The following is a 288358-nucleotide window of genomic DNA, read 5'->3' as shown; positions in this document are numbered from 1 at the left end:
GAAACAAGCGAAACCATTAAACTCTCTGCTGCACATCTCTTGATTAGCCACATTTCCTCATTAGACAGGAGAGCCTTGATGTGTATTCAACAGACAATCTATTGAAGACAACGTGGGAACCATAAAATGCTATTTCTACGAGCAGCCTCTAATTTAAAAATGCAAAAATGTGCTATTGTGAATCGAGTTTAGTATTTCTTATCAACTCTGCTTCGTAATTTTCAAATTAGTTTTCCTATACGTCTCTGAATTCACAGACTCACATCCAGCATGTGGTTGTTTTTCGGGTCCTTTTCATGGCTCTCAAACGCAATGTCCCCTTCAGCGGCGCCTGTTCCATCATTGCCCTTTTAACGAGGTGATATCCAGACACATGGGAGCAGATGTTGCAAAGAAAACACATTTTGACGTGATTGTGATCGATGCTCACCTCCTACCATACCCACTGCATAATTTGGCGGATGGCATCAGGATAACAACCTGCATTATGTGGAGACAGCTGTCGCCATGGCGCCCGGGCAGCCATTGCATTGGCTCCTGCCTCCTTTTTATTCAGAGGCGGGTAAGCCAATTAGAGTGATTTACAACTTGCTTGTGTCGTCACCACCTTGAAACCTGTGTCTCGGTCCAGCTAAAGAAGAACGCATGGCCGCCTCGGTGGCAATAAGGATGACATACTGACGAGAGTTGTTTATGAGGGAAATGTAATGTAATCCTGCTCCAGACGGGAGACCGTTTTGTTCTTTAAGTAAAGTCAACAGATTGTTTTCGGGGACATAAGGATTGTGTTGCTTTCTGTGTGGTTGTTGATATCATTTCTGAATGTTATATTATGATATTAAAACATGTTCCTGTTTTAGGATATCTATCTTTCAAATTCAATCTTAATTGCAGTGTTTTGGGATCATGTGTGAACGCATCTTTTGATGCTAAATATCCACAGAAAAACATCCATGCGCCACATTTGCATATGTAAAATTGTAATTTCACTGTTGTTGTATGCTTCTAGACACAGTTGTATATGCTCATGCATAATGCATGATAGTCATAGACAGTACATTTTCATTTGTCTCTTTTTTTGACATCATTATTGGCGTCGCCTGAGTTCTGCAAACATTTGTTATCCATGTGTCATTAGTAGGTAACCATATTATTCCTTTGTAAGTTCCTTTGACAGAAACATGCATTACCAATGAGGATAGTGCTGTCTGATTTAAAATGTGAAAACCTGATCGATATAAATGAGCAGCGGCAGTGAGTATGTCTGTTTTTACGGGTAATGAATCCGATGAAATGGTGAAGCAGATGGAAACTGGGAGATGGCAAGACCCTGTGAAAAACAGGAAGAAGACTTGTGATTGACTGTCACGAGTAATCCGAGCAAGCTTTGAAGTGTAAAATGTTGATGGGGATACAGTTGAATGTATTTGCACTTCCATCAACAGCTTGAGAGGTCACAGGAACGGAACATCAAGGCTCACATATACAGACAGACGGAGTGTACTATAGCATCAGACTGCCACTCTTTGTTGTTGTGGCGGCCAGAAAGAGACTTGTTAGTTAGAATACGGAAACGGAAAGCTTCAATCACTATAGGCTTATGGACATATGGTTATAATCTAGAACTGCAAAGTGCATGTACTCTGTAAGTAAATGCGGTGCATTCTTTTAGAGCAATCTTTATCCAAGTGTTAAAACAATTCTGATGAGAAACGAAATATGATACAACACTACTAAACCTGTGGTATAATACATCAAACATGTTAATTCATTATATAACTTAACATGACAGAGATTGCTTCGACATTAATCTGATGATTTTGCCTCTTCCTTGGTCAATTGAGAAAATACATGCAAGACCGCCCCCGTCCATTAGGTGGCGGTAAGTAAAACCAATGGCTGCTTTATCGCCGACAAAAAAGTAAGATGTCGTCGCTTGCTAATGACACATTTCCCCCCGCGACATTCAACCACTCAATTTAGGCCAGTGAGCTCACGAGTAAACCGCTTTTTTTTTGCAGAAGAGGCAGTGAAATAACCTCGAAAATGCTCAAAAAGAAATCAAGTGCCATTGAAAAGAAACGGAAACACTTGCAGACTGACGAGCGACATGACGGCAATAAACGCAGGAGTGCAGAATCAAACATGGAGGTAAGAGATCCAAGCTAACGCTAGTTTCATGCTAGTGTCATGTTTTTATTTGAAACACCCAGGAGTAGCGTCGACGCATATTCTGTTGACCCCAAAGTACACGGATACATTTCCCCAAATGAATGAAGTTTTAATTTTGACTTTTGAGGCATTTGTAACGCAGATGTCCCAACGTTTTGCTCCTGCAACAGTGTGGCAGTGTTTCTCTTCATTCGTCACATAACATGCAGGTTTTAATTGCATTTTAATGTAATAGCGTTTTTGTTTGTTTGGTTTTGTGACACAATTTAACCCCTAAACCGTGCACATTGGTGTCAATACTGTCAGGGCAGAAAACACTGCGAGCTAGCCTGCAATTTCGTTAGCCTCTGGGTTTAGCTAGCAAGTTAGTTGTTATATATATATATATATATATATATATATATATATATATATATATATATATATATATACATACACACACACGCAGGAAGGAATCAGACTTTTATACAGCTGTCTTTTATAAGCAGTGTAGTTAGCTGTGTCCATTCATGCCATATACTGAGTTTTGTATTAAACAGGAAAGAAATTGGGGTTTGTCACAGGATATATGTAAGGTGTACGTAGGTAAAACTGACAAACATTCAAACAAGGAGGACAAAATGTGAGAAATGCCACAGTATGACCGAGTACAGAATCACAAATTGCATCCTCCACAAAACTATTTCCACAAAGTGAAAAGGCTTACATGTTATATGTACGTTTGTTACTGCATTCATTTGAGCTAGATGTTAGACAGTCAACGTGAGTCTATGGTCTCTGGGAAAACCTCTCTCACACTATAACTGGCAAAAAGAAGTGAAGATGGCCACACTGTTTGATTTGTCATTCATGTAAAAGAAGCCTAAACCCTTTTTGAAGACACTTGTTGTCAGTAACATGTTGGTTTTTGCTCATACAGAACTCCAGAGAGGAACTCGCAGACGCAGAGCTGGACCGAGTCGGCAGCGACATTGAGGAGGGCGGACTTGACCTCAGCATGCCGTTCCAGCCGATCACTGCTTATGTCATTGACAAGCGGGAAATGCTGAAGCAGTGTCTCCATGTGCTGGGGGAGAAGAAGCTCCGGAAAATGCTGCCTGATGAACTCAAGGTAATTGTGTTATTCTGTAAACAACATTTTGTGTTATCTATAAAAGAAATCACGAAAAAAAGGAGAAAATGTTATGTATGTGTTATTTGATCAGCTGATTCCTCATTTATTTGAGGGAAAGTACAGCCATCTCCGCTGCAGCCATAAGTGTAAAGTTATCGCCAATCTGAAGGAATAACTAATTATTAATAGAGATCATTGTAAACTCATGATCTCTGTTAAATAAAACATTTACAATGTAAATTCTATAAGTGTTTGACACCCATTTGTTTCCCATTGCTAAAGAAATTATCTAATGACTTGATCAAGGAGCGTTAACCATCCTGGTACATTAGCTTAATTTCTCAACACAGCTTTTAATGCAGCTTTTTAACTTCTTTAAATGTTGTCTTCAAGATGTCTGTTCACCACAAACCTAAAAAATATTTTTTGCCACCATGCTGTGTTTTTAACTGACATTAGCTTGTGGCTTTATGGACCTCATTTTGAGCTTTGGCATGTGTTGTCTTTCAACACATATGGCCATATTTTGGACTGTTGGCTACAATCCAACAGCAACAGCTTTGGCTGAAACAGCAACAACACCTTGAGCAGTAGTGATCATTTCATGAAAAGGTTTGTTCCATCTTTTTGTGGGCATATATCGTATGGTGTTGCATATAATTGTTTTATTTTATTAAAAGTCACTCTATCCACATTTTAGTTCTGGTTAGATAGTTCCCACTAGAATTAGATAGTGCCTACTGTTCATTATTTATCTGTTTTATTGTGGTTAGTTGCTGCTAATTTATTTATAGCTATTAATTAGCTATAAAGCTGTATGGTAAAATGGAAAAGTTAAGTTAAAAACTCTAGAAAGTGTATTATTTGCTTGATTTTTTTAAAAGTGATAATGTATATCTAATTTGTAGATAGAGAAGTAATGACGTAAGCTTCTGCTGTTTGCTTGGGAGGCTATCAAAGCAACCCATCCTGAAAGACACCATCAAACACTTTATCATTTACAGGACTGTAGTTTAGAGGAAATCCAAAAGATGTGCTGGGAACAGCTGGAACTGATCTCAGAGAAAAATCTTACGCAGATCTTAGCAGGTAAGACTTTAGGCCAGTTTGGAAAATGTTTCACACTAACATACACTAACATACCACAATCATACTATTGGAAACAAATCATCCTTGTAAGACTTTGTTTATAGGGGAAGAATTGACATCTGGGAATATCAACGAAAAAACAGAAGAGAGCTTGCAAAGCCAGTGAGTGTTTTCTAACTTATTCTGAGCACAATCTCTCAATGAAAGTAGTTTGTGTTTTCATGCTTTCCTTATACTTTAATGTGTTTTATTTCCCCCCTTTACATCCATAAAGGCAAGACAATAATGTGGACTCTACATCTTGCCTCAAAGAAACTGTAAAGGCTGAGGACCCGAAGCTAGGTAATTTATATCTAACTAGCTGAAAGATAATGCCCCAGCCTCTCAAGTTTCAACTTCAAAGACAGAATAAAATCTACAAAAAGGACCATTTTAGATGTAAAATATTGGTGTAATGTTCTTTGCAGAGGGCGTTGGTTCCTGCGAGGAGAGTGACGTCCTAAGCATAAACGCAGACACTTACGATAGTGACATAGAGGGACCCAAAGAGGAGCAGACTGTTAAATCTGTGGAAGCGGCAGTGAAGGTCGCGGACAGCAGCAGGGAAGGAGCTGACCCAGTTGTAAACCCGGGCCCTGCAAATCCTGAGCCTCCCACAGGCTCGCAACCTCCGGAAGCAAAGAAAGACATCCTAAGCGACATAGACAAAAGTGTCAGTGAGATTTTAGCGCTTTCATCCTCTTCAAGCAAAGCAGAAGCTGAAGAACAGAGTGTACCTCTGCAGTCCACAGATGATACTTTACCGGTTCAAGGCGGCCCCGTTTCAAGTCGCGCACCTGCAGCATGTCAGCCGTCAATTCAGCAACTGGAGCTTCTGGAGTTAGAAATGAGGGCGAGGGCCATCAAGGCCCTGATGAAAGCAAGTGATGGGAAAAAGCCTTGTGTTGCAAAAAATGTGTAGCGTGCCTTCTTTGTCATTAGCTGAATAATAGTGTTTTGACATATGACTGATTTTCTCTTTTAAACCCCTGATTTAATGAGTGTACCTTTCAAACCATGTTCACGGCATCTGGAATGGATTTTTTTAATGAAAATGAAACACCTCAAGCTGTGTCCTACATCTCCTGAATCAATGTCTTCTGGGATGATCAAGTCATGAGTCTCCAGGTGTGTTTTTCTCTCTGGTCACTAGATGGCAGTGTTAATCTGCCGTGGCACAGTCGTATCCGACGCGCATAGGAGAGTGAGGGAGGATTCATCTGCTCACTTTACAGTCAAAATGGAAAGACTGCATGAAAGTGGAGTCGTCTTAGTCGTGATGTTAATTTGTTGGACAGTTACGCTGACATTTGCTCAATGTTAGAGGCTGCGAGAATATCATGTTATGTTATTTGTACGTTGGCTTGGCCTTGCAGGTGTTGCGCTGTCTATCACAGAAGAAAGTCACACCTGCAGTGTTTCTTCACTGAACACCTGTTTGACTCGGCAGGCTGAAGTATGTATAGTAAGAGAATGCACTGCACCTTTCATAGTGGCATCTTGTATATGTTGAGGTTGGTTCCAGATAATAAGGCAGAAAAGGCCAAGACAAGTAGTTTACCATAAATCAAGATAAATTAGACCAGCTCACCCCACCTGTACATTAACTTACAGAACCTGCCAGAGTTACATTTGTTTGTGTTCCATTCGTCTATGTAGCAGCAGGAATAATTGGCATCCTCCCGCTTAATGGAGCATCTTTGCTGTAATTTATTCTGACGCTGCTTTGTTCTACCATAAACTGTGAAGCTCTGCTATGTGGGCAATTACATGCAGATGCGGCGCAAAACGGCTCTTTGCCCCTCTACCCCAAAGGAGACAATGGTACATATGATAAGAAGCCAATTGCCTCCTAGGTATTTGCATTTAAAAGGGTTATTCCATTGGAGGAATGAGGGTGGTGGGAGGTTAAATTAGCCTCTATTGTATGTGCAGGTGTCTTTGTACTCATTGATTATTTGAAGAGGAAAAAATGTACCAAAAAAAAAGGAATTCAACAATTTTAAAGTGCTCATAGTGTCTATAATTGGGGAATTTTTTTTTTCTTTTCATCTATGCCATTTTACTGCTATTGGAATGCCAATTACGATTTGATACGAGCAGACAAATGGCTTTTTAAGCACACATCAAAGTGAGTGGCCTAAAAAACAGATTGATGGAGGTGAGACGATACGGTTTTGTTGAGGGAGTACCTTTTGATTTCAAATGAATGTCGTGATCCGTGTTAAAATATCGAGGTGTGATGCTTCCACGAATGGTGCTGTGATGAAAGATGAAAAAAGAAAGTTTCTGTACTCGCTGCTTCATCTATTATATAGCCCTACCTGACATCCCCATTATTGTTTGCATTTCTCCATTATTATTACTTTAACGTGGCGTATCCTCTCAACTTCATGTTCAACTTTTTCCGTGTGAAAATCTCTAAACTTGAAGAGACTCTAGGTTTCTCCAAAGCCGAGGTTTCTCGATTGTAGAAGTGTTCAGTGGTGCAAAGTCCAACACAAAAGACAGAAGTGATTGTGCAGTGGTCGTATGAAAGTGTTCAACACTTTGTTCTGTTGGGCCAACACTTTGATTCAGAATGAAATAGCTTAATGATTACTGGATTGATTGCCACTAAAATGTGTGAAGTCATCCATAGTCGTCAGAATAGAATAATTTGAGCCTCTTACTTCTCATCTGGCTCTGCCAATAATGGGTAAAATGTCCCCTCGTCCTTCATGTCACAAACATTTAACATGAAAAATGAATGGCCCGAGTCTCGTTAGCCTCAGCTGTACTCCGAGCATTATAATGCCTGACACGCTAACATAAAGGACAACTCGTACATGCTATTAACATTTAGACTGACATGCTAGCGGAGGTATCCTAACGTTTGCTGGACGTCAAGCCCGACACTATGCAGGCTCAACATGCTAAATGCTAGCACGTACACGCAAACGTTAACGTTTAGAAATGCGCACAGCTGCAGTATGATAGCATGTTGATGTCGGCTCTGCGCGCAGCTGTACGTGTAAATGGAGCACATCTGGATGCTGACAAACGACAGCTGAGGCTGTTGGATGTTGCTCCTCGGCTTGTCGGGCTCAGCTCGACATGATCTGGCGAGCTGTGTGATGTTTTAAGATGACCACTGTTGAATTATCACAACATGGCACCACGCTGACGAAAGCTGTCTTTTCTGATTTTTACTAATTCAACAATTCTGTTGTATTGTGTGCGGGGAGCAGTATTTTTTTGTTTATTTATTTGAGGGACATTTTTCTTTTTGTGTTTTCATTTCGACTATCTTTCAGTGTTTTGCGATTCGGGGAATTTTCTCTTAATATTCATGCTTAGTTCTTATCGCATTTTCAAAAAAAGAGAAAACACAAAGGTATTGAAAAATGTTAATGTCATTTTTTTTTTTAAAGAATACATCCTGTTTGTATAAATAAAATAATTCTCTTCAAATTTCCTCGAGCTTCTGTTCTTTCTGCAGCAAGACATTATGAACCAGCACCTCATGCTGACAGGCAATAAATAACTTAGCACCTCTGTATGACTAAATGAATTGATTTCCCCAAGCAATGACTCATCAGACACATTTCATTTCCTTCAAGTTTCAGACTGTTTTCCTTAAAGTAGAAGAGATGTTTAATGTTGAAAGAGGTTGGTTTCGATTACGGTTGCAGTTCTGTATTAATGCTGTTGCATTGGCAATATTCACGATTGCCTTTGTCAAGAGGCTCTTATTCTCGAAGTGATGGCTTGATGTCTGGTACATGTCTGTTCATTTCTGGCCTTTCTGTTTTAGATTTGTGTGGGCTACATGTGGTAAGTAATATGAATTGTGTACCTGGAAAAATAGATCCTCCCGTTCCCTGTTGTGTCATTGAATGGAAAAGAATGACCATTGTGGTTGTTTCGTCCCAGGTGTGCAGCACATCTGTTCACTATTCACTTAATTTGCGTGCATAGATGCTCTGCTTTGTTCCATCAAAGACTCGTATGCTTGGAGGGGCTCTTTCTGAAAAATGTGAAGTGGGCGATTGTACTTTGGTGCTATTGAAAGAGAAGAGCTGCCTTTTTTTTCTTTTTAGTCACACTCTAAAATCCCTAGAAAAGAGATTTGAACATTTGATATTCCACTCCTGTGGTTTCTGCGTTTTGAGAAAATTTCTCCCCTCCACTGACTCCTCTGACATCTGACTTTCAGATTCCATGCATAGTCTCATCGCATGGGCTTCCTCCCCTCGGCTTCAGGGTCTGCATTTAAATGGTGCATTAATACCATCAAACAACCATTGGAATTCTGTCAGGTACAGCAGCAAGCCAACAAAGCCTCTTTCTCACCAACATATTCTGGTCGATAGCCTCAAGTGAATATATTTGACCACTAATGGAGTAAACTCAGTTTAAATCTGTAATACCGTGTGGCTTTTAAATGTTCACGCTATCTCTGGTTAATGCTATCTCTCCAATCCGTAAGTGACTGATTCTCTGAAATAAGGATGCAGACTGCAGCTCTGATCTATGATCGCATGCAAAGATTTAGCACTCCTTTGAGAATTAAGGGTTATAGCGCCCAAGATAATTATGTGAGCATCAGATTAAGTTTTATCCTTCATCAATAACAGAAAAACACTGAAGCTCATTTGGTTTTAATAACTATAAAACATTTGTCTTTAAACATTTTGTCACCATGCCCAGTGGAAATGCATCACTTGTACAGCCATGTGAATTTGATTAAACCAAATTATGAATATATTTTACAGTGTGTATTAATTTGGGAACGACTATTCTTTTTATTACTACTATTCTTTCAAATATGTTGAATTTTTAAAGGACACTGTTGACATAATGGCAGCATTGTTCATTATAGAGGCAAGATGAAGTAGTGTGCAGGTAAAACAAAGCCAGAGGGTTTAAAGTGTGGCATACAACATACACACAACTAGAACAAGCAGCAAACAAAACCTTTAAAAAAAAATTGTTTGTGTGTCTGATGAATAAAATTCAGCAAATCAAAAGAAACGATCTGAAAACAAAAAGGCAAAGCTAAAACTAGCAATGTGATGCCCCATGAATCAGACTGTATATACAGGTCTACGGGTCCGTTCAGCTTTGACTTTGTTATCGAGGGGGCTGCCAGACTTTTAGGAAGACATTTTCCTTATTAGCTAGTTTGTATCTTTCCACATGAATCGCATGTCTGAGCTCCCTCAGCCATTGATGAAAAAAAAGCCTTGCAATCATTTCCTGTTAAATAGTTTATTGAATTCCACGCATTAGTTCTGTTTTCAGTTCTGCCGTGAGAGCGATCCCAAAAATATCAAAACACAGAACCACACAAACCTTCAAACTGTTCTACATTGTCACATCCTTTTGAAACTACACTACGGCAAGTATATTTAACACTTTAGCTCTTTTTTGGGGGGGGGGGGGGTACAAGCTCACTGAATTCGTCAAAATACTGTACCTCAGTGTACTGCGATGGAATACACACTGATCCTAACCTCATGTGGCGTAGAACAAACATTTCTTTAAAGACCGAGAAATGTAAGGAATAAAATCTAAAGCCATACTAAATCCAGCTTCTTTCAGCTCATCACAGTTTGTGTGAAGCTGAGCTTTAAACAGCTGTCTGCATCTAGTCCCAGCTGGCCGATGAACAGCAATGGACCACCAAAGTGTCCCCCAGACAGGTGATGGATCACCGCACACCGCCCTGGTAGCTCCCACTTTTATGACGCTAGGTTCCGACTACACCATTTGTGCGAGGGTGGGAAGACATTGAACTGTCAAATCCTGGTGGGGTGCCATTTATTTATTTTTATTTTTATGATTTATTTCCCTCAGAAGCACAACAGAACTGAGCCAAGTAAATTACTTTTGTCAAAGTTGTGATAAAACTGTCAGATTTCTTCCCACCACCAGCTGGCAAGCAATTGTATGACATAAGTAATTGTCAAAAGGAATGTCAGGAGGGGAGTATATTGCTGGATGAGTTTCTGTCTCTTTTTTTCTTTTTACATTCCTTGCCTCACTTTAATGGCCTTGTCGTGCGTTTGAACTACTGCAGCATGTCGACATTGGGGGTAAAAGCAACTTGTCTCTTTCATTTTAAGTCGGACATCAACAGAAATTAACAAATTCTTTGCATTTCTTTCTTGGTTTCTGTTCCTGTGACACAGCGCCTTCTTTTTATGGCCCGCAGTGACATATGAGGCTTGTGTGATTTATCACTTTTTCTTGATGGCTGATAACTTTTATTTTTCTTCGTTGAACTAAACAACCGTATAAGTTTTTTGACGCTACAGAAGATCAGAAGCCAAGATATTCAAAATGGCTTGTCTTAGCCTTCCAAATTATTAGACAATGGGCCTGAGTCATACAGCCAATAAACCGTCAAGCCAAAACATCCATATCCTCCTCTTCTTCATCACTTCATATAAAAGCAGTGCTATTTCAGTTGCACTTTTTGACAGCCAATTAAGCGGCCAGTGTCTTCTTTACTCTTTCCCAAAAACCTTTTACTTATCCCTTGCAGGAGGGGTTATACAGAAGGTGTACTTTTGCAACTCAAATGGCATCTTGATGTGAAAACAGTATAATGGTTTTACTGGGCAAAGGGACATCGCAGGTGCTTCATTGAGTAGAAGAAGATACTAAAAAGCCTCAAGTTTATCCTCAAGTAGTTTTTGCTCACCTTCCAGACTTTCTTCATTGACCATAACTGAGTTATCTAGTTTGTCACATCATCTAAACATATCTATGCATCTATATATGTGTCGGCCTACAGATTCATAAATAAGTCATGTGACGAACAGGACGAAACAAATACTAAAATATTGTCCAGATGCAACATTGAGTGTGAGAATGCGCGACAGTTTCACAGCCTTTCACCGTGCCGAGAGTTGTTGCACTTTATTGGGTTAGTGCCACTTAATTAATGAGCTTCTCAAGTTTAGTCTTCGAAAGTGAGGTCAACATACCTGTAATGTTAACGCGTGCACAGAGTCAATGAGGAATTGGGGGACCAGCTGGTAAAATGTCATTCCTGATACCTCAGCAGGAACAGGTGTTACTGGGCCTGCTGGTGAATGGAGTGTGCATGCTGGGAGGAGAAGAGGGGGCCGTTCATCTCCGAGTTCAAGTGCCCCGAAGCTTCTGGACCGGCTCCAACTCCTCGGGACCTGCACAGCCTGCCTGAAGCGGTACGTCTGCACAAAGTGTGGCCGCGCATTGTTATTCATTTGCCCATGCCCTCTGCAAATAAGTCGGCCGAAAAACAATGTTTGCATATGCATTCAAATGCAAATACATGCAGAAATATCGTTGTCAAATGAGTTTATGCTGTGCGCCTGCTCATGAGCTTTAGAAATCAACAATTTGTTTGTCAGAGGCTAAAACAGCCTCTTCCTTGGAATTAATCAAGGTGAGCTTGAAGTGACTCCAACATTAATCAGCGGTCCCTTGCCATTCAGTTTAATCTGGCCCAACCAAAACTAATCAGTAGCAGGCAATGCAACCCTCTTAGGACTTCACAATTGAGCTTTGATGCCGTTTTTTTTCCTGCAAAGATGAATTGACTATCACTTTGCTCAATTAAAGGTCATATGGAAGTGATGAGTCACTTCAAAAATCAACATCTTAAAACCAAAAGATCCATCACGAGTCGTTCTGTATTCACGGCAAAGGTCCACCTACGATGGCACCGCTCGGTATTGATGAACTCACCTCTTCCGAGGTGACTCATTAGTCACAGAGGTAATGATATGTCATAATAGAGCAATCAGTGTTGAGCAGGTGAGTGATGGCTGTGGCTTAAGACGCGCAGGCCGTGATGTAGTACGTGTCTCTTCAGAGTAGGGTTGGTATTTGCAGTCGGGGGCCAAAAAGATGCCCACCGTGTCTCTGTTTCCTCTGCTCCCAAAGGTAAACAAACAAACATCCTGCCAATGGGAGTTAGACTCGGCGTTCACCGAAAGCCTTTTTATTCATTCTGTATTCGCGATGGCTGAGAAGTCGAAACGGCTATTTTGGACGTTTTATCAAGGCTTTATCCTCCTTCCGCCAGACTCATTACGCGGGTGCAGAGACGGCGTAATAAAAACGTGACTTAATCAAAAGCAAGCAGGCCTCCAGGATAATGTCTCCCCACAGCAGAAGATGTGCAACAGTCGGGCCGGGGCTACCGCTGTACTTAACCTCATCAAGCACCATTTAGGTGATGGAGGACATCGATGCGGAGACGAGGGGCTGCTAGAGGGTTCTTTGTTGTTTCAATTTATGCTTGATGAAATTAGTCAGCAGTTTAGAGGTAATTACAGTAGTGCATTTTATTATATGGTATTCTGTCTGAAGAAAAGTGCTGCGCTATTTCCATTTCTTTTGATGAAAACTACCCGGACAGTCTTAATGTTGAACAGCAAACCCTTAAAAAGCTCCAACAAAGTGTCCCACATATCACCGCACAGGTAACGCTTCAGGTTTCAAGTCTGTGCGAAAGACAATTGCAGTATTTTTACACTGGGGTTGAAATCTTCCCCCGAAAGCTTTTCCGAAGTGATGTGCAAGTGTCTGTTTCTGTAATGGGCTATGCCATGGGAATGTTTCCATGGTAACATGGCAAAGGCGCCAGTACAGCTCAATGCCGCTCTCTGGGGAGCTTCTGCTTAGTGGGAAATGATGATAATAGTGCAGAGTGTTGGATGAAGAGTCTTGGATAAAACTCAACTGGGGAAGACTAACCCCTTCATATTGCAGGGAAAGAAGACGACGTTCATCTTCTTTTGCGCGGTCTCTCGCTGGCGTTTCAGAACCAGTTTCCCTAGTTACCAGACTATGGATTGTTCTGTATCCATCGCTTTCACCATTGTAATTTCAGGAATCGCACTTTGACAGAAGTGGAAGTAACTCTTGAAGCATAAAGAGCACAGAGAGACACATATTTATATATATTTTGCTTTGTAAGGCGTAGATAGTCCTCACTTTAGTTGCGGTCACACAGAATACTTAACTCACGACTAGTAACTACCTGAATTGATTATGTATTAAAACACATTTATAAAGCACATGTTAACACAGTCCTTCACCATTAGTGCATATCTAAAGCATTACATGTATAAATAAATGCATGAATAAATGACCTTTAAATGTATTTTTGTAATGATCTTATTAATCATCTATATCTTGTGAATACTTTATGTACAAACGGGGAATCCATCAGTTATAAAGTATGAAAACCCAATCATGAAACGCATGATAGTCAAGCTTATTAATCCAGAATAAAACATGTATAACTGGTCATGAATACTGCATACTGAGGAGTTACCAATGAGTGTTGTTGTAAATGATGAACTAAGTGTTTACTCAAGCTTTACTAATGCTAAATAGTGTGGAGTTATTATTAAGTCCAACCTATATATTTTACTTTGTTTTAACAGAAGAATGTGTCTTTATTGCAGTTGTTGCACGTTTTTGTTGAAATAAGTTATTACTCGTCTACATTATAAAACACCTACTCAAAGTGGCTCACACGGTTGTCTCAGGAAGCCGCGCCCGGCAGCGAGAAGCCTCAGATCAGATGCCTGTTTCTACCCCACCGCCACACTGTTGCTCTTTCACCAACGCCGATGTGCGCGCACATGTGCGTGTTGTTCGGTGTTAGATGTCGGATTCCAGCAGCTTAGAAAACACAGCTTTGTATTAGATCACAACTGTGCATAAATTACACGTGCAGCGAGTCTTAGGCGCGGAGAAATAGCTGAAGACGGAAACTCTTTGGAGTTGAAAATGTCACATTAATTTCAAACATTACCCCCCGCTGAAAGACTTAATGAAGAAGTCCATTAGAATGTCATACCTGCTTACTTGTGAATTTTCTAGAAAGTTTATTTGATATGTCTGAGTCAATTATCCAAAGTCTTTGTGATAAGGAACTGCTCAGTGAACCTGAACCCCCGGTTCTACTCGGGGAGCACTTGGATATTTCATACACGGCTGTGCTTTGAATAATTTTCAGGCGGAAATGCGTCTTTGGCAAGGCACTCTACTTTCCCCCCTTTCAGCTTAAAGGTTTTGTCCTTGACGTCACTTTGCAAAGCGAGCAACTGATACAAAATAAAGACTTAAATGTGTGTTTTAAGAGGAGCCGTTGCTGCTTCTTTTTTCCCAGACCCTGACTGACGGGGTGAGGGGGGAAAAAATCAATCGAGGAATAGTCTCATGTCTTTTCAACGTTTCATTTTTTTGTACTTTTCTTAAAAGCTTCCTTTTCTGTTTGAATACAAATGTTATTGCATGAGGCCACATTGCAGAATTATTCGTCATGGCTTAAAGGGATAATCTTGCAGTTTAGCTTTTTTTAAGTTGGAGGATGCAACAGATTTAGATAAAAGGATGGTTTAAATTGCAGGAGAGGCCACCGTATCCCCACTGTTTCAAAAGCTACAGTCATTATTCATTACCTTTTGTACGGATAGAAGAGTGCCACTGAGCTGGACGAACACATACGCAACATACTGGTCCAATATTTGAGTTCTTGTGAGAATTGGCCTACTTGTATTTAAACTACATCCGTAGTCATTCTTATTTGTCAGCATTCTCACGGTGGAGTTTTGTCTCTCTGTGGACGGGGGGAGCGTTTCATGTCCGCCTTCGACACATTGCGCGAGTGCCGGGGACAAACACCGGATGAGTGACTAAGAAAACAATTCCCCTGGATATGCCCGTTGTCTCGCTCTTCCTCTCTCTCGCGCGCTCTTTCCGTGTCTCTTCGGGGTTGAATCACATTTCTCTTGCTTCCCTCCGATGTGTTTCTGTCATATATAGGTGCATGGGCACATGCACACATACACACAGACAAACGCTTGCTCCTCTGGCACACACACAGTCTAACAAATCCCCCCCTTTTGCCAAAAAGTCGATAAATAAATGCATTGTCTCTTCACTTTCTGCTGTTGGCATCAGCCTGTCTAAATTGTCTGAGAAGGCAGCGGAGTGTGAAATTGAGTTCAGAACTGTACGCTGTGTGAAGGGAGGTGGGGGCGGGGGGCAGAAGATGAGCGTATGTTTGCTTATTTATTCATATTGCAGCGGCATTCAGTGGCGGTTTTGCAAGAGCAGGTCAGTTAAACACGTTGAGGTGTTGTTGGTCGAAATTTGACAAGTTTAAAGGAAGAGTCTTTTAGCCTCGCAAGGGGGGCAATAGGTTATTCATCTAAAGGGTAAGCTTTAAAGTGAAATCGTGCAGTCACAGAGAGTCCAGTGAGTTTTGTATTCCTTCGGTCCCTGGCTGCTGTGAACCAGGGCGACTTCTTTTTGACAGCCGCTATCATTGTTCTAAATGCCATCGACGCTGAAGCTCAGTAGTTGCATACAAAGCAAAAAGGTAATTTTACTTGAATCACTAGGCAGTGATTGAATAACTTCACAGTGATTTGCTCCCTCCTATTTCTGAAAAGATGAATTTCTTTCCAAAAGCCAAAGAGTTCATGCGAGAATAATAGCACCTGCCCACACTAATTTGCCAAGAACAAATGATTTTGCTTGAGAATGTAACTTATGTGCCGCTTTCCCTGAGATTTAATCAGAGGTATTACGCAGAGCTCCCCTTCCTCAGCTCTTTTCTTGCCATCCTGTGATGAATGTGTTGTTACCGGATGATGTATGTTTATAGATTGCCGGGGATAACTGCTGTTTTGAAGAGTTATAGCTTCCCCTCACATCACAAAAAGTGCCTCTGTGCGGAAATCATTCAGGGATTTCAAGTTTGTCTCTCAATTTCACTGAGCACAACACATGATGAATGTGCATTTGTTTAAAAAAAGAAAGAAAAAAGACATCCCTAAACTTTGTTTCCAAACTTTTTGACAAGGCTGTTTGAATGTCAGGCCCCACTATAAAGTCCAGCCCTCAGTGGAAAAACCATTCACGTTTTTTAAGATTAGCAGTGATTTAAGTGTCCTTCACTGTCGCCACATTCACCAGTATGGAGGTCATCCTCTTGAACTTTTTTTATTTTAGAGTGACAGAAATTGTAATGGCAGCATGAATCCCATCAAAGTCTTTGCATTCTCAGCATTACCTGTAAGAACTGTCCAGAGGTCAGCTGATAGCAGCGCTTCCCTTTGAGCTCATACATCCATCAGCGACGCTAATGCATTTAATACAGAAATGTCAAAAAAATACAAGGAACCACATTATTTGACTTGTGTACCTTTACCTACAGTAGATTAAATTAGATATTCCCCGAAATATAATATATAACGAGAAAAAGTATTTTACAGAATAATAAATAGTATAAAATGTAAAACTTCTCTCTGAACAAAAGGTTTTGTGTGTCCTCAGCAAATTGTTTTAATCTAAAAAAATTAAATGCATTTCCCTCCTCGCAAAGCCAACGTTTAAGGATATTTACAATGGTTTTCATCCATATTTAGTCATCTTCTTCCTTGCCCTTGTTGGATCATTTCTAAAATTATTTGCATGTTGCCACCACTGACTGTCAATCAAAACTGTTTATTATGTTTCCCGCGTGCCCTTGTGCCCCAAACAGGGACCCACTCATAAAAACATTGCACCATAGTGCTGCCAGGGGTCTAAAGTTCCTCAAGGTACTATAAACCTAGTGTTATGTAAATGTATCTACTCCCATTGCATTTAGATTGATGTATTGTACTATACATTGCATATTCTTCCATCTGAAATGAATACTGTGTCTCGGCGACGGGTTTCCATTCCTCAGTATCACTCAACATAGCCCAACATATTCATGTATTATCCTTCCAGTGAACACAATGTATTAGATCCTAAACCTTGATATGGAGCGTGACCGGGCCTGGCTTGAAAAAAGAAAGCTCATTTAATGTTAATCACAGTACCTTAAGGACATATTGGCCATTATCTACTTTTAAGCATCTGCACTCATTAACGGAGTAAATAGACAATTACTGTCATACTAATTAACGTGTTGTTTGGACCCGTCTTCAATTTCCACACGGCCACCTTCTCCTATCACCACAATGCAATGACACACAAGCGAGCAAAGCGATTGCATTTCATGCTATAGAAGTCATTTGCCCTTTTCTCAAATGCAAAGTTGTTTTAATGTGGCTAATGATGTAATTAGTTCTTCTTGAGAAGAAAAAAAAAATAAACACTCCACATCGCTAATGCCTCTGCCGGTTTGATTTCCATAAGCTGTCACGTTGAATGGGGAATGTATTCATCCTGATTGGCTCAAGGCTTGCTTTTGAGGCGTGAACTTGAAAAGTGCAAAGCACAAAATAAACACCAGCGTGAAGCGCTGCTGTTTGTGGATGTTGCTTCGACATGTGATATCCTTTGATTGATCTGTTAACCGCCCGTGCTGCAGTGAGGAAATGCCATCCGTTTTTCCAGCGAAGCCCGGCCTGCAAATGTCACACTCTCTCCGAAATGGTTGTCGTTGTTCGCTTTAACCTTTTCCTTTTTGTTTAAAGTTGACTACTTGGACATAACTGTGATAGAGTGTCAATAAGCAATTACCAATGCATTCTTTCCAGTGTTAATTTTCACCTAGCCCGCTAAATATAAAGTATAGCCTGTATTCTGTCTTATATGAGTCTCAGAAAGCCATCAGCTCCATAGTCACTGCCATTATACTAGTTGCAGCCAGAAACCCCTTGAAGTTTACTTGAATCAATATTTCAGTGCTGAATGGCAAGTTCGTCCTTAAACAAAAATGATTTTCCTCGACAACCTGAACAAGCGTTAAGCCAGTTAGAGGAGGTCTCCCCTCTTCAGAGCCCATTAAAAAGGCTTTAATGAGGGGAGAGTGGCAGGCAGCAGAAGACCCCCCACTAGGTTTTGATACAATGCACTGTCACCTCATTAAATCTTGATGACGTTCAGAGATATTCCAGGACAGTTGTGAGACTCGTGTGTAACTCTGCCGACGCTCAGTCGCCATGGGGGCGCTGCCGGGGGGCTTGGAGTACCAGCTGGACTGGCTTGGCCCTAGACCGTGATAATGGCCTCCCTGCTTCTTGTTCACATCACATGCTTTGTCACTTTAAACTGCTCTGTAATGGCCTTTATGGGCGGCCATGAATTCTGCAATGAAGAGACGCATGCGTGCAACACAACTGGAATAGTAAGCAGGCTGGGAAGTTTGTTCAGGAGGCCGGCCTCGTGGTCGAAAAGTTGCTGGTTTAATGCGCTGTACTTCTTCCCTCAGTGATCAAGAGTATACATTTACAATCCCCAAAAATCTATATCCATTTTAAATGACAATTCTGTTAAAGGGGCCTTGACTATTGATGGCTCCATGTCCAAAATCTCCGCATCCTCACCAGTTGAAGATCCATTTATCCGATCTAGTTCTTATATATCAGTGTAGAGCAAGTTAGTCTTAGTATTATGAGAAAACATGTTAAGCGTGTATTGTTCGAACATAACAAGCACCGTCCTACATACGTTTTCACTGATTGTGACAAGAGGGAGAATGTTTTTAGAATTGGGCGTTTATCAATGTGGTTGGAACACTTAAGTTATTTCAGGTAACATTGTGGTTCCTGGAGTGTAAACTTGCCTAAATCCAATACAGAATGGAGTAGAGCATCTAATTTCACTGTAACCTCTCTGACAGCATTTATTTTTAACACAACCTGCCTCTGATGTAGTTTGTGAACAATGTGCCCTGGAGGTAATACTCTTCTTATGGAGGAAGTGAGGTTGTTAGCTCGACGTGCTAAAGATTGCAGCTCACGCTATAGAAGAAAAATACATTGTTTAATCAACTTCTTCCTCTTTTGCTCTTGTGTTGAAAAAAAGACACCATCCTCTCTCCAACATGGAGCTATGTTTTTTTTTTAAAACTATAGTGTTATACTTTAAACTCTTGCTTAAAATGATCATTCTTCACCTTTCAGTAGTGTGATGGGAAAGGTATCTTTCAAGTATCACAAGCTTGAATACTAAATTCAATATAAAATGTTAGATGAAGCACCTCAACATAAACTGTAAGTGAACTCAAGTATGAAGAAAGGATTTCATTTTAAATATGACAGCACAACTGATGGCCATCTTAAACTCTATTTTCTCTTGCTTTCCTCAGAAATCCATAATTTCCAGTGAAAAAGCATTTAATAAATGGATGTCTGGGGAAAAGAAAGCATATTAGCTTGCTTTGTACTTAGGTTTTGTGAACAATACAATTAATATATCAATAAACAACAATATAATGGTTTTTGTTTGAAGTATGCAAAGTGCCCCAGCTCCTCGAATTAAGACGTTTTTCAGCTCAAAGCAAAGCCATCGCTAAAAACAAGCATGTGCAAATCATGTCACCCTTCTGAGCCTACATTGTTTTTCAATTTGACTTAGAGCCTAAATGAAGCATTATGATCCACGCACACAACCTCGTGGTTTATCATCCCAGCCTTTTCTGCAGTGGCAGTTATTTTTAATTACATTGAAGCATGGTTTAAGCAGAATAATAATAGGAATGGAGAGGCTAATTGTAACGGCTTTCCTTTTTCATTTGAGTCAACTAGGAGGTATATTTAAGGGATGTTTGTAATATGCATGCTGAATATCATGCTGTTGAATGTCTTTAGACACTTGGAGTCAGCAGTCCTATGCTGTAGACATGATAGAAATGAAAAATAATCGATCTTCAACCGTCACACTAGCAGTTGTTCATACAGAAATGAAATATCTGCTTTGTCTATGTAGTTGTACAAGGCCCCAGGTTGTATACATGGGAATATCATAAAGTAATGGATACGCAAGGCAATATACTGGTTGAATATTATTTAGCTCTGCCTTCAGAGAAGCTTTATTCTTTGTTATAATGTACCGTGTTGAACTGTGTAGAAGAAATCTGCACTGCATTCTGCGCTCCAGAAATTCCTATAAAGGATTGTTCCAGTGTGATTGGAGTGCTGGCTTATTTCCTGCCTGCCTTTACTGTTTTACATCATGTTGCATCACATATATCTTTTACCAACTTGTATTGTGTTATAGCGGTTTACTGGTCTTGATTTTATTTTAAAGTGAAATAGTCAGAGACCATCCCCGGTGTGAAATTATAACGAGTTAATGCTAATTTTGTTAAATATGTTTGTTTTTTTCTTCCCGCTACAAATTGAATGAACTACAGCTCAACAAAGTGGATCTGTCTGTGTTCTTCAATGTGCTGATTGACAGAAACCAGGTCTTAGACCACTAAACCTTCTGTTTCTTTATCATACTTTACACATGTACTTCATACTTGTATTACACAACACACTGGAGAGAAACCCATATAGCGTTAAGTATGTATTGTAACTCCAGGTTCTGTGATTGTAGGCGTACAGACATGAGGATTTTAGTTGGCAACCCTCTTACATCTGCACATGAGATATGTGACAGCCGTGAACCCTTTTTCTGCTCCCACTTTGATCGAGCATGTCTTCAGGTAGAGCCAGAAGGGACCCCACCTTAGAGGGCTATGCCTATACACCCAGAGACTGGAGTTACAGTATATTAATAACGTTCTATTTCCAATAGGCTTCACACTCTACAGTAAGGGCTGTCGCTATTCGGTTTAGGGCAAAGCTCATGTAGTCTATGCTCTACTGTGACACCATGTCCGCTAGCAGAAAGCATACACCGGTTCACAAACTGTAAAAGCTGTGCGTAATAAGGCAGCCATGCACCGAGAATGTGCCACGGTGTACACTGTGTCAGCCCTGTGTGTAGAAATAAATATGTTTCACTCTCTACGCCCTACACTGCCGCTGCAGAAGAGTCCCTCATGCAGCCCACTAATCCTTGATGATCAGATTAGAGGCGCATCGTCTAACACGTGCGTAAAAGCGCCGGATCGGGCTTCATCTGCCGTATAGCACATTTACCACCGAATGAGTCAGGAAGGCTTTATATGTCGTGGTCATGGATGAGCCCAGGTTTCCGCTGCGCAGATGTCTGCCTCTATCCTCATCCATGGCCCACCTCAGAGGGAAGACAAAGTTCTCTCGGTCTGCGCCTTGGGGGTAGGCGAACAAGAATGTGTAGCCCCTTGAAATTAGCCGTAAAAACCATGTCATTATGGATAGCAGGCTGTGCCACGCTGAGCTGTGCTTCATAAGCGAGCGCACACCTGTGTGGAGCGTCTATCGACATTGTTGTCTTTCTCTTCATTGTCCGTCTCCGCTGTTCGCTCCCTTCAGATGGGTAGGCCATCTTTAAAAAGGGCCGTTGCGTCAGCGTTGTGAGCTGAACCCGAGAGCGACACCGGTCGTGCTGGAATGACACCAGTAACTCGGGTGAGACCAGGCAGGTGCAGGCCACCTACTCTTAATGCCATGGGTCAGGGTGAGCTGTGGCATTCTGGAGGAGTGGTTAAAACAGCCCACCAGGGGATAACGGAGCATCCAACAGCCTCCGTCTGGTGAAGCTGCGACTTGTCAGGCCAGCTGTAACGGTGCATCATTGTTTGCCATGCCATTATTCTGGTCACCTCCATCATAATAGCCGCGGTGTGATTCAGGACAGCTTTCGCAGCCTCCTGTCCATCTCTAAGCCCCGGGCTGAGTGGTCATGGTGGAGATGTCGGCAAGTTGATGTACTTTCCAGCTGCTGTGCAACAACTTTCAACTTGAACCGTCGTCAAGTCCTCAGCTCGACACCACAGTTTCCCTGAAGGCAAGCGGACACAGGTGGCCTATGGGGTAGCCGTTGGCTAACCCAGCGTGGAGAGCGAAGAGGCAGCTCCGCAGATGGGAGGTACAACAGGAGGTTGAAGCTGATCTGGCAGTCGGTACACTGCCAAACACCTGTGGACACCTTCATCTCATTTACTTCTTCATTTGAAACAAACAAAAAACAGGAGCAGAACTATGGTCTAAAAAGAGGCCAGTGCAGGGATAGACCCAATTGCATCATCTCTTAGAGGGCGACGCCTCTACAAAATAGAAGCAATAGAGACTAGCAAGCAATCTACTCTCGAAGCTAAGCCCTTCTCCAACCTTCTCTTCCTCTCCAAATGTGAAACTTATGCCTCTGAAGACAAATCAGGGCGAGCCTTGTCAAGTACCCCGGCATCACGGAGAAAGATTCGGTAACAGAGAAGACAGTGTACTATTACATGGTATGTGTGACTGTTGGTCAGTTTCATGCATTTATGGTCTTACGTTGATATTTTAAAGCCAGTATGATCTTGAGTTTGAGTGTATGCTATTTCCAACCAATGCATGGCATGTTGTTAAGGAAGGAGCTCCATGCAGAGAGTTAAGCATTAAGAGGACGGTCAGAACGGAGAAGAGTGTCAGCAGAGTGGATAACAAAGCAATGTAATGCTTGTAGATTCTTTCAGACACAGGAAATGTGAGGGGCCTCAGAAAAGGTCAAGCAAAGCATTTAAAACACACAAAGCAACAGAACTTAAGCCGTTTATAACAATAAGCTGGCTAGTTTATCGAAACAGGTTCATCGCAAGGGATGATTTACTGCAAGTAAATACTACTTATTGATGCTCATTTAAACCTGCAGTGGCTCATCAGGAATAGTGCAAACAAGCTGTTATCGCAACACTAAACTTTGATCATCTTTCAAGATGATTTGGTGTTAGCATATGGATGCTACAACCAAAACAAGGAGCTGAAAGATGCTAAAAAGCTCAACTTCTCTGTGGGTTCACCATTACAACAGCAAACAATCACTCTACTTTCTTGCGTGATATACGCTCGGCTCAGACACAAATCTTCTTTATATGCCTCCTGCTTGATTAAAAGCATGTTCACTTAGTTGTTCTGTGCCCTTTTAAATCTTCTACAGTAGTATCAGCAGTAAATTGATTGTGTTTGTGTATTTGCTCCGTTTGTAATAACTTTTTAATGGCTAAACAAGGTATTAAACCATACATATAGTATTCACAAGAGAAATGAGTGTATGAACTGTCTTCTGCCTAATTTCCCTGTTTACATGTATAAAACCATCTCCGTCTGACAACAGCCATTTGCCACGTTGGCATTTGTTGTAGCAATTAGATAAGACTCTCCTTTTTCATTCCCATTGCTTTTCAGTCATCTGGACAAAGACAGAAGGAGCAATTCTTCATAGCATTCTGCATGCCCACTTACTCACTGACAGAGGCACTGTTTGTAATTAGACTACTATAACTGCCTGCCAAATTACTGCTTGTTTTTCCTTCAGAAGCTTCAAACCACCATATGCCTATATTTGCCAACTGAAACCGCTTTGTCCATACTGGGAGAGATCCATAATTGATATTGTGAATTTCATTTGAAATATGTAACTTGGCGGAAAACCTGTTCCTGGCTGCTGGAGATTTGATAAGCCTCCTGCCCTTTTGTCAAGTTGAACAGACTGTAAAGGCAGAGCGATGCGCCCCAGAGACCAATGAACAGCTAAACAGATGACATGAATCCGAGCAAGAGTTCCAATGAACTTTCCTTGAACTAGAGAGGACCGGTGATCCATGGCCATATCCATCTTCTCGCTCTCCTCTTTCTTTCCTGTTTCTCACCTTGACGATAACTACTTTCTGCTCCCACACACTTTTTTTTTTTATTATTTCACATTCCCAGCTCTTTCCTCTCTCTGAAGGAGCCAAATGCTGTAGTAGTTCTTAAGCTAAAGTCACTAACAAGGCGCTGTCACAGTGTAGTGCCACTTCACTGCTTTCCCATCATGTGGGATTTTGGTTTGAAAGACAGCAGTTCATTTTCCAATGTGTGGGCTTTCACTCCTACCATCCCCTTCTCTCTCTCTCCCATTGCGGCTGACCAGGACTGTTCCCGGGCCATTGGTTTGATTTATCCACTCTGCTCAGGCAGTAAGCAACAATAGACCACATAAAATGAAAATTCCCCAACCTCTCAAGATACGGTTTTGCGTTTCTGCCTGGAGTGTAAGATTTGGCGGTATTACACAATGGCTTTTAAAGAGTCATATAATTCAATAAGCCGGTGAATGTTTGTATTACTCTCTAAATGGCACACAAATCGTGACACTATTAAGTTGGAGAGCATAGCAGCCTGTCATCCAATATTTGATGTGCACAAATATGTTAAAGGCCTTCATAATACTTTCCTTCTAGAGGTACATCATTTACAGTGGCACATGTGGTCTGGATACATTTATTTGTTTTATTAAATGCCATAATCTTCATCTATACAGCCGGCCATTTTCTATAAGTTCTTAACCAAATGAGATTTGTATGCATGCCTTACTGTGCATGTCTGTGTATCTCCAACAGGGGGCAGTGTAGGAGTTCATAACAATGCCCCTTCTTTCTTTCTGGAGATGACCACAGCCTGTCTGACACACAAAGGAGTGAAGAGGCATCGATCTACATACATCAGCGGTGTCTTTAAAGTACTTTTCAGACACTCATACTCGCTGTCTCTTTTTGTCTGTCTGAGTAAGACGTTTTTTTCTTCTGCTATTTAAATAGAACACATACCTGTTTTAATGCAATGAGTGCAGACTGATATGCCTCATACATTTCTCCAGAATTGGCTGCTATAACAACTAATGCATTCGTACACCAACAATAACCAAATCTAAATTCGCTGTAATAACAAATGATTGGAAAAAGGCTTATTGAATCCCATCCACATACTCAACCAGTACACTCTTCGGCCAGCGGGCTGAGAAGCTTCCATGTTTGTAGTTTCTGCCAGGAAACCTGTCGAGGAGTTGATGCTCGCCATCGGACACCTCCCTCGTCCATCTTGCGTGTTTACATTTTATACTTTTAATTCCGGCTCCCAAATGAAACGTCCACCATCTACGACACGGGCACGCTTGTTGTGTTGATTGCTGATGTTAAAGTGGAGCTCACAGATTTGCACTAAACTCATCGAAACACAATGCTTGTATCATTGTATTTTTTGACGACGGATCATGTACCCGGTACTAAATTTAACAAAGCAAAAATGGCGATTGCTATGTGTTGCTGTAATCATTTATCTTGACAATTTGTTTTACTATTTTTTTCTATCGGCCATTGTGGCTTATTCCCTCAACCTTGACAATATTGTGAATTACAGATCTATTTTTTTCTACCTGCTCCACCTCTGTTTATTTTCTTCTCAACAATATAAACAATTTACAGTGTGCATTTAGTAATTTATAACTTTCATCAACCTCTTTTGGCAACCAAGGAATTGGCAATAATATTGACATGCCTCGGGCACAGCTTTATGTAGGTTAAAGATGGGCCGTAATATAGAAGTGACAGTTTAACAATGGAACAAAGATGATAGGTAATTTGAGCAAAGATCCAACCGAAACATTGAGTGAGTGAACAAAACTACTTTTTTATTTTTAAGTACTTGTTGGTAGTAATCCACAACCCAAAGCCCTTCTCATGAAGTATTAATGGGTCATGGTGCCCAAATTTCACTGGATTATTTTGTTAAATGTTTAAGAACATAGTGTAAAATGACTACCAATGTTCATGTGTCATTGGTAATCCAAATACTTTAAGACATGAACACTGTTTTTCGCCCGTTTAAAGGTATTTGTGCGCTCTCTCTCTCTACTTAGTTTGACTGATCTTGAGGCCCTTTGGACCTGTTCTTGATTCAGAATCGATTGGACCTGGTCTAGTGACTTGCACATAACTAAGGTAGACGTCTTGGCTGCAGCCCGGACTCCCAAGGATGTAAGAGAGCGCTTCACTAGATGATTTGTTGACGTGAGAAATCTACACCTGTCAGTGCTACTATTTAATGTAAGCAGTCCCGCAGGGTAAAAATGTCATGCTTGTTTGCAAATCCCCAAGTGTTTCACCGTTTGCTGAATCCAAAGAGCAAAACCCAAGAGAAATATTACACTAGTGCAATATTTGCTCATAATACTGCCTAACAGGCGCAGACGGTATATTCAGGGACATACTATAATGCTTAATGATGAGTAATGAATAAATAATGAAGTATTACCTTTGTGTCTGGCAATGCATTCAGCCTTGCATGTACTGGAAGCTCACTGAAATTATTAATCTAACATAATTATAATTATGGACTGAGTAGTTAGTCAAGTTTTCAGGGTGGCACAGCAGGTAGATTATCACTTATTTGCTAATTAAAGATTTAATTGTTCTGAATTGTTGTCAAGTAACTAATTGTCTACAAATAATCCATTTCACACATTAAGCTTCAGCCCCAGTCTAGATGTCTTCCCGATTCTGATACCTGAACTAGCGTGTTGTCCCATACCGTTCAGATACCAGCACATTTAGAAACATATGTATTATAGTTTTTTAACAGCTGAATACTACTAACCCTGTATGGCTGTGATATTGATTTCCCTTATTTTCTGACCTGAAAACCTTATGTTTTTTAACAGAATGAATACCAAAAAACTTTCTTTTATCATTTATTTGGACAATTTTTTGTGTGAAAATATTGTGATTTTGCTAAATCTAGTTAATGTTGCAGTACTAGTGAGTAGGTGCTAGCAGAGAGCTAGCACCTACTCGATTGGTACTGCGTTTGTGCAACTCGCAACAGTCGAGAAATAAGCAAGATTGCTCACACACGTGAGATATTTCCCATCTGCAATCTTCGGCCGCAACATGTTTTTGTTCTGGAGCTGATGATGAAATTTGTGAACAAGGGAGCCATCGCTCTTCTTTCACATCTCTGTTGGAAGTTACCCACGTACAGAGGTTCCATTTCATTCCATTATGGTGCGTTCATGCTCCTTTCAGTCAGAAATTATCACTGGACAAAGGTCGAGAGGTAGTTAAGATCTTTTTAACTTTCTTACGCTAGCTCTATGCATCTTATAATACATAACAAAATCACAATATTTATTTCTTAATCATTTGAATTGTCTTTTTATGTACATCACCACTATGAATAACTAATCAAGTTAAAGTATGCAGTTAGTAATAATACATATTTTAGTTCCTAATCGGTTCCTTATGTAACACAAATGGCATTGTTTACTGGGAAGCTGTTGTGGGATCCTTGTAACAGCACTGGTTAACTCCTACTGGCTGGTATTTCAACTCTGTCCACTAGCGCTAGTTAGCAAGACATACGGTGCTGAACAGGATTCTGCCCCAGTGACGAGCTTTTGTTTTTATTACAAATACCTTTTTCTGTGAGTGTATAAGCAAAAATAAAGAACTGTGATCTTATGCCATTAGCGGACAGACGGGACACAAGCTGGATATAATTACTGTTGTCTCTCGACCAAACCTAATAGCTTAAATAGTGTGGTGTGACAAAATATGAATGTCACCGCAAATAAAAAGAGTATTACCTGCAGTGTAATTTTATTCCATGGGAATTAACTAGCTGTTGGCAATGAAAAGAAGTGATATCTTGAGGGCATTGTTTTTAAAGGATCACGTAAACACTAATGCCCAGCTCAGCCTCTGTTGCTTTTTAAAGCTATGCTTTGATACACATTGGAAATCATCGCAGGTCTGTTTTGAGAATAGTCACCAGGAAGCAATTATATCCCTAATTGTGATTAGCGCTGGAGCTTTCGTCAAGCATTTTGTTGACATTGCTTCTTTTTTTTTTTACTGGCAGAATGCATCATGAGAAATGAGGCTACAGCAGAGTGATACCGGAGGGGATTGTAGTGGGTATTGGCAGACTGGCTGGTGGTACCGTTTCTTCTGACTTCCTGAGGCCACAGGAAGCTCCATTTGGGGGATTAAGGTCACACTATTGCTTATCTGTAGTGCAGAGTCCCCCCTTCAGCCAGCTGGTACTTACAGATGAGATCTGGACCGGTACTGCTTCTGACGGCTAGATTGGCAGTCTATATCCCGTTACTCCACACCTCTTATCCTGGGCCTTCTCATAATTGAATAGGAAGCAGAAAACTAGACATACTGAAGGAACTCGCGTAAATCCAGAATCACAATGTTATCGCTCCGACACGGCTAAAAAATTACAATCATTGCTTTCTCAAGTGTGGATGGGCAACATTGTGAAAAGGAAAATAGTTGGACTTGTTTCTTTCCAGGCGCCGTCATTAGTTCTTGCTGTTTCAGTATGATGGGAAGAGTTTGGGCTTGGATGTACATTTAAATAGGCTTTGTTAAACAAATATAAAAGCGAATGAACACATTAGGAATGCCACTAAAAACAAACGTCAAGCATGGAGTCTTGTACAAAAAGAGGTGGATTATGGCTCTAAAATCTTTTATGCAGCAGTGAGGTCATGCTCTCTGGTTTCTACCAGTGTTGTGAATGAAAGTAAAAGATTGGTCGTTCATTTTAAAAGGTCAAAACGATTACTCCCGCCCAACCAACAACATGTTTGAGGCTTGTACCAATGTTAAGACTTGAGTTACAGTAATTAGATAAGAATTTCTTGGCTGATATTCTTTTTTTCTTTTTACATAAATATACACAGACATTAATTTATGTTTGTACTAAACAAAGTATTATAACTAACATAACATATATTTGACACTTCCACTTCAACAAATGTCTGTTACTTGTGCGATACATGCTATAATATGCTGAGATGTCATAATAACCCACTTTCTGCCAATACATTAGTCTGCTTATTGTATCAGTCTAGTTGTAAAGATCACACGTGTTTGCACTTGTTTAATTTGACTGGTTACTTCAGCTATTCAAATGATTATTTTGGCCATTTCGTTACTTCAGATAGTAACAGTGGAGAGATGACAGGAACCAAGCGGAAGAGCAGTGCGACAACGATCACCACGTACTGGGTAGGATTCTCACCCAGTCCGTTGTGGTTCATACATGGCTGCCATCTTAACCCCTAAGCTTTGAGGGCACTATATCAACAGTGTTGCAATATATCTATATTTACAAAACTGAAACCTGGCCTGGATGTGAAACACTGGGAGCTGCTACAGTATATAAGAAGGGAAAGGTGGTGTTTAACTACCCACTTCAGCTACTATAGCTATTTATACATCCCTGTCTTAGTCACAAGATGAATTTATACTTCAGGCCACTCGACAGTATCTTCCCTTTTCAACCATACTGGTTGCTCCTCTCAGCTGCTTTGGAATTTACCTTTTGTGACTAAATTTAAGCCTGGATGCCAGGACGTCTGTGACTCCCTGTATGAACAGGTGGTGGATGTAGATGGAGCATTTTCCTGGCACCGTCTTTCACGGGGCCGTCCCTGTGTTTTCAGCCTCACTGCTGAGCCTCAGATGTTACTCTGTTGTATTTGTGTTTCATTTGTATATATGACATTTCTTTGTCTGCTGTTTTGCTGGCGCTGACAGTTTTCTCAGCCGGTAGTATCTGTTCCCTGCGTCTGTCTCCTAACACTTCTTCTTCTCAATATTTCTCTTGTGCTTCATCAATAATTACCTCCCGACTTGTTCTCCTTTATGTTAAAAGCCAGTTTGATGCAAGGTCTCCTGCCAACCAGAAGAGTTGTATTTGTTTTCATCAAAACTGTTGCTGCAGATTGTTTAGCTCTGGCCTTGATAAAAGCTTAACATCCTGACAGGGAGTCAGAATAAACTTTCTATTGTTTCAGCAGTGACTAGTAGATTAAAGTGTTGCTCCAATACGACTGTCCTTCCCTCTTGATTATGTTCCAAACATTTATTTTGATTGTTTCCAGTGCATGAAAACTACCGACGTTATATTATACGAAGAAGGCTGAGAAATGCAGTCAAACCGCATTTGAATACTTGTGTGCCTTTTGTATAGTTAATCTTATGTGTATGCATTAAAGCTTTTTTCCAGTGACAACTCACTGGTTGTGTATAACATGATTGATCCTGTTGATACATCTAGTTGAGTTTACTTATTACTTTACCTAATGTGCATTATCCAATGTTTTATGCTGTAAAAAATGCACGCACACATAACTCAAGAGTTCCACTAAGAGATAAAATGGAGGCTGTCCAACTCCCCCTTTGTCGTTTCTGTATTTAAAGCTGTGTGGACAAGTTCATAAATCACTCACTTAGCTAATGTGGATATCCTTTTTGGAGAAAATGACTATGGATTTGGAGGTGATGGTGATTGCAGAATGAAAGTAAGCACATTTGTCATTGTTATCATTCAGACTGGGGTTGGCCGCTGAGGATGCTATTCAGGAAATGATGACACGGGGGACGTAAATAGACTGGGCGAGCTGAAGATAAATGGGAATTGCACTTAAATCCGTCCCTTACATCCGTTAGCTCTTCTTTTTAGGCGTCTGCTATGTGGCTGGATAAATGATTACGTAATAGAACATGTGAAGAGAAGATATCAAGGCAGAAACTGATTTTAAGCGGTCTGTATCCATATGTGACCGCAGCATAGATATCAACAAACCATCTTGAGATTAGACAATTCAAAGGACATTGGCTTCAGTCGGAGCTGTATCGCCCTTCAGATTGTCGACTTCATCCGAGAAGCGTTCAGGTTTTCATCATTTGAAACCGAGGACGAGCCGGCTGCTTAAAACGCATCCACTGTCAGCGCGTTTTAAACACTTGCCTGTGGCGATGAATGAGAATGCAAAGTTTACCAAGCGCTCTCATTTGTAGTATCGGATTGATACAGCTCCATTAAAAAGAGGACGCGGTTTGATTTTTCTGCAGGAATGGGCGAATATTTGAATACTCCATTAGCAACTGTAGACGACGCTCATCATTCTCATCAGTTTCTCATTTGTTGGCAAAACAATCAGGTCAATGCTGTCGATCACATTCTATCTATATCAGCAGTTTACGCTGCTGTAATCGGAGATCTTCACATGTTTCTTGTTTTCGACAATCCACCATCCATTTCAGCACATTAAACCATTTCTTCCACCTTAGATAAAAAAATATATATTTAATCAAAGTTCTTCAAGATGAGATCCAGACTCCTAGTTTTTCTCATCCAACAACTATGAAGAAAGGGTGACATCATTTGTCAGTGCTTTCTAGCCTTTTACAAATTACAACTGTGTCATGTTACATATAAAGGAAACATGTGTTGACTGTTCGTATGGGAAAAACATAAAAAGCAGTTTTTCTTGGGTTGACCATCTCAAATAATATCAGTCATTAATCATGTATCTTACTTCCTGACATGGTGATAGATTGGTTGTAAAAGGTTGTTAATTAAGCACACTTCAATGTGAACATTTGTGATCTTCTTACTATTTAATATTCATAGTCTAAATGTTTTCTTATCTTCTCCTAACTGGATAAGAGCAACGATACAGAGTAAGATACTGCTCTTTTACTGTACTATGATAGTGACCATGGATGCCCACTTTCTGTTGTCCTGTATTCATTCGCCCTTTAAAGCCATTCCCATGGGCCACTGGAGGAAGGAGAAAAAAAAAGTTTTGACAAAATCAAATTTGATAGAAATTGCATTTGCTCCCAAGGAGGAGACATTGAAACCTTTTCGCAAGAATAAGCTGACAGTGATTTCATTTGTCTAAGTAGATAAATCATACATATTGAACTTGTCTCTGTCTCTCACGGCGTGTCACTGCTCAGACCTGATTTAATTTGCCACTTTCTGCTGGAGCAAGAACCAGACTTAAGCATTAAACTCTGAAGGTTAAACCATTTCAGCATTTTAATTAGTTCCACAGCCCCCCTCCTTTTCCCTTTTCCTTCTACCAGATGAGTTCGAGCCCACTGACATTCCTTCTTTTCCTGTTTGTGGAGTTCATTGTCTACTTTTCAAACCCCTTTGAATTACAGACCTCCCTCCCCCCCCTTCCAAAAAAAAACTATTTCTCGTCATTGAACTGTTGAGATTTTGGACATCTGTCGTGTCTTTGTGCATCTTTCGCTCCCTGTAAAGGCATCGCATGAAATGGAATGAGAGAATTCAAATAGAGTCCTAGTGAATGCTCTGTAAATTGGGTGGGGTTGGAGGGGTCAAGTGTACCTGATGTGAGATCAATTGTATTGAAGTGTGGCCGTAACACTTACTGGGCTCTTTGCAACGGGCTGAGGGTGCCGGGTGTCTGACAAGAGGACGGAGGCAGTCACAGAAAAAGCGGTGATGATAGACAAACCATTTGTGCCCACGACTGAATACTGAAAGCTATATTTTACGGCTGCTATTCTACCCAAATTGCTTTTGTGCGTTGGGGTGGCTTTTTAAATAATGCAATCGGTTAAAAGCTCTCTGTAAAGGCTCTGCTTGTGTGGTGTGGGAAGCAGGAATGGAATTGAGTGCATTTTTAGGCGAGAGGGTTATAATTTATGCACCATTGAAATATGACCACGTTGTGCTTTTCTTTGCCACTTTTGAGGCAACAGGGTTCAACATGTACACAATCTGTTTGAAGAGGAGTTCAGTGACCCTTTGGTCCGATGTCTTTAATAACAGTCATTCACACGAGTCTGGACTGTTTTGATAGTAGGGCTTTAAGAGTATTATATGATGATGGAAACATGTGGCCTTTGCTTCATTTTGTCTTTTCAAGCAAATTATTCAAATTCACACTTCTGTTCGAGCACCATTACCGTGTTTTGTATAGCGGCAATACTGAGCAGCATTCACCTCTTTTACCTCTGCTCTGATTTCATTAAAAGCTGTAAATGGCAGTTTCTAGCATGGTCACGCATTTGTCAGGGAGGAGTTGCTTGTTGACCCTCCCCACCGCCGCCAACCCCCGCCTCTGCTGATGCTGCGTCTCATGGGTTAAACGCATGGTTCACCCCCTGGACTCTGGACAATGGCGGATAAAATGATGGATCAGTTCTTCCATATTGGCTTGTTGATCCATAGTCACCCCTCCCTTTGCCCCCGCCAACAGAGTGGATATTGGCATTTGCCACTCAGGAGGCTGTGCCCCCGAGTCCCCTAACTGCTGATTAGTCGAATGAGTCCCGGCCTGAGGAATAATTAATGTTTAACATTAGGGTCTTTACTCCGCGGATGGTCGAATTGCACCGCGGTTGGTGTTGGAGACTCGAGAACAGGGGCCCCAGCTCCCTGTGAGGAGGGATGCTAATGTTAGCCCGGGTAAACCTGAGCATGCTCGTGAGCGGCTGCACGGTGAGGCCGACGGAGCGATTGGCGTCTGACATCAGACATTAGCGTTTCATTGTTTCTTCATTCATTTGTTTATTTGTTGAATCACAGAGGGGCTCTTTTTGCAACCGCCACCATTTAGGCGCAGGCTGAAATATTGAAACTACAACTGGATGCATTCCCATGTCGCTGCACATTCATGTTCCTCACAGGAGGAATCCTAATGTCTTCGATAATCCCCTGACATTCGTGCCACCAGGAGGTTTAAATGTGTGACTCAGCTGTTAGATGGATGCTTTGCTATTTCATGCAGACATGTATGGTCTTTGTTAACGTCCGTGTTCCCCTGATTTTTTGTCCAGCAAACATCATTCAAAATTACAACTTTTCCAATACTTTTGTTGTATTTAATAGTTTATTTTTTTTTAGAGCTACCACTGTCTGTATACTCTTATGTCCATCATATCTGCATTATATTACATTGACTAACAGTTAAATTAAGCAAAGTGATAGGCAAGTTAGTCAGTCAAACATTTGGTCAAGGGAAATTTTTTATGCCATTAGACCAAATAAGTATTCATCTTAAACTTGTTTTGCAAATGAATCTCTAATAAATCCAATACAATTTACATTGTGTACTGTTATACAAATCAAAGCGGGCTGATTCAGAACATATCCCGTCCACTTTTAATAGTTCTATGAAATAACGTCCGTTTGAGATATGACTGAATCACTTTTTCCGAGGATAATAGAGGAGAACAAATAAACACAATAATTTAAACATGACTCCAAAAAAAGAAGAAAAATTCAACCCTGCTTATATTGTAAAGGCAACATCTGAAAGCCCCTCTGAATGACTCGCAGGTATGTTTAAATTGGATGTACTATTTTTCATTTTGAAGTAATGAAATATTTAAGGGGCAGAGAGAGGTCTGTGTGACATGCTTGACCTTCGCACCAGAAATTCTGCCCTGTTATTACAGTATTTATATGGCCGTCCCCATCCTCGCGAGCAAGGGTATAAAAATATTTAATTACTCAATTAACTGAGGTAGAATATAACCCTGCGGAAAAACAGGTGAGGGAAGAGGTCGCACATGAGCAAATTCAACAAAGGAAAGAATAAAAACATGTATTTTAAGATAAAAGATGCTTTTGTTTTGTTATTTAGTCAATTGACATGGTATCATACTGTATGAGTTGAAGCAAGATGAGGTGACGTTAAGGTAACAATGAAGGGAAAACATTACTGTGCGTTTAAATATGTCTAGAGAAAAAATCAAATGGGTTTGTGAGACAACTTCCAGTCAGCAGTCTTTTAACAAATCAAAACATGATTAATCTCTCCCATAAAGAATGTGGAATGGAGCCTCCTTTTAAGGAATGGACCTTCAAACTCCTCGAGAGGTGATCAATCAATGTCTATTGAACACAGAAAAAAACATTCATTTTCTCAGGGAAGTGCATGACTTTTGTCAGCTTTGAGTTTTCCTATAGAATTGCAGATTACATTTTTTTTTTTCATCTGGCTTTGTATTCACCATCATGACTTGAGACTGCGAATGAAAATATTATTCTACATTGTAATTTAGTGTATGACCTCACATCTCAAAAATTAATACAGAAGGCACCTTTGTGATTCTGGTCACTTGCAGGATTCAGAAGACAAATCCAATCTGCATGAGACCGGCTTTCAATTATTTCCGGTTGATCGTGTGTGTAACTTCAGCGTCGATAAAATAAAAAAAAAAGAACATGTATAATATTTCATCAGAAAACTAAAATCTTTCATCCCCAAGCTCTTATCCAATGGACTGGGTAGTTTCAGACCGTTTGGTGGATCGGCGTGAAATGCAAATTTGGAATTTTACTTTCAAAGTAGCTTGGAGCATTGAGGGATAGCAGACTGCTCCTATGAAAGTTTTATTCCAACCTGCTGACGGTAATCCTTTTCTCGTCACTCCTTTGAACGCTTTCAGTGCAGTTAAAAGAGGAACAATCGATAATGAACTGAATGTGGCCATATTAGAGCCCCGTCTGGGATATGAATGCTCTCTTCCCCCCATAAATCCATAACATCACGGGTGAAACGCAGTGACGGAGCTAATGAGAGAATATGCTCAGTGCACAGAGCTTCTTTTTTTCACTTTTTTTTATTTTTTTTACAAACTGAAGACAAAGCAGCACTCTCAACCGTTTAGGAATCCATTGGTACCCATCCACTGAGCCCACCATTATTCCTCCATCAACGTCATTCAGAGGTGTCATCTCAATGTGGAACTGTCTCAGGGTAATGATGGAAATCTAACTGTTCTTTTTAAGTTAAGAGGATACTAAAAGGGACTAAAAGACACTACAAATACTTTGATATCTTTATAGATTGCCATGTTTATTAAACGCCATGAATGTAATTATTGGACATTAAATAAAAGATAGTGATGATGTGCCATTAACAAACTTACCAGCTGTGGCTAAAACACTATCTAACCTAATAATTGCACTATGGAAGATTGAATAATACCACGGATAGATATCATGCTATTACTTTTTAATATCTTTGCTACACAATTAAAACAGGACCTCAGGTTAAAACCTGATTAAGATTATGAATTATGTATGTAGTTTCATGGTTATCTTCATGCTAATGATTCATCCTCTACGGCCTATACATATCTAAACCCAATTTCATTGATCATAGAGGCCTAAATATCTTGCTCAGGACCAATGTTTTTGGATAGACTTTCATATGTATCCCATAGAAACAGCGAGGCTGCTCGATCACACAACCTGTCACAACTAAACTATACATGCTGTGGTGTCATTTTGTAGCAGTGAGGGCTTTTTTAACAAACTTATTGGCTCGTATTTACAAAGATAAATATCCGCAGAAGTGCAGGAACGACACTGCATCATTTTCACATTGTGGGAGGCACACAAACACAACTGAAATCACATTTTGTGAGCATGTATGAAACCACGAAGCGTAAGATTTTACATGGACGAGACCCCACGACAGAGCCGTGATCAGGAAGAGTTTAACGCATGCCCATGAAGACAAACTATTTGGATGTAAAGACCACATCTTTCATATTGCTAGACTTCTGGCGGTGTGCATGCAGTCGACACATTCTGACCTCTTTGAGCGATAACGTAAAAACAAATCTCTATGTAATGATACATACCTGCAAATTGTGACATTAATAATCATCAAAAAGACCAAAGGGAGATTGTGTGTGCATCATAGAGCATCCGCAGTGGTAGATTTGGAAAGCAGTCTTCCCCAAGCCAATTTGTTTAGGAGGACTAATGCCAGACAGCTGCGCAATTACACCTCAGCACAAAGCTAAGCCAATCTACTATAGAGCGTAATGGCTCGCATTGATATGCCAGCGCCTGTCTGAACGGTCTCCACACACACAATTGTCAACATAATGTCACACTCGCATCTCAGGTTGAGCGGTGGAGCAGTGTCTTCTTATTTTTGCTTCTTCTTTCACCAGCGCTTGTTACTTGATAATGCAAGCGAGATGATGGCAGCGAAATGCAGCCATATTAATCTCTCAGCATTTTCTACCATGACAGCGCAATTTTCAGTGCCTCCTCGAACAATCAGCCGCCTCAGTGTATATGTCTCTCGGAGCAGATGCAGACTACGCTCGCATCTCCCAGATCCAATTTGGATATAATGTTTAAGGTCTGTCATTGTGGAACGGAGAGCGAGAGAGCGAGAAAGGGAGAGAGAGTCTTTTGACATGAAATAGTGTGAAAAAGATGTAATTGCTGGATTTTTCTTTAAAGTGATATTGCACAAGTTTGATTACTGTTGCTTACTGTTGTTACTCTTAATTCAATTCCCAAATGTGAGTGTCTGTGGGTACAAATATGCACCTATAGGGAAATGACTGATTGAGGATTTGACATGCCAGAACCAAAACAAGCCATTTCCCAGTCGGTTCGGATTACTCAAAGCTTCATTATTTGTCTGCAGAAAATTGAATGTAGTCCAAATTACTGCTGCTCTTCCGCTGCAGTGTTCATCTCTTCATTTTTAGATTGCAGACTTTCTTCAGATTGTATTCTTTAGGGCTGTTGGCAAATATGGCTGTGTCTTTTGCTGCACTGTAGTAAACAATATTACAAAAGCATGTTCGTTCTATTCCTTCATAGAGTGCACACATTATTTGCAGGGTGCTAACAACGATAGCTTCAAGTCTTGTCTTACAATAAGACTACAAGAAGGCAACAGCATATTTAAAAGAGAATTACAACTTTTCTGGCTATTGAAAGGCCGTCTGAAGATATTCTATATTTTCAACTCTTAGGAACTTTTTTTTTTTTAATGAAAATACCAAAATTAACAAATCTTTTTTTGAACAATTCATCCAAACTCTCTCTGTCTATCCAAAGCCGGATATAGCTTATTTTTCCGTGCCATGTGTTATCCAAAAATGATTGAGAATTGTCATTCCATCATAATGCCGGAAATACTTATTGAAGCAGCAAATGTGTTTTAATCAGCACCTAAAAATAGTTCCCAACAAAACCTATATTATTTTGGATATGATTGAATCTTAAACTTCTTGAACTTCTGAAGAAATGCAAATCTATTTCATAAACAAATATGTCCAACCTCTGGGGGAAATATCCAGCAATGTTGCACTTTGGTCACCAACTAACTTTCTCTAACTCTCTCTGTCTACTGTTTGGTGCTGGAGGTAGTGTGCACTTGGTTAATCAGAGCTGCAAGTTGAGTGATAATTCTCCGTTTGTTACGACAAGTGCCATCTTTGGCATATCTTTCTTTCCTCATTTGTAACATATAAATCTAGTTTATTACAGCTTCAGGGACGTAAACTCATCTTAGACGTAGTTGTTTCTGCTCTTTCCTAACGATATTTTGGATTTTTTCTCCAGAGAATATATTGTTGGCAGAAGTCATTACATAAAAGTTTCCACCAGGTGCGTTCACTGTCACGCATTCTTGCAGATTGATACTATAGTGCAACACAAAACGTTGTTAATGCAGCTAGTGAGATATACGTACTAAGTTTGTTTTCCTTCTGAGGTGGTTTGCCTCTATAAGGAGTGTTACAGCTTTTCTTTGCGTTTGCTTGCTTGCTGCATATCCATTTCTCTTCCAATTGTTGCTTTTTGTGAGAAGCGTTGAATGGACTGAATGCAGAATTTCCATTGCAAGTAAAACTTAGAATGTCCCTACAAGCTGAATGAAATGTTTGACAGGCACAACACCAATTATGTAACGCTACAAAGCAAATATATGCACCCAGTCGAGAGAGTACACACTTTACCACTTTACCGATACGTAATATAAGGGTATATTAGTATGGAAACAGTTTAGGTAATAATACATCATTACATATCTCCTGTAAAATACCGTCATAATCAGGCTCTGTTTTTTTTCTTTTCCTTTTCCAAATTCTGGTTAAGCGACAAGCAGGTGAAATTCTTTCTGACACTTTGTGAACATTCGTCCTCACAGTCTATCTTGGCATTGAATGAGGCCTCAGTCGTTTCCAGTTTGAAGAAATATAAAGCCGGTCTTTTTCTGTGACATCGAAAATAGCAACAGGCTAACAAGGCCCTTTACGGCTTTGTGAGTGACAGTGATGCTGTGTATAGAATAAAAGCCGGCCGCCACGGCGTCTCCTTAAAAGGCGACATGTGAGTAGTAGCAGTGGAATTATGATGCCATTCTGTTTGCGTATTCTGTGCCCGACCTCCAAATTTTCAAACAATCAATAGGAATAAGCAATTTTGAACTAACAACCTCTCAGAAATGTGTGCTTTGCTCTGTTGTGGACATACACACCGAGGTTCCCTGATTGGCTTTCTGTCTTACTCATAGGCGTGGAAAAAAATGGGATAAGACTGCAGATGTAAGGGGGAAGGCAAGGGATGCAACAACAATAAACCTTCCGTGGTTCTGACTTTGGACTGTGCTATTTCCCATAAAGGTTGTCTGCCTTTCTCTGTTATCTCCTCTTCCTCTCTCTGAGTCTCTTATTCACACTTTAGCTTTCTCTCCCTCTCCCACATCCTATTTCCCGGCACCGTTTTTTGACAGGAAACATTACCGCCATTACAGATCACTAGATACTGTTCGCTAGATGTCAAAAGAATCAGATTGATCACATGGCAGGACAGAAGTGTTGCACTGTGGCAGAGGGGACAGTCAAATGGCAGAAAATAATAGGGTGCTTGCCAGGCCTGACAGATAACTTGGAGGCAGCCATACAATAGGCACGCAACATGGCTGAGCTCCACAATGGAACAAGCAAGAAAACGGCTTTGCATTTCAACCGTCCTCTCATTTCAGCTGACATCCCAAATAGTATATGACACACTGTAGAAAAATATCTATGCAAGGGATATGGTGAATCACAGCTGCAGGCAGCCGGCGAACTCCTATTACAGCTCAACCTGCAACATTAGCAAATGTAAGAAAAACTCAATGGTTGTTTTTGCCTTTCAATACAAAATGATTTCCTGATTTATGCTCAATTAGCTGTTAATTCAAAATCAATTTAATTTGTATAAAAACATCAATCCTCATTCCAAAAAAAAGCAATTTCTTCGCAATTACAAAATCCATTAAAGCATAATTAGACTTTCACACTGAAAATCACATCAAGATACAACAGAGCATTTCTCAGTGCATCTCCAATGCAGAGCAGTCTGACACTTTGTCCGGTGAAGGTGTTGAAACTTCATTACAACTGACATGATTAGTCAATTAATTGATTTGTTGATTGACAGAATATTAATCAGCAACAATGTTAGAGATCTGTCCTTTGAGTCATTATGAGGGATGGAAATATTGATTGTCCAGTCAGCCACTTTCTTCCTGATGGAAAAAATCAACCAGGCAAAACGACCACACTTGAGCGCAGCAAATATTGTTTACTAGATATCAATAATATATGCATACATGTGTGATTCAAATACCAATACAGATACAAACCTTTGACGATCAAAATGCCCAGAGCCATGCAGGAACATGTGTCTTATTTAGGTTGTATAGAATTCATAGAATCTGCGTTCCAGTGTTTTTGGAGCAACTCTTTGATCCAGAGACTCGGCTGGTCCTCCCTCTCCTAAATACAGCAGGCTTATGTGCTGTCTTTGATTGTCATGGACAAGAGACCCCTCTCCTACCCCCGTCACCCAGATTCCCCGTGCTGTGGTCGAGAGGACCGGGGCAGATGACCATGTCCAGCTGGTGAGGTCAGAGTGCTATGGTTTTGTGCCAAACTTGGTGGGCTCAAGTTGGGCCACAGTGAAATATCTCAACAACTATCTGACGGACTGCTGTGGCATTTTGTACAGGCATGTGTGGTGCCCGGAGGATGGATCCTACTGGTTTCTGTGATCATTTTACTTTTTTTCTGTGGCCAATGTAGGATGTTGACATGTTTTGGTTGTTTATAAACTATCTTGACAACTATTGGCTGGATTGCCATGAAATCAGCATTACGTTTGGTCTGGTGCGATATACAGTAGCGTGTGTTAACATGTAACCTTCTGAACGTCAGCTTTTTAACATTGTCATTACAAGCATGTAAAGTTCAGACATTGTTTAAAAGCAACGCTGCCTAAGTACGCTGTAGAGTCTTTGTCTTGTTTTGATTGAAATGCCAGCAATTTAGTGATTTCAGTGTCTCAATACTTTGTGGTTTCCATGCACCATCTTTGATAGTAAACTGAATTCCTTTGGGTTTGGGTGTGATGGTCCGAAAAAGAGCTTTGTGAACTTGTGATGAGCATTTAGTTTACTTTTTGTGACATTTTGTCAACCAAAAGATTACCAGAAATGAAATGATGCTTTAGTTGCAGCCCTGCACACACATTCATTGTGTTGAGCACATAAGAATGATTTACAGCATGACCAATTCTCAGGACAACATTGCATAAATCGTTACCAAGCCAAGCAAAGAAATAGAGAAAACAATTCTTAGCTGGTACAAAAGTAATGATCATTGATTTCCATTGAAAGTCTGATGGTTAAATGAATGAACAAATTGTGAAAGGCTTCGTGCAGTGAGCACAGTCAATTTGGCACCGGGTATGAGATTGATCATACTGTACATTCCAGCTTCTGAACGTCTCAGCCATCACATCTCATCTGTAACGCTCCTCGTGCTGAGCATTTGTAGTAGCAGCAGTATGTCCTGCAGTAAAATCCAAAGGCTTCTCCTCCCTGTGTGGGCGTTGGCGTGCACCCCTCCACCTCCCACCCCCTGTCATAGAGAACAAACTGCAAGCGCTGTTTAACCTTGAGCTGTTGCAGCTCGGGCACATATCACCTTTGCAGCCCCCTTGACGACCGAGATCAATCAAAATGTCCCCTCGGCGTTTTAGGATGAATCAGCAGTTTTGGTGGATTGATTGAATTTTATCTTGATTTCATAAAACATTTCGGCAAACCAATTAAAGAGGTGGCCGACTGCCGCCACCAGCACTTAATCCATCATGTTGTCGAGGGGATGAAATCGGATTGACACTAATGTATTCAATATGTTGGTATATTTGCAATCTGGTACAATAAAGTGGAAGTTAATTAGAATAACCCAAGGAAAGCATCATGATTGGTATGAAAGTGGCTGCACCTCTGACAATCAACTCGGGTTATTTTAAAGCCTGAGGTGTACATTTCCAACCCATGTTGGTTCAGCGCAAAACTTTGCAGTACCCCAAACGTCTCCAAAACATTTAATTTTCAATATATTCCACCTCACAATGCAGCAAATCCATTGCAGGCCGATGGTATTATGCTGCAGTGCGGTCCAAATATTATAATAAGATGGATGGCTACTGCACATTTTCCTGGAGGACTGGCTTTCTTGGTCTTGTCCACCAACTGCAGGTGAAATACAGCATGGCCATTAACATGCAGTGGTCCTCCCCGGAGTTAACGGCATACTCCCACAGAACTCCTTCTCCCTTTGTTTTAAGGCGGGCTTCTTAATTACTGGCTGTCCCATTCAGGTTGTAAATGGCCCTTTATTGCCATTCTGTAATCAGAATAAATCCTCAAGCCTATTCACTGGCCTGATGCCCCACCATTGATTTACAAATGACCCATGTATTATTAATCCAATGTTTCCCCCCTTTTTACCTCATTATATGCCCTATCTGCAAGTAAAGGGCACCTCACCACAGCGTTATCGCACATGATGGTGTTTCTCGAGAATTCTCTCCGAGGTTGTTTTTTTTTCTCGATACGATACTGTGTTGTGTTGATAACAAAGAGCAGGCAAAGGACTGTGGGGATATCAAGGTTTCTCCCTACAGTTAATATGAAGCATATCGCTTTTATCTGCTATGTTCCTTTGTGCATTTTCTTCTTTTTCTTTAATCTTTGTCTTTGTAGAGGAGACAGAAATTACAGGGGGACATGGGAAAGATGAAGAAAATGGACTTGGGCAGGAAATTAAAGTTTATAGCCGTCCGTTGCGGCGCCAGGATTTATTCATTCATTTCTTTCAGAGAAAACAAACAAACAAAAAGACTTTGATAGAGGTCTCTGATAAAGGATGTTGGACATAAACATATGGGGACATAGTGTAATCTTCTAAGATATATCGGGCATTATTCAGTAATATGTGCCGTAAAATATTACACAAAATGTGCACAAACACAGTTACCATTAGATTTATGAAATGTGCGCACCAGAAAAGTTTTGTTAGTTTATTGATTCAGCATCATTAAAGACTCAATTATTGGACAGACATGTTCAAGAAATTATTGTGAAATTTAGTTTTATGACCAATAATATTTCACTAATATTATTTGCATTATAGAGCTGTAAAAGACATTTATTGAAACGAGATTTATATAATCATTTCCAAAATTAACATATTTTGCAATCTATATTTGTTGGCATTCATCTTGTCAGAAACATTTCGCTTGCCGCCGTTCTCCTGTATTAATTGGGCGGTTTAACAGCAATCTGTCAGCACATTAAGTTATATTCATAACCAAAACAGCATCAAATAATTTGTTTCTTTTGTGCGTGTGATAGCATCATAAAATATGACCACACTTTAGTTGACTAATGTGTCAGGACATTTAGGGTTTTAAATGTTGTTTATTCAAACTTTTTTGAATGAATGTGGTTTTAATATGAGCTGCATTTATCTTTTTACATAAGAAGAACTTTCTGGACATTCCTTGTGTGTGCCTGTGCGTGACCTAAGGCAGTTAAACTAATACATTCAGGTGAGAAAACGCTTATGAATCCCAGATTAGTCCATAAAACAATACAGTGTTGGTGAATGAGGCCTATTGTTATGACGAGACTTTTCGTAATGGCTTTCATGCCAAACAATACTTTTAAAGTCACTATCTGCTGTCGTTTATATGTCAGGTGGCGCATATTCAGCAATATTCATTTGTTTTGTGTAGTGTTTTACAGTGTTTACTTAAAAAAAATACAACATCTGTCAATAATACATGAACCCAATAAGGACACTTACTATGCCAAGACCATGGAGAGAAAGTACTATAACACAAGAACGAGCGCAATCTGAAGGGAATTGTCATTTGAAACAAAGCAAACGTATCAACAGCGGCTGTGATGGGCGCTAAGGGCGCTCTTCAATGAAACTGAAGATGTTTATTGTAGAGATGCACATCTTCAGTTCTTCCAACCACTGAACCGGCCATATGTGGGAATAAAATAAGACATCTTTATTGACCCTTTAGTTTCACATTACAGCCTGAAATGTGATCATTGGAATGATAGAAGCTCTGATCAATATCTCAGTGGAGCACTGACATTAATAAAAGTAATTGCTGTATTGATGAAGCCTTTGGCAGAAAGAGGCTGTAAAGAAGAGAATCACAGTATATAAAATTGATATAGTCCACCTTTTTCCCCCTTTTTTTTAACAAACATGTGTACTCCATAGAGAGTGGGTGTTATTTGAGGGGCAGGAATAGGGGTGAGAGGAGGGGGGGGGGGGATAAATATTGTGATGATTACAGACCAGCAGGAGTTTCAGCACTGCTTAATGTCACGTTTGAACTTTGGATTCGTCATTAGCCATCGTATCTTAGCAGATAACAGAAGGAATTTTCAATTTAAGTTATGCTAATTTAGTTGCTCAAAATGACCATGACATCTTAAAGCCGTTGTCTTATAATATGCTACATGGAATTAACATTACAGCAACACTTTTTCACCATCTTTCAACTTACCAGTCACGCTCTCCAGTCGTTTTGTTGCACACAAGAAATGTAAAGACACTGAAAGTGGTCATCAATTCTAATCAACATGCTGCTTCAAGTCCATTGTACTCTGTTTCCTCTCCTCCAATTATCATGACAAATTGGCTCTTAAGTCTGAGTCAACTGATGCGGTTAATTTTTAATCAGCATTATGAATGTAGGTAGGGTAAGCATTAGTCACATAAACTTATTATCTTTGATTGTATTTTATTTGAAGTGGATATGTTTTTGTATTTAATATTACCTGCAGCCAGCAGATTTATTCTTTCAGAGTCTTCGCATTTAAGAGGGGAAGTGTTTGTATACATCGCACACCGCGTCTCGGTGTTGTTCAAACAATGAATAACAAAGAGGGCTCAAGGAATTATTCCATACGGAGAGCAAAGAGTGAAAAGCCGCTTTGCATATCCACAGTCTGTCAGAGAAATAAATAAATTACCCCGGCGCTTCTTCAAAAACAAACGGCTGTCAAAAAGTCACTCAGGGGCAACTCACACACACCTTTCCCCCCCGGAAATCAAATTCCAGCGAAGAGGATTCTTTTATTGTATTCCACTTTTTTATTGCTCCATTCCTTTGTATGTTTCCATCTAAGAAACAAATCAAGCAAATGCCATCCGAGGGGGTGTCTGTGTTTTAATGTGATGTCGGCTGTGCCAGTGTCTCACTACAGAGTGATGCTTCTTTAGCCCAAGGATGTGCCTATGATTTCCGCTTTGAGGGAGACAAAGAGACTTAGCAATAAAAATGTCATTATTATCATGTAGTACCTCGCAGTAAATGCAAATAACACAAATGAAGGGGGAGGGAGCTGTTTGTAAACAAATACCAGAGTCAAAGATGAAAGCGTACAAGTGTTTCCTCCTTTGTTTTCTGGATCGTGACGCGGGTGGATTTGCATGTCCCCTGCCTCTGAACGCTGCGACTGGATGACAGAAACTGGAAGATGTGTAGCCCACTTTTGTTGACTGGAGTATTTGCACTTTGTTGATTCAGTGATGAGCTAAAGCTGCTGCTTTTGATATCTTTAGAAGCTCACATTACCGCAGCTGAAGACGTACATTGGTCGAGTGTAATTTATATTATTGTGACGTTTGGTTCTCTCAGTCTTTGAGTCAAAGCACTGAGAGATGGGTTCTTGCAAATGGAGCATCGGATTAGAAACGATACAGGTAGTTACTGAACGGGACGACAGACAATGTAGGGAGGCTCGATTATCCAATTAGCAATTAAGCACGCTTACATGTAAACATGTTTCTGTTCAAGCTCAAGTGACCCACGTTAGAGGAAAATGGAATTTAGACGCTTGTCCGTTTGGAGTCCGGCTGTGTTACAAAACGTTAGACTTTCATACCAGAGTTTGTTTCCCCTTTCCTAAGGTCAATGATAGTTTCTTTTAACCATAACTGCAAGTATTCCCCCACCTGAACCACTTGGTTACTTTAAATCTTCAAATCAATGAAGGTCCTCTCAGTGTTTTTCAACCTTTTATTTGAGCCACGGCACATTTTCTCCAATTAAACAATCGTGGGGCACACAAACAACCCCAAAAGTTACAAAATGTCACATTGTAGCACAATACAGCATATATGGTAGGTAATTATTGCACTAACTACTGGCATGGGGAGTATTTCATTACAGCCACTATATTGCAGCCTCAGGTGCTCAACAATGGAACATTATTTGTGGCAACAAAATGATATTTTTTTGGACCGATTAAGTGAAATTGGACATTTTCCCACGGCACACTGGTGTTCTGCGGCACAGCTGTTGAAAACCACTGCCCTAACATAATGAATTGGTACTTTTGACTAAAAATGTTTTTCCCCCTAACCAAGTAAAGTGTGTGCCAAACCAGCCATTAACCATATTGCTGTAACATCAGACAATGCACATAAGAAACAAAGGGAGACATTATATTCTTTAGACATGTACTGATCCCTTTGTCTTGCTGCCAATACCAGTTGACAATTACCAGTGATCCATACTGCTACACATATTGTTCATTTGCACATAATTGTATCCATTTTGTAAACGTGTTGGTGTCTGAAAGGTCACAGAGGCAGTCAACTACACTATGCTGCCCGGCAGTCAGGTGCTCTGTAACTATCTCAATCCATTCTGACAACTCCATTTTCATCTGACATGAAGATGACTGCCGGCTCTCAGTGGTTCACTTAATGAAGTCACCTGTCCATGTAAATCTAGATTACGGAGAGAAGTCTCACATCTTTAAACATCTGACGCAACGAGCATGAAAACAAAAGAAGTACATGTGCGAAGAAGTGAGACATAATGGAAATCTAGTGAACCCAGGGCTATATTATGTTTAGCTGCTAAGAGTCATCCATTTCTTTATTTTTCCCAATCACAACAGCAAAGTATACAGATGGAGCCTCGACATGAAGTAAAATCCTTCTTGTAAAAATACATTTAGTTTTAGCTGTTTCTCTTGTGAATGGCATTATAGCTGGAAATATAGCACAAATGAAAAATAAGTCACAGAGTTAACAGTATTAAGCAGTTATTTACTCCCCCTCAAGGTGTTAAATACAAGTGGCAGAATACACACAGCAGACATTTATGCACTGGGCAGATTTAAAGCATCCAGCACTAGTGTCAACAAATGCACCTATTATTCTGAGTAGGTGCGGGTAAACCTGAGGCGTTGGCGCATCCTGAGACGCCTCCTGTCGAGTGATTTTAAGGGTAAATCACCGGTGAATTGAAGCAGGTGTTGTACATCAGCTGTCAGAGGCAGAACACCTGCTTTGACATATGATTGAGGTGTGGTGAGAGATGCAACATGTTAGAAAGTTGAGACGCCCACAAAGCAGTCTTCTGTGATTCACTGTTGATTTGCCAATTTGCCATTTGCTGGTGAGCAATAGGTGTGGACACACAACAAGAGTGTGCCACGTTTGCAGCTTGAATAGAATTTGTAGATTAAAGTACATTCTCTGAAGAGGGTCAGTGCATAGGTGTTTTTATGGTAATATGAGCAGTTATTTCTAATTAAAAGAGCTCTGGGTGTTAATTGAAAATGTAGGCTGTAACCCTGTTAGTGATTCACTCTGAATGCTGGACCACAATAGAAGATTATTAACTGAGAGTGATCCAATTTACCTCACAGCGCTTATTTCCTTTAAATTTCCACACATTTGTACATCTCTTAAAACCGGCCGAATTTGCAATTCAAATTTAAGCTGCACAAGCTATTTCAAATCTTGGGATAAATATGAGCTAACGATCATTAAAAACCTCAGTGACAAAAGTTTGACCTCTATTGTATGTAGTTAGTTTATTTTTGCTATTATAATAGGAATGTTGTAATTTCTAAATCCAATTACCCCCCTGTTTGTGTCTATTTTATGAGTTTGGACAAGAAAGTTTGCATTACATTTTCAGACATGACTAGATGGTTTGCAGTTGGGTTAGCCAGCTCCTTTGGGGAATGAACACTTTTCACCCGTTGTAACCACCCCTGCAGAGCAAGTAGGATTAGCAAATCACCAATGAGGCCCAAATGATGGTAATGCCTCAATCCAACCGTGTTTTCCAATTAAATGCACTGCCCTATACAGCATTAGTTATTTTGGCCTTAGAGTAAATGATAAATGTGAAATGGGCTTTGATTTATTTGGAATCTTTCTATTCCTCCAACCATTTAAAGCACTGTGCGCTACATAGCAACATTCACCCATTCACACACAGCGTTTGAGAGCAATTTTGGGTTTAGTATCTTGCCCAAAGATCCTTTGACATGTGGACAGTAGCCCAGAGCGGGCAAAGTAAACTCTTGGTTAACCTGAAGACCACCGAAGTTCTCCGACACGCCTGTGGCGCGAATGGCATTACCACGGGTTCGCTCTTAGTGGGAGGGATGAGAGATTGTTTTGTATTCCATATCGTCCAATTGTGGTTACTCAAGGTCACTGAAACGGAGATCCAAAGGCCTTGAGGTGACGTCGTGGCTCAGCCTGTCGGAGCTTTAATAATTGAACCTTTAAGCTATCAGCCACTAATACACTTCAAGTCACATGACTAAACATTTATAAAAGAGTGTGAACACTTTATTTAATGATCAATTCATTGGCAATTTCTCCTTTATTCAGACATTGGTGTCTCTATGCTCGCTGCGACAATTTCTCAGCATCATGCTCTATTTAGCATTATTATCTCATATTTAATATCACAATCCAGATCCTATTTAAAATGTTAATTACTCTTATGGAGTGTACAGCAAAACTATAGTGAGCAGTAGTGGTTTACTGACGATTGTTATCTGCCAATGTTCAGTAAAATATGTGATCAGGACACTGTTCCCATATAATGTCTGTCAACCACTAATCTGTTCTGACCTGAGGAGAGAGAGTAACGTGACCAATGGACAACGAACAAAGGTTCTGTTTCATTACACTGTGATGCGTTCAGGGTCTGTTCAGTGAAAATGGCTTCTTGGGCAAACTTGTAAAATTTATGAGAGGGAACTATGACCTGTAGACTACCTCTACGCAGCCTATAAGGCGTTAAAACTGCTAATGACAAGATGTTTCGTACACTAACACTATACATTACTGTATCGAAATAAAAAGATAACGTTTACACTGACTTCAGAGTTGTTGAAATTATGTTTGGGATGGTGGCAATAAAAAGCCTGGAGCTTTGTACACTAGCTGCGATAATCAAACAAGAAAAGGATCTGCATCTGCCAATATGGATCATCGATGATCTGCAAGTATCTGCATCGTCCAAAAAAAAACATGATCAGTCATCTCCAAAAGGGATATTTGCTCCCTTTTTTTATTTTGTTCTGATCCTATTTGTGATCCGATCCGTGTCTTTGATCCGTGATTAGATCCGCATGGGTTTCATGATTCGTTGCATCACTAGTCAGCAGGCATTTGGAGAACAAAGACCGGGGGATTCATGGATAAAGAGGGCAAACTGATTTGTAATTAAGGATTTAAAATGCAGGGATCTCTCCGTTCCAATGAAGAATACTTGCTTAAACTACAACTACTAAAAGACACAAGACAGGAAAACTGTATAATACCTTTCTGAGCAGGTCACAGTATTTTGTCCATCATGCCATGTAGGCTCCAGAATAATGTATTATATTTAATGGAATGTCCATTGGTCCCCTTCAATTTTTACCGAGGGCAAAAATGATTTAGGTGACGTTCATCAATACTAGAGTCTTTAATAATGTCTCCCAAGGGCCTGTTTGATAGCAGATTTTGAAACCAATCATTAGTTACAAATGGGCATGGAGGAAATATACAATTGAATGTCCAATGTTGTGAAATGGATAGGAGATGTGAGAAAAACAACCAGTGCCAGAAGTGTGAGAAAGTTTAGGGAAGGAAAATTCAAATAAACTAAAAAAAAGTTGTGCTACATCAATCCTCTCAGCCAGGTGTCGGAGGTGACATTTCATTAGTACACTTTGTCAATAGAGAAATCGTCAGCAGAGAGAGCAGTTGGGTGCAAGTAACGAGGAAGGACAGGGACATAGAGATAGAGAAAGCCTATAAAGATGAGGAAAAGAGCACAGTTCTTTTTCATTAGACCCATCCTGATTCCAGTCAGTGGAAATTACGGATGCTGTGGCTATATAGGCGTGATGAAAGCGAAGGTGGGTGTCCCCCTTCCATTTTAAGTCTCTATCAATCATCCAAACTTCGCTTTTTACCCCCTGCCGACGTGGCATTGCCAGCCCACATGTCTTTCTGTCTTTTCAGGGTCCAAGAGAGTTGTTGTTCATCCTCTCCTCCACCAGCCAAGTGGCAGATATATTTGAAGGAAAATCACCGGCATAACGACTGCTGCCATTTCCCATAAAATCCTCATTTATCAATTAAGAGGTTTTCAGTGAGTGGGAGATGGATATGGCAGAATAAGGCCAGATCTTTTTATGATTATAGCAGAGGCCCATAATCTCAGCAGTGGCTGCAGGAGCAGTTTTAAGCAAGAGGGGCACTGTTGATCACAAAACTTAAACCCCAACAGCAGCTTGTTTACATCCCTAAATGAGTGCGAAGTGGTTCCTTTTTCCTTCAAATGTCAAATGCTAAAATAGTCCAAGTGACATTTAAATTCCAACAAATAATCTGCATCTAACCTTGTAAAATTCTGAAAACCCTTCAGTCAGCTTGTTTTTTAATTCTTGATGTAGTGTGCCGTTGATACATTGATACATTTCAATTACATTACAACAATGGTTGTGCATGGGTTATGTCAATAGATGTATTGAATTCACAAGCAAACCGTTGCTTGTTTACACGTTGAGCAGCAAGGAATGACATCAGCAGTCATTTTAGTGAAGCATCTCATTGTACCTCAATTTTGATCTCCTCCACCTACTGAGATAAATGTATGGCTCCTAAATACATTATTCAGAATCGTAGATAAATCCAGTTCGGGAGCCTCGGGATCGCCTCTGCTGTTTGTGGATGATGTGGTGCTGTTTGCCTCCTCGGACCGTGACCTCCAGAATTCATTGGGGATTTTTGCAGCTAAGTGTGAAACGGCAGGGACGAGAGTTAGCGCCTTCAAATCTGAGGCCATGGTGCTCTGCCGGAAACCGGTGCATCTCTTCATCCAGGTGGGGACAAACTGCCAGCCCCAAGCGAAGGAATTCAAGTATCTCGGGGTCTTGTTCACGAGTGAGGATAAGGTGGAGCGGGAGATCGACAGGCGGATCGGTGCGGCTGCAGCAGTCAAACAGGCGCTGCACCGGGCCATCTTGGTGAAGAGGGAGCCGAGTCGGACGGTCGGTCTACTTTCAAACCCTCACCTATGGTCACGAACTCTGGGTCATGGACAAAAGAACAAGGTTGTGGATACAAGCGGCCGAAATTAGTTTCCTCCGGAGGGTTGCCGGGCTCAGCCTTAGAGATAGGGTAAGGAGCTCAGACATCAGGAAGAAGCTCGGAGTTGAGCCGCTACTCCTTCGTCTAGAAAGGAGTCAGCTGAGGTGGTTCGGGCATCTAATTTGGATGCCTTCTGTATGCCTCGCATAAGAGGTTTTCCAGGCACGTCCAACTGGTAGGAGGCCCCGGGGAAGACCCAGGACACGCTGGAGGGATTATTTCTCCCAGCTGGCCTGGGAACGCCTCGAGATCCCCCAGAATAAGCTAGAAAGTGTTGCGGGTGAGAGGGAAGCTTGGGTCGGCCCGCTGGGCCTGCTGCCGCCGCGACCCCGACCCCAGATAAGCGGCTGAAAATGGATGGATGAATGTAGAGTAAACTTTATTTGTTTGCTGTTGTGTTGAGCATGTAGCATCCAAACAAGGTAAATGAGAGTGGTGTAATAAAAAAACAATGAGCTGGAAGACACTTTTAACGCTTTTAACCACATTTATCAAGTAAAAATAGCTAATATCTACCATATTAGTGACTAAATTAATAGTAAACGAATTAGTGACTAAATGAATAGTAAATGTATAATAGAATACTAAGAAATGAATAAATAAGAAAAAAGTATTGCTTAGTTGCAGTTATTTTTGTCAGTGTTGAAATAGGACTATGACTTTTAGTCCTTCAAACCTTTATATTCTCCAGGATATATTAGCCACTTAAATGTCTTTAAAACATTGCCTAAGAACATATGCCATCTGTTTGCGACTAGAAATTGAGCCCTTACTCATAAACAGAGACAATACTTAGTTTCATAAGCTTCCATCAACTATCACTTTAATATAACTGACTGTTATACTCTGAATGACTCTGTCTTTCACACATTTATAACCATCTCGATATGTAAATAGAAGCGTCAACTTGTCAAATTCCACCTCCAAGTGTTCCAACCCTTCACAGCCCACTTAGCCCATATTCCCCCAGCTCTTCAGCACATCCTTTGCTGTTACTAGTTCAACAGCGATCCATTGGGCTTCTCGTTGACTTCTCCTAAGCTGCCTGCACTTAGAAGCTTGCAAGATGCACATCATAGGCAGCAAAAGGGGAGAAGTCGTCAGTTTTCAGTCTTTTCAAGTGCAGAGCAGAATACCTTGAGGCTCTTGCGGTGTGAGACGGCGTTTCCAGACATTCCTCCTCACTCCTTCGCCTTTCATATTGGTCCAAGATGTTTTTTCTCTTCATATTTGCCCATCATGCTCCACTGGGTCTGCATCATGCTGGGACACACAACACAACAGATAGCTGAAATAAAAATAAAAAGGCTGTGTTGAATGCTTTCGTTAAATTGTTCTAGGTTGGGGGTTGCGGGAGGGGGGCTGAGTACAGCGTCTGGAGATAATTGGACCTTTTGGGCTAAACAAACAGCACTCCGCTGTTTTGGAGCAATTGGCGCTGTCTATTATGTTAATTTACATCACTTGGTTGCAGATAAATAATAATTAAGTACCGATAATCTGTATGAGTGCTCTGAGAGATTTGTGTTGTCCAGAAGGACCTCCATCTCTGAGTATTTATGTCCATTGGCCAAATCTCTTTAGTCACATGGTTGTTGCTTCATACACACTTAGTAGTTTATTAACTGTTGAGAGAGAAACATTTTTTAAAGCATGCAACCAACAACGGTTAGTAAAAGCATTTTAAGTTGCCAACATGCGTATGCCTCTGTGCCGGCGACGGCCATAGCTGAGGGCAATATCTTTTGGGTTGCTCGTCTGTCCACTCTAGTGAACGTGATATCTCAGCAATGCCGAGAGGGGATTTCAGCAAATTTGGCACAAAGTCCACCTAGGGGTCAAAGTTAAAAGTTAGTGTGACGTCATGTTGGTTTCATTACTTCATTATCATATTGTAGATTAAAATTGGCAGTGAAGGACTCTGTTTCAGAGAGATGCTGTTTTGTGTTTTTGCTATGCTAATAAGGTAGGACAATGTGAGTTCTTTACTGCGTCAAGTAAAATCTGCATGAGCATCATTTACTGACACATTAAGTTATTTTCCTGCTCTACCCGTCAATTAGGATTCACCATTGAACCATAGACTGCACAGCTTTGATGACTGAGTAATCTCCCGAAACCCTCAGATGTGGTCTTCTCTAACACATACAAAGGAAATTAGAAAACTATAGAAGACTGGGCACCGTGGGATTGTGGCACTTCTCTGTTCTCTGTCCAGAGATTGCAGATGAAAAATAGCCTCTTGGCTAACTCTGGCGCATTTATAGTGATGCTTTATTAATGTGCACTGTCCCTACCGAAACATCAAAAGACAGAAACCATGAACGAAAACACCTTCGTTTTAGGTATCCAACATGGTCTACCAGGCTTGTGGCAAGTTAGATTTATTAAGCATTTTCTGGAATAAGTGTATTGTTCTTTAAAATGTAATTATTTTTGTTATTTCATTTAAGTATTTATCATCTTACCGTTGACGTCTGCAACAATCTCCTCAATTTACTTGTCCAATGTTATTGTACACATCAATGGCCAAACCTACACTATAGTATCTAATAATACACTTCTACACAATAGTTTTTAAGCAAGCTCTTCATTTCAGTTTACATTACAGAGCTGGATTATGTAAACTGGATTGGTAGCAACATTGTTCTTTTGTCACAAGAATATTGCAGCCATTGTCCAACAAGCTAGATCTCAAGTGCATCAACTTTCTTTTCCTCCTAATGTTTATCCTTGAGCCAGGCATGTCATGGTCCATTATGGCGATTACGCATGTATGATGCATGTATGATTACAGCTACTGAGTGAAGCCGTTTATATCTCAACACAACATAGAGAACATATTTTGATCAAACTCACTTCATTTATGCCCAGTCTCCTGAAATGAATAGGATTAGTCTTTGAAACAAACGTACAATGGGATAATGGAGAAACTGTGAAAAAATGTTTCCAGGGTGCACATTGTATTAAGCCATCATTTAAAGTCCTGTCAATACTTGCGGGAAATTATCGATCGCCTCAGTCTTCTTGAAGGCGCAAAGCTTTACAGCGTATTGATGGATTATGTAGATTTGCTTTGCAGTGTTCGGATGAGCTGTCTGCGCCCCGTGTCATAAGACCATGACAACAATCTCACCCATTTACATGACTTAAGTTTTAAAATGGACCTTTCCTTGGAGAAATGCAAATGCCTTGTGATTTTAAAGAAAGCCAAACTGATGAAGACACTGGTAGCCCATATAACTATATGGACTTTAATGTACTATTCAGTCAGGAAGCTAAATATATTTTTAGCACTAAAAGCGTTTAAAAGTGACTGAGAACACTATCGTAGTTCTCTATAAGTAATGCAGGTGTTGATGCTTCTTTTGGGGGAGGGTTGGGAGACAGGATTAGGGAGTAAAATAAATTGCACTGTCACTTTGTGATGGGTACTGAGGCTGTATTTCCCTGTGACACCAGTGCTGCACAGACTGACTTAACCACAGATGACAAGGTGTTGCTATGGAGACCTTAGCGAAGAACCTGCAGCAGCCTATCCATGGACAATTTATGCAAACACAAAGATGAGTGTATCTATAGCGCTGTTTTGTGGAAAAAAAATCAAAGGCAGCCAGGTCAAAGTCTTTGCAACATTTGGTATTTTAATTAAAACAAAAGGAGCCTTGTGACAAAATGTTGTTCATGAAATATACAAAAATGCTGAATAGCATTGCAACGGTGAATGCGTAGAATATCACATGGTGAAAACTGTTAGACTTTGTGTTATCTGAGTTAGTGTCAAAAGGTCTTGTTCGTATGAAGCGTCATTACCTTGAAACAGATCAGTCGGCTTCACATGTGAACAAATGCAAAGTCCAGAGGAGCAGTTGACAAAATACCTACCAGGTCTTCCAGTGTCTCAAACCCAACCCAGAATAAAACTTAAAAACTGAACAGGCGGGATATGTTTGCTTCCATGAAATCAAGATCCAAAGTAAATGAGAGCTTCTCTTGGGGTTTTGAGGTATCTCTTTAATTGAGCTGAGTTTCTTTCCATGGAAACTTTGCACAGAACTACTGATATAATTATCTTGTTATTTCGGAAAAGACAGTAGTTGTTTTTCCAATGAAGACTGTTCTCAGAATTACAGAGATAATTATCACGAATCTCTGAAATTTTAGCATGGAAACACAAACTTTAGAAGATAATCGTGATCAATATCACCTGCTAGCGTATTTTCTGAATTCTGGATGATTTTAAAGAATATTTGTCAGTTAAACACAACAACATGGTAAATAGGGTCCAGGTTCAATAAATACCAAACGTTTCACCTTGTTTGTGGAACAACACGAGCATGTGGTGGCATCAGTGTGATCGTAGGTGAACACTCACTGTTATCATAAATATGACGAGCTTTGCTCTCGTATTCCTCTTTTGTTTACGGTTTTCTCAGCTTCTGCTAGTTGGTTGAGTGTGTGATTGCTGGAAGTGTTGGTACGTCAATGTTAATGATCTCAACAACATCCAACCCATCAAAATGGCTAATTCTTTCTCCCATTAAATTACAATAGTTAGTCGTCCTAAAACTACCAAAAGTCTGACCATAAACATGCGACGCCCTGTCTTTTCTTAAGACCATTTATTCAGAAAAGAAGAAGAAAAATAAGTTGTGTGTTCACTGCTTCAGGTGTGCTGCAGCAAGTGGTCGTTGGCGACAGGTAATCATGACCTACTTAAAGACTTTATTTCTCTTTGTGGGTAAAATGACCTAAAAATTGAATAATTCCAAGAACTATGCAAATGGGCAAAGCAAATGACCATTATGATTATGCATCATTGAAATTTAGATGAAAAAGATGAAGCGCCTATTTTGTAACATCCATCAATATGGTAATTTTAACATTTACTCCCCCTGTTCTCCATTTCTTGGTTCTGTACTTTATACTCTGAGACTTGAAAGCACTGCAGCTGCTTGAAAGCACACACACACACACACACACACACACACACACGACACACCACACATGCTGTACACGCACACTGCGGCGGCAAAATCATCATTCCTTTAAGTCGCCTTTTTTCTCCTTACCTACTTTTTGTGATATTAACATCTCAAAATATAGTTCACCAAATGATCTATTTAATTTTCTCGAGGTATTCTGGTCTCTGAACAATTCCTCATGGTCAGAGGATGCAAATAGCTGAGGAGGCATGGTAATAATTAAAGAATATCCCCCCAAAAAACCTGTTAAACAATAATCTAAAGCAAACTGAGGGAGATCAACATTATCAAAGACAAACAGAGGGATTTGTGCTGGTAGATATCTATTTGATTTTAATAGATGATAATCAGTTTCCAGATTGATGTGTCCACGATTGAGGAGATTAAATGTCAATTTATTTAAAATGATGTTCTTTCAAGGGGAAGAAACGTGTGTGAAAGAGTTGCATTCAAACTTAGAGGGCTGAATATGTTAATTAAGTGAGCGATAAACTAGTCATTGCTTGTGCCATGTGATGTTAATAAACATCATCATAATGCCAAACCCCGGGCATTATGATGATGTTTATTCCATACCGTTAAGCTCTTGCTTTCATGTCTCATGGGCAGTGTTGATGGATGACGATATCAAAATGTACAGATCTTTTGCATCCTTTTGCTCAAGAACATCAACATGTCCTTGGTATTTAATTCACTGAGCTAACCAAAAGCAGACATGAATGCTGTGTTGTCTATACACTGTAAATGAATTGCATATGTGCCGACAGATATCCTTGTCCTGTGATTGGGGCATGAGGACTCACTTGAAGTCATAAAAACAGCATATGTTCATACTTCAAAAACCGTAGTTTCTTGCCATCCTTTAAAAATAAAAGCTTGGTTAGATGGAGTGCGGCTGGGAAAATTGTTGCAATGTTGTCCGTATCAACAACACACGGCGAGGTTCCTCCTCTTCAGTCTGACTAAAAATAAAGCTGAATTGCAGCCAGGGAAGGTCAGTATGGATTATGGAGCACTGCGCTCCCTGTGGAAAAGAGTTGTTTGTTGTCCGTCCCAATGTCAGATCGAGAATCAGGAGGGAAAGTGCCTCTCTCAGCAGGTCCAGACTTCCTGTCAATGATAATCCGATGGAATGGTTGATCTGGGCCTGATGGACCGAGGCCAGCAGAGAGGAGACAAGCCAGAGAGTCTGAATGCAGCTTGTATAGTGCTCAGAAACTGTCCAGGCTGATAAAGCAAGCAGAATGAATTGATTGTGTACACAGATTTTATGCTGGACATGGCTTTTTTTTCTTTCTTTTTTTCCCTAAAATAAAGCAGTTAAGCGTTGGAACATTCATTCAATTCAGCGTGTATGTAGTCCTTTAATTAGGCCTTAAGTCTTTAAATAAAGTGATGTTGAGATTTATCTGTGCTTAGCAGAACAAAGAAGCTTGTGCCTGTTCAGTCTGTACAGGGAAGTTATTTCCACTTATTCACTGAGGCACAACCAGAGTGTGACGTCTATAGCAACTATCCATTGGGCTCTGAACATCACCTGGAAAGACCCAACCTTAATGCTATTTATACATTCCCTCAACTTGATTCTAGGCCAACCAGAGTTATAGTAGAGTTATATTAAGTTGCATGAATTGAAGAAAAAAAATGTGCGGGCATGAAATAACATCAACATTGGCAGCGATGGAGGCCACACCTGCATTTTGCTGATGGGACAACATGCTCCACACTCAGGGCCACCTCATCCAGATGGTGAAATCTCATCGAGGTATGAGGTGATGCCCAATTACTGGAGGTGTCCAGTAAATCTTCTCCACCAGTATGCTTTTAAACAGCATCCAAGATCTGCCTCTGTGTTTCGTGAAATGAGCACAAACACCTGGCAGCTCAAACCTCTTTGCTATTGCTAACTAGTGGTGGTTGTGCGCCCTCGTACGCAGCAGTGCACGACCGGGACAACCACTCCTGATGTGTGACAAGCCGGGTCACCTTTCTGGCAGAAATCCTCAAATGAGAATAGCTGGTCCAGGTCAGTCCACCTTAAGTGAGCTTGGGCCGAATTTGTCCCTAACTTTATGCTAAGCCCCCTTCTTTAGTCGTCAGGTGCCTAAGTTTCTTACAATACACTAGCCAAACTAACTAAAGAACTGAAAGGATATCTTGGCACCTATTGCAATTCTTTTTTTGTCTTTTGAGTATTAATCGATAGACTTATTGCCTCAGCTCTCAAGCAATACTTTTATCTTCATACAATTAGTGCTGGCTATCAGCAACGAATTATGAAGGTCCGACTCGATATCGGAATTGACATTGTGGAAAACGGTGCCAAATACTTTTACGTCATGGTAATATGTGCTATTGTCTTAGATGCAGACAAAACAAGACCCACCTCCACCTGCAAGCAAGCACAGAAACGTTGCAACGTCTGATCCAACGTATGGCCAGTGTTTGCCCTATATTAGAGCACACAGGCAAATAATTCACACAGTCATTAATATCTTTTGCCCTCGTGTTTCACTGAGTGCGGTGGAGCCGCCACACACACACACACACACACACACACACACATACATAAACAGCGTAGCAGAGGACAGATGAAAGGAAGATAACGTTGCCGGTACTGTTTACAAACGGGCTGCTTGGTACTAATCGACGCACTAACACGCAGACTACGTGTTTTTACATTTAAAACTGATCTGAGGAGAGAATATTCTGTCAAAACAGACCGAAGATGCTGTTTTGCCCTCACTGTCCTCCGTGAGGTTTGCTGGAAGTGCTGTAATTTGACCTCAGTGTGTTTTATGTTGAGTGAGCACTGCACATAGAAATGTTTCATTATTGTCTCATTCTAGCATTTCCAAAAAAAAATTGCCTTTCAATGGCTGCATTGCTTGTCAACAATCCATTGTGAAAAGTGATGTATTTATTCCTGCGCCTGGCTCATGTGGAGTTTGTGAAGCGACGGATACATTTTTTGGACGAAAGGAACTGTTAATGAGTGTTACCATTGGTGGCGTGGTAGCTGATAGAATGATGTTTAATTGGTTTATTTTCTTTTGATGTTGTCAACAATGTTTGTTTTGCAAATGCCTTATACATCTTGTCATTAACAATGACGGACTGTTTGCATAATGAATTGGCATGTCAAGAACCCTGAATTTTTGCATAATTAAGTATTTTACATATCGTAGAGAAACAAACTGTTATTTATAAAGACTATCAATTAGGCTATGAGGTTTTTATTCACTCAAAGTACCATTGTGTTATGCAGAAGTAAAAGTATCAGAATGTGGTACCGAACATTTTTAAACAATACTCAGCCCGACATGCGAGATGAGTGCCAGAAACGCTCCATGCTGAAAAGAAGATAAACCTAGCGGTGCTGTCTTGAGCATCCAAAGTCTCAATGCTGTTTCGTGTTTTTCGGCGTTGAGAACGCACAACAACACAGCGAACTGTGATGGAAGAGAGAAAGTTCATCACACACCAACCATCTCCTCCGCACCCAGTGAGCGCCGCTCATTCTGCTGATGATGTGTCGAGGGCCAAGAACGGCAAAGCAGCAAATCTGATACTCAAAAAGCTGAGGTTAAGGGAGATCTTGCACCTTTTGTGGGAAATGCTCTCAACCTACAATGGGATAATTTGTCCTTTTCAGTCACCCTTTTTTTGTAAACTGGGTTTATAATCACAAGCTTTCACAAAACGAGTCAGAGTAAATTCCCTGTCTTGATGCTGAGGACGGCGGCTCATATAATCGTGCCGAATCTGCCCAGACCAAGTGAGTCATTGAATAAATCATCTGCTGAACGGCAAATGAACACACACACACACATTTATCAAACTCACCTTATTTTAAAGATCATCGCTCATCCTCGTCTTTATCGCTGATGTTAAATTACTTGTCTTCTCAGCATGACAAAGCATTAATGTCCGGCGTTACCAACAGTGACTCTAAAGGTTGACTCCGCCCCTTTGTGTTCACCCCTGTGTGATTCGGCCACTTGGGCAGCTGCAGCCTGTGTCTTGCTGGGGAAGGAGAGAGGGTGTTATTGTGTCCTTGACTAATGCTAATGCGTGAGTGATTGATGCTTTAAGTAGAAATCAATAAGTACGCCTGTTCAGAATGATGTGCCTTCAGTTTTTTTTGTGTTCTGTCATGTGTCATAGTTTGCGGCATGGCAGCTTGTTTTGTTGATGTTTGTGGGCAGAATTGTTCAAGAAGTCCACCACAATTATAATAACTCTGTAGAGCAAAGAAGGGGTGGTTACCTAATGTCCAGGGCCAATTTTCCACTTTGTTTATGTGTTCCATCTTCCCTGCCTCGCATAAACAGCTTCAGCAGTGTGATTCATGCTGGTGTATAGTCTGTTCCACCATTTGATGAGCCGCGGCTACATTTTATCATCTTCAGCTCGACTCCAAATCCTCTTTTTTCATCCTCTTTTATTCAAAGTGTTGTCATACAATGTCAGCCATTTCACCATTTAAATTAGTGTATGTGCATTTTATTTGTTCAGTTTTCACACCACTGTCAAGTTGAATCACCTTTAACCTTAACATTATGTGCTTTAGTTGGCTGACCTTTGGTAGTTTTCAGTCTCTGGAAGTATGAAACAAAACATTGTCACTGGAAGTAATACAAGAGTTTTTGTTTGGGGATAAGCGTGACACCGTAAAGTAATTAATTCATTAATTGTTTGATCAAACAAAAGAACATTTATTAATGACCAATTTGTGTCATGTATTAAGTGGAAGTCGGATTTATTTTAATAGTATTGGGCTTCATTTTACTTTCTCTGTTTTATGTCGTGCATGCTGAGTGATGAGCCTCACGCTTGACCGCCTCGGTCAAACAAACGAGAAAAGCTCAGACACTTTTAAAGTCATGGAAGATTTCCAAGTCGAGATGTATCACGACATCAAATCAGTAAACAAAAACATTTGTATCAAATTTTAAATATAATTTCCTGTGGGTGTGACAAACAGCTGCTTTTTTCCCCACAAGCGACTATCGACATTCATATTCAAACATGTTTTCTTTTACTTCACTGTGTGTGTGTGTGTGTGTGTGTGTGTGTGTGTGTGTGTGTGTGTGTGGCCTGTTCCCATTTAACCATTCTAAATCATTTTAAAGTACAGCTAAATGTTACTCGATAAAAACTGACTCTATACAGTTGACGGTGATGGTATTCTTTTTAGTTTATTAGCTTTATTAGAGCTATTCTGATTAAATAATGGAACGATGATGTTTCCTCATAACATTGCATCCCTTGTGTTCTGACGCGCTTTGTTTTTTACTACTGTATCTACACAGTAACTATTCCTGAGTCATCAAACAAAAACCTCAGAAGTCTCTTCGGTTAAATATGTTTGTGTGTTTGGCGCTGATCTGTACATTAATGTTGTGTACATGTTGGCAAAGAGGTCCGGTGTTATGACAGCCAGTCTAGCTCCAGAGCGCAGCCTCTGTGATATCATCCTTCATCTGTGATGACTATTAAATTATACTGACCCATGATTACCAATCCCCTACCTCTGTTGTAATTGTGCGTTCGGATTTCCTCAGGTGGCAGCTTTAATTGTAGACTAAGAAATAAACCTGTGAAAGGACAAAAGTTGAATCATTTCCGGAAAGCAGGCCATTAATTATGATGTGCAGTAATTGCAGATCTTTGGGGCAGGCCAATTATCAGATTGAAGTGAGAGCTGGCAGGCCCACTCCCTTGTGTTTTGGGAACAACCAACACTACGAACTGCTGCATTGCCGCTGCTGCAAATCAGTCAGATCATATTTACCATACGTGTAGCTGGGGTCATGAGGAGGTATGCAGTGGGAAATGAACACAAGGCATGCTAGGACATTTCAGAAAAAACATATTATGATGGCATGATTTAAATAGTTTATTTCTCTTTGTCTCTTTTACTGATCATTGAAGCGGGTTGATGATGCGTCATCTTTGCCAGTAATGTGAGGACAAAGATGCACTTCATCGTTTTAAATGTTATGCAGACCTTTAAGATTGTCATTACACAAGCAAATTCTTGATCAAAATCTTTGGGATCTGCTATTAAAGCTAGCTGACGTTATTTTGAGCAGTTTGTTGCCTTACGTAGTAGCTAAAGACTAATATGTACAACAGCATGAATAAAGACAAAAACATGAAAACCTCTTCATAACACTGCTGTAGAGGTTGATTGAGTGATTTTGTTGAGCAAAATTACAAAAACAGTATATTTATTATGAACAACCTCTGATTCCAGTTTGTGTCATTTGCATATTGACGATGCCAGAGGCGTAGCGACATTCTACAAATTCATACACAAAACTTGTTTTTTTTTGGGTGAACAATTTCCGAAAGCAGATGGCCGTTTGTGCTTTGACTGCTGATAAATGAAAGCTTGGTTCACAATGTACCCTGTTCCTGTTCATCATTTATTTTTCCACCCTGGTGCGTTTTAAAAAGCAAACAAACAATCTCTGGAACAACATAGAGACCTTCAGAATGAATCTAAGTTTATTGCATACTCTTCAGACCTTGAACAGTTATTTTTTTCTGCCCCCCCACACACACATTCACACACATACACATACACACACATACACGCACACTTCCCAATTACAATTCCTGTGTGTATCTCATCTGTTTTCATTTAGCTATGCATAAGCCTTTTCAACCCCCATGTGACCTGTCTCTGGTTCTCGCTCACACCATCCATAATGAAATCAATTGTCCTGAGTCACTAAACAATTATTGCCACCTATTTAAAAATTCTCATGTGTTCAAGTAAAAAAAAGGGCACCCTTAGTTGGCTGATTAATTTTCCATTTGTCTTGGATTTCCTATTGAATGCTTTAGTTAACGTACACGGGTCCCTTATGGGGTCATTGCCATTAGACGGTGCTTCAGGCCCTCGTGTCCTTTACCGTTCCTAGTGGACACACATCAGTGACAGGGTGATGAGAGGGAGGCACGACTGCCCTTTCCTCTACGTCTTTGTGACCTTTTTAAAGTTTGGAAATAGTGCTCTGGGCTTTCAGTTGACAAATATGGGTGATGCTGAGAAATGATATGTTCTTCAAAAATTATGCAGCTCTTAAAAGAAAGACCTTGGTAATTCTTTTGGCCAAAGAAGTGATGGAACTGCTTAGAAAACACAAAATCCCCTTTTAAAGTCAAACTAAAATCTCTGTTCTCCTCCTCCTACAATACATATACTGTAAGCTGCAATGATGCTGCACAGATTTGGTACATTTTTCCGTAATTCAAATTCAGACTAACCTTACTTGGACGTGTGGTCAAGCTGTGGGCTTCTGGGGGAGCATTTCTTTTTGCAGCGGTCTGGAGAAAATCATACATCTGACTTTGAACATTAATACAAGTTTGCTATTGCCTTTTCAAAAATCCCACGTCGTGTTATTCATGTGTCCTCTTACAACATGTGGGATGCCCAGTCCTGCTCTTGAGTTTGTATTTCACTAAGAACTTCGTTCTGATCCGAATCATGCGACAGAGTAACAATATGAGTAAAAACAAACACCATGGCTACTGATTTCTTAGCAAAAATGACTTCTCATTTTAGTTCAAACCTGCCATGTTGGTCAGTGTCTAACATTGGATTTGACCCTGTACTTTGTGGCTGTAAACACACCATCAGCAGCTAATCTCAATGCTGATGTCCAATTTTAGTGATGGAAAGCATGCTTTCCCCGGCGGCTCACTTAAACACACTTGCCCTTTAAGCCATACTTACCTAATAGCTGTCGGCACGTTAATCAACCCCCAGGCTGTCTGTCACCTCCCGTGTGCCCACCCCGAGCACTGATGAGCATGGACAAGCAGCGACTCTGGCGTGCCGGTACCGGGATCCGTGACCTTTACAAGTTTGGACCACAATTTACTGGAGATTAGCGGAGTCCAACATGTAAATTATAGGGAGGAAAGGGCAGTGGAATCAATTTCTCTTTAGTTTAGATAATACTGTATCGTCTGCGAGGAGAGGCAGTGGGACGGAACACAAAACAATTACAGAGACTTTAAAGCAAAATGAGGAGGGAGATAAGCAAAAGTGAGATAGAGAGACGTGACCTTTTTAGTTTGAAAATAAAGCTTTGGGCTTCTTTCAGAACTGTGCGCTTACAAGTGATCATTACCAAAATTAGTTCACAGCCAGCAGGGAAATTTGCACCCTGATGTGGTTCTCTATAATTTATAAAGTACAAGTTTCAAGTTTCTTCTCTTCATGCTAATGCATTTCCTCCCATTTAAGTTAGTTGAAGATGCAGTTATTAACACGGGAAAGGTTTCAGGACTACATGTGCTCTCCCCCTGCTTCATGAGAGCTCTGTGCTTTCACTTGCTCTTTAAATGCTCCGGTTAAGTCTGAATATCCAGTATTGATAGGCTTCTGCCGATGGCACAATAGTTTTTAAACCAATTAGGTGGCCCTGCCTCCAAAGACATCACCATTGACAAGTAGCCAATGCAATTTCCATAACAGAGCGATTGGCACCCTCAAGGCCAGTCCAAAACACTGGGCGAGGCGCTGCCATGCATCTTAGGGTTCTGCATTTACTCCTTTTGGAAAGTCTAATTGTCAACAAGCCAAAGACTTAAATGGGAGAAAAGATTTCAGTCAGCAAAGTTTTGAGCTTTAACTGCCGGTCCGTAATAATGTTGTCAGTGTAACTCACGACTGGCTTGATGCGCATTACTTAACCGGTGGTGTTTCTCAAGGACAATTACCAGTTTCCCTTCCTATCCCGTTGTCTGAGAACACTGCGACCCCCATATTACAGCAACGCAGTGAATCAGATTTATTGGATTACCTCCCAGCCTTGACCCCGTCTGTCTGAGGAGGAGGAGCCCATCTCAATGTGGGAACTCATCTCCCACTGAACTGCTGCAGCCTGACTCCAGGCTTCAGTAATGTAATAGATCTTATGGACACTCTGGGGGTTGTTTATTTTGACCTCTTATCAGGCTAAGTTGAGATAATGAATGTGAAAAAAACTCCAAATGAGAGTACATGGAAGAATTATGATACAGCAGATACATAATTAATCATTAGAGAGGATTCGCTATTGATACTCGACACTATTTACAAGCTGGTTTTATCTTAAATAATATGGATAGATTGATGCTTTAAGCTTGTCTGCATGTTCTGAAGCTCTGCATCGTTTTGTGTTGTCTTTTTAATTGAGGTGAACATGTTGTTATAAAGCAATGACCCCCAATGGATCATTGGATACTTCTTAGAGGTCATGAGGTGAACAGAATAAGACCAATGTTTCCTTTTCTGGTTACAGTTTCACTTCTTTAAGCCTCTGAAATGATTAGGATAAAACATTCAAAGAAATAAACACAATTACACGCAGTTGCATGTAGATATCGCTTTGTTTTAATTACTTAAGCATGTGCCGGCTGCCTCAAATGTCCTGGACGCCTAATTTTTGTTTTTGTTTTATCGGATACAAGCTACTTGAAAGTATAATAATGAATGTGGCTTTAATGGCATGTTAGCTAAGCACAGCTTGAGTTAAATGTCTTTAATCCACATAGAATATCAATGGAAGTGTTTTTTTTTCTTCCACTATTCAACTTTCAAAAGGTTGACGGCACAAGTATAAATCCAGCACACGCATCTACTGACGTTTTCCCTTTTGTCGTGAATTGTTAGTAAATGTCATGATTCAGACATCAGCCTGTCTTCATGGTCACCGCTGCCCTTTAGAAACACACGTTGCATTCTCCGGCTCAGGCCACCACATGAATAGATGGCAAGAGATGTTATCTCAAACATTTTAACCTTTTTGAAGTATCAAAAGCCTGCCTAAACATGTCTGAACATGCGGCTGAATTACTCAAGCCTGCCAGGAACCCACTGATGTCCTTGACGGGATATCCATGTAATCAATCCCGAACGGATGCCTCATGCTCCGAACACTCTTTGCATTGTAATTTCTATAGATGTATAATCAGGGTGACGCAGACGGCGGGACAACATGGGAGCTGAATGTGCAGCATACAAAATTGTACATGTGTCCCTTTGTAAACATCTGCTTTGTTGTTAAAGTGTTTCTTATCAAAGATGGTTGCTGTGATAACAGGCTACTATGTGAAATCCATCTTTTGGTAAAACCCTAGAGGGACTTTTGTGTCAGTTTTTCTATGTCTGTTTGTAAAAGATGGATTTGAAGTGGCAGAAGCCAGTATGTGAAAAAGAGCAACTGAAAGCAGAAAACAGTCCACTCCCATTAATTAACTAATTTACAGGGGTTAGTTTAATCAAAGCACCCTTGTTCACAGTGTTCATCATGTTCCAGCTTAAACAAGTCCAAAGATCCTTTGAGAACCACATAAAACCATCAAAAAAGACATTTTGTCGTCACATCGTCGCCGAAAAGGCACCTCTTAACACTGGTCAGGGCATGTTGCTCTGCAACTGCATAAAACTCGCCAAAAAAACTCAATTGAAAATCATTTCCAAACAGCGGGAGACTGATGTAACGGTCTTCCAAGGCGGCAGCAGCAGCGGCCGCAAGAGCTGCTGCATCCACAGTCTCGGGCTCTTCAATTGAGTCTAGTCACGTAAGGTGCGTGGGCGAGTGAAGGCTCTTGTTTCTATGTCTTTGCCGGCCTGTCGGTTTCATCAGCGGGTGCAGCGCGCTGTTACTCGACATCCTCCTCCAGAGAAGACACCTGCTGTTTTCATCTTGGAATCTCATGTCGGCCTGTGATCAATCACTCCCTGTCAAGAGAAAGCAATATTGATCCATAGCTGTAGCGTTTGGCTGTTCTGAGTGTTTTAGCTGCGCCGCCGCCAACAGTACTCGCGTTTGCATGTGGCTTTCCTTTTTCAATGACAGCAAAACATATCTGAAATTGTCCCGCTTAATGTTGCTACCTTTATACCACACCGGCACCCCTTTCCGCTGGAACTCTTGTGATTTTTGGTAACGCAGAGCTTCAGATGCGCCACGAGAAAGAAAAAGAAAGTGAAGACGGCCCTTAAAGTGGGTGACTTTTCTAGCTAATGGTGCTGTCACTGGCTAATCACACTGTCAGCTACCATTACCGTTAAGGCGTTCATCTTGTCTCTGTATCTCTCTATCCTTAGCCTGAACTTTAAAAGGCTTGATTTCTTAGATGGACAATTACATAAACCTTAAAGTCTCCCTTTAGAACCTCTAATACATTAGATTGTATCTTTTTAAGTTATTTCTCTCGTTTAATTTGCTCTTATTTTGGTATTGGCTGCATGTTTGTTTTATTCCTTTCTTTGCATTTCTCTGCCAGCATAATCAGTTCATGCTCATGGGGAGTTATAGGTTTTAAATGATACTGCCATTAGCCCCAGTGGGGACATTTTTTTCTGAGCATTTGACCCTTCCTCGCGTTGCAGCGATGGGACAGTGCCAGGGGAGCAACATCAGTTCTGAGGCCAACGTCTCGATCGGGGGCCAAGACCTACTGTAACGTGCATGTCCTGAGAGAGGAAGGAAAGCATCGCACACACCAACAAGCCACTCTGCTGCCTGCCATGCACACATAGAAATGAGGATAAGAAGGACGTAGTAACAGTCTCCCACTGGCGGTTATGGTGTCATCACAGTTGACATTCAGCATTTTCACGAGAAGTCTGTTTCTTTTCTCCATTAGTGACTTAACTGTCCATTATTTTTTTCAATTGATGGATGAGATGTTGAGTAAAGAAACATCCGTTTTTCAGAGCTCAAGGCAACGTCCTCTAATTACTTGACCTGCAGTGCAAAACCCAAAGTTACAGGGAAGAGAAGCATTTTCTGTCATTTGCGAAGGTAGAAATAGGGAATAGATAGCAACGTGGCTCTAGTGCTAGTTAGCCAGTCTTAGCATGCGATCACTAAGAAGGGGACATGGTGCTTATCTTATCTGCTTAACGTCAGCATGTGAGCATTGTCTCTGTGAGCCAGTTTGCTTGCTGACATTTAGCTCAAAGCACCGCTTTTTCCTCGTTACCGAGCTGCCAGCATGGCCGTAGTGGACCATGTCATCTCGTCAACTGTAGATATCACAACTTGTCTGCGCTAACTGGCTACTTTTCCCTTGGGGATAGGCCCCCTGCAGACATTTCCTCTCGGCCGTATTGTTTCCTCACAGTGATTGATGCACAGCCGTTTGAAACTGTATTGAATCCTCAATTAGTTAAATCGGATCAACCAAACCCACTTTTTAGGGGGACTGTGTGTCAGATTTCTTCTTGCCCCTTCTATGCTACATCAAAGCGGCTCGTAAATAGATTCCTCCCCCAAATCCAGGCAGATCAAACATTGTTGTTTGTCACCGTGCCGACGTTTGTGTGCTCTTATTAATCTCTGTAATTTCAACAGACATAAGTGGGGATGCCATCGTTTTTGTGTCACAGGCGGTGCGCTGGAACATTGGCTTATTGGTTATGGTTGAATAATTCATTTGAACCACAGGATTGCTGCTTGGCTGTGTGCTCCACGTCAATGACTGTCTGGGGGCTGACGGGCCGAGTGCTGGGGACGGTACAGTGACGGTAGCGGGGAAAAGATCTCCTCTTCATCAGCAGAAAAGCTCTACTTGTTTGTTTGTTGTTGGTTTTTTTGCCAGCACAATAGATATTGGCCTGAATCAAGCATTTCTTCTTTTTTTTATATCAACAACCATAAAATGTCTTCAACATGCTCAGATGTCTGCTGATGAATTGATCTCAACCGCTGCAGCAACCAAGTAGTATGTCATGATGATGCGTGTTTGGTGGAATTGATCATCTCAAACTGCGAAGGCTAAGGCAATTTATGCCACCGGCTTGACAGTAGCATGTATCTAAAGGTCTTCTTTCCACAGGAAAAGTTCCTGACAAGGTGAAACTGTCATTATCTTTGAGATGAAACTTTGATTGTGCTGGTTTCTTTTCATACATTTTCCCTTTTGACAGCCAATATGCTAATAAGGAGACTTAGGATCGAAAGGCAACATTTTCTTTCTTGTCACAGTAACCTTTATTAGGGATTTCATCATACGATTATTTGGTACCACCTTGGATTAAGGTTTTAAAGGAAACCGTGTTTTTAATGGTTTGAATCATGAAACAATGATTTAAAGAGGAGTTAAAGGCCATTAATATGACCGATATTTGTGTTAAGTTAAGAAAAATCTCTGGCTGTGTTATCGGTAGTCACGTCGTGACTGACTTTTAATTAGCCATCAAATCAGCTTTTATGAATGTTACCAAGTCATTAATAAAGATAACCATCGGATCTGCGGCGCAGGTTGTTCATGAATGGAGTAATAAATTAGGACTAGATCGGATTCAGCTAAAAAGAGCAGATGGGATTTCCAGAGCTGATGCGATTAGTCAAATAAATTAATGAAATGTCGCAAAATTCATAATAATTATTTGTTTCTCAATTTTTCATTCAAAAGTGGTGAAAACTCACGAGATCCTGCCATGTAATCGTGTAAACCAAATAATCGATGAATAATTCATTACATATTAATAACGTCCCTTTCTAGAAGCTGCCTTTTGAGAACGTGGTTCCTAATAAATCTTTTTTTAGCGATCTGTTACTCGAGCTTGGTTGTCATATATTTAGCAAACATTTGTGCACAGCCAGTTCTGTAACGGACGTCCGCGTCGGTGCCAGATATGTTTGGCACCATCGTGAGAGTTGACATGGAACTTTAATTCCATATGTTGACTGAATTGAAGGATATCTGGGCCCTTAAGCCCACCGATGATAATGCCAAATAAAATGTAATAGCCCCAGAGCCTATGATTCACGACTTGATCCCTGCAGCTACATTAAACAAGCATTGATCGTCCCCAACGCCCACCCTAATCCTAATGCAAAAAATAAATACCGTGTAAATTCCCCCAGCAGATATTTCTCCGCTTTATCTGAGAGAGCGGCGAGTGCACGCAATCAATACATGCTTTTGGGTGTAAAATAACCTTTTGATGACCAGTGAGGAAATGCAAGCCATTCCGACCGTTTCTCACACACCCTTATTGATTTCCCCATCTGTGTGTGTGTGTGTGTGTTTTTTTCTGCCTCCTCTCGCCGTACTTCAGCACACCGCCACGGTCTCCTCTTTCTTCTGCCGTTCAGTGGAAATCCTCTTTGCAGCACATGTGGAGCTGTGAGTTTAACTGCACGTGTCGTCGTGAGTGGAGGCACGAGGGGCGGTGGGGCCCGGCTCCACCCCTTTCTCTCTTTGCCTCGGTGGTTTTAAAGGTTAGTTTTGCAGGTTCACGTCCCCTCTGCGGTGAGGGGAAATCTGTCCTGCTGTGCTTACTCAGCTGAGCTACCACCGCTACCGTCCACTTAGCCGTTTCTTTTCCTAATCTACATCGTGTTCCCATCGCTTTGGTTGGATAAGCATGTGGAAATATGCAGTTGTTGCTCATGTTTGTTAAACAGATCTCAAAAAGGAGTCACAGCCCCTGAGTGGGACAGTAGGGAAAGCATTATTTAGGACTGGGCAAATAATATTGCAAATTATGTAATTGGTCACTCGCATTTCATTTGCTAATAAATGTCCACATTGTGCCATTTCTTTTTTTCATACTTTCCGTTCCTTTAGTTAATGTGTGGCAAGGGATGCTTTACATTCTTTAAAAAAAAACGTTTTACTCACTCTACCATTTTGATCAAATTCCCCTTGAACTTCCCTTAAGAGGACTCCTGCAGCAGAATATTTAAACCCATGGTCGTTCAATATATTTAATGAAATATGTTAATAAATCTCCCTTTTCCTCCAGAGTAAGCAGTCCTGCTGCACACTCTGCTTTCTGTGTGGACTTTGGCGCCATCCAAATAAGATTCAAGCCCTACATGGTGGTCATTTGCTTTGTCCGACGGCCAACATAATTTACAATTGGATGGAAGGCTAAGAATAATTTGCTAGGTTGGTAGGTTAAGGGTAAATCCATCAGAGGGTACAAGTCTATTGCAGAAAAGCCAGTGAAAAATACAGACAATATGGCGTGAGTGGGATAGAGTAGAGGTTTGCATTGCAATTTGAGGCATTTAGAGATATCTCATTATTAGGTTTGTGGTCTTAAGCAACCTCAAAGACAAGAGAATGTTTTTCTGGCTCAAAATAAAAATAACTCATGATTCACAAAAGAGTGCTGAATACAGCTGCAGGTGAACTAATCAATCTACCCATCACTTGGATGTTTTCAGTACACGTGCCGGGGCCCTGTTGTCTGTGTGGGAGTCGATATCAGTCATTGATTGTACATGTGTGGAGTGCATGAACCTTTGTTTGAGCTGGGCAATGAAAATCTTAAGTGCTTCATGTTAAGTGGTTCGCTCAAAGTGAGTGTCTTAATATATGCAGGCTTCTGCTTTATCGAATTTGAGACCGGTGTGTTTGTGACGCAGGATATCATATCTCATTTACCTGAGAGCCTGTACTGTACGCGGCTTCATGTCCGGGATGCTTTTAGCGCGTCGGTGGGGGAGCTTGGCTCCCGTTTCTTGGCGGCGCTGTCCCTGCAGCAGCTGCTCCAAGACATCGTCATTACTCTCCCCGTAACGAGCCCACGGTGAGATGGGAAGGTTGGGCTGTAAGGGTGGGCAATGTCACTCTGTGTTGAGGGAAAAAACCCTGCAGTGACACAAGCTGTCTACATGGACGCGTGTGAGCGCCAGACTTTCTGGGACTCCTCAGGTGAGGCGATGAGGTGTCCTCATTAATGGAGTTTCATTAAACTTTTACAGGATCTAGGTCTGTTCTCTAGCTATCCATCTATATAGCTATACAGCTATCTTATACATATATCTATCCTTGTCACATGCAAACTTATGGTAATGTACTAATGGTCTTGTTGACAGTGAGAGAATACAAGTGCAATTAATAAACCTTTATTAGTGTTTGACAATTTTGCCACAGCACATCGTAATTTCATGCATTCCTGCCTCTAATCACTTCTAGCAGGCAATGACACCTAATCGGCCGCAATTGTTGTTAATCAGTGGAACGATCCCATCATTTTCTTCAACACAACTGCCTCTTTGTTTCCCCTCTTCGTCTGTTTTCTCAAGGCCCGGGAACCTGGGCAGAGAAAAAAAGGCAATTAAGCTAATGCAGTGTGGGTGTCATAAGGTTGTAGATATTTCAAGAGCCGAGCAATTTACCACTTGGAAAAAGAGGAGAGGGCTTGCATAAAACCTTCCACTCCCTCCCAGATTTATTATGCTTTTAGTTGTGTTATATGTGATATAATTAGCAGTAGGTGCCAATAAGGCTCGCGGCTCAAGGACGTGGTCATCGCCTGGCCATCTGTCATTAATTGCATTCTCTTGTTATGCGGCAGGCGGGCCGGCGAGCGGGCAGGCCCGAGGGGAAGAGTTGAGCTGTGTGTCACAAGGCACATCACACCACAGGTGTGGATTGAACATTCATGTCACTGTGGGTTTGTCTTTTAGTGACTGAAAAATAGGACGGTGGACTTGTCCTAGAAAGAGTTTCAAGTTATGAAGTGAGGTCTGGCTGTTCTTCGGATTGCTATGTAACTTTTTGGGCAGACTTTAAAGGAATTAAGAGTCTGCAAAGACCACATCGTTGTTCCTGCCTGTTTTTGTTTTAGAAATTCCTTTAATTTAATTATGCTTTCAACTAAAACGCCATCATGGGGCAGTAAAAGCCTGTCCAATTTAGCAATGTGACATTGTCATACAGCAGCCCATTATAGCCTTATCAACTCATTTCACTCTGTCATCTTCATTAAGAAGCAAATGAGTGTAGAACTGCAGAGGGCAGCAATGATATATACAAGAAAGGCCCCTCGAGTGCCATGTTTTGGGGGGGAATGGGGAGGGGAGAGCAGACTGCAAATTCTCTCATAGTGCTCGCACACAGAGGCAGCAAGTATGACTTATGTCTACTGTGCAGCCATGCTGGCTCTTAATCTACTCTTTTTAATCAGGAATCCGGGCTAGCTCGCTTTATGGCTTCTGGTTTATGGGCTTTACATTAGCATGTAGTCTGATATCTGAGTGAAAACAGGACACCACAACACCCAGAGAATACAAAGCACCTTTTTACCACTGCGGTAATGGACATGTTTCTTTTTGTTTCTGCAGAATGCCAGAGATATTGGTGTTTGTTTTGCTTTTTAACAGCTTGTTTCTATGCCCCTGCGGCATAACGGTAACATCCTTTATCAAGAGCTGTTAAGGTGCACTGTGAAAATGTAAAAGCAGGTGTGAAAAGCGTCCTATAGGTCAAATAAACCCTGTGTCAGCTGATGTGATCTCCACTACAAAGTCATTTTAATTCAAAAATACGCACAGTAAGCTTACTCACAGCCAAGAAATGTATTGTTATCTAAAAGCAACACAATCAGCAATGCATACAGAGCATTGCTTGCATTTCATTCACCAAAACACAGTGCAAAAAGGATTACTTTTGTGTAGTCTATGCAAATAGTCTTGCTGAATTACATAAATTGTACATTCATCACATCATGCACTTTTAATTCAGACAGTCTGTGAGGAGCATGCTACAATAGGCGACAACTGTCAGAGATAATGCACAAAATAAAAAGAGTGCAGTGCATGAGCATGTTATGTTAGAGTCCACACCCTCCAATAGAGTGTCACTGATGTTTGCAAGCTTAATGGGATTTGATCTAAATTTAGAGGGATCATGTCTCGCTTGTATTTAAAATTTGGATTGCGGCTACCTGGGCAAATTGCTACTTTGCGTAGCTTTCTGACAATGTGTCATGACAAGGAAGACTCACTGCTTCCAAGAAGGACATGAGACACGGGGTCTATTTTGGGGGAATCGGAAGGGGAACAGCGCCGTGTCCCCCCCTCTCATCAACACGCACGAGTAAAAGCAGGATGGCACCCTGTGGCGTTGTTGAAGGACAGGTGCGGAGATGAGTTCCTGACACACTTTGGCATGTGAGCGCAAAATTGCCCATCAAATCAGGGCTTGACAGCGTTCATTTTGTCGGTGAGGGTTCGACTTGACAGGTTGGCAGAGATGCAAATGATCATTTCCTGCTCCGTTTTTTTTGGTTGCAGGGAAACCAAAGGTTGGCAGGCGAAAGTTACTTAAGCATTCAGGGCTGTAAGATTGGGGGTCGGGCCCATCTTCGTGTGGGTTGATAGACTTGTGATTGACAGATATTCATGACTGAACTGGCAGGGTACATGCAAACAAATAGACACAGGCAAAGTCAACATGAATGGGAATCCTATTGTTTTGATTGACTTAACATAAAACACAATAGTTGGTCAATACAGCATGTATTCAGCACGCTGATATTAACATCACGTCTGTCACTGAAACTGTGGTATTAAAAAAACAATATGGCATTTACCGCAATCTATTATCGATCTGTTATTAATGAATTCATTACATGTTCAAAGTGTGTTCCACAAGAAGTTTTTGGGTTGAGGGGTTCAGAAGAAAAAGCACAGACAGGGTTTGCTGATGGGGAATAGCAGGCTGGAATACGCCATCTGGCCCATTCTGCATATTCTCTCAATTTGAATTGCAGATTGCAGGTAGAAGGAAAATGTTGGAATCCGAGCAGTGGCACACCAAAGCAGCAGCAACAACAAATAGTTTGAAGCCAATAGTTTTACTCAACTATAATGACTGTCAGGAATACCATTGTATGGGCTCCGGCGCTTCGGTACTAATAAACAATGAATATTTGGAGCTTCAGTCGGAGGAAGCGGCGACCAAACCTGCAGCGATCGGGACCGCCGTGACTGCAGGAGCGTCTTTCACCTCTTGGGAGGAAGCAGCACAGACGCATGTCATTAAAGCAGTATGTTTCCTGTCACTCACTTCGAGGCTTCCCTCACACATCTTTTCCAATAATATTGTTTCATGATGAGTCTGCAAACAAACGAATATCCAAATATGCATATCTGAATACGTACCCAATTTACAAATATCTGAATAGTCAAAAATTCAGGTCCAGCCCTAACAACAACAAAGACAATTTTATTAGAACATGTGACTTTTGGTGCTTTTAGTGTCTAGTGGGGAGAACTAACTGAAAAGAAGGGGGGAGGGGGTATTTTTCAGGGGGGTATCCGGGCTAATACTTTCTTTTCCGTGCGCCGCTCATTGTTTACACTCTGATTAGCAACTTGACATGCAAGATTGGAGTGAAGTAGTGAGGTCATGTGTACGACCAGGTCCTTTCAAAAGTAGCCAGTTTGCAAGCAAACTTTAAACCAACCAAAATCACTCTCAGACGATAGCCGGTGGGTTCCCAAGATTGCCTTTCGGCCGCCTTCCCACAAGGTGACAGGTGACCTGCATTCATTCTAATAATGTACTGTTACTTCCTGAATGACATTTTAATACACTTACAGTCATGCTGAGATGTCTTAACTACAGAGGTATGGTAGATCCAGAAGGTAATTAGCTTAGCTTAGCATAAAGACTGTCAGCAGGGCGAAACAGCTAGTCTGACTCACACCCCCAGACTCCTACAATGCTTCCTACAAAGTTACATTTTTTTTTAAATTTTTGGTCGTAATTCAGCACACAGGTAGGAATAAATCTCCTCATCTAACTATAAACAAAAAACTATATAGGTTGTTTCCATATTCTCAAAATGTAAATCTAGTCTTCATATTTCTCTATAAAGTTTTTAGATGATGATTTAGTTCCTGATCATTTCTTATGACAAATAATGATTTGGGGTTTGATGTAATAATAACTCGTGCTCCTCCTGCAAGGTCATGGTCTGCCTAGGCAGATTTTGCCAAGTCATGTGTCATATGGTTGACTCAGTTGTAATCACAGGGCCCAGTTATGGAACTGTATGTGACGACAGGTTGTCCTCTGTAGGGGGTTTAAAACCCTTGTTTCTGTTTAACGGTGTTTTTATGGTCGAATGGCGGTTCTTTTGTCAAACTAGTATGTTTTTTTGGTTTAAGATTTGTGATTGTTTTTACAGATACTTGAACACTTCCAGCAAAAATCTTTTATTTTTTTTAAATGTTCCGATTTGTTAACCAGTGCATGCATTGTAGATGCAATTTAATTTATTTAATGGTTAAAAAACGCTAACCCTGCACATTTTACTCCTAAGGATTTATCACAATTCTGAGATGCGTGTGATCCAAACACCCCCTTCACAGATCATTTCAAGGACTTTGTTTGACTTAACACTTTAAAAATGTCGACCATAATGTGCAGCTGTGGTCAATGTTTATGAACACCCATAAAGGAAAACTTAGTGTAGCGTCAAAGCCAAGCTATTATACAATAAAAGTTAATGTCCATGAAGAGAGGGGAGAACAATGCAATCATTAAACACAAAATTACTGCTGTGTCACTCAAATGAATGCTGTGCATAATAAGAGCATTGTGGGTTTTACAGCAACGCTAAATGCAGAACAAAAACTTCAAACTCAACTGACAAAATGGAAAAATTGCTGTTTTTAGATAGCAAGAATGAGATGACAATGAATACAGTTGCTACAAAAGACAAACTTAAAGTACATATTGTGATTTCTCAAAAGTAAAACACTTAACACCCTGTGGCATTCAAAAACAGATCCGTGGAGCAGTTGCGTGAGGGAGCCAGAATGTATGAAACTCTCAAAACTTGGCCACTGACTGAGCAGACAGAGGAAAAATCAATACTAGCAAATGTCTTTGTTTTGAAAACAGATACATAGAAGAAGAAAGAATTCTGATCTTAAAAGGTTAATGCCTGTTCTCTCTGCCCATGTCGGAGCACATGAGCCTGGGGACACGAGGTCTGATGGAAGTGGGAACTGGGATGCGCTGCACATGATCGGGAACATCTCTGGCATTTCATCCTCAACTGGAAGTGATGCAACGCTGCCCGGACTTTACTCAGCCCTGAGACGATAAATCCGGTCCAGGCGGAGCTTGAGCCACAATGCATTCTCTGGTTTTTGAGGCTATGTACGCCATCATACTGAGGATGTCAAGTGGATTTTATAAATTGGTTCGTGACTGATTGATGACAACGCATCGAAAACACTGTGAACCCGGAATTTCAGTGTTTTAACTCGGGGTGAGGTCATCAAGGATCACGGTGCATTCCCGATTCAATCTGTGGCCCGCAGGTTCATTTATGAAACACTTTCCATCTTCATAGCATTATTCAGCACTAAAAGCAACGCACTGAGATAATGGAAAATTCCTTTTGGATCACATAATATAAATCTTTTCTTGCCCTTGACCTAAAAGCTTTGCCGTATCGTAAGCTGCATGGTTTGAGAGGTTGAAGTAATAAGAAAATATTATCTGAATGAGTATCGTTGGGTTCCAAGTGGGTTATGGCCACTTGATGTGGGTGGCTTTCAAGAGGCATCGCTGTGAAAATGCAGCGCAGCTATACTCATCAGGTATCGACGTTAACCGTTTCTTCGCCTCAGTTCAAGGTCCCAGTCACTGTACGCCTTCGCGTCGACAGTTACTTCATCAAAAGAGCTTTGCATAACATATTTGTTTGCCGATTGTATATAAAGCATTGCATCCCACGCTACCCAATGGCTGCTTCTGACCACCTACTTGTTACCACATGCTTTGTGTGAGTTGTTTTTAGATGAGGCATCTTAATGCTGAAGGAAATCCTAATCACCTTTCTCTGACTTTGATTACACAAGCTTTCTGGATAGAAGGAAATACTGACTGCAGACAAAAGGCGGGGGAGCAGGCTGACCTCAGAAAAGGACACACAGCGAGCTGCCACAGACAGCAGATTACACTTTATCACATTTAAAGGACTGGGACCTTGAAATAATGCACCTTTAATATAATTACCTGCCAATAGTGCAGGAAGGGAAAAAACACACATCTTTTGAGTGTCACCCAGTATCTGGCCTGACCCTCGGTGAGCCACTTAGAATTTCCGCCGCCGTAAAATCTTTTGTCCGCGTAAATTTGATTTTCGTTTGAATTGGGGACCTGAGGTGAAGCGAAGGCTTTTAATCCGAGACCAAACCGATTAATTAAATCATTTTTCTTATCCGTATTTTTTTGATAAGGCATGTAGAATGTGTTCAAAAAGTGTATTGATTATGGTAAGTATAGAGAAGTGACGATGTAGCTTATTTCAATTCTCAGCCCCTTCTAAGCAGTTGGAAGATTGTAGATATCGTGGAGGAAAAATGTCTATTATTTCGTATGAGGAAAAATGTTAAAGACCGAATATTGTTACATGATATATAATGTAAAAAAAAGAACTGAAAGCAGTAATTGCCTCTATACATAGTAGTTTGCATCGTGGAAAAAGATCTCCTTTGAATTAGAATGTTGAACCAAAGCATTAACAATTCATGGGAACCAATGTATGTCCAATTTAACTTAAGTACACGCAGGTATTTCAAGTTCAGTGCTTCTCGGGCGACGACCTTCTTTTTCTTCTCCTTTTTATGCAACCAGCCAGTAAAACAGTCTGTGCAAGGTCAATCTTCCAACATTAGTGAAGTCCTGGGAAATATTAGCGTGCTGTATTTCAGAGGAAACAATTAGTTTCATGTAAAAGCTATTGCTTTTCTTGTTGGGGTCAGCTGCATGTGTTTTCCCGGCCAGATAATAACCTGGTTGGCTCCGTCGGTGATGATCTGCATTAGACTCTATTATTGGAAACTATAAAACTCTGCAGAGAATGGACTCAATCTTGTTAATATCAATTTCCTTAACATTAAAAGCACCGAGGTAGATATCTAATGGGCGATGTAGCGGAAAGGGAAGGGGAAAGAGATGGTCCGATGCACTGCAGCAAAGCCAATGCGTATCTAATCTGACACCTAGCACTCCTGGCTAATGTCTTGGTCGGGCATAAGTGGATCATTTCTGCCCTTGGATAAAAATAAAAAAAATTCCCTCTAGTGCACCTTGGAAGAAAGACACGAGAACATCGCTGTGCCAACTGTTTTCTTTCTGTTCCTTTTAATATTGTCTCTGTCTCCAACTTTATTGATTTTGGATTACAGTCGCTATATGTTTCCCTGTATTCTGTGCTTCGCTACAGTAAAAAACACCTTTGGCCTTGTGTTTCCTAGTGTAGGTTTCCACCTCATCAAGCCCAAGGGCTGTTTATAGTCCTCTGTTGCATTGGATCACGTGTCCACACAAATTCCACAACGCTGCATTGTACAGCCGTGTGTCGTCTTACATGAAATGCCTTTTCCAAGTTGATGCAGTAGGTGGGTGGAGCACAGGCATCCATCACAGAGTTGCTTTGTCATGGCTGAAAGGGAAGTACGTCTCTCGAGGTGGAGCTTGTTGGAGTGTCAGGTTACTCTGCTTGCCAGCAGTGGCGCAAACGTCTCCAGTTTCCAGTAATAATATGGCTCTTTTAAACTCCACAAGGTCGAGATGAACAAATCTCTATTTTCTAAACATTTATAGAACCCTGGCTGCGCGGTGAAAGTTAAAGTACGGAAAACTAGCCGACATGTTCTCCTCATGGACCTGCTTTGGCGTGAAGCGAGAGTGAACGCTTCATCGAGAGAGTGACGCACCTCTTTATGTATGCTTTCATATGTAAATATTTGACTGATACATCATTTAGGAAACAGTACCCACGCTTTTTAGTATTCGCAGGACTAATCACATATAGGAGGCGAGTGCAGACAATGAGGCGATGCTGCGAGTCAACAATTACCCAACGAACGGTGGAAATGACAGGGTGGACGTTAGCTGTTCCCGTGTCCGCACTCGCCAGAATTGATGAGTTCATTTATCTCTCCCTGGCCTGTCTTCTGCCTTTTCGCCCCGCTGTTGCTATGAAAATGAATAGCCTCCGTAAAATGGAGGAATCATGCGCTGAAAAAAAACCTGCCTTTACAATACCACAGAGGCATATTTATTTCATCTTAAAGGGGAGGTTTGAGGTCACCCTCCAGTCCTTCCCCAGTGACATTTTCCGACTTGACATTCTGTGACATTTCCAGTTAAATATTGCTGATATTCCTGCAGAGGAATTAAAAGCATGTCTGAAAGGGACACCAGCATTAAAGCTCTTTCTCTCCCTTTCAATCCTCCTCCCTCACTACCTCCTTCTTTCTCCCTCTGTCTCTTCATCACGAACACTCTGTTTCCCTCCTCTCCACGCAGCAACACAGGCTTACATGCACTACCTACTAAGTGCGGTTGACTTGCATCCCCAGGTATTAGAGGAAGTCTTTTTAATCCAAAAGGATTACCGGAAATTCTATCACCCAGAATATACAGGAGACAGACCCACAGTGTGTGACTGGAGACGGGTGATGATGCTATTTTCAGCAGAAATTCAAAGATTAAGATGCAGTAACATACCCAGAAGCACGTATGCAAGAGACAAAATATCCTGAACAAGTGTCCTGCAAGGCTGTTTGTACAAATGGATCGGATGAAGAATCTAAAGTATCTAAATTCACTTGCTGGTGCTGAATAAAATTTCTAGTCATGCAGGCCCACAATGTTACTGCCGGTTGTAGCTTGCTAGCTTCACTGCTTCATGTTAGCTTGCTAATATATGAACCGTTAAGATTAAAAGCAGACTAATGGTCAACATATCTGTCCTGATACTTGATTAAAATAATGTTTAATACTGATATAAACTCGGAAAATGACGTTCAACTTCACAAAAACACCTCAAATTACATAGCATTATGCTATCATCATTAGAGTAGATGTCAGCTAGCTTACATTATTCCGATATTTTCCTTTCATACTGGTACACTAAACATGCTAATTTATTAATGTGTAATAACTACATTTACAAAGGGTGTACAGATGTCTTTAATAAGTTCTTTTTCGCCTGAAACATTGTTTTTGAAGTTGTGCTCGCTTGTGATGCTCCATGTTTATAGTTCATTGCTTTTGAATCGGGCAGAGTCTGTCTGGAGCGTCTGATTCCTTGGTGAACCGCTCGTTGACTTCGGGGAAGTGAAGAGTATGCTTGTAACGTTAATATATCCAACAGCAAATGTTAACTACAGTCAATAAGCGTCTCTGCACAGAGCGCTGTTCACTTTTTTATTTCAAGTTCATTAACATTGATCATCTACCAACTTTGACACTGCACATCCTTGTAGTGAATGAATAGTTCTGGAGATATGCAAACGATACACACACACACACACACACACACACACACACACACACACACACACACACAGAGGAAGATTCCTTGCTTAATAGTTAGATACCACGAAAGATGTTTTCTTATAAACTATTTATACATTATTAAGGTTGATTTAAAGTCCAGGGCATTTCTTAAATTTAAATTGAACATTTATTAAGTCTGGTTTTGTGGATTTTAAGCTAGTGATAGTTCAACGCTGTGCCTGGTGCACCTGTCATAGTGATACTCGTGACCAGGAGAGGCTGGAAGGAGAATACGTTTCTCAAATGTGGAGCAGAGTATGTTAGCACATCATTAATCACTTTTACACTGTCATCTTAAGGCTTTAGTTCCTACCTTTTATCATTTTCGCTGCCGAATCAGCTTGACATCCCAGATATATCCCTCTGCATAGACCCTTCTGTGCGCCTCTCTACAATTGCTTTTTGGTTGTTTTTCCAAAAATTTGATTGCATTTAGTGACAGTGTGGACTCCATCTTGGTATTGACAGTTTGACAGAGTAGGGCCAGAGGAGGTTCAAACACCCATTTAATAAATCACCAGTTAATATAAGTTAGTAGCTACTGAGAAGTTTGGAGGGACTTTAAACACATACATATGCTTCAGTGCAATTTAGGGCAAATATATTGGTACAGTTTATCAGTCCCTAATTAAAAGTGCAATGCTAATCAATAATCACAACCATCTGTCAACCATAAGTCTTTTACTCCATTGCCTCCTCAGGGTTGCATGATTTAGCCTGTCCCTCACTGAAAGTTACGTACATCAGTACCTCTGCTCTTAATGCCAATGTTTTCTGCATACAAGGTCCTTTAAGTGTGTCCTATTGATTCATTGGACCATTAGCTCTGATACACCACAGAATCCCTGAAAGCTATTACTGACGCACTATCACTGTCATTAACTTTGTTAAACAAAGCACCTTCTTAGTTCTGTCATCATAATTCACATCCTTTCCCAGACTATTATGACATGAGCATGAACTATCGATCCCAGCGTGAGAGTGAAGTGTGTTTGTCGTAATAGCACATACACATATGTAATGTGTTTAAGTATCTAATTACGAGGAAGCAAAACATACCTCCACACATATTATGAAAGTAATTTAAAATCTATTTTAGACTTTTATTGCGGTGCAGATTAATTACTTGTCACCCTTTTATTCTTTGCCCTGTATTTCAACAAGTTGACTCAAAACAGTTTAAACATCTTTAGACTATAAAACTAAAACAATGACATGAAAAATACTGAAATTCTTCATAGAACTGAATTGGGTGTTAAGGTGAACCCTTTTATCTTAAATGTGTGTTTGTGTCTGTCTGTTGTGTGTGTGTGTGTGTGTGTTAGCATAAACATAGGAACTATCTTTAAATGAATGGGTTGTATTTGGGTAGATCTTTGTCCGTGTGTTTGTCGTTATGCTCTTTTTGTCCTTGTTGTTCGAGTCACACTCTGTATCTGATTCATATGCCATGTCTGCACTCCCCACACATCATCCACACTCATCAGAAGCCTATAAATCGTTGTCATTAGAGCCCTCTGGATTTCATTTTTTACTTGCATTGCCAACAAGATAATTAGCGCCTATAGGGTCGCTGATCCAAACCATAAATGCACAGAATTTCAAGGCCGTTTAATAGTTAGTGACTCAATTTTCACTGTATTAACCCGCTGCCCGAGCCCACACAGTCGGGCATTTTTACATTTGGACGAAACACCAGAATCAGATCTGCGAACCGCAGATAGTAATTGATTGTAATCAAAATGTAAAGTAAGCCTGAGCTGTCTCGCTAATGGATTTAATAGTTTATTTGACGAGAGAGGTGAATCAATCTTGAAATATTGACCAAGGGATCCTGAAGGATTAAGGACGGGCCGAGGGGTCACAGGGCAGACCAATGTGTTTCCTGTTAGAAGACGAGTGCTTGGATAAAGTCCTGGGTTCTAAGCAGTTTAGCATATTGAATGGAAATTAACCTTCCAAAAAAAAAAAGGAAAAGACCCAAGACAAGTAAATCCTCCTACTTTTGTTAATCATTCATTCGGCCAAGAATGGAAACACCACTAGACACACTGTGACAGTCAGTTTGCAACATTTTGTCAAAGACAAAATCATTTTTAATAACTTTCAGGGAGCTGTTTACCACATTCCCCCAATAGGACGTTATTAATATTGGATGGATTTCATTTTGAAATGCAAACATGAAAAAATTAAAGTGTTTATAGCCTGTGGCTGAATAAAGAACTCGCCATCAAAGTTATGTGTGCTCCGTTGCCAGGTTCCACTGTGAATATTTCCTTGAGGATAATGGAAGATCAAGCACTCGTGATATTGACATTGTAAGCATGATGGAGGGTCTCAGCGGTTCGTAGTCCTCGATGGAGCACACACAATAACTTCTCTTGCGGCCAGTGTCGGGACCAATCAATGGCGCAATAATAATAATCAAACTCTCAGGAATAAAATATGGATTTTGTGCTCTCCGTCTTCGTCTTGCATCCGTGGAATCTGTACACATGTCACATTTTCTCAGTAAATGGAGATAAACCACCGACCTATCTATTTACGTATTGTTGACGCTGGCAACCGACCATGCAATCAACACACAGCACTAGCTTCAGTTTGCAAAATTAGAAGTGGAATTTTTGATTGTGCCATTAAGGAGGGCCCTCATTACGGCTTGGCAAGGACAATTTGCATGCTCTATTCCACAGAATCTCAATGAGCCTCCAATCAATTATACCCATTATCCAGGCAACTGATTGGTATGTGGTCAGACGCACACCCAGCCGAGGCTGCGCCGTGGTTACCGGGCAGGCTAACAACGCACACGCAAGAAAAATGAAAGAAACAAAAAACATAATTTCAGCAGCTGGTCCCTTCGCCTTACATGTGTACAAACATGGTCCCCCTGCACAAACACACACACACACACGTAAGACAAAGAAACAATGTGTGGGGAATGCATTATGATGCCTCTGTACCAAGTTAATTAGCTTTTCGAAGCATCTTAAGTAGGGTTCCTTTTGTTTTGTGGTTTCTCAGCCAAAGATGTGTGTAAATGTGTTGATCCACCCAGAGTTAATCTGCCCATTTACGCATATGCACCCTTCATTAAATCCTCAGTTCCATATTAGGCATTTTAAAGGACCATGTGAGTATAGTTTTTTAATTTTGTAAATATTTGTGTGTGTGTGTATGAAATAAGCAGCAGCAGAAGTGAATGTACTGTATTTATACTTCAACCATCCTTCCAACACCTTTCTGGTGAAGGTTTAATGCAGTTAATGGCAGTGACAAGGATAGCTATAGCTAATATAGCATGTTTTCAACGTGGTATTTTTTTTGCAGTACTATTTTTTATCAGTGGACTCATCAGGGAATATCATAGCATGGTGACCTGCTGGCAGCTGCTGGCAAACGTTAAAAAGGTTGCTCCCGCCCACACAGTGTATCTGTACTGTAGACATGAGAAGCCTCACCCACCACCCAAGTTTAAATATTAATTATAACAGAAGCGACCTGTGTTTGCCTGAGATTTTGGAGCTTCAGACGAATCCCCCAGTGAGCCTTCCCTAACAGCCAGAAGAAGTGCTTGCGAACATAATGCCCACCGACACTTTGCCAACTTGAGGAATGCCTTGGCAGTTCTTAGGAAAGGTTTCCTTCGCCTCGCGCTAGCCGCACCAGACAGCTTCCCTGCCGCCGGCTCAGTTAGGCTGCAGGGCAATATTTGCTCTCATGAGTATGTCCAAGATCATGCTGCTATATTGGGAGGTTAAATGACTGGACACCCGCCAAATGCAATGGCCCACCACCAATCAGCTCGCTCCTCTCGCAAATACAATTCTGAGGATAAACGCAGTCGGGGGACAGAGGCTGTATTCTTTGTGTTTGTGGGGGGAAAAAAAAACATGGTGGCCTCAGTAATCAATGCTGGATTAGCCTCTCATCAAAGAGATATTTGCAGCCTCAATTTAAGACCACCGCTCATGTTTTGTGCATTAAACCACATATTCCACGATTGCTTCGCCTATTTGCGCTCATCTATAGAGAGCTGTTTCTGTTGACAGAGCTATTAGTCTCAGAGATACCACAAAATTCATCATAGTCACCCTGCGGTTGTTTGACAAATTCATCATTTCATTACTTTTCCACAGAGGGTGGCGATGGGGGAGGGGGCTGGTGGAGGCATCATGTTTGTAATAACATCGAACTCCTGGAAGAAAACAGAACTCGGTGGCGCCGGTCGGCTCTTTGGGGTGTGGCCAATGAACTCGACGGCCGAATCAACACGAGCAGGAAGGAATATGTAAATTCAGAGGACCCCCAAAAAGGTTTTCATCATGTCTTGATAAGAAAGCAATTTCTCTCAAGCCTCTCAATAAGTCTGGCCCCCTAATCTGTCGGGCAGATAATTAATATCTGCTTATTGAGTACATGGAAGTCATTACCTTGATTTTGTTCAGATAATGTCTCTGCCTGTGTTCCATGGAGATGGCGCTTCATGGTGTGGGCCACTTTACCTCAGCAGGTATTGATTACAGTTGAATGCTGTGGAGGTTTTTCGGATATACTTAGCTTGCAGGGTCAAGGTGCCCTTTTGTCAATAAAGGCAGATTACACAAACACCATTTAAAGCAACGCATTAATATCTCTACAGTCTCAATAAAACTCCAGACAGTCTGAAGCTACTCCTTCTCTTCTTGTGAACATGAATCACGATCCCTGTTCTTCTTTTGCAATGCCCCCACATCACTACAAAGCCCACTCTCAAATGTAGATCTCAACTCGCGGCGCACATCAGGACGAGAAACCATGGCAACCGGCATACATACGTTGATCTACCGACTGCATATAGGGAAGTTCTTCAGGCACAAGAGAGAGCGAGCTGTAATTTGAAAATGTGTTTTCAAATAACGTCGTAATCACTGATTTTCACATCTCACATTTACATAATAAATGCAGCTTTAGCCAACTGGTATTTCGGCGCTCACACTTTAAATGTCACACACTGATGTGCATGAATGGTCACTGATTCAAATAATTTTGGAGAACTTCAAAGCTTATTTTGATGGAAACACTGCATAACAAATTGGTTGCTTCCAGTTTACATGAATATCATGCAAACGTGATTGACAGTGTTTGTTTTTTTTATCATTCCACAGGGCGGCTTAGAAAGAAAGGGAGTGAGCAGATGTGAACCGTTAAAGCATGTCAGATTCACAGGTTAGTGCCTCAAACACCCACTCATTTTTAGGGGAAAATCAAAGTCACCTTAAACTACTAAAATGAAAGTGCACCAAAGAAAATACAGTGCATGTCCCTATTTTCTCCTTATTTCTGGTTTGACAATTCTGCAACATTGCACCTGACAATCAAAAGTGAATTATTTGTTAAATATAAATACATACATTTGTTAAAATGTTTAAGTTCAAAAGCAATAGTTTCACCTGTAAAGTTGTGGGTACTTATCTAAAGCAATTGCTTCCACATTATACAGAATGGCCCATATAAAATATTATATTCACAGTACGCCTATATAATTTAATGACTAAAGTGAATTGAGTGCCACAGCTAGTAGAAGTAGAGCTAAATTGAACTACTTTAATTAAGCTAAATACTAATTAAAAGTGCATTGTAATTTATTAGTTGATTTATGTTCAGTATTAAGTATGTAGCTAGTAACTAATATTGTGAAGATAAAAGTAAAACAATTATTTCTGAGATGTAGTGGAGGACAAGTATGTAAAGTTACATAAAAGGGATCAGCTCAAGTAAAGTACAAGTACCTCAAAATTGTATATAAGTACATGCCTGAACAAGAGCACAACATTGATTCCGAGAGCATGACGTTCTGGATCCAGCCTCTTCAGTTTTGCTCTCAAAGATGGTTGCATTTAACTAAATAAATGAACTAAATTATCTTCCGGTGAAGCATGACCCGGACCACCTGAGAGGGTTGGAGCTCCACCCACCATAGTCTCACGAAACCCAGTGTGAAACACTGCCCCGAGGTGACTTTGCAGCACAACCAGGACACCCTGTTGAAAAACAGTTCAGTCTTAAATAAATTCCCACCAGCGCCCATGTTATTGGCCATGTTATTGCTCATGTTATTGCCCCAGGTAGACAACCAGCCGGAGAGGCTTCCTCGAGCTTGGCCAGGCGCTCCCGCTGGCAGGCCCCTGGCTGCATGCCTCGGCTCGGCGGCTCCGTGTCCTCTGGCTCGGCGGGTGGTGCTCGCCAACCGGGGTTTTCCCCCCACCGAGCCCAGCGGAGGCACGGGGAGACGGAAAAAAAAGAAAAGAAGTGTGGCTTCTTATCTAATGGGCTGAGGCATCACAGTGAGATTGTGCAACTGATGGTGTTGTTCACACTTGTGTGCAAAGCCAAGCAAACATACAGTTGGTGGTTGGCAGGGTTGCGTGGGTTTGTTCACACCTCAGGCTTAAATTTAAACCCACTGTACAGTAGTAGCCATTGTAGCCGCCCTCCTTTATCGCGCAACTGATTGCGGAGACGACTGGAGACGATTCTCTGTTGGATGTTGGAAGCAAATCAGTGCACTGTAAGGCGAGGACATTTTTTATTTATTTATTTGAAATGAAAAGAATGCAGTAGGAGCTGGAGGGATAGCAAACTACCACGTGAAAATACAGATGTTTTTTACCCTTCAGACAAAGCCATGGCAGCTGTTTTCATCTGATTTCAGTCTTTATACTCAGCTAACTGTAACCTGGCTTTAGCCTTCTAATTACATGAATAAGAGAGTGATATAAGTCATCATCTAAATATGGATAGGAAAACAAAAAAGGGTATTGCAAAGGTGCCAAGTTATTCCTTTAATACGGATCTAGAGCCATGTGCCGCTTAGCTTAGCCTAGCTTGAAGACTAAAAGCATATCCAGCTAGCTTTTATCCTTTTTCAAAAATGTAAATATGCAAAACACATATGAAGCTAATTAATACAATATTGCATTTATTGTATCTGCACACAAACAAAGATATACAAGCAGAGTAATAAGTTAGCATTAGAGTTGCTGGTAGTTCTATTATTTGAAAAGAGCTAGCAAACAAGCTCTCTCCACCTGCTTCGAGACTTCATGCCAGGCTATCCTTACTGCTTGCCGGCTCCATACTTAACGTTCGTGTTACAGCCGTCCCATATAATACAAGATCGTCTTGCATTGAAAAATGAAATGTATTTTTGAGATGTATTTGAGATGGTTAAGATTAGGTGTTGACGTTAATTAGTTGAGGTGTTTTTAGACCGAACGCATATAATTCATGCAAATAGATGACTTGGCTATTTGGGTTTGAAATGAGAATATTTCTCATTTTCATTTAATTTGTTCATCTTTGTCCCCTTTGTTTAATTATTTACAGTTCGGACAAGTTGTAGGTCACCAGAGTCGCCCAAGAGTCTTTATCAATGGATTCTTGCGTCTTACACTTACCAAACAGTTTATTTTGAAGGACCAAACCAAAGGACGGTACTTTCCCTCATTTTTTTCACATTGAAAGTGGCTACCCGACATAATGCAGAGACATGGAAGTGGTATTGATTTTCTCATCTAACTCTTGGATAGAAAGCTAATAGGTGAATGTGAAATGCCAAAATTGTCTTTTAGTCGGTTCCATTACGAATGAAAAGTCCAAACCTGTCCTGGAGCTTTTTCTTGTCAGTGAACCATCTCTGTCTGTCAGCAAAAGTAAAAACCTAAATGGTAATATAGATTCCTAATAATCCCTCGTTTGGCAAGTCTGCCAGAGAGAGTGAGATTGAAGGAACGGGTGAGGGCAGATGCCTCTTCACTAAACAGATGTTTGGCTCATCGAATGTCGAGGAGCCGCGTGGTATTTAGGATCTCCTCTCTGTCCTGTTTGCCAGGTCCCCCGGGGAAGCAGGGCGGTGGGGGTTGGTAGAGACTGTGGGCAACGCTTGCTCGAGACTGACAGGAAGCGTTATCTCGGCATCTCTGTCACTCACCCGCGTCAGACCTTCCCTCTATGTTCGGGGAGCTGTCATGCCACAGTTTGCTGCTCAACTCCTCTGCACCCAACCGCTGCCTATCTTTTGTTACGTAACCTGCCACCCCTATCACAAAGACCCATCACAAACCTAAGCCTCACACACACACACACACACACACACGTACAGAGAACCACGCCCGGAATGAGATATGACTGCTGTGAATGCTCGCAGTAAAGGCCGCTGTATGGAATATGTGGGTGAATGAGGTCCTTTGCAGTGATAATACTGATCATACAGTGCCGGAGTCCAAAGCAATTTCCTCCTCTCTCCCCAGCACCTCCGCCTCTGTATTGGACATAACATCCTGAGACGGCGGAGATTGGTGGCCAGGATGCTGAATTTTTCATGAGGCAGGAAAGGTTGGATAAGATCCACCCACATATTCGTGATAGTGCACTTACGGAGCCGTCTGCGAAAATAGTAAAAAATAAAAATACATTTGGAACAGCTCCGATTTTGAATGTGACCCGTTTACTGAAAGAACATTCAGAAATGGGATGTTTTTGGAAGTGTCTCAACAGGTATTGAAGTGGCATATGCAAGACAAGTTTGCCATGATTGCGTACGTCGTATTGTTCAGGCAGACTTTACTGGAAATGAACTATTTGTCCTTATTCGAGTTGCGGATATGACATGCATTACTTTGTAAATACTGCTTGGCACTTAAGCAAAGTTAATGTTGTTTGAGAAGTGTAAACATGAAGCTCGAACAAACACAACTCCCTCTGATATTGCATATTCACATTAAGTTCCAATGTATTGTTTCTTTACCCACAAATTGCAAATGGTTACATGGCAATTGAAAGAAGAAAAAAAACAAGAGGTAAAAGAATAAGTATAAACTGACATGAAAATAATCAAGCTGCCTGTGGTTGTATGAGTAATCCCATCGTTCACGCAATAGAGGGTGCTTGATGACGATATTAGGTTTTGTTTTCACTAAATTGGACAACAAAACCAACACTCGTGAATATTTCTTCCTCAGTCTCTTATTCAATTAGATTTTATTTCAATTAGGCGTCATTTACTTTTAGATAACATGTACTCTTTCAGTCTGGGTTGGAGAGTTTGGATCCAGGATTATTGTGTGAGGAGTCCCCTGCTTTTCATGTTTGAAGAGAGAGGAATGTGTTACTTCTAAAACAAAAGCATCCCTATGGTGATACTTCAGTTTTACTCTAGATAGTTTGTTGGGGAGAAGATTACAGGCTGAGAAACGACCACAAACACACAAGGAGGAATCCAACACAGACATGGGCAGGGGGTGGTCTTGATGTTGGGCCTCGTAAACGCTCCCCTGGGCTTTCTCCCGGCGGAGACATCTACAAATATTTCCATAATCACCAAATAGCCCTGTGACTGCCAGGCGCAAAGCCCAGATGTAGCAGACAACATGTTATAGCTCTTAGTCGTAAAAGGTCAGTAGCTGCCTCCTCAAACATGGATAAAAAGCCACGCTGCCATTTCAAATAGCGTTCTCAACCACAGGTTGCGGCCGTTTCTTGACAGGGATGAGCCTTTTTTCTTTCTCCACGGCGAAGATGAGATACCATAAGAAGGCCAGAGGAGTGTTTATCACTCAGGCTTCCCAGCGTTTTATAGATCTGCTGTTTCTTGGCAGTAATTTCATGCTATTTGGCAAGATTTCTTTTGGCCTAGATCATTCGAACATTTGTCTGTGTGCGCATGCATCCAACATAATGATGTTGTGTATCAATACATCTGGTCATATTCAGCCGCATCTTTTCCTTGCAGACATACAGTATCCCACCTAATCATCTCAATCGCAGCTCAGCCTCGCGCCGCCTCACCGGAGGCCCTCCCATTGAGGACATATTTTGACATGCAGGTCAGCTCTAAATGAAGCTGGCATGACACTAGCAATAATCAAGAAATGGCTTTCCATTTGTATTTAACTCTGCTAGTTGAGCTGACCATTAACTGGCTGTGACTCACCACACAGTGACGTGTGCCAACGCTTTTGCAAATGGTGTTTAAATGACTTTTATTAGAGTGAGCCTTTCATGTTGCCGGATAGAAATGACCTTTGAGTGCTTTTCAGAGTTGAAGAGTTGTCAAAGCATAATGTGGGAGGGTGAGTTGATGGGTATGTAATTTCTGGGGATGCGATGAATTTGTTTTCACATTGGTGGCGGCAGAAAAGTCTGTAAATTTGGAACTTCATGAAGGCTATTACACACAAGAAGTGTTTTCTCTCGTAGCCCATTGGTGAGCAACAACGGTTTGATTTTTAATCATTCTTTTGAAACAATTCCGGATGAATGTCTATTTCTGTCCACGGAGCGTGTTACCTCAGCTCATTTGACCATATTAAGGATCCCTTTGATAAAGGTTGGAACTGCCAAATCAAGAAAGCGGAAGTATTCACCTCCTTTGACACTCAGGGACATATTTAGTACAAGCAGGCAGGCGAGAGTCCACACGACTCGTTTGATGACCCCTACAAACGTGTTCTGATGAATATGTATGTGTTCGTGAGGTTTCGTGCAGTCGGGCAATGGTACATGTAAAAAGGTGAGTGTTTGTGAACCCAGGACGGACACTGTTGTCCCTCTGAGAGGGTGAAATCCTATTTTTTTACAACCATGGCAGCACTTTTACCATTTATTGTTAGAACTCCATTGTGCATCTAGTTTCAGAGAAGCAAAACAGCCGGGCTCGCTTCCCTGTGAGGCAAACACGTCTTTTATCATCTTTTGTCTCTTGTACCAAGCACTTAGCTTCTGGCCATACCTTTTCCCAATTAAAATGAAAATCATTGTCAGTTAATAAACCGTGTTTTGTGTCAATATGTCTAAAGGCCATACTGGAGCTGATGGCTATTGTCTACTGAACATGCTTTCTGCAAGTTGTCTATACTCTGACAGTTTATAGAAAATAAAAAAAGGAAAAAAGTTTATAAATAGGTCTAAAAACTGACTTTATCATGGGCTTTCAATGATTTATTTGCTCAGCGTTGGGTCGCTCTTCTTCTCTCATTGCCACGCCATCACCTTCTTTCTCAGTCTCCATCTTTTCCCGTTTCACTTTCCTTCTCAAAGATGAGCTTTGAATGACATTCATGCCATTTCACTTTCACTTTGTGTGACAGTGCAACGAACTAGCAGGCCTCACCGGCCACTGTTTAACGTTGCATAACCGCACCGGAGCTATTGGTCAGATAAAGATGAATAATGTTGAACTACAAGTAGTCCACGAGTAAAACTCTCCAGATACCTGAATCAAGCGCCGCGTGGATTCGGCTGCATGTCCTGATTCCACAAGTTGACATAATCAACGAGCCACGCGTTGAGCAACGGTTTTGTCGTCACGACAAGATCATCCAATTCCCAAATGTCAAACAGGCAAACACACACACATATACACAAACACACACATACATGCACACAAGCAATGACGGTGACCAGATGAGCAAGTCGGTAATTGGCGCTGTACAACATCTTTGCCGCAGCAAAGTCAAGTTATTTATAGTCCTAAAATCCCAGCTCCTGGATGTTAGTCACCTCAATGCGGGGACGGCCATGCTCTACGACGTGCTGGGACCTCACTGGTGCCGTGGTGGTCGTGACAATCACACTGGTGGGCTTAGTTGCTTGTGACATCCCTGATGTTGTAGGACTTGTGACATCAGCGATGTTGTGTTAATTGTGATCACTGCACTTGCTTGAATGCAAGATGCATGCATGTGTCATCTTTCTCCCATCAACTGTAGACTGAAAAAAAAAGTACAAATTCTATGAATAATTCATGTTTACTACTGACAGTCTCAATGTGGTTCCTGAAAATGCCACAAGTTTATTTAAGGTTTTTGTATTTGTGTATTCATACGTGGAGAGTCCCTTTTCTTGGTCACTTTGGCCATACATGGCCTTCACAAGTCCTGGGGGGGTAATCACAACATTTCCCAGTGATGCCTGCTTGGCTAAGCAGTTTTAATACACAAATCAATTTTGCATTACCCCCTTCTGGCTGTGAGTGCTCATAGTGTGAGAGGCATGAAAAATTGATGGGCCTTAGCATGCAGATTGCAACCCCAGTGAATCTTAAATCTGGCCTGGCCTTTTTTTTAACAAGACAATGTCAAAGGGGTGAGATAGCTGTTTGTTTTTCGAGGAAAGCTGTTGTTCTGCTTTTTTTTTTTGCTCTTTTTTTCTGTATCTTGGTTTGAAAAGAAAGACAGCTGCTCCATTATGAAAGAGTATGATGTGTGAGGGAAAACAAAGAAAGTGAAAAAAAGTTTCCAGTAACCCCAGATGACACAGACGCACACAGACACAGGCAATATAAACAAGTATTCTTTCCATTTCTCTATTAAACTGTTTTAAATATTATGACCAATATCTTAAAGAGCATTTGTTTTTGCCACAGCAATTATAGTGTTTCATTTGGTGAGCCGCTCTGTATTTGACCAGCTGATGACTTGACTGCTGAAAGAAATTATAGCGCACATAATTAGTTTTCACTATGAAATGAAGCTATCATGGGAGAGAATGAGGGAATTTCACACTTTACAAATTACATTTTGCAAGGTGCTGAGCCAATGTCCTTGAGTCTCGGCACATTAAAAGTCCCTTTCTTCCACTCTCACACGGCCCTTTCTTTGACGTATACAGACAAAAATCTGCAATGAACAGCAAATTGAACAGCAAAGAGTCATCTTGGGGACCTAACTGCCACATTTGTTAATGTAATCATTCCTTTGGTGCTACAACAGAGACCTCTTCATTTATGTAATGCTATATTTAAAGATGCAGCTTTAGTAATCCAAAGTCATCCTTTACTTAAACACGACTTTGACATTATGTGTCAATCATTGTTGAACAAACATTATAACCACCGAGCATGTTTATCCATAGCTGTGTTCAGGTATGTGAACTTACGAAAAATATGTTGAACAAAAATAAACAAATGTATGTTTAAAAGTTGTAGAGTTAAAAATGTGTTAAAAATATTTGCATTGTTTATCTCCATGGTTGCTATCTTATGAACTTGAATGTGTGCATTACTCTGTATTTCCTTATCAAAACTACAGATAAAGGTTATGTTACATATATATATATATATATATATATATATATATATATATATATATATATATATATATATATATATATATATATATATATATATATATATATATATATATATATATATATATAGGGAGAGAGGGAGAAATAATGTCTCTTCCCGATGTAAATGTCAGACACAAGGAGGTTGCATATGTAGAATAAGTATAGATTAAAAAAACAGACCTGTATATTTAGTTTAGTTTCCTCCAGTGAAATTGCTTTCCTGCCATTTACTCGGTCTCAGGCCTTTTCTGTTTGGACAGCGTGTCATAAACATGTGAACATGCCGGCTGACTTCGACCACTGTTCAGACCGATTTTCAACCTTTAGCATACCGGAGGACGCTTTTCGTGGTGAAAGCCGTGATCCGTGCTGTGCGCCGATCTGAAACGGCTCTACCCGACTCCAAAAACAGGATGCTGCGTCCTCCAGTTCCTCTATGGAGAAGGGGCTTTGTTGCCATGACAATAGTAATGTTGCTTCAATGGCAGAGATGTTAAGATGGAGGGTGCGTTGCATTTCATATGCAGGTGCTATGCACAGAGGAGAAGTGATACAGATAATGGAATCAATTTCCTGTGATTTCTGAAGCAGAGAGCTTGCTGAGAAATAATAAAGGAATTAAATGAGCTAGCGCTAAACATAATCCACCGGTTACCGACGGCTATTTGACTTCAGATTGCTACTTAGCCAGTCGAATTGAAAAAAGGCCGACTTTTGCTTTCATTATTCGCTGCGATTCCTTATAAACTCACTATTACCTCATGCACAAAATGTACAAGGGGCTCCTGCATCTTTTTCGGCCACTTTTGAAAGAATGTCGAGGAGCAGATTGGTATGAACTGGCAGTTTGTTTCTTTTTGTTTTGGGAGTGGGTGCTGACTGGAAAGAGGCAGGCGTTTTACCCTCAAGACAACACACTAAAGCCCCTCAAGACCTTGTGCTAAAAACCAAGATCTGTAATTGACCCTGTGATAATGGTCCCTATTTAACGCATGGCAGACTTGCAGGTCGTGTTATTGGTCGTACAGTGGCGAGTAATCTGATCACTTTGCTGCTGGATTTGGCCATCTGGAAGTTTGTTGCAGGTCAATAACAACGATTTTCGTACCGTCTGCCGGCTCAATACTAACATGCTTATCTTGTACTTTTGACCCACGCGGGCTTGTGAGCAGCGATGTCCCTAGAAACACACACACACACACACACACACACACACACACACACACACACACACACACACACACACACACACACACACACACATGTCCGGATTGAATTTTCCAATGGACACAACATTCTCTATTGGCTCACTTTTTTTTATTAAATCTGACTTCAGCTCAAAGCAAGAAGTACAGAAACTGACAACTACAAATGTGTCAAAATCCTTTGGCTGTTATACAAACAGACAGAAATATACCTCCTCCTTATCAAACTTACGGGTCGATATGAATGTGTGTGACTGTGGGAAGTTTGTTTGAGTTGTACCTTCATGCGTTTGCCTTCTTGCAGTATTTGTGCTTCGCTGCACACCAGCATCCACTTGTGCCAGGACCTGTCTCCTTCACACGTCAGTCTGCATCCTTGTTGTTGCGGCGCGTTGTCCCTGTTGTATTGCTGCATTGCAACGGTCTTCTCAGAGTTTTTTATTTTTATTTTGGGATTGTTACTATTTTCACAGAGCATATGAAGAAAGTAAATCTATGTAAGAAACACAATTACTGGACTTAGTGGATTCCCTTATTTAAACTAAAAAGTTAAAGCTGCATCTATTCATAGTTTCATATTAACAATGACAACATGACGTAGTGTGTAATGTCAAAGGGGTCGTCTGTTGGGCCAAACCCAAAGAGAAGTATCACAAACCAGTTCCTTCATCTCTTCTAAGCATTTTGGCCTTTTTCAACTCGTGTTATTTTTTTCCTGTTGTATAAAAGGGATCGAGACCCAAACTGAGCTGAAAGTTAGATCCCATGCTTCTGTCTGTATGTGTACACCTGTTCGCAACCACATTTGTCATTTTTGTCAATTTTACAGTAAGGTGAAACAACTTACTGCTGTTCCTCATCTTGGCAAATTGCATGTCACATGCAATTATTATTGTAAAATAATAACAAATCCTGTTGAGTCATGTTGATGGTTAAAAGGTAAAAAATGAAAAATATATCTTTACAAATTGCCCATTCAGTTTGTCTTAGATGATATGCTACTATTTTAATTATTAAAACCACTAGACTCTGTAAACATTAGCAGAGATCGATAAGAATATAAAGTCTAGTGGCCCATAGTGTGACGTCTCTAATGTAAACCCTTTTTCATCAACTTCTACATTTCAGCCCTTTTTTTTCTTGTTTAGACTCTTTGCAACCTTTTCAGTAATTTCATTAACTGTCTTCCATCTTCTTTATCAAGCTAATACACTGAGGCTGTAGTCTGTTTTCTTGTCTCCTACACTGCAATTATCTTTGTGCTATCTGGAAATAGCAGAGTGAAAACTATCTTCCTCCTCCTCCTGCCAGACAAAATCCTGCAAAAACCAATTCGGGTGCTGCAATAAATTTAGCTCACCATTATGAAACACCGACTCATTTGGCTGCAAGGTGGCTCGGTCTCCCATCGCTGGACGGTCCCATTGATTGGACAATCCTCTGAACATAATTTCAGACGTGTTGAAAGGGACATTAGCTGCCCGTGCAAGCTGTTCCAGGGAATATTGGTCCTCTTCATCAAGTCAAAGTGGCTGGGCCGCCAAGAAATCCTCTCTCAGTCTGCTCAGTGAGCCGTATTACGGCAACTTCTTCTACGACGGTTGTTATGTTTACTGCGTACCCACACATGTCACTTCAAGGTGTGATTAGTGTCGCGAATAAGCAATTGACGCTAAATGGCACGGTTGTGGGCGTAACGTTTTCCTCGCCGTTATTTTTTCAGTTTTTGAGCATTAATTCCACAATTCTGGTGAATTGGGAAGCTTTCGAAGCGTCTGCGCTTTGAAAATAGGATTTGTTTTGGCTTGAATTTCCATCAGATTTGGACTTTGGTACATAAGTTAAAGATATATTACGTGTTACAGTATCCATGATATGTCATCCAATTGATTTCTCCATTTGAGCTGGGCTGCAGGAGATATAATGGACTTGTGGTTTGCTTCAGAGCAACATCTAAATCGGTTAATAAGGGATTATCTTTCACATATTTAAATATAATGGACTACGTTGTTTGGCATTATATGTCTATTTGTAACGAGAAGACTTGAATATGATATTGTAGAAGTTCATCTTGATTAAAACAGTGAGAGTTAGGTGGCGTTCATCCTCAGATCAACACTTTGCCATGTCTGTACAATAAGGTGCACACTATAGTGTTCGGCACATGCCAAGGATTAACTTCTGCTTTATACATTGCTTTTTAGTTTATTTTCATTGTGCTTTGCCATCACAGTTGCTTCCAAGTAGCTATTGTTCTGAAAAGAAATCACAGTAAAATCACAGAATTGGTGGACTAGAAAAAAAGAATAACAAGTAAAAAAAACCTGCAATTTAAAAGGTAAACGGTAGATTACATGCAATAAATACCAAAACGACAAAGAACAAGAAATGATCCCTAAAAGGCTCAATCATCAATCAATCACTTCTGAGAACACATGACATTAAAGATATCAACGGCTCTGTCCCACATTACAATCAATCACCACCGCTTTAAAGCCTTTCGGAGGAATGACTCGCAGTGCCTTTAATTTCTTTTGCATGTTATTATTAATGAACATTTCCCTGTAAAAGCCCAGCAGTCACTTCTTTACTTGTAAGCAATGATGAGGTCATCATGAAGTAATGAAGCAGTGCTCTGGAAAAGGTGACATTTAAAATAGTAACTAATATGGAGGAAAGTAATGATTAATTAGTGGCTATGGGCCATTAAGCAGCTGATTTTGAATTAATTAAAGAAAATTCATCAGGAAAGTGTTCAATATGATTTACATATGTAGGAACTAATCTCTTTGGTCCATTCATGTAGCATCTCGCAGCATCTTCTCAAGCAACTCCTTTCATTATGTTTTATTTCAGTCAGTTCCTGATTTGTTCCTGTTCATGCAACGCTAACGATACTCGTGATTGTGTGTACCGGAGTTACCGGTTAGGATTTGATGTTTCCTATGAAACGATTCTAAAAACATTCAAGGAACATTTTCCATGAAGTCAGCCAATAAGATAATGTTGCGCGTGCGTGCGTGCGTGCGTGCGATACATGCGCTGTATTTCCAGGAGCATGTGTGTCTGTCTGTTATCGAGACAGGGGAAGGGAAAAACGGTGAAGGAGAATGGGCGAGATGTGAGTGTCCCATCTATGAAAGCGCCATTAAATTGTCAGTTATGATGGATGTTCCGCCTTTTCTGCATTAACTGGTACATTAGAAGTCATTAATTCTTCAGGATGTGCACTGGAGATCAGCGCCTCCCAGGGGGTCTCACTGCCTTGATAAAGCAGGGAGGGAGCGATGGAGAGAGAGAGATAAAGAGGGTGGAGTGCACTAGCTGAAAGAAGAGAGCGGGAGAGAGAGATCCTTGCAGTGTGATGACCGTTTTAGATTTTGATGCCTGCTCGTTTTGTTTCAGTGGCCTTGAGCAGAGAGGCGCATGCAAGGGCGACTCTCCAACGGCCTGTAATGGACGTCTGAGGAGCCGCCTTTTGTTCGGTCAAGAAGAGCCAGAAAACACAATTAGCACGTTTTCGAACTGGAACGGATACGTCGCATGCCGTTTATTACGGCTCTCAAGCACGCTCTCAAGATCTCGCAGTACTCGCCTCCTCTCCTTCCGCTGTGTCGCGGTAGTCGCACCTGCAAAAAGGCACATGAAGACCTGGAGAAATAGTCTAAAGCATGCTTTGTTTTTCTCACAAATGAATCCTCAATTACACGACAGGGATGCTTTCCATTATACAATATGTTGCAATTAGTTAAGTTGTTTTTTCTCATAAGCGTGAGACGTGGATATAGTGGGATCAGTGGAGTCACGTCTCTCCTGGAATCCTTCATAAATTGTCAAACCAGAAAACATCATTTCACTGCCAATTAAACAACAATTACTGAACATGGTGCACTTTGATGGGTGACTAAGAATTGTTCACAACATTGCTAATGTGTCTCTCTCCTTCTGCCACACACAGGCCACTCTGTTTTTTTTTTTAGCAGAACCTTGAAAGTAGACGAGCACTGAGCTTGAACTTCATTCAGATGAATAAATACGGAGCAATTGAATAGGGATTAAGCATTGCTCTTTCGAACCACTGAAAACTGAATAACACCCTGATGATTTCAAAATGTCCTCTTTGCTCCGTGTGATTTTATTTTGGTGACCTGCTTTTGAACAAAAGCAACAGCCGCAACCAGCTGCTGTGTCTAAAATGCTGTAAATATGTTGAGTCGGGGGGTGAACAGAGACAAATAGTGGAGGTAAGCGCCTCCTGCCAAGCTGAAACAAAGCTCCCATCAGCGTCCCACAATCCGCCAGTTGTTCCAGTCGACCTTATAGTCCCCGCCAAGTGTTTATCACGCCATGACAGCGGGGGTGTCACACAACTATTGTTACTTTCCTCTGTAGTTGCTCTTCCACTCTCCTTGCTCAGGCCCCATCGGTTACTGATACTAAAACAGAGCGGAATTAAAATGGGTAAAAAAGTTGGACATGACTTCTTTGAGTAGTAAGAATAAAAGTGCATGAAAGTTATTGGTCTTCAGCTTGCTCACCTTCATCCTCTGTCAGTGGGTGTCTCTAATATCCTTGTATACAGTTCAATCATTTAGTCATGTGGTTTATGAATCAGCCTTGCCAGAATGACATAATCTGCCAAAATAAAACTATATATTCTAGTCCAGTGTACCCCTCGGGGTGCGTGGAGGCACTCCAGTGGCTACGTGAGATTTTTATTCAAATCCATTTCAAATTAGCATCTATTTAAAAATCCTTTAAAAACTGTTATTTAATAAATATTCAATAAAATAGAAGTGTATGTTCATGAACTGAATGTTATATATTGAATATTAAATCAGACATTGATGGCACAGCGCTGTATATTAACAACATTTTTATTAAACCAAATATGATGTTGTGCTCGTCAGACAGTACTTGGCTCTAAAAAGGTTAAGAACCACTGCTTCAGTCCATCACTGTGCAAAAAGGTACAACCGATTTCAATATTCCTTATTCAATTTGCAGTTATTTGTTTTCTCACAAAACAATCTCTACAAAAATGGTTTGATGTCCAGCTCTCCTGTTTAACCCTCTTGGACCGGATGAATAATATCAATATACAGTAATGTACTAATAATGGATGAATATGTGCCTTTGTTTTGTTGGGTCAAGTTGTGGTTTTCCGTTTAGCTATGTCATTTTCCACATTTACCAACTATATTAACATGATAAAATAAAATAGTAATTCATAATAGAGCCCCAAAATGTTACGATCTGTTTCTTTTAATACATGTTATCACTTGATAGTTGGCAGCCTTGGCCATGATGACTTTGTATCAGATTGATAAACTCGCGCTAAATGAGAGAGCTAGCAGCTTCATGGAGACCAATGGTGAGTCAATACACATTTGATCTTCATCGGGTGATCACGTGAAAAGGTTTTTGAAATTTACAATGCATCTTTTTTAAATAAATTAAATTGCCCCCACAGTGGAACTCTCTTTTCTCATTGCCATGGAAGTCCTCAATTTATAAACAGTGCGAGGCTTCAGTTCAGTAAACTATTTTCAGTCACCATTGCTCATTTTCACCAGCGATAACCGCCTCGCTGGGTCACACCTTTACTTTAGCTCTCATCAGCAGAAAGCCATACAGAGCTGAATGTTCCCACCTATTAAAATGTGTCAGAAATATTTCATATCTATTACGCGGAGTAAAGTTATCTTGTGAACCTATCTTGTGCCCACCCTTCCTTTGCCATATTTCATCCCTCATCAGCAATGTAGCAGCAGCAAGGAGAAGGAGAGGAGAGGAGAGGAAAGCCCTCCCAGTGAGAGTGTATGTGTTGTTTTCCCTTTATGGTTCCTGTCTGATGATGATCGTAGCTCACCCCGGGGGTGTTAAGCGTGCCTAACCTTCACTCCATTACTCCACTTCAATGCAGCCCACACATTTCGAGCACAGAGTTGAATGGACAGAGCCCCTCTAAACACTAAACCCTCCGCTGAGCCGGCTGACCTGTGGCAGATTTCTCTCATCTCCCAAGACCCTCCTGGAATGCACACTGGGCCTGACTAATTACTCTTAAAAACAAGTGGGATGTGGGTGGTTTGTAATTGGCAAGTGTCAGCATTCAGTGAAAGATCACTCGTCTTGAGGGCATGTGTGTCTGAGCCTCCCATTCATGTTTTCTCTCCGTAGCCGGCTGATCTCTCTGCTGCTGCACATCCCCACTGTTTTATTCCATGACTTTTGTAATGATGGGGGGGGGGGGGGGGCGGGTATCCAGACATTCAGGTTGTTAATCTACAGAAAAATATGTTTTTCTTTCTTACATAAGCATGAAATAGGATGTTTAAATTGAAAATACAAACAAACATCAATTATTTTAATACACAGAAAGAAGGAAATGGGCAGTTGTTCAAACCAGCAAATTGTCCGTGTGCCCGATGTGGAAATCGAGCTCAACATTGAGCCGCGGTGTGATCTCAAAGTGAGTAAGTGGGTGGGATGCCGTATATTCCAAATGGCATATCCACTGACATGAGGCAACCAGAATAGAGCCACTCTGTTTCCAATTAGAGTCCAACAGGAACCACACAGCCAGTAATTACACTGAACCATGTGAGGGGACACTGGACTTCTTCTTTTTCTCTTCTGATAGTTATTTTCTGGGTCAGAAAGCCATGCATCCACCTGGAGATGTTTTATTTTGAGATTCCTGCTTAGCGATTCAGCAGCACGGCTCCTTTTGTGAGCGTCTCCGTTTGCACTTTGGACGAGCAGAAGTCGTTTTACTTGGTACGATAAGGACCTGCATGCAGGTACCCTGAGAGTTTCTGCCCGACAATGTGGGACACCATCCGTGGAAATTGTGAAATAGGTTCCCGATCCGCCGCACAAGGAGGCAGCAGCCGAGGAGCGCTGTTTAAGTCTGTGTTCATTGGTTCATCATTCTCAATAAAGCCGTGCGTCCGATACCCTTTTCAGAGGACGTGTAATTACAGCTCATTCAGGGTGATTATGCCGGGGCACGAGATGGCAGGCAAATAATGAAGGAGATTTCACTTTAGCTGTCACATGTCATCTCGCTGAAAGACAAGGGGAAACACAAAACGAAGACGAACGAGGTTTCAAAAGATGTATATGAGATACATGAAGAGCGACCTTACGCTTTTAAAGGAAAAGATATTGGAAATGGAATTATGAACTGTCACGAGCGAAAAGCAGTAAGTCATTTCCTTTCCCCCCCATGGCCATGCATGGCCTTTTGCACTGACTCTAATATTAGAAAATATTACTGCAAGAATTATTTTCTGACATTCAAATGTTATTGCTTCCACCAGGATGTGCGTGTTGCGGCTCCCTTGTTCATTTGGATAGTTGACAAGAACGACAGATAGAAAAAGAAAAGACGTCTTTGGGGGTTTTGCTGTTGTTTTTTTAAGCCCGTAACCCCACAGCGTCCCGCTGGCCTAACTCTGCAGCTTCTTGGACAGCCCATAAAAGTATCAATAATTGAGTGTATTACTAAAAAGGGTGGGGTGTGTGGGGTGCATTAAAAATGCTATGGCTTGTCATTACCCCCCCTCCTCTCTTTCTTTCCCCCCTCCGCGGTGTCTTTCTTCCTCTGCAGCAGGAAGCGCCGCGATATGGAGTCGTCTCTCAGGAGCAAAGTATTCCCTCTTTGCTCTCGTCAGTGTCCTCAGCTGCACATGGAGCTCTTAGTATCATCACTGAAAAGCCACAAAGAAGCGAGGTGCAAAATAAACCACCAAAGTTGACTTTAGGATATGTTGATAAGATGTTGGGGATCAATGGGGCTTCTTTGCAGAGTTTTATTTGTCTTCAATAAGTACTCGACAATGTATTAACCTTTAGAGAGCTGCAGGATTTTCTCCTGAAACACAAATCAAATCTGGTTTTACCGTCTCAAAGTCAACAGTTTTTTTTTTTTTCCTGGGTGTTTGGTTAGATTTATTAGGTTTATTGTAAACACAAACTTAATTGATTTTAACATTTAGCCAGTAAATACCCCACTCGACTGCTGACACGCGCGTAATGTGAAGGCCTCCCGTGAATTAAGAGGTGTTTATTGAACTTAATGTCAAAAGTACAAACATGTCAGACAAATTATTACTTAAGAGAGAATTAGCATTTGTCTGAAAACAGCCCAGGACCTTTAAAGCTGTCAGGCAGTTCAACAACGTTATTTACTTGGACTTCATTTCCTAATTCATTGCGAGGCGATAGTAAAGTAAAATGTGTACATGTACATGTTTTTATCCATCTTGTGTGTAACTATAAGCAGGTTTAAACAAAAAACTTCATCAGTTTTTTGTTCATAGTATTTTTGACTTACTTATTTTAGGAAAGTTGAAATGCTCACTCACACGTACAGGACATGAGAACAGGCCGTTGATAGGCTGTAATCAGAGTGTCCATCTGGCTGAACAAATATGCAAATACTTGAGTGCTGGTACGTCAACAAGTCAAGCGTTGGTAACACAATGTTGTGTCTAGACGAGGCATTTAGGGTTTTTTTCCCTGTGTTTTTTTAGGGGCGTTGGTTGGTCAGACATTCAATAATTTATAGCTGTGTTTTCTATTTCCCCCTCTTGTATGTTCTCGGTTTCAGAGCTGGCAAACAAGCAGCGCCGAAAGTCTTTCTGGAGCGCGTGTTATCTTCAGGTTGTATTGTGTTAGGGAGCTGTGTGAAAACACCGTGCTGTTAGATACACACCGCCGTGACTCACTCATGTCGTCCACGCGGCTGTGCTCATTTGCAAATAGAAGAAAAGGCTCCACGCGTACTCGGATTGCCAAGTTTTTCTTTGAGTTTGAGGCTCGTGGCCGGCCTCGTCCCCTCCGGCCCGTTTTGTGTCTCTCGGTGTGTGTCAAGACCTTCGATTGTCTGCACTTGGCCGTCCCTCTGTCTGCGCTGTGGCGCGGTGGTCCTTGCATGTTTGCTGGAGCGTGAAATGCTGTGGTTCCAGACAGCAGGACTCTGGTACAGTACCTGGTGTTTGACAGCCTCTCACACTGTCTGTGCATTTGATGACAGCGCTTCTGTGCTCGCCGCTGTTTTTTTGGCTATTTCACCACGCGTACAGAATGCCCCCCCCCCCCCCCCCCCCACACACCCTTCTCCTCCTTCTCAGAAACTGTCAAATGTGGAGTTTTGTAAGGTGAGACTTGCACACTCCCACCATCGCCGCGATTGTGTATGTTCGCGATGGCTCTATACATATTTGGAGGAGGAGGATTCCTGTGTATTCATTCTCCTTACACCCACAGAGACCTTTTGTTTTCATACTGAGGGGGCGGCGTCCTCCCAGAGCTCACCCTGCAGTTCCAGTTACCTCCAGAAACAGCCCTGCTCGTGAGTCAGTGGGTCAGGGGGATTCACCCAGCAGCCTGTCACGCCACAGCTTCCAATTACTCGTCTTTCACCCGCCCAACCTTCCTCTCATGAAGCTTTGTTTTACCAGCAACATTCCCTGAAACATATCTCCGCTACACCAAATCTGTCAGTGGAAGAGCATTTATGAGCCCATTTTGCCCTTCCTCTTCCTCTCTTGTTTCTTGCCTCCTCCTCTGCCTCATTCCCAGAATCCTCCCCTCTTCCTACACTGTGTGTCATCCCTCTGTTCTAATGAGAGGCAGGGATCAGCAAGGCAGACCCCTGGAGTTTGACAGAGCTACCTGTTGTGCCTCCACATTTCTTCCTCCATAGCGCACTCTCTTTCTCTCCCTCTTTCTCTCCCTCTCTTTCTCTCTCGCTCCCTCTCTCTCTCTCCCTAAACACCAGAGCTGTCGACTCCTGGCAGTTTGATTCTAAACTGTTCCCCCGTGTCGGGAGTAGCTGCCATGACAGAAAATAAAACGAGTGAAATGTTGAGTTTGTAGTGAACAATGGGAGGATTGGCTTCTTCTCGACGTGGTGTGTGGAAGGCCAGAATATTATTTTTTCTTCATCCAGTCTGGGAGGGATGGTGTGTTGTTTACTGTGAGGGAAATGCACCATTCAAGACCAAATTTAGCAGAATAATGTGAGTCTCTGCATTAAGTACAGACCAGTAGCCAGGACCAGGTTAGCATAGCATAACAACTGGAAACAGCTAGTCTGTCCCTGTCCAAAGTAAAGAAAACATGCCTCCTAAGACCGACAACTGACTTTTTCTTCTTCTTTTATACATTCTCACGGCCTATATAACCAAAGACAAAGAATCTTTTTTTAAAAAAGGGCAGCATGTCCCGTCCTGTAATGGATAAGAACAGTAACGTGTTTTAGTCTTGGTACATGATGCCACAAAACATTGCAACCTAACCGTCACGACGAGGCTTTGTGCTTTGCTTTGCGTCCAAGATGTGTTGTCAGGGCCAGGAGAGCAGTTTCCGACTGCCAGTTTTCATGCTAAGCCGAGCTCAGCGTCCCGACCCCCGCATAAATATTCCAGACTTTTGCATCATGCAGAGCTGTTGTCGAACCATGTTTAGGGAAAACTCCTAACCTGGTGCTGTCCAACGTTTATTAAAGCTGGTAGAAGCCAGCTTTAATAATCGATCAGCAGCTCTACAGCTCAATGAATAACACGTATCTCTTATGATTATTGAGCAAACAAACACAAACGTAACACTGAGACTGTGTCCAGCATCTTTTGGTGGTGAACAGCAGTTTATCTGTATGTGCAATGTCTATTTCATGGACACAGCATAGTGCAGTTGTCTGGTTTGGCACCATCTTGCCATTATCTGACAAGAGGATTCATACCAAATTACCGCATTATATCAATCTTCTCATCTCACTTTTCCCAAAATTGTTATTTTGCAAATTAGCTATTTTGCAAATTAGCTGCAAAACTGAACTTTGGTTGTTGCGTAAAAGTTGTGTGTTGGATCTGGCTTGTGTGAAATTCATAAATGTCACTCCTCCAGTAAGAAGTCCTAAAGTAGCATGAAATGCAAACAAGCTGTAGGATTCAACTCCCACCTCCTCTGCCTCAACACTTATTCACTCACACATCAGAGACCGAGAAATCACTCTGCAAACTGTGTCACGCGCACACACACACACACACACACACACACACACACACACACACACACACACACACACACACACACACACACATCGTTTTCAGCCATCCAGGTATAGCCACTGGAAAAAAAGAGGGAAAAAACTCTTTTCCTCACATGTTCGGCTGAAATGCTATTTAATAGGTCTTTTAGCTTCACCAACAGTCACTATAGCAACCACATAATGAGTGACAGCAAGGGCCTCTGAGCAATTATTTCTCTGTGGATATTTCCAGTGTTAACGTTGATCGAGTCAAGTTAGTTTACATTTCTTATGTGAACTGGGACACTTAACCAGCGAAGCTTTAACTGCCTTCAATATACAGGGACATCAACACTAGTCATGTACTTACAGTAAGAAGCCAAGATTAGAAAGCAGAGGTGTAAAAGTTGGTTGAACAGCACAGCATTGTGTTTACCAACGTGCTTTCAGTGGTGCCCTTGGTAACTTTCTTTTCCTTTTTCAGAAACGTTGTCTCAGCGAGTTTCCTTCAACCTGAAAGCTTCTAATTTGATTCCAAAAAAGTTATTTAGACTCATGCAATTGATTTCTATTAAAAGTGAAATGCTGCTGTCCTTTATGGTAATGGGTTTATTTATTCTGCACTCCTCTGTTACAACGATAGACAAAAAAGCAGCGAGACATGAAACGGAGAAACTGAGAAAAGAGGTAGAGGAGACAGTGAGGAAGAAAAAGACAGACAGTGACTCCTCATGCTCTCACTGCTCAGCTCACACGCCACTGTCAAGTAGGTCAATGCGACAGGCTTGACTGGTTCCTCCTCTGTAGTGTTCTTGCTCTGGCTCTCGCTGAGTAGGTGCCATGGTGGATTCACCTGTTTGATAAAGCTTACACAAATGCAGAGTGAGCTGCTCGTCTTGTGCGGAAAGGCCTCGGCGGCTTTGGAAAAATTAAACCACGAGAAACAATCGCTAAATCATCAAGAACTTTAAACACCAGGATGAAGTTCATCTGAAGTTCATCGAATGCCATGGGACATATGGTGATCTTTAAGCTTGAGTGCTTTGCTTTTTCTTTTTTAGGGACAAATAATCTCCATGGGGACCATCTGACCCATTCTTATTGAAATCATCTTCCCTCACAATTGTACATTTTGCAAAAATGTTGAGCATAATGACTTGTGCCCTCCACTTCATGGGCCCTCTTCCTGCACACTCGGCTGCTTCAAAAAGACTCATAATAGAGCTCATTAGACTCGTATTGAATAAGCTCTGAGCCAGTGTAACTTAGCCTCACTGTGTGTATGTTCCATTAGAGAATTAAAGATTAATTGGCACATTTCTTTTCCCCCGGTTTAAAGCATTGATTAATTACAGTGAGAATCACTGGCGGATCCAGAAGATTGATGTTGTGAGATTCGCCCCCTTTAGATAGCTATTGATTTTGATTTGCTCAAAAAAAAAAGAAGAAAAAAAAAAAAGCCTGTCTTTGCTTCCCAGGAGGGCAGAGGCTGCGAAAAGCTCGAGCAATGTGCCAGCCCACTCTAAATTACATTTTGTAAAACGTAGCTTAAAATATGAGCGTTGTGATTTAACATTTGCTTTATTGTACAAAACAGGTTACCAATGGCAACAATGAATCAGATACTATATTACATAAATACAATCTTTATTCAAATTAGGCATTATCTCGGCACGGGAAGATTAAATGTCGACACTTTTACATTTTTCCACATAAGAGGACTCTTGATTTTTAAATCAAGATGCTGTCTGCAACATTTCTATTTCAAGTCTGTCTCCTCTGGAGCTTCAGAGTGCGTTGTCTCCTGCTGCCCACGAGTGATGCACACACAAGGCAAGGACGAAGACAATTGTCTTTTTGTGGTTGTCACATTTTTTACTGTTCAATCCCAGTCTCAGTCACAACAAATTGGAGCGACTGCAGCGTTTCATATGTTGGAGACAGAGGGTTCTTTATTATTTGTGCGCCACTGGGAGGTAGTCTTCCAAACACGGGATTATGCCCATTGTGATCTGCCTAAGCACACCGTATTAGCCATATTTTCGTGAAATCGCATGAAAGCCACTTTGAAACGTCGGATGCTTCTGATATGCCTGTGTCAAGGGAACAGGCACTGTATCTGTGAGCGCGTGATCTCAGATTCAATTATGGTTCCATTTTAAATGAGAAATCTTCACTGTAAAAATCCAAGATTGTAGCGCTTTGAAATGGAAAGGGAGTAATGCACGAGACCCATGTGTGATCTGCCAAAAAGACTTGTATCAAACGGATTTGTGATGCCAGTCTCCGTGGACTATTCATCCTGTTTTCACTGCAAGCGCAGGTATATTTAACTTTGCATGAGAATGGAGGCTCGATATAAGAACATACATGAGAGTGTGTCGATGAAAAATTGCAAATACACAGATGCTCCGAGTGTAAAATCAGAGCATAAGCTTGTGTTTGGAGGCCTTGGCACTGGACTCAACAGGACTGGCTGGGTGGTTAAGACTCGTGAATATCTTCTTTCTTGTCGGCCCTTTTATTTCATCCTTTCCCTCATTTCAGTGCAGGACTCGTCCACAAAGAAAATACCGCCCTCTTTCTTTCTGACTTATCTCTAAGTTTCAAGAGAATGTCTGCCAGGCCCACCATCCCAAACCTGTTGAACTCAATCAATGGAGCTAAGATGGACCATTGGTTGCAGGTCACGTAAGCCATGCTGGGGGAATGTTTGTCTCTGTGATTGAACTGTCCCCTGGGTCTACGTTAATTGAGCTTCCTGTAATCACACGCAGGCCCATATGATCAGAGCCTGCTGCCCTGGAATAGGTGCTTGAGATTATCCCCGGCTTGGATGTTTCATTTTGAGACTGTAATCGAAATTGATTTTTGTCGTCTTCTTTCACATTCTGACGGACATCCAAAGATCTCTGACTCACCAAGCTCTTTGCAAACATGCTCCGTATGACGAATCCCCGAAACTTTTTGGTGTGTTTTCAGTGGAGCTGTTTCATTGGCATTTGTGCAAGCTCGCCGCATGGCTCTAGCAATGGCAATGTGTGTTGGTAAGTCCACCTCTTTGGTCTTGACTGAGCTATCGCTGCCAATATACTGTTCAATGGAAACATTGCATTTCGTACAGGCGTTCATGGTCCCCAGAGGACACATTTTAATAGTGTTGAGTGTCCATCGCCGGCTCAAAAATGTGGTTTGCAACCAACATACGAGCCTCAACTCTGCATGGTTTGTTTTGTGCTAATTAGTAAGTGTTAGCATGCTAACACAAATAAACTGGTGACACAAGGATTTTCTAGGACCGTGAATCTGTCTTTCTCTTAATTTGTGCCTCCCAGCGTAACTTTGTGTTTGTTTACGTTGACTTAAAATGAGATCTTACTTTAAAAAAAATCAAACCAATAACCTCAAGGGAAAGGTACAGAAGATCAAAAAAGTGATTGTGTACAGTTCATTGGGAAAAGCTAACTTGTTTGTTTTTTAGTCCACCTTAAGTGTAGCTGATCTGAGTGATGTAGATAGTGAGGAAAGCTTATCTTGTGCCTTTCTTCCAGCTCAACATCTATTGCAACTGATCTCTTTCCTTGACTACTGTGAATGAAGGGGTGTAAACATATAGGCTGTTTTCGTCGAGGCCTTGGACCAAAGTAGTTCTAAATGAGTGAGCAAATCCTCTTTGCCCTCTGCGGAGGCATTTTGAATCACATCACTACATCACTTTGCTATAATCAACGAGCTACATGCTCAATTCATCTTCTCAGTAAAGCTGGGCGGTCTAATTTGTACAAATATTTCTTTGGGTGAAAGCAATTAACTGTCGGGATGCACTAATGTGACACCACAGAGTTGAATCATACCTCAGATGGTGAACCATAATAGGATCCAACGGGTTTCTCTTTAGTTAAATTCATCAGGGCGGAGAAGCCATTATCTCAGCAAACTGCCATGGCTGAATAATTAATCATTCCATCACCTGTTTGTTTGACTGTATAACATTTATCCATCGCTTTTCGCCTCCTAATGAAATCTTTTTTTTTTTTTTAATTTGAGAAAATATTTAGCTCTTGTGTTTAGTCCAGCAAAGGCTGACTTTTGATTTTGCTAATGAATAATAAATTACAATTGTCTGGCACTTTTGAAATACAAGGTCAGCGACACCTTGAGACATAACGAGGCATTTTGTCTTTGAAAGCTATGACCTCATAATTCTTTGCCTCGGAAAAATAAGTTTGCGTGTTTTGCCAGTGGGCTCAGTCTTTTCAAGAAAACAATGAGACAATTAAGAGGGGTTGCTCTTAGTGATGAACCTCTCGATATTAATCACCTGAATCGGCAGCTCTTGTCGGCTTTATGGAGCTTCATAGTTTACCTGCCGCCCAACAACTTCACGGTGTTGGTTCACTCTCTATACTCCAAAAAAGAATACTGTCCAACAGAAACGCAGTTAGCAAAATAAGAGTGACTATTGGACATGTTCAGGTGGACACAAATGGATGATGATGATGAAGAGGTTACAGTGTTGATGTTTTGTCAAACACGTCTTTGTATTGCGTCGCATTGATATCTACTGAAGTGAGTTCGCTTGCCACGACTGGCTACTTGGCTAACTAGCCAGCCACGGTTGGCTAGTTAGCCAACTAGCTAGCCACGGCCCGTCCTGCCTTGTTATACCGCTCGTACTTCGAAGAGGGGAAGCTTCAGAGTCACGTTGAAGGTACAAGGTCCATGTACGTTTTCATAATTTAACTTTATTAGATTAAATCCAAGGAAGCAGAAATGAGAGAAGAAAGACTTGTAACCATGAAATGTTTGACACATTTGTTTGGAAATGCTGCATTTCATTGATCAGTTATTGTTGCGGCTGCCAAGATCTTCTGTTGATCGATACATTGATTAAATGATAAATCATCTCAGCTCTAATTTCATATCCGGCATCAAATTGTACAAGCTCATTATGTGTTTTCCATGTGTTAAATTTGTTTATGTGTAATTTGTTAAATAGCATAAAGTAAATGTTGCAAAGTAAAAGGTACAATAGCTCCCTTTTAAAAAGTAGTGCAGTAGAGAAAGTGCCTTAAATTTGTACTTAGCTGCAGTACTTGATAATATATACTTGTTTACTTTGCACCACTGGGTCCTTTCAGAACGTTGTTGATACATTTGAAGCTTTTATGTAAGACACACAAAAGGCTATTTGTTTTTTTGGAAAGCTGACATTTTGGAGCTTGAGTAAAAGGCTTTCACATGACAATGACCGAACACCATAACAATAGCATGCGAAGGTGGAAATAGGTCTTGGCTGACAATAACCAAATCTAATCATGCATGTGCCTGCAGTACAGCAGGGCTTTCAGATATTTAAGCTCTCACAAAATGAAAGAGAAACACCCTCTGAGCTCTGATGTGTCACTGATTTTCCCGGATTGATTTTCCCACAGCAATTGATCAGTTTGGGGAAGTGGCATGAGGACAGCCTGTGCAGTGTGTGGCAGGTAAACATGAGTTTTGTGAGCTCATGAACTCATTATTTTGATATAAAGCTTGTGAAACTTTGCACAGTTCACAGTTTGACCCCTGTGTCTTCAGTGGACACACTATGATGCTCTTGATGAAGCAACACAAGCCTGTGTCATCAATTAAGACACACTATGCTAAAGCGTTACTGTTCTAATGAGCATGTACTGCGGAAAACTGAATAGATACTGGAGACACAGAGAGGGAACCGCCGCTGATCAAAGAGCTTATTTTCTCAAAAGTCAGTGCATTTCTTGTTTAAAGACGTGTGCCAGAGGCTGAAGGCAGAGACAATTGGCTTTCAATCAAACAACAGCCCAGCAACTCCCCCTTTTTCTCAGACATTTGGATTTAAAAGGGAGCCAAAGATCAAATTCCACTTAAGAAACAAAGTGTGAGCAGTCTAGAGCTGCTGTTTAATGATGCCCTTTGTCTGTTTTCTGGGAACTTCACTTTCTAATCTCCTGGACTCTGTGAAGGCCTGCCAGGGAGTGGTGCCACATAAAACCTCTTGATTTCTTATTTTATCTGTGGACAACCAAATCGATCATTGTCTCCCTTGCACCTGCTCCCCTCTTTTCCTCTCCCCTGCACCTCCAAAGAGATAGGCCCACGCTGTCCATCCCGCTCTCCAATCACACTATTTAGAAATAGGCTATTTCAGGAGGAGAATGGAGAACTGGGTGGTCAAGCGCTCCTCAGTGTCTCCCAGAGACAAGTGTTTGTAAAAAGAAAAAGAAAAAAGGCATTGAAATTTCCCAGGATCTTGACACATCTAATTGAGATTTCATGCCCTATTTTCTCAGAGATCCGAAACCTCGCTCTGTTCTACCGCAAGCAGTATTTCCCCAAGGAACGAGATGAAAGAAAATGTTTTCAGGTTTTATTTGGTTTCTGTTGCTTTAAGGGCTTTTTTTTTTAATCACATTGGAGCAGCGTTTCAATAAAAGTCCCATTTTTGTTCAGTAGACAAAGTGACTGCTGTTGATTTGGTTTGTTTGAGAGGTAGAGAGAACATATATGCCAATACACTTTCAGGTTCTTTCATCAGAATTATTCATTTGCTATGGTTGTGGCATAAAAACAAAATGGCAAAACTACTCACAGCTGCTCTTTTCAAATGTTTTCTGAAGGATTTGATGCATTTGATAATGCTCCCTCTAGCCTTCTTCATCTAATATGTCTCTGTGGCCAACGAAGAAACTTGAATTGGTTAAATATCACAAAACAAGCTAAACCCAAAGAAATATCCAAAACCCCCAGTGTACCCTACTTTTGACATACACTGTGGCATAGTGCCATGTAAAACAATGAAATACTTTATACTATACTCTAAATAATAATGTTTTTCATAAAGCCCATGTGACCTTTATTCCATATTAATATGTATAATGCATCATCTCCTGCCATGACACATTACATGTGTGCCTCTATGGTCCCCGTGGTCCTGCAGTGACATCACCCAGTCTTGCATTACATAGCGCTAACAGTCACAGTGGGAGCTCCAGCTTCCCAGCAGGAACCCATATTGGATGGTCTACAATCAATGACATCATGCACAAGCATCAACCTCTAATTCCATTGGGAAATATACAAAAAGGGGTAGTGATCTCAGCCCCCCTAAGGTTTCAGCGTTAAAAGCAGGTGACATGACAGCAAGACATTAGCATCACAAGAGCAAAGACATTAAGAGATCGTGTTCTTCTCGGTTTGAGTTTTGACGTTCTTTGTTTGTTCTTTTTTTTTGTGCTTTGCTCCTTCGATGCTTACATGAAAAGTGCTTCATCTACAGTTTTTAAAGTGTGCTAAGCTACTTTGAATGGAGCATTTTTGTATCCAAGACGGGCCTACGATTGATAAATTGTATCAAAAAAGAAAGCATGAGAAGCAGAACCTCCAACTCAAAGCTTCCAGTATTTAGTAAAATGCAAGCGTGCTTATGATGTGCATGCTTCCATCAAGCAGCAGCATTTGTACTTTGATGGTCCAGGGCAGCTTGTTTGAGACTGGACCAAGATGTGTTACCGAGTGTGTGTTACTAGAACGTTGTTCTTTACCTAAAGTAGTGTTTTCCATTGATTCTAACGCCAATGTGAAGGTGATTCCCTGTTTGGCATTGTTTAGCCTAAAATGTGTTTTGAGTGACAGGTGAAGGAGTTGTTCCACCGAGTGATTTCGAAAGTATTTTTGCATGAAATGTAGCACTTTTTTTAATGCTGTATTCTGATGTAAGGGTTTTGTTTTTGGCATAATGTATAGCATCCTGTTTTATTTGTATTACATTTCGTGACTTCATTTTTGGTTTCTAATTTAATGTTTTATTAAATAGGGGTATATTGTAACGCTTCCCTTCTATTGACTTAAGGCAGGCTTTTTGAATTAATCTATTGCTTGAAGACTTCCCACTGTGACCTGTCTGACTTGTGTGTGTCGTATGCAGTTTCCATCGATGTAGTTCACCAATTCATCTTTTTTTTTTCTTCATGTAAACAATGACACTAACACAGAGATCCATACAGTCTGATTTAAATTAGAAATAAATGAAGTTTCCATACGAGAATAGTGTGCTTCAGAATTGCGAACAGACATTTAGCAGAATTCAAACCTCATTTGCATACACAAACTGAGATATTTAATTCCAATGACTTGACAAATATGATTAAGTAGGTTGACATTGTGTCAAACCAAATGTACTGAAGCCAGGTGTGCAACATGGGAGTTCTTAAAAAATGTTGCATGGCCCTATTCATTTTAATTTAAATGAAATGGAGATGTAAAACAGTGATGCTAAGAAATAATTGAGCAAAGCTGTAGTTTTTCCCCTAAGAGAGCCTCTGCCTCTACACTTCTGTCTGATTATAGCAATCCTTGGGCTAAAAGATGAAAAGACATTCAAAGAGATATTTGACTGAGGTTTTGCTTATTACCCTCTTTTACAGTCTTTCAGCAACCTCATCTCGACAAATTGTTGTCCAGTCCCATCAGGGAGCATTAATAATCACCTCCGTGCAACACTGGGACCATTGTCGCACAAGAGGCACGAGCACGAGGAGCATTAATGTCTCAAAGGAACCATTATTGACGTCTTAGTCCCTTTGCTTAATCCATTGGAGAGCCAGAACGGCTGTGTCTGATAAAATGCTGACCTGTCAACCTCACATGTTGCCAGTAAGTGTGAGGGGAAGAGCTCTAACCCTTGACATTTAATAGCAGGAGGTGGAGCCCACTGGGTCAGTTCTGCAGGTTGACAATGAGCTGAGAGATGAGAGGATGGAGGTGGGAAGATTTTATGAACATACCAGTTCCTTGTGTCTGGAGGTAGTTTATTTTATTATTGTGTTGCTTCATTAGTGCAAAATAAAGCACATTTGTAATAATATAATGCATTTTTCATCAGCAGTAGAACATGACTGGGAGGGTTGTAATTTTCATTCACTTTGCTAAAGGCTGCCATTTGAATTAATTACATGCATTTTTATTTTCGGTGTGCAGTGTTGGATAACTATTAGGAACTTTTAAATAAGTAAAACTCTACTACAGCTTGAAAATACTCCACTTTCAAAAATCTCCCATTGAACAGTCTGTCTATTTTTTCTGAATATAGTAGAAATATAAATTAGCATGGAAATAAATAAAAGTACAAAGTACATTATTTGGATGAATGTAGTTTCCACGATGCGATTTTTTTGTTCTTCTTACCCTTTATTTTGACTTCTTTTGTTCTTCCCTTGACTTCTTTTGTTCTTCCCTTGACTTCTTTTGTTCCTACCTTGTGTACCAGATTAGCGACAGACCACATGAGTATTTATGGATATTTTGTGATTTCCAGCATGTCAATCAGGCTGAAAAGAGCGCCCCCTACTGTGAGGAGCCAACGCCTAATTATTATCAAACGAATGCTCCTGATCCCTATCGTTCGAACGGCTTGAGACCCGGCCGCGCTAAATTTCAGAGATGGACTATGTGAACGACTCCGGCATTGATCTACATTCCCTCCAAGGAGGTGTACACATTACGCATTAGTTCATATTTGTGGATCTGAAATATAGATGGCTACATGATCCACCGTCAGGTTTGGATGCTCGGGCTTTCTCTCCATTAGAGCTATATTGCTTTACAGTAAAGAGTCCCCTGATGGATCTGTTTGGCACCTTTTTGCTCGTGGCCAGTAAGCACATCAGCATGACATAATTGTTACTTCCAGATGATTGTACGGTTCTTGTAGCCAAAATCCCCTTAGATTATTGTCTTTCACCTGATTACAAATGTCCAAAGATCATTCTGTGTTTACTTCATTCTCGCTTTGAGTACGTTTTGATTTCTTTATCCTGCTATAAGTAATATAATATGGGTTTGCCTTTTTTCATTCTGTCATAGTGCGCTAATGTCATTCCTTTCAGGCCACACCCCTGGCACAGTCCATCATGGGTGTGGTCAGGAAACTGTTGTCCACCCCAGCAAGTGCTGTTGTGAGTAATATAACAGGACGTTGAATTAATCTAGACAACAAATATAAACAGTCCCAGGTCAATAAATGCATTTGTGCCTACTTCTAGTTTTGTGCCTGTTAAAGTCTCTTATTAGCATTGAATATGTAATGAATGCATCCCAAAACACTGCTGGTTGAATACTTTTAGAGAGACGAGCAATTGTCAATTCTGCAAGAAAAGGCAGAAGAAGAAGGCAACAATGAACTGTTATTTATTCATTAATGTGATGAACCTGCTAAATCCCTTCCTATGTGTGATACATTCTAATTATGACTTTTTCCACACTAATTCATATTTCATTGGACCACTCTGATGGTGTTTCTACATGGAAGTAGCTCAGACTAACATGTCCGGTCTCCCATGCTGCACTGGGCTTCTTTGTCTCCTCGGTTGAATCAAGATGGTTGTTTTCTTACAGCTCCTTGGGTGTGGTGGAGCCGGCCAGGATCATGCTGTGAGGGCCTGACAGGAAGATGGTGACGGACCAAAACTACAGAAGTCTGGTAAGATTTTCTAATGATTGTTGCCATGTAGGGAAATCTTCCTAGTAGCATAATATTTAATACGCCAGCATTTAAAGAGTTTTTTTTGTATTTGTCCAACCGCAAGACAAAATGATTGACTGCTAGACTGTGATAATGTCCCTGGAGATTTAGTTTTAATGTAAGTCTAACTTTAAGAAGAGGCCCAGCAGTACCTGAAGCGAAAGAGTTGATTTGTCAGTTTGTTCAATTGATTAGGTGTTAGTTTGCTGACTCCAATTCTGTTCCTGGAAACAAGTCACAGAGAATTACTGATTTATCCTGATATATTGAGCCCGCCATGTGTCTGATCTTTAAAATATAATCTTCGTACCCAGTACGTCTTCCTGACATTATTTTAAGACACACTTTCAGAAATCACCATTAAAGGCAGGGGCAAAAGGTCCATGTTCTCTTTCATTCTAAGAATTATTATATGCTATCTAAATGCTAATCATCTAATTTATATTTGTGGGCATGAATAACTTCCCCAAAACCGGAAACTAGAGCAGCAGGAATTAAACATATGCTGTCATCAAGATGTAAATCCTGGAAAAACCTTTCAGAAGACTGATTTTGATTTTAACCTTAAATGTTTGAGTAAGATGCAAATTTTACGTATAGTCTCAGCCAGAAAATTACATCTACATCAAACTATCTTAACTGATTTTCTGTGTGTGTGTGTGTGTGTGTGTGTGTGTGTGTGTGTGTGTGTGTGTGTGTGTGTGTGTGTGTGTGTGTGTGTGTGTATGTATGTATGTATGTATGTATGTATGTATGTATATATATATATATATATATATATATATATATATATATATATATATATATATATATATAGTGATACAGGTCTTAAGGTTTTCTGCAGTGAGTTTATGAGCTCATAGTCTTTTGCCACTGCTTCTGTACAGCCTTATTTGTTTGAAAGCATCGATCTTCCATTTCACTTGTACCCTTGCCAGCCCAACTGTTGCTCCACCCTCTAAAAGAAGTCGACAAAAGATGCTCGTGGGATAAGCCTGCTACCACTCCCACTGTAAAGTGTGCATTGTGTGCTCTCCTCACACTGCTGTGAGGATACTACAAGTAAGGCATAAGGCCAGTGTCTTCTATTGTTTGTAAATGTGCCAGGGGAGCCCAAATGAACGCCCACCTTTTTTGTTTCAAGCCTATAGGTCGTGTATCTAGGGCTGACCATTGACTGTAAGTGTCTGAGGCAGACAAGTGGAAGCATGTCGGCTGCTCCACAGTTACTGTACTGCAGACCTGCGCTGTCCGTGGTGCTGAAAGCTGCTGCATGCAGAGGAGTTGCCTCCAGCACCGACACAAACGGCGTTGCAAAATCAGTCACTGGTTTCCGGATACCTTGTTCCTGACAAATGATGATGTGAGTGTGCCCGAAATGGCGCAGACAGTGAGGCGAGCATGATCCAGCAAAAAAGAAAAACACAAAAATAAAACACGGTTGATGATGAGCGTGGTTGGCCTATTAGGGTAATAATTCGGAGTCTTGTGTGATGGCTGAAGTGGAATAAAACGTCCAGATAAAAACAAATGCTTGACATCTGCACACATATAAATACAATACAGCTGTTTTCTTCTTCTTCTTCTTCTTCTTCTTGGATGATGGTGACATTGTGGCGATGTGGTGCGGAACGCATTTGCGACAAAAGAAAAAAAAAGAAGCAGCGGAATACTCTCAAGCCACGGCGTTACTCCCTCCCGCTGCACCGTGCGTGTCTCGGCAAGGCGATGTTTGACTTTAAATGCCATATTTAGGAAAGAAATATTTGAGTGACTGGGGCGAGGACGAATGGCGTCTTGAGATCCGGAAAGACGGCTGAGCTCAACGAGCACCGCGTTTGAGCCAATAGCATTACAGAGCTGCTGTGTGCATAAGCGGAGGATGGAGCTTCGGGTATACTTCCGCGTCCAATGCGTGTTCATGTGTAGGTTGAATGGATGAAACGGAGAGAGCGGAGAGGTATAGGCATGCTGTGATACGGCCCTATATATTTGCCGGCAGGACTATCTTCCTTTTAAAGACAACCTCCTCCTTGCATTGGTTTCCACTCAGTGATGTCGCGTATTTGTGTGGCGCACCTGTAAAGAGCGAGAGAGGCAGAAGCCGGCTTTTTTAATGATTTGATTCCTTTTATTTCTTCTGTTCTTTTTTCCTTTTTGTTTCACACGTTTGCTGAAGGGGAATCATTTCTGTGTTTTTTGATTTAATAAATATTTCATTTCCTCATTTTATCTTGTTTGTGTTTGGCTTTTATGTTTCCAAGTTTTAACTAAGAGAGCGGAATTCATCCTTTTACACGCTATTGGCCAGGTGTTTCATTGAGAGATTGTTTTGCCAAAGGACGTCCATAACTTTCATTTATAGAAACGGTAAGATCTTTTTTACACATTTGCTCATCCAACTGAAGCATTTTAATCGCTATTTCCTCCTGTGTCAGTTCTTTGGGGATAGTGTGTGGAGCAGATCATTCATTCGCTGCAGTCTCGAGCTGTCTTATTGCATGCAAACGCGGTAGGAAAGTATAACCGTGATGTCTTCATGTTTTCAATGACGGCTGATTGTCAACTCTGAATCGCGGTTCCTTGGTATATCTTACGACGTGGATAATAGGCTGTCTCTGCACATGTGCTCATTTCAAAATCTTCCTGAATTTCAAGACATGGACGCATTTAGTGCTCTTGTGTGTAGACATATAGGCCCTGGTAGAGTGCTGAAAACGTGGGATCCGCATATTTGTCGGTTATGTTACTGCATCCAAAGTAAACACGTTATTGTGTTGGAAATATTGGACGAGACTGTTTTAGACAGAGAATTGCACATCAGTTATTGAAATAATGGATTTTTTTTTCATCTGAGCTATTTATCACAGCTTGCATTTTAATATGGATATGTAATGCAACAAGGACGGCTTCTTCGATATAAAGTTAAAATAGCGTAGAGGTGTAACTTAGTGTAACTCTAGGAGTAAAGCTAGAGGTTAAGCTCAGCCTGTGTTGCGCTACTTGGAGTAGCCGGATGACGTGTCCCAAGTTCTGCTGTCATAGACATATTTGTATGGAATTTTCTGAATTCAGATGCAGGTGTTAATTGTAAAGTGCAGATGAACGTACAATTCATACACTCAAATAAATCACTCTGAATTCGGATCCTCGTCTTTTAAGGCAAAATGCCACTGATCAGCATTCACATGTAATACTAAGCATATATTGATGCCAAATACACGTCTGTCCTGTAAAGATAGTAGTGGAGCTCAACAGTGCTTTTAAATATGTCGTAGTGGATCGAATTAAACGAGTTGTAATGCCGTTGGTTTCTCCTGAATACACCAGGGACTCCGGTACCACCCTGACACTGCTCCAGGAAATCCATTGTTGTGTTTTTTGTGCTTTGCATTGACCGTTTAGACCAAATGCCCCTCGGGCTATGGAGCATGAAGTTAAAATAGCGTTACACCTGCAGCAAATCAATTACTTATTAGTGTATTTCCGGGTTTGAGACGGGGTCTCAGCTGATTGGCAGAGGGTCTGATTAGTTTACTTGGGGTGGCCGCGTTCCCGCCACCGCCCCCTTTTCAACTGCGCAGACTGCGACCAAAAGTTTGATGTCTGCAGACTTTACCTCATTAAATACCCGTGTCACCGAGTGAACACCTCAAGGTAAGACACAACAAAGAAATAGTGCAGAAATATGAACTGGCAAATTCAACTATACCGAAAATGCACATAGAAATAAAGACATTTAACAAGTGGCGTTAGCTAGCAAGGTCAAACAAAAGCTGGCCTGCAAGCCACCGGGTCGGACATATTGCTCGCAGAACTTCATGGAAATATAAGTGTTTTAACGCAACACTACAATGCTCAGTATCATCTGAAGTTAAGCTAGCCAACATGACTCATTACTGTTGTCGAAAGTGCTTATCTAACTATCGGTGCTAGCTAACATTTGAGACGTGCCCCTGTGTAATAAGAAACTAACAACACAAATGTTGGTCCTTAAACGCGGTGTTAACGCAGGACTACGTTAGGTTGCGCCGAACCGCGGTCGACGAAACCACCGCGCCACATGCTGGTGTAACCACAGTTAGGACTAGCATGGAGGTGCAGTTAAAACAAAGTTAAACTCAATTTATTTTAACCCATTTTTGTCCGTTTAGCTTTTGGTTATAGGCCACCGGTCCGGGAGAATTAACTCGGTAATTTGCACTTTGCATGAACCGAGTTCAGGCGCAGCTGGTCTCGTTGCGCAGATTGCCCGCAGTAGCACAGGTGTCACAAATTAATCAATTAGCAATGTAGCTCTCAACTATACCCCTCGAGCCGCTTCATGAACGCCCTACCTTTATCAACTCAACTGGGATCAACGGTCACCGCTGGCCTTTTTTAAAATGGCAATGGTTTTAATCCAGACAATTTTTTTTTAACACAAATGGATGAATGCATTGTGTGCAGCAGGTGTACTTTTTTAAGTGATATTTAAAAAAATAAATTGGTGTTGGTTATCTATTGCTTTATACTTTAAGAAATAATCTGAACTACAACATGATTGTATGTAGTTTGCTGTGTACATAATGGCCATTATTTTAACAGTGCATCTGATTTTTATTTTACCACTACATATGTGCTATATGTGATGTTTGCCATTAATGACAGTAGTCATAGTTTACTAACTGATGTCATCGGAAGTGATGTGGTTATACATACGAATGAACGTATAACTGTCCACTTTTAAATGGTAATAAAAAGGCTGTCTTGTGGCGTTTATGCAACTCCTGATTCAGGAACAGGGTTGTTTATTGTGGATCTAGTGCTCAATGGCTATGGCACCAGTTGTTGGACTGTTATCTACAGTATAAATAAAGGCATATTCTTTCTTTTTAGCATTTTTTTGTGTGCCTATGCTTTTTGGTAGCAGGTGAATATGCTGACACCATAGGTATCTGAGTTATAGTTGACAGTCTGCTCTGCTGTGAGTAATTTTTCAGTTGGTAGTTCATGAAAAGATTACATATCGTCGAGCCAGCAGCAAAACGCAAGCTTGACTAGTTAATTTACCTGAAGGTTGCCGACACACAAGACATCTGTGGTCCTGTGGGCATGGAGGAGGGACAGCTTATTAAAAGGTAATGGGGGTTCTTGATGAGGGTTTAAATGTGAAATACTCTACCAGGCTTTGGGTTTAGATTCCTGGTATTTGTACGTTTGAATATTACTATAGGGATATGTTTAGGACCTTTTGCATGCTGAGCTATGCTGATAATTACATGTGGTTTCTTAATGTAACGTTCATAAAAATATTTGTTTGACTATGTAAAAACTGAGATATAATATGGATGTGATTAAAAGACTAGAAATGCAAGATTTGTTCCTAATAATAAAGTAGTCGGCTTAGCTGCTTTTTGTCCAATCACCTAATTTAAATGTAGTACTTGCGTCAATAAAGTACTGAAACTATATATATATATATATATATATATATATATATATATATATATATATATATAAAAATTATATTTTAAATCCTGAATGTGATTCTATTTTAGTGTTACTTGATGATACATTTGATTTGTATAGTGCATTAAAGGTACTCAAAGAACACTATCAGTTGATATCAGTTCTGACAAAATAACAAGATAATATCTTAATCAAAATTGAATATCATCCTGAGTCCAGCTTTAGTATAGATGGGAGTTGTCCTTGTTTTCATATTTATATATGTTGCTTTGAGGCATTTCCTCTTCAGTGTCCATGCAACTTCCACAATTTCAGCAGCCCTCTGTGCTTGTGAGAGCGACACAAGATAAGAGAGGCTGTCTTTATGTATTATTGAGCCCCCCACATTTGCCTTTCTAAATAAAGGCTGCTGACAGAGGGACTAAAATGCAGGACAGTGAATGAACTTCCAAAGGCCACGTCGCTGTGTTCTGCACAGCAATGGGTGCTGCTGTCAGAACTGGGTTCGTATTCAGTGGTTGGATGAAGCAAAAAAGGCAATTTTGCCCCCTTTGTCCTTCTTAAATGCCCATCCCCCTTTCTTCTCTTTAGCCCCCCTCCCCTGCAGTTGATCTAGTCTGTGGATTCTGCACAGGACCGTGTGTGTGTGTGTGTGTGTGTGTGTGTGTGTGTGTGTGTGTGTGTGTGTGTGTGTGTGTGTGTGTGTGTGTGTGTGTGTGTGTGTGTGTGTGTGTGTCAGTCATTACTGGAGGCCAGCAATACAGTGTTCCTGACCCTATCACGGCAGCTTTTATACATCACACGCTCTGTATAGGTGTTATATGGTGTGTTTGGCGGATTTACTGTGTAAGCCTATGATGGTGAGAAGCAATGTAGCATAAATAAACCTAGTGGTGTCTAAACATTCATTTTTAATTTTGTTATTGAATCACTCTGAAGCTCATAGTGATTGTATTGTAATGCCTAAACCCTGATTCAGTTAGGAATGCACCAATGCCACTACAATTGCTTGTTTTTGTGTACTTAATCATACCATTACATTCTAACTCGCGTCAAAACATGTTTTATTTTCATCACATGATTCTGACTTTAACAAAGTAAATGTATGTATGTAGTATATTTAAGCTGTTGCGGACATTTTAACATTCAACATTGTGGTGTCTGTTACAAACGGCATAGTTTGCAGTAGGGATGTTAATAAATAATGGTTTATCTGTACTATCAATTAGTCAGTTAAAAGAAATATATAGATATCGATAGATAGATAGATAGATATATATATCTATAGATAGATGGATCAACTCAAATGAGTGGCTTGAGAACCACTGGGTCCACTTTAAAGGTCTGCCCACCTACAGTGCTCAGCAGGTGGCTGCAAGCAAGACGTAGATGTTTGGCTTTGGTCTCCTGAGAAGTTGTAGGTCTATATTGATAAATAAACTGTACACACACACACACTGCACTACTACATTTACAGCTATAACTCTACTGTTTCATTCTCATTATTTCACTCACCCTTTCGATTTCCCTTGACCGGACACTGGCAAACATTTCGTCGGGCTTTCAATACACTGGTGGAAACACAGAGAGAAAGCCAGGAAGTCACACAACTTCACAGCTAGACTAATTGATGTGGTGGAAACTAAAGTGGCTGCACATGTCCATGACGACGTTGGCAACATTGTGGTTGCTTGCTCCACCGGACTGGGGACTACCTGTTTTTTTGAAAATATATTTGAAATACAGTTGGTGCTAAATGATAGATTTCACCTGATTCTGCATTGGGTTGTTGCAGCTGGGCGTTCCTTTAGGCTCAACTGGTGAGAGATCAACGTTGTAGTAGTGTCAGGTGCAGTTGTATCGAATTAGTTTTGTGAGCAAGCGCATGGTGTCGGTGCATTCCTAGATTTAGTGTTTGGGGCTTGGCTGCTAAATTCACACAAATCAAAGCAAGGCTAATAGCCTAGTGCTGCGTTCACACAAAATGCGAAGTGTTTTTTACTGCGTCAGTTTATATTGAAGATATAACCATTATTTCTGTTACACTTGATGTGGAAGTCCCAACAACGTTAAAACATCAAACGCCCTCTTATTGGGGTTTGTAACACCATCCGTAAACGCACGCAGCTTGTTGAATTTCACCGATTCCTACAGGAGCTGCTGTGTCTGGCTTATGGCTGTATAACTAGTTACCGTTTCCACCATGGAAATATCCACTAGTTCTTCTTTATATTTGTTGTGGAAAAAGTCGGAACATCAAACGCCATCGGGTGTGGGTTCATAATATATTATCAGTACTCCCACAACAGTGTCTGAATGACAGGCGGACCGGCTACAGTTTGATTCGACGGCGGTGATGACGGGCGGAGCTTCTCAACAGCGATTGGCTGACGCAACTCGGCGTCAAGCAAATTTTTCACCAGAGTCGGGAAATTTCAACTTGTGCGAATTTGCGCCGCTTCCAACGCTCTGTTCGCCCCGCCTCAAGTGCGCTATTCGTGCCGCCCGGTGGAAAATTTGCGTCTTTGCAACCTTTTGCATTTGTGCGTTGACTTTGCATGTAATCTACTTGCGTGAATAATTTGCGCCACGTTTTGGTGTGACCACAGCATAAGACTTTTAGACAAAATAACCAAGGAAGAAACTGAAGCTTTACAATTTCAGCAATGAACCCAGTGCTAAACAATTACAGCAAACAGTTTCTTTGTTCTCCAGCGGCATTGATACAACTTTTTGGGTCCTGATGGCGATATCTGGTCTTTGGATATTGGGCAGGATATTGGAATATCGAGTATTACTTTGATACTGGTGGTAAATGAATAAGCTGTATGCTGCACTGTGTGAAAGAGACTGGGATCCTTTGTTCATATGAGGCAACATCAGACCTGAAATGTTGCCATTTTCAACGTATGCCTTTTTGTCCTTTCTGTTGGCTTATTCGTACGCACTGGCAATAGCATCTAATATTAAGTCCAGCTTTAGCATTACACTGTCAGCCTTTTCTATGATTGGCAGCCTTTACACCTTTTTATATAATGGCAGGTTGGCCAGTATCTGAAAATGATTTACTGTTACAGTAGGTTTCACGCTCAAGCCATCCTTTGCTGGTGTTTTAGAGTTTCACTCAACACAATTTGGCATTTTCAGAAAAAATACATCTAGCAATGATTAGTTGGTAGTAATCAAAGTACTTCTGAGTTAACACTTATTAATACGGTTTAATTTTAACGGCTGCAATTAATTTGATCATAACCGAGTTGGAGATTATTTACAAGCAATGACAACTTGTTGTTTTTACATTGGTTCAGCATTAAATCAGAAAGAATACAACTTGCCTCTGGTCAAAATGAGTCAATATTGATTAACACGTGCTGCAGTCTCTTGAGCAATACAAGCTACCCAACTGAATTGTATTTCAGGCAGACTCTGGTAGATGTTTTTTTTTTGTTTTTGGTGAGGAAATGCACTTCTACTTTGGAGGCAGACTGCCGATTTATAATTTAGTATTGCATCTCTTTTCAGTAATATTCTGACTGGCTCTGTTTTGAGCTGCAGCATAACTAACTTGCTCTCAACCCTACCCACTGATATTTTGTTTACATGCACAACATATTCAGTTTTTCCCCATATTCTGAAAAGGACAGTATTCATTCTCAGCTATTAAAATGACTAAAATGATTGTTCCATTAATATTGTTTACATGCAGTTGTGCATACTCTGATAAACATAACCGTTAAAGGACCGTTCAACTGCAAGTACGGCTTCTAACGACTATATGGGACTATTCATGTTTTTGTTTTACAAAAGACAATTGTTTAACATGTACATGTTTGATGCTGAAACTCAAACGTATTACGTCACCATAATTAATGTTGTATTTCACGTTATTTTTTTCTCAAGGTATAGGTAGTCTGGATCATTTCACAGCATTGTATGTTTTAACATTCACCTTCACACACTTCTGTGTGTGAGTAGACAACTGGTCACATCTGTGTTTTCAACTGGGGTATTTTAAACTGTTACTTGTGGGCTTTTAGTTTTCAAGGACAGGTCGTGCATGTCAGTGTGTGCACTTTGGAGTTTTTCACTCTGCAGCTTGTCACGCATACTTGGTCAATTTAATCCTCTGAGGAGCTCGTAGCAGAGATGCGTGCCTCCTCACTTTAAGTGCTCAGTGTCACATCAGTACATGCTGATCTTGCTGTTGGCTTCAGGTTCATGTTTGAGAAGTTCGGCTCCCAGTCGGATCTGTATATGGGCAAATCTTTTTAGATGACATTTTAAATCTTTTTCCTACTGAATTTCCCCCTCATTGATGAAGTTTAAAAAAAATACAGCTTTGTATCTTGTCTTTTCATCCCATAAAAAATGTTTTAAAGAAATGGCCTTTACATTGTATTGTTTTATGGACTGGCTAAAGAAAAGGGATGCCAAAGGCCTTTTCAACCAATGCGTAATCAAATATTAATGTGCAAAATGACTAAATTAGTTTTGTACATTTTAGCTTTGCAGCTGATAAAATCTATGTGTACAGATTGTAAAGCCCGTTGAGACAAATTTGCGATTTTGGGCGACACAAAATACAATTTAGTTGAAATGTTATCAAGTTGATTTCTAGCTATGACATTTTGCTTCCTAACACCCACTGAAAGTCACTTTTTCATGTAGTTTATCAGCAAAATCAATAAGCTGCTAAAACAGAGCCAGCAGCTTAAGAGGTTGACGCAGGAAACATGGGACATGAGTATAGTACCAGTCTTCAAGTATTAAAGTAAACAAACATGTAAAGTAATGACCAAGCTTCGGCTGAAGCTCGTCTGTGAAGTTGAAATCGTTCACTTTATTCAAATTGTGAATCTCTGTATTCTCTACATAGCAGCATTGCGTGCGGAGGCTTTTTCCCCCTTGTGAGAAGGCTGTGGGATCTGAGAGTACCAATAACTAAACACGCTATACTGTAATGAGTCCTAAAAGGCAGCCAGCACAGTGCAGTAAAACTGGAGGTGGGTGGGTTTATCTAAGTAATGATGGGAAAACAAAAAAAGAACCTTGTGGTCTTTATCCGGGGCTGGTTTCTGATGAAAACTGTGAGGCAAGGCCACTAGGGAAACGAGATGCTCCGCACTCAAATGCCTTTGCTAAGAGGAGGCTGCTGGCTGGCTGCACACAGTGAAAGCCTTGTATGACATTTTTGGGGAGATGCATCTTGCCAAGCTTTCTCTTCCAAGTGTTTATCTAATGAAATATTTCTGCCTTGTGGCACTATCTCAAGTTGGACAATAGCCAATGTCTGTGCTTTGTACTTGGAATAAAAGGTAAAACATATGAAATGGAGATTGAAGTAAGTCATTTTCTTAGACGCAATATGTTCTGCTGTGGCTGCTTTTCTCACATTTACTGTAAATGTGGAGAGGCATTTTGTAGCTTCAAATTGATATCCTTTTTTTTCTTTTGGCATATGAAAAACTGGCTGACTATCACTCAGGTTTTTTGAATGCTTTGTCTTTGTGCCCCTTTGCCATCTTAACTAAACTCCCAAAAAGTTGACGCGGGAAAGTAGTAGGCTACTGAAATCAGCAATTGGTTTTATATTTTCAGACGCACAACAGATGGACAAGCAGCAGCAGCAGCAGTAGGGTTAAGTTGACCTGCAAAGTTCAAGTCCCCCTTCCTTGTGCGACTAGGATGCTTGCAGTGTGCTTGGTTGTTGACTGTACCACCCTCAATCAGTATTGTTTTTGCCCTTGAAGTTGAAAACTGATGCGCAAACTCTGATTTGATAGAGGGTGAATGATATTAATGTTGCATTTGTCTAAATCAAATACTATTTGGTCCAAACCCTTGTGTATTGACAACTCTTTCATTCAGTTTTTGTGACTGCCAATAATTCAGTATTATCATTAATGATCAGATGGTGGCTGCTATTGCTCAGCATTTTCTTGCACAGCGTCACAATTTATTGATGTACAAACATGTTTGCTCCCTTTAAAACTTTGTTGCGAGTATTTTACAACATTGATTCTCCTGTAAGAGTATCTCTCGGTAATGCACAGTACCACATGATCGGTCACATTGTGTTACAAAAAAAGCAAACTAACTAGACACCACAATTAGTTGTGGAACAAACAATTGTCAAATTGTGATCCGTGTGGATCCCCCCCCTCCCGGTTCTAAGGCATGTAAACCACAGATTAATTACACAATTCAACGTTAATCATTACAGCGTGAAATTAAGTTTTACGATCAATATCTGCCAATAGTAAAATATGTGATTGCAACGCCACTAATAGCGAGCAAACAGGCAGTTTTATTCAGTTACATTGTAATGTTTTCAGTCACTGTTAAGTTAAAATTATGAATTTTATAACGTTATGTGTTCACATGTAGTCTCATAAAATGCAGTGTTGGTGAAAAACTTAAATAAATACAGTTTTAAGGAGAAGTTTTCCCAACACAAATGGATATTGGAGAGGGATTTATGACCCGTTTACACTTCCTCTAAGCTGCTTATAATACATCATTAAAACTACTAATGACTAGATATGTTTTAAGCCATAAAAAATGCAATCTATTTCCTTATCATTCGAATTGTGTTGAACACTATCTTTTTGTTTCACTGAAGCATTGCAGTTATATTCAGTATACTGCTCTTCTAAGTTCTGTAGGTAGCTGTGTTTTATGTATTTATTTTAATCACAAGTATACGGTCGTAGTATACAAAACTTTTTATTGGTTTATTTAACAAAACAAATGTAGGAAGTGTTGATGCAATTGACCCTTGGCTAATCTACAGCAAAATCCACAAAACAAGCCTGAAAATTAAGAATCACAGAAATGATTGCTTGAGTTGGATAGTTGTTTGACCGTGGTCAGTGCTCATCGATGTTGCGTTATTTGCCAGTCCGCATTAGAGCGGCGGGAGCTGGCACGACACTGACAAAAGCATTGCTGCTTCTGTAAATGACATCATTTTGTGACTGCATCTATGCTTTTATAAATAACAGAATAAAGAAAATTGCAATAACATTTAATTAAACCAGGTTGCCCAATGAGACAAAAAAATGGCAGTCACATAAAAATGAAAATAATTTGTGCAAAAAATAAATATGTCGTTACTACTAAATGGGGCATTTTGGAAAACTAAAAGGAAAATTACGAAAAAGTGAGTGCAGGTATGTGAGCCTTCCGGTTGTATCAGTGGCTGCACTGAGCTGCTTTCCTCTACACATATTTTTAAAACGGTTGTAGACTTGATACGGTCATGCTCCACGTTAAAGCGAGATTTTTTTCTTCTGGTTTTGAGAGCTGGAATTGCAGAAAAGACGACCTGACGGAGACTTCACGGGGATTGGCTTTTCGCAAAATACCCAAAAATCGCAGAGTCTCACATGCGCAGCGTAACCTGTTAACGGCGTACCGTGAACATTTACCTGAAAGTACAGGCATTTCTCCATGTATTTTTGACTTTGTTTTATGTCTGTGTACTTTTGTAATGTGTGAAGCCAGCAGTTCATTGTTGGTATAAGAGACGATCACTTTGGCTCGTTTCACTTTGAGCAGGAGAGCTGCACCGGGTCCAGCAGAGCAACTCCAGTGCTCCTTGCACGAGAGCTACTTTTGCCATCATCAACCTGGGAGCGTTTAAAACGCAGATATAGTTGTCTGCTTTTCACCCGATATATTTTTCGTGTGTGTGTGTGTTTGTGTTCAGTGCTCGTGTGTGTGTGTGTTTCGGGGTGGAATTCTGTCGTGCGTGATACAGAGCCCCCTAATATAACTGTAGGGGAAACACTGAGTTTACTGCTTCAGCTGTGTTTACAATCTCTTTGCATCTGCTGCAAAACTTAAAAAATCACTTAACATGTTTCACAGTTAATATCATTAAGTTATGCTCATTGCCCATAACACCTGGGCGACTAATGTTGCTAGATCAAGTTCTTACTGAACAATTGACTTTGACTTTGTTCAGACTTTGAATGTTTTCACAATGTACTCTTTGCATGGTTGTCACATGGAAGATGAACTACTCATCTGGGGTTGTTTTCTTCTAGGGAATTACATTTCGGTGGTAATGGTTTGTGGGTTGAAGCTCATTTGTTGTATGACTGTAATTTTCCTTTTTCAGTGTAGTCTGACCTTGGTTTAGGGACATGCCAGTGAGTCAAATGAGTCATGTGTCTGCACTTGTGCACTGAACATTGGCCATTCAGTTGTCTGTAGTATATTCAGAAGCCTGAAAACCGAGACAGAATGTATTTCGTAAAACAACAAAACTCTCTAAAAAAAAAAAAATGCCATCAATCCTTTATACACTCAGTCATTTTCAAAGTTCAACCAAAACTAAACTGTATTTTTTTTTCAGAAGAGATAAAAGTTTACTTTAGAATGTCAATCTGCCACTTTTATTTTCAACAAAAAAAAAGAATATAGTTCACAGGCCAAATTGCAGAACCAAAAAAAGTATTGCTTGCTCAGACTGGCAGTTTATAAAAGACAATCAGAGATATTCAATTAACAATATGAAACCCAAGAATTGCAGATCTTATGATTGACTTGTTTTACATTAAGGGCAGTGATATAACAACTTGACAGTCAGTAAGCACATTTTCTATGAAGCGGCAGCGAGTGTATTTTCATACATTCACTGAGGAATCTGTAGAAATATCAACAAACACTGAAATGAACATATTGTCAGTGACAGGATGTTGTTACTCGGATGTGAATATACTGCTGTGAGGAGGCGCTTTCACAGACTTCTCCACTCAAACACAGCTTCTCGAACACATCCAGCCTAACTTGGCTTGAGTTCACTGTGGTCCTGTCACAACAATGGAGACGAGAACCAATTATATCACTAAAAAAGTGACCACTTTCTTTTTGCCTTGAAAAAAATCACACTCAGACCTATGTTTTGATTGATGGAAATGCCTGGAATTATTTCATCTTTTTGAAATGACTAAACCATTGATAACTTAAATGTAAAGTTTGCAATTTTCTATGGCTAAATTATGTGCCAAACGGAGCTTTTTCATCAGTTTTCGAGTCTCAAATGATCTAAATTCAAAACTTTAAAGGCCCATAACGAAAAGAGAAATATCTGCCAGTATATATCCTTTTCAAAATATATTTTATAGTTTTTGGAGTTTGTATTAAATGTTGGATACTCAACAAAGCTTACTGATCGACACAAACTCTTCTGTTTTTTTACGATTCTGATTATTGTGCTATGAGCTGAACACGTATTCTCCCTACTGCCAAGTATTCTGTGCACAGAAAAGAAATATGTCTAGATGAATAACACTGTGATAGCTTGATTAAAAATGACAATGCATTGAACAGTTAACCCTGATCTCACACAGTCATAGTCCACCTTCAGTTTTTCACACATGGATAAGCTGGAGGCGTGATTATTTTTTAATAAAGGTCCAGAGCAGATCTGGTCTGACTTGCAGTGAGCTGTTTATCCTTTCACGTGCATTTTTATGTACATCATGACAGAAAGTGATGGTGACAGCTGAGAAGTGGCATTGTTGAAACACAATTGACAGAGAAAAGCAACAAATGAGAAGATGGTTTGTTCAAAAATCAAGGGAATCCTTTTTTTATGATTCATTGCAGCTGCACTGACTTCATTCTGTCAATATTCAAACACTGATTAGTATTGGTAATAAATAAAACACACTACTGGGACAAAAGTAGTTTGCTGAATGTGTAAAAGAAAAATATAAAATGATGCATGTGTAAAAGCAGTATATACAATACATGTGTTGACATGTTGTGCACTTGTGAACCACAGTGTGAACAGTACAGAGCCGTATATTTTAAATGGTGATATTTTTGACAATGCAATTTAGATGTCATAAATAATTCTAAATAATCATCTAAAAATCTCTTGTGGCCTTGTGAAATAAGGATTTTTCAAATGTATTTTTGATTCACCCATTATTCTTTTCGATGGCTGAGTATGTTGAAACACTTAAATGGCACATTGGATGTGATTCGAGAAGCTCTCCACTAAGAAATATTGATCAGTTTTAACCCTGTTCAGTGCGCAATTTGCAATGCTGTTTTCATCACTTCAGTAGAGAAAATGTATTTGTATTTGAGTTGTGCCCGGTTGACATTTTCACAAGATGCAACTAACAAGGTGAAACAAATTAATAAATAGTAAATGCTCAGTCATATATGCTTTATTTCTGAAAAAAAAGCATGCCGCCTAAAAATCTGCTGAAATATTAAAGAATTAACAAAAATGGAACGCCAGTAGTCAAAACACCATTTCTACACTATAGTGACATGGTTGTGAGGCCACAGAAGGAAAATATAATAAAAGGTTGTTTTTCCTGAACAGTTGAAAATGGTGTCACTGCAGTGTGGGGCTTCTACCCTTGTGTAGTGGACAAATCAAATCATTGCATTTTGTGTAAATAGCAGCATGTGACCCAAATGATGCAAAACGATATTAGTTTTCTACTATGTGACATTTTAAGCTAAAACTTAGTAAATGTTCTTACATTGTTTGAATGGTAATGTAAATATGGTGCATGGTTAATAGTAATTGCTTGGATTCAATTAATTGTATTATATTTGTTTTACCTTGTAGATTAATTTCCGTGAGTTGTTTTTTTTTGCCACACAAAAAAAAGGGTGTTTTTTAGGTTTATGGGAAACTTGGACCATAGGTTAATGGGGATTAAGTTTTAATGCTTTTTTTGTGTGTACCTGTGTACCGAAGACGGGATAAAAATTGCAGGATATGTTGGCGTGACTTCAATATCGTCTCTATTGCCGTAGGGAAGTAATCAGTGTTGACCAATTGAGTTTTACTTTTTAATTTCAGTGATCATGCTTGTGCAGCACTTTTCCATTAGACTAACTTGCATGCTGTCAGTGTTGTGGCCAGGTTTCTCACTTGACTGAACGCTCTACACGTTTTGTTTCTGCTTTTTGCTACTTACGGAAGATGGATTGTGACTAAGTGAAACGTTATCTTGTGCTTCTTCCTGGTTTAAGCCAAGCTGCATGGACAGCTCGTTCATGACTTTGCTCCCCAACAATGACATGTAATCACTTCTTGATTGTTGCTTTTGTTCTTGCTGATCTAACACAAAGTACTTTTTGTGTCCTCATTTTCAGACGGCAACCCCAAACTAAGATGGCAGTCAGACTGTGCGACGTGGCTTCTCTGCTTAGAAGTGGTTCGTGGGCACCTGAGCCTTGGACTGGGGTCTGTGGCACTTTTGAAATACTTTGTTTTCTGTCTCGATGCTCGGGCCATACCAATGACGAGAGCTCTCGGTCTTGTTTTGACCCAGAAAGTCAAATTTATCACATGTTCAATTTGGAATTCAGCTATTGGTGTGGTCTGGTGTGATTACACTGATCTACTTTGTACACATGGTGCATCTGTTAACAAAGGATGCTTCTTCATATGTTAACTTATTGCTAGTTGCTTCACCTCTTTACCATGCAATTTAGGACATGTTTACCTATGCTAACACACTGATGGATGCAGCTGTAGGCTTTGCATACTGTATCTTGATTATTTTGTCGATAAAATGTCCCACGCTAGTCACCACATTTATCCTTAAAAGACATTTTTAAATGTGATACTTTCCATCCTGAATATTGCTGTTGCGCTTCTGACAGATTAATAGACCATCACATTACTTTTTCAGTAGAAAGTGTCCTCTGGCTTCCCAGAAACAAAAGCAGCCATCATGAATGGCAGAGGGAATTAATTATGCCTATTTTCAACTCTGTATCCCCACTTGTGGTATTTGTTGGCTGTTATTCTCTAATTTTCATTTGATTCTGACTAGATTTTTTTTCTGTCTCTTTAGCAGGTAATTGCTGCCATGGAAACACAGCTGTCCAATGGGCCAACTTGCAACAACACAAGCAACGGGCCCTCAACAATCTCAAACAACTGCTCCTCGCCTGTAGAGTCAGGGAGCATAGAGGACAGTAAAACTAACTTGATAGTCAACTATTTGCCTCAGAACATGACCCAGGAGGAGTTGAAGAGTTTGTTTGGGAGCATCGGAGAAATTGAGTCCTGTAAACTGGTTCGAGACAAAATAACAGGTAACGCAACCTTTATTGCAATATGGCTGTTTATTCGCTTTTTTCGACTGAATTTATTGGTTGCAAGTATGTCCATTTATTTTTGTTTGCTTTAAGTTGGCACACAATTAAATGTTTTTATTTTCATATAAAATTGATTCAATGTGTACAACAATATTAAGCCCAATCAGTAAGGCCCTAAAAGACAGATTGTTCAAGTCATAAACCTTTATTTTCATACCTGAACAGTATGACTCTTTTGACATCTCATTATGAAGAATGCAAGGCACTGTCTGTATTGACAGATTTATTTGTATTTTTACATTTTAGAGATGCACCAATTCTTCTCTCAAAGGATATTTCCTTGGTTCTTTAATACAGGAATTTCAAGATACTCAATTTAAATGCATTTTACTTTTTCTTTTTTTTTTGGGCAGCTTGACAACTTGCAAATTATTTCAATTATTTTTTAATGAGAGGAATACAGCTGGCAGAGAGGCAGACATTGCCAGTGTGACATGAGAATGTAGATAATGGCTGAAGCTGCTGGATTCTTCTGCTCGCTGCTTTGATCAAGTTTACCTATACTTCCCATCTGCTACTCGGCGCGCAGTTGACTGGTCCGTCAATGAAGCTTTTTACACATTCCTGTTTCATTTGCATTTGGTCCGGAGGGCTGGCGGCTCCTATTGAGAAGCGCTGTTGAACTAAGCTGCTAGAACTTCAGTAATTGTTGGTTATTTTTTATTCTGAGACGACAAGGTAGTCTCCGTCATCAAATTAACATTGAACATGCTCCTCCCCTTGTCGTCACAGATCCCTGATAATGCTACATTGTTCTGTTGAAATCGGCAGGAGTTACTGTAGGATTTGTTTATTCTCTACTCTGTAAAAATTTGCATTTTGTTAAAGCAATTTATATAGATTGTAATCTTGTGAAATGTAGTTTGACAATGACCTTGAAAGAAGAAAAAATAAATGTCAATCGATTAAGCCATTCAATATGTCGCGAAGATCTTTAAGCGAGTAAAGCACACGGTTACCGATACCGGCGATCGTAACGGGGAGCGTGAGGTCTTTGACAAAGACTGAGAGGGTCTTCCGTGAGTGCAGCCTCATGTGTTTCACGGAGATATGGCTGAATGTGGATTTTCCGGACCACAGCGCACCTGTGCCCGGCTTCATGACTGTTCGAGCAGACGGATACGTTATACTGAGCGGTTAAAAAGAGAGGTGGCGGGACTGCAGCGTATGTGAACGAGAAGCAGTGCAATCCCGACCGTGTGTGAGAAGGAGGGTTTCTGTAGCCCGAACACTGAACTGTGCTTTTAATTCGCAGGTATCCCTGTCGTGCCCAACGCTCTGTTCGCCCCGCAGCAAACTCGCTGTTTATCGCGCCGGAAAAATCGCGTCTACGTGACCTGTCGCAGCTGTGCATTGATTTTGCATGTAATCTGGTCGCGCGACCAAATCTTGTTGCGTTTGGTGTGAACACACCATTAACCGTGGGGATGCGTCTGTATTATTTGCCGAGGGAGTTTACGTATGCCATTGTTGTCTGTGTGGAATAAGTTGAGTAGGCTGTTGTATCTTAGGCTAACTTTAGCTCAACGTTAGCATAACACAGAGACTGTGACTGACAGGTGCCAACTGCGGACTGAACACGCCCCTCTCTGATATCACACACACCTGATTCCGCTCTGTATGTCAATAAAAAAGTCACATTGCAACACTGAGGACGCAGTGGACACCATCCCCTCCATTTGTGTCTGGACTGCTTAGTCAACAGCCTGGTATTTTCTGACTAACACTGGTAACTTTAACCACAACTCACTAGATAAAGCTTTGCCAACTTTTAGGAGGTGGTCTCAGGACCTGGACTGTAAGGAGGTGGTCCTAGGAGGTTAATGACACCCTGACAGACTGCTTAGAGTCAACGGACTGGGATGTGCTGTGTGGACCACATCGGGAGGACATCAACAGCATGACTGACTGCATCAAAGAATACATCAATGCTTTTTTTTTTTTATTATTTGGAAAAATAATCAACAGATTAATCAATTCTTTAAATAATCGTTAGTTGCAGCCCTGGAACTAAAATCAGGATCAGCGATGGCTTTGTGCATGCACGGTTAATTTTCAAACTGCTCCGTGAGGCTCCTGTGAGATGGACTTTCCTGAGACGGCGAATCGGCTCGCGTCAGCACCCGCTGCTCGTTGAGCACAGACACTACATAACAATACATGCTGTCAGTCTCAAGTCGTCAAGTTGGCCTGGCGGTGAGGCTACGTAAGTGCCATCAAAGTAAAAGCAGTGCCGTTGTATTGCATTTATTGCGTGCATCTTATTTCTGAACTATCTAAATGCAAAAAAATTGCAGTGAACACATCATCAAATAATTGTCAGCGTTATTTGTTTGCTGCGATAACACATTAGCGTGCCCAGCCCTAATAAAACACTATCTTTTATTTTCTAATCTTTTGAATTGTGTGTTCTTATGCAAATTGCCCCAATAGATGTTTATAAGAAAGTAAACAGTTGACCGTTCCTGCTGACTCGAATGGTTCCAATGATTTGTTTGGTTTTCAGGACGATGCTGAAAACAGTTTGAAACCCTGAAAACTAGCTGCTCAAACAACAACAAAAATGCAATGTACCGGCAGCAAAAAAAATCCCAAAAGCTGATCGGATCGCTGACTAAAAGCCGTGATACAAATAAATGTTTTCTACAGCTGCTAAAATGTTAAGTGCTCTTAGTAACTGTTTGCTTCTATAACCATATAGTGGAAGCTATTTTGTTTTGGCACAGTGTAGCCGTTCATTATACATTATCATTGTCATTTAATTGGGAACAAATGGTAGCAAGAGGTAGACCACACACCAAGATGGGTGTATTTGTGGCGATGGAAGACGTAGGGGGGCTATCATTATCTATTTAATGAATTTGGACTTTAGGCACGACGGAATGATACATTTTCAAGTGTTGTCGTCCATGTGGTCATGCATACAAGAAATGTATTTGATTGTTGTGCGAAATGGTCTGAGCTGAATTGACAATTGAGCCTCGTTTTTAAAACCGGTGTGGAGCACAGTCTGCTTGGGTGATTGAACATAAACATGCTTGATAGGTTGCATATTTAGTGGAGCAAGTGTTAATATAACACTCAGTCATTTAAGTGCAAGGAAATGAATGAAACAAGTCGTTTGAAATCTTTTTAGTGAAAAGGACTTGAGGCGATACTACATGCTATAATGGAGCAGTGGACATTCAGATTAAGAAAGTAACTTAATTTAACCTTTTTTTTTTTTTTTAAAGTCGTAAAGTTTATAATTGTCTTTATTTTCGGGGATCTGTAAGTTGACCTGTTAACTAAATAAATAAAAACATAAATGGATAAAACACACGTTTTACCAAAGTGCTATGCTGCTATATGCCACCTTGCTTCTCTATAGACACCAGTGATTTAAACATTTTCACTTAGAGTTTTCATTAAAGCAGAAAAAAGAATAGTAGATGTAAAATCATAGAAAGACCTCGCATCATAGTGCCTCTTACTTTTCCACACCAATCTAATCAGAACAATTTTAAATTGGGACATTCTAATTTCTTAAAACATTTTTTTAGTGACCTTTTAATGGCAGTAATCATTGCTTGAAATTAACATGTATTCATCTAACGGATGTTCCCATGCTACGTTGGATAGTATACTAATTGTATGTCGGTTGTTTTATGCGCGTCCTCTGCCTTATGGGCCATCTTGTAGAAACTGGCCGCTAGATCTGTGTTTTTCGGTGTAGCGTTGCAGTCACTTTCGTCTTTGACTGTTGTATCTGTTGTAGCACACGTCTGTGAAAACTTGTCTCATGATACTTTTTAGCTTCTATCTTTTTGTTTCTTTTTTTTTTTTACAAAAATATACTAGTAATGTAGTATATCGAAGTGAGCCTCTGTTAGATTGGATTAGGGATGACCGTTGCACCGGCATCTTTAGAGAAACTAAGTCTGTAGATGGGGTTTGTTTACGGCACAAATCCAAAGCCTCTTAGCGTCAGCAGTGATCTTGTTGGAGTAATTAGCCAGATAAAAACAAATTGCCTTTTTTTAAAAATTAAATAAAAACAAATTGCCCTTTTTTATATTAAAGAAGTACAAATGTAGCCAGCTGGAGAGAAAGAGAGTTCTTAGCTTTGGCTATAGAAACCTTAAAACGGAACACTTGAGGGAAGTATATTTCCTTTGATGTAACAAACACCACTAACATTAACGATTCAAACTTGTTTGTCAATCTCAAACATAATGTGACTGCTGTAACAATGCTTGCTCTGACTGTTTTAGTGTGCTTATTATTGTTTAATCTGCTAATGTCAAATGGATTTAGCGTCACAGTTTTAGTTGTTTGGTCACATTTGTGGACAGTTATTTGTTTTTTTAAATCACAGGACTGAGTCAGAAAAGGGGATTGACCTCTGCTGTTTTAGTCAATGCAGGTATTTCTAAAGCACCCATTTAATTGTCCAAGTGGATCGATAATGGACTAAAGACCGCCTTTTTCCCATCAACACTAACTGACCAGCAGGCTATATATTAAGCAGATAAGCTACTGTTCAAAGTTATTTTTAACTGACAATGCTTGAATTGGGTTGTGTAAAAACTGACTTCCAAATCAGTTGGGGAAAAATTAGTTATTCAGAGCCCCCCAGTCATTTCTTAGGAATTTTGCCTTGATTTCAATTTCAGCTCTATATAAAACCATATCGCCTTCAGACTGTGTTGCTTTTGTCTCTCCCTTGGCCCTGTGGCAATGGATTTAAGCCAGCCTACATCTGTGTACTGGTGCTACATCAGATGTTAAGTAATCACCAGAGAGATGCATGCTTCCTCTTTGCTTTAAATGTTCTTGCCTTGGCTGCTGCTGCTGCTGCTGCAGCAGCTTAGTCTTTGTGTCGTTTCCCTCCCACTATGGGCAGCACTCGTCTTTCACTGGAAGCTGGGTGCAGTTATCTGTTTGAAAGTGCATCCCAGCATGTCTCCTCCACTCCTCAACGACAGATGAAAGTGAGAAACTTGTTTTATTATAGAAACATGGCAGAGGCCCCCCCAGTCATAACAGAGGATGTAGTGGCTATTTAGACGTTCCATAGGAAGACATCACTATAAGCACATAGCATTCCCACATGCACCATGTGTAGTAGAACACAGTGAGGGGGGCGGTTTGCCTGCCAGGCGTAAGTAAAAGTGTCATTTCGACAGCTAATTTCAAAGGCTCTGCATATTTCTGTTGGCTATAACAGTCTCTGGGCTTTAAGGTGAAATTAAGTTTATGAACTTCACTTGTTTACAGCATGATGACACATAAGCAGTGACTCGTGGTAAGACACGATGAAGTCAGCATGAATGCATGTTCAGATGTATAGTACAGCTAAATTGATAGCAATGCTCTGTTTCCCCTAGGTTTTCAGCTTCAGAGCAGAGGGTGGGGGGGGTCTAAGTTCACTCTCCATGTTGAGATGAGATCTTTTTACGGTTTTGAGAGACGGAACAGCAGAAAAGACGATTTCACAGAGACTTTGCGGAGACTGGCTTTTGGCAAAACGCCAAAAATCGCAGTCGCGCATGCGCAACGTAATCCGCGACATATTTTTCTCCGCTCTCTTTTTAGGGCTCAGCGCTCACCTGTGTGATGTATTGTGATCTGGCAATATAGAGAAAATTACAGGGAGGCGGGGGATTATTTCAGAGGGGCCCCCCTATAATAATGGTAGGGGAAACACTGATGCTGCAAGTAATATTTGACAGTTGGATGTCTGTTTCTTTCCCTTAATTAATACACAAATGTGTTCTTGTTCTAACATTGAGTTTTACATTCTCTATATTACATACATACATCTTTTGGTTTCACAGTCTCGCCCATTTTAATTTAAAGTCTTGGTTTTAAATAAAAAAGGAAAAAGATGGACCTCACGTGAATTTCCCATCAAAAAACAATATGCTCTCGCTGATCTTTCTAAATGCGTCTTGGGCATAAATGTGATACTAAATTGTGTGGAAAATATTAACCAGATTTAATAAAGTAGCTTCTATACTGTATTAATAAGCTGAAGCTGCTTGAGTTGGTGAACTTGACCGGCAGTGAAATTGCAGAGAGACCCAGCAGTGTGGGTGGAGGAAATTGAATTGCCTCTGTGCACCATAAAGAGTGGGTGTCAATCTATTGTACATTTTAGAGATAAACTGTGGAGGGAGGGGAACACATTGAGCCTCGGCTACTGCGCCGTGTCAGAGATGAGTTGGTGTAAAAGCAGAGCAATTGCCTGTCATTTTTAATTTAAGACATGCTTGTCAAAGAGTTGGTTTGTGAATTTACTACAGGTTCTTATCCAGATAGATGTTGGAAATAGGCCTGTGACCTTCTCTGTTCTTCATGCTCTGCCAAATAAGAAATAAAAACCGACTGTTTTATTTTTATATCCTGGTCTTAATGATTGTGATTTATTTTGAGAACTGCAATTCATGCCATTCACGACTTATAAAAGGCAGTCTTGTCCATGTTTAACTGTTGCATATTTTTCTGTGTTTTTGTTGTGCGGTCACTTTTTTGTTTCTATGGGTGAGAGGTTTTATGTATTTTTCTGGTCTTTTGATTGCAGGGCAGAGCCTAGGCTATGGATTTGTGAATTACGTCGACCCGAAGGATGCAGAAAAAGCCATCAATACCTTAAATGGCTTGAGACTTCAGACTAAAACTATCAAGGTAGGATGTCATGCATGTTTTTTTTCTAACCTCTAACAGGCATTACAGTGTTCATTCTTATATTTAATAAGAGACCTAATCAGACGGTCGTATTAAACCCAGTAAAATCAGTTACCATTCATGACTGGTTGCAAAAATTCAAGATATGCCGTTCATGTCTAGCTCTCTGGGATGGAGTCGGATGCATAATGAGGCTGGAGAAATGTGGGGTGGAGAGGGAGAGCCTATTGTTAATCTGGGCACATGCAGCTTTGCCTTGGCCTCAAGTAGAGCAGAACTGTTTCTATGGTTGCATGTGCTGTAGCTCTGCTGTATGCCTTTACAGGGAGGTAGCTTCCATTAGCATTCATCAGGCAATGTAGCGCTCAATGTGCGAGTGGAAAAACTAATTTGCTTCATATAGTGCTGCAGGATTTTTGGATAGTCGAGCCAGATATTTCCTCACTGGTCTTACGAGAAGCTTGCCAGATACCTTCTCTCATCGGGCAGAGGGGTTTTCATGAAAATGTCTGTGGGCAAAACACATTTTGCATAAAAAAATTAATTAATGCTAAAAAAAAATTGGCAGCTGTACATTTGATTAAATCTGTTTTTACAATGTATATATTAAATTGAAAGTTGAAGATGAGGCATGTTATGAGCCATACCACTTTATTCCCATGATTCAAACTGAACACGTCTTTAACCCCATCTCTCTTCCGCAGTTCATACCTCTGAAAGTATACCGTAATACTTTTTTTTTTTTTTTTTACCGCACGTTCCAAAATCTCTAGCTGCTCCGTCAGAAGTGCAAAAAACCCTAGTGGGGTGGAGGAATGTACTTTGCAAATATTAGCATCAAGTGGAGTGTGAAGGTGAGACAGGGAGGCGGGAATGAGAAGGAGCAAGGGAGTTGCCTGGCTGTGTGCAGGGAGCTTTAGATTTCACGTTCACTTTGTCAGCGGTCCCTTCAGAGCAGGGTCTGGGTGAGTTTGGAGAATTGGATGACCAATTTGAGTTCTAATTGATCTGAGAGCACAACAAGCGAGGTTTGATTAGGAGTGAATGTTCTTATACTCCAATGCAAAAGATTATAATGACTTGTTATACGGCACTGTAATTAGATGCAGCTGTTGTGCTAGTTATGTTATTGACAGTCAACTGGCAAGAACCTGGAGCCACCCGACGAAAGAAAGGTTCATGTCGGCAGATTCATGACTGCACTTTTACTTTATTTTCTCCCTCCCTGTGATCTCATTTAATCCTCATCTAAACCACCCTTTAGTCATTCTTCCACATCGGCTCCTACGTGTAGGCTATATGAGTCCCTCTGCATGTCATTGCATAGATAACTGGAAATGGCATAGTGCTCCAAAAACGTGATAATAATGTATGACTACTCCAAGATGAATGATGCATTGATCCACACGACGTGATGATCACTCTTTGTCCCTCCCCATTTTCTATTACACGCCTGTGTTTATGGACAAATGTTGATTTATGTTGCATGTTTATCCAGCAGCCTTGTGCTGGGGGGTTTTCCAAATATATATCCTGAATTTTAAAGAAGGAAATGAGCGAGGTTCTTTTTAATAGGCAGGTACGCTGCTGTCTATATAGATGGGCAAGTTATAATCAATTCATTTTTTAAATAAGAGCTGTCTAGACGGGCCTGATGCTGCATCCATCGCTGTCGGGTTTCCAACCGAATTGATGAACAAAAAATGCAAGTTTAACTTTTTTCTTGACGGACTGATTCGTCAATGTTCATTAAGCTGAATAGTCACTATGAGACAAAAAGATTGTGGTGCAGACAAACTATTGAATTGCATCCTAATGATTATAAAAACAATCATAATGGAGAAAACCTGCTATAGCAATTGGATTATGTTTTATTTGTTTAATGTATAATAAATTTGTAAGAGCATGAACCAAATGTAATACCTTAATGCTCCATAAAAATGCGACTATTTAGTCCACTCTGACAGATTAACTTGGTTCTCTTCGGGTGTGTTCAGACTGAACATGAAGCACTTTTTGGTTTTATTAGAGGATATATAATTGTTGTGCAGTGATTTTTTTTTTTTTGTTTGTCTATTAGCCATTACCAATGTTAGCAGAGATGTTTGCTGTCGCAGGCACCAGCTGTGTGCGTGGTGTGTGTGTGTCTGTGTATAATCCAACATGGACTGTTTCTTCTTAGCAGGAACTCCATTTGTCTATTTTCTCGAGAATTTCTTCTTTCATTATATTCATGGAGTCTCGACGCTTTGTCTGCGGTTGTCACCAAAAGTAAATTTATGTTTAACAAATGTATTTAACATATTTGAATAATGAATCCAATCGCATCAATATTTTGGTAATAAAGTCCAAACACTTTTAAAGGTATTAAAAAGGTCATAACGCACGCTTTTATTTGAGCACAAGTACTAGAACTGCTAGTACTTGAATTGTAAATGCTACCAAATCAGTTGTCAGTGCATCTGATTCATCAATGTACTGAGAATTTAAATTAAGCATTTTTTTCATATTAATGCCATACACAGTGAGATGTTGGCTCCGTAGCATGACTGTATTTAAAGGAAACTCTGTCTGGTTAATTACCAGTTAGTGTTTAATTCTTCCTGGTAGAAATGGGTCACAGCATCTGCTCCTCTGCTTCTGTTAATTTAGAAAACCTAACATAAGAGGTGATGAATAACCTGCCTTGATCTCAGAAAATTTGCATTAGAGATATGCATGTTTAAAACTGGCTGTAATGTACTCGTGGTCATGTGAACTGTCTCCATCTGTAGGTTTCCTTTGCGCGTCCAAGCTCCGCCTCCATCAGAGATGCGAATTTGTACGTCAGTGGCTTGCCAAAAACCATGACTCAGAAAGAACTGGAGCAGCTCTTCTCTCAGTACGGACGCATCATTACCTCACGCATTCTGGTGGACCAGGTAACTGGTGAGTAGGACATGACAGACTCCCTCCCTTCCCTTGCTGCTTTTCTTTTCACCTCCTTCCAGCAGTGACTCCCTAGCAAAAAGAAAGTCAGGCTGGAGAAATACATCAGAGGTGGTGGTATGAGGTCCCCAAAAATGCAATTTCCCACTAGAGGTGTTCATAAATATGCATAGATGGACAGAATAGGAAATGGGTGTTAAGAGGCAGGACTCTATGCTTCATCATTTCACTTCTGTCTGCACTTACCTTGCTTCCTTTTCCCCTTCTTGAGGTGTACTTGCAATGCCCGTTTCATGAAAAGAAACAAAATGCATTAGGAGAGGTTATATTTTCTATATCTTTACTGTCATGTGGAAGCAGAGCCCTGTGAAACACTGATCAGAATCTCTTAACTAGACATTTCCCAGTTGTTGTGTCCCCATGTGCTGCTGCCACATATATTCTTTCAGGCATGCGTTATGGGAATGGTTATCTCTCTGGAGAAATCTTTCATTTGTATTTTAGTATTAATGGAACAGTCTATAATCTCACTGTAAGAAAAAGGGAAACCCAATCACCAAAATCCAAAGCAGTATTGCAACATGCCGTTGCTCACAAACTAGCAAACTGACACTTTAAACAAAAGTACTCGTTCTTCCCCGTGCCTTTTTTACTGCACTGGCTCTCAATGACAAATCTCATACAAGATTTTAATAATTTAGTGGTGCAGCGGCTCATAAAATTCACGGATCGGATCAAATATGTGATCAGCACAAGAAATAAATCACATATTTTACACAATATTGGCGGGTAATGGTAAAAACTAATCTGCGGTTTGTGTGCGTGCCGAACCGTGAGAGGTGATCTGTAGCGATCACGGATTAATCGTGGTCAGTTATATCGCTACTAGTATTCACTTTTTTATGTATTGGCATTATCAATATTTAACATCAGTGTCGTTGGTAAAACATTCACATTATATGGGCCTGTATTTTTAATTGACTGGCACAAGCTGCTCTCTATATAAAAAAAGTATACAAGTTTGTATACACCTCTCAAATTTTGCTAATTGTATGTCTGCTACAGCAAACACTTTTGCTATCGCATTAATCCAATTTTTAGCTGTTAAAAGTATTTTGTCTGCACCGCCACAACCTAATGCTCCAAATGTTTTCAGAAAGCTCGGGTTAAACTATCATGAAATAATATAATCGCACTACTGTTTGGGGAAATATAATATTTGTAATTTGTCGTGTGTTAATATACTCCAATTATTATTAGTCGAAGCTGCATATCAGCACTGACTGCTTTCTCTGCGACTGATCTTATGTTAATTTTCTCTCCTCAGGCGTTTCCAGAGGGGTTGGCTTCATTCGTTTTGATCGGCGAGTTGAGGCCGAGGAGGCCATCAAGGGTCTTAACTGTCAGAAGCCGCCTGGTGCCACTGAACCCATTACGGTCAAGTTTGCGAACAACCCGAGCCAGAAGACCAGCCAGGCACTTCTGTCCCAGCTGTATCAGTCACCCAATCGAAGGTACCCAGGACCCCTCGCACAGCAGGCACAACGCTTCAGGTAAAAGGGGCACACCAAAAATAAAAAAATCTGATTAAAGCCAAGTCTAGTTAATACTGCTCGTGATTTATGAGTCTGACCCTTTGAGGCTATTTGAAATTAGCATTTAAATTGTCTGGCAGCAGTACTTTGAAAATATTCTGTGTGGAGCTCATCAATACTCGGGACAGAATAATTCCTACCCATATTTACATTTTCAACTTTGCTGTGTTCCCTTCTGATGCAGATGTCAGCATACGAAACAATTGGGTTTGAGCAGATTTTGATAAATACGAAAAAAGAGATGAGCAAAACCGATTGAAAAATCAATAGGTGTGGAAGTTTTGCATAGTTAGTGGCCAAAATTGAGATATGAAAATGAATTTGCTTTTCACTCCACCTCAGTGGTAATGTATGCAAAATCACAATTTATGGGACTTGATATTTTTAAGTCTTATGCTGTGAAAGTTGCATTTTTTTATCCAGCATATAATGCACTTTTTATATGAACAGTGTCTCCAGCTTGCACAATTGAGTAGGTTGAATATTGATAAATGCTACTTAAATATTTAAGAAAGACATGATGGTCTTGGAATTCACTTTAATGTAAAAACTGGCCTTATTTTCTATCCCAGAAATATTACTCGTCTGTGTCATCCTGTCAAAATGCATCATTAACCTCGTATAAAGCTTGCTTTTATATTGCAATTAATGCGAGTTTCTTTTTTGAAGGTTGGACAATCTGCTGAACATGGCCTATGGAGTGAAAAGGTAATTTGAAATCTAAAAAAGAAAATCAGTCTCTTCTCTTGATCCTGAGGGAAATTTGGACCTAACATGAGAGAGTCAATGACAGACTTTTGTTTGTTCTCTCTTGTTTGCTGCATGACAATGCTCTGGTGTGCATGCACTGTGTGGTTTGTTTTTACATCAAGTGATGATTTAAGTATTTAGCATGTGTGCAAGATGCAAAAAGGTGAAATTGTTGGGAAGGGAGGACCAGAGCTACACATTAAACTATGAAGGAACAAGGGATGGGTGTCACTAAAGATTACCTGCTTTTCTGGCCTGGGACAATCACTTGCATCAATAAATAAATCGATGCATTGGAGTTGGATTCTTGGGGATGTCTGCTGCTTTGGGTGATGGAAACCCAAATTCACATATAAAGTTAAACTAAAGTAACTCACGGTCGTAGAACTTACTCAGACATGTGCATATGGCTCATACATTGAGCCAGTTATACATATTTAAGTTCTCTCAGTGCATATTGGGTATGTTGTCACATAATGCCCCATGGCATTAAAACTCGTCACCTTCTGAATATGAGGCGGCGGTCTCAAGTACTGAACTGCTACATAGATGGGTAACTGAGGCAGCAGTTCAAATTCATCCAGCTGCAGTGTATTAAAAGCCGTCTGGACTGATAATTAAACATTATAGATTACCTCCAGCGTACCTTGTGACATATAAGCTATGGCTGTTTATTTGATTAGTAGCCATGCAGATGGCCTTTTATCATATTGGCCAGACTACGACATACACTTAACATCCTTATGTACAATAAGTATAACCAAATTCAGTCATATGCGCTTGAAACATAATATTTATTGTTAATTATTGTATGTCACTCTCTTAAATAAGGTGAGTGCCTGTATTGGATAAGATCAGTGACAATGAAGCAGTGGAATGCTTTAATCTCTATACAATGTCACAACGTGTCTAAATTACAGGCTACATTGCTTGTCTACATAACAAAGGACAGAATGTCTTACTTGCTATTGCATACTTGTATTTTGAGCTCAATACTTTTACCTTGATCTATTATGGACAGCCTTGTCCTATTTTAAACTTTGTTGCATCAGAAGTCTTTCAGAATTTGCCAGGTTACCAGTTTGTCAAAGTTCAGTTTTAGGAATGCCTTCCTCAAGTATGATTGAAGTCCAATCCCCTGAAAGCTCAAAGGCCCATCACCGGCGACAATAGACTTGTGATTTCTCTTCTGCCCTGCTCTTTGGCTGACGTCTTCGTTGCCAAATCTCTCTGCGTGCCCTTGATGCTGGGAGCACACCTGTCATGGTGGATGTTCCCTGAGAGGCCAACTGGAGCAGCTAATCTTATGTGACACCTGCTGCAATAATTCATAGGCTTTCCATGCACTTTGAATTTTGTTTCTTTAAACTGCAATACCACATTTACCAAAAGCCAGAGCTTTTGCCTGGCTTTCCATTAGTCTTTGCATAAACTCCAACTTAAATATGGCAGCTGTTTCTTTGTTTTTTTTTTGTAAATAACTGTTTAGTTTATTTGTAGGCTCATGATGGGCTCAAAAAGCATCATGTCGACGTTTTTTTTGGCTGTTCAGCCGAAATGACAGATCACCTTTATTTTGATGAAGCTGACTTTTTACGTAATTGTCCAGCTGAAAAATAATATTTACTTAGAAAATAACTTCTATTGATTTTATGAAAACTGTAAGTAGGGTGTTATCACTGACCGTAGAAGCATGAAAACACTCAGAATGACGCATGGCGAGTGCTGTAGGGATGGATTCAGATTGTTAGTCTTCTAAAATGGTCCATTTCATCCTAATTTGGGCTCCTTTACTTTGTGTCTGCAGCAGGTTCTCACCCATGGCCATTGATGGGGTGACCAGCCTGGCTGGCATCAACATCCCCGGGCATGCGGGCACTGGCTGGTGTATCTTTGTCTACAACCTGGCTCCAGATGCAGATGAGAGCATCCTCTGGCAGATGTTTGGGCCGTTTGGTGCCGTCACAAACGTCAAGGTCATTCGCGACTTTAACACAAACAAGTGCAAAGGATTTGGTTTTGTCACCATGACTAACTACGACGAGGCAGCCGTGGCCATCGCCAGCTTGAATGGATACCGCCTCGGGGACAGAGTGCTGCAAGTCTCGTTCAAAACCAACAAAACACACAAAGCCTAATACCCACTGAGATTGTTTCTAGAAAACTCGGCAGAAAATGGAACCAGAAAATGGAAGCGCATTGACCGTAACTTTCTACATTAGTGAAAACAGCTTTGTAAATCAGTGTTACGAAGAAAAACAAAATTTAGCGTCCAATGTAACTTTTCTTTTCTTTTTCACGGCTACGCTTTAAAACATACTTTAAACCGGAAAAAAATACTGCAGGTTGTAACGCCTGTGATGTTGGATTCTCTTGCTCTCTTTACGGATGGACCATCTAAAATGTTACTATAGGTTTTTTGTTAAGTTGCACATCGGCTTTGAACAGTAAGTCTTGTAAGGTTATGTGTAGTGATTTTCTTTGTATTTTTCTGTGTCCTGATTTCCCTTTGGTGCATTATGCCTTCAGTGGTTAGCAAGTACTTATTTTGAACTCTTTGCGGTTTTGTTGATTTTGTAAGTATTCCGTTCATTGTAATATGAGTTGGTTATTCGGTTGGCTGCATAATGTTGCTTATTGTAAACTTAATGGATAAAAGACAAAAAAAAATATTCTTAAAGCAGTACCTTGCCAAAGAGCTAAGAACCTCTTTGATGTGGGTTTAAAAAGCATCTATTTTTATAAAAAGAAAAATTTGGAGAAACTTTTTACTGGACCTGGAACAAAATATTTTGACTTGGATACTTTGAAAAATATCTTCATATGACACCTTGTGAGCTTTTGAACTTTACAGGAAAGTTTGCAGTGGTTGAAATTTCTGGGGAGATTTATGATGTAAAAGATACCTTTTGAGATCTTTGTATTATCTTTAGATTATAGAATCAATGGCAGTGCTGGTTTCATTTGTAAAATCATCTGTGGGTCCCCTGTCATCCTGGTTGTTATATAACTAGCAACTCTCTTTCCGATTTGATTTGGAAACTGACAAAAATACAAAGGTTTATTCGCAAAAAGTGCATGCAAAATTATAACATGGAGATATCTTAAAAGGTAAATAGGGGATAAAAATCAGTTCTTCCTAAAGGATTCCCTTCAGACGGAGCTCATGGTGTACCTACGATATATCATTAGACTGATTTTTGTCTTGACATCAACCAATAAGGGTTTTTACATACTTTGTATGAAAGATTGAGGACAAGCCAACGAAGGCAGCAGCTTAAGAAAAACTAGTCTGAAGAATAGAACGGATTACTCCTGAGCTTTGAGCTTTGTAAATAAGTCCTTTTTATGTTGAGTGTTTGGCAGACTTTTTTTGGTTCTAGTTTGGACTTCATCGGAAAGTGTGATATAAATATATATTGTTTTCTTTTTTGGAGTATGTAAGGTATTTTTATTTTGGATATTAATCTTTGAATTTGAGTTTCCCTTCAGTTAAAATACTTGATTTGTTGTCCCATGGACTAGCATTACAGTGCATCAATTTCGTTGGTTGTTTGGTCTGTAGATAGTCTTGCTTCGTTTAAAAAAAAAAAAGGAGAAAAAAAAGCTATTAAACTATAGACATGTTTTTGTTTTTTATATATAAACATTATAGATATATATATATTTATGTGGTAAAGAATGGATATAAACCACAGTTTTGAACTATTTTAGTTTTTTATTTTGTTTTCATACTCTTATAAATATATATATAAATCTATATATATATATAAACGTAATGCATATAACCTGTCTTTAAAATCGTACAAAGGTGTATATTGCTTTATTCACTTTAGGGGAAGGTCAGTGAAGCAGTTCCATCAACAATGGCAACATTTGTTGCAAGAGTTTGTCGGACTGTCACGAGTCTCGAACAACCAATGAAGGCTCGTCGGGCCTTAGATGCACTGACACTGTACCTGCATCCTGCTTGGTATTCAAACCAATTACTAGTCATGCTTCCCCTTAAATGAGCAATGTGCTATGCATTATAGGAAAACTGCTTTTTCTTGTTTATCTATTCCTTATTTGTGTTACTTGTAAAAGTTAAATTTAAGTCTAGATGAGTTGTGATACTTGCTGCCGTGGGTTAGAAACTAAAATTTTCATGCCTGACCCGTCATTGTTGGCGATATTTTTCTTTCTTTTTCTAACTTCTTGACGATAATTTGGTCTTGACAAATTTTTCTGATGGTCCGGCATGAAAAATTGTTCCCTCCCACCCCTCTTATCTCAATTCTTAATATAAGAATGATTATTTATTTGAAGTTGTATAGTCTGACTTGGTTAACAGCGTTTTTGGAATAGAATATCTTATGTTGAGTATTTAAAAGGATGTACATGTTCTTTACTTTGTGTTTGGATACTTTTGGATTTTTTCCATGTTCAGTACATCAATAAATAAGTTGAAGGGCAAAGCAGCATTGTGAATGGATCCTATCACTCACCCCAAAACGTTGTTTTTCCAATTTAACATCTAAAACTTTTACAGTTCATATTTTTCTCACCATTCTGTCTTATTAAATATGTAAATTATCACTCCTTTTTGTTTTAATTCAAATACTTCAAGCATACATTATCATTTTATGGAAATCTAATTGCTTCTCTCAAAAGAAAACCATCTACAAGCATCTCCAAAGATCACTGGAGTCTTGATGTCCCGGCCATCGACTCAAAGTCCTCTTGACCTCCTTGTAAAAGTATACAGTCTACATTTTTTTGTTGTTTTTGTAGGAATTTTATCGTTTAAGTGTTAGATGTTAATTAGTGAGCGTTAGAGCTGCTAGTGCTGGCATACTTATTCAAAATTTTAACTTAACTGTATTGTACCCTGATTCAAACTTATAACTGTACTTACTATTGCAATTCCTTTTCATTCTAGCAACTTTATTTAATTGTTTACTTTGTGAATGATTGACATCTCATACTTTATTTTAGCTTGTCTACAACAGTTTATTTTCCTTGCTGGACTCTGGCAGAGAGGCCGATGAACTCAAGAAGTCACCAAGTGAAAGAGTTATACTGTTATTGCTCAGTTAAGTTGGACTGGCCCCCGTTGGCTGCGGCTCTTTAAAAAATAAATCCCCGCGGCAGTGTTTCTGCTGGTAAAGTCTTAGCTATTAATCATCTGATCCACTTTTTCAGGAAGATAAATCTGCATTTAAGAAATGTAGCTCTGTAAGCTTTAACACACAATGTTTTGTCTTGAAGCATCTCCCAACTAAGTTCTAAAAGTATAAATAATGTCACGGTGCCGTTACAATATTGATTCCTTTTTTAGTGTTTTAAGCTCAGTGTGTAAATGGCTTTTAGGTGGCATCTTTCTTCGCTTGATACTTGAATACTCTGATAAATCACTGGTCTCAGAGACGTGAAACTGCACACACCCCACAAAACTGCACGACAGGTGAACTATCTCCAGAAGTTGAATACCTTGCTTTTTACAAACAGTTATACAGTTTAAATACTTTTAATAGGTTTCAGCGGACACACAAACACAAAGTAGTGTGGTACACCAGCGTTGGCCTTGAAACCTGTGCAAGAACACGAGCCGCTTGCCTCTCGCTGCTCGAGTGATGGACGCTTGATATTCACGGTGGCCATGTTTGCCTCACTTGTAGATTAATACTTGCTGGAGTAAAGCTGCACGGCGTTGAGGATGAAGGTACTCGCCTGAATGCACCGTCAAAGAGCAGCGCAAGGCTTGAAGGAAGAAGCCTGATGTAGAGAATTGATTGCCCCCCTCCCCCATTTATGTTTTTATCTCATGCTCCACTTGAGGCGGGCAGCCTGGCTGAAGATGGAAGGCCTGCTTTGAAGTGAGCTTCCCTACTGCGCCGCTACCTCATGCTGCCGATTGTCACTTTAGGGGCATTGCAAAGACACGGATGGACGCTGCTGAAGGAACCACACGGCCTTTTTTGCAAAACAAAGCTTTTTCAAAGCATTCACAATTCATGTATGGAAGCATATTTTGCACGACGCTCCATCGTGTCGTCGTTGTAGCGCTCCGTTTGGCTAGCCGAAGATAAGGAGGCTAATCTGCGCGCTACTTAAAAAGCTTTCAGAGGCTCTGATTTGACTCTTCTATTTGCCTGCATGTTGGGTGGGAAATAATCTTTCGTGACAGCATTTATTGCTATATGGGATTGATTTTTGCAGTTTCAAAGCTTCCCATATGTCAATGTTAAGGTTTGCTTTGTCCTTAAAGGGAAACTGATATTGATTTGAAAAGCCTTGGCTGAATGACGGCATACTCAGATCTTATCTGGCGCGCCTCGAGGCTGAAATTGGTCTCATCATGCCCGACTTGTGATGGTGTTCGGCATCCTCTCGCTATATGTTGGGATTACATGCTGCTAGTTAAAATGGGATTAGCCTTCAGCAGTTAATGGCCATCACTGACAAGTGGGCGCAAGTTAATGTCACATCTTTTTTAGCTATTTGATGTAAAGAAACCGCTAGTGCACAGAGTCATCGGGGCTTTGACTGGTGCTCTGAAATTAGTTTGACTCCTTCTTTTAAATGCTTTGTACGAGAAGTCCTTCAGATCACAGAATGAGGTACAAGTGACAAAAAGAGGACATCATTTTATCCTGAGTGGCGTCTCTGCTTCCCGTGCAAACACCAGAATATAACATTTTAAAAATGTGAATTAAAAGTCCACCCGGTCTATGAAGTGAGGAAGTAATTGCCAGATGGCACCATCTGGCCCGTCTACTGCAGCGGTTCCAAACCTTTTATGTCAGACATTCCCCACTTCAACAGCCTGCCGTCTTCTAAATGTGCTTATTTGACATTATTTGATTTTAAACCAAATGTTATTTGACACTATGATCTAAAATATATATTGGTGTTCATTTACTCCGTTTTTAGGTCAGTTGGCAATTACACCAGAAGCATTCTTACATTTAGCCACTTTGTTAATTATCCACCACTTTAAGATTTTTTAATTTTTTAAATATTTCCATTTTATTTGGCAATAAAATGATTATTTTTGTGGTTTTTCAACAAAAATGTTACCTTTTTCCCAAAATGATTTCACCTGTTCTGTTACTTCTAGATAACGTATTGGCTACCTTTTCATCCATTCCTTTTTCAGTTTTTATCCATATATATTGTACAACAATTTGAATTGTATCCTTTTCTTGCAGTATTTCAACCGGTTTCCATCTCCTGTAGCAATTTTAAACTAATCTATCTCTTGTCACGAGCCAGTTGTATTTTGATTGTTCAGACTTCTCTGCTTGCTTTAGTTCACACACGGTGTTCAGGAGTTTGACCCCCTGCAGCTTTAGTTCCTCAGTTTGTGAATAACTGGTATAAGGAGTAAAATGTGCTTCATGCTATTTAGTTCATAAACAAAGGGGTCAAACAGACGATCCCACCATTACCAGGCCACCCATTGGCTGCTCTGTGCTAGTGGATCCTAGCACCCTTAGCATGCTATGTAATGAAACCGGACATGAATAAAAGATGCTTCTGCATTTTGTTGTGAGCTGCTTATGTCAGCACGAGCATGTAAACATTTTTGCATTTGGTCTGTCAGATGATGTGATTAATGGCCCACCAGGTTTTCTATTGCGCTCATTTATAATTTGTACCTCTTTTGTTCAGATTTCACAGTTCAACTGAAGCACAAAGCCTTCTGCACCTCCTGGTTTTCTCCTATTGTGTGAGGTTGAGAGCTTTTATTTCCTGCTCCGATAAATGGAGAACAGACGTGTGTTAATGGAGGGCTGTTTGAGCACAAAAGCAACAGATCTGCAGAAGTTTGCTCATCAGCATCTTGCATACCAATAAATGCCTTTCCAGGGTCACCACTTTGAAACTGGTATTCAATGGCAGCTCAAACAAGCTATTCTATGCCTAAAGCATGACGGTAATAGCACCTTTATATTTATGATATAAACCTCATTCCTTATCATATCCTTACTTTTTTCACTTGAAATGCTTGATTTTCAGGTCTAGGCTTAACACCGACTTGAAATAGTGGCATCTGCCCCAATATAATATAATCTTCCTGGTTCTACGACTAACTTCCCTTACTTAAATTGATAATGGGTTTAAACAAGATAATATGGGTCTTTATGAGATGTATTTTACAATACAGATTTCTGAGCTGGATTATGATAGATGTGCATGGCACTAGTGTGTTTTTTTCATTTGATAAGGCTGATACAGGTATGGCCTCATGCCCACCCTGTTAAAAAAAACATGTATTTTTTTTTAGCATCCTGGAATCAGTTTACACAGATTTAGGTGTTTTTGATGTGCACAACGTGCAACCCTCCAGAGAGTAATTTTGAAACAATTAAACATGTTGAGATGCATAATTTCCCCAGTCACCGATATTGCACAACACTGTAGCTACAGTTTATTAATTTCTGGGCCATAATTGCCTCAGATTGAATGAAAAGAACTTTTACCACATTACCCATTATGTGTGTAAAATCCGGCTAAAATGTCCCAAACAGAGTGAGGATGCAGCGCTCACGTGTCCAGACAACATGAAGCAACATATGACGCTTACAAAATGTTGCTTAAGCCTGTAACTGAGAAGGTCTTAAGCACAATGTGTTGCCAAGTTTAGTTGTAAAGACTTTTCCGCGTCCATGTTAAAAGTTGCTTCCCTCCCAGTTGCCAGTAAAGCGATTACTGGCGCCTCGGCCAGCTTCATGGTACCAAGCTGGTTTCTCTGGTCCTCGACAGAATGAAACTTCGCTGCTTGACCCTCCAGGTTAAAAAGCGTTTGTCATCCATCTCATGCTCCTCTGATGGAGTGTGCCCTATGCACAGTTGCTCTCCGAGTGTTTGTCCTCTGTGGAACAATGGCTTTCATCCACGGATGAAACGCTCTTGAGCGTTTTGAACGAGGAGTCCTTTCAGCTGATTGGGCTGGAGTGTTGGATAGTGGTTCTTTATGTGACATAAATATGTCACATAAATATGTGCTTCATGATCCCTCTCATGACCCAGTGACACGGATAATCCACGTGTAAACTCACGAGGGCCTTATCTTTGTGTAAAGTTACAATATTCTGTAACGTGCCGTTCTGGAGAGTTGCACCAGTGTTGTAGAGAATGTGCTCGTCAGTGGTCCTTGTGGATTGCACACAGTTCAAAAAGTGAAACGTTAGTTAAAATAGTATTTTTGACCGGCTTGAAATGATGAAAGTGAACGGAAATAAGACCCTTTTAAAAAAAATTACCCACACACGGAACTGTCCCTCTATCCTCGATGCCACAATTTCGACATGCCGTGCGGCTGACGTAGTGCACTATACGATGTTGAATGCTTCTTTTGCATCATATGTCCATTTGTCCTCCGACATGAAAGACATCCTTCTGCTCAGCCGACGACCTCGTTCGGCTGTTTCCCTATTACTCCACGGTCAAACGCCTTCAGTGATTGGATTTAAGTTATTACATCACAAATCGCTGGAACTCGGCTTCCTCCAGCTTGTTAGATCAGCAGCGACTTCCATCACCACGGCCTGTCTCCTCTTAGCGGGGCTCCGTGGTGTTCTCCCTGTGAGGCCTTGGCACCTCCGTTCCATAATGAGGTGGTGAAAAGGGGTGCAGATTAGAATAACAGCCCTAACTAAGCCATAATGGGCCGATGAGGCGCTACGTTTGGGGAAACCATGTCATTTCTCATTTTTTTGCCGTGCCACGGAAAAATGTCTCTTTTCTCTCACCCAAAACAAGCCCCCAAGAACAGCGACAGAGGCAAGCTGCCGGCACGACCACGGCAATCAGCTAAACATTGCTTCTTCCCCCATCTCGCTTCTTTCTCTCGGCTCCTGCCGATAGTCTGAGTGAGTGAAAGTAAAAAAATAAGAAATCTATGCCTCTGATTGTTGACTTTTAAAATCAAAGATGAGTTTCAGCTTCGAGGAAACTACCGAGGCCTCGAAGCTCACACCTCAGATGGAGGCTTTTTCTTCCAGCGATGGCTATCGACACGTCTTTAGTGATGGGCAAGCGAGGCGCTCGCTCTTGAAGCAGCAAGGCTTTCCAGCCAATAGTTTTTGGAAATGGGTTCATTCTTCCAGGCGGTTCACTCGGGGCTCCTGCTGGTCAACGGAATATACAGCAGACAAGGTGTATTATCGATTTTAAACAGTGATGCAATAAGCTCGCCGCTATTGTGTGCAAAGGTTGGTTCAAATACAAAGAAACATATTGTGTGATTCATTTCAAACGTAATTTACATTTGGTAAGAGCCGTCTTTTAGGTTTTCCGGTTAAGTCAGAGACGACATACACGTGAAATAGAACCCATCGTGGGAGATAATCTGAGGGTTTTTCAGTGAAACCTGAAGTGTGTTCATCGATGGTGGGAGTCACATGGTTAGACCTAATTATGTCTTTAGGACCTGGGGAAACGGACCCAGCTTTCTTTCTTTCTTTGTTTTGTCAGTTTATGCTTTAAGAAAGATGAATTAGTCATAGATTGCCAGATTGTAGGATTATAAATTCTTCTTTTCTGCATTTAATACAAGATGTGCCTTTTTGATAGCCAGCTGCAGTTGTTTAATAGCCAGGTTACATTGAGCTCTATAATACATGCTATTGACTCATATTGTAGCTGAATGCAGTACAATTTCATATATGGGTAGTGCTAAGGACCCAAAATGGATCTTAAAACTAGTCTTACAAATATTAATACAAATGTATGAACATATTCAAATATGATCAAATAAGGTATAATGTTGAACTCATTAAACAGTCATTAAAAACATACCATAATTGCAGCAACTCCATTGCTGTGATATTCTTGTCTATTACAGATGTTTAGGAAACTGCTGGCTGTATTTGACTTGTCACTCCAGATGTGCAGATGCAGCTGTCGACTGTGCTTCTGGTCATTTTCTCACACTTGCAGAGCACCTGCAGGCAATAGTATGATTGACAATGATGCCGAGTACCTCCTGTTGCACACTGGCTGCATGTTGCTACCTGCAATGTCAATGCACTGTTTGACCCAGGCAGCGCTCGTGCAAATGTAGTTTTGAGCGTGAAACCAAGCGACCAAGATGAGTATGACGACATGTTCTTTTTGGACAGTCTTGACAGATTGCAACACCCCACTTTGTGTGTCTGTGTTGGTATGTGGCTGTGAGGAGAACTCGGCATGATTCTGTCCGTTGGTCCTCAAAGTCTCAGTTGGCTGCACATCTGGATGCATTTGGCATTTTTACCATGTGTCCATACGTTTATGCAATGTGAGTTTTGCATCTCTTTATTTGTTATGTGCAGACAACAAAGTAGCTGCTCGCTGCCTCCCCAGAGCCAGCGCTCCTGATTTAAGGGTGACCGGCGCGCACCAGTAACAGAGCCTCGTCCCTCATTTCCTCTGCAGCCAGTGGAGTTGAGATCTCTTCACGATATTTATCCGTGGAATAATGACGTTTGATTTGACTCTTCTGGGTGTGTCTCTGCGAGGCTATTTTCACCCACTGCCTGAGAGGAAGCAGCCAGAGGCCTCAGATCCGTGGTTCTGGATGACGCGAGGCCTTCACAATGAAGAGCTGCTCCTCCGACTCGGGAGGGAGGGGGGGGGGAAGGGGGGGGGGGGATTCAGTGAAGTCGGCCACATTTAAGATTGTCAACGCTGTGCTGTGTAGACACAAACATGTAGGAGGCATTTGCGGTCGTTTTCTTTCTTTTCAGTGGTTCTGCCTCTTTTTGTTGTATTTTTCATCCCATTGCACGTGTCTCTGTAGGCATTCTGTGTCTCTTGTTGTCGGTCTGTGGTAGTTGTGCATCTGTTTGTAGTCTCAATGTGTCTCTCTTTAGTCCCTGTATTTATTCAGCGTATCCTTGTAGTAGTTTAAAGTCTCCTTGTTGTCATATTGTGTGTGTAGTTGTTTGTCTGCGTGTCCTTGTGGTGGTGTCTCTCTGTGCTCTTAACGGTTTTGCATCTCTTTGTAGTTTTGTGTCTCTTTGCGGTCACTTTAAATATCTGTGGTTGTTTTGTTCTCTCAGGGCTCTTCTTGTGGCTTTTGGTTGCTTTGTCTTTTTTGTGTGTTCTTTTTAATGTTTAGTGTTACTTTGTGGATGTTTTACATCCCTTTCAGGTAAAACAGACCCTTCAGGTGTTGCTCTTAATCTAACTTCAGTTGGTGAAGATGAAGAGAAACATTCTGCTCAGGGGCCCCTGGAGATCCCTGATGGACGCCATTAAATGAAATGTTTTAAGTTTTTAAAAATAAAAAAAGGAACTTAATTGTTTAACTTTACAAAAATATATATATACATATTTTTAGACCCTACATTTTTTAAGTTTTTAAAAATGTAATATTTTACGTTTAAAAAATAATAATTGAGTTTTAAAAAAATGTAATTTTTTTAAGTTAACCCTTTCCCAGCAGGCCTGTGGAGTAATCCATCATGACAGTTCTGTCAGTAACAAATGGTTCTGAGTCCAATCCTTCTGAGTGATTTACTGATATGGAAGGATTAATTTATTTAAGATCTGAATGTTTTATTTGGACAAGAATAATTTACGTGGTTGAGCACAGACTGAAATTAAAATGCTTTAATAAACATCATTCATATTTGTGAACCTCACACGGTATTACTACTAGAGAATATGTCAAACAAGTTAGCTTTTTTTTTAAATGGCCATTCTGATTCACGATTTCAGATGTGTAGTGGTTATTGAAGGCCAAAGTAGGACTTCTGAGACTCTGGCTTGTATTTACCCTGCTTGAGTTTCCTCAGCAGCTTCATTGCTACAGAAACGCTCTGCAGAGTTTACCTCATTATAGTCTGCACTCTGAGGAGCCGAATCATTTGCATGACTGCTCGTCAAACCAGGTTAATATTGACAAAGATTTGCAGCCGTTTTAATCCTGCCACGTAAAAACGTATACAAAGTTGTTTATGGCCGCTCCACTACGGAGCAATGGGCCCGTCCCTTACCGCAGTGCACATCGAGGAGATTGCACTTTGTTCCCAGCAGCGATTGCAAATCACAGACGTCAGGAAGGTAGAGGAACTATAGACGGCTGCGATGGCATTAACATATTATAAAAATACGCGTTGCGCTGTTTGAATTGCACGCCCCGGCCTGTAAGGAGGAGCGGGAGCCTCGCCGCTGTGACTGCAGTGCCGTAAATCTGAAGTTGTTTACGGATGCTGCCATCTTGGTGCGCTCCGGGAGGGGAACTTGGAGCGGGGCCATTTACCGGCAGCTTGATGAGAGTGCAGTGAGGCGAGTTAATTAATACGACATCCCTGGGCCCACAGGCTAGGCTGCAAAGCTAACCCAGGAGGGAGGTGGAGAGAGATGGAGCAGACAGAGGAAGGGGACGGAAGAAAGGGCAACCTATGATGCGTGGGAATCCTGGATATACGTATGAAACCATGACGAGTGAGGCTCCCAAAGCAAAGATGAACGGGTTTGGCTAAATGGAGCCGTCTTGATCAAAGCCTAACTATCAGACTGCATATTTGGTCTTTGAAGATTGTGGGTTCATCAAATGAAGTGATCATAGATGTGTTTATTCTTTGGCAAAGATACATGGCAGGGGGTTGGACCCCGACCAATCATCGCCTGAATCTTTCATGACTCGCACACGGGGATCAGGGAGGGTGCCAGGGATCGACTGCGGTGTCGGTCGTCTTTCTAGACGGAATAAGTGTGGAAGTAGATGTCCGTCACATTTTGAAAAGGCAATCAATCCATCGGAACTGACATAGATTTGGGCGTTTTAGTGTTTCCGTTTAACTCAATAAGCTGCATTGTCTAGAATATGTTAGACTGCATTTAAAATGTCTGGTACAATCTGTCTTTCTCCTGCTGGAATGACTGGATCCCACCACTGGGAGTGAGACTGATGGCAGATGTGGGCTCAAGAGAGAGAAAGGGCTTTTTACAAACTTAAGTGTCTCTGGGTCCAACCCACACCAACAGGAACTTGAAGCAAATGGATCTATTGGCCTCCGTGACCTCCTCAGCAAAGTGGAAAAGTAGTAACTTTGGTTTCTCTTCCCCTGCAACCGGGTTTTGGTGGGGAACTAAGATGTTTTTCAGCCATGGCTCAACATTCGGGGCTTCAGCTTAACTTTGCCTCAGTGAGAAAACTCTTGTCTGTTGAGCTACATGAAACAACACAGAAGTTGCCTGGAGATGGAGGAGCCCGTAGGGAGGCCTTTGCCTCTTCTCACTCTCTTCCTTCGCTATCCAGATGGTATTTTAACTGGCAAAACACAACTTTGGGACCAAGGTTGTCAGACAAGTATTTTCTTTTTCTTTCCACTGTTGAGGAAGTGAAAAGCCAATAATCTGCAAACTCGGCTTTCTGTATTGTAATACATAACAATGCATGTCGTCTATAGAATTAATGCATGTCATAAAGAATAGCTCAGGCTGGCTTCTCCGTTATGCTAAACAGTGATATAATTTCTTTATTTTCTTTTACAATGAGCTCCCTTATTCATTGACTTTTATCACGGTGGCAAATCAGCCATATGAAGGCAGCAAAATACTGTAAATAACACGCCTGCCAGTAGACACAAAAGAGATAGGGGGCTATAAATACCCTGAATAAATCCTCCTAATCTGGAAGCGAGAGGAGCACGAGTTGATATAGAAAACTGGTGGCTGAATCCCATTTTTAATGCTTTCGCCAGCTTTTTTCTTTTGGTAAGTGTTTAGAATTCACTTGATAATTACCATATTAAAATGCATGTAGAAGTCTGTGCAGTTGTGGTGGGAAAAGATAAGGCTGCAAGAGTAGAAGAAAAAAAAAGTCCACCAGAGGCCTATCAGTCAGTTCTGAATTGCTTTTTAATTACTGAGATGCACAGACATAATTTTCTTCTAAAAATAATGCAAAGTTTCATCCCCCCCTCTCTCTTCCCCCTCCGTCTTTCCTCGCTCTCCGGAGCGTTAGCGTAACCTTTTCCTGTATTAGGCGATGCTGTGCCATGTGAAGCACAGTGTAGCCTAGTTTCTGCACAGCGTGAATGTTACATGCTCCCTCTTTTGGGATCGGAGGAAATTTGAATTCTGACACATTGGGGTTGTGTTCATGAATATGACATACTGTCTAACTAAAATTACTTTACCTTCTTGGGAGTTTTATTTTGCATAGATTTCTCATTAGTTTTAATCTTTGGTATATTAATATATTTGGTTCCATTTTGTTGACTTGCAGCACAACAAAAATCGCTACAATTTAATTTATTCTGGGTTGTTTTCAGCTATTTGGACTTTTAGATGTGTTGTGATGAAAGTGTGTACAGATATTCCTGCTTCTAAGATCCCACTGACTCTGGTGAAGCCCTGACCTTTTCCCCTTGCAGCACCTCGAGCTTAACAATAGTGAGGTTTTTTTAAGTTATCAACAAATAGCTCCTATTTGTCCAACAATACAAAGTGTTGCTTTCTTTCTGAAGCAAATACTAGTTGATGTTTAGCTAAAACGCTAAACTTTAGCATCTTCCCATTCTCATTGAGTGCATGTTAGCATGCTGATGTCACTATTTAGCTCAAAGCATCACTCGCTGAGTACAGCCTGGCAGAGCTGATGGCATGACTCTTGTTAACCAGTCCATGTGAATAACTCCTCCTTTAAGATTTAAAGAGATTGTGTAGTTCACCAAAAATATCCTGAGACTCAAAATTAGGGATGCAGAATGAACAACAAACGACCAATTTAAAGTTAATTTTGCCGTATTTAATGACCTAATACTGATAAGTGAACCACCAGCGTTTGTGACGATAGTGGCATAGGAAAGGACAGACAAGGAAAGGTTGCAGGAGGGTGCGTGCAACGACGAGGTTCTTCTCTGATGAAATATTGATGGTGCTGACTTTGATTCTGCAATAGGTACTTTTTGATCCAGATCCGTCGCGGCAGAGGACCCCCCCCCCCCTCCATTCTTCCTCAGGTGTATCATTGGTCTTATCGCTTTACCCCTCCACCACCTTTGATCAAATGTGTAGACTTTGAAGAACTCGTAGAGCTCAATGATGTGAGTGTGCAGACGGGTCTATAACTCAGTGTGCTGCAGTGGCTGCTGGGTGAGAGCCAACGACGGGGCTTTGCAGTTAGTCAGCTGTTGACTTTTATTTATCCCGACTCCTCTGTAGTAATTGATGACTGAATCAAACACAGAGTGGAAAAGTAACTGCTGACTTTTTTTTAGCCATTTCCTTCTTCTTCTTTTTTAGCTGAGGATTGTGTCTCTTCTCCCGCTCACTCATCTCAAATTCAAATCCAATACTTGGCAAGCAAACTCTATTATTTAAAGAGACAGATTTCATTCGGGGGAGAAAAAAAAACCTGCTCCGGCTAGAAGTCCTCAGGCTACACTGTCAGTGTGTTCACATCTCTTGTTCAGCTCTTTGCAGATTTGTAGATCAACTTAATGCACCCTAATGCAGACGTGCTTTTCCGGCAATCAAGTGTGTGTGTGGGGGTGTGGGTGGGTGGACTCGAGTGTGTGGTGCGCTGTGTCCCCGGGTAATGATGGTAATCTGATTCTCTCCGTTTTTGGTTCACCTGCTCATGTAAAGCTAGCAGGTGCTCTGCTGCGGCCCTGACAATCTACTTCCTGTCTGACGGAGGCTCTCGCAGTACGCTTGTTCTTCGTCTCCCCAATAAGGTTGTGGCCCACAGTCTGTGTTTTTTCTTTCCTAAATAACATTCTGCTATTTGTTTTGAAAGCTAAATTGGCTTCTTCATTGTTTACCCCGTTGCTTAGAAGAATGCAGTAATTACTTGTTCCTCGCCCCTCCCCGGGAACCTGTGTTATGCAACACGAAAATAAAGGCTGAGCGCGGCCGCGCCGTATGTTTGAAATGCAAAGCAGCGACGCGGAGACCGGCGCTCCGTTAATAATTGCCATAATTGTGTAAGTATGAGGAAACTGCTCCACAAAATGGAGCAATGACTATTATCAGGTTGATAACCAATAATTACTTACAAACTCTGTCTTCATTAAGCAGCTCCTGTGGAGAAAGTGAGCTCAATATAGCCCTCCAGAATCCCCTCCCCTCGCCCACCAGCATCCCACTGCTCTCCCCCTTCCTCTCGTTAAATCACAGTTTCTCTCTCGTCTTTCTCCATCCCGCTCCTGCTTTTCGTTCCAATTGTTATCTAAGTTGTTTGTTCTAAGTGTTTCATCTCTTCAATCTGACCTGGTCTTCTTTCTTGTCCTCTGTTTCTTCCTCTGCCTTCAATTCTCTTTATTTTAGAGTCGTGATCCCCGTCCTCTCTTTCTCGCCACACATCCTGTTTATTCATTTTCATGGCATGCTGCTCCTCACTTCCTTCTTCTCTCAGGTCTCCCTGAAAGATTAAGCATCCTCTCTGCATCTCCTCTCATCTAGCATCCTAACGGGGGCCACAAGTAGCTACATGTGCAAAGGGAGAAGGGCAAAGGAAATGTTTTGGATCACAACCGTTGATCAAGTTCCAGTCCTGATGTGCTGCTAGTGGCACCGGACCACATCTGGAACCGCTAGAAGGATCCAAGCACAGACACGCCATCTGTATGCTCACGTCAAGCAAATAAGGTAAATAGGGCAAAGTGTTCAAAGTCTGACACCGAATGCATAAATGAATATAAGATTATTAAAGCACCTGGTGAAATAATGGTTTATTACCTCCCAACTCAGATATTGGCTATAGTCTTTGGAGTCGGTTGATTTTAACATGTGTTGCACTTTTCTTTTTCACATAATATTAGGATCCTCATACATTTTCTGTCCTCCATCCTACAGTAAATGGTGGAGAAGTGCAGCAGAGAAGGCAACAATCTTTGGGAGCATGGATGTGTCCGATTCCTCCCCTTGACATTTTGAAACCACTCCACAGGTTGTTCTCTTTTTTTTTTAGTGTGTAAGCAATGAAGTGACATCAAATACAATATCACCCGTCTTTATTGCAGTGTTGGTGTCCTTTATTGAATATGCCCTGCACATTATGGCTATTCTATGTCATTTAAGTAAACAAAACATTTTCTCTTTGCTTCCAAGACCCTGGCCCTCCTCTCTGCTGTAAGTGGGAGCAGCCGACTGCAGGAGGCCCCCGGTAACCACATGCTATCACAGCTCGGCCTTCCAGCCTCCAACCGTGACACGCTTACACTCATCCACTCCACAGGGGAAGTGTTGCGCCTCGCTCGCCGACGTGAGAGCACAAACACAGAAACATTTACCCTCCACTTGATACGTATTGCTGCTTATGCCTCCCCTCCATCCATTCTCAGTTTCCACATTTCTCTCCTCCCCCATACTGCTATTTTCTACGCAGTTGGTCTTTCTCCTCCTCCCAGAGCCTTTCCTTCGAGCTGCATCCCAGGCGCTGTCATTTTTGTTTCTTTTTTTCTTGTCTATCATCCCTCATGCTTTCCATCCTCTGGGATTTTTTTCATCTGCAGCTTTAATTCCTCTTCATTCTTATATTGTGTCAGCTCTCCGTGTGATGCTGAAGTTTATCTACTGGTGTTTTGATATTGTATGTCGAAACATAAAACTTCATTTAGCAGACGCTTTTATCCCAAAACCCCAGCCCCTCTTGCTGTGAGGCGTCAGTGCAACTACACCACCGTGCAGCCCTTCAGCTGACGCTTTTATCCAAAGCGACTTATATTTTTGCTCTATACACCGTAGAAACAGCAACGGGGAGAAAATTGAGGTTAAGTGTCTTGCTCGAGGACGCAAAGACAGGAACTAGCAGAGCAGGGGTTGAACCTATGATTGCAAGACGGGCATGCTAACCACTGAGCCACCGCTTCAGTGGCGCTGTGGCTCAGTGGTTAGCATGCCCGTCTTTCAATCAGACAGACGGGCATATCGTCACATCCATACACACTGTTAAGTGTGTATGGATGTGCACTGCCTAGAAAGTAGGGATTACAATAGCATGCACACTTACTTTCTCAACATTATGACTTTATAGGTCATAATTTCCATTTAATTTTTTGGTAATTTACGTACAAAAAAGTGAATAGTAATACAAACCGATAAAGTACATTGTTTGATATCTTTCTACTTCCTTTAATACGCTTCGTATGGATGGAAACATAGTTGTTTAAGTGGCACCCCCGCATTTATTTTTGTACAAGTGTAGGCCTGAAGATGTATATACTGTATGTACTGTATTTTGACAACCCTAACACCTTTAAATGGTGTTTGCAAAAAAAGATGTGGGCAAGAGGCTGAGTGAAGCGTCGGTATCGTGACTGAATAGATTGGAATAAGTGGAGAGGGAGATGGATGAGACTGTCGCATGCCGACTAAACGCAAACGCCCTTTTTTCCCCCTCAGTCCTCGAGGTATAACTGGCCTCCCTTCTAAAGAGGGAGCTTAAAACAATCACCAAAAAGAGTGAAAGAAGTGCTGGTTGTGGTGGGCGTCAGTCAAGCAGTCAGTCAGGCGAAGGCCTCGCCGTCTCGCTCTCCAGATAACAGGTACCCTGAACTAGTTTCTACAAAGCTGAGTCGGAGATTTAATGCAATAGAAAGCCTCTGGGCCCTTTTAGCAATTTGGAGTCAACACACAAACACGCCCACGCTCAACTGGGAAGACTTTCCATCCCTGCCCCTTCATGTGCAAATGTACTGAATGGAGGTGTGCGAGTGTGTGATAGTGTGCTGCTCTTGACACTGTGTGTGATTGGCAGTATTTCCAGCGGTGGAAGCCTGTGAAGGCGCCGTGTTTGTTCTGCTGACATCAGCTTTGGCATCTGTTGCACGTCTGAAAGAGGGAGAGATTAAAATATACAGTGATATTATATTTCCTTGAGGCATGAAGATGTATTATTATATCCTTAGAAAAACAGTTTTTGTCAATCCAGTTTAGCCAAAGTGTTTCTATTAAAGAAAGATGTCCGATTTTGTTGCATTAAATCTGCTACTCGAATGATTAAGTCAAATGACTTAAGCAGAAAGGAGCTACTTAGTATTACATGCAACTTTCACGGATGTCCTCAGTCCGTCTTTGTTCACACCCGATACAAACCCGGCCGAATAGTTTGATTTTTAATAAAATGAGAGATCGCAGGCCAGATAAATAAAAACAGCTGCCCCTGAGCTACAAGACCCGAGGCTATTGCATCGCTAACAGGCAAACAGCCACCCAGCTGCCCCAGCAGGGTACGAATATATCAGGTAGCCGATTCCTGACAGATGATTTAGCTCCCTCTTAATGAGCCCTCCTGCAAAACACACACAATCTGTTACATAACATCATAAAAAGCACGCACAGTAAGAAGCAGACTGCCAACGCTGGCCGAATCCTATGAAATTAAAGAGATGTTACATCCAATGAATCGGTAATGTGAGTGTAGGAAACTGTCGCCGTACTTAATATTTAAAACACCTTAAAATGTTTTACGGTTTGATTGTTTAGGAAATGATGTAACATGACGAGTGAAAGCAGAGACACGACTTAGTATGTTAAAGTATGAAGGAGTTTTATTTGTGCTTATGAATAATCAGTTTATTTGATACAGCAGTTACAGTGGTTGCAATGTCACTCTACACGTTCTAATGTTGTTGAAATGTTCTTGAAGCAATGCGTTATTTCGTCTCTCAATACGTCATAACTCCGTTACCCTGTTGGTGGGGCTCGGCCTCAAGCCCATTTGTTCTTTTTGGTGATAAAAAAATATGTACAAATCGGTAATAACGGGTCACAAATATATAGTTTTATTAAAAAGGCTCAATAACTTTGGTTCTAGCAAATGTTACTCAAACGGGAGTAAATGGTCCATTTGTTGGGGACTACTTTGGCTGTGGATTGACACATTATTTATTATTTGTTCATCGTATTGAAGGAAAGTCTCAACCTGTCATCGACGCGTTTTTGGATAACAATGAGAAGTTAATGGAAGTTTATGTTAAAAAAGTACACAGTCTGATGAAAATGCAGTTATTTAGAGTCAATATTATTGTAATTTATCTAGTTTCCCTTTATTCAACTATCTACATAATCTTGTAAGGTGTAAACACAAATAAGGAATGTAGTGCCGTCTGAAGAATACTTGTCTCGACTCAGTCATTCATTAAATGTTGTCTCCAAACGAGTGACCATTCAAATCAACACTGTAACAATTTATGAAAGCTAAAGTGGTCTCAGTGCATTGCTACTAAAACTTAGATTCTGACCTTAGTAGGACTTGCTTGAAAGTATATATGTTCTGACAACACAGATGTCAGGGGGGACCCTCAGGACCGCAGCCTGTCACCGCAGGCCAGCCAAGGGGGGCTAAATTAATCTAGACCAGGCCAGTAAGGGACGGGGTCACAGTTCACTGTGTACGCCCCGCTGCTTCAGCACCGGCTGACAGGCCACAGGAGTCTGGAAGTCCATGATGTACTGGCATTTGCTGGGCTCCTTCACCGATTGCAGGGCTGTCTCTGTTCCGCATGTCAGCGTGACCTAGAAAAGCACAAAGAAGGAAAAGTTGAGGTGGTGCCGGAGAGGAGCCGCCGTTAGCCCGAGTCGGACGCAAAGCCGGTTTCATCTCCCGCAGGCGGGTGATGGAGGACCTCTGGTTTTAGCAATTTAAAGAAATGGGATTCACTGCAAATGATACATTTCATGCAAAAAAAAAAAAAAATGCAGCATAGAAGTTGGTGATTGAAACATAATCAAGTTCGTTGTCAAATAAATTGATCGCAGTGCGCATGAGGGGTTTCATCACGTGTGAACCTAGATTAGCGCTGTCACAACTGTAACAGGTGACTTTGACACCCTCTGCAAGCGCGTAGAAGAGAAAAACAACTTATTTGACTTCTCAGGGGTTTCCATAGCAACACCTCACATCCCTCTGGCGAGCACGAGCACCTGGAGAGCGAGAGGAGGGAACTGTACAGGTATTATTGTACCGGCCCGAGGCTATTGCACTACCACCACGGGTGATTTGGGTTTGACCCGGGTGTGTGTGTGTGTGTGTGTGTGTGTGTGTGTGTGTGTGTGTGTGTGTGTGTGTGTGTGTGTGTGTGTGTGGTTGATTCCATTCTGACTTGCAGGTGTCAGAACGATATATACCTGCTCCGACAGGTGTGTATTGTCATAGATTTAGTGTGGCAAAAATACTGCACACAGATTTTTTGGGGATGAAAACATCTGGATCGTGGCTTCTGCCACACCAATTACAATATATATATACAATTATATCCTGAGTAAAACAGTTTTTGTCCTTTATCCTTAATTTAAGTTCTAAACAAAAACAAATTACCTTACAATGCATCTGAATAAATGCGGGTTGGGAAAAAACATCAATTCTGGTCTTTCAACTTTGGTCTAATTTTTTAAGCTTCGGCCGTGAACCAAAAGTAATTGCTGAGATCTGGGAACACGTCAGGTTGGATTAGTTTAGACTTGTTTAGACGCCAATAATCTTTCACTGCAAAAGAAAATTTGTGTGCGCACAACTACATTAAATATAATTGGTCTAGTCGCTCTGTAAACTGTGTTTTATGTTTAAATTGGAGAGTTAATGTAATGTTTTGTTTTCTATTCTGACTTTGAATGCCCCAAGAGTTTGTTTGATGCCCCGTCTAAGTTTGGTTGAGCAGTGTTGGTCATGACCAACAGAAATCAGGGACAAGTTTAGAAATTCTTCTTAAAACAATGCACAGAAGCTAAACCTCCTGCTCACATGTAACAGTCACAGTCATGCACTTTCACAAGGAGCTTAACCTTTTAAAAACTGAGCGATTGTTGTATAAAACTGTAAATCATAGCTTGCATTATATAAAAAAAAACAACCAAACTGCTGCATTTGGATCTATTGACAATTATAAGTAATATACAAGTGAAATATATGGTTTGGTACATGGACAAACTCAAATGTCATAGATGTGGCCCAATGCAAATTTTGCCGACCTCGCCTGAACTTTCTGTTCTAAACTGTCTCGAACTTTGTGATGCTTCACTATATACACATATGTGTATATATACATATGTGTGTATATATACATATGTGTATATATATACATATGTGTATATATATACATATGTGTATATATATACATATGTGTATATATATACATATGTGTATATATATACATATGTGTATATATATGTATGTGTATATATATACATATTTGTATATATATGTATATATACATATGTGTATATGTGTGTATATATATGTATATATATATACATATGTGTATATGTGTGTATATATATGTATATATACATACATATGTGTATATGTGTGTATATATATATGTATATATACATACATATACACACATATGTGTATATGTGTGTATATATACATACATATGTGTATATGTGTGTATATATACATACATATGTGTATATGTGTGTATATATACATATGTGTGTATATATATGTATATATACATACATATGTGTATATGTGTGTATATATATGTATATATACATACATATGTGTATATGTGTGTATATATATGTATATATACATATGTGTGTATGTGTATATATATATACACATATGTATACACATATGTATATATATATACATATATATACACACATATACACATATGTATATATACATATATATACAAATATGTATATATATACACGTATATATGTATACGTATACATGTATACGTATATGTATATACATGTATACATGTATATGTATACATGTGTATATGTATACATGTATATGTATGTATACATGTATACATGTATACATGTATATGTATACGTGTATATGTATACATGTATATGTATATACATGTATATGTACACACATGTATATGTACACATGTATATGTATATATACACGTATATGTACATATATACATATGTATATACATGTATACATGTATATGTATACATGTATATGTATATACATATATACACGTATATGTACACATGTATATGTATATATACACGTATATGTACATATATACATATGTATATGTATATATACATGTACATATGTATATGTACATATATGTATACGTATGTATATTTCTACGTCCCTGCTGCAGGTCCAGCTCTCCCAGCTGCCTGACAGGAAGCACGTCTCTGGTTCCTCCCAAGGCTGTTCTTCCCCCCGTACTCTAGGTGTCACTGTTTTGAATATTACAGGTGCAGTGTTGTCAGCCTGAATGAGGAACACCTGACTTGGAGTGGCCTGACGATACAAGACTTGTCTGCATTTGGCAGCCAAGGCTGTCTCTTCGCTGGGGGAAGGACATCCAGTGTGTCACAGACACCATTTATCTGTCGATTTGTGTCTTTATTCCGTTACTTTTATTTTGTTCTACTTATGTGCTTGTTAAAAATAATTAGCTTTTGTTTAGCAGCTGCTCATTTGGCTCCCTCTTTTGTCGCAGGGTTGGAGCCGGGCTGTGACCTACACCAACAGCTGCACCTCCAGTCCGTCAAGCTACTGAACTTTGCGGATGACACCACCTGCTGCAGCCACAACAAGCTAGAGCTCAACGCTCTGGAGATGGTTGTGGACTATGCATGTACATACATGTACGTACACATGTGGACCAAGACCTCCTGCCAGTTTATTTTCCCCACTGACTCTTATTACTTACTTGTATAGTTAAATGTTCTTTGATGTTGCTGCTGTTATGATTTTTGATCGAGCAAGTGTAAATAAAAGTGTCAGAGAGGAGACAAGGAGGCTGCAGGAGAATGCACAATAACCATAAATACGTGTGTATACATATGTGTGTATATACACACGTGTGTGTATATACACACACGTGTGTGTGTGTACACACACGTGTGTGTGTGTACACACACGTGTGTGTACACACGTGTGTGTGTACACACACGTGTGTACACACACACACGTGTGTGTACACACGTGTGTGTACACACGTGTGTGTATATACACACGTGTGTATATACACACACACACGTGTGTACACACGTGTGTATATACACACGTGTGTGTGTGTGTATATACACACACACACGTGTGTGTGTATATACACACACGTGTGTGTATATGTACACATACACACGTGTGTGTATATACACACGTGTGTACACACACGTGTGTGTATATGTACACATACACACGTGTGTGTATATACACACGTGTGTACACACACGTGTGTGTGTGTATATACACACACACGTGTGTACACACACGTGTGTGTGTATATACACACGTGTGTACACACACGTGTGTGTGTGTATATACACACGTGTGTGTGTGTGTATATACACACACACACGTGTGTATATACACACACACACGTGTGTACACACACGTGTGTGTGTGTATATACACACACACACGTGTGTATATACACACGTGTGTACACACACGTGTGTGTGTGTATACACGTGTGTGTGTGTATATACACACACACACGTGTGTATATACACACGTGTGTACACACACGTGTGTGTGTGTATATACACACGTGTGTACACATACACACACACACACGTGTGTGTACACACACGTGTGTATATATGTGTACACACACGTGTGTGTATATACACACGTGTGTACACATACACACACACGTGTGTGTACACACACGTGTGTATATACACGTGTGTGTACACACACGTGTGTATATACACACGTGTGTGTACACACACGTGTGTATATACACGTGTGTGTACACACACGTGTGTATATACACACACGTGTGTGTACACACACGTGTGTATATACACACGTGTGTGTACACACACGTGTATATACACACGTGTGTGTACACACACGTGTGTGTGTATGTGTACACACGTGTGTATATACACACACGTGTGTGTACACATATATACACACGTGTGTGTACACACACGTGTGTGTGTGTGTATGTGTACACACGTGTGTATATACACACACACACGTGTGTGTACACACGTGTGTATATACACACGTGTGTGTGTGTGTATATACACACACACACGTGTGTATATACACACACACACGTGTGTACACACACGTGTGTGTGTGTATATACACACACACACGTGTGTATATACACACGTGTGTACACACACGTGTGTGTGTGTATATACACACGTGTGTACACATACACACACACACACGTGTGTGTACACACACGTGTGTATATATGTGTACACACACGTGTGTGTATATACACACGTGTGTACACATACACACACACGTGTGTGTACACACACGTGTGTATATACACGTGTGTGTACACACACGTGTGTATATACACACGTGTGTGTACACACACGTGTGTATATACACGTGTGTGTACACACACGTGTGTATATACACACACGTGTGTGTACACACACGTGTGTATATACACACACGTGTGTGTACACATACACACGTGTGTGTGTACACACGTGTGTGTGTGTGTATATACACACATACACACGTGTGTGTACACACACGTGTGTGTGTATACACACACGCGTGTGTGTGTATATACACACACGTGTGTACACACACACGTGTGTGTATATACAAACACGCGTGTGTGTACACACACACACGTGTGTGTGTATATACACACACGTGTGTACACACACACGTGTGTGTATATACAAACACGCGTGTGTGTACACACACACACGTGTGTACACACACGTGTGTGTGTGTATATACACACACACGTGTGTACACACACGTGTGTATATACACACGTGTGTACACACACGTGTGTGTGTGTATATACACACACACACGTGTGTATATACACACGTGTGTACACACACGTGTGTGTGTGTATATACACACGTGTGTACACATACACACACACACACGTGTGTGTACACACACGTGTGTATATATGTGTACACACACGTGTGTGTATATACACACGTGTGTACACATACACACACACGTGTGTGTACACACACGTGTGTATATACACGTGTGTGTACACACACGTGTGTATATACACACACGTGTGTATATACACACACGTGTGTACACATACACACGTGTGTGTGTACACACGTGTGTGTATGTGTGTATATACACACGTGTGTGTGTGTGTATATACACACATACACACGTGTGTGTACACACACGTGTGTGTGTGTACACACACGCGTGTTTGTATATACACACACGTGTGTGTGTACACACGTGTGTGTATATACACACACACGTGTGTGTGTGTACACACACGCGTGTTTGTATATACACACACGTGTGTGTGTACACACGTGTGTGTATATACACACACACGCGTGTGTGTATACACACACGCGTGTTTGTATATACACGTATATACACGTATGTGTGTGTGTGTGTACACACGTGTGTGTATATACACACACACGCGTGTGTGTATACACACACGCGTGTGTGTATATACACGTATATACACGTATGTGTGTATATGTGTACATATACATATATGTGTGTATATATACACACATATATGTGTACATATACATATATGTGTGTATATATACACACACATGTATACATATATGTGTGTGTGTATATATATATATGTGTGTATATTTGCGTACATATACATATATACATACATCTATATACATACATGTATATATGTACATATATATATATATATAAATGTACATATGTATGTATTTATATATATATACACATATGTATGTATTTATATATACATATTGTGTGGAAAAGTATTTGCCCCCTTCCTGATTTCTTATCTTTTTACATGTTTGATTTGAAACATTGAAGTGTGACAAACAAATTTAAATATTAAACAATAACACAAGTAAACACAAAATGCAGTTTGTGTGTGAAAAAGTGTTTGCCCCCTTAACCTAATAACTAGTTGGGCCACCCTTAGCAACAGCAATCAAGCGTTGGCGATAACTGGCAATGAGTCTTTTACAGGAATGTAGAGGAATAATGGCCCACCCATCTTTGCAGAATTGTTGTAATTCAGCCACATCGGAGGGTTTTCAAGCATGAACCGCCTTTTTATGGTCATGCCACATTTTAATCAAATTCACGTCAGGACTTTGACTAGGCCACTCCAAAGTCTTCATTTTGTTTTCCTTAAGCCACTCAGAGGTGGACTTGCTGGTATGTTTTGGATCATTGTCCTGCTGCAGAAGTCACAAACAGATGTCTGGACATTCTCCTTCAGGATTTTTTGATAGACACCAGAATTCATGGTTCCATTTACCAAAGCAAGTCTTCCAGGTCCTGAAGCAGCAAAGCAGCTCCAGACCATCACACTACCACCACCAGATTTTACTCTTGGTATGATGTTCTTTTTCTGAAATGCCGTGTTTCTTTTTTCCCCAGATGTAATGGGACACACACCTTCCAAAAAGTTCTAACTTTTGTCTCATCAGTCCCAAAAGTCTTGGGGATCATCAAGATGTTTTCTGGCAAAACTGAGATGAGCCTTTATGTTCTTTTTGCTCGGCAGTGGTTTTCGTCTTGCCATGCAGGCCATTTTTGCCCAGTCTCTTTCTTATGGTGGAGTCATGAACACTGACCTTAATTGATGCAAGTGAGGCCTGCAGTTCTTTGAATGTTGTATTGGGGTCATTTTGGTCAGCCGGCCACTCTCGGGAAGGTTCACCACTGTTCCATGTTATCGCCATTTGTGGACAATGGCTCTCAATGGAGTCCCAAAGCTTTAGCAATGGCTTTGTAACCTTTTCCAGACTGATAGATCTCAATTACTTTGTTAACCACAGTTAATGTATGTTTTAACAGGGGGGGGGGCAATCACTTTTTCACACGGGGCCATGTCGGTTTGGATTTACTTTTCCCCTTAATAATAAAAACCTTCATTCAAAAACTGCATTTTGTGTTTACTTGTGTTATCTTTGTCTAATATTTAAATTAGTTTGATGACCTGAAACATTAAAGTGTGACAAAAATACAAAAAGATAAGAAATCAGGAAGGGCGCAAATACTTTTTCACACAACTGTATATGCTTCCATGCTGAGAGTATGTGTGTGCCTATTGTTTGCATGTATGTATCGTGAAACACGTGTAGTACTCACTGTAGTACTGCGTGAACCTCCTTGCCAGCAGGGTTCTCCGTTCTCGTACACCATCTGACTGTACTGGTTCTTTGGGGTTTCTGCCCACATCCCCCACCTCCTGCAATAAAAAGGGTCAATTTTAATATTTTCATAAAGTGCATGTGGAACGTTTCTGTCTATTCGTCGAGCCAAACAAAAGTCTCTACCCTTCTATTTAGAAAAAAAGGGACAAAATTGAGCACAGAAACATAATTTGTTTTAAACACCACTAGGTTGGCTTATTGAAAATCTGTTCCTCACGCAAACATAAAAAGCTGGCAAGATGGCCAGCCTGGCAGTGGCCTCCTTTGGATCCTGGCACCGCCGCTCACGCATCCCCTCTCCTCTTCAACAATGGAGGGGAAATATTAATTAGCATTTTGTCAGCGTAAAGTCTGTGTGCAATACCACACGAGGGAAGGAGAAGAGAAGCACAGACGCCAGTACAGCCAATCTCAGATGAGGCCGTGCCTGCCCAGTGCGAGCTAATTACATTCTCACCAAACATTTCAAGGGGAGCTGAAACCAAAGCAAACCAGGGTGCAAGTGGACACCCTCCAACGCGGCTCACAGTACCGACAGATGCCATTTGGTTCTGCTTTCAGCAGCTAGCTTCCTCTGATCTTTTGTAGAAGCTTCCTTGAGGTGGCATTGACGGAAGTCCTGCTGCTGGTAAGTATTGACTTCTGTAAAACACTGTAATCCTGCATTAGTGCACGGTCGATTGGAGATTTTACTGATGCTGTCCTATGTAGGTTTTTCTGTCTGCATGAACACGGAGCAAAACATGAAATTAATCGATTAATCAAGAAATAAAAGCTAATAATCGGAAAGCCTTTTTGTGGTTGTTGATCATGCTGGACAAAGAGATACAAAAAGCTAATAATTCAACGGTTTGTTGGTTTAATCTGCCCCAGGGCTTTTTCTTACTAGTACAATCCTGTCAATCAATGTGCCCACATTGACCTTTCCACAGGGCATGAAAGTAGCATCTGCTGTTGTTTGAGTTCTGTTGTTGGTGTTATAGGCCATGAAATGCGTTAGATTTCATCACCTATTGCTACATTTTTTATTGATTATGTAATAATACTATATTATACAATATGTTTCAAAGCTCAACAACATTTTTGTTTCAACAATAATGTAACTATAATTTAACACTACTTTCCAGTAGTGGGTTGCATTAAATTGTGGCTTACAAATAGAAATTCTCCCGACATGCTTTTAAAAGCCATTTTATTGTCATTTAACATTGACAGGTGCAAACAAAAGCTCGCGCTTCAGCTTTTACCTTCCATCACCAGGTCTTCACATGTGGCTTGTCTGCCATTCATGGTGCGCATGGATTATTAAAGATGCCCGACCGGGTTCAGTCAGAGGTGAGGCGCTCATACACGTGGAAGTCGGCGGCGCCCGAGCGTCTCGCCTTTTCCTTCCAGGCTGTTTGACTGTGTTTTAGCACTCTCTTCGTACCAGGAGGCCCTCAAATGGATTGGACAGCAGACACAAAAGTGACGAGCTCTTGCTGCTAGTTGACTAGTGATCGCTCGCACATCACCTTCATGCGTCCTGGTCTGCCCAAGGGGCGACCTCCAAGGCTGGGAAACGAAGCCAATGCAGAGGTGCCAAAAGCTGCAGTTCTTCAAATTGGCCACTTTAGGCTGGCTTCAAAAGTGAGCCAACGCCACTCGACCCACATGTTAAATTGCTAAACCTGTATAGGTTTACAACCTGGCAAAAAAAAAACCTCACCCGTTTAATTTATAAAAAGACTTAAAGCGAGACAGTGGACGTCTCAAGTCGCTCACCGTTAGCTCTTTCCTATAGTCAGACTGGCCCTTTCTTTCCCCTCTTCCATACAGTCAATGCATTTGCTAATATATTCTACGTCACAGCTGTGCTTTTACACACGCACACACTTAAATTCCTTGTGTCGTGTTTGTTTACTTCCTTCCTTAATCTCCATTCTGACTCTGTCATCCAGGGGGGCCGCGTGTGCTCCGTCACTGAGATGTGGCCGGATCATTGCCTGAAATAATCTGCCTGCACTGGCTGATTGGCTGATCGTCTCACCAGACTAGTGCACAGCTCTCTTTATACCTCTGAAAAAAACATCACATATGGCCTTATTGCTTCATTTCATGGCACCAGGGTGCAGCAACATTTGGGCTTTGGGCCACAGCCATGATACACTTGATGCTCACTTGCACTTGTCGCAGATAGTATTCCTGTTTGCCTGCACACACAAAAAAGGCTCCCACCAACTACATGAAAATAGTTAAAGTGTGTAAATATATCAACATTGTCAGCTCAGAGTAAATTGTACATTTTGAAGAAAATGCATTTTCAACCACATGAAGACAAGGGAGTGGCCGCAAATGCAGACTTCCTTTTAATTATTTATGATGGATGATATTGAACACATATTGAGCATACTTTTAAGGCTCAAAACCTGAGTAATCTTCTTTACAGAAATATGGGTTCTAATGTGATCTGTCTAGCCTCCTCTCATGCCCCAGAAGGCCCCTTAAATTACAGATAAACTAGTAAAAGCAGCATCTGTAGCCAGCTAAACTATATTGTCCTTACATTTGCTTTGCATTGTGGGTAAGATAGTGGGCCGAACAGACACACCTCTAATTGCACACATTAGGGGGTCGATCTCATTTAATTTTCTCTCTGAATCACTAAGGTGTGATTTCTATCGACGCAAATAATAGTCGATGGAGCTGTGAATCACATCCTGTGTCCACAAAAATACCATTACAATTGCAGTTTCACATCCCTGATGCCTTCAAAGCGAAGTGTATTGCAATACATGTATATGTATACACAGCAATATGTGTTACCATGTACAATTTGGGAATGTGAGAACTTTATACCAGGTTGTAAACGGCAACCGATAAGACAGTAGTAAATACTGTATATCGATAAGGTCATGGAGTTAATCGGTACTTTAGGAGTTACGTAGTGAGATCGCTGGGTAAAAAAGCAGCATTGCACACCTCCTCTCTGCATTGCTTTGCACGAGGTGGAGGAGTCGTGCTTTACTCTGCATCATGATGGTAAGAACAAAGATAATTCAAAGTGTGGCTACTTCTTACTCCAGTAGATGCTGAGAACGCTCGTACCAAATGCATTAAGGGAGGAAACGACATTTAGCCAACAAGCAGAATATCTATCTGCAGAAAGATTCAGTCTACTGTTTCTACTGTCGTCTACTGCAGGTTAGAGATGACGTACAGAGTTTCATCAGAAGAACAGGATGATCATTAAAAGCTAATCGCTCAGCTAGTTGTGTGTCCGCGTCACTTTTTGTAGATGCTTGATTAAAAACTTTTCTTATTTTTGTGTGGAATTTTGCATTTTTTACATTTAAAAAAATTAATATTTTAAATGCAAAATAAGGATGAATCCAGAGCTGGATACGCTTCCGTGGCGGTTTATCTTGATTTTATACCATTTAATACGTAAAGGAATCTTACATTAAACGTGAATGGAGAATTAAACAAAAAAGACAAAAGACTCAATGTCAGGCATACAAAAAGGTTCATAGTACTGAAACATTTCTAATAATATCCAGAGTGATCGCCCATGAGTTTGTTATAAGAGAACGTCAACATCAAGTCCTTCAAATAAACTCTATTCACTTGCAGCAACCGTAAACCGACTGTGCCAACTCATCAGATTACTTGTAATTGCTTCTCCAACACCAACCTCCTCACACTGAATCCCAACCTGTGTGAAGATGGTAAGTCTGTGCTTATTACCCTCACCTTCCCACTGTAGCATCCACTCATTAACTGCCACATTATACCTCACAGCTCTGCTTTTAACTGCTCTAACAAGCGGTGTGAAGCAGCAAGTTAGTCCCCTCACTATACCGCTAATGTGCTAATCACTTACAGCGTGACACGCCGCGCCACACAGGCCGATATGGAGAGCAATTTGGGAAGCCGCTGGTTTAATTTGGACCTATGTGAAGCGGCGCTCTCGCAGCCGAGAGCGGTGCCAGGCATCGGCGACCTCTGCCACTCGTGGAAGGTCACTCGTCAAAAAGCAGCGTTTTGGAGATCAACACGGCCGCCGTCATTACGGCGCCAGTCGATGACGTTCCTCTCACCAGCCGACCACCAACTGCGCCCAGCACCTCGATAAATAATTCATACGCATTGGAACTAGTGAAGGGCACATGCATGCTCAGTTGGAGCCTTGCTTTCACTTCATCTCATTCCATGTGACTGATATACAAAGAGAGCATTTATAATTACTTCTTGGAAATCGTGTGGCACAGAAGAGGATCAAAATATATTATCATATAAAATAGTTTATGTGGGGGTATAAATAAATCTTCAACAGGTCATTTATAGAAATTGCAGACAGCATCGTGGATGGACCGTGTCCAGCTTTCTCATGTGTAGCGCCTGGACCGACGTAATTACTCTAAATTATCGAGTACGTTACTCGATGATTTTTGGTTTTGGATTCGCCGCATGAACAGAACGCCATCGCCGTTTCACGTGCGGTTACAAACAAACTCAGGGTGCGTGTTTCATCAACACCTACAGACAGTTAGGAATCGGGGCTGATGTCAAAACCCAAATCAGTATTCTGTTAACAGCTCACTAGTGCCTCATTAACGGCTGGGCTAGATGTTGCCATGGCTACCCAGCAGAAAGGCCATCAGGGGTTCACAGTGTCATCGTCCTCCCCTCCTCATCCTCTCCTCCCTCCCCCTTTAACCCACTCCTCAGACACACACAATTCATTACCCCTTTGCCTTGATGCCAGATAAAGTGTGGGCTGGTAGATTCAGGGGCCATAAAGCACACACACACACACACACACACCTCACGGACACACACATAGGCATCACTCTTCCTATGATGGTGAGTGTGTTGTGTAAATGCATCTGCTTGGCTGTAAAGTGAGGCATGCTCCTCTTCAGCATTGGGCATTAAGTGGCCGCCATGTTACCAGGTAAAGAGGGGCCCTCTCTGCAGTAATGGCACTCCAGCAAATGACCTTGACAGCTTGAAAATGAGCGCATTAAGTAGAACACTTAAATGTATAATTATGCACTTGTCCCAGTCGAACGGTCACTACTCTATAGGTTAAAGCATTATGGCTTGGATAAGATATTTTTTTAAAAATTGTAAAATAAAAAACTAAATAGCAAATGCCCATCAGAACAGTGAAGAGATGGGACACATGCATGGAAGAGAGCATCGCTCCACTTATTCAGCACGATAAGGAACAAGTTCACAGTAAAGCAACAAACAAAGCAACTAATTAATTTACCCCCCAAAAAATATTTGAATGGAAAAGTGATGTGCTTGTTTTTTATGTAATTTGATTAAAACTGAGCTCAGAATAGTGAGATAATGTGTCTAATGTGTAAGCACACTAGCACTATGTTAAAATTACAGCCATCTCATTCTTACAAAAGTTTGTATTTAATAAGTCTTCAATTGAGGCCTTTGAATTAAGTTTGTGGTCATATATCACACAAAATGGGTATGTTTGATGTTATTGTGGGTGTATGAATGTGATGTATGGTGACGTTCAATTTCCGCTCGACCGCCCAGTTAATACTGTGCCGGTGAGCGAGAGAGCCAAAGTGAAAATCATTTTCTAAAAGCTAAATGCCAACAAATACAGGTTGAAGCAGAATATTTTTGCTTGATAACAATATGTTTGATTACGTCAATCTTTTTCCAATAAATGTTGACTTGTGGACTTTAAAACACTAACGGCGTGTTATTGGAAATGTTTGCATCACGGGACTTGGAACAAAGCCGGCACTGAAATGTAATGCCACACGTTGTATAATACTCCTAATATCCAGTGGAGCCTGGTCTTTACATTACATTGTGCAGATACACAGAATGGCGGAAAAAAAAAAAAGCTGAGCAGCGTTCAAATGTTGATTTAGAATTTGAATGAATCATGTCAACGTAATGAAGCTTCAAACAATTTCCCCTAATGGAATTATGAAATAATTACCTCTGGGTGAAAGCCTTTCCTGGATGTCATCACTTTACCCTCGGGTTCTCGGAGATATCCCACTCATGGATATTAGTCCATATTTATTTATAATTATATATTTGACTGTCTCAATTTGAGCTGACAGGTTGTCCTCCGTCTCCACCACCTTATATATATATATATATATATATATATATATATATATATATATATATATATATATATATATATATATATATATACTCTCCTTATATTTATTCTGCTTTGTTTTTTTCCCCTTTGTTTCATAATTGTCTTTCCGGTAGAAACACTATCAGACACTATTGTGTCAATTTCTACAATATTTGATTTAATTAAGGAGCTGTGCTTCTCTCATTTACAACGTCACCGTTTTCTCAATAATAAACCTCAAGGCAAACATAGTACATTGTATAGAGAAAAGGGGGCGTGGCAGTGTGCCGATTGCAAAAGGGGGGCGTGGCCATATCACTGTAGACAAATTGGTCAATCCATGCTGGTTCACCAGAACCTCGGCTGGAGGAGGAGGGCTCTCTACATAGGCTTGCTAGCTTAGCAAATAACGACGCAACGTTGTGCCGCCGCTGAGCGTCTGTGGGCCTAGTTTTTGCACCGCATCCATCGCCCACCGTTGGCGGCTTTTCGGGCAATTGAGCATGTTAAATAGGCGGCGGAGCCCGTCGATGCACGAGAATAGAAACAGACGTGAGGAAACGGCCAAAGTCAACAGGGCGCACGCAGAAGGCTCGTCTCATTTCTCATCTTCTCATTCCAGTACACGCAAATATTCACAATGTCACGGCCATCTGGAATCAAGCATATGACTCGCATATCATGCAAAGTTAGTAAAAGCTTCTTTTTTTCCAAACACATTTTTTTTTCAAATATCAACCTTGTTAAAATGCCAGATTGCGCGGTATTTTTAGCCCATAAATGCCACACCTACGTGAGGGTATTTTGTCAAGAGGTGTTGAAGTGTATCGTTCCCTGATTCACTCTCAAGAGATGTTATCTCTTTGTGCTCATTTGTAACCTACTTGTGTTAATCTTAGACCTCACTCGCGATTGCGTTGCAATAAAATTGCAACATATCAAAAACAATTAGCCACAGTGCTTTTCTCCTAATTACACATGAAGACTGCAAGTCAACGGTGATTCATCCTAAAGAAGGAAGAGAGACATGATATATTCACTGTCAGAACTTTTTAAAATATGATGAGCTTTTCAGCTGCTCTCATAAGGAATTGACTCTTATTGATCAAATGAGCATGTTTTCATAGTACCACAGTCTCCTTTCTTGGGCATTTGCCAGTAAATTTGCTCAGCTAAGCCATTCATTCTTCGGCCCCTCAAAGGACATCGACAGCCTGGAGGCTTTCACACCGCTGCACCTCTATTACACTCGGGAGTTTAATTTTTCATTTTAGAGTTACAAGTGCGGTATACGGAATAGTGCCTTTGTCTCTGTTGTTCCGTGTTTTAAATGCGGTTATCGTTTGTGTTACTGTCCCACAAATTGCCCCTTTGGAGACATTTAAGTTTCTAAAAAAGTTTAAAGTGGCTGAACAATACAAGGTCACTAGCGCTGTTCTAAAGTGAGCCTGGCACCAGATGAGAGAGAACCTCGTCATACTCTGTACGTGCAGCTCAAGCAAAACGCCATGTGTGCATCTTACAGTTAGAAACAGCCAACCTATGTGTATTTTCCCCGGTGGCCGGCGTATCCCACTCTCTCTGGAGTTGCTCTGCGCTATCAATTCAACTGTCGGGCTCCTTTGCAGTGGGCACACAGTCATTCACTGTGGTTTCAATGTTGCTAGGCTACCTTACTTCTCCACTGTTTTCTGTTTGAAAATATACTGTTCAATAAAGCAGTTCAAGGGAGACCTGTGGGTCTGAATACTGAGCGATATGAACCTGCAGACAACACTAATAGCCTTTTTTTTTTGTTGTTTCACAATACTCCTTTTCTTTCAACCCTCGCCTTGGTCACACAGCAGCACTGTGCCCGCCTCTGGAGCCGCTGCATCTGCTTCAGTCGTGAAATTACTACAGAATATTTCTTATTTTCCGAGGATATACGTTTCCCGTTTTATTACTTCACAATCGGAGCCATAGATGATCTTCTGTTTGAAGTCCTTTGCTATTCTTTCATGGTTTGTATATTCAACCCGCCAAGCAGTGTCTCATAGTATTCCTCTTTTTGTTCATTTTTGTTCATCCGATCACATTTGGATGTTAGGGGTATTTCAAGCTTGTACTGTCAAACGCGGCGTGTACTCGCCGGGGCCTGCACAATTTAAATATTCCCTTTTTCCTCTCTCCCTGTGCTCTCCTGATGAGGACAAGCGCAGAGCAGTTTGACCCCAGAACAACAGCCCTTTGAACTTCGCGGGGCGACGCACGCCGACCCTGTGACCCCCAACATCGCAGCTACCTGATTTCCCCAGAGTCCCAAAACAAAAACCCATTTGATGACCTTTTCAACTGATCCTTTCCTCGTCCGCTGATACATTTAAATCATGCCACCCACCTCTAGAGTAAAATAGGTTTCATCTTGCCATCGAGAGGCTATTATACTTAGAGTATACTCAAAAATTATACTCATAGAAATTACCATTTTTCTTGTCTGTTTTGTTTCTCGCTGCAGCAACAATGTTTGATTCTACATTTTTTCTTACCGCTTCCCAAAAGGCCTGAATACCTTTGGCTTAATATCCAGAATGAAGGTTTCAGATATCAAAACTTTTATAACTTTTTGTTCTGGTCCGAGTCCAGACGGTTCCATGTCTTTGCAGCTGATGTGTTCATCCCCAACTAACTTTAAAAAGGGCAACATAAATATTTCAAATGCACTTATGGCTGACGGTGAAAGGTATTATGGACGAGCGCCGACGCGAGGGCACACTTTAAAGGAGTCGTTTTCTACAGTTGTTGTGGTTGTTAGCAGGAAATGACTTGAACGCAAAGCCAATTACTGGATGTTGACAACGTACTTCCTGGGGACTTGTGTGTTTTAAAACTTAAATAGATCCGACTGATGGTGAGCTGTAGTGCTGCATGTATTCAAGCCATTAAGAGTCATTTGAGAGAAATTAAAATGAGATTATATATTGGGTGCTCACTGTTAACTGGAAAAGACTGCTGCTCTTGTGCGTTATATATTTCATTGCATGGCTGGGGCATAAACCTGTTTCTTGTTTGTAGTTGACTGCACACTCCGTGTTTTTTGCCAATGAGAATTTGGGACTACATTTCACTTTATTCTATCCTTTGTCGTTACTGCTTCCAATTATGCTCCTAAGGTTTATATTATGGTGTTATTGTTTCGCTTTCCTTTTTGAAAATGTTGTCACTTGGTTTTTCTCCATTTTCTTTTTTTGGCCCTATGTTTAATGCCGCTTTTGTGATATTAAAGCATTCGTTATTTCGTTACGGACCTCTGACGCACGAGCACCCTCGATAACCAAAACAACCAATCAGCTGTAGATTGCATCACAAAGCGCTTGTCATATATTATTGGACTATTAAGGACAAGTTGCAGGCATCAAAATACATAATATGTTGCTTCATTGTAACGTGTTATCGCAGACACACAACATGCAGATTTTTTCTTCAGTTTTGACTCTTTGGGAGGGTGTAGACAACCATGTCTCTGTAATTACACACTGTCCTCTCTTTCAGGCCGTGCAATGTTTCATTTGGCAAGTGTGAAGCATTTTCCCCAAGAATTTAGAAAGCAAGGACAAAAATTGTTAGTGGAAGCTAAATTAAGCTGCAAAAAAATGGAGCAGTGGATCAACTATAAGAAATGCGACAAAAATACTTTCACAGAATAGCTAAACATCTTTGGATACGTGCCAATTAATTTTCTTGCAGTTAAATAGGAAGATTAGTACAGATCTAGGAACAAGAGGATGTTATCTTTTTAGAAAAGAGCCAGCGTGGCCGTTTCTCCTGCTTTCAGTCTGAACGGTGGACGAAGCTAACTGCTCGGTTTTAGCTCTATACTTTAAAAAACACAAATTAGTGGTATTTATATTCTGCTCAAAGTGAGAAAGAGAATAACGGTTGTTTCATATCTCAATTTTAACATTCATCACACTTACAGCATGTTTTTAGGTAATTTAATAAATAATCTATGAGAAATAACCACGGGGGTAAATCCTTGTATTGTAGCTTGTATCTGCGTGAATGGAAATACTTAACTGAAGAGTATGCAATATTTCCTCATTTAATTATGAACTTTCAAGAAGCCTCTCACCCACCCTTCAAACCGAGGCCTCAGAGACAATTACCAAGTTAAATAAAAACCTGTGACAGACAGCAAACACTATAAGCTTCAACACATCATTATTTACTATCATTATTAGCACACACACTCCAATGGGGATATTGCAGAGAAACATCAATACCACCGAGGCTTGAAGGAAACAAATGTGACAGGCCGGTGACAAAGAGAGATCAATGTCGTGTTTGCATGTACAGTATTGTTTCTTCCTCCAACAAAGAGTTAAATCAATGCTATGTTATAGAAGCTCATCAACACAGCACATGCGACGTAAATCCCTGATATACATGTGAGTGTATACATTTGTCTTTTCAGGTGGACGGGATTTAGTAAAGCTTTGTTTGCTGTCTTGTCAATGTACCCCGCCGTGTCTGCCTCGGGAAGGGAGCGGGTTAGAGAGGACATTATGAAGACGGACGACGCTGTCACAGTGGGATGGTGTTTGTCGCAATGCAAGCATTTTCTTCTACTCTATTATCATTATCGAGGCTGATGTTATTGTTACACTAGCCATTTCAGGAAGCGGTTGAGCTGCTGAGACCAAAAGGCAGAAAAGCCAAATGGAAAACTAAGACATTGCCATTCAGGAAGTGAATGCGAGTTGTATAATATCTACATTTACAGATAATTGGGATCATACAGTATGACTGCTGTGTCTTATGAAATCTTTATGGATATGTGTGTGTGGCCATAATATAAAAGCAAGCAGTTACAAAAGGAATTGTGCCCAGGCTGATTTACTGTTTCTTGAGAACATTTGGAAAGTTAATGGTCTAATGCCAACTATGTTGCAAAACCAAGCATGAAGGAGGGTTGGGGACAAGGGAACAACTTCAACTTTCATGAGCGTTGACGCTTCACAAACGGAGCGCTGGCCAAGAGTCGCAATCAAAATTCTGCAGCAAGCCCACTGCTGCGGAAATATCACACAACTAAACCAAATTAGCCAAACTGGTACAAGCGAGCGTTAGCAATGTCATCGCCACAGCTCCGGTGCCAGACTTTCACTGACAGGCCACACATGTTAATGCTGTTTCTCCTTCTCGTTCCCCTCTCCCTCCTCTCGTGGTTGTCCTTTAAAATGCCGGAGCAGGTGTGATAAATGCTGCCGTTTAAATCAAAGTGCCCCCCTCGCTCCCTCTGGGGAGGAGGAGGATGCCTCCATGCAGATTGATATCAGGAGGCCCAGCCATACCCTGCGAGGGCTGACTGATGGTCTGTCTGGGTAAAAAAATGAACTTTATTCCCAGCGTGCAAGCTATGATTCATGTACCTCCCCTCCCCCTTCTTCCCTAAAACCATTCCATATATACCTTCACCACATAATCTCTGGAAACAGTGTAGTACATCATATCGTGCAGCACCACTGGTCAACACCCAGAACATACCAATGAGGGGTTGTTGTCTGCCTGTGATCAAACGCACACAAGCGTTATTCTTCCATTATCGCGTCGTATAAAATCTAACGTCCTCCTAGCCTCTCGGGGAAATAACATGGCCATCTAGTTCTTTTGCATTCTGTCCTTTCTAACCAGTCCTTTCAAAAACATTTTATTTAGAAAACATATAGTTTATTATATTACTTGAAATCATTCCCTGTAAAATCTGTTTGGCAGCGATTTTGTTCCAAACAGAGTGACCAACTCACATAAGACGGAGAAGTGTTTGACCATTGGTTCTGTTTGGTCCTTCTGCCCTTCCATACCATAATGAGTGACAGGCAGGCAGAAGCGCTGGGGTCACATTACTCACAGTGAGCATTCTGTTCTTCCTCTTTCCTGCGCTAAAACATGGTGAAGCATTGCACTTTCCGCTCCAAAAGTGAGTGGGTAGTGTGGGAGGTGGCGGTGCAAAAAAAAAAAAAAAAACCAACAACATACAGGCTTGCTTTAGATTCCAATTAATTTGCCATTCAAAAGCAAAACTACATTTGCATAAAGGGATAATTGCTAATTAATTATCTTTAAGGTCTTATTTCAAATGCCAAAAGAAGACAAGTACAAGCATCACATCTGAAAGAACAACTGTTTTGACACATCGCACATTTCTGTGGTCACTTGTGCCTTTTTTTTAAAGTTGCAGCGATTCATAAAAGCTTTTGTTCCAGGGAAGTTTCAATGTTGATGGAACGGTTTCTATAATTGCCTCCTATAAAAGTGTCGGATCACTGACGGTTAAGGCCAACGAGAGAGTGGAAAAGGACAGCAAGGTGACATCCCACAATTATCACCTCAAATCTAAAATTCAAAGAAAAAACCTTTCTTTTTTCAGTATGATGCTGTGGCGAGCCGTGCGTTTCAGACTTAGGCCTTCAGTGAGTGCCACGGGCGGACTACGGGGGAGTTTGATTAATAAAGTTACTAGGTAGGGCAACTTCAAATAAACAGTATACTGACACTCTTGCGTCAGGAATAATGAACAAAAAAACTTTAAATATTTTGACCCTTTAGTTTTTACTTTTTTTCCCCACATATTTTGTGATGAGTCACATCTTTCACAGCACATAGGCATTTTGATACACACCAATGTCGAGCATTTAACACAGCCAATCCCAAGGGGACGGTAAAAGGCCAGAGTATAATCCTTTAGATGAAATTGAAACCCTTCGAGGCTGAGGAAATAAAACCCCAGCAGTATATGAAACCTGCCCCCTGTTTGTCATTGATCAAAAGGTATTACAACTATAATAGAGACATATTAGCGATTGATTAAAGGTCATATGAAGCCTAACGGAGATGGAATAACAATTCAAAAAAGTCGATAGCACAAATATTTGTCTTTGGGTAACTTTGCATGCGCACTGCAAGAATGAGTTGTGGGATTTGTTTCAGGTCCAATCATGAAATAAAAAAAGTGTCCATGTGAATTTATCTAATTAGTCAAAAAGAAAGAAATCGGATTCATGAAACTGTTTTTGAAAAGAGCAATGTCACAAAGGACTCATATTAGGTATTGCATTTGTCATTAATCATGACCCTGAGATACGTACACTGGTCATTGTTTGGGATTTTATCTTTTGAGACTAAAGGCGAGCCGACAGAGGTACTTACCCTAATGAGACCTCAGTTCCTGCGGTGCTCTTCTGTGTGACTTGATTGAATGGACACAGGGTGTAAGTATACCTGCGGAGGGAAAAGAAAACACAACATCCACATTGAGTAAACTGGCACACAAGGTTCAAACCCACACACATCAGCATTGACAAAACTACATTTAAGGTATTTATAATATTATGTTGGGTTTATTTTTTAGGCTGATTTTAGTTTATCAGCAACTAGTTTTATGGTGTTTATGTAAGCTGAAAAAGTACCAAGAAATTGCACAACTGTAATGTCGGCATTAGTACAAACTCGGAACATGTGATAATTCTTAAACCAGATAGAGGCAATTCATGACAAACATTGTATGGACTTACACTAAAGCTGCTTCATGATATATTTTTTATAGCACCCAAAACACTAAACGCTGCTACTGCAAACCCTACAAAGCTCAAAAGAGCTGTGAAAAATCTTTCAGCTTTTGGTTTTACTGCCAGCAACTTTCAGTTTTTTTTCTATTTTTATTATCAATTCTCTCAAAGAGAGATAAAGTGAATATTGGATTCACATTTGCCAGGTGGCCATAAGCAACAAATGAATGTAAATAGGCAACTTTTTGTGAATGCATTTGCCAAATCCACTTTATATGGTGATATTCTCAATGTTGCGTTTCCATTAATCCAGTTGACTGGTAATATAACTTTTGAAAAAGGGCCACAAAAGGCTCCACGAAAAACTAAACATTCTCAACAGGCCAGTCAAGAACCAAAACAGTGATTTAATAAGCAGAATTATTGAACAGTGAGACTTTGTCTCGGCTTAGAGGTTACCAACTTCGACCCAAGGAGCTTCCAGTTAGCCTGCCACCCACAGCTCTTCTCCGAAGGTATAAGAGGAGGTTTAGAAGGTTCTAAATGAGTTAGCATTTAGTAGAGGCCATCGCTAAGTGGGGATAGGACTGGAGAGCAGAGGCACAACCACTAGCTTCAGTAACAAACTGATCAAAGACCTTGATGGCGAAACAGAAAGTGGGAAAGGCAGCAAGTCAGCATCACACAGACTGTTATAATAGAGCGGAGGATGTCCAGACAACCACAAGAGCGAGATAGAGATAGAGTGAATGAGAAAATGCAGACTGGAGGAGAGAAATGGCTGCAGCATAAGTAGGTGTGGGCTGAGAAGTGCAGGGAGGGATCAAAAGCTGTACAAGAGAAAAGCAAGATGAAAGAAAAGACAATGATGAACATCAGAGGATAGTGGGAGATGTAAGTGAATGGCCAGCGACATCTTCGGCTCTAGCAATTGTTTGAGGATTTTTTTAAATGCTTCTCATTTCAGAGACTTTCATATACTGAAGGTATATGTTCTTTCATGTCGACTGTATGTTTTCCGCCATGTATAAGTACGAGGTGGAAAAATAACAGTAGCAATTTTTTTTGGCCGCAGAGTAAGCAGTTCAGCTCAGAGTAGAATTAAATAGGTCTCGCCATGACTAAGCCCACTGGACATCCATTCCCCTCCAAGACACAGTGACAGCAAGGTTACTCCTGGGAGTTTTTTTTATTTATTATTCTATTAGGTTATTCTCAAACTATATACCATGTTTGCAGCAATGTTAGTGGTTCAGTCCATCTTCAGACTGTATTACTTCCTAACTCGATGTAGCTTATGTAGGTGTGTGCGTACACACACACACACACACCGCTATACACACTTGTCTTGTGGCTTTGAAGAAAATGGATGGTTGGACTGCCATGAAACTTAGACATTCACTGACTGAATTGTAATTTCTTCTGACTTCATCTAGCCTCATCAAAAGAAAAAGAAAACAAACAAAACTCCTGTTAGGCTCCACTGAACTAAGAACATGGTCAACATTGTACCATATGCAAACATTATTATGTTAGCAATGTCCTTATGAGTGTGATGCCATAAGCATTTACGGAAAAAAAAGAGCAACACTGAGTCAGTACAGCCTCACAGAAATGCCAGCATCGCTATAGACTTGTGGTCTTGTCCCCTTCACAATATGAGAGCTAAGAATTGGTTAAAAGGTTCTTCACAGCTATCCTTGACCTCTTCAGAGATACTCAACACCTTCAGTTCACTCCAGCGTCACATGATGAGACCTTACATAACTGCTGCATGGTTAACAGAATTTGAAACTCAGCAATGCTTTGGCGAGTTGGTAGAGCAGATAACACATTTCAGTAACATAAAACGTCCTCATCCGAGCATTAAAGCATAATATCAGAACTATAGTGAGCAGAAAAAGAGAAGGGGGCACAGTGAAAAAGCAATCAAATGAATCCCATAAGGGAGTATACCCCTGTATGTCCGTACCTCTCTTCCCCCTCCTCTTCCCCTCAAGGCAAAACCATCCATCCCTGCCCACTTTTGCTGACATGCCAGCACTGCACACTTTCTCACACACACACACACACACACACAAAAACTAGGCTATTTATGAGCGAGGGCAGTGCCATCTGACCTTCAGTTCTCGCCTCCACGTGGCAGCTTGTGAGAAAACAAAACAGGCACGGCAACACAGAAACTGTGTCGCTGGTTTATAAAACCTAAAAAAAAGTTTGGCGAGATTAGAAATGGCGAGACTAACACGCAATCAGAGGCGCAGGTTGATTAGCAGTCTGTCTCTGAGACAGACACTTCACATTCTGCCGCCTGCGATACATAAATGGGAAACGGCAGAAAGGTCAAAACAGGCACATTTATGCAAACTGTGCCTAGCTATCCTTAGCAAATGAGCAGTGTGACAAAGCTGAGGAAATACCCATAGGCTTTAGCGGAGACACTGACAACAATAGAAATATAAGGTTTAAAAAAAAAAGTAAAGGTGTGTAAACGAGAGTGGGCGGGCATCGTGTGCTGGTGGTGATGCCGCACGTACGAATCAGGTCACGAATATGACGGATGGCGACGCGCAGCAAGAGGGACACTGGGCGGAGGAAACAAAGGATAAGAAAGACGAGGAAGAGGAAACTTGGTGGGTCACCAATCAAATCTTTGACAATAATTGGAAGGCTATGATAAGCAGCAGATCCTAAAATGACATCGGCAATCCTCCCATCTTGGTCGTGAACTCCGCATGGCGTGTCTTTCAGTACGCCGCATGTGATCCGTCATCGTCAAGACAATTCAGCTCTGGCGCGAATCATAATAAGTTGGTACCACTGTATCAACCTTTGGCAGGTGTTCTGAGACCTGGATGTACATTGTTTTGGAATAAATATGTTAGATGCAACACTGCATGCCCTCGGGCAGTAGTCCACGCTTTACTGGTTCACTGGTTCGCACAGCAGGTTCAGTTTGCTACTTTCCAATTAAAGCTACTGAAGGTAGACAAGTGGTAGCAATAAGGCAGCGTTTTCTAATGTACACTATAATATAGCATTGAGAAAAGTGAGGAAAACTCTTTGAAGGGAGCATTTTCTAGATTTGTTTAACTCTTTAATACTGTTTTTCACGTACAATGTTATGATAACTGATCGCAAGAAAGGCCAAGCTCTTAATCCTGTTATTTTTAACAATCCATTTGTTAATTAGATATATTACTCAGTCATCCAACTGCGACTTATATGGGGGGTGGGGAGGTGGGAGACAAGAATATGTATTACTTAGTCCACTGAGAGAGAGACAGCAATTAAGCCTGTCTCCCTCTAGACTGCTCTGTGACGCCGTGGGTGGAGTTCACCGACGCTGACACTGCAAACTGCAGCAACGCCAACACTCGCTAATTGGTTTACAGGTAGCGCTGTGTACACTCGCCTGGCATGGCGGATGTCAAAGGTGGCTCAGCAATATTAAGTGGCGTGGTTAATTGTTCAACAGCAAACTTTGAGGGGAAACCAACACAGCAACACATTTACAAAGTGGCATATCTTTCAGTAACGGTTTCAACGTTGCAGAACAGGTTGTGCTCTCGCTAGCTTTATTGACGTATTACGTCATCTTCATGCTTTTAAGATGGACTCCATGGGAGAGTCCGTGAGTAAGTGCTCGTCTGCATCCGTCCACAGCTAATCTCGCATTCGGCTGCAGCAAGCTGAATTATATTTTCGCGTGGCCAGTCATGGTTGAATGCTCAAGGACGTCTTGTGGCTGCGGTGACTCACACTTTGCAAAGCTTTAGCTTTTATATTACAGCCAGAGAATAAAGAATATTTAATTGCCAAAGTGAAAGAGTTCTGCATAGTTTGGATCTCTCTCCTGCAGGAAAAGACTGCAGGTGCAGCCATGTTGAGAGTTTTACTCTTAGCACCCAAATGGTCAGCTCATCAGGCCTCAATGGCGATTATGGAATCCAATTCCGACAGTGTAACTGATTCAAATTACATTTCCACAACTTTTAAAAAAATCATCATGACCATTGTGAGATTAGGTCAGTGCAATTCCTTTGATTTGGTAATTTAGAGGAGAGTTTTCTGGCCGCCAGAAGACCCAATGCCAGTTCATCCTGCTCGAGCCAGCTTAAAACTAGACAATACTCAAAGTGGGCCATTTCTCAGTTACCTTCATTTTCCACATGGAGGACCACAAATGCAAGTCTATATGAAATACTGTAAAGTGGTGGCGGATCACTTTCTTGACAGCTTATCATATTTTGGCATTGGAATTCTTTATGCAGAGCCGCAAGTCACTGCACAAGATATCTTCTGTGAAACAACATGAAAAGGTAAGATGAATGCATAGCAGAGACCCTCTTTCCCACATAAACTACTCGGGAAAATAAGAATAGCAATGCAAAGTGAAAGAGCCTTTCGGAAAGATGGCTCAATTTATATGCAAAAAAGAAAGGAGACAAAACAAGCCAAACTTGAAGCTTATTTAGTTTTTAGAGCCATCACTAAGGGCAATGAGGCAAATAGCCTTTGGCAGATCCTTTAAAGTTCTTCCAGCCATCTCTCAAGATGTTACATTATTATTGCTGCTACTTTGTTCTCTAAATAGGTTAAGGCTGAGGCTTATGGAAGATATGGCAAGTAATGGGTCTTTCAAATGTCTAAAGAAATGCACTTAAGTGAATTATAGAATCATGGTGGCTTTAAACCGAATTGCCTGTTCTAATCAGAGTTCAAAATAATCCAATTTGCTTAATGAGATAATTCTATGAGACTACATCAATTGGCTTTCATTTTCTTTTCGTTAACAGTGGTGGTGCCCGGGTGTGGTTTAATGTAAATTCATACTATTCAACATCATTCATTATTATTATTTTTAAATTACTTAATACTTTTGATGGCCATTTTAATGCATTACTGTACTTACTGACCCTTGTTGGTGCCCTGTGATTAATATATCTTGTTAATCTTATTTTACATTTCAAATGGAACAAGTACATGTTGTTACATCCGATTTTTTTCTCTCTGTGCATGTTTGAACTTTTGAACAACATGTGAAAAATGTTCTTGTAATTATGTGCTCCCTGTGGCTGTTAAGTATAATTCTCAATTATAGAAGTTTTGGGGTCATAAAGTGAGGATTTAACCATTTTAATAATTTGCTTCAATTCACTCTATACCATCGCCACTCCTCAAAATAGAAAAAGGGTCAAACTCCCTAAAAAAGTCTTACCTCCATTTGCAGGCAGAAAAAAGCGAGTGACAGGTTCGTAGATCAGGACCACAGTAAAACCTGAGCGTTTAAGTGGGTGAAAAAGTGGCTCTTTTTACTGTGAATATTATGTGTTTATGCAATCGTACTATGTTTGTACTGTATGTATTATTAGCGATAGCTTATCAAGTTGTAATTAAGGAAAAACAACTCTATGTGAGTTCAAATGTATTTCAAATTAATGTTGAACATGGCAGAAGTGCATCATGTTTAATGAGTCAATGAGTAAAGTGCAGTTTATTAAAGCAAGCTGAACTACAGAAAAATGTGTTAGAACAGTTTCTGAATTCGATCGTATGAGATATATAGTTGTAACACATCAAGATTGTAATTTGTTTACATAAAGACAACTTTACTGTCCATTTCAGCTCCAGGTTCAAACCAAATCCCTCAGCACCTTAAGGGAGATTATTGTTGCGCTAACTGTCAAGACCTTGGCTGTAAATTCTGAATTCATGGTGACATTGTCGAACGTCAGATTAACACATTTCTCTCCAATTGCGTCACATAATTTTTTATTACGCTATAAGCCATACTTCATCTTGCACCAACTAATTTGTTCCATTTTATAAGCTACCAGTGTAATACTAGTCGGCTCCAGTTCTCTGAATTAAAAGGAACGACGGGGAATGTTCTTCCACTACAAGTGTCCATAATTTGCACATTGACAGCTGCATACCCACATGAACGCCACACATGCTGACAGTGGGATACTCATTAGATATTTTGTCAGTCCCTGCGTGAAACACTGCACTGCGAGGTTATCAGACAAGTCACCTCTACTCCAAACAAATACTCTTAATATGAAAACCTCATGCCCAGGCTGGCTTCTATGTTTGTTTGTGATTTCCTTTATGTTTGGTGTTTTCAAGGGTACTCTATGACTAAAGTTGTATGCCCGTGCAACAACAAGCAATTGAAAATCTAAGTTAAGCTGCTACAGTAGGAGAAAAGAAAAGTCCTTAAAACAATACAAATATAAAACCTACATTAGAAACAGGAAGTCCTGGTCTGCAATGACAAGCTGGATAAACAAAAAAAATCTCAGAGAGGTTGACCCAGACTGTTTCAACACAACCAACCCACAGATACTCCGCTCTTGCCCATTTCTCGAGCTATGAAGTTGGCAGCACAACAAAGACGGATGAGATGTGATGATTTTATGACCCCGCCAGACGCACACAGACTCCTTGCCAACCCACAGGTCTACTGAACCAACGGAAAACTCCTGCTACTTCAGATGGCGGCCCCTGCTGTGGATTGAGCAGAATCTCCACGTGCTTTCGGGTACTAACAGGAAAGGACCAATATCTTGGTTGAATCACAGTTTGCGTGAGGGCGGTGATTCAACAGGAAGATGAACGGAAAAAGTAGGAAGACCAAGTCTTCTTCAAACTTCAATGCGCCTGAATATGCACAGAACCATTGGGCTTGACGTTGACAGACAAAAACAGGGTGGAGAAGTTAGAAAGTATTGATATGGAAACTAGCACAATAGGCATATTCGGACCAAACTGATCTGGGGACTCCTTGGGTGGGTGTGTCAACCGGGGATCTACCCTGAGAATTACACACCTTCAAGGTTGTTTTCTGTTTGCCTTCGCACTGCAAATTGGAAGTGAAGCGAAGTCGGCCGGCCTGAGCTGCTCACACACAGTGGCGAGTTCGCTACAGGCTCCCTTGGCTTTTATTTTTGAATATAAGAAATAATAAATAATCCTTCTACAAGCCACAAGCATATTACTGCAAGCAAAATAGCCGCCATGAAAGCGCCTGATTTTCAGACTTTTTTTAGAATTTCAAAATTGCTGTTCTATGAAATACAAATGCTCCTAGTGCTCAGAACAACAACATCAAAAAAGATCTTCTGCTAGACAAACACAGAATAAGAAATGTCACTTTGTTGGAAGATGAGGTTGACATCTCAAAGCAGGTGAATGCAATCTTTCTGACCCATCTGTACCTGTACAAATGACCAGACCTCACCCGGTGACGGTAATTAATTGCATGAGCAGCACATTAATAGTAATGCTGAATTTCATGCTTTAATGTAACAACAGTGTCTGTGCACATCTATTATAATTTGAAAGCTACTGAGTGTGACAAAGTGCCGATCCTCGAAGGCATGGACCTGCATAAACATCTATCGTGGCACGGCCACTCGTTTCAACAACATTCCAATTATGATTAACATGGCCCTGTGCCTTTCTGTCCTCTTGATAAACCCGAGCAAACAGGGTTCTCATTTCATTTGTGTGCCTGCATGCATTTCTCTGTAGTTAGCCGACGTCTGGTTTGCTTTCTGGCATAACATCAATTTTCTAATAGCAGCAGCACCCTTCATCTCGGGCATCAAGTATGCCTCTTTTTAAATTACATTAACAATAAAAGCCGTTATGAAATCCACCAAATATGACTCTTCATATTGCATGTTAGACTCGCGACAGTCAGCAGACACATCTTGGAATCCACACCGCCCGCCATGCAAGCGGCTTTCATTGAATTTGAAACAGCTCCCTCTAGGTTATCCGGGCGGAGTCTCTTTCTTCCCAAGAAGAACCCAATGCACCGTTAAGGCCATGTGACGTTCCGCAGACAGTTGGAAGTGTCACTTGTGCTGCGCTATCCCTCTCTCTTCTCTGTCAAAGCTGAACCACACAGGCGGGCATGACTCACTGAAGTGCTGTACTTTCTAATGACACGACAGCGGAGGCTGAGTCAATCTGACCTGACAGTCTTGCATAAATCACGGCCCTGCGATTTAAGTTGCTTTGAGGAGTGTCAACAAATCCAAGAGGAATATTAGGCTCCGCTGTAGGTAGAGACTCCGCCTCTGAGAACTCATTATGGGGTGTCTTCCTTCATGCCGTGCCAGGCTGTGTTGACTGAATTGCCAAGCTTATTTCTGATTCACTGGCAGAAGCTTGCGTTTTTAAATTCCCCACTAGTGATAAGGGTCCACCAGCACCCGAAGGACCATTTCAGGGGGAAGACATAGATTTTTAATGGGGGGAATTTTTTCAGCTCAAATGTGAAGTAATGTAAGAAAAAATTCGGCACTTAGCTTCTAATCTCGCTGTTAATCATATATCAATTAAGAGATCAGTCCAACAGTGACATTAAAGTAACAGTTTTTTCCCCGTAGACACACAGGACAAAGCTTCAAGCCCCAGTGAGAAGTGATCCACACCATCAGGAGGGAAGGCAGCAGCCAGGCTGAAGGAATAACTCAACAAATATGTGCAGAGAAAAGGACCTTCCAAAGACAAAAAACAAAAGAGGGAATCTCAGCTGACACCTTGAGATAGAAATGAAACACTTTCATCATTAACAGGTTTGGCCCGCAGTATGTAATAGTAAATAGGAGCAAATCCAGTTCAAAATCAAATGTAACCAGCTCGTTTTAGTTCCTCGCTCCATTAGTGGAGTCTAATCCAGTGAGTTGCTCCACACGGGTCATTGTATCAAACATCCTCACGTAGCAGCACTTAAACCTTTCAAACCTTTTGTTTACCACAACCAGCAGCAGGTATGTACAGCTATTATTTATATGAAAGATAGACAGCATTTCAACTCGGCAAACTCCTTTGGCTCCGGGCTCTTTTCTCCAATATTGACTGCCACTCAAGAAAAAAAAAGAAGGCGCAACTTAATCAAACGTAAGGGATCCCAAACATCAGGGAAGCCGATTGTGAGATGGTTTCAACCGATGATCAACAAGCTGGAAAAAGAAGAGCGTGATTCCCTTTCATTATTGTAGAGGAACTGTAGCCCTGCTAGTCCGCTACTCGAGGCCATCGGAGGGAGTGTTATAGAAAGCTGTTGGTTTATGTGTCTGTCAATGTCAGGTCTTTTCAGGATCACAGTTCAAGGCGAACAGCAAGGATAAAGGGGGGCAGGGAGGGGAACTGGTACATTGCTGAGAGGGTGCTGGTAGGTCAAAAGACCTTCAATCGAGATGGTGCCTGTGGATATTGTGCTCTTCAGTCATTTGAAGGCTGCCTATGATGACACCAATAGGCATGGGAATGAAAGGTAATGGGGCACAGCAGGGGTTGTGCAAAAGGCTGAGAGTGTGAGAAACTGATACAAGTTGCGTGACTTGAGGTACATTTACAAGTATTGCGTAACGTATTTACAACTTCATAGTGTGGTTTGGTATAGTTAAGGCTTCGTGAGACTACTACTTGCCGCAGTTAACATCATCCCCCTTTGTAAATGTCACATCAGCGGTCAAAGCTGCCATTCCCACACAGCAGTCAGCTGACTTATTTTATGTCAGCTGTGTTAGCAGCGTTTAACTGAGAGGCAGTAAAAGGGGTGTGATATATGTGTGATATATATGAGATCATGCTCAGGCTGAGGGCTGAGGCTCAAGCTGCACGACCCAATCAACAAAAAGCTAAATCAGCATCCATGTAGAAGAAGTGCAGCATTTTTCTTGTATCTCTCTGTATATAAAAAAAAAACACAAGATCAGACTCATTTCATCCAAGCAGCTGTTCAGCTGCTTTGCTAAGTTACTTTGATAAGCATTTTGACTTTTTGAAAACCATACGCTAGTTTGGCTGGGGACGCTGGAGTGTAAATAAAAATAGATATACAAATATATACATGCATATATGTATAGATATATCTGTGTAACCCCAAAATGCAATAAGCTGCTTGGCCTCAGAACTGTGCAAGATAGCGATGCTAACATTTGCAGATAACTTTATCACTTTCTTTAGGAGGACCTATTTTAGTGGAGAGATTAAATCTTGACAGACCTACAGTGACTTGTATAATTGGCCTATCACTGAAGTGCCATTCATCCATTATTGCTTTGACTGCTCTGCCATAATTTTTCAAAGTTTGCTCCAATTATTTGCGCGAAAAATCTTTTGTATTTCCAGAAGAGAAAGACGATCAATATCATAGGAGCCAGCTTACCATCCCAACATCATGCAATTAAATCAAATTGTGACCAATGTGCAATATTGTTATCTAATAGTGTCTAACTTAACAACGGTTAGATTTTTCTGGCTCATGTACAATAACTGCATTTTTCCTTTTCAGACGTTGCCCTCAAAACGGCAAACTAAGCAAACTAATCACACTGGCGTATACGGGCACGGGGAAACCACAGATTCCAAGAACGTCTGAAAGATGTATTTGCAGTGCAGATCTCAGATAATTTTCTTTCAAAACTGCAACCACCCACAGGCTTCTAAAGCTCCAGCTGGCAAGTAATCCTGAAGAGAACAGATTCTACCCCAGCAGGGGCCATAGGGATGCAGGGGGAGAGAGTAAAAGAAGCTCATTCTGTTGATTAAATTAAGTTGATTTAGCTGCTTGGCTTTCTCCAGGGTGACTTGGAGCTTTAAATGGTAGATCTTTACTGAGATGGTTCATGTTTGGTCCAGATTAAATTTGTTTTAGTACAGTTGAAATCAAAATCAATCAATCAAAATCAAGATCCAGCCTGTGGTTGAAATATTGATTTTGCAATGATTCTTTGAAACGTTGTTATCCAGTGTTTTTATTTTTACCTGCAGTGCATCATATTGCACAAGCGATTGCGCTCTGGGATTTCCATTATTGAGAGTAAACATAACTGTCAAAATCTTTGACAGTCCATGAAGAATGTATTTCCCTGTCAGTGTGTGTGTTTTTATAATACGATATCATCTTGAGTGAGGATGTTGTATACCACCGCACATTTTGGGACAGGTTTCCATATTAAGGCAAGATTAAAAGAAGCATATGAATCAAAAAAAGTAATGAAAATCCTGTCAATACTTACTCATATACTTTCAACTTGTAACACTGGCTGTTCAAAGACAGAAACTCCCAATCTGGTCCATAGTCTATTGCCAGCTTTTTCTGGAGATCACTAAGAAAAACAAAAAGAACATATTAGACCACTAGGACACTTTAAACTGGATTTTTTAAATTATATATTTCAGTTTTTACTTTAACAATTAACAGCAATCAACACTCAAAAATCTGAAGTTACACTAGCGGTAGTTTTAAGTATATAACTTCAGGTACGATAAAAAGACAGGTTTAAAAAATATGCCTGAAAATAAGTTATGTAATGGTTTAAGTGCAAAATCTGGAGCACAAATTCCCCTTTTAATATGAGAGAAACAATTGTTATTGGATGTAGGTCATTTGCTCTAAGTCTCTGACAGGCTGCTCCAATAACTTCCAGATGACTCCTAACTGTGCTGACAATTTAACTTTATCTTCTTTGCTGCTTTTAGTGATTGACTTCTTGAATAGCGCGCTGATGAGGTGGCCCTTTAAAGCCCATTTCTATGCAGCGTCTCCAATTATCTGAGCTGGTGAGGGCTGCTTTTCTCCACTAATCGCAAACAAGAAAACTAAGCCCTATCTCTAACGCCGCACAGGCCCTTATTTCCATATTCATAACCCAGAATTGCTAATGGGGTTAACTAATGTTGGGAGCAGGTGATTGTTTCGCTTGAGGTTGATAAGGTAGGGTGGCATAAGGGAATGATTCGGGGTCAGGAAAGCAATGCAGGTTGCGTAACTGTGTGCATGCGGTTCTCTGTAGGGCAGGGGTCATTACATTCATGCATAGAGTCAATTTTTGTGGAAATTACCCTTTACAGCACGCTGAAGGAATAAAAGGTGTGCACTAATAAGGAAGACAATTAAATTTCATGCTGGTTTCAAAAGGTATAAATGCACCAGCGCTGCATACTCATAAAAGGCATGGGGGATCCTCTCCAACACACATTTATAATGTGAGTAAATGGCCAGCAGCAATGTGGACAAAGGAATAGAGAAACTGAGGTTATGCCAGCCTCTTTTCCCCCCTTTATGCATGTGTTTGTTTAGGGGGGAAAACATTCTTGACCTTTTGGTAACAGCCATCTCTGTGGTTGGCTCTCCTCATCCGCCTACTGTAATGAACAGTTTGCAGGCCTAAGGGCCACAGTAGCTACTTATCAGCTATTGCTGGCTGGCTCAGAGCTCTGAGAAAACATCTGAGAGGGAGAAAAGGCATGTCACAGGCATTCTCACCCAATTTTGCTCGATGGAAATACACGGGCGTAGCTAATTTGTTATGACAGGAGTTCTTTTTTTTTCCTTTCTTTTTTTTTTACAATCATGAAAAAAAAAAATGATTACAGCGTTTGCCACACTAATTTGTGCCATGTCTGTCTTTAAAATGCCACGAAGAAATGTGGACAATTTATACCCAGGAAGACACTCCTCTTCTCAGAATAGGTTTAAATAGGCCTACCCACCAGAGCACAGTAAGCAACCAATAGCGTTTGTTTTTCTTCATTAAAGTTAGCCTTAGGTAATACAGTATAAATTCATTACTGTGCAGCTTTCCTTACTGCTAAAGCACAAACGGATGGAGTCTATTTTGAGGTTACAAACCTAGCGATGTGAGAAGCAAATGCATCGTCCACACAAAGTGCAAAATGTTGATTAAGCCACATATATGTGGCACTGGAAGCTAACCTCTACTTCTTTTCCCATGGCATTTCCCCTTACCTTATTTCCATGTTGACTGTCTCATAGGCCTCTTCTACTTTCTTCAGATTGGTAGCCTCCCACTCTGCAGCTAGACAAAACAAAAGGTCGCACAAATTAACACTGTGGAGTTGTTGCATCTCAACAGCTGCCAAACAGTGGGCACTAAAAATAGGCTGTTAAAGCCAGGACTGGGCAAGGAGCAAGGTTGCATATAAACAGGAGGAAAAAAAATGCTATTTCCAGGTGTGGTAACCGCTGAAAGGCCCGCAGGCTTATTAGCCTCTTCACACCAACAACTGTGTTTACCAAGAAAGAAATGAAAAGAAGAGTGAGTGTGAAAACAGCAAAGGTTGCCACAGCGATGATATGTTTATCTCTCTTTGTCACACAAGGTAAAACATAAATTAAACATAATAACTCCAACTTAGTCTATATGCACAACCAATGTTTGCTTTCTTTTTCTTGTCACTTGATGCATTTACACTATTCACTTTCCTTTTAGCTCATTTAGCTGATCCCTGAGGGACACGTTTGGCTCTTTGTGTCAAACGTGTCCCTTTAGCTAGTTGTTAACTTTGCCTCTCTGTCAGTTAGTCCTGGCCAGGTAAATAAAGTGTGTCGTTTCAGTTTTTCAGAGCTTTTTAACTGAGCCTCCTGACGCTGCAGGAAATGTGGTTGGAAATAGTTTTTTAGGCCATGAAACCAAACAATGAGATGAAAGACACTTAACACTCTGCAAAGCTGAGAGGAACTGCAGAGCCGAGAGATAATTCTCTGTGGATTTGTAACTACAAGCAACTCCTTTCATAGTATTGTCGCCGTTTAATCAAATGGGATTAATAGAAATGCTATAGTGAAGCTTTAAATCCTTTATCGGCGAAAAGGCAAAACATTGGCTGGTGCCATCCTCTTCAATGTGATGGTTTGCCCCCTTACTATTTCATATCATCGTAAACTACTTTTGAACCGATATGGGAAGTGTGCACAACAACATTTCTTCATATAACATCAGATTATGTCACAGATTGTCTGTTATTGATCCCTCTTCAAGAGAGGTTGACACAATAGTAAACGCAGTCACGTCCCAGGTGACCCGTGCGGACCTCATTGCAGAATCGCACCTGAACAAAGAGGCTGACAACCTAAGGAGGGAATTAATGACACAAAATAGAAGTGACGACTCCAGTTTATTGTCTCATGGAACTGGGGATTTTACTGGGGTTTCTAGAAGTGTTCAGTTCTCCAAACTCTCACTGGGGCCTGGTGCCGTGGCAGTAGGATCGTGTGGGAAGCTTTTCCAACCCTGGTCTGAATACCAATTAGCATATTCCTTGCATGTGGTCTCAGTAGGTTGACAAGATCCACCCCCCCACCCACAACCAATTCCCCCAGCACTTATGTCTTGCCGACAACTGTACAGATGTGGTGTGTCCAAGAGGAAAGCTGGGATTTGCCATGCTGTAATTGGCTATTCTTATAGCACCAAGCTCTGTCCCTAACACACCCCAGATTCCTTAAACTCGCTATGAAAACCTCAGTCATAGACAAAATAATGTTCTCTCTTGCATACTCAGATTCCCTATCTTGCCCTATTTCTCTCTCCGTCTCTCACGCAGACACACACACACGGGCTGACACACACAAACACACCAATCATAAGGCTCAGCAATGACAAAAGGAGACGCAGAATCCCAAGTGGGTGACATTTGACCCCTTGCAGTAACCGAGAGAGAGAGAGAGAGAGAGAGAGAGAGAGAGAGAGAGAGAGAGAGAGAGAGAGAGAGAGAGAGAGAGAGCCCAGCAACGGTAAAGGGGGCGCAGAGGACTGAGAAAGCAGCCAGGCGTACAGAAGTAGCCCGAGCAGGGAACACAGGGCGAGTAAAGCCTCTGGAAAGGCCTCTGCACCAGTGATGCCGACATAACCCGCGGCCCGTGTACAATATACCAAAAAGACCCTGTGCTCATGGTCTAATGAGTGCAGCGATGAGAGTATTGGTCATACGGTCAATGGATGGCGTGCCATTACAATCAGAGCAAGCATAAATTAGCTGCTTAAGCCTGTTTTTGTATGAACTCGTGCTACGTCTTTCAAACCTAATCAACATAATGACTCACTTCAACAATCAGTTCCTAAGAAATATTTATTGTGGTGCATAAAAATAAGTGCCTTTCATTCAACTAAAAAGTCTCTCTCAGTAATTAGAGGATACTCATATAGAAAACGTAAGATAAATCATTTAAGGTTAAGCAAAATTGACCAGTGGATGACATTGTCCACGTCCACTAGTATACTGTACTTCACTTTAAGCACAAAACGCTATCAAGAGGGTTTTTGAATCACAGAGGGCGTGCACAGAAATAGAAGACGAGGAATACGCTGTATAGTATATGCCATCTTCTGTCGGAAATCTCCTGTGCATACATACCTTCAGCCGGAAACCGGAGATGCTCTGTTTACACGCGCAACAAATCAATAAGCGAGGCCACTTTTCTGCAACTCCAAGGAAAGAAGCCCGTGAGTCTTTGCAATGTGCGGCGCGGTGATGCCTAACGGAACAAGAGCAATGCAGTGAGGCCGCTCCTGAACCGCTCACCAGCAACAGAAACCTTCAGCGAGATTACGTCGACTATCTGGCACATGTAGGAGTTTGCTTTGTGTTCTGTAAAACCTGCTCTTTAAAATAAAGTCTGGCAGTGTGCTCAAGCTTCCATGCTGGATCTTATTCACTTTCCTTCACAACCACTTTTAATCACCCCCATACATCAACCGCTTTTTCACTTTTCATTGAGACGTGGTGAACGTTCTCCTCTCCAATATTTTCAGCATGAGCTCCTCAGAGTCTCTCTGTCACCCTTCCTCTCTCTAGCTCCATTTTCTCCGTTCCCTCAGTTTCTCTCCTCAATTGGCGAAATTGTTCCGACTGCAGAGCGGAGAGGGATAAAATATAGGTTAAGAATTCCTGTAATGAAATGTTTATGGCAGGTGGCAAGTAACAACAAACAAGAGCCTTTCAGATACTGTCAACAGGGCTGGCTATTGCATTAATAGACACCTGCAAGCACAAACACGACAGCCCAGAGGTGCTAATTACCACTTCTTCTTTTTTCCAAAGAAAGAAAAGAGAAATTTCAGCTCTTACTTGCCAGAAAAAAAGGATACATGTTGGCATTTTAATCTTAAATAGAACATGTTTAAAAACAACAACAAAATAGTAATCAAACAAGCATTCAATTGAAATACGGCGTTACACTTCAGTTTCCTTATGTTTCTCACTTTATCCTACCAAATCTCACAAATGATTCAGAAACTGTAGCACAGGCTTCTGGGAGTTAGGAAGAGGTCGATCTCGCCCCCCTGCATAATATTTGTGTTGGAGTGTCTGATTGTATTAGGGTTGAGTGAATAACAGTAGCTGGCAGAAATAGCATCATGTTTTGAACTATCAGTGCAATTCATAGCCTTGTGACTGACTCAGTTTGTATTCAGTCTCCCACACGCTCCTGTAACACCGTTTTTTTATCCACAGCAGTTGAAGGACAAGTGCAGCATCACAGCTGGGATGCACTAAAATTCAGAATGGGTCCGTTCACTCCACAACCAACGTGTTGAGAAATCACCAAGAAACATTCAAGTGTCAAGAAGAAATGTCAAACATCTTCACAAATGTGCAGATTTGCTACTTTTCTCTATTGTATACCATCATAAATTGAATATATAAGAGTTAGAAAGGAGTTTGATACCACCTGTTAAACATGTGGTACACAAAGAGCAGCTGGTTAGCGTACCTTAGCCTAAGGAGTCCAAACTGGGAAACAGCTAGCCTGGTTCGGTCTCAAAGCAATGAACCGACCAGCACATCTGGTATTTTACATTTGTTTACTCTGTACAATATCATGGTGTAAAAATAACACTTTGTGGTTTTACAAGGTGTCGTGTGCCAAACAATCCCTCGACTGGGAGAAGAGACTTTCTAGACTCTTGTCGTCGTCATTAAGTCTCCAGGGAACCAGCAGAGTCAGAGGTGTTCATATGTGATTACGACGGCATACAATTTATGTAACAGCGGTAAAAATGCGGCAGAGCCAATTGCTCGTATTATCATCGTGACGCGTAATCACTATTTAACATTTTAACAGAGAACGGGGGCCCAATGAACAGAATAAACAGTCTGCGTGGAGCGAGTTCACTCTGCAACAACTGGGTGCTGTTTATGAATATGTATGATGTAACAAACGCCTAGAAGCTGACCTACTTCTGTGTCTCCTCTGCTCATGACTTGGTCCCCTTCCGGGGTAACTCTGTCATCTTGCAACATACTGTAATAGCAGGAAGGATGTGACTCTCATGTACAAATCAACATGCTCCCTTTTGATGGTTTTGCAAGTGATGATTACCGTCTGCTGAGGAAACATGCTCGGCGTAAAGGTTGTGCAGCTGTAGGAACAGAAGATGTGCCAGCGGCAGGTTGTTCATTCTGCGCATGTGAGTTTTGACAAGTTTAGCAGTTTTTCTTTTGACTAAATGTAGATGTTAAGATGTAAAACATTGATTTGTAAGGGTTCTGAGGGAGTCTTGTTTAAAAATAAACAACAAATGATTGAACGTGTACTCGAGTCGTGTGACATGAATGCAAGGAGATGCAGGAAATGGAGAAAATGTGTGATGGACAAGTACGCGCATACAAAAGAGAGCTCTCGACATAACTGGGGCTGCACACTGGAGAGTACTCGTCTGCACCATCTCATAAAATATCTTTATCTGGGATCATCTTGGTATGGTGCCAAACACTGTTAGCTTCAGGAGCTGGGAAAGAAAAAATCTATTTCAGACAACATGAGACACAGAAATCTGGCAGCCGCTCAAATCAGACTTCCACCATTTGATAAGTGAAAATGGGCTAATTTGGTGTATCCCTCGAATGGTTGCAATCCAATACATTCCTCCTGTGGCTATCGAAACACACTACAAGGGTGAGAGAAGGTGAAAGGCAAATCCTTTCAACCTCTTGCCAACGAGATTCTTTTATACTAGTAGCTCGCTCATTCTATAGCAAAAGGAAACTAAGTACATTTCCCAAAGCTGCTCCTCCCTTGACTCTTCCTCTGCTCCTTCTGTTGAACTACCACTCAAGGTGAGGACAATTATGTTTTAAGGACGCGTCGCCCTCGACCGGAGTCAGAGGTCTCCACAAGCACCGTATTAACGTCAAGTCCCTCCCTGCTTAACATTTCACGTCTAATTTGGAAAGTGCTGAACGGCGCCTTTAAATACCACCGGCCCTTGCCAAGGTTTGCAACCCTCTGGAGCACCAACCCCGGCGCTCTCGCGCGCGCTGATGCTCGGCGGTCCCACACCACATGCCAATTCATTTGTTGAGTGCCGAAATGTGTCGTCTCAGAAAAGCTCCCTCGTCACCCCAATGTGAACTGAGGGACATGTTGAAGCGTTTGCATGTGGGAGACAGAGGTGTAGGAATGCAATTTGTGTTAAGAGCTGTTACGCCAGCAGCAGAGGCCTGATAATAGAAAGCATAATACCAGAATAATAGTAATGATTAAGAAGAAAAGGAGGTAATTATGATCAAACTGCCTAGTCTTATACTTCATTTCTGGTCTCCAGATATTCATGACTCTTACATGATCTATTTATTTCTTGTAAGTTTACTATTCTTAGACTAGCCCTTGTATCTTTAGATGCAACCTCACTAAATTAGAACAAAGTGAACATACTTCACACAACTCATAAATGCAGAGTTATGTTGTTTAAACTTAAAGCAGCAACATCGAGACAAGTAGCATGACAAAAATAAACTGTAAGCTAAGCCTGTCTCGTGGTAAACACAATTACCTCTTTCCCACAGTTGGATTCATATAACTTTGATCTTATCTTGTGCTTACACATCATATACAAAGTGGGTAAGCAACACCAACAACTTCAGTAATGATGTAATAACATATTAAGCTCAACCCCTGCTTCCTGGTATTCTTTGGAAAATACTCATTTTCTGTGCAAACAGAGGTGTCACATGGTTAGATGGTTATAACGCAAGTTAAGCCATGAATTAAAGAAGTACGTAAACTGCAGTTAAATCCAGAAAAAGCAGTGGCATCCGAGTGTGGCATTGCACTCCACACCTGCTCAGAGCAGACAAGCAGCAGAGGGTGCAAAATGTGGTCAAAGCAAATTGCAGGGCGCCACTAGATCGCCAGTGACACCTCGCCTCATGCAGCGCGCAGTGAGTCACCAAACTATGGGACGGGGAAAATCCTCACTGCACCTCACGTGTGCCTGCACAAACAAACTAGAGCAATGACACACTTTCTTCCTGATACACATTTAACCGGCAGGATATGAGATGGGGATGGAGCATTCAGAAAAACAGATCCAGAGTGGCAGTTGGCTGCTTATAATCTGCGTCGGACATTGGATCTGCTTGCAGTTAGTGGTTACCGGGCAGCACAGACCGCATCGGGGCTCAAACCAGCAGCGTTAGCACTGCGGACGGCATGCGCTCCGCTGGAAACCGATGAGGTAGCACAAAGGACAGAGCAGACAAAAGCTAATGCAGTCAGCTGTAGCTCAGCAAGGACCAACTGAAATGGACCAGTGATGATAGCACCACGGACAGCACCAGTTTGCCCCGTCTAAGTCAGCACCGCGGAGAGGGCTTGCTGAGCAGGCGTCTAGGAAAATTGACCGCACAGAAAAAGGCCGAGCCAGGAACTCACTGAGCTGCAACAATGCCAGAAAAGAGATCCAGATTCAAGATAGTTGTTTTATTCCTTTAGTCAGTCTGTTTTGACACTACATCTTGCCTGAACATTGTGCCTGGATCATAACAGGTGGTAAGTAAAATAGTTTCTTTAGCACAGCAGTTCTGGATGCACTGTGAGAACAAAGTCGAACAGAAGAACTCCATCCTGTCTGGGTTTTTTTTTACAGGAAATGATTTATTTCGACACCCCTTCACTCTCAGCAAAGCTATGCTCATGCTTAAGCCATGACTTTTTTAGGACATGTGAGACAAATTACACACGTAACACACACACAGTCAGATAACCACAAAATGTATGAGCCTGAGAGTTAGCGTGTGGAACAACAGAGTGTAAGAGGGAAGTGTGCGTGTGTGTCAGCAGTTGTTGGATTAAACTGAACGTCATTGACTGGCTAATTTAGGCAGCGCCGCTATCAGCACAGCGAGGGCACTGCTGAGCAGCGCCAACCGACTTCAGCGCACCCTGGAGGAGAAGGTCGGTGGAGACGTGCCCGGTGACCTCTGGTCTTCCCGGGAGCAACACGCTTTTCATGTGTGCGTGTCTGTGTGTGTGTGTAGTACTGACATAAATCTCCACACTGCATCAGTCTAATAGGGGGAAAAGAGGGAGGAAGAACGACAAGTGTGAGTCAAGTCGTCACGCTACAGCTGCCGATACACTCCGGGATAGCTCACACTCTCGGCCCTGGAGCGTAGCCCTTTATAGCAGCGAGCTCGGTTTCGGAGACACACTTACAAACACACACACTCACACATAATGAGAGCATCATGGCACTGCACCTGTTAAGCAGCAGACTGATGTCTCCATACAGCTGAAGCAGAAGTGAGTGATCCTCTTGCTGCTTCATATTGCGTTACAGATCAAGTAGACCATGATGTAAAACTGTGGGCCACAGATTACAGATTTATGGTCCTTACTGTAAAAATATCAAATTGAAGGTTGGTAAAAGCATGTAGATTTATATTATTACTTACTTTTATTCAATATCATTTCTACTGCAGATGTGCCAGCACAGTCCTTCAACTTAACAAGCGCTTCAACTATCTGTATTCCTCAAAGGAGTCTTTTCATTTTTTTTCGCACCACATTTCAAAACAGACCCATCTGCCTCATTTACTTTTACAACCATGCCCAATCCCTACTGGGACAAAAGCGTTACCTCCCTCTCTCCTGGCAGTGTCACAATTATGATCAAAAGCTGCCTGTATGTGCTCGCATCTGTGTGTTAGTGTGTGTCAGGGACAAGTGTGGACAAAACAAATGGTGAAGCCAACACCAAACCCTCTTGTGTCAGTTATTTATTTATTTATTTTCTGGCGCTCCAGATGCTGTCACTGACTGAATACACAGCTTAAGACTTTGCTAAGGGCACTGCTTTGTGAAGGCGCGCCGGCCCTTTAAATAATACGAGAGCTACAAGACGAGGGATGGGGCTCTGGCTACCAACACTGATACATCAGCCGTAGCCTGATGGCAATTATTTAGACGTCCACTTACTAATTATAATAGAGGATGACAGGTGCCCAAAACAATTTGAGTGCAAACTGCCTGTGAGCTTCTGCGTGTGGTTCTCTTGGCTTATCGTTGGAGATAAAGATAGCTGAGCCAATGTCTCGTCAAACAAACATTTATTTTACTTCTCAGCTGGGCTCGGCTGCACTTTATTGTCTCTGAAGAGTGTGTTACTGAAATCCTGTGTGTTGGTTGCTTCACCAGTTACCTGTTTTGTCTGTAATAATCCTGTGGGGTAAGAAGGAGAGGAGAGGCGGGTAAAAAATGTCTTATCAGGATTTTATTTGAAAGAATTGTATGTAATCATTGATCTGGGGTCCTTATAAAGTGATGTCAGGATGCATCATGGTCTTACAGCAGACCAAAAGGGCTTATAGTCTCCTAACTTGCAATGAGCAAATGTAGAAAGTAGCTTAAGGAGGACAAAATAGAAGAAAATAAATTAAAACAAATCTAAAATACATTAATTAATGTTAATGTAAGCTTTGAGCATTTCTGCAGGCTTTTTTTCCTCCCTCTTTTCCTTTTCTTTTAAGGATGGGTCCTGATCAAATCCATCTGCTCACAAACGCCGTACGATTGCTACACAGCAAGCACCATTTAACGCGCATAAAAGAAACACGCACACAAACAGAACTATCAACTCCAGAGGCTGAGAGGAGACAGTGAGCCCTCCCATGGGACTGAGGAGAGCGAGGGCGGAGCCAGTAGGTGGTAGAGGGTATATCCAATCACTGAAATCAAGGCAGTTGACTGGTGAATAATGAATACAAATTGAATGCTCCTTGCTGGCGTCTGAGCGTGGCTGCAGTGAGTGGGAGAGCGAGCTGATGCACAGCTGTTGACGTGCTGGGGGGATTGTGGGGTGTGTTTAAACACATTTAAGATAGGACTGCTTTACTGGCTGTCTGTCATTTTTTCCCGTGCTTCTCTCTTTTATTGCTTTACTTTGTGCGTTTGTGTGTCTGAGTGTGCGCTTCTCCGTGTCTGCGAACGAGGCCTATTGACATCCTCTACTGTGACCCTCCGACTCCTGACAACTCCAATCAGTAGGATGAGGAGGCGGCAAAGGGGGAGGGTGTGAGTCCACAGCGAACAGTTATGATGCGTGCTTGTGTCTATGAGAGGACGCGTCTGTGTGTGTGTGTGGGAGTAAGAGACAGAGATCTGCACGCACATTGTAGATATCAAAAAAACAAAAGTTCACGAGGAGGCAAGAAGGCTTTCTTTTCACATGATGAATTGATATGTATCTACGCAGTCTAATGTAAATGAAGGAATGTTCTTGCAGCTAGTGGCAGGTCTAATTGTATCGAAGGTGTCATACAGTGGCTGCATTATCATAAGGCATTTTTAAATGAAAACACAGAAGCAGTATAAGGAGTATTTGATCATAAAAGTAAAATATATGAAGGAAAATACTGTGTTTAATGCCTCCACCTGAAAGAGAAAAATATGGAGGTTGTATTTTCAATAAATAGTCACTGGCTCTGAGTGCAATATCACACATCTCATCTCCTATTAAGCTAGCAATTATCTATTAGCACCATTGCCTGCACAAGGGTTTGTGAGAATCACATGCCAAACAGTGTGACCTGCCATTTTCTATCAACAAGGTCCAGATTTAGATTCCACATTAGTCCCTACATGATGCCAGGCGCCTGTGTGTATGAAAGGAGGGAAAACCGTTGCACTTTGCTTAACACAAACACAATCCCAGATGGTTTTCTTCTCCGCTCAAGAGGAGAGCAAACCCGACACCAATCACGCACACGTATGTGTGACTTTTAACACACACCCCAAAAGGAAGGGAGAAGAAAAGAAAAAAAACGTACACTGTCATCCTCCTTCATCCACTTGTAGAAATGTGCAATTGTATTTGCTTTTAAACCACAAATGTGTAGCGTTGTTGATGGTAGCAGAACTAATATCTCATAAATAATTAATATTACAATATATAACAATTGTAAATTATTCAAGTATGACTTATAAACCAAGACATTTGTATGAAATAATGATGGCACTCATGCTACATCATAAGCCATCCTTAGTTTAACAAACAGAATTTAACAGAAGATTCCATTTTGGACGCCACCTAATTTTATAAAAAAAATAGGGAAATGTTCAAACTTTGTTGTGAACAACTTAAATTATAAACTTAGGGTTGCTACATAGTTTTCATGCAGCTGTACAGGGACCTATTATTTCACATACACACAAATCAAATGATTGAGTTTGTTATAAAATAAATATTTGACTAACTACTAAACAGCAAATAAATCAAGAAGCTATATAACAATCAAAATGACTAAATAAAGAACAACATAAAGAATACAATGAACCACAACCAAATGGAAAAGATCACATTGTCCAGGTAGAATCAGACACATCATTTAATTATTATGCACTTCATGTGATTTATGCACCATTCAGCAGCTCAGAGTTTGAGATATACATTCATATTAGTTTTAATTTAGATCACCAGGTCTAAGCTATTTCTATCTTTAAAAGATGATTTTATTACGCGACTTCAATATATTTGGCCTAGAAACAGCAAACTGGGAATGGTATTGTTCCACCCGACGGCTTAGACGGGCAGATTGGAGGTTGAGCTGCTGTACCTCTTTGAACATCTGCATCAGGTTGGATGACTGGAGTTTGTTGAATTGCATCCTCCATCTTCTTCGTTAAGGTTCGGTTAGAATCGTCCTGCTCCGTCTTCATCTCTCCACAGAATGCTGAGTCATTCCTCCTACCCCCCCTTGTAGCAGCAGGGGTCATTATTGATCTCAATAGCACTGGAGTAAACTTCAGCATGTGGCGCATCACAGGTCCGAGCTGCACGGCACGGGTTTGCCGATGTGGACAGGTCAGAAACACAAAGCCAGAGAAGAGGCGGAACCGGCTGAGTCAAGAAGGGGAGAGCTGGCAGTATTCAAAAAAATATCAAACATATTTGTGTCTTTTAGAAACAGGCGGATGGAGATGCTTCTTGTTTTTCAGGTCAGTTGAATGTCCTCTCAGTCCTTCGCGCCTGCAAACTGACAAAACTGCGCTTCTACTTCTGTAAACTGACATAACAATAACCCGCAACTACACCTACATGTACTGCGCCTGATTTGCATTGAAATAAGTCTGAACGGTATGTAAATCAGAGACATGTGCATGCATGAAATCCACTGAATTAATAAGCACATAACGTGCTGAATGAATTCACACAAACAGACGTGTTTTCAATTTACACAATTTAAAAAAGGGAAATGGAAAAAATTCACAGCTTCATGTTGTCATATTTCTTTCCTAGCAAATAAATAAATAAAAGAAAACATGTTTGCATGCTTGCTGGGAACACAAAAGCCTGGCACTCATACTGAGTAAAGATTGAGAGGGCAAAACAAGACTGAATTGATTTATGCCTAAACTAGGCACTCCGTTTCATAAGGCTGTAACTGCACTTTCATTTCAGAGAGTACTTTGTTACCTATAGAGAGGCCTGTAAAAACCTCTGCGTCATGCGATGATATAGTAGAGGTACGTGGTGCACCCTGTCTTTCAATACGGGTGAAATGTAATATAGGTTTCAGGCACATGACATATCAGCCAATAATAAGCTTTCCATTGTTTACAACCAAACAGAAATTTTCCCCTTTTTTTCTGCCAGCACTCTTTCAAAGGCGCGTAAAAAGCATCGCATTATAAATTCCCTGGTCTATTATTACCTTTGCTGTAATGACATCCCACACAGCCTGTGCCAAAGAGCTTCACTCGGGAACAGGTCCAAGGCACTACCCCTCGCTAACAGCATTGTCGTGATTGAAATCTGAAAACGTAGTACATGTACATCGTTTGCTCTGTACGTCGCCTCTTGCTGCTTTCGCTCATCGGCATGCTCTCCGTCCTCTGCTTTTCCCCGCTTCTGCTTTCTGGGGCCACTCTGGGGGTCGTCGCTGGTTTCGAGAAACTTCGAAATGTGGCTCAAGTACACAATTATCTTGACTATCTATGTCAGGTGTTGTAATAGCAGTAGTTGTTGTAGTCGCATCATCAACCTTGGCGGTTGTCAAGAAAAGCAAAGGTGGCACAACCAAAACAGGAGAGTTATTATATGAAAGTAAAAGGCTTGTAAAGGTATTGTAACACAGTGTAAGAACACTGTGTTACAATACTTCTTATTCCCCTATCTCTGCAAAAAGCACCCTGTGCATCCTACACTCATTTATCATTCAAATGTATAAAAGTTTTGAAACATCGGTGTGCTCCAGTATCCCCATGGTGCAAGAGTAAGCAGCCACTGTAAAATAGAAAGTAATCAAGTCTCAGCTCTGTGCATGGGAGAATATTTAGCACCTCAATAAACACTAGTCTGAAAGACAACAGTATGCAACAGCAACAATGATTGACTTGTCTAATCCAATTAAATTAAGAAACCGTTGTTCATTTAAGATGTACATTAAGCTCCAATTTGAAGAATATTTTCTGATTAGCAGACGGCAACAAACAGACTAATTGTTGTGTCTGGTGATTTGTGCTGCATAACATGATTCATGCGCTGTCAATCAAGCTCCACTCCTGGATGGAGGGATGCACGGCTGCTGTCAATCGCGACGACCTCGACACGCAAACGGGCGTGTCGGCAAACCTGCATATCGTGTGCACACAGTGCATATCAGTACGTTGAGCTCGCTTACATTTGTTTATCCATAGTTGTATTTAACAGCCCTGACATATACCAAAATTGATTTTCCTTCACAGCCTTGCATTTGTTTGAACATACAACGGCGATGACTCTGTAATCCCATTTTAATTAGAAAGATGTAGCGAGCACGCTAAGCTCATGCGCTCTATTCCCCGCAGCGATGCCACACTGGCAAGGAATCAATCACCAAGGCACCGGTTGCCAGGGCAACGAACGGCGGGCTTCTGCACTACTGTCTAAGTGGTAAATGATTGCTGGTGTAACTCATTGGCGGATGTGAGGAGTTTTTTTTTTTTTTATCTCTCTGTCTCTATCATTCTCCGTCCCCTTCACTCCCCTCTCTCTCTTCTGTCGCATATCCATAGAGTTAATTAAAAGCAGCACACATGAAATAAATCTAAATCTGAGTAGAAATGAAACATACAGGACAAATTGAATTCCGACGTCAAGGGGTTTGAGGTTGGGTGGCGAGGCGGGGGAGCTCCCAGGAAGGCAATAGAAGTAATAAATGAATATGCAGTGTGAAAGAGGTGTGAAATGGAGAAAAACATACACATGGCTGACGAGGCTGGTGAATGGAGGAAGGGGTCTCAGGTGTTTACACAGTTTAAACTTGGACCCTCTTTTTCCCAAACTCTTGAGGGAGATGCTGTTTATTAAACCACAATTGATTGTTAATCGTTCTCGTCTCATCGACACAGCTTGTGCACGTGTCTTCAACACTGGAGCCATCGCGACGAGACAGCAATCTGATGCCTTTCTGCACCATTGTGACGATGAATCTGTAATTGCAAACAGTACAGTTTGATGAAATGTGAAACTGTATCTGTTAAAAATAAATTCCAAGTCCCAAGCTGAGGAATCCCGAAAAGGGCAGGACATTTAAAAGATGTGCACGTCCCTACAGTTGGATGGTAATATATTTAAACTGCATCTCCCATGAATTAAACCCGCTTCAGAAATGGAATAAATAACACTGCTGGCTTCATCCATCTCAGGAAGTGACAGCTTTTTGTCATTCAGACAAAAGCCATAGGCGACTTTTACATTAATGTTCCGTATGGCTTCATTCAGACATGACAGCACATTTACTAAATGAGTGAGACTAAGATGAAAGAACACAACAATTTAAATTCAAGACCGCGAAAACACACAAAACAAGTCGTCGCGAGGATTCACGAATATGAGGGGTTTTTTTATGAATAAAGTGAGGCTTCGCCGGAACAAACAGAAAGGTGAGACAAGCGACACAGACGGCAAAGCATACTGAATCAAAAGCGACCGCTCCGTTGCGCACGCCCTGAAGGGGTCCTTTAGAGCCTCTTATCAGATGGCTCGCACAGAAACCACACACTGTCTGCGAAGATTTAATTCTGCCCGGTGCTCCAGACATTGTTCTTGAATCTCTGAGGGATGAGACTCCAAGGCAAAGTTGATGCAATACAGAACACAGCGGCCCGGCACAGGATGCATCCGTTCAACATTTAAACTTTTGTAGAAGCCCGTAGAACAGATTTTGCAATTCAAATGAATGAAAAGGAAAAGACAGCCACGGCTGCACAACTGCTTGTTTTTTATTCAGTTTTGCAACGAGGACATCTCCGACCCGGAGTATGAACAAACCTACAGTACACCTCTCTCTGTCTCGTATGAACAAACTGTAATGCAACCACTGCATCATTCCAGAAAACATGTTTAGAAATATCATTATTTGCTTCCTTTCCGCAAGTGAGATAAGTACTATTAAGTAGCATGTGTCGTTTCCATCTAAAATGTATATTTACTGTGCGCTAACTATTTTATATTTGATCATTTAAAAAGGTGCAACATCTGAGATTGGGGGCGTTTTGATAATTAAGTCTCAACATGAGCGTTAAAACAGAGAAAGTGCAGAGTAAGCAAGCAGTTTAACAGCACAAATAGCGGGGCAGCGACTTCAATCTCTGCTCAGGTCGACATTAGCATCTAAATTGTGAACTTAACAGGCTTAAAGCTGGATCACAGAGCTTAGACAGCGGATATAATGGCTGAAGCACGGGATTATAGCTTCACATGATAGTCAACACTGACAATCAATCAACACTTAGCGGTCAAAACTGGGACATCCCAAATTCAAACCCCACCAAAAGAAAATCAAGCATTCCCCTTTGCCTGTTTTATGTCTTGTGAAAATAGCAGCATTTTTACAGTATCTGAGACGTCTTTGGCCAAACTGTGTCGTCAACATCTCTTTGTAAAATACAACACAGAAATGAAGTGGTGTGTACTCCAGCAAACTTAGGTTGTCCATCTGGCAGCAGGCACCCGCCTATCTATCCACTGGGATCATTGCTTCGTACTCTTCTGCCTCCCACCACTGTCTCTCCAATTAAAAGTTACACATCAGCCTCAAGTCTGAGCCAGACTTCCAGATGGTTGGAACGATAGAGCCAGCGTTTCTTCTTTTGCATTGTCAGTGGAGAAATCAGTTACCTGTGTGTCTATTTTCCAAAAGCGCTGTGCAGTTGGATGATGCTTTGGGGAAAAGAGTTCTGGTGCTTAGTTAAACCCCAAACTCTGCTCTGTACTGAGACACAGCAGTCTGAAACTGAGCTGGGAGCTGCAGATTTCAAAAGATAATCAAGAGCTCCATTTAGTTCCTCGTTAGGTTGAATGAGATTGCTCAATTTTCGCTGTTGCGTCTGCTTTGGTATTAGCAAACGTCTGAAAGTGTCATCACTTGGTAAGGTAACAACAGTCCAGAATTAAAAGACCATGCGAGGAGTTCTTGTTTAATTTATATATTTATGTATAATGCGGTCTTAGCTGCACATTCAGATGGTATGGACCCGGTAGTAGAGTTGACAGGCTGCACCCTATTTGTTTGCTGCAATGTCGAGATCTTTCACACAGCACCTCTAAAGAAGAAAATGATAATTATTGCTTAAATTGATGTGAACCAGTACCATGTCGTTAAGTAATCCATGAAACTACAAGGGAGAGGAAAGAGTTAAGTAAAGAACTGAGTATTTAACGAAATGCTGGCCTATATATCAAATATGTGTCTGATAAGCCATGAAAAGTGATTTTAAAAAGACAGAGGCCTTCAAAATCCTGAAAATCCATCCAACCATCTATTAATGCAAGTGTATTTTAAAAAAGCTCTGAGGCGCTGACATACATGAAGTCTTCAGTGACCAAAGATCACAGGAAATGCACGTCAGCTTTTGTTTTTACCATCGCAGCGTCTCGCGTATGTTAGCGCACGTGCTTGAGTGCAGTTGACAGGTAAATCCCATGGCTGAGCATTTCTGCTGCTCTCACGCTTCCTGGTGAAAGTCTTTCTGCGTCTGAACGACCGTCATGTCTCTCGAGACCAGGAGACTGCCGCTCTGGCAACATATAGAAACCAACATAAACAACTGGGAACACTTTCCCACGCAAGCATGTTGAGCAACGGCAGCACGAATGAGAGTGCGTTGTCTTCGGATGATCAGAATCCCCTCAACTTATCCATAGCCAAGCCTGTAAAAAAAAAGCATCAGCTCTAAATGTACCCTGCAATTAACACCAATCCAATGTGGGAGACAACTTATGTTATTTATGTATCATTACAAGGCTGGCAACTGCCTTTCTCTATGATGTGCTATGCTTGAATTCTTTAATTCTTCAGTTAAGCATGAGTTTTTGTTCCAATAAAATCTGACAGGCACATCTAATGATAAGCGTATCTGCCAATAGCCCAGTTCTTCAAAGCAACATGGGACTTGAGCAGAATTTCAGTTTCTTGAACTGCCTTTCAGTCGACTACTGCCAGGATAGATTGTAATAGAAGTTGAAAGCCTTGGATTGTCAAGCTGAATATCACCGCAGTAGAAAACTCGTGCAGTTTGACACAGATTGCGACCAAGACTTTATTAGCCCTGTCTCACGCAATGTGAAATGCAATCAACTTAAAAAGATTTTTGCTATTGCGGAGTCCATAGGGGCATTAATGCTATCAGCTTTCTGCTGTGCTTTTAGCTAACAGAGGTCAAGACATCCAAGAGAAAGAAAACAGACACCCATCAAAAAGCAAATCTTCAAGGGTCCGTAGGAATTTAGGTCAATTAGCAATTGAAGAATGTCAATCTTTTGACCATTGCTACAATTCTACAGTCAAATCAATACAAACCACTTTACTGACATTCACTACGGTCACCCCTCAATGATCTCCGGCAGGAAATGTGTCTATTGGTGTGTCTTCCCTCAAGCTCATTACCTGCTGAATATGGGCTGAAGGTGAACTGTGTGGGTGAGCTTCAAGTATGCCCTTAATAAGTGCTAAAGTAGCATGGCGGGCATGGGGGGAGGATACTGTGATAATCGAGAGCATAATGGTCACTTACAGCATGTTTACCCTTTGTGTTAAATATAGTAGGGGCATCCTGAAGTCCAAGGTGAGCAGCATATTAAAGAACTGGCACAATGTACTCCATGAGGGTTTTATGGATGAAAGGGGTAATTCCACTGGAATGAAGATGGGAAATTCTTGCGTGATAACTATCTTTCATTTAGCAGTTTAGATGTTGTTTCCAGCAAAAGTGGTTCTTCGTGTTTCCACTCGCAACCTGCAGGGTTACGAACCGCTTACGCTGCTTCTCTAGTGCAGAGATGCCAGAACAATAACTGCAATTCGACTCCAGCTAAGAGAAATAAATAAATAAATATCTGTTATTAGTGTTTCCTTTCTCCTACTCGGGCACGATATTGAAAGATTTCTCTACAATGGGTGTCGTGAAAAAAACAGTATAAAAAATGGCTTGGAAAAAAAGGATATACTGAGTTAATCTGTATAAAGACTTGAAATAAATGGAATTTTGTATGTAATGTTCACCCTCAATTGCAATTAAAAATTATGATTTGCAAGAAAGAAACCTTGTAACTGTGTACATACATATATATAGTAAGAATATGTATGTACATTCCATTGTATTCCTCTAAAACACAAAAGCACAGAATATAAAAAAAAAAATAACTGTGCGTCAATTAAAGGTTGTATTAACAGTTGCACTCTTACGTGGCATTTAAAAATGTTTGAATGGATTCAGTACACTGGGCTTAAAATGCAGCTGGTACAAGAAAATAAAAACTTGTGAACACCAAATGATGTGAAAATGTCTATAAACCTCAGCACCAAAAGGCCCCGGAAACACTTCTCAATTGAATAATCAATGTAACGCGCTGCACACCAGGAGCTCAAACTGCTTTCCAAGGGAAACACTTTGGAATGAGCACATCACACGGAAGCAATAGTAACTATTATATTGGCGAGAAAGGAAACTTCTCTCAGGCCAATATCTCCAAAACTAGGCACCTCAGACCAAAACAAGATGCATTTTTTATTTAGGGGTGAGCTGTCCCTTTTAGATCCAACTCTAGATAAAATCAGGATCATATTTCAATATTTTGAGTATTACTTTGATTAGAAAATCTAATTCTCCTATAATGGTGCATAGTAAACATCAGCAAATATATCAGCAGAGAAACATACAGACAAATTGGGCTAATTATTATTTATATTTATATATATATATATATATATATATATATATATATATATATATATATATATATATATATATAAATAAATGATATAAAATTTTACACTGCAAGCAAAAAACTGCTTCTAAATTACAGATATTTACGGTGCTTGTCTCCTAGGAAAGCACAATGTCTTTGTTGTGCCAGCAAGCACGGAAGGTCAAAGCAAAGTCGTTTTTCTCTGTTGAGTTGGAAATTAACTTCTGCCTCCGAGCAATTCAACCTGGAAGAATCCCCCTATGCTGCTGACCTCTCAGGCAACATGTGTGTGGCAAAAATAGCATCGTGGAGGGTGTATGACTGCAGCAGATTAGCATCACATTGTTGATGTGACATACATTCACAGGGAAAATGAGACTATCTCCCAGCCATGTTAGTTGCAGTATGAAGATAGGAGAGGAGAGGAAAGCGGGTTATTTACAGGACAACGGGTGCAAGAAATTGAAAATATTGCATGTGTAGAAAATCCAAGGGAATAAATTAGTAAATGTGGTTACATAAGCAATAAGGATCCCTGTCTGTTTTTAAGTCAATGTGCCATTTCTAAAGATAGAGAACAATCTAAAAAAAATAAAAATGTAATTTCAAAAAGCCTAGACAGCATTTGCTGGTCAAAATAAACAATTAAATACAAATGAAGTTTTTCGGAGGTTTCTAAACATTTTAAAAAGTCCATGAAACTGAATATTTGCTCAAAAAATGCTTTCAAAAACCAAAACAATCATAAAAATGGGACTTCCCACTCACATTTTCCAAACTCCCCACAGAAGAGAAACAGAACATTCTGCTCGTCGTAGATTAAAGCTTCTGAGGCGCCGGACGAGGCTCTCTGTTCACATTTGATTAGACCTCTCGAGGGCTTTTTGTACAGGTGTAATAATTACCATAATCCTGACAATGTCATCGTGATAAAAGAGTAACGATGAGGACAATGACGTCTAATATTGTAGGAATGTGGCGCTATACCTCACAATGTTAAAAATTAAAAAACCTATAGAAACAATGTTTTTAATATCCATCGATCAAGATAATGTCCAGAAAACCAGCCACTCATCTGGCTGTTGAGTATACTTTAAAACAGCTGCGATGCATCATAACCAACATCCATAAAGCCCAAACTCAAATGAAGAATAAACTATGCCCAGCTGGCATAACTGGTTTTTACAGGAAGTTCTCCCCCCACATTTCGTACTGCTTTATTTCTGCCATTATTGTTGTTGCTATGGATTCTTGTGTTTGAGAACTACAACCTCACTCTTGACAATGGCTGAATGCAACGGGTCTAAAAAAAGCACCAAATTGCCCATTTCAGGCAATTTTATATAATATGCACATGGTCACAGGAACCCAGATTGATATGGCACGATGTAAACTAGTCATCATTTTCTATTCATGGGCCAGGTCCCATCGGCCGACGTTAATGCTCAAAGCAAGAATAAATGCCGGGGGGTGGGGATTTTTTTTTTAGATAGGAACTAAAGGTTTTGACATCAAAAAGTTGCATATTCTAGCTTTAAGACATCGCCGAGTTGTAGGTGCCTTTGTCTGCTCACGCAAGCCTGAAGAGATCAATTGTCTGAGCTCTGCTCTCTTTTGTGTGGCCTCAGAGAATCCGTTAGAAAGGATAATTGTCGTCTTCCTTACACTCGCACGAGCTGTAGGGACTCACCTGGAAAAGTACATGCAACGCCATGCAGAGAAATCAATACACCAGCGCTAATTGGGCTCTCAGCAGAGTCAGGAAATGGCTGCAACTCATACTGGTTTCTGCAACGCAACGAAGATGAAGAGAACTAAAATAAATGTGACGTGCAAGACACTGCACTTCTTAGTTAGTGGACGCTTGCACATGGAATACTACCTTTCCTTCACAGTATATAGCCGTCTGTTGAATCTTTTAACAATGCGTTCTATTTTTGCTTCAGCATGTTGTATATCAGATCTCCGGTTGTCAGCGAAAGTCTTTACTCTCTTCCTTTCGGCAAACAGCATAGTAATACACTCCTCGGGCTGGAAACTGCTTAAAAGACACGTTCATACATGGCAGTCAAAATAATCTTTAGATTTCTTCCCGTACGTAGCCCTTTAAAAGCACGGTGGAAACGCTTATCAGTTTATAACACCTTGTGGTGTTTTTTTGCACGCCAAGTAAGATAAGTATCCAGAGGTTAACGTAACTTCAATGTCTTACGAAACAATGACCGAAAGTGAATCCCAATGAGCAGATTAAAGGGAAACGTATATATTTAATAAACACAGTTCAGTGGTAGGTGGGGTTGGGAATGACTGAGAAGATAACGCAAATGGTGCATGACTACAGCAAAGGTAACAATAATTTGGAACGTTGTCAAAAGTCGAGCTGGAAAGCACATGTACTCGTTTCATTTATTGGGAACATGTAGGCAGAACTAAGTCTTGCAATTAGTGTTTTTAAAAGTGTAGGTAACATGATTTGTGAAGGAGTCCCGTGGCATCATTTGTACTATAGGTTCCTTAAATGGTAAATCACCCCATTATCATATCTTGTTTTTGATCTTTGTTAGTCTGCAAACCCTCTTTTCAAATGATAAATAAACCCAAGTACAAGGACTCTACCAAGGTATAATTCAGTGCTACATATTTTGGTTGGTACCAAATAAGAGGTTTAAAAAAAAAAAAGGCATTGCACACTTTTAAACTGTCTGAACTATCATGAAATGCATCAATGCTGGTGTTCATATTGACACTTCTTTCTAAATGTATAAAAATCTAAATGGCTCTGAGTCAAAACACCGTCCACTGTCTTAAATCAGCCTCGCAAGCCAATGTCGACATAGAGACGACCAGTCGGGACTTATCCATGTCATGAACCTAAAAATAGAGCGTTAACGCTCCTGTCTCCCTGCACTTTGCCTCCTCGGCCCCATGCCAATTATTTGATTTTAGCATTTTCCAAAATGATGCAGTGGTTAGAGTTTGGCTCAGACCTGGGGGTGAAGTTAAACTTTAAGTTCCATTATTGACGTACTGGGCCCATTTCATACCAACTATCAAAGTGCTTTTGTGTAATCATTGCGGGATACAGCATGTACTACAAATGGTATTTAATGAATCAAAATGCTCCCCATAATAGATTTGTTAGTGTTGTACTGCATTTACATACGATAAGAGGATGTATTGCATATAACCCTTCACTCTTTACATCAGCAATCCAGCTTCAACCAAAATGAATGAAAAGGTTTTTGAAGCCGTGAAACAACCAAGAAATTGTCCGACACCCTTAATTTTCTGATTCCAAGGAAAACCAGAGATTTAGTTGCTGGTGCTTAATGCGTGCACTGTATGTTGACGTCTACGATTGGGATTGTCTTTCTCTCTCCCTCCCTCCCTCTCCCTCTCAGACTCTGAATCAGCAGGTCCCTTTGGTAAACAAGGCAGAGTGATTGTTGGATTTGCATATTCCTGAATAAATCATATTGCATTTATGAGATAAGCAGTGCTCTACTGTTTGGTAGCTTTTCCTTCTCTTTTTTTATTATCCTACTCTCTTCTTTCTACAATATTCATGCATGCTGCCACGAATTAACCCTGATCATGAGGGACCACAAGAGTGAGAAAGTGCTGCTCAAAATTCATGTTTTCCATGGTAAGGAAAACCATGCCATTGGCCCCTGGTGGGGCCCCCCCGACAGCCTACGACGTGGACATTTAATCAGGCCTGATAATGATGCGTGCCCATCTCCTCCACCGAGAACAAAGATGGCAGCAATACTCAATGGTGGGAAGGGGAGTAGGAAGACTTGAAGGAGAGGAGGTGGAGATTAAAGAGGACTGAAGCTACAGAGAATCAAGAGAGTTCAACAGATAAGTGGTGGAGGTGGAGAGGAGACGAGAGGAGGAGGACTCCCAAAGATGAGTCTTGGAAGGAGTCTCCTCCAGTGGATGAGGGGATCTAATGTGGGTGCAAATTACTATTTTGCGTGTGCATGTGTGTGTACATGTGCGCAGCCAGGCAGGCATATAGACATGTGTGCATACTCACATCCCTGTGTCTAATGGTGCTGGGGGACGTGGTTCTTAATATGAACACACCCACAGACTGTAGCCTCTGTTTAATTACAGCCCCGGCACGCTGAGGACACGAACAGGAGCAAGAAATTCCTCCATTAAAGCCGCAAGTAGGCCTGAGCCTTCTCCCCTATCAGTTCAGCTGATGACTGCTTTTTTTTTATCCTCCCCCTTATCCCCCCCCCCCCTCCTCCCCCAACTTCCTTCGGAGAATTGGGATAGTGGTATTTTGGCTGCGAAAAGGAAACCATCGGACGGCAGGGGCATGAATATTCCAAATGACTAATGTTGCACATGCTTATTTTTGACATATCTGGCTTCCGCAGGGAAATAAAACACTTCTAATGCAGGGGGACCATCTGTTATCTGTTGCTGGTGTTTCAGAGCAGGCGGGCTCCGTGCGCACGCACACACACACACGCTTGTGCACACACACACACGCATGCACACCCACAGACGCGCACATTTTCACACAACGAGAGGCGTACATAGACAGCGAGACACACGCACGCGCAGACATGTACCAACAGCAGAATCCGTTGGGAGCATGCTCAACAGACAGGCTCTAAACTCCTATACAAATTAAAACACTCTTCTTTTTTTCGGTGTGTTTGTCAAATGTGCTGTAAATCTCAAGCTGTAGGGTGACAGGAAACGCACACACTTTTTATGCTAGCCATAAATACCTGGGCCTGTCTCCTCGCAGCAGCTGGAGCAGGATAATATGCTTGTGGTGTGAAGGGGGAATAAACTAGCTGCATCACCTTGAAAACAAAACATGAGACACACAGACAGCCTTCTACATCAGCCACACATCCATACTAAGTGCATTCTCACTTACATTTGTTTGGAACTATGGCCAAAGGAATTGAAAGCTCTCTCATGCATGGGTAATCTGTTTGTTATTCTCAGACAATAGCCGAGCTTCCAGGTACGCCAGAATACTTCTATTCAACGGAATATTTTAAAAATGTTTGATAGCTACATTTGCTGTATAATTCTCTTTTGTCAACACCACAGAGGATGTAATGCTATGCTAAACTATCTCTACGTAATATCACACGTCCAAAAATGTATGTATAACAATCAATAAATCAATTCCAGCAATGGTTTGGGCCTCTTTATCTATTTAGAAAAACCTAAAAAAAAAAAAACAATGGTATTTTAATACATTCATATAGTTTTTTAATCAAGTGATTATTAAATAGTTAAAAGCCACTATTTAAGATTTGTCCATTTCTGGCTCTGGCACCTCCCAGTGGCCAGTGAAAAGACTGCAATCCTCAAACAACTCATCGGCTACTTTACACTTCTAGGCTTTAAAAACAGTGTCCATCATAAGATATCTTCTGAATAATTTGATTGCGTTTCTTGACACGGTAGTTGTCAAGAAACAAATTAATCCCACTATGAATCAAAGCAAAAGGTTTTCGAGAAGTGTTTGGTAATACATCAAACAATTTACACAACCACATCAAACCAATCAAATTGTCATTGTTTATCTCCCTAAAAAAATAAAAAAATAAATCACTTAAGGAAGGAAATATCCTAATTAAAAACGTTCCCATGATCAATTTGGATGAGAGTAAGACTTTAATAGTTTTACTACTGTTTGTAGTAATTCTATATCCCTCTTCCAGCCTAACCTTTGAGGAAAGCGCTTCCAATTCTTAAAACACAGAAGATCCAGTCGATCCACGGTGGGATGTGGGTACCTTGATACAATCCTATGCAACCAACAACCGGCAAACTAGCACCACACAAACCTCTGAGCTCCCGTGTTTAAGGAAGTCCTTCCTTTCTGCTGCTGTCAGACTGCACAACCAGCTGAGCAACAAAAACCCTTCAATCATTTTGGTGACTTTCTATAAACATCTTATTCTGTCTGTATGTATAATATTGTGGATTCTTTACTGTCTATTTATATTACTTGTTTTTCTTTCTTCTTTTACTACGTGTTTCTTGTGTGCACTTTACCATCGCTGTAATCCTGCAATTTCCCCACTGCGGGACTAATAAAGGATTATCTTATAAGCAAACTTTTGCCGACAAAACAAATCTGTGACGCAATGAAAAGATTCATCTAATTCTGTAAAGGAACAGGACTCCGTACAGCGGGGGGTCACAAGAGCAGTGGGGGTTGAGTGGAGACTGAGAGGGTTTAATAACTTACCTCTGTCAGCTGCCTTTAAGTGAGGATCTTCACCCACGGCTGGAGCCCCATGTGCGTCTTTGATCTACAAGCACGTAATGGAAGCAGAGAAAACAAGGTCAAAGCTCTTTACACTTGTAAGACCTTGGGTATCACCTGCATTAATGTATAAGGCGACAATGACAGCATGTGTGCGAGCGAAAGAGCCACGGAGAAAGTGATTTTAAAAGCTCATCAACTCAAGTCCACGACGCTAATACGCAACCCCCAGCAGACATTGAAGACACTGTGCGCTTGATGTTGCAAAATACAAGGTTGCTTTTTGTGCTCTAGGAGGCTCCCAGGAGCCGCTGACAGACAGCTTGATGATGAAAGACAACACGCCTGGATGCTAGCGTTCTGTTTTAGGTCACGGGGGAAAAACAGGCAGAGCCAAAACAATTTTAGGTATTTAATTTTCTTTTTGGCGACACCGCATTCATTTAGGAAGATCCAAGTCGTATCCTAGATCCTCACCCCGTGCAAGGTTTGAGGGAGATAATCACTAAATCCTTGCTAGAGTAAATATTGTTGATTGCTAAGCTGTGGCTGTAAAATATTGATGTACCGCATATCAAAATATTGACTTGTATCGCGAGCTGGGAATCTACCTGAGGTAAGAAAAATGTGTGCTTTTACAGATGTGCTATATTCTGTTGTTGACGCTTGTAGGCATTATGAAATCTAAAAGAAAAAGAAAAAATAGTGCGCTGAGCATCTTTCCAGAGTGTTCATGGTGCTGAAGAGGACTAAACTGACAAGATTCCCACATATGGGGCAGGAGAAATATGGGTCTGATTTGATGACTTGTCGCATGCTGTCGTTTTTCCCTTCACTGGAAACCAGACTGTAAACTCAACTGTGCAAGTGAGAGGCGTTGCCAAATGCAATGTGACTCACCACCTCTGGAGGAGAACAAAAACCCGCTTAAGATCACTGTGACATCGCATGCGGTATTTGAGGTTCAGAATATTTTGACAGATTGAATACAAATGTGAAAATTGCCACGTCAAGAAAAAAAAATCCGGAAGGAAACATGTCAACGAGTTTGAAAAATCTTTTGAAATAATAATCCACTGTTGTTATTCCCATGAAGCTTTGTCAGCTCAGGTTCGACTTCTGGAAGGGAGTTTCTATTGATCCTAAAATCGGTTATGTGTTGGTTTTCGGATTGTTTGCTTGTTAAATACAAATGGAAAACAGAAAATGAGCACAAAACAGATAAGTTATATTACAATGTGTTCAATTGTAGTGTAAAAACAACACATTGTGGTTTTAACAGAGGTTATGTGCCAATTATTTGCAGAGCGGCATAACCACCTAGAGTCTTATCAGGCAGCATCCCAACTTTGGCTCCCAGAGGGAAAACGATTCTGCCAAATCAAATTACAAATTAATGTACAAAAAAAGTAGAATACCCTCCTACTACTCTTATGCAAAGAGACATCGTTTCCACGTAAAAAAAGAAAAAGAAAAAAAAGATGAGGCTGGCAGCTCTGTAATGTAATAAGTAATCACAGGGCTAGTGGCTAGCTGGCCCGCTAACGTTGACTAGCTGACCCGGGACAGCCGCTCATATTCGTACCATCGCCCAGCTGTCAGCAAACCGTGGCTCTTCTGCGGAACAGCGGCTTAATTTCACCTCCTTGAACGAATCCTCTCAAGCAATTTCCTGGAAAGTCCTTGTGGAATCAGGCCTTTATGCATGCTTGCTTACGTATGAAATGCTTATACAGAATTTATGTGGAATTACATACATTACTGTCCACCGCTTCTGGACATGGACACAGAACCAACAACATATGTAGAAAAGAGAAACATTGAAGTGGTCTGTTTGATGTTCCCTTTTTGATATGAAATGCACTTTTCTTTTTCTCGTTGTTGCTCAACGAGCCGCAGTGGCCTCCCCGAGATGAGTCTCCTGCACATACTGTTGAGCAGTGAGGCAGAAATAATGGAGGCCTCACTTCAAGCTTTGTCCTCTCCTACCTATCTTTTCATGTCCACATCATTCTCCAGCTCTTGTTTGTATCTAAAGGAGGAAGACACCGGCGGAGAAAAGCCTTCAAGCAGCTACATATGCCGCTCCAAGAAAAAAAGAAAAGAATCAGCCGGCACACGAAAACTGAGGCTCTTGAAAACGGTCGGCCTTTGAAGGATCTTTATTCTCTGTTCCCCAGCTGCGGGAGATGCATGTAACGACTTAGACATACAATGGGTGCACCGCGGGTATTTGTCCACCGAGAGCCGGGCCCAGTAAATGAAAAGAGGGGCACACATAACCAGGAAGCGCCTAATTAATTGACAAGCAGATATTTCTGAGTTTATAATCATCAAACAGACTTCATTTTGTTCCCCCACCGCCATCCGCGCCAACCCATCTTCCCGGGCGACTTACTTAAGAGAGTTATCTTATAAATACAGCCCTAATCAAAATAAATGACTAAAAGCTCTAAGGGAGTTGAAGGCTATACACATTTACATCAGAGGAAGTGATGCAATTGAAATAGCCAACTTAAGGTTAAATCACAGAATCATTACTTGTGTAATACTTTCAGTGTTTTTTTTTCCTCTGCTTTTTGTTATTGCTCAGTTTGGCAGACCTAAATTCATGACAGCCAAGTGAGAGAGACACGGCCTCCTCCTGTGTGTGTGTGTGTGTGCGTGTGCGTGTGTGTGTGTGTGTGTGTGTGTGCGTGCTATGTTCAATTCCCTCAGCAGAATGCTCAGTTGGTGAACGTGTCACATTTTACAGAATATCTTCAATATTTAATGCGATGCATGCTTTTTGTCTCTTTGAAAGCACTTAACACGTGTGTGAAGTGCATTTAAGTCAGTGTGCTGTACATGACTTTGAAAAGGACCGCCAACGTCTATCTTGATGTACCGCTGTTGTGAATGGGAGCATGTTTAACTTATGAATAGGGTCTTTTATTATTGTTTATAGTTCCCTCTCTTTTATATAACAGGAGGGAAGTGAAGTGACAGAGAACATGGAGCGCGCAGACAGGGTAATTCGTGGGCTCAAATATATACACACACACACACATATATATATATACACACATACACACATATATATATACACACACACACACACACACATATATATATATATACATATATAGATACATACATACATACATACACACACACACACACACACACACACACATATATATATACACACACACACGTATATGTATGGACTAGGTTGAAAGAAGGAGATCCTTTCAGTGTATTCTGGTAGCTTTCAAACATATTAGGCAGTCAGATTTGAGTGTCCATCCTCAGCAGGGTATCAGATTGGATGTGCCTTAGATTTAGCATATGTCCACATCCTTTTTGCTTAACATTCTTTTCCCAGTTTTGCTCTTTTCTTAATGTAGAAATGTAGCAGTGGCTGACTATAACAGGCATTATCTTAAAGGGTGGGTTATAGCCGGGCATTGATGACCAGATGGGGTGAAAAGTGCAGGTGTATGGAGGGTCAAGTTATTCATCAGCCAAAGTTTTGATGGATATGCTACTGCCACAGAGCCCAATACAACAGATTGCACATAGACTGTGAAGCCATATCTCTCTCCATTTGGTTTAAAACAGAAGCTGCTACAGAAATTAAGCACCCAGGTTTCAGCTGCGCTGAAGTCAAAGTCAGACTTTATGTGGAGAGACTGCAATGTTCGCGGCATGACCGCTATCCCTGCAGAGGCACAGAGTTTAATGGTGAATGTGACAGCAGTACGATGTTTGCAGAGTCTCTTCTGCCTCGTGACACTGTTGCAAATGCAAACTGAACTCCACTTTGACATTTGTGGGAGCCTCTGCAGAGCTTAAGGTTTGGACAGGGGCGCCGAAAGAAGGGTCGATGTGGACCCCGCGTAGACCTTTTGCAGAGCTCACCACCAACATCAAGTTTTTATATCTCGTCGGTGAGTCAGGCTGTTGATCTGTGCCTTTCAAAGCGATCCTGTGTAACCGCTCCAAGGAGAACTCATGAGCATCCTGCCAACTGAACTGGGAAACTAAGTTACTTGAAGATTCGAGAAAGACCACCTTCAAGAACATCTAAATTGACATTAGGAGTGGGAATGCACAACATGGTCGCAGGGCGGGTCTGTTGCTTTATAAGCTCAACCTTCCACCTTGACCTGCTCTCTAACGTCAAGTGGGAGAAACTCCCTTTTCACATCCTCGCAAAACAGGTGGTGCTGGAAGTCTAGTGGCTTTAAGATTTACTTGTGGGCCATGTAATTCAGTTAATATGATAGCTTCATATTGTCAAACTTCATCCAAGTTGAACTCTTCATGAAATCACTGCATGAATCTAAGTGATACACAGATCAAAGCAATTTTATGGAAATAAATAGATCTTGGTTGGAAATACTGCTTTTTAGTTCCAAATGGCAAAGAAGCTTGAAGCGAACATGTGTTGGGACGGTCGCCAGATGGAGAGTAGCTTCCTTTTTAGGCAAACACTACAGAGTTTCTAGCGAGCGTTGTGCTTTTTATTTTTCTGCATCAAGTCAAAAGCGTGTTAACTTGTCCACTGGTCAGTCGTACATCCCCTGCTGTCCTGCGATGCTTTAAAAGTTCATTGAGTGGGTATTCACTGTGCAATACAACCTTACGCCTGTCTGTGCTACTGATAGGTTAGTTATCTTTCACATTATGACTATGAGAGTTGCCCTTTGGCAGATTGCCGGAAGTCTGAGGACGAGCCTGGTGCTCAAAATGCTTGAAAGGATTTACATATGCTGTCTAAGAGAGCTACTTGGAGTAAAGAACTATATGTTTTAATTTAGTTTCATCCAATGCAATAGAAAGAATAAAGTACTCTGAATATATATAGGAACAAGTAATAAGGAGGATGGAAATATTAAGAGGAAAGCTGACCACCGTAAAAGGAACCACAGTTAAAACTCATTGGGAACTCTAATGATTTAGCCACGACTTAAATTATTTTTAATACTTCCTTCCGAGGTGTTACTTGTTCTTATATTTGGGCGAGCCAGCATCGCCTCCCTGTTCAACTGATGTTGAACTGTCTGTGTTTTATGCCATTTAAGTTTGCCATGTTTGAGGATCTGATGCTGGCAGCATTTAAGAGTAAATCCAGACAGCACAGAGAGTGTGTGGTGGTGTAAGCGTGCATATGTGTGTCTGAGGGACCGGTGTGTGTGTGTGTGTGTGTGTGTGTTTGTTCTGTAAGAGGTAAAATAATGACAGGCGAGGACGAATGGCTGGTGACACGGTGACGAGAAAAGCGCCACATATTATGGGCCTCAGGCTGGGCAGCTGTGAGAAACCTCTTCTCTTTTCCCTTCTTCTCCAAGTTCCCCCCTCCACTCCTCCCTCCCCCCCACCCCCCCTTCTGTGGCACTGTTTAAACAGAGGACAAAGACGCCCTGAGTGGTTTTCTTTTTCCCCGTCCCATACACGGCTGCTGGCACTTTCCTCTTCTGTATCTCCAGATCCCAGGGAGAGGAGTGATGGAGTGAGTCACGGAGGTTTTAACAAGCGATTTCTTTTGATTAATTTTAATGGCACTTCCTGAGAAACATCGGCTTCCTCTAGGAGAGTATCTTCCTGTCTGCGATTACATGTTATCGTGTTTTACTCACGTATAAGTTGTGATTATGTTTGATACAGAACAACATTACAGTGTAATTGCACCTTTTATGGTATGAGTCATGTCTACTTTTTAAACGGGGCCGATACAGTCAAAAGCCTGCCAGTGTTGAATGCTGAATGTGTCTGTAGTATGTGTGTCTAAGTGAGAGAGAATAGTATGATGCCGGTTGCTTAAGCAGCATATTTGACTTTGAAAACTACAGTCAGCAGTAAAATCATGGACATATGGCACATTTATGTGCGACTAAGTTTGATGAAAACACAATTATATGTAAATGAGGGACACATGCACAAACACACAGCATCTTTTATACATCACTGGCAGCCGTTGCCGCATTCTGGGACACCAGTTCAGACTGAGGGCCAATTAAAGTTATTTAATCTTAAAAAAAGAATAACTGCATATCTCTGTATATACGCATGCATGAGCATTGGATGGCCATCTACTGAGAGAAATACGGCAGCTTGCATGTCGCCATCGCACTTTTAGGTCGTGCCAGTTGGCTTCTCCGACGCGTGACAGCGGTGAGATCCAGACAGAGCAGGAACAAGAAAGTAAAAGAGCAGAAGGGGAGAACATGGCAGGCGAGGACTACCACTCCCACATCAGACGAATATTGTCACAACAGAGCAACCGCCCCTGTTAACTGTGACACCATTCAGCTGCTCGTCACACTGAGCAAGGCGAGGCAGAAACCGACGTCAAGTCAAGCAAGCACAGTGTTTATTAAATAAGAGCGCATTGGAGAAAGGAGAGCGCGCCGATGCGGTGGCGGCGGCAAAGTGAGCAGACTCTAGTGTTGTCAAACCTTCGTAAGTAGCACGGAAAGGCTGCATTTTCTCATTCCTCCATGAAATTGAATGTTAGGGAGGGAAATGAAGTGTGCCTTGGAATAACAGTAAAGGCAATCATTGAAGCTTGCACTCGAGAAACACGATATTGAGAGGTTGCCATTGCAGTTTGAGTAGCGGTGAAATAAACAGCAAAAAAGTGATTATTTAGTGGTATTATTTTATGGTTGATGCAGCATATTTCTATAATGTGCAGCTGAGTGAGGCGGAAGGCTTAGGTCAGCTATAAAAGGGAAAGGTAGAAAGAATCAGTCTCTCATGAATTAGAGGAACAAACACTCATAAGTGACTAATACACAATGATTTGAACATCAAAGTTGGCAAAAGAAGCCTAATAAAGTTCCTGTGTGATCTTAAAAGCCTGTACTCAAATCATTAAGTGCTATAGTGGTTGCAGTCTGTGCAAAAACAGATTTGTACCCATATGTTGGCATTTCGCAACAGTATCAGATGGATCGGCAGAAGTTCTGTAGTCCGACTAAAATTTTAAGTAACAGCTAAATTATCAGCCGCCAGACTCTTGCCCGAAAGAGCTGTTGTCTGCGACAGAAGGAAAACCGGAGAGGAAAAAGGAGTAGGCGTGTCAGGAAGACAGGCCCGCAAAGAAAGGCTGTCTCCTCGCGGACGCCGACATGTGGGCCCGTCAGTCGTCATCGCGTGCCACTCTCCCGACTCGACACAGTGAAACTGAGGCAATGGGCCCCATGAAATATTCACCAAAGTTGTCTTTGCTTAAAAAGGCATGCAGAGCGTGGGGGAGGGAAGAAAATGTCCCTCAAATTGCTCTTGATGTCAGATTTGTTTAGCCCTCTTCATAAGGTCGGGAGGGAGCAACAGGGGTCCATTAAATGTTAACACATTTTACCCCAAACAGCACATCCGTCTCCACAGCAAAAGCCCACAATCTCCAAAAATACTCCGCTAATTCTCCTGTACTCTGGGTATCCGAGGCATGCTTTTGCTCGTACTGCTGAGGCAGCTGGTTCTTGCTTATCTAAAATATTTTAAAGTGGAAAGAATATTCTTTATTCAAACTGTTGATGCTTGAGGTGAATATAGCACATGGTCACTGGCCTTGCAGCCACAGTAGTGCTGATATTGATGGGAAAATCACAGAGAGTGAATGGACTGCTTTCAGCCTGTATGCACTTTAAAATGTTTATGAATATACAACAAATGTCCAGGTTTCAAATGTCAGCCAATGACATCCCCTTGGAAATACCAGTCTATAGTAATTTGGAACACTAGCTCCAAATGTGATTATTTGTGAACGTTTAGTGCCAATAGGAATAAAGGAAAAATATATTTTTTCTTTTATAATTCAAACCCACGGATGCAAAGGATGGAACACATGAAGGCAGAAGAAATGTGACGCACACAGATTGGCTGCAGCAAATCACTCACATCATTTACTGTAACTAAGGCCAGCAGTAATTTGGTAACCCTTGTGACGAGACAAGGGAGGGCAAGTGAATGTCATATAAAATTAAAGAAAAGACTCAATAATTAGCTCCTAATTAGGCAGCATCTCTCATGCAGATGAAGTGACTCATTAACAGTGTTTGCTTCAGAAACAGAAAAGCAGTCATGACTATTGCGTGACAGCCTTTGTAACTGAATTGTGTAAATGTGGCATGAAAGTGTGGAATGAAAAAACGCCATTAGCCGCTGCAGCTACTGTGCAAAAGGTGTCAGTGATTAGACCTGGTCCTTTGTATCTTTGTGAAAAGTTCAAAATCTGTTACCAGTCTTGCTACAGCCAAACTACTACGTTTCCATTTTAAAACGCTTTTTTCTTTGCCACATTTACACTGAGCGTCCACAATAATCTGGAGGTTTAGGGAACCGAAAACAGAGGAATATAACGGAAATAAACGATGCAGAAAAATCTTTTTAAAACCCTCAACATCCACCTATAGCCCCACTTATATGCACTCTTTCTGTGATCCTTCTTATAATTCAGGGATGTAAAAGACAATCTAGGTACAGTGTCACATATAATGAAATATGGCTGAAACGTAACGGATGCAACAGAGGCGCCTGATCCGGCAGCGTAGAGCACCAAACTGGAACGCTTTCAAGTGTTTCACGACTGAGAATATAAGCGTCACGCTGATGAGTTGCCACACTGCGGCTGACACGTGTCATGCAGAGGCAACGCTTAAGATCGCTTGAGAAAAATGTGTATCACTTATCAACCTTTTTCACAAGCTGGTTCGAGGTCGTTTTGGATATAATGAGGAATAAATCGCCAGCAGAGTGAAAGATGCACAAAACAAACAACGGTTAAAGTATTAACAGTGGCATTGCAGTAGTACAGCAAAAACAATCAGATGTCTGATTATAGCCTGTACTGCATCAAACCATCATACTGTATCTCTAAGAGCTGAATACAGTGACCTGTCCTCACCTAAAAAATATGAATGTGAATGAGCTTCTACGTGCCACAAATGATCACATTTACAAATATAATGGCAGTTTCCCTCCAACAACCAAGCTTTGCAGCACCTTTCAGCACCTCTTCTCTGAAACCACGGCTATAAATACATAAAATAATAACCTGTACAGGACAATTACTGACTGAACAAAAAATGGCGGTAAAGGTCCAAAGACATGTCAAACACTTTAAGGTTCACAGAAAATGAACATCTACCTCAAGGGTCATGTTTGGACACCTCTGTCAACTGAGACTGTCAATGTCTATTTGCTTGAAATGTGATTGGATAATAGGTAACGGTAAAGATCGTCAGGTTGAATGAAAAGTGAACTCTAGGTTTAATGGGGGAAAGACACATTTTTGTGTTACAGTTATATTCCGATTGGTTTTAAATTGGTTTCCATTTACTATTATGTTACCGATTGATTTTTTAAAGCGGCGATGCTGAATTTTGGATGGTTTTCTGTATTATTTTTACACCCCGTCCGCTCAGTCAGAAAAGAGAGCATTATGGAAAACAACCTTGCGAGCAGTAAAATCATCTATCTGTAACAGAACATTCTACAATGGTAAAAAGATTTCTTAAAAAGTGGCAGTTAATGTGGCCATCAAATCCAATTCAAACCTGCGCTACTGCCAGCAATAATAATACTATTCCATTTCAAGTGGATGCATTTCAGTGGTGTTTTCATTAAAAGACGGGGGACAGGAGTTAGCCTTATAATTCCCATTCTATGATGGAGCAACACTAAGATAAGCCAGGCGGATGGTGCAATCTAATCTGAATCCCAATGTTTTTTTGTCTATGGAAATGACTAGCTTCTTATCGGCAGAGTGGGTTATTTGAGCAGATCCTCACTGTGGCTTAGCGAAGGGACTCAATCACTGGTGCCCAGCGATAGGCCTCACTTTCGTACTCTCCCTGTCTCATCTTTTTATCTGGAAGAGCGGAAATGAAAGGATGGTATCTCATACTCTTGTGTCCTCAGTTCAGGAGATGGAGAGCGGCGCGGACATTTTCTTTTCGGCCGTCAGATGAAAACATGTGGTTTATAAACTTGTGCTCAGTATATATAAAAAAATGCCGGCAGCTTCGGGAACTCTACGTTCGCACAGACTCAAGAAAGCAAGGTATTATGAGGTTATTTGTGTTCAGGCTGTCAAAGTGGAATAGTACCATTACATTAATCTAATAACGCTGTGATAACCAGAAGAACATAACAGCTTCAAATGACCAGCGGCTACATTTACAACTCTGGAGTAATCAAGCTTTTGCACATTTAGGTTAAAGGAATACATTTTTTCCTCATTTTGTGCTTATCGTTTTGGTTTTCTCTCATCTCTACATTGTTCCTGGAGTCATATACTTTACTTTCTTTCTGGGTACATCTAACCAGCCATTGTTAGCCAGATGTTTTCAAACAGCCAGAAGAAAGGTTTTTGGTATGGACCAAAGCAAAACTACACAGGCAGGGTAAGGATTGAGACGATTTGAGTCGGCTGGAAGTGGATGGAGGAAGGGAACCATGTCTATGGAGAAGGATTTGGGAAAACAGCGCTTGCATAGTCAATTAAAGCTAGACTGGGTCATGTATTTTGTTATATTGATTGTCATTCCCTTTAACATCTCGACAGGAATTCATTGATCAAATGCTGACCCAAAACAACAGTAAGAAGGCAACAGCAGGCTGGCTTTTTCAATTGCATATTTTTTCAAAGTCAACTCAGAATTGCTAGTTTTCTGGCTTTTTAAATTTACCAATGCAGCTTAAACATAAATGCTGGAGTCCCCAGACTCATTAACAAAGGCAATTTGCGCGGTAACTTTGGTTTGGTAAACTTTGCCATACAAATTCTCATCTTTTTACCAATTACAAACTGTCTTGACAGCCTTTCGACGTAATGGACGGAACCAAACTAGAGGAAACTATTTTTAACTGTGCATCTGCAACGATAAACATAATTAACTTCTCGAACGTTTTCTAACGACACCCCAGCACATTGGTGAAGAATGACGCGCCCACATTCATGAGACCCACAAATTGGCCACTAACGAATGTCACCAAGGGTTCATCAACACCTATTTCATGAGGGGATGAGTCAATTCAGTTTCTGGTGCAACTGGGAACTAATATATGGAAGAACTAAATGAGGGAGTGAATGAAGAATGTAGTCAGCTTGAAGAAGGATGTAAAAGGATGAAACTCACCTTGACACTGTCTCCCTTTGTCAGGATGTCCCAGAGTGTGTGCTGAAACTTGGCAAGATCCATCTCATAGCCTCCTCCCAACAAGGCCTGGAGGGTTAAGAGGACATTCCTAATCAAAGTATGATACATACTGTACCTGAGCAGATGAAGTCAAATAGCACACAAACAAAATCAACGTGCAAACACAGTATATAAATCCAACGGAGCCTCTGTATCTTTATGGGCTCTCAACACGTCAGGCTCTCTCTTCTCTTGTGAATTCTTTGTACAACCCAGTACACAACCTGGACCATGAGAGTACACATTTCCTCAAAAGCATGTATACTTTCTGACACGTATCTTAAGATGCACACAGAGTGGCTGCTAGCCCCACAGGTACGGTCTTATAAAAAGTGCATTATATAACTGATAAACTGCATATCATCCATCTCCCCATTCAGCTCACCTCCCAATAATCCCCGCTGCTATATCTGCTCATCTATTCAAGTCACTCTCTCATTAAATCAGTTTTTTTACAGCCAAACGGAAGAAGTTTACTGCTTATAGAAGTCAAATGCCATTAATCACAGGGTAGGTTGTACTTATACAGATATACTGCATGTTTTAATTCACTGGAGGACAAACACATCGTTCTTCCCATCTGAATAAACCCCCTGCAGGAAGAAGAGAGAAATTTGACAAGCAAATTAATCTGCTGCCTTTTGCCAGCTGAAATGGAAGTCAGTGAGGCGATGCGTACCAGTAGACGCCCATCAGTCACAGGACCTTGTGCAAGGCCTGTAAAAGCAGAATGTGCTGCACATTGGGAGGTAAAGGATGGGGACGGAGGGGTGGAAGGTGGTGCAGCTTTCAGTGTTTATTCATCTGAGACAGCGTCCCCTGCAAGCCGTTTTGGCAGCGATGTATCACAGCAGGCAGTGACCTTTAAATACTATGCACAATTAAGCTAAGCTAATAAACACGACTGTGGATCTGGACATTTGTACCGGAAGGCAGGTGCTGTGAATCACATTGGACGTGTGCGGTGAAGAGTTATTTTGTGCTTAGGTCGTCTTTCCGAAGCCAAATTGAAACGTGTTTGTTTGAAACGCATACACAATATGCTGTGTGCATAGAGAGGAAATGAGCCGAATACTGCCACAGTTCACCATTTGTAATGCAGTATGCAAGCTTTATGTGAGTTTGACCTTTAATAAACAATAAGCAAAGGTGTGTTTGGACTGTGAGATTCTGTACTGAAATAAATAGTTGATAAATCCATTAATCAATTGACAGATAATCCATCTGCAACCATTTTGAGTATTAATTCATCATTTAACAAGCAAAAATGTCAAATATTGTGCTGTTCTTTTTAATTTTGGGTTTCAGTCATTTTGAAAATCAATTGGAAACACTAAAGACAGATTAAGTGATCATAAACGTATCTGCCCCGTACTATAGTTTGTTACACGGCTCAGTAAATTCAAGCTTTAGACTTTTGGTTGCAGCAATCCTCATATTTCTTCCACCCATTTCACATTATTGATCAGAATGAATCATTTCTGCCAACAGTTCACAAAGAACGACTGAGGAACGAATGTGATCCTTCTCCACTGCCAAAGTGTCAAACTGTCTTTGTCCATGATCATTTTTCAAATGTAAAAACTAACCACAATGGAAAAAAGGTGCGGTTTGTAAACTAAAATGTGAAAACAAGTAAAAAAAATAATAAACCTTAAAAATGTTCTTCACCCTGCAACAGAAATGTAGCTTTAATAAGAGAAGTCATATAAATGTTGTCTTGTGGGTAAATTGCACATTAAGCATCTATCACTTATGTAGCAGGCCGCCCAGTTAGTTTTCAAACTGCATCTAAACTGCAATTTCTGAGAGATTTGACTCATGTAATGAGAAAATTCACCAACAATTCCGACAAATAAACTCTACAGTTGATTTAGTTGAACTAGCGCAAGGGCTGATATAACAGGATGTGGAGATATTGCCTTCCAGAGAGCGGGAGAAAAGAGAGGAAAGATCAAATAACAATCCTGCATACTGTGTTATGTTATTTGATAGATCGAACTAGCCCCAGAAGCACAGTTCTACCAATACCATTTATATCTACCTGGCAAGAGAATATTGGGTTTCTAGTTATGAAATGCACTTTGCAAATATGTGGAAGCCTCACACAAACAAAGATGAGACATGCATTACTATGATCTTACACAGCTGAAGATATTACCACGTCCATGCAGTATTATTAAAACACATACAGTATGTGTGTGCACACTGAACGTACGCACAAGCACAGGCAGAAAGACACATTTAATAAAGCTGCGTTGTCACTCGCTTTGGGCTTTTATCCTCAGCCGAGGAGCCAGCGATACAAAGACAGCAGGTGAGCATGTTGTTCAGAGAGAAAAGATCTCGCTAGCCATTCTCGATCAAGCCCTTTGACAGACGAGGACAGAAACATCAACCAAAATAATAGAAATCAGTGGCAGATTTCCCAAGGTAGCAAGAACACTGGTCCTCTCAGCTGATACCGAAAGGTACATACAATACCCTCGAGTCCAAAGGTCCAGTTGGAAGCCAGAGTGGTTTTCTCCGAAACCGTGCAGTGTGTTTTCAGCTTGGGCCTTTCTGGAACGAGTAAGACTCAAATCTCCAGTTGAATTTGGCGATTAGAGATTATTCAGGCCAACCTGAAGTGATGAAGGCATTCCCCGACACCAGCAGTGGTAAACTAAATGTCAGCCTAAGAAGCACATCCTGTCATGTGAAAGATAAAGGAAATAAATGTCCCACGTTTGCCAACGAAACAACAAAAAGCAACTGAGGGAAGAGATAGCAGGCGAATTGCTGACAACTTATGAGAATGTAACTGGTTAGAGTGAGCTTTTCACAAACTAAATGCATGATGACAGTAATTGTGATTTAGGCATCAATGTTACATCCCTGAAGCTAATAAACCACGTAATAATCTTGCAATGCACCATCCTGATTAGGCCACGCGAGGCAAAGTAATTAGGTAAAGCAAATCAAACTTAATACTCTAAATCTTTTTGGCTAACTTCACTTAGATCTACGGAGGCATCATCTTCGAAGGGAAACACTGATCCAGTTGAGCTTTCAGCAGCTTATCCATCATTTGTTTGCTTATTCAAACTACTGCTTGTACATATCTTAGTTTTCTGTATGTCGCTTGAAGTGAGAATATAATTATTTGCTTTTAGACTCAGAATCCAATGAAACTTCAAATGGAGTCCATAAAGAAAGTGCCTAAACTTTCAGGCTACAAATATCATAGATTAAAATGATTTCTGTGGCATTTATTTACCTGTGATAATGTGTCACCACCAGCCCAAACTTCAATTAAACCGCACACCTACGGCATCATTTCAGCAAAGCTCAATTTCAGCCTTTAATGATGTAAAAATCAGGTGTTGTTGAGATTATTTTTACCACACTAATGAACAGTGCCTCTTTCCTTAAGATGAAAGCGACAAGACAGGCAATTGGATCAATATATAGCATCACATCAGTCTATATTTTGCTCAGTAGCCGGGCCCAGGGAACATTTCATAAAGGCCATAGGGTCGGCTTATCATGGAGCTAAATGCCAATGTAATTATTAGTGTCTGGAGATAGTGGAAAGGGAGGCACATCCTGCGGCAGTACACATATTTAATTAATAAATGTCACTCTGTAGAGGGAGTGGGGGGGAGTGCGTGAGAAAAGGGAAAGAAGCAGGAAGGGATGGAGTCAGAGTAACAAAACTGATCCTGACTTAAGTGCACAGCCACACAACAAACAACTAGAAATGCAACTTTATGGCAAAACACAGGAGACTGAGATTATACAAGCATGAGAACATAATATAATCAGGTTCATAGTTCAACCTTTTATTTATATAAAACAACTATAGAGACGAGGAAAATATCCAAGTGTTTTCACTCCTGTGTCGCCTACGAATGTCACTCGCATACGTTGCAAACATAATGTGAAACTCAATTAGTACATAGCGAAAAAGACAAAAGGCATTACATACAATCTTTAACATTAAAAAGGTAACGCACAGCCGTCAGTGCATTAAAATGAAGCACTAATGGTCAATGTTGCTGATCTGGTTGATTAAGCTATGTCTGTGCCCACTCCTATTAAAAACTATGTATTATAATCAACATGATTTCTCGGGGACGAGGTTGAAATAGTTTCATTGAAGCTTCATTCTTTGGAGGAACATTTCCAATTACCGAATCCCGCTCATCCCTGGGTGTTGCCTTTGATGTGTGATTGACAGCTCTATTAATTGGCTGGTTGGACTTGAAAGAACAGGTCAGCTGTACATGGAATATTACACGTGCAGTTTGACATTTGCCTGAATTTTCCCCCATAAAAAGCAACGGATTCCGAGTGACAATGGCAAACAATATCTGCATGTATGCATAACACATTTCAGCCCGACATCTAAACCAATTGGGTTTAGTAAGCAAGAACTGAGACAGGACTATGTTCATTTATTCGAGCACACCGAGGATTTTCCCTGAATGTGCGTCACACAAAGTTTGGAAAAAAGATAAAAATCCATGAAGATGTATTTTTATAATCTTTTGGGCTCGTCTAAAAAGGTAAACAGAGCCTTGCGAATTGGAATCAAGATAATAAATTCTGCACTCTGCTAATACCAATCCGAGTATATTGTATTATTCCATATGTAAGCTAATCTCAGTTTGTTTCTGCTTCACCGTTCTGCTTATAAGTGCTGACTAATCCAAGTGGCTCGTAATTCTGCGAATTCAGACTTTTTGTTGTGTGTAAGAGGCCGATTGAGATCAACAGATATTTCAAAGTCGGTATACAAAAAAATATCTTCTCCTAGCGTTTTGGCCTTTCCAGTCAGCAAACATTTCTGGTATTTGAACACCGGTGACGTCAAACGGTTCGACCCAAGTTTACCAAAAATACATGCAGAGACAGGAGAGGTGCACACTCATGCCACTGCTGTTCAGTGGCAGAAATCTGAGTCCTGTCTTACTTTGGTGAAGGTCAACAGGGTCAGGTGTGCTGTCTCTTTGCTTTCTCTGCTGTCAAGGAGTATGCACACAACAGGCAGCTTGTCACACAGGACGCAAGTTTCCATGATGCCCCCACGCTACTTTCTCGCTCCTTTCCCCTTGAACACCCCCTCCCCTCCACCCATCTTGGAGTGCTACTTGAGTCAGGACTACACCTGGGACCCCTCTCACATCGGTGCCATTTCTGTCATTGGATCAGCTGCTGACTACAGCCCCTATATCTGCCGTCTTTTGTTCTCTGCCCACGCATCAACTCTGAACTACCTAGAAAACAGAAAAGGACGTCGAAGCAGCTAAGGAAAAAGAAAATAGATCAAGCTCCTGGAAAGCTGCAAAATAAATGTCTCTAAATGTTTCTTATGTAACCATTTTTATCCCTCTTACACATGTCTTCTGAAGGCGACACTACTCGGCTCACAGAAGTGGATATCCTTATTTGGAAACAATAGCAGGCGTGCTTCTGAGGCAACTGGTAAGCTATTGCAAAGCAGATGCTTTTTTTCTCGCGCCCATCAATTTAACACCTACACCTCCCCTCTCCTGTCCTCTCCTCCGTCATGCTGGCTTTGGCTCATCAGTTTTAAATGGCACAAGGCTTTTCTTGCATTGTTCTTTTGACTCACTCGGAGGACGAGAAATGTCTCTGCTGGCGGAACGGCCCTATCACGCCTTAATCACCAATAGGTTGGGTCAGCGCAGACAAAAAGAATACAGCCTGGTGAGAAAACAGAACAAAAAGACACATTGTTGCAGTATGTGAAGACTCACTGGATTCTTATACATTTGTAGAGGCAATTATATTTCAGAGAGTCTGTAGAAACAGGATGAAGATTTGGAAACATTTTTTTTTTCTCCCTTCTGAATCTTGCGCTCGACAGAATTGCAAGGGAAAAAAAGCCATCTGTGTCTGACTCTTATCCTTGGCTTCTCCAGAGCCTGGATGAGTCTGAGCCAGCAAATGTCAGTCGGATAAAGACCAAGCCTGACAGACAGACACAGGAGTTTTGTCATTCTGTGTGTCATCCCTTTGCTAGCAAGCCCAATCTTTGCCGGTCTCAAAAGCCACGAGTTGATGGGGGAAGGAAACATTCTCAGGGTGAACGTCAGGTTGTGTAACTCCTCCGAGCGACCACAATAGCTGAAACGTTGAGGACGTGCACTATTCTGGTGCCCCTGCGGCCTCTGAGAGCTTTCATTAATGTCTTATGAGCTGCAGGGTGGGGTCACCATGGAAACACAAAACACGTCAACCGGTTCAACACAAAAGGATATGAGGTTCCTCAACAACAAGTTCTTCCAGGAGCCAGTGTCTGTGTGGGGTCAGAGGATATTAGATGCGACTTCATATTTAAAAATGAAACACAGAACTCTGCTTCAGTCTGATACTGTAGTATTGATTAGTTTTATTAGCATAGTATTGTGATTATCGGTCATATTAAGAAATAAATAATATCTGATGTGTTACAGTTTGATGTTTTTAGGTGCATTTTTTGGAAAACTCGTCATATATATATATATATATATATATATATATATATATATATATATATATATATATATATATATATATATATATATATATATATATATATATATATAAATAAAAAATCTAAAAACTATTCATATTAAAAAGGTAAACCTTCTTTTCTCGTTAATCCAGGGAACAACTTTGTTCTGTGTTTATTTTAGTTTGGAGTCAGGCATTCCTGCACTGGAATGAAATTGCCTTCCCAGGAAACTATGCAGCATGTAATACAGCAATACACTTTTTGCAAATTATATATCAGCCGTTCTGCTTACTGTACACTCTCCAACAGCCGTATCGGAGCTGTATGACTTTACTGCTAATGCACACCCGAAACAAAACACCACCCAAAAAAATCACATCATACTCGTCGGAGCAGGTTAGCGCTGATCATGAACATTCATCACAAATACACCAAAAAAACAAGACAACCCTTTGTCCTGAGCAAGTGAACTAACTAACCAGGACAGAGATCTGCTTTGAGAGGAAAACTAGTCACGCCGTACACGGGATGAACCGCAACTTGTTCAGTTGACCTGCACAAGATGAAACGCAACTCGTTTGAGTTGACCTGCACATGATGACGGTTCTATTCCTGACAAAGTAGCTTCAGGAGTGTTTTGTTGCAGTATTAAACCACACTTGTTGTGACAACAAGAAGCCACAGGTGTCATCAAATTAACCAGAACAGACTTTAAAATTGCGATACTGACTTTGACTTCATCACCCACCGCAACTACACTGCAAAAATGAAATGCTTGTACATAAAATAAGCCGATTATCCACTTTGTGTCATTAGCATAACTTAAGAATAATCCCTCTAAAATGTTCCAGAAATGCAGGGGAGCATTTAAAGACTGCTCCCACTGCAAAAACTTCCTTTCCTTTCTTGTGATACGGAACAATATCACTGATCAATGCTTTCACCTGGGAAGCCCTGGCATGGATTGTCCCAGAGGAAGCCGATGTCTAGTCTCCTTGGACGTTGCTTCTTGCACAGTGTGTATCCTGTTCTCGGGAGGTGCAGATACAGAGGAGCAACATCAATAGTATTTGTCAAGTGGTTCAAGCTGATAAGAATACAAACGATTGCCTTGAGCTTGCTTTAAGGCTGGTTTGTCAGCACAGCTTGTAAGACAGAATTTTCAGCGATGGAGTCTAAGCGGTGAAAACACAGCTGTGTGATTCAACTTCTTTAAGTCTGACATGTGTTGCATTTTCTTTTCTTTTTTTTATTCACACGATTTACTATTGTGTTTTCCAAACTGAAACAAACTGTACAGAGAACTAAGTAAAAAATAAGAAACTAGCAGAGTGGGTAAACAAATAGAGACATAGAGATAGATGAATAAAACACCTCTTGATATAAAGAGACCCTTTTCAGGGCTTGGAGGAGCATTAAATGATGCCTCTTCACTTTGCTCCTCGCCTCTCCTGCCTTTGACCTCCCACTGGTCCCATTACTTGTGCCGCAGATGCAACCTCCAGCGCATCCAATCACTGCAGTTACATAACAAAAGACGAGTGCGGAGAAGATTAGAGGTGCAGAGGAAGAGGGCAAGGCAAGAGATTGAAGAGTGTCAGGTGTGCAGCCGGAAACAAATGAAAAAGTCTTTCGCCGTTACCGCCCAAATCACTCTCCCCTCCTCCGCCTGCCACGCACTGTCCTCCCATCATCTCAAAAGAACATGACACAAAACAGCGAACTTTAGCAGGTCAGCTTTCTCTACCTCATTTCTACAAACCGCATATCACTCCACCTCTGGTTTCAGCCTGTCATTTCGCATTATATAGCTTGAAAGCACTCCAGCAGGGGAGCGAAAACAAGGCACGTGTGATGGGAGGTGATGAACGGTACTGAGGGGCGGTAAAGGCGCAGACAACCCCCTTCTCGCCCTCAGCCCACCAGCCTCGTATACCCAGCAGGCTTTTAACACAAGACCGTAATCTTGTTGGAATACACAAACAGATATGCAAACCCCACATAAGGCTGCCCAGTGTCTACTACTATGATTCTGAATGAATCTAAATGACGAAGATCATTAAGTGTAAGCGGTGTAGGATTTTCCTTTGCTACTGTGTCATCCACAAGCATACACTGCAAAGTGCCGTGGCCCATATTCCTCGTCAGTTCAGTACGACTGGAACGTTAAGTGCAACTTAGGTCTGCACGTATCAGACCTCAATGTTACTCATTGACGTAAGAGCTTACATTGCTCCAAATAAAAAGGCATTAAAGAGAGTTTAAGACAGTGTTAAAAAAAATGTGTTTGTAGTCTCATAGCTCTCCTCAGAACACGCACACATTAAATCTTAGAGTCACTGCAAGCGTTCCACAAACCCATCGAATGCATGAGGAAGGAAATTCTTGGAGGCAGATGAGAATTGTTCATTTCTGAACAAGAGGGATCTCTCTCTGTTTTTTTTTGTTTTTTTTTGGAGAGAGCGAGGCAGAAAAACAGCACCAGAGGCCCAGCCCATGACAAAACAAAGAGATTAAATGACCTGTGAATGTGACTTTCCTTTTCTCCATTAGCTCGCACTCAGCTTAGAGGCCTGCTGCCCCCTTCTGGAGGCTGTGGAGACATCGTCAAGCAAGCTGTGCTGTGACGCCGGCCTTCCCGTTCGCGTGGCAGTGAATTCAATTTCAACCTTTGCGGTCTTTTGGGGTCGATGAAATGTGTAACTATTACAGTCGTGGTTAATACATCTAGAGCTCAGATGTAAACAGATTATGTGCAGTACTATATGAGGAGTCAAACCCCCATTATACTGTATATAACACTTTAAAAGCCTGCACGCCAATTAAATATGCATCACGAAATCTCATTGAGCGACTGCACATTCAGTGAAGATCCTAATTATTGCCTTTGAGATTAAAAATAAATAGAAATCTAAAATCTGCCCCTTTGATATACATTTTTAAAACGAAAACTGAATATAAATACTCTGGTCCCCCCTCTGAAGGGAGATTTTTAAATGTTGGCTGAGGCCAAATGTCAGCCAGCCCAAACAGATGGTGTGAGGAGCGGCTGACCTCGCTTGGTAGTGAGTGACTCGGGGTGGGAGGGCAACGCGAGGCGCCGGGTGTTTGTTTTCTGCGTATCAGTGGATGTTGTGAACATCAAGAGAGCTCAATGTTGTTGCCAAGATAGAAAGGTGAAGCCGCGTCTGGCCCGCTCGCATTGCAGGTGCTTTCTGGCTCGGTGTGGCGCTGTCAATCTGTCACTCACTATGACGGACAAAAAGACAGAGATGGATAAATGCTATCGGGGAGGTTTTAGCTGAAATCATGTTCGGGGAAGTATTTAGACAACTTCTTCCGAGGTTATAATACGTTTGTCTTCTTTTTTTTTTACTATGCAGTTGATTTTGGTCAATAAAAATCACAATTTCCCAGAGCCCAACATGGCATCGTCACAAACACTTGTTTTGTTCAACTAAACCAAAAGAATATCCAAAAGATATTCCCGATAGAACATTTTTCCTGGTGTTTAAAGTAACAATATGGTGAATGAGTATAGCCCACTGATGAGCCCTACCATTTGCAGTGTTGCGAACTTGGGTGTCTGTAACAACATTCTCTGGGAAGTGAACGCCCAAAATATATCTGCAATCACTGCTTAACGCCAAAGAGAACTAAGCGGCGATGTTTGAGATTGTAATTTGAAAATGCTGACTTGATTGTCATAACTGTTGTCAGTGACAACCCATTGTTTCATCACTAAATACTTTATTTTATCTGTATTTATTTGTTTAAAGGACTCTTTAATATTGAGTTTTTTTAAGTGTTAAATCCTATGGCAAACTATCTGCTGGTAAAGGTCATGCGATATAGTCAAAAGCTCAAGAACAGCTACTAAAATCAAAATTAAAGTGACACTGTTTAGTTAACTACTCAATATAAAACTGTTTTTAAGTCATACAGCACAGTATGTAGACATCTAACCAGTCTTAATGAGAATAAAATACAACTTCAAAGCTGTTTTTTGCTTCTATAAAGCACTGAATTTGAATATTGAGGGCTATTACCATACAGGATTTCTTGAAGCTAGTTATTTCCTTTGTCCACGCACCACTACATCCCAGCTATACCGTCTTCCTTTCTGCCTCGTTACCAACTAATGACAGCTCTTCTGGAACCCCTAAGGTTTTGCAAATAATATCAAACTATGAAAAAATAAAGCAAGATTTACATTCCCACTAGCAAGCGGTTATCGGGAATTCCCAACCTCCAATGCACCTACAGCAACGCTTTCTTTCCTCCATCTTTGCTCTCTGCCATCACCACCAGAAGGATTTTTTTTTTTTTTCTATCAGGGGATTTATTTTGTTCTTCTGTTCAAAAGAAAAAGAAAAACTATATTCAGCGTACTCTAAATAGTGTTTCTGGTCGACTTATTACGGGGCTTTGAAGGGAGGAGAGTGGGTAGTTGATGGATAAGTGAATTTCACCTCGGCACAAATGCCCATTTCTTGAGAGAAGGCAATTTCCTCAAGCTCTGTTCACCAGCACATAACTACAGTCCGAGCTTGGTCACACGTCGGTGCTCCTGAGAATGAATTGTACTATGGTTAATGACCAAAGAGAGGACGGTCCAATCTTTGCAAGAGCTAATTTAGTGCAAATGCTTCAGTTTGAGTACTGAAATGATATCTGTTCAGGTCTCCGTGCTTTGTTTAAAGGAGACAACTCAACAAGAATGGTGCAATTTGTTTGACAAGACATTCTTCTTGAATACCTATGATTACCTTCTGAAAAGCCAATAAACTCGAATCTACATTAACAGTGGTTTCTACAGGAATGGAGGGCTATAACGTAATGATAGAATACTGAGGGAGCGCCGCATCAGAATATCCCTTTTCCCTCCCGAATGGAGTGTCTCCTTTGATCATCAAATTGTTCTCTTGAAAATCCTCTCTGTTCTTGAATTATCTGGGCCGCTGAAGTGGAAACCACATTTTCTGTGGAGGCCAAAGCTTCTTTGGTAGAAAGGATGAAAAAAAGCAAGGGGGAAATAATAAAAAAGGTGGGAAAATTAAAACAAATTGAATAAGCGTGCGAAAATCAATGCATGGCCTTATCTCAAGTGCGACAGAAGAGTAATTACAACTGAGCACCGATGAGGAAATGCCTTTAATTTTCCTTTCTGTCCACATATACTGTGAGGAATTAACATGAAGACCCAGTGTTAGTGCGTTCTCTCAACAACTGTTGTTTTTTTCATCAACCTGAGAGGATTTACACATTTCCAGGTTATGCACCGGCTGTGCAGCAACGTAATTGTGGCGTTAAAGTCGTCAGAAAATGTATTTCTAAAATAGAAACGCACAGCTGGCGATAGGAAATCGTTGGATGGTAATGGGGGAAAAGTGTTTCTCTTAATCCCTCCCAGTACACAGAATTAACTTCTCATGTGGTACAACTGTTGCTGCCCTTGGACCTTGATTAAGGTGCTAACACAGGGCTGCTTGTCAGTTCTAATGCAAATTACATGTTAACTAATGTCAATGGCCCCCTGTTTAATTTGCCAGACTTGATTTGCCGTTTGTTGTGGTGGCAGTTAAGTACACATTTTCATATTCATGCATATTCATACCTATTCATCTGCTTCGGATGCAGTTGAATTCATTAGCAATGTCTTTCCGTTCACCAGCAGAAATAACAAATGAACATGGATTTTTCATGTCGCTTACCGCTTTGGTGCAGCGTAGCATTTTTCTACATACACACATTACATACATACATACACAGAGAGAGATATCCATCCATCCATCCAATGATCCATCCATCCATCCATCCATCCATCCATCCATATATATATATATATATATATATATATATATATATATATATATATATATATATATATATATATATATATATATATATATATATATATATATATAGATCTATATATAGATCTATATATATATATCTATATCTATATATATATATAAATATATATATAACAGCGCAAAATTCAAACATTTGTCATGTTAGACATGATACACGATTCACTTCGTCACCCCCTGACAGCAGACTTAATTTGCGAATACATTTGAACATCTCCGTAAACACATTTTCAGCAGTGTGACGACGTACTCACAAGCTGAACCCTTCCTGCCCCGCAGTAGGAGAACACAACAGATTTTGTTTATTTTTTTGAGCGGGAGTGTATGATTGCGCATATCAATTGCCATTTATATTAGAAATAGGAAGAGCGAGAAGAAGTGGAAAAATTCAGCTCTAGCCATTATGTTTACAGCCAGAGATGTTGATATGTGCTGCTTGGTAAGAGGGATGCTCAACAAGTTTAAAGTGAAACCGACAGTCGCGTTCTCACACACTGCAGCTTGAGGGAAAAATCACTGTTGGGAAACTGTGCTCATCCTGTTCAGAATTCAAATGAATTTGGAAGGGACCCTGTTGTACGAGTGGAGAAAACAGTCAACCCGGAAGACAGACAGTCAACGCTAGCAAGAACAAGTGAAACCACAGAGAAAGCCGGCCGATGAAGACGTATCGAGGTTTGTTGTTTGTTTAGCGGCTTGACAATATGAGTAATATTGAATATCTTAAAGCATTTATATTAGATTCAGATCTGATGCATATATATGTAATACAGTATGGATTGATGATGGTTGTAGGATGCAATAGTGAGCTTGTACTTTTTATTGAATGTCACATACACAACTGTAATTACTCACTTGTGCACTGACTGTGTATAGTTCTTTAAAGAAATGCACTATTCATTGCTGTTAGAGGAAGGTTTGCTGAGAGCTTTCCAGTTGTTTCAGGATATCACTAAGCCATTCTACAGAATGTATATCTTATTAGTTTCATGGGATGTATTGACAATAAGGAAAATATAGACTAAAAGCCTACCATATCCTTCAAAGGTTACTTAGTCTAGTAGAAAGGTGGACATGCTGAATACAAATGTCGTTCGATGATATACTGTAGATCACAAATAGCTTGCAACACTTGTTTGTCAGGGAAACCAAGTACTTCAATGGCCTGATTACACAACCTCAGTGAAGGCTGCATCTCCTTGCACCCTCGGTGGCCCTGAGAACTCAGCAGCATTGGAGAATAAACCGTATGAATAGCAGACAACTTACCGCTGCTTCATCCTCAGAGAGAACCCGCTCCTCATCGTGGACAAGGGCCACTTTAGCCTGGACTTCATCCCCGGTTATACTGTTGTGTACAGAAATGACAGATAGCAGCAGTGTATTACTCTTTGTATGTTGGTACATTAACTATGAATGTCATCCTACACTACAAATAAATAAATACATGTTAGTTACCATCTTGGGATGAGCTGAATGATTCAACTCAAGTTTATAAAAAATGCACTTTGTATATTAGCATTCCTTTTTTCTTTTCTTCTTTTAAACACGATTGGTTGCTAGGAAAATGTCAATGCCTTCACCGCTACAGCTAACAACCTGTGAACAATGTATGAATTCCAGAGCAACTGAAGGGCCAGGAAAACATGCCCACTCGACTTGTTGGAGGTGGTTGCTACAAAGGAAGAACTAAAATACAAAAGTAAAATGTTTTGGACCCAAAGCCTGATCTTTTAGCTTCACAAAACATGGATTAAGGTGCACAAGCTGTTTGGAGTTCTCAAAGGACCAGTCAGTACTTCTATTTTCCTCTAGATGTGACAGAATAAAGCAGCACCAGCTAACTCACTGAATATTGAAACGCAAACAAAGGTTACTGGTGTTTCATCTGATCCGAGGGGAAGTTGAACACCACTTTTTGGGGTGAGCTCATTCTTGAGGTCAGTTTGGGCTCCGTCGACAATACATTCACGCAGTTCCCCTGTCCGTTCAGCCTATTTTCCTCCACATGGCAGAAAACACAACACAAAGCACAATCAAAACCATGCACACCACCTTTTATCCTGGAACACTTAGATCTTTTCCAAAGCCACACTTCCCTGCTGGGGTCTTTCTTTCAGAGGTTCCACCTAAACTAACATTACTGAGCCCAGATAATGACTGCATAGGCAGGATCAATCCTGCGAGTCCATCAAAAGCGGAAGTGCAGGATAACATACAAAGCGAATAGCTTGTTCCACTACAGAGGATCAATGCTCGGGGTAAGTGCTAGAGAAAAACAATGGCTCTCTATTGTGAGGCGGCACAGAGGCTGCTAAGCAGCGGCTGTGTAACATTTTGTTGTGAAGAAAACCGGCTTCGGCTCCAATCACAGAGGGCATTTATGCACATATAGATAATGGCATCTTAAAAAGGAGGTGCTTTGCAATGCACACCTACAGTGGGTTTGACTAAAAGAGACAGTAATAAACATGAGGGAACTCACTCTTACACACATGTACACTTATAATCCTGACAGAGACTTGGGGGAGGGGGAAATACAAAGCACAACCTGTTTGTGGGCCTTTGGGAGGCTACATCATGGTTCATTTCCTGAAGCAGTTGGTAGACTCTATTTATAGGCCAGCATACTGGTACCAGTTAATCCTGCACTGGGCTGCCAACTGCCTGCCAGCTGGCACAGTGGCTTGCACTTGTGTGTGTGGCGCTTGGGAAGGTTGGTCATAAAATAATGGTGAGGAAGTCCACAAGCTGCCTTAATGAACAGTGTGAGAGCGATACTGTCCCGCATAACACAAACTGATAAAAAAAAATAAAGTAAAAAGTATCAGACACATCTTTACTAACTGCATGTTCTAGATGTGAGAAAAAAAATGTCTGAACCTGTTAATCCATAAATCCCAGGAACAATGACATTTCTACTTTGTTAATTTTTGTTTTCAAATACAATTATGATGATAATCAGCAGCATGTTAGCGTCTGACATATTCCATCATGTATTTCAGAGTGGATTCACAACTTCATGAAAACAAAAATAAAGGGTTGCTTTTTTTTCGTGAAGCAATTATTGGTGGCTAAATAGACACAAACATGAGATTAGTTCACAGTATGAATGAGAGAACAATTATCTGTGAATCTGCATTAAAGATAATTAGCAATTCCAATCGGGTGGATTAAGAACGGGGTAGTGTTTTGCTAAGTGTCATTAGGGACAAAGCCAAGAGCTTCTTTTTTTTTAACAAGATAAAGAGTCTGCAATGTGCATGCTAATCCAGTTCAATGTCAGCAAATTGCCTGGCAATGTGCAAGCATCAGGTATGCCATTGACTTTGGACTTGCATTTATCATAACGGCAGCTAAATCAAGCTCGACACGCGGGCGTGTGAGCTGCAGAGAAGCACAAGAAAAATGGTGATGTAGCATACATAAACAAAGCCTCCACCTCCTGCTTTATTCAAATGGGCATCAATACATGTCCTGCCTCGAGATGGCCAGCTCACCGAATCCCATTGACTGACGGACTGAAATAATGGCTGCATCGAAATAAGCGGCACTTGCAGATATTTCCACCTTAGTAATGTGTTTGTTTAAGCGCATCCCGCGGAGAGAGACAGCTTGGCATGGAGCGGGATGGAGTGGATGGATGGAGGCAGAGCTGGGGAGGGAATGGGACGGGATCGGGGGGGCGAGGGGGGGGGGGGGGGGGGCGAGCTAAATAATGGTACACATCCAGGCGCAGGAATGCATAAGTGAGCACATGGCGCTCCCTGGGAAAAAAAAAACGCTGCACAAGCACTTCGACCTCAATGCGGGCATATGTTTTATAGCGCTTTCAGTTTACTATGCCCAGCCCTGCTTCCTTTCTACGAGAATATGCCTGGTTAGCTTAAGCAGTATTGATTTTTGTTTTTTCCAGGCGTGGTTTGGGAAGGTGAGAATCTTCAGGGTGGGGATAGCGCTGGAGAAGCATGAAGAAGACAGGCTCATTGGAGATGACGCGCTCTGTTTTTCTGCAAGCCACCAGCAAATATAAGTTTCTTGCCTCTTTAATGCCGGAAAAGGTTAAACACTGCTCACGACAGCAAGTGCTTCGGCTCGGGTGACTGAGGCGAAGCTGGGAGATTGGGTAGGGGGCGGCGACAAGCGGGTCTGTGGGGACTTAAAGATTAAACAATGCAATAAGGCAATGAAATGCTTGTTCAAGTTTGCTGAAGAACAAATGGGTGTTGAAGTTTGGAGGAATGCTATGTGTGCTTTCAGCTCAGACTGATGAGTATTCGCTGCATCAGAAGTTAAGGTGGAACTAATGAATGTTGTGCAGACACATATCGGTGTGAATGTCAAGAAACAGCCATTTATCTGAAAGCATGAGCAATAAAAGATACTATAAATGCACAAGCTAAAAACGGATCGTCATCTTACTCATTTATGTTTCTTCACTTTGCTGCATTAGCTGGATTTCAATTGAGGACTACAATAATTACAAGGGAGTGAGTTCTGATGCCCCATGTGGACAGACACCACAGGTTACATTCTTTACATAAAGCTACCTTTGTTTTCATGCACACATAAAGCTATAAGTGTTCTAAAAGGAGAGCTTTTAATCTTTTGTGCAAATTTATGGAGTTAGCTCGAGGCTGATAAATTAAATCGGCAGTTTGTCATTGAAAAAGCTTTACAGGTCAAAAGTAGGTCCACTCTTACGATAATATTTAAGTCAGATATATGCATCAATAATGCTTGCTCATTTTAGTATCCAACGGTTAAACTACACAGTTTAGTTGAAGAAGCACACTATTCAAAGACAGCAGATCATTTGACAGAAAAACGGTACCTCTGAATTATAAAGCAAGATTGGAAACCTTCAACCTTGTTCCCTTTTTCCCCACACACTCCCCAGCCTTTAAGCACTATGGTACATTTTTAAACTGCACAGTAGGAGGAGAAAAGCCAAAACTGAGAGCAAATATGCTTTAGGAATTTCTTTAGTATTGGATTTCATAGCAATCTCAATACTGTGACAGAAACCTTTTCACCCTGGCAAGAGTAAAATCCTCAGGGGAAAACAGTTTCAGTGTAAAAATATCAGTGGATCCTTACATCTGAAAATCTTTGCCAACAGAGTTTTTAAAACAAAATGTTTCCGTTTTTATTAACATTTGAAGGCTAGGATATGAATAGACGTTGGAGGGTTGTCATGGTGCCCTGAGTCATTTAAATGGGTTTGCATTGGACAAAATGAGCATGAAAACTGAAGCCATAAGGTTTTCAATTGTCAAAGAAGGAAAGATCTGCATGTTAATTACCTGCCATCTTTATTGCTGTCCAGTAACTGGAACGTGCTGGTTACTGTTCTGTTCTGACGTCTAAAAAGACCTAAAAGGAAAAATGATATCTGGGTTAATGCAGAATGACCTGATAGTTTAAAGACACAACATTCTAGCTGATCATCTTTTAAGCACAGTGAGTCATGATGAAGTAATATCTTCCATTACAAAGCTGTGTTGGATGACTGCTACAAATATGATCCAACTAATGTCAAACAGTGAGGTGGGGATAGAAAAAAGGACAGAGTTGGAGTTAGTTTTTAAAAAATATGGGGAAGAGAGGAGCTTGTTGGCCAATCAGGCAAAGAGTCAGTCGCACTGTGCAAGACCATTTGGTTTCCCTGTAGAAAAAAAAGAAGGATGTCAGAGTCCAGAATGCAATCAGGAGGCTTTGTGCTGTAACGGCTGGTATGACAGCGATTTCCCTCTTCTCCATTCATATTCACAGGCAGATGAAAAGGAGACGCAAAAAAAATTGCTCAACCCCCCTTTCCCGCGAGCTTGTGACCCCAACTGATTCATTTTGTGAATCGTATTCATCGGAGTGGGAGGGAGAGGAAGTTCTCTTATGTTCGGCACTAAGCATCTCCCACATCATCAGTAGAACGGAGAATGTAAAGGGGCAAACTGATTGGCCCCTAAGTCTGGGGAAAAGCACTTTACATAATACTAATTGCACATCCGCCGCAATTACCTTTCCGTACTAATCACAGAAAAGCTAATTGTGAAATTAGCATTTTTTTTCAGTGTACAGTAGAGCGCATGGGTTGAGTGTGTGATGTAGGGTGTAAAAAAAAATGATGCTAAACCCCAGTTCATAAATGCAGTCTGACAAAAATGAACCTTTAATTCATATTCATACTGCCATGTTGTTTTGGGTGATTTGAGTTTAAAAAGATGCAAGATTGTGTACCCCTTCTCATCAACAACAACATTAACGGAAGCAGCGAATATGTAGTAAGGAGCCAGATTCCTCACCCCCGTTGTTGACTCTACTCAGCCAAGTAGAAAAACAAGATTTGCTAATATTCTTCTGCAATACACACAGCATCTGTCATATTAGTGGCCTATTCTTTTGTTTGAACAGCGCTCTATTCCCAACCTAATGCTTGACATTCTGAACCCGTTCTCGAGTCTCTGCCTCGCAAAAAAAAATTGTGCACAAAAGGAGGAAGAGAAATGGTCTCATCCCTCCCTCTACTGCAGAGCTGCAGCTATGAAAAACAACCATAAGGAGGATAGATGGAGGAGAGGAAGGCAAGGGAAGAAATAGATGGAGGGGGGGCGGTGTGGTAAAAGGTAAGAGTGGGGTAGAATGTGGAAAATAAGTGACGAGAGAGTAGGAGGGCGGGGGGGAAAAAAGGAAAAGAGAGGAAGGAGGTTCAAGACATTGGCTTTTTAGGCCGATGGCACATATAGGGGGCTATGTTTACTAATGGACACCATCACTCATCCACCCATGTTGCCCTGGCGATAGCGCAGCATACTCGTAAAATAAGAGAGGAACAAAGAACAGAGAAAATGGAACATATCAGCAGGAGACGGCAGATCTACGCCTCGGCTACAGAGTGTGTCATCCACAAAGAGCTTTCTTTGTTATTGTAAGCTGTGCACTCCAAGGCTAACGTAACACACATTTGCTTGTTTTTATCCAGTATAAGCAATATTTTGAGGCAGGAAATTACCTCTTTCTGAGGGAAAGAAAAAAAGCTTTGAGATGGAGATGAACCAAAATACTGCAGGTGTTGTACTGAACCTTTATTTTACAGAACACAGCAGATACTGTAAATATAAGGATAGCATGTGCAAATAATTGTTTCACCCTAAACGGTGCATCAGATGGTGCCGGTTTACAGAATGAGTCATGCTGCGTCACATTCAGAAAACACTGCAGCACTATACGAACATTGCAGTGTACGTACAAAATCAATGGCTCACTCATTTACATCACATCAGAAATTTAGGGTTGTGATTAAAGTCGCTGAGCCAATTGCCGTATTGCATCTTAGGTTCCCACACGTAAAGCCAAATTAGCCTTTAAACTATCTAATCTTTCCACTTAGCTTGTTTTATTGATATACAGAAAACTAATTATGAACCAAACTATGACTCCATCCACGAATTATACTATAGCTAACAGTAGCAGTGACCAAACTAAATGGAAACTTATAAAATAGTAGCCTACTGGATGAACTGCAAAGTCTCTAGTTTTTGCTGGCTGGGGACTATCGAATAAACATAACACAAAGATGTTTCAAACATAAAATGTAAAAACATATATAATATTCAATGAAATATATTCTATGATAACATGTATTAAGAGGAAATCTATCTATCTATCTATCTATATCTTTTTTTTCAAGATAGATGCAAGTTTTGATTAGGTGTAAATCTGGTCTTTGGATCATCACGTCTTACTTGTCTGATATCGGCATTTTATTGTGAATACGATACCTCTCGGCCTCTGCTAATAATTAGTCAGATTATGTCAAAATCAGTTATCTTCCAAGACAACACCGTTAATGATCTCCCTCAGGCTAAACTATGGTAGGGGAAAAGATACGCTTTTGTGATTCTGTGAGAATGTACCTGTACCTGTCCCAAACCTTCTTATACCAAGTTGAGGACCATGTGGTTTACTTATGCATCAGAATGTCTCTCTGACATCTGACACAAACATGTCGCTAATTCCTGTGCTAGAGTCTGGTTTTATGATTCCTAATGAACAAACAATTCAAAAGGGAACGGCAAACTTTCATAAACTAAAAATGGCATATCTGACTATGTAATGACTTGGACTCTGCTTTGGTGGTGGTACTACTACTACCACCACTGCTGGGGAATCTAATAAATACACATGACTGGATATGACATCAATTTGACATCATCTAATCATTGTGCTTGGCTGTAGGGCTAGGGGAAAAAATGCTAAAATTGGCAATGGAAATGGCATGATCCTCAAATTCCAAAGAATGAACAATGAATTGTACCCAGATTTGACATTTTCTATTTTGTCCATACATAATGTACAGTTTATCTAAAACATTAGGAACCATAAAACCAAATAAATGTTGTGCATATACTGGTTTGGCTGCTGAGGCAGCCTGCCATCTCGGTACATCTCATTTATGCTACAAGATGTGGACATCGTATGTCTAACTGCACTCGTGTACCTCTGGAAACATGAGTAACAGGAGGAATGAAAGACGGTGCCGCCAGAGAAAATCAGGTCAACCGCTGGATTACCGATGAATTTGTGGAAATCTCCTCAAACTGTGGGTGAACTCTGAGACGGTGTAGCTTTGCATACTGGGACGTACCATTAAAGAGAGTTACAGACATGAATCCAATGTGTCTTTTTATGAGGAGATCATATCGAATAAACATCAGAGAAGGAAGAGACCTTCTTGTGAACCCAAAGCTTATTGAAGCTGTCCATTAAAAAGGATTTTTTTTTTAAAGACAAACAAACATGATCACTGTTCTTTCTGATAGTCCATCACATCAAAGTCTTTGTTATTCAATGAGTTTATAACCAGATTTCCCAGCATGCATTGCAAAGTGTAACAGAATCGTAGATACCGAGTTACCTAATGTATTCTTTGTACATTGTTCTTGTATTTTAACGTATTAGTTAATTATTACCTAATAATACAATATTTGTATTATTAGTTGGACTGCGTAAAAGTATCACACTGCAGTTTCACAAACACTTCTTCCTGAAATAGCACGCACTCATGGTCCTGTAAAAGCATGTTCATGTCGAGCGACATGAAATAGGGCAACTCATACTGTAACAACATCCAATATCTCCAAGTCGTTCAAGTATTGTTTCATTGTACCAAAAGCACTGCACCTTGAGAAACTGCAATTTCATTTGAGGGTACAAATAACCTGGCCCTTTAAAACTTCTCAATAACTGCGCAAGAAGCCCTGGAGACACGCTTGAGCGACAGCAGCCGTAAAGGGGAAAGACTGTTAAGTTCTACTTTGCAGGCTCAGCTGCTTGTTCTTCTGGCTTTTCCTTCCTATTATGACACGGACTATTGACAGGTCATGAAGGGAAAGACAAGGCGCTCATGGAAAAAGAAAAAAAAAACCTCTTTCATGCGATATTTATTTGGGATAACTCAAAATGTGTCCTCATGGGTCTTCTGTCCTTTAAGGATAGAGATACATTGGTATAGATAGAGAGATACAGAGGTATTGATAGAGAGATAGAGAGAGAGAGAGAGAGAGAGAGAGAGAGAGAGAGAGAGAGAGAGAGAGAGGTTTGATATTAGGTTTGATTTATAAAAGCACTCAAAATGACATGTTAAGACAATATATGCGTTAGTCATTGAATTGGGGGTGAAAATAAGTCGAAAGAATGTAAATATTATTACAAAATTACAAGATGTTAAAGAGTGGGTATAGAGAAAACAGTGACCATTTTGAGACTTTTAAAGACCTGTGTAATCCAAGAAACTCTTGAAATTTGGAATTTCGAGCCAATTGCAAGTTAATTTGAATATGGGTGAGGTATTACTGTATAGACTGAAGTGTAAAAACGCTGCTGGCAAGAAAGATTTCAAACTTTAACCTAAATGATCCAACGCTGCTTTTACACTCCAAGTGACACAGGAACAGTCGACAAGTCAATTTCAATGGCGCTGTAAACCAGCGTGCGACACCTCTCATTGTGTGACGAGCTATAAATTGAGCTGGTGTTAACTTATTTCAGTGCTCCGATGACGCGCCGACCAATCATGTGTTTTGGTTTCACCCTGTTCTAAACCAACTAAAAGAAGTGCTGTGAGAGAGTTCCCAGTGGTTTATAACAACATAATCACACCAACAAGAGCTCGGGCAACACTTCCACAGCGACCTGCAGACAATGTAGCTGACCACGCTCGGCCGTTTTGTTGCTCTTGTTCCATCGTAGTGTGAACACAGCATTACTGTTGCCATGCACTCCATCAGAAAAACAGACTCAACTTAGGGCCATGCATTAGCCAGATTGAATTCAAAATAAATCCATCACATTTAAAAGTAACGCGTTGAGAAAATACTTCCTGGACAATTACTTCACTTATCCAATCTGTTCTTTACTGGGCTTTACATTTACTTGACTTTAAAAATGGACTCAACATGTGCGTAAAAGCAGTATCAACTTGCTACCCCAAAATAATGACAGTTAGGCGAGTCAGGGAACATACAGCTTTTGCTTTTGGCAGATTAATGGTGCTTATTTACTGAAATTCAAGTATTAATCAACATGTAACTTCTTAGGTTGCAGGCAGGAAAAATGCAAAATAAGAAGCCTTTAAAAACCTTCCTTCTTTCCTTCCTTCCTTCCTTCCTTCCTTCCTTCCTTCACTAAAAGCCTCGATGGAAAGCCAACTTGGACAAGACCCGCAAACACAGACATGAAAATTGATTGATGGTTGTTACGCCCTGTAGATGAGCAGTAATGGAAGCAAAGAATGACAGGCTCAGGAACATGGGGGGGCTGGAGACGTCTAGCAAAGGTCAGCTGGCACAGTGGAAAGCTTGATGGATGTTTTCTCAGAGGAACCAGCAAAGTCAAATGACCTTTATTGCAATCAAAACTTAAAACTTGAGGGTCAGTTTGAAACTCGACGATCAACTGCCAGCATTTCATGGCATCAGAGAAGAACATTAAAAGCATGACGACAAAGCATTAAAAAGTATTCAAAAGATCCTTGTTTGATGTATCTTGTTTGATATATTGACATTCAACCAGCTTGATGTGTGTTAAAGACACAAAAGAAAAGTAATATGAGATCTCTATCCTCTGCTTCCAACACACATATATGATGTCTCTAACTCCTTATGGACTTGCAAAAAAAATATTACGCCCATTTCCTATCCAACTTTCTGTACATTCACATACGCAAGTCTGAACGTCACTAAAATGCCGAGCCAGCTAGTGCTCGGAGCGATAAGGGAATTTTCCTGTGAGTCATAAGCAACTCCTCTCTGGAGGTTTGAGGAACGTGAAAGGAGAGCAGTGGGACTGCAATGTGCTGTTCCTCAGCAGTCTTTGCCGAGTCCATTTATTTCAATGGCGCAGGCATCTGTATTTAACCCTTCCAGCCATTTCTGATGTTCTACCATTTGTCTTCCTGACTATCTGGCCGGAGGAGCTAAGGGCAATTTACTTTTGTTCAACGTAAGAAGGCCGAGTTGAAATAAAACGGATGCTGCCCTGTGGTAGCCGCAACAATGACCTATGATCTACAAACTGAAGCAATTCTGTGGATTGAGCAAATTGCTTTGAATGAACTCAAAACCAAATCATGGCAGGTTAAAGGTGGAAAGACACTTACTGCTGTCCCCTGCTTCCAGCGCCTTTAATGTTTGCTCTTTGAGTCGATCGGCCTCGTGTTTCCTCCTTCTGTGTTCCTCTAATTTGATCTGTAGGTCCTCGGCTACCTGCTGAAGCTCTCGGAGCTGGGCCTGAAGAGAGACAATAGAGAGACAGACAACATCAACATCACTTTCATCTTATTCAATTACAGTTCTAGCACAGAAGGTCAGTTTTCTAGATTAGAGTCAGTCATTGCGCAAATAACTTCACACTAAACATAAATTGACAATCTGATTAAGATTAGGTCAACCAAAAGTCACCAAATAAATCAATAAAAACATTTTTAAATTCTGGTCATTCCGTTTCAATCAAACCTGTTTGCCCAGAGCGAAATATCTCACCAGAACCTAAGAGAACCTTTTTCCTTTTTTCTACACAACTGTAAAATCATTATATAAATACATATAATATATATATATAAAATCACATTAACAATCAACAGTTATAGAGAAACAATATATGTTGATAATTCAAGTGTTGACAACAGGATAGGTGACTTATAGCCTCCAAAGTTTTTACAGTAAGTTGTGCCTTAAGATCTGTCTCTGCCCATACCTCATATTTCTCTAGGTATCAGTATATTTACCTCCAGGCCACAAACAGCCTAAGTATTTACTAAAACTTGTACGACAGCGGTCAGGTTGGCACAAAGGACTATTTAAATCACTTGCATCAGGAGGTGTTGCTGTCACACAAAATATGACAGCTTTTGACAAACAAGCATAACCCATCATTACTCTCTGTAATGGACCAATTAATATGAAAGAGCAGCAGCTCCTTGTGTGCATGTGTGTGTGTTTGCGTGTGCGTGGGTGCGTGTGTGTGTGTGTGTGTGTATACAGCCTTCCGATCTCTCCTCAGAGACTTTCATAATGCAGTGATGGATTCTGCTTGGTTGGGATGAGGATGACTACCTTTCTAGGCCACGCTGGTTGCTTAGCCACCTTCAGTTTGCTGCAGTGATTTATGAGCTCCATTTTGGGCTAACGAAAAAACACTCACTTGTGAATAACACCCATATTTTTTTTAATTGTTCCTCTGGTGTTGAAATACTTTACAGAACACAAAAAACTCATGCACAAAGTATTTGTTTCCACAAACAATTAATCTAAAACTCTATTAAGATGAATATGTCACACAATCTTAATATTCCTATTGGGACGATGCAAAAAATGTTTGTTTCAAAAGAGAAATTAGTGTCAAACACTGTTAACTCTACTGATAGCTGTAGTACAGTTTGAACAGAAAAAGACACAATAGACAAAACTACATTAAAAAAAGGAGTGAGGACTAGCAAACCGTGCACATTATTCCCTGATCTTAAATGTACAACGAGTGGGCAGAAAGATAATGCCAAACCTCCTAAAAGGAGATTTTATTGAATACCTATTAGTATTCAATTAACAGCAGCAGTTGGTCCCAGGGCGGGCGGTGCTGACACGCTACATTCAGCTCTCATTGTAAAAAGGCATCGAATTTTATTTAAAAGTTTTCTGGCATCCTGTTTCAACAGCAGACTCTTATTTAACCCTTAAACAGTGGGGAGAGTTCACTTTCGAGTCATTGTGTAAGGCTTCCGAGACAAGGCCCCTGAGGTAACCCTGCCATATCAACAAAGACACTCAGAGAAGAGGATCACATTGTGCTGCTGGGCCACGAGGGCTGGGTGACACTGCAGCCTCGATCTGCCAATCAGCTGCCACGGAAAAGAACACGGAACACAAAAAAAAAAAAGAGAGGAAGAGCACAGGGTACACGCTCAGAGACCTTCAGCTCGCAAATCAGACATGCGTGAGACTGCGATAACAAGTGTCCTTCAGTCAAAATCTCTTGAGTCAAACAAGTACTATCTTTTTACCTGTATCTTACATCACAAGCAACATAGGTTTAAACAAGTCTGGCATTGTTGAAATGTATTTTTTCCCCCATGAACAGGGCTGTGAAGTGCTTTGGAATACCTTGAGATGAAGCAAGTTCTCACATAATAAATGGACAATGTATAAGGATTAAGGACAGCTATGAGGGACTTAAAGAACTGCCTTCAGGCTTTTTTCTAAATGACAATAACTATATGTTGGTATGCTGGTCTTATACCTTACTGTTTTCCATTAATGGAGAACCTAAAAAAACAATAAAGAAAGATATTTATATATCCGCAACTTACAGTAGGTGAGCTCAACTGACAGCGCGGAGACGACAATTTGTAATTCTAAAATTAAGATAATGCATTAAGTAATGAACTGCACCAATAAATATATCTCACAAAAGTCTAAAGAGATCCTCAGCTGCCAAATTTACCAATTTAATTTGCACTGAACTCCGGGGCTCCAGTTTCTAATTTGGCCTAGTGCTTGTTGAACGAGCAAATGGAGAGCAGCGGAAACTGTGAAGTAGTTTCTTGAAGCTCCATAAAAAGAAGCATGTTGATTCAAAAAGGGCTTGATCACTCAGGCACTTGTTTACTTGTGCCGATTTACCCCCAACCATTTACTCCTTACTGTTTAGAGTGATGCAAATGCAGCAGGTAAAAGTTTTTGGCAGGTGAAGAATATTATGTTTGTGACTAGAAACTAGAATTGTTCCGATAGGACACGTGATATAATCATATATGGGTACGTTTGTTATACTAAAATGAGAGGACACTCGTTACTAAGCAAGGGAATTGGCTTGCAGTTCGTATTTTGACAGCTCTCAGAACTAGAAAACAGTGAACTTATCACGTCGACATGGCAGAAACTAACTGCACAGCAGGCTACGGGCAGCATAGGAAAGTGCACAGCAGTCGCCTCTAGCAGCAGATGTCATGAACATGTATGGACAACAGGCCAGTGATTAGTATGCAGGCTACAGGCGACACACTTTGCACCCTAGTGCGGAGAGAAATAGGCTATTGGTATAGAATGTTTTACCCTGAATCATACAAAACTAAATTAGAGGATGAACATACCAAAGCAAAAAGCTTTGACTCAAACAATATAAAAGCCAGGCTGTCAAATAAAGTCTACATTCTACAATACTAATACTGTTGACACATTATGATATTAAGGCAAGTCAGCTCCATATCATTTCACTTTTATGACAGAAACTGTTAGTGAAAGAGTTGTTTTTTGTATAATTGATGACACAACATTTTTGCTTCAGTATTTTGTGTAATAAAACATAGTTTTGAATGTTGCCTTTTCTCAACTACGTAGGGTCAAATGTTTTCTATTAATCTAGGGGTCAAGTTAAAATATATAGGCATTATATAGACCACTTAATGAACCATGTGTACATTCTGGGCAAGTTAAGTGAAAGTCGTTTGTTTTCTGACTAAGGAACAGGATGAAGCGTTTTAGGGAAACCGCTGATGACTATCTTCTCTTACTACAAGCAACGCCGTAGCAGTTACTTCAGCAGTTCCTTTCAGTGTACCTGTTTCTCTCTCCAGAGCAGCACTCCCTCCTCAATCAGTTGCTGCTTGAGTTGCAAACCCTCATCCAAGGTCCTCATCTGGCCCTCCACGTATGCTCTCTCTCTCTGTCCCAGATTCCTGGAGGAGAGAGAGAGAGCGAGAATGCACGGTCTCATCATTACAGAGAAAACAGCAGCCACCCCTGCAATGGTCATTGAGATGGCGCAATCCAATTTTTAAGGGCCCACAATGCAACGGGAAGCCAAATGGGAAAATAGAAGAGTAAATAAGATGGGAGCTGATGCTCTGTGGCTGAACTAAATTGTTTTTGAAGTCTGGCAAACACAATAGGAGTGTGGACCTTGTGAAAACATAATGAGATATACTCTGCTTGTATGTGGTTTTGAGGCGAAAGGCAGGGACTGAAAACACAGGACTGTCAACAAAAGAAAACGGTTACCTTATTAAAAGTTACATTTACACAGCGGGCAAGATATCAGCATCAAATTATGGTCAATCTGTGCATCTCAGAAAAGATGATAAACATGCCCCGGCGGGGGCCTGTATTCTTATAGGTTTATTTATGCAGCGTGCAATTTAAATTGCATAGAAGCTGAATTATCTGGATGAAAAACACCTCAAGGTGAAGTTATTGAGAGTACAATTTACAGTGTAGGGAGTCGGACTCGTCTTTATCAAGGATCAGCTGTTCAAAACAAAACTGTGATGCATGTACATTACTAGAGTAGGTCTGAACTGCATCAGGATTTTAAACCATAGTGACACCATGCCCCCTGGTGGCACAGTGCATTACTCTTTATAACACTAATGCTATAATAGATACCATTATCATAAAGACATCTTAGATGTAAGATGAGCTGCATTTTTCTCAAATTGCCAAAACATGTACTGTTTGATACATGTACCCAACTAGGCTGATTGAATATTTTCTTCTTTAGCAATGCGTGGGCCTCCAATGCAATATTTTGAGTCAAACTCTGCATGTGTTGTTTTATAAATATTGAATCTCAGTTTTGATTCAACTGACCAGCACGTGTTCTGGCAGTGAGCGTGGCTGTTGTATTCATCTGAAGCATCGCAGCAATCTGGCACGAGACACAGGAGAAACCAATCCAACGCACATACAAGAGAATAGAAGAGCATTCAATATATCAGCAAGGAGAAAAAAATAAGACAAAAACAGTCAGCAACTATGAAAAGAACATTTTCAGCTACTTTTTGAGCTTAGTATTACTCCCTTGGTCCCTAGAAAGTGAACATTTGAGAACAAGCAATTGCTTTCCAACACACAGCACATAATATACGAATGAACAAAACAAGATATGGTGCAATCAGAGAGCTGAATGCATTGATAAAATGACTATTCAAACAAAAAATCATCATCAGTTTCAAGCATGCTTTTTTTTCTTCTTTTTTTACGACTCATGTCTGTACGATAATCCTGAAGCCACAGGAACATTAGAGCATTAAATGTATAAAAACTAAGAAGAAAAAACAAGAGCCAAGCTAGCTGTTTCCAGTAGGTGTGCTAAGCTAACCAATCTTAGCAACAATCTTCTTCCAGGCTCTAGTCACTTTTCAGCCGCAATGAAAATTAGATCTTTGTGCCTGCACGATACATCACTCTAGTTCAGAGAAAGTCTCTTGAGATCAACCACTTATCAAGATCTGCTGCATGGTGTTTTGTAAGTGCTCAGATCTGTCTTTTGCTCAGATGTTTCACCCCAGAGAGTGGGCAGACTGTGATATTTCTCAATTATCCTGAATGCCATTGGTGACCGGTGGAACAAGGGCTTCACAGCTCAGAAAGGGAAGCCAATGAACATCTCTCTCAACAACCAGCAGAAGAGGAAAAGCGATGTTGCGTTAGCTATTAAGTGGCTCCACTCAAAGGAAGTTATGAGAAGGCCAGTGGGAGAAGAATAAAGAAATGGAGGAAAGTAAGGAGGGGCTCTTTATGCCTTCATTTTTTTTTTTGTTGCATGCTGTTATATGCTGCTAAAAGCGCTGGTCACAGATAGGAGATGTCTTCAATGAAATGTATTGATTTTAGTGGACAAGATGGGGGGGAGGGCTGAAAAATCATCTGATTAAGGAAAGTCTGATAGATTTTACAAGAAAGAATGGAGAAATGTTTGAGGAAAAGGACATGACATATAAGAAAAACTGCAAGGAGAGTGAGCACATTGGTGTGTGTGCGTGTTAGGCAGACATGTTTTGTTTGCCGTGTCTTCAATCTGTTTGAACTACAGAAGGAGTGACAGGTTGTGCACCAACATGTCAACTTCTTGACATCATCTAAATTATGAATTCCTGTCTATGTTTGCAAAACACACGAAATATGTAAAAGCAAATAGGTCAACGTATCCAATACAAAAGAAAAGGGACATGAACTTAGTTTGAACAAAAAACTAAAAAATATATATAAACCTTTTCACCAGCGTTTTTAAACAAAGAAGACCGCGACTCATTTTCTAAAAGCATCAATCTGTTTATCACTACATGACTCGTAGCACTGCCCTGGTTGTCCTTGAAAAAGGTTGAAGCAGAAAGCGTTAATCCATGCCTCACTTCAGGTTCTGTTAAGTGCATTAGAGTCACCTCTTTGGAGAATAGCATTTCACCCAATATAATGCAAAATAAAAAGCCATACCACAGATGCCATCATTGACTCGTGATGACGGGATGTAGTGTGGGCGAAAACCCAGATTGGTGCAGTAGAATCGGCCTCGAGGACAGGCTGAGGTGCCTACATGGGGTCAGGAGCAAAGGTCAGCATTTTTTTATAAACTAACCATCAGAAACAAATGTATAAAAAGCTTTTCATAATACATGCTGATAAGAGAAACATAGTATATCCCTTTTAAAACAGACTTTGTTTTTGTCATTTTATGATCTTTATATAAATTTGTATTATTAACAGCCTGGTTTCCACCCACTTAGGAGTAGAAAATGAACCTGTGTTGAGTGGCATAACAGCAGAATGTGTACGATGGACTTGTTTTGTTCAGCAAAGATTATGATTAAAAGAGCTGTATTGGAGATTCGAAGCATTAATATAGCAGCAAGCAACTATTTGCTATGAACATATATGGTGAAGTAATGTCTACCTGAGCAGAGAATAAAGTCACTGTCCCTGTAAGTGTTGTTCTTGCTTCACTATGCTTTTAGTACATGTTAGTGCATGGGAGCGTGCAACACTGGTTAGCTCACAGCCGACTCTCTGCAATGCTCTCATACGGGGGTTAAAGTTGATATTGCTGTCTCAACAGAGTTGTAATGGAAGCGCAGCACCCACCCTCCGCTTCCCCCTCAGGTAAACATTCTCTGTCTGCACCTTTAGCTATGAGCCGTCTACATGTTGAGAGCCACTGTGAGGCAATCGAAATGCCCCCAATCTCGGATCTTGCAGCTTTAAGTTCAATAAGTTAAAAGGTGCTCAGTGCGGAAATCAGAGCATATCTTTTGCCTCCTTATGGTTTTCAACATGGAGACGGTTGCACAAACAGTGCAAACAAGGAATACAGTGCTGATAGAACTGACAGTGTTTACGATGAGGGGGAACCAGAGGTTGGCCGCGACGCTTCTGCAACAACACCGACGGTCTTGGCTAAGTTATCAGTGGTATCTGCACCATATTGGTGCAGATAGCCAGAGAGACTCGCATGCACTAACGTTAACACAAGGGTGACGAACAAAAAAATATTTGTTCAAAATAGCTGATGAAAAGGTTTGACGTTAAATTTGTTCCAAAAATCTAACAATGTTCCTTTTTATTGGTTAATAAGATGATGGCGACTGACCAACCAAATACACAGCATAGCTCTGATTACGACACACAGAGGGAGTTTGACTTAATTCTTTGCTCACATAGCCATTACTCAAAAATATATCTTTTACATTGCAAATAGTTGTTTGCTGAAATATTAATTTTGAGTTTAACTCCTTTAATAACCACCGAAGAAGACCAGTTAATGTTTTTTTATTCAAGGTTTTCTTTGACAGTAGCCACAAATCATTCTTGTTCAACCTCATCAGCAGTTTAGAAGGCTTCTGGTTCCCAAAGGAACAAGAGATTTACATGGTGATACTCATTACTGGTTTTAGGTTCTCTTTCATAAGAAAGAGAACCTAAAACCAGTAATGAGTTGATTAATACAATAATGTTTTGTAAACATGTGGGAGAGGGAACCAGTTTACATGTTACCTAAATAAAATTGATTTATTCCTTCGTGCCTTAGTTTCATGAGGGAAGAAAACTAATATCTGAATAGCACATGGTGTGTTTGAAAATGTGGAAGTCTGGGTTTAATTGATAGAAAGTGCAGCCCATCCAAACGGGAAAACCAAAAAGTCAGATGGGGAGGACATAAAACCAAACTTGGATGTCTACAGTGATGCATTTTAACTGAAATGCTTGCATTCTTAAAAATACTGACATGTTAAAAAAAACTGAATATATCTGAAAAGTCAAGTCAAACATGAATTATTCAAAAACAGATATTCAGTTTGTACATAAGTAAATATTAACAGTGCATAGGTCGCGGTGGTGAAACACTTGGTAAACAGACACCCACTCGCCCTTATGTTCACTTTTTACCTGGTTCATCAGAGCCATCTTCACAGTCACAGTAGTCATCGTTCACCTGCTCAAAGGGAATGATCTTGGATCCATCAATGCACAGAAAGGACTTCCTCTCCCTGTAGAACCGCTTGTCTGTTAGGGGATGAAAACATTACAAAAGGATACATATTAATGGCCTCGAACTGCAGCTAGAAACGTGACAAAAAAAAGGAAAAAACTTTGATCAACAATTTACATCCACAGCATTTATTTCAAGACACAAGCTGGATGCTTGCGTCTGTAAAGAAATGCTACTGAAACTATTCAATAAAACTTTATGTCTGGTTGTATGCCACCCAGGACAAACTTCAAACACTGATTATGGTGGTTACAAGCTGTCTGCAGCGACGACAACATCATAAACACTTACAACATGTTGCATGTGTTGAAGCTAAAGAGTTGTTATGTTGCTCCATACAGTGTAACATACACATAATGCAATGGCTAAGTCACCTTTAGCTAGCTGGAAGGGGACAGTGAACTTACAGGACGAAGATATTCCTCTTATTTTCCGCGAGTCTACGAGACCGAACCAAAAGACAGCGGCGATAATAACGTTGAAGCGCATGTCAGAAGGCACAGTTATGAACCGTCTCCCTCCCGCTTTAAAATAACCCGCTTAACTGTGTTTCAAACTCATACATACACCATTTAAACCGTCCATGTCCTTACTTCCTGAAACCTGCAGTCTCGTGGCGGTTATGAACCGTTCTATTGGTTTCTATCCCCGCCACACGTGATTCCGTTGACCAATCACGAATGAGAACGGCTTTCGCCCTAAAAAATACCATCGTTAACGTTAAAATGTACACTATAGACGTTTTATTTAATGGAAAGACGAGCCATGTTCAAACTGTGTTAGCTAGTTAAATGTCATCGTTATAAATATCATCAGGATATGTTCTAATACTGCGAGGCAACCTTTACTCAGAGCAAACATTTCGACTGATCATAGAAGTACAAACAGGTTTTATAATCAACACGAACAATATCTCTGTTCTGATGAAGTGTCCCAGTGATCTATAACGATGACAACCTCATAGGAACGTGCAACATGTTGTGTTTCTTAAAGCTAAAGAGCTGACAACAAAGCATGCAGTGTAGTTTACAAATAATATGACAGCTAACGCTACTTAGCCTTAAGCCTGCTTAAAGGGGACAGTGAACTTACAGGACGAAGAGATTCCTCTTATTTTCCGTGAGTCTGCGAAACCACACCAAAGGACAGTAGCGATAATAACGTGGAGACGCATGTCAAAATGCACAGGTGTGAACCGTCTCCCTCCTGCCTTAAAAAATCCCGCTCAAATGTGTTTAAACTCATGATAAACATTCGACATGTAAACTGGCCATGTCCTTACTTCCTGAAAGATGGGGTCTCGTGGCTGTTCTGAGCCATTCTATTGGTTTCTATCCTAGCCACATGTGATTCCGTGGACCAATCATGAGTGAGAATGGCTTTCTGCCTCACACATGAATTACAGTTCACATTCTTATTCTCATCCTATTCGTTTTATACTCTATTTAAGTGTTTTATTGTTATTGAAAGACGAGTATTGTAATTATTTGCAATGAACATATTTCGTGTTTTAGTTTGTAAGAAATACATGTCGGGTAAGGTAATCAAATGCGCCTCTGACCAGACCAAGCTCAGCAGATGATCATATTTTATCTAATACGAGAAATCAAGGCGACTTTTTCTCACAGCAAACATTTTGACTAGAATGACAATCATGTCTTATTAATAACACAAACTGTGGGTCGGTTCTATTGACCTGAACTCAAAGCAACTAAAAGGAATTCAGACATCATTAGTTTAATGATTTAATGATAAGGAAAGAATTAAACTTACCTTTGGTAAAGGTTAATTAACTTCATTAGATAATATACTTCAAAGCTTTAACATTCTCAAGGTTAATTCATTCATTAAATGCAATACTTGACTCATTGTAGCTCATTTGTAGCATGCATTACTTTAAAATAATGAAAATAGGAAGATGGGACATTTATTTATCTCGCATTATAGACAGACAGACAGACAGATAGATAGATAGATGGACGCAAAATCAGGAATAAAACAAGATCAACTTTTGATAGTTTTATTAATAATAAACAATCTTTTCAACATGTACACTATAACAAACATGTGATTTCAATCAGTACTTTAACTAGGTTTGAGGCACTTGAAAGGGAATAATAATAATATTACCTAAATAATGACTTATTTTCTTAAATTCTCATTTGTCATTTTTCGCTGTTAAGTCTCGTGTAAAGACCCGCAGCACTGCATAATGACTCCTTGCTCTGGAGGTAAGAGAGGTCTCTGATCATGCCCGGGAAGGAATAGGAGTCGAAGGGCGGGCGAAGTGGGAACACTGGCATCAGTCCGGATGTCATATATGGAGACATAAAACCTGCCATACCACCGTTTGCAGAGGAGTAGGCCAGCCGTAAGGGGCCGACGCCGAGACGGGGGTTAAGCCCGTACAGACTGTCTGCCGGCGGGGGCATGTGGAGCGGGGTGAAGGCAGACTTATTCCCCAGACCACCAAGCGCTCCAGGCAATCCAGCAGAAGGCCTGAGCGCGTTTGGGTGATGAGACAGAGACAAGCTATCAGAGTCAATTTTGTTCTCTTTGGAGCTCAGCACCAGTTCAATGGATCTGACAATGTCACCTTTGCACGTTCTCACCATAGACTCCAGGGTGTCCCGTTTCTGATGTGGGAAGATCTTGGCCATTATGTCAGTGGGGTCCCGGTTCGGGCTCCGGTAGTCCTGCGGTTTCTCCGACTCGCTGCCTGACTCCGGATCTGAGGAGGAGAGCGACCTTTCTGGGCTCTGTATGTGGTCTGAGCGCTGGTCAAACACCGGGGATGGACTTGCGCTGCACTCATTGAAGGAAGTGGCGTGGTCCTTGTTTGGAGACAGGTCGTTCTTGTCTATTGGAGAGGGCATCCGCTCAGTGTGGGGCGCAAAGAGGGGTCGGCCCATTAATCCGTTATAAAAGTTGTACTTGCTCAGTTTGTCATCTGAACATGTGGACAAAAGAAAACACATGGTTTCAAACAGGATGTGTAACATTGTGTGAGTAAAATGCTTGAAACAATGCAGTGTTTAAAAGTGCATGTACCCTCGTAAACTGTCATACTTTTAGTGTTATTGAATGAAACACATACGTCAGACAAACAATTAACTCCGAATAGTACAGAAAAGGGTTTACTCTAAAAAGAGAAACATTTTGTAATCACAATTTACCATCTTTTGGGCTCTCTGCTCCAAAAACATCAAACCCGGGAACTGGCGGGGTGTTGCCGCTAGCTGCTGGCCCCCCGGGGCCCAGGGGTGACGCCTGACGGATCCCTGTTTCCCCCACCATCCCCGAGCCGGGGTACATGACCCGAAGCTCCCGGGCCTCGCTCTCCTCCTGAGCCTGCTGCCTCCTCAGCGCCACCTGCGCGGCCATCACCCGCTGCCGCTCCGCTATCAGAGTGCACTTTGCGCACACGCAGTCTCTCCAGCGGCAGAAGCGCTTGTGGCCCTTCAGCGCGGACACCACGCCGTGGTTTCTGCATCTGGCGCATTTTGGGGTGCGGGGGTATCCCCTTTCCAGAGCGGGATTACACGCACGGAGGAAGAGATGCGGAGGACGCAGGAGGGAAGGAGGCACGTGCAAGCCGCCGAGGGCGTTGCCGGTGTGTCCGGCCATGCCGAGCGGTGTGATCCTGCTGTCCATTGCCTGAGAGGTTGCAAACACCAAGTTTTAAAGTCCAATACAAGTGTACTCAGTCTCGTGATGTGGCCTTCTCTGAGTGACTCTCTCTACTGCCACTGGCACCCTGAAACAACACGCCTTAAGTGTCCTCTCCCCAGGTGGTTTGACGTGTAATACAACACCTCCGCCACACCTCTTTCCGCTCCAGCCTCTTAATAGTGCATTATATGATATTCATTTGTGGGCTAATCTGTTGCAACAGAGTTTATACACAGGTCAAGCAAGACCAGACTGTGTACAATCTGAGGTTGCCCTTTTAGACATTTTAATCTGCAAATTCTATATATTTCCATTGAAGTTTCCGTTACTTTAATAGTGCATTATGTTTAATATGTTCATGTGGGTGTGTATACATAGAGATAAATATGTTACCTCAGGTCAGTGATATACAATGAGCCACTTTGGTTACCCCACTGAGCTATGAATATTCACTATTAGGATGTTTTTAACACAACAATGGCCCTAATTGACACAAAGGCAACAAGTAATTATCTACCTGGTTATTCTGTTCGACAAATTACCTTGACAAAAGACCCATCTGTCAACAAACACCCCGCAAGATTGATGGATCGCTAATCACACCTTGTCACATGTTTCATTCATATCTCTCCATTCAAACAGGATCCAGTTACACGCAGCAGATTGCCCTACCGTTATTACATGGAAAACAACTTGAGCATAATGTCACAAACACAGTGGCGGTCTCCGAGGGAAACGCAAACCTCAAACACTGCTAGTCCTGAATTTACACACATGCACTTCCTCAACTTTTGTATTTCTGGCCTTTCTTCCGTATTCACTGCAAATGTTAGCAGCTGGACTGAGCTGTCACACTTAAATGTTAACAATAGTATCCCTTAGCTATTAGACACCTCCTAATCATCTGCAGATGTCAGAGTTAGACATCATGGCTTCTCTTCGTCTCCCTGTAGTTCTGACTCCACTAAACTCCCTTTGAATAATGGATGCAGGTTAAAGAGGCGGTGGATGGAAGCACTCAACCCCCTTGTGGCGTTTTACTGAGATAATCATTCCCTTAAGGACATCTCTGAGGAAGGTCTGCTACAGCAGAGGCCAGGAAAATTGCTTACAGTATAACACACAATGATTTGATGCAGGCGTAGCTATTATTAGTCATTAATATTACTTACCACACATACAGACTCAGAGTTTTAAACTTGATAAAAGATGTTTCTTGCTTTTGAGAGCAAAACGTATGAGTTACAGATTTTTGTTCAACCTCTACTTCACATGGATCCATCTTTCCTCAGGTGATGGTCTTATCAGCAGCATACCTACTCACCTGCCCCATCACAACCATGCCTGTGTGCATGTGCAAAGAACAAACACACATTGTGCAAAAACACAAAATCTGTACGTGTGTCCAGGAATTTATCGTAACAAAAGCATCCCGATAATAAACCAGGTTTTGAGAAGCGACTCTGCTATTTGCAGAAAGATGTTCTGCAAGTTAAAGGTCCTGGACAGATAGGGGCTGGTACAGACTCACTACAGATGCAAGCACATGAAGAGGATTTGTAGTGCATTCATCAACACAGAATGGCGCAAAAACATAAATAAATGCCAGTGATGCAGATGTTGTGTGGACGCACATGGAGCTTTTATCATTTCATCCACTGTGAAGTTGAACTTGAGGTTTGAATTTGTGGCTGGCAAGTTTATCCAGGAACATTCAGATGCTCTCGGCTGGCTTTTCATGCACACCACTTAGGCGGTTTATATGGACCATGTGACCGCATTTTCTTGCTGGAAGAGTAGCTCGTAAGCAGCGTGCAGCTAACAAGCCTGAATGTGTGTGTGTCACTATATAGTGAGCTTTTGGAAAGGCTCTGTTTCAGTCTTATTTATAATTACCCCGAGGATGAAAATGGGACAAAAACAGCTGTTTCGGAAAAGCCTTTATAAATTGGATTATGGATAAAAGCTGTAGTGTTATATTTACTCATTTACTGCCTCTTCTGTTCATCTGTGAATCATAGGATTATGACAAGGCCGAGCCAGGATGGATGTTTAAAGTCCCTTCAAACCAGATCAGTTTCACCTCGAGGTAATTCCTCAATTAGTGTGTGTCATTCTAACCTTTTATCATAATCGAATACACAAAACAACTATACGCTGCAGTTACCTCTGCGATATAGAAAACCTTACGTCCAGTTCCTTGGTTTGTCCGTCATTCTTGTCTGACTTTTTCCAACCTCATGCCTTTCACAGAACGCAGAGATTAGCAGGGATAGGTGCAGTTAGAGTAGAAATGGCCAGACAGTGTCTTAATTGTGTTCTTAACAGATCTGCTCATGTCAGATATGGTGTTTCATCACAGAAATATGCCTCAGAGGACAGGGCTTTATCAGTACAGCTTCTTATCTGAAGCAAGGTGGCTGCTAATCTACTCGCAAATCTTGCAAAACCTGATTATGTCTCCCACTGTCAGAGAGATGGAGAGGCGGAGGGAGGGAGGTGGTGAGGTAAGGAAGTAGGGCAGAGAAGCAGAAGCCCATTATTAAACAGTAAATCATTGCATCTGGACTTGTATCTTGTATAGTGTGCTTTAAAGACATGTGCATCCAGAATGCATGTCACATATTGTCCCGTTGTTAGTAGTCCAAATCGGTTTTGATCTGAGATTATTGCCCTGCATCTGCAGGTCCTCTGATGCACAAAGGGTAAAGATCAGATCATGTTACTGTTGCCAACTCTGAATCACAGCTAGAATAAATCCTCATGTGAACTGACTTTGACATGGAAACAGTTCAGCGCCTTAAGTTTCAAGACGGCGTCATTGTTTCTGGAAATACTGCACTTAAATTACCAACAAACCCACCTCTCTCTCAGCATGTGAAAGGTCTTGACCCTTGTGTGTTTACTTTCTCCTCTGTCACTTCACACCCTTGTCACTTAAGTGCCACACAGTAGCCTCCACTTCACTGCTGATGGGTGAATGGCCACCAATGATGGACATCGGTGATGAATGGATTCAATCACTTGAATGTACCTTTCTTTCTTAGTCTTAAAGTCTTAAGACTTTGGTCACATGTCGTCAATGCAAAAATATAAGAGCAGCTTTAATTCAAATTTTTATTGCAGAGCTTTTACTTGGAATATAGAATCTTCTCATTGTGGTATTGCTTTCTCTACTTACCATTGTACTTGTCTTTTTTCTATTCTTCTGTTAGAAAAGGAAAATCTGTAAAGATAACGAATATATTATTATTATTATTATTACAACCGATGCAGACAAGAAGGGAAGCATCCATACTGCACACACACCTGTGCATTTGAATGCATGGTACAATAGATGTTGCCTCCTATTCCTTGCCTATCTACCTTCTGCCATCTCCTTCGCTCCTATTCAATATTCCTGCATTTACTCTCTTTCTCGTCCCCTCCCACCTTTATTGGTGGTCTGAGTCTGGTAGGTATCCATCAGGGCCCCTCACTTAGCCCGGCAACGCCTCAGTGCCGGAGAACAATGGTGGCCCAAAGACAGCCAAGTTTGCTCATGAGCATGGATGTGTACGTGTGGGTGTGGGTGGGATGTGAGTGCACCCATGTGTACCTGTACTGATCATGCATATTACATCTGCATCAACATGGTGCATCCATAAGGAGATGCCGGTTTCCTTTTACATACTGGCACACTGTGTGTGTGTGTGTGTGTGTGTGTGTGTGTGTGTGTGTGTGTGCATTAAAGTGCTTGAAGAGTGCTAATTACGTGTGTGTGTGTGTATGTTTGTAAAAAGGGGGGTCTTAGGGAGGTGAGCGGCGTGTCGGTTTAGGGAACATTAGTTCCTTGAAAGGTTCTGGTCAGGTGCCAATGAATGCAACCTTCACTGTCTAAACAGGTTGAGATTTAACCCCGAGAGCTTGTCGTTCTGCGCTTACTTGGGCAATTCTCTCTATTTGTTTCCTGTCAAAGAGGTTTCTTTATTTAACGATACACTTGCAAGGAGATCTTCGCAGCTTAACAATGCATAACTGAGTGGCAGACGAGCACAACCCTGTGTGAAGGATTTAAAGAATCAGGTTTCTAAGGGGTTGAGTGTGCTTTTTTTCATGAAAATGTGCCACTTGACAGACGTTGACAAGGAAATGGATGTGTTAATGATGGACACAACGTGGGAAAAAGCTTTCTGTTGGCACCTCGCAAGTATGAATCTGCAATTTACATGGGGAGGTTTTGTATGATTATTACATATCGACGTAGGTTTCCAAAATAGGTATTCATTATTTCAGATTAAATTCCTATTATGGCTTGTCACTGGGTTAAAAAAAAACAAGAAAACCCCAATGAATAGGGGAGAATCTGGCTCTTCTCATGGACAAATAAGTGAACAATTGGACCTCCAAAGCGTTGTTTACAGGGTCTCGAGTGAAAAGACCTGTCGACATCTTATTGGCAAAGGATTCTGGTTAATTTCTGTTTGCTGAAAAGATTTCTTCCAGCTGTAGGGTTCTCCAAATATCTTAAAGAGCAGATAAAGAGGCTGTAAGAATCCTCTGAGCTCACTAAATCTAATGTTAGCTCCTCTATGTTGTCTGCACGTCATACAATTGTTATGGCAAATGTGTTAGCGTATCACACACCCAGCAGATGCAGAGTGATATTCGAATTCATCTTGAGATCATGATTCACTCTTGTACCTTTGTTTGGTCTCCACAAACTCCTGAAATATATATATATATACCTGGCTCTTTAGCCGTTAAATGCTCCACTATGTTTGCCAGTTAGCTGCTAGCATTGTTTACCAGCTATCTGCTTGCATTGTTTACCAGCTGCTAGTATTGATTACCAGCTTGCTAGCTGCTAGCATTGTCTGAGTTTTGCTACGGTGGAAGTTAAAAAACAACAACAACTAAACAGTGCCCTAAAGCTGCAGGAAAGCACTCATGAGAGCTGTGAGAGTGAAGCCAAAAAAAGTAAAGATGTGGGCTTTGAAAACAAAAACAATGAGCTAGAAGACACTAAAACATGAAACCATGAAGGTGACAAGAACTGCACAAAGTGCAATATAAGCAACCCCTTTCCCATTTCAAGTAATTTGATTAATTGTTAATAGAATAATTATTATTATAGCAGCTTTTAGAATAAATACTTTAACTGCAACCGTGAAATATACAAATGTGTTGTTGTTATAGTGTTTCACTTTTGCAGTACCAGGTCCCAGTAACACAATCTAACAGGTCCAGATTGCAACAAGCGTACTAAAAGGGCAGGGGACCGTTGAGAAGAAAACAACAAACAAGGACAGGCGCAGCTGAAGCATTAAGAAGGAGGTGAGTAGCGTGCTATCAGATAAACGAAGGGCACAGGAAGAGACATCAGTGCTGTACATCAGTGCCAGGGTGTTATGGGAAAATATTCTTGTCTTTCAGTTACAGACAATAACAGCTTAGAAATGGTTAAACATTGTCTCTGATAGCAACTGGCATCTGCAAACAGATCAGATGTGAGTTGCTACAGAGATTAGAGGAAACATGAAACCGTCAGACAAGTGGAAGCTTAAGGAAATTTGTGCACATGATGTTTTGTTATATCATTTTTCCTGTAAATGTGTTATGTTAAAAATATGTTTTACTGGTTTTAATACAACGGCAAACATCTAGACATTTAACATTCATGTGTGATTGGAATATTCATGTACAACATTAATATTTAAATGCAGGAGAACAAGCTTTTTTTGTTGTAACAGATCTTGACATACTGACTAAGCCTGCCTTGCTGCCCCCAGCATTCCTGAGAAGGAAAACCACTGAGACGAGATAAATCTGTTACAGTTGAACTGCAGGATCACAATAACTTTAATATTTTTATCTCAGATTATTTATTTGTCGTGCATTACTGTACCATTGTTCCCACAGCACAGGCACTTTTACTCAAATGGAGGCGTAGAAATGCAGAAGCTGGCAACACAAATGTCACACTCTAAAACAAATTTGATTAAACAAATAAGATAAACATTTATCATACGCCAACAAAGAAAACATTTTTAACAAAAATTTAAAAAAACTTTTAGACAGTTATCTAAAGCCCAATGATTTCAGCAAGAGGTCGAAAATATGACATTGAGTGAAAAAGTGATTCAAAATGTATTATCACCAATTCCTTACAATGCTAAACTGTCAATGGAGCAACTCAAGGTTTGATTGTTCACAATAGCAAACGACAAAATGTAGGACATTGTTTTGAGGTGACCAAATGAATCAAAATGAGCCACAAAAGAGAATTCAACGAGTCTTTATTTTTATATCTCACCCGTTAAATGAAACAATCTTACAGAGCATTAACGTAGCAGCATGTGAGGCTGCCCCACTGGCCGGCTCATGGCCGCCGCTCTGCACTGCTCAGCGGCTACAGCTGCTGACGCCGCCCTGACCGGCGGGGGCATCACTCAAGCGTTTAGCTCCCACCATCTGATTGCCCCTAAATGATGGTAGCTCGATCAGCACGGCTACTCGGCTTACGAGTTGCTCCAATAAAAGGTTTAACTGCAAAATATTGTTTTATTGTTTGTATTTTTTTATTCGGAAGTGTTGCGAGTGGACATTGTGGAAATTGTTCATTTATTTACAGCATTTCAAACCTCAGAGATTGAACAGATACAAACCAAGACTCAATACTTTTAAGCTTTAAAAGCCACCTAACAAAACAAGTCCACTCTTTGCTTGTCTGAATGATATTCCTGGCAGTGTGGGAGGCTCTGAAGCAGCATTTAGTCATCCATGCTCCTCTGTGATCACATTTATTGATTTCACTGTCAAAAGAAAGTGGCAGAAATTAATTTATGTTGCACTCTGATAAGTTGATTTTTGAAGATCAATCAGATGATCAGTAGGGAAATGAACACTTTCATTAATTTAGTGACAAATATTGATAATTATGGCCAAACTTATATCTCTAAACCCTTCAAACATTTTATTATTATTTGTCGGAGGTTTTTTGGAGGTGAATTGGATTTTGCATTACTGCTCATGGCATCACATAAAGGTGGAAATCTGGATTTCAAGTAAGATTACTAACCTTCCCATTTAGTAATGTTGGCAACAAACCGCAGCAACATGCATGTACATGGACTGACACCTGGTTCAGGTTCAAAGCCACCGCGGAACCACAGTCAGTCAGGTACAGAGACGGAGGAGCAGATAACAATACACACTACAGTCTATTCACAACTATAGACTGCAGAATGCTGGCTGCATGCAGATTACACTCAGATAAAGGACAAATACAAAATAATATGCTGACCACAGGTGTGAACAAAGCACCATTTTCAAAAACATTTACAAATGGGGGATGCAATGGATCTTTGGGGGACTTTTTGAAGATCGCACTCACATCTACAGAACCCAAGATAAATGGTATCTTTTATCAGTTTGGATGTTGTATAATTGTACAACTGGAGTCCCAACATCAATGCGGGCTTTAGATTCTAAGAACTGCAACCTTAAGTTCACAGACTTCAGGGAAATTTATCTGATCATGACGCCTTGAATCGCAAAACACTGCTTATCGTCTTCGTGAAGCTTTGGAGAGTGTGAGAAAGTAGTCCACCTTGTTTAAAGGCATACAACTGTTTACAAACTTTAGAAAGCTTTGATAATTTGCACTTTTATCGGAACACGATGTGTATGAAGTCAATCCAGGATTGCTTAGTCAAAGTCAACTACATGTAAACTAGCTGTGCTAATGCTAGTAAATCTAGCGAGGAATTGGCTCAAACATGAGCACCAGTGATCTTTAATGTCTCCAGACAGGATTGAGTCACGAGGCTTTTAACAGTCCCCAGTGTTTCCAATCCAACAAGTCTGTGCTACGTGTCAGAGCAAAGAATAATCTTTGTATGTATGCTGGCACTGGATTGGCCAATATTTCGTGAGTTTCGGTGTTATCAGCGGATATCTGGACCGAATTCCTGTTCCATTGTACCATTTCATTGTTTACAGTCTCATTGTTTCACAAGTTGCAAGTTGTCATCAGACAATAGCTGAATATTTCCGCCTATGCGTTTCCTCTTTTGCTTCACAAATTAGAGGAATTCATAATGTGTTTTGAGATAAATGTAACGCTGCCAAGACGTCTATTTGCATCAGCATGCATGGTGAGGAAATGTTTATACAGAGTGCATCTGCAAAACATTGACTGGCAATATATTTAAACTGTTTTCACTAAAAAATGTCCACTTTGGACATGACCAATGTTATAATGGTTTTATTGTTCGCGATTTAAAGCACTTTGTATAATTTAGGCAAAGAGCATAGTCTGGTTGTAAAATTAAACAGGAATCGTAGGCTATGCACACCATTTTTCTCTGAGGTAAGGTTGCGTATCACAAAACACGCCCGTGTCTTCTCCTCAACGCGGCCGACCGGGTCACAGCACGGTCAGACGCGATGTTTGGAGGGCTTCTAATTTTGGGATCAGGGCTTAATGAGAGGACGAGAAAACAACCTGCTGGTGAGAACAAGGGGGACGGCCCCAGAGACGAGGCGTACGAGGACACAAAGGACAGCTTAGAGGACCTCTGATGTCACCCCAGCACCAGCAGAGTGGCTCATTGAAACTAAAGTGCCTTTGCTGTTGTTGCTTTTGTCTGATTCTGGTCAGGCCTGTTCCTCTCCGATAATAATGAGCCCTTTGACAACTGATTAACTTCATAGTGGCTTTTATTTTTTGTTTCTTTACAAGTGTTTTTTCTTTTAATGGCAGGCCTCGGCTCATCTCTTTTTAGGGAGCTTTTTGCTTTGTATTATTAAATTAAAGAACGTTGTGATTTAATTGACCACATGATTTTTAGCTGGATGGTTAACGTTCCTGCTTTGAGCTAAAGGTTTGACAAGATAAAAATGCCACTGAGCGTCATTTAATCCAGAGGTTGACTGTCTTCATCAGTGGATGGAGTTTACTTTATTTGATTTAAGAACAATGAAAGATGAAAGGAAAACTAAAATATTTCTGGCTCAGGATCTCCGCTGAGAAAAATTGTGAGAAATGGTTGAAAGCTCTGAAGAAAAACCTTGAATTTGTTTTATTTTTGCTTACTACATATTCTAGCACTTTTGTCATCGGTCGTGTAGTTTGAATTATGAAATACCAACTTATCTAATACCACTGGGTGGAATTATTGTAATTAGCCTTTAGCCTGTTAAGCTAATAAGCTGATGCATGTTTCCTATTTCCCTCTGAATGGGACGTTTTAGTTTTCATCTTGAAATTTGACAAATGTGTGTCCCTTTCCTTTAAGACGTGGCTTTGATCCTCTCAGATCGGCAGGGGGGAACAATGGTCCCCTGAGGGACGGCCGCCCCCCCGATGGGAGAATTGTTTTTACCCCAGCTGTGATTTGCTTGTGCTGCAACATCTAATTCCAAATACTATTCCGTCAAATCAATGCCTGGACTTTGTCTTATTAGGGCCGGTCTGGTTTCCTATACCAAGCAGGGTGCTTTAACCCCCCAATGAGGGAGGCAAGCTGAGGCTGCCCCTTACAACAAAACAACACACCACTCCACAACAGCATGATACTTCCTCGACCAGCAAATGAGATCAAAGCTTTAAACCATGAAAATAGTGGTTTGAAAAGCTTCTGAAGACTTGCTACCCTGCTAGCACGGAATAAAGATGGGCCGTCCACCCGCCACAAAAGCCCAACACAACAGGGGAAGACATCAAAGCGTGATTTTGTCGGAGGGGAAAAAAAACTATTTGAAGAGAGTTCCTACTGAGAAAAATGCAGGTAAACGTGCAGGTAATAGCGCATTGCGGTTAAGCGCTACAGTTTTTGTGTGTGTTTCTTTTCCATCCAGTGAAACCTTTCATTAGAGTGTTCAACCAACTTTCACCTCGTACAATGACAGCGACTTTATATACGCTGCAAACATACACAAAACTGCATGTTTGCAGCGTGGACTGTTTGACTGTTTGATTTACAATCACTATAGCATGAAGTGCCTCACATTTACATCTTCTTTAATTCAACTGATTAGTTCTGCTTGATTTTTACGGCTGCAAAACAGGCTAACAGGATCCTGCCTCGAATGTGTTGCTAAGAATACGGGGAGAACAGTCAGGTTTTTGTTCTCTGTCCACAGGTGGATTTACCTGACGGTGTGCAATATGATCCGTCTTTAATCCAAGTGAAACTACAACGGACCAGCTTAGCTTAATAAGGTGTGAAATTCTTGAAACAAGGACCTTTTTGTGGTACTTTGAGTGAACAGCGCTCCCAACAAAATCCATAAAGTAATTGTGTCGTTAACTGCAATATGTGCAGAAATATAAATATATTGCATCCTCTTAAAAATGCCTTTATTGTGCAGTGTCCTGTGATTAAAGACAGAAGCACAGAGGAATACACGAAACCATCTTAGGGTGACATTTACATTTCAGTGTGACAAAATGTAGAGAGTATACAATATAATAAATAATTCATGACTATTTGAATGCCGAGATGAGAAATATATACATCTTTGTTTAAGTTGTAAACTTTAAACGAAAGTTGTTTTTTTAGTGCATATTGTTCATTTGGGACATGGATTTATGAGCACAGAAACATATATATATATGTGTTGGTTATAAAAGATCTCATTGTGAAATTCCAAAGGTAAACAGCCTCATGTAATCAGATTTTGTCATGCACATGGATGTTTGTTAAATAGCTGCAGTGAAGTGTGAGTCCAAATGCAGCACATTCCCCAGTTTAAGTATGTGTAGGAGTGTCAGTAGGGAGATAACAACAATAAAACAATGCGTATCTTTAATCTAATAGAAGTAGAATAGAATCCACATCTACTTGAGCATTACTTAACATGCAATGATGAGAGGTTACTGTGACAGGTCCGCAGCCACATATTCCATTTTCTGTATGGTTTAATTTCATTTGGAAGCGTTGCGCTTCAAGCTTTCGCTTCCTCGGCGCCCTCAATCATCTTCTGAATAAATTCTGCTGAACACCGATGAACAGTAATTGCCATCCATCTCAATATGTGCGATGTCATGACTTGGCAGTAAGTGTACAAATGTGAAAATGCAATTTTGAATTTGCAGGCGACACATGCTCAAGAGATTCCAATCTCATGAATAATTCACAGTCGAGAGAATAATGATGGCAGATAAAACTTGGTGTGAATAATTGCGAGTGAGCAGACTCATCAGCATTAGGATCTCGTCCCTTTTCTGCATCAAAATTATGCCCCTGGACAATGAGAATAATAACAGGCAAATCACTCACTACCACTTTGTTTTCTTTCTTCTATTTTTTGGGGCTCCTGCATATCCAAGCAACAATTGACTCACGCCAGTTTGACAGCAATTGTGAGCAGATCCGGAAACGTGAGTAAGTTTGTTCCACATTTTCTATTATATGTGGGCGAGTTTTAATTCACACTCCCAACTCCCAGCATGCCCGTATTCCTTCCACCTGACTGTGCTCTTTCGTCAGCCCTCGGTGCCTGTGGGACCAGATATTGGCCCGGGCGGCCATTCAGGGGCTCTATTTTCTAGGTGATTGACTCTGAAAAACGTACGTCGTAATCCCCAAATGTTTCCTCTGTGTTTGAGGGAGGGTCGGCATTGTTGAAACCCCGGGAGTCCTGCCCGGTTGTATGTCTGTCATGCTGGGCGTTAAGAGTGGTGGGAGGAGCAGGAATTCAACAGGTGGAGGGCGACTTCAGGAGCAAGGAGGACCCGATCTGACTCAGGATGTCAGTCTCTCAAACTAAGGACACCTCGATCCTTCTGAGGGTTCACACTTTTGCTCACAAAATCTAAAGATGAGTTCAATATTTTACGATACTTGGTGCTATGTTTAAGGTAGTTTACATTGAATGAAGGAGGAGCAAGATGATTCCACAGTCATGCGTGACGTGAAAGAGTGTTGAAAAAGGCATCAGACGGAGGAATATGTAGAGAGCATGCACCACCAACACTTGTATTCTGTCAAAAGAGTTTATAGTGCCGATAAATATGACACTTTTCTCAAGAAATCCAGCCCATTTGGCTCAGTCAATCTTTATCTTAGTTCATTTTGTCAACTCACAAATCTACAGTTTGCAGAGGACTGTTTCTTTTTCTTGTTGGCATTCAATGCAATAACAATAAATAAAATGTAAATGTATTATTTGTACTGAAGTTCAAAATACTGACTAAATCTACTCAAAATGGAAGTTCCTTGTCGTCTTTAAGATAGGAAATGTCATAGCTCTAAACATACAGTGGCCATGACCAGTGTTTTATTTCAGCTAAAAGTGAAGTTCTCCCAAAACAAGGAATAACCACCAGGAGGGAAGCAACAAGGAAGAGAGCTGCTGTGACAGGCGGCCAGCGCTCGGTGCTCTGACGTGTCACCTACACAGCAAATAAAAAATATGTAAAACTGCTACTGATAGTTTTAGCAAAGCATCCAAATGACCGCGGCTCCTCAATGAGCTCCCTTCCCCCCTTCATCTTGGAGGAAATGAGCAATGCCGTGGGCATCATGCTTCATTGCGATTGGCTGCAGATAAGGACCACCGCCCACATTAGCACCACGGTAATTATTTGGATTTCGACGAGCAGGTGCTGATGGAAGCGGGAGAGTCCGTGATCAGACTCCAGAATATCTCCAGATAAACATCAGGGGCTCTGAGACACAGCGACACCAGGCCCTGCGACGCTCGGCGGGAGCCCCCATATCTCTCCCCAACCATGTCATTACCCTCTGCATGTTGTGGATAGCTATAAAGGAGAAGGGGCTGTTGAAAATATTGTACTCTGCTCTGGGTTATGGCTTGTACCGGCATTACATGAAGTGCTTTCTGTCAAATGGCACCAACAGCATTGATGGAAGGAAAAGAGGGACGTTTAAACTGCAATAAGCCGACGAGTTTCTAGCCGTAATGGAGCATGTTTAAAATTGGTTTCAGAACTGAGAGCACATATACTGAAGTGAGAGAGGGACAACTCAGTGTATATTGTTTGTAACGTAATGACGATTATGTGCATTTGTAGAACTGATCATTTTATTGAAATAAAACGCAAGTTAGGGAGCTTCAGAGATCTTAAGTGGATTGTTACCTTCGGATGGAGCAATGCTAGCTGATTCCTCACCTGCAACCAGTCTTTACGCGAAGCTAAGCTATCTAATGGCTGTAGCTTGTCAGTGCTATCTATCTATCATCAAACTGTAAAGAGTATTTCCCAAAGTGAATCCATCAACTTTCAATTCCCAAAAAATAGTTGCTGTGACATGTTGGCAGATGAACATACGTGATGAATCTTTTGCACCATAATCATCTCATCTCTCTCTCTCTCTCTCTCTCTCTCTCTCTCTGCCTTTATATGGAGGATTCAAGTCATCGCAGATAAGCTACGTTTTCACACTGTTAATCAGATTGTCCAGACGATCTGCTCCCCTGCGACATGCATAGCTCGGCATGGTGTTTTCCTGTGAGACATTCACCGCAGATCTAATCCCCTGAAGCGCTCCACTCCACGGGACTAATGGGAGGTGGCGGGCAGCTTTGGATGAGTTATTACGGAAAGATTATGATTGTATGATGCAAAGTTGAACAAAGGTCAAAGGAGCTTAATGGCAAAACTTCCGAGGAAACTTCACGTTGTTTCACAAAGCCATATCCCACTAGTCCAGTGCAGCATGCTTCATGTTTATGCATTTAAGTGACGTTGGGGAAAACTTTGCTCGAAGGCACAACTCCACTTTAAAGACATAGCATTACAAAAAAAATCTATAGACCTCTGCTGACATCTTAAAATGCACTAAATACCAACAAATGTAGATTGACAGAATATCGATACAAATAAACAACTGTCACAAGAAGAACAAACACAAATGTTGGAGAATAGTTTTGTCTTCGTGGCAAAGGAAAAGGAGAGCTTCAATTACCCAGAGAGGCATGAAAATGGCTTCTTCAGGGCACCCGTCCTCCGTCTTGCCTGCAGTCATTAATTAGATCTAATCAACACCGCAGGGAAAAGTTACTGTCAGGACTAATTAGC

At 40.9% G+C, this 288358-nt stretch overlaps 4 protein-coding genes across 10 annotated transcripts; 2 read left to right on the top strand and 2 right to left on the bottom strand.

Moving 5' to 3' along the window:
• Positions 1-1969: 1969 nt before the first annotated feature.
• LOC137792672 (caspase activity and apoptosis inhibitor 1) lies at positions 1970-7771 on the top strand. 2 transcript variants are annotated; one of them, XM_068588428.1, is made up of 6 exons: positions 1970-2151; positions 3092-3283; positions 4291-4375; positions 4480-4537; positions 4650-4717; positions 4843-7771. In XM_068588428.1, exons 1-6 carry the CDS (start codon positions 2047-2049, stop codon positions 5334-5336), a joined length of 1002 nt encoding a protein of 333 aa, XP_068444529.1. In that variant the 5' UTR covers positions 1970-2046; the 3' UTR covers positions 5337-7771. The 2 variants fall into 2 exon arrangements, with proteins under 2 accessions (XP_068444529.1, XP_068444530.1); XM_068588429.1 differs by lacking the exon at positions 1970-2151 and adding an exon at positions 2243-2381.
• A 111666-nt stretch (positions 7772-119437) lies between these two features.
• On the top strand, positions 119438-151500 carry elavl2 (ELAV like neuron-specific RNA binding protein 2). 5 transcript variants are annotated; one of them, XM_068587670.1, is made up of 8 exons: positions 119438-119867; positions 134085-134175; positions 134795-135035; positions 141664-141767; positions 144542-144695; positions 146023-146248; positions 146960-146998; positions 148848-151500. In XM_068587670.1, the coding sequence occupies exons 2-8, from the start codon at positions 134104-134106 to the stop codon at positions 149176-149178; spliced, it is 1167 nt and encodes a 388-aa protein (XP_068443771.1). In that variant the 5' UTR covers positions 119438-119867; positions 134085-134103; the 3' UTR covers positions 149179-151500. The 5 variants fall into 5 exon arrangements, with proteins under 5 accessions (XP_068443771.1, XP_068443770.1, XP_068443772.1 ...); XM_068587669.1 differs by having other exon boundaries at positions 119440-119867; positions 134792-135035; XM_068587671.1 differs by lacking the exon at positions 119438-119867 and adding an exon at positions 121035-121154.
• A 16017-nt stretch (positions 151501-167517) lies between these two features.
• LOC137792634 (glucosidase 2 subunit beta-like) lies at positions 167518-271928 on the bottom strand. Of its 2 annotated transcripts, none has more exons than XM_068588375.1 (15): positions 271747-271928; positions 270552-270668; positions 268605-268700; positions 266979-267036; positions 265951-266068; positions 262496-262625; positions 256143-256212; positions 252106-252184; positions 238399-238485; positions 227249-227312; positions 202500-202569; positions 200767-200856; positions 189363-189434; positions 175995-176094; positions 167518-168487 (listed from the first exon to the last, which is right to left on the bottom strand). In XM_068588375.1, exons 1-15 carry the CDS (start codon positions 271826-271828, stop codon positions 168350-168352), a joined length of 1371 nt encoding a protein of 456 aa, XP_068444476.1. In that variant the 5' UTR covers positions 271829-271928; the 3' UTR covers positions 167518-168349. The 2 variants fall into 2 exon arrangements, with proteins under 2 accessions (XP_068444476.1, XP_068444477.1); XM_068588376.1 differs by lacking the exon at positions 271747-271928 and adding an exon at positions 271062-271226.
• Positions 271929-272808: 880 nt separating this feature from the next.
• On the bottom strand, positions 272809-274308 carry LOC137792248 (doublesex- and mab-3-related transcription factor A1-like). Its single transcript, XM_068587825.1, has 2 exons — positions 273831-274308; positions 272809-273604 (listed from the first exon to the last, which is right to left on the bottom strand). Exons 1-2 carry the CDS (start codon positions 274306-274308, stop codon positions 272820-272822), a joined length of 1263 nt encoding a protein of 420 aa, XP_068443926.1. The 3' UTR covers positions 272809-272819.
• Positions 274309-288358: the final 14050 nt, after the last annotated feature.

Source organism: Clinocottus analis, unplaced genomic scaffold (genome assembly GCF_023055335.1).
Source record: "Clinocottus analis isolate CAN_PGR_092001 unplaced genomic scaffold, fCliAna1.0.p SCAF_21, whole genome shotgun sequence".
NCBI classification, from domain to species: domain Eukaryota; kingdom Metazoa; phylum Chordata; class Actinopteri; order Perciformes; family Cottidae; genus Clinocottus; species Clinocottus analis.
This window is presented reverse-complemented; position numbering and strand designations above follow the sequence as displayed.

What these genes read in the sequence shown, in the direction of transcription:
- LOC137792672 (XM_068588428.1), top strand. Translation starts at nt 2,047, where the DNA reads ATGCTCAAAAAGAAATCAAGTGCCATTGAAAAGAAACGGAAACACTTG. An exon ending in TCTTACGCAGATCTTAGCAG is followed by an intron (nt 4,376 to 4,479) that starts GTAAGACTTTAG and finishes CTTTGTTTATAG; the next exon opens with GGGAAGAATTGACATCTGGG. An exon ending in GGCTGAGGACCCGAAGCTAG is followed by an intron (nt 4,718 to 4,842) that starts GTAATTTATATC and finishes TGTTCTTTGCAG; the next exon opens with AGGGCGTTGGTTCCTGCGAG.
- elavl2 (XM_068587669.1), top strand. Translation starts at nt 134,104, where the DNA reads ATGGCAGTCAGACTGTGCGACGTGGCTTCTCTGCTTAGAAGTGGTTCG. An exon ending in CACCTGAGCCTTGGACTGGG is followed by an intron (nt 134,176 to 134,791) that starts GTCTGTGGCACT and finishes CTGTCTCTTTAG; the next exon opens with CAGGTAATTGCTGCCATGGA. An exon ending in ATGGCCTATGGAGTGAAAAG is followed by an intron (nt 146,999 to 148,847) that starts GTAATTTGAAAT and finishes TTGTGTCTGCAG; the next exon opens with CAGGTTCTCACCCATGGCCA.
- LOC137792634 (XM_068588375.1), bottom strand. Translation starts at nt 271,828, where the DNA reads ATGCGTCTCCACGTTATTATCGCTACTGTCCTTTGGTGTGGTTTCGCA. An exon ending in CTTAAAGGCAGCTGACAGAG is followed by an intron (nt 202,570 to 227,248) that starts GTAAGTTATTAA and finishes TGTTTTGTCTAG; the next exon opens with CTGCAGAGTGGGAGGCTACC. An exon ending in GGAACTGAGGTCTCATTAGG is followed by an intron (nt 176,095 to 189,362) that starts GTAAGTACCTCT and finishes TTTTTATTGCAG; the next exon opens with GAGGTGGGGGATGTGGGCAG.
- LOC137792248 (XM_068587825.1), bottom strand. Translation starts at nt 274,308, where the DNA reads ATGGACAGCAGGATCACACCGCTCGGCATGGCCGGACACACCGGCAAC. An exon ending in AGCAGAGAGCCCAAAAGATG is followed by an intron (nt 273,605 to 273,830) that starts GTAAATTGTGAT and finishes CCACATGTTCAG; the next exon opens with ATGACAAACTGAGCAAGTAC.